At 41.5% G+C, this 283,063-nt stretch overlaps 1 protein-coding gene, 4 long non-coding RNA genes and 1 pseudogene across 12 annotated transcripts, besides 11 other annotated features; 2 read left to right on the forward strand and 4 right to left on the reverse strand.

Annotated features, from left to right (window-relative positions):
- Nucleotides 1–29,554: 29,554 nt before the first annotated feature.
- On the reverse strand, nucleotides 29,555–45,203 carry LINC02204 (long intergenic non-protein coding RNA 2204). The gene is made up of 2 exons (NR_135691.1): nucleotides 44,472–45,203; nucleotides 29,555–32,028 (listed from the first exon to the last, which is right to left on the reverse strand). It is a non-coding gene; the product is annotated as a long intergenic non-protein coding RNA 2204 (long non-coding RNA).
- Nucleotides 38,031–38,834: an enhancer, noted in NCBI's record as "NANOG-H3K27ac-H3K4me1 hESC enhancer chr15:70871773-70872576 (GRCh37/hg19 assembly coordinates)". NCBI's record gives its function as "activates a minimal SCP1, AML or CMV promoter by ChIP-STARR-seq in naive H9 embryonic stem cells {active_cell/tissue: H9 hESC(naive)}" and the evidence as "EXISTENCE:reporter gene assay evidence [ECO:0000049][PMID:30033119]".
- Nucleotides 44,177–45,121: an enhancer, noted in NCBI's record as "H3K4me1 hESC enhancer chr15:70877919-70878863 (GRCh37/hg19 assembly coordinates)". NCBI's record gives its function as "activates a minimal SCP1, AML or CMV promoter by ChIP-STARR-seq in naive H9 embryonic stem cells {active_cell/tissue: H9 hESC(naive)}" and the evidence as "EXISTENCE:reporter gene assay evidence [ECO:0000049][PMID:30033119]".
- Nucleotides 61,286–61,786: an enhancer, noted in NCBI's record as "H3K4me1 hESC enhancer chr15:70895028-70895528 (GRCh37/hg19 assembly coordinates)". NCBI's record gives its function as "activates a minimal SCP1, AML or CMV promoter by ChIP-STARR-seq in primed H9 embryonic stem cells {active_cell/tissue: H9 hESC(primed)}" and the evidence as "EXISTENCE:reporter gene assay evidence [ECO:0000049][PMID:30033119]".
- Nucleotides 74,144–75,164, forward strand: SALRNA3 (senescence associated long non-coding RNA 3). Its single transcript, NR_126481.1, has one exon. It is a non-coding gene; the product is annotated as a senescence associated long non-coding RNA 3 (long non-coding RNA).
- Nucleotides 75,817–75,961: an enhancer, noted in NCBI's record as "145 bp enhancer 168 fragment used in the MPRA reporter construct; PK_construct_1254". NCBI's record gives its function as "activates an SV40 promoter by MPRA in HepG2 cells {active_cell/tissue: HepG2}" and the evidence as "EXISTENCE:reporter gene assay evidence [ECO:0000049][PMID:23512712]".
- Nucleotides 75,883–75,894: a transcriptional cis regulatory region, noted in NCBI's record as "FOXA motif; enhancer activity is reduced when this motif is scrambled". NCBI's record gives its function as "necessary for full MPRA enhancer 168 activity {active_cell/tissue: HepG2}" and the evidence as "EXISTENCE:site-directed mutagenesis evidence [ECO:0005528][PMID:23512712]".
- Nucleotides 91,751–92,289: an enhancer, noted in NCBI's record as "OCT4-NANOG hESC enhancer chr15:70925493-70926031 (GRCh37/hg19 assembly coordinates)". NCBI's record gives its function as "activates a minimal SCP1, AML or CMV promoter by ChIP-STARR-seq in primed H9 embryonic stem cells {active_cell/tissue: H9 hESC(primed)}" and the evidence as "EXISTENCE:reporter gene assay evidence [ECO:0000049][PMID:30033119]".
- LOC107984791 (uncharacterized) lies at nucleotides 93,346–111,572 on the reverse strand. Its single transcript, XR_001751595.2, has 3 exons — nucleotides 109,130–111,572; nucleotides 104,093–104,169; nucleotides 93,346–103,430 (listed from the first exon to the last, which is right to left on the reverse strand). It is a non-coding gene; the product is annotated as an uncharacterized LOC107984791 (long non-coding RNA).
- SALRNA2 (senescence associated long non-coding RNA 2) lies at nucleotides 93,846–95,911 on the forward strand. The gene has a single exon (NR_126482.1). It is a non-coding gene; the product is annotated as a senescence associated long non-coding RNA 2 (long non-coding RNA).
- Nucleotides 94,235–94,379: a silencer, noted in NCBI's record as "fragment chr15:70927977-70928121 (GRCh37/hg19 assembly coordinates)". NCBI's record gives its function as "represses an EF-1alpha promoter that drives an FKBP-Casp9 reporter gene in an ReSE screen in K562 erythroleukemia cells {active_cell/tissue: K562}" and the evidence as "EXISTENCE:reporter gene assay evidence [ECO:0000049][PMID:32094911]".
- On the reverse strand, nucleotides 113,151–237,500 carry UACA (uveal autoantigen with coiled-coil domains and ankyrin repeats). 8 transcript variants are annotated; one of them, XM_017022395.2, is made up of 19 exons: nucleotides 237,379–237,500; nucleotides 158,124–158,257; nucleotides 153,614–153,702; nucleotides 149,896–149,960; nucleotides 149,051–149,108; nucleotides 146,347–146,417; nucleotides 146,137–146,243; nucleotides 142,862–143,043; nucleotides 141,355–141,392; nucleotides 138,205–138,273; nucleotides 136,696–136,803; nucleotides 135,705–135,737; nucleotides 135,090–135,188; nucleotides 130,562–130,598; nucleotides 129,636–129,688; nucleotides 125,321–128,059; nucleotides 123,259–123,411; nucleotides 118,748–118,813; nucleotides 113,151–115,724 (listed from the first exon to the last, which is right to left on the reverse strand). In XM_017022395.2, the coding sequence occupies exons 1-19, from the start codon at nucleotides 237,403–237,405 to the stop codon at nucleotides 115,653–115,655; spliced, it is 4,200 nt and encodes a 1,399-aa protein (XP_016877884.1). In that variant the 5' UTR covers nucleotides 237,406–237,500; the 3' UTR covers nucleotides 113,151–115,652. The 8 variants fall into 8 exon arrangements, with proteins under 8 accessions (XP_016877884.1, NP_060473.2, NP_001008225.1 ...); NM_018003.4 differs by lacking the exon at nucleotides 237,379–237,500 and adding an exon at nucleotides 221,927–222,155; NM_001008224.3 differs by lacking the exon at nucleotides 237,379–237,500 and adding an exon at nucleotides 160,474–160,879.
- Nucleotides 168,828–169,328: an enhancer, noted in NCBI's record as "H3K27ac hESC enhancer chr15:71002570-71003070 (GRCh37/hg19 assembly coordinates)". NCBI's record gives its function as "activates a minimal SCP1, AML or CMV promoter by ChIP-STARR-seq in naive H9 embryonic stem cells {active_cell/tissue: H9 hESC(naive)}" and the evidence as "EXISTENCE:reporter gene assay evidence [ECO:0000049][PMID:30033119]".
- Nucleotides 171,853–172,392: an enhancer, noted in NCBI's record as "H3K4me1 hESC enhancer chr15:71005595-71006134 (GRCh37/hg19 assembly coordinates)". NCBI's record gives its function as "activates a minimal SCP1, AML or CMV promoter by ChIP-STARR-seq in naive H9 embryonic stem cells {active_cell/tissue: H9 hESC(naive)}" and the evidence as "EXISTENCE:reporter gene assay evidence [ECO:0000049][PMID:30033119]".
- Nucleotides 177,241–177,742: an enhancer, noted in NCBI's record as "H3K27ac hESC enhancer chr15:71010983-71011484 (GRCh37/hg19 assembly coordinates)". NCBI's record gives its function as "activates a minimal SCP1, AML or CMV promoter by ChIP-STARR-seq in naive H9 embryonic stem cells {active_cell/tissue: H9 hESC(naive)}" and the evidence as "EXISTENCE:reporter gene assay evidence [ECO:0000049][PMID:30033119]".
- Nucleotides 221,920–222,329: a silencer, noted in NCBI's record as "silent region_6609". NCBI's record gives its function as "represses an Ori minimal core promoter by ATAC-STARR-seq in GM12878 lymphoblastoid cells {active_cell/tissue: GM12878}" and the evidence as "EXISTENCE:reporter gene assay evidence [ECO:0000049][PMID:35858748]".
- Nucleotides 255,114–255,743, reverse strand: RPL29P30 (ribosomal protein L29 pseudogene 30; annotated as a pseudogene).

The following is a 283,063-nucleotide window of genomic DNA, read 5'->3' on the forward strand; positions in this document are numbered from 1 at the left end:
GTTTCTTTCATGTTCCATCTGTGATGAGGACAAGCAGAAATACCATGCTGCTTACTGACATTCTTATGTGGCTTTAGGGGCTCCTTGGGGCTAAGCTGCATGTTCACTGGGTTAGAGACAAATGACACTGCCCTGCACCTACAGTTTCAGAGTGAGAGTAGAGGCCAGGGGCTCGGAAACTCACAACCCCAGACTGCCAGAGTGGGGCCAGGTCTAGAGTACCTCTGGTCTGGCTCTATGAATTTTAGAGATGAGGAAACTGCAGCCCACTGTTGTAGCAACACAGGCAGGAGCCAGGGATTCCAGGAATTTGTAACCTTCTGTGTGTCCTGGCCTGCTCTGGTTCTTTCTTGTTCTCAGCAGGTAAGTAGGAGAAGCATTGCCAAGTATGGGGTAATGAGGAAGGTTGTCTTGCTCTTCAAGCCTGATGGAGATGCCTGATTGTCTGAGACCAGCCTCATCCACCACTCCCACCATTTCCATTACTCCCTACCCTGGCTTTCTTTGTGGGCAGAAGCTTGCAAACATCCTTGATTACCCGGTGATTACCCTAATCACCCAATTACCTTTACCCAAGAAGTGAAGGGCAGGAGAGTATGTTCACATCAGCTTGACTTTAGTTCAAGCTCCTGTAGAAAATGGAGAGAAGTAACAAGCATAGCTGAGATCTCTCTATTTCCTGAGGCTAGAATAAGATTAGGAAGACTTCAACTCCAATCTTTGAGCATTAACCCTCACATGCATGTGAGGAAACTGCCCACGGCTGGGCAAGGAGTAGGTCAAACAATCCCCAGAGCTCACACAGAGCCTGCAATAATTTTTAATCCCAGCTTCCAGAGTGAAATAGACCTCCGTATACACAGGGCATCAGGTAAAATCCTCAGAAAACTATTGCCTTAATAGTGGAGTGAAATTAGCCCTAGACCAAAGACTGTCAACCCATGTCAACAAAGTGTAAAAACAAGTTTTAAAGGGATCAAACTGATTTCAAGCAACCTAACTGCAATCCCAGAACAAAGCCCAACAATAATTAAAGGAATGCAGCAAAATCCAACACCCAACACAGTAAAATCCAAAATGTACACAGTCAAAAATTTCCAGGCACATCTGCTCTCTCCTCTCCTATTTGACATTGCACTGGAGATTCTGGCAAGTATATTAGGCAAGCAAAAGAAATAAAAGGCATCCAGATCATAAAGGAAAAAGTAAAAGTATCTCTATTTACAGATAGTGTGATATTATATATAGAAAACCCTAAGGAATCTACAAAAAATAAACTATTAGAGCTATAAACAAGCTTGGTAAAGTTGCAGGACACAACAACAGTACACAAAATGTATGTAAAAATGTAGCAATAACAACTATAACATGAAATTAAGAAAGCAATTTCATTTGCAATAGCATCAAAAAGAATAAAATACTTAAAATAAATTTAACCAAAGAAGTGCAAGACTTGTATACTGAAAACTAGAAAACATCGTTGAAAGAAATTAAAGAAGATCTAAATAGGTGGCAAAACATCTTGTGTTCAGGAACTGGAAGTCTTAATATTTTAAGATGGCAATACCGGCTGAATATCTCTAATTCAAAAATCCAAAATCTGAAATGCTCCAAAATCTGAAACTTTTTGAGCATTGACATTATGTCACAAGTGGAAAACACCATACCTGTCCTTATGTTATGGGTCATAGTCAAAACGCAGACACAGAACACATATTCAGTGTAACCAAGGGGAAAAGACCCCTCAGCCTCCTTCAGCTGTGATAGATCTTTTCTGCACACAGCATGATGGTAATGCCAAACAACCATAGATTGTCCACATGAGTGGCTGAGATGGTGACACCTTTGCTTTCTTATGGTTCAATGTATACAAACTTTGTTTCATGCACAATCTTATTTTAAAATATTGTATAAGAATACCTTCAGGCTGTATGTAATGTTTATATGGAACATAAATAAATTTCATGTTTAGACTTAGGTCCCATCTCTGAGATATCTCATTATGTATATGCAAATATTCCAAAATCCCAAAGAATCTGAAATCTGAAACACTTCTGGTCCCAAGCATTTCAGATAAGTGATACTCAACCTGTACTACCCAAATGGATTACAAATTTAGTACAGTCCCTATCAAAATTCCAACTCCTTTTTTTTTTTTTTGCAGAACTGGACAAGCTGATTCTAAAATTCATATGGAAATGCAAGGGACCCAGAATAGCCAACACAAACTTTAAAAAGGCAAACAAAGTTGATTTCCTGATTTCAAAACTTACTACAAAGTTACAGTAATTAGGACAGTGTGGTGCTGACATAAGGATGGACATATATAGATCAGTGGAATAAAATTCAGAGTCCAGAAATAAATCCATACATCTATGGTCAACTGATTTCAACAAGGATTCCAGGACAATTCAATAAAAAAGGAATACTAATTTCTACACATGATGCTAGGACACATGGATATCCACATACAAAAGAATGAATTTGAAACTCTACTTTACACCATACACAAAAATTAACCCAAAATGGATCAAACACCTAAATGTGAGAGCTATAACTATAAAATACATAGGTGTAAATTTTTGTGATCTTGACTAGGCAATAGTTGCTTAGATGTGACAACTAAAGCATAATCAACAAGTCAAAGAATAGATAAATTGAGCTTCTCAGAGTCAAAGGACACTATTAAAAAGTGAAAAGACAACACATAGAATGGGAGAAATTATTTGCATGTTATATATCTGATAAGGGTCTAGTATCCAGAAAATATAAATAACTTTTACAAATCAACAATAAAAAGACAACTCAATTAAAAATTGGGCAAAGGATATGAACAGACATTTCTCTAAAGAAGATATATGCCAATGGCCAGTAAGCACATATAAAGATGCTCAACCTCATTAGTCGTTAGGGAAAATGCAAATCAAAACCACAATGAGATACCATTTCATATCCACTAGAATGGCCACAATCAAAATGACAAACAATGACAAGTGCTGGTGAAGATGTGGAGAAAGTGGAACCCTTACACATTGCTGCTGGGAATCTAGAATGGTTCAGCTTCTTCAGAAAATAGTCTGGCAGTATTTCCTCAAAATGTTAAATATAGACTTACCATATGACTCCAGCAATGCTACTCCTAGGTACATACCCAAATGAACTAAAAACATATGTTCACACAAAAATTTATAGACAAATGTTCATAGCAGCATTATTTATAATAGCCAAAAAGTGGAAACAGCTCAAATGTTAATCAAATGATGCATGGATTAAAAAAAAATGTGGTATCATCATACAATGGAATATGATTCAGCCATAATAAGGAAAGAAGTACTAATACGTACTACAACATGGATGAACCTGGAAAGCATTATGCTAAGTTAAAGAAACCAGACACCAAAGGCCACATATTGTATCATTCCATTTATATGAAATGTCCAAAATAGACAAATTCACAGAGACAAAAAGTAGATTAGTGATTGCTAGGGCATAAAAGGAGGGGGAAATTGGAAGTACTGCTATCAAGTACAGAGTTTCTTTTTAGTGTGACAAAAATGCTCTAAGTTAAATAGTGGTAATGATTCAACAACCCTGTGAATATGCATATTAAAATCCACTGGATTGTATATTTTTAAACAATGAATTTTATGTTATGTGAGATTTGATGGCATGTAAATTATATTGAAACTCATATAACTCACAAAAAATCACTAGGCATGCAGTGAAACAGAAAAATATGACCCACAACCAGGGGAAAAATCAATCAATAGAAATATACCCCAAAATGACACTGATGATTGAATTAGCAGACAAAGACATTAAAATACTTATTATAATTATACTCCATATGTTCAAAAAGGTACAGAGGAGCATGGACATCATGCAGGAAAAGGTGAAAGACATATAAGAGAACCAAATTAAATTTCTAGAAGTGACAAATATAGCATCTGAAATAAAAATACACAGACAGGTCCACATTGATGAGCCTAGAGTAGCCAGGGTCTCTACATTGTATTGCTTCATTAAAGTGCCTGTACATATGACCAAAAAGCATCTGGTTGTGGACCCAGAGATTCTGCTTGGGCCCAGCACCTATTCCCCACTAGCACTGGGTAGACATTGCTTTCTAGGTAGACCTGAGGGTGATAGGAACCCAGCTGGGGACTTTTCCCTTTGGGAATCTAAGGGTATGTTGCCCACCTATCCTCTTGGAAGAAGGTGTGACCCATGAGCTCCCATTAGAGGGTCATGTTGGTGGGGTTATAGGGGATACCCAAGCCATAGCTGGTCAGGGGCTGCGGGTAGCCAGCTCCAGGGTGGCTTCTCAGAAGAGTCAATAGCAACCCCTATGAGAAGGAGTGGGAGGGGGTATGAGAACAGGCATGGGGCTGAGATGGGTATCCAAGAAGGCAATGAGGAATGCTCTTCTAAAATAACAAATCCATTCACAGCTATTGCCGTACCCACACCCACACAGATGGAAGGGCAGATTTGACATTGCAGAAGAAAAGATAATTAAACTTGAAGACATAATAATAAAAACTATACAAAATGAAACACAGAGAAAACAGACTGAAAAAGATGAACAGAGAATCAGTGACTAGTGGAACAATATTAAACAGTCTAACATATATGTAATCAGAGCCTCATAAGGAGAGAAGACAGAAAACAGAAATATTTCAGGAAATAATGATGTGCTATTTTCCAAATTTGGTTTAAAAACTATAATATTACAAATCTAAGAATCTTAATGAATTCCAAGAAAAAGAAACATGAATAAAACCACAAGACACATCATAACCAAATTACTTCAAACTACTGATAAAGAGAAATATCTTAGAAGCAGTCAGGAAACAAAAAAAGGCCCATTGCCTACAGAGAAGCAAAGAAAAGGTGACAAAAGAATCCATGTCAGAAATCATGCAAGCCAGAAGATGATGGAGCAACATCTTTAAATAACTGAAAGGGAAAAAAAAAACACAGTCAACATAGAATTCTATAATCAGCAAAAATATCTTTCAAAAGTGAAGGCAAAATAACTACTTTGTTAAACAACAGAAATAAAAGAATTTGTTGCCAGCTGCTCTGGGCTCAAGAAATACTAAAGGAAGTTCTTCAGGCAAAAGGAAAATGACATTAGATGGAAAAGGTAAGCTAAGTATCTCCCAAACTATCTTTTCCAAACCATAAGAAAAGACAAAAAGAAAAAATTTCTAGAAGTGACAAATACAGCATCTGAAATGAAAATACACAGATAGGTCCACAATGATGAGCTTGGAGTAGTCAGGGTCTCTACATTGTATTACACAAACCACACCATCAGCATAGCTGGAAGACAAAGAATGTTTAAACTGCAAGATAACCGTGAGTGAAAACAGAAAAATCTCCCAATTCTAGCATGTGATCTGTCATGCTACCATTCCACCCCCTTATAGCTGTAAGGCTCTGTGGGAAGAAAGGGCACATGAAGAAAATATATAGGAAGTAGAGAAGAACACTAGAAAAGGGGCCTAAGGATTATCTGAATGACTGACAAAATATTAAATAATTCTAACTTTGAAAATACTGGAAGAGTGACCAGGCAAATAATAGCAGAGTACAGAAAAGGGAGTTCCTCCTCCACCTCACCAGTAGCATTGAGCACAGCTACCACCCAGATCTTGGATTCTGATATGGTTTGGCTCTAGGCCTCCACTCAAATCTCACCTTGAATTGTAGTTCCCATAATCTCCACCTGTCATGGGAGGGACCTCACTGGAGGTAATTTAATCATGGGGGTGGTTACCCTCATGCTTTTCTCATGATAGTGAGTGAGTTTTCAGAGACCTAATGGTTTTATAAGGGGCTTTTCCCCCTTTTGCTGGGCACTTCTCCTTGCTGCCACCATGTGAAGAAGGATGTGTTTGCTTCCCCCTTCCACCATGATTTTAAGTCTCCTGAGGCCTTCCCAGCCATGCAGAGCTGTGAGTCAATTGAACCTCTTTCCTTTATAAGTTATCCAGTCTCAGGCAGTGCTTTATAGCAATGTGAGAATGGACTAATACAGATTCTCAATACCATTCTCTAATCAAAAACAAAACAAAACAACAGGGCTCCTTGGAGAAGAGACTGGTTCTAGGACTGGGACAGGGAAAATGTAAGATAACCCTGGAACATCTTATGATGCCAGAAAAGGAAGAAGTACTTGAAAAAGGATGGGAGCATGTCAGAAAGGACATGCCAACCAAAAGGAGCTCCCAGTGGCCAGAGCTGGGACAGTATGAGCAACAAATAATGATAGTACCCATATTGGATTATAACCCTTAGAATAAAAAGAATATCCATGAGTCCATACTGGTATACAGAATAATTCTAACTAATAAATGTGGAAAGAATGAGAGAAATACTAACTCACAATTAGAGAAACACCACAGTAATAATTATTAAAGACAAGATCCACTGATGGATATTAAAATCAGTAAAAGTAAGTTTGAAGGTAAACAGGATACTAGCATACTCTCAAAGTATCTCCCCAAAGATATTTATCAATTACAAAGAAGGGAAATAGTAACTACTTCACAGTGGAGAAACTCCAAAGAAATCACCTTAGCCAAGTGATTAAGGTTAGCATCACCAGTTATGAGACATTTCAGTATTATGTATTCACTGATACATTGATATGATGCACTGAAAAATACACAACATCAGCTCTGTGGTATTCCTGCCAAAAATGCATCATCTCAATCAAATCATGAAAAGATATCAGACAAACTCAAATTGAGAGGCATTCTAAAAAGTAATTGACTAGTATTCATCAAAATATCAAGGTCATGGACTAAAGGAAAGAATGAAAAACTCTACAGATTAAGGGAGACTAAAGAAACAACTCAATGCTGTAGGATTCTGAAACAGAAAAAGAACATTAGTGGGGAAATTGGTGACATTTGAATAAGATCTGTAGTTTGGTTAACAGTATTGCACCAATGTTAATTTCCTGGTTTTGATAACTGTAATATGATTATGTCAGCTAACAATAGGAAAATCTGAATGAAGAGTATAGTGAATTCTGTAGTTTAAAATATATAGTTTTCTTCTTCTTCTTTTTTTTTTTTTTTTTTTTTTTTTGATACAGGGTCTCTGTCACTGAGTCTGGAGTGCAGTAGCACGATCACAGCTCACTGAAGCCCTCAACCTGCTGAACTCAAGTGATCCTCCCACCTCAGTCTCCCAAGTAAATGGGACCACAGGCACGCAACACCATGCCCGGTTAATTTTTGTACTTTTTGTAGAGATGGAGTTGCACCATGTTGCTCAGGCTGGTCTCGAATGCCTGGGCTCAAGTTATCTGCTGCCTCGGCCTCCCAAAGTGCTGGGATTACAGGTGTGAGCAACTACACCTGGCCTGGTTTACTATTACTATTTAAAGCAAAAATAATGACAGTATATTTTGGGGCTTATAATATATGTGGAAGTAAAATATTAAAACCATTTAACACAAAGGATGGGAGTGGGGAAATGAAAAAATATTTGTATAAAATTCTTAACAATACATGGGAAATGGTAAATTATTTGAAGGTAGAGCATAATTAGTGAAGAGTTATATATTTTGAGCCTGGGCCAACCACTAAAAAATGAAAAGCAAAAGCAGTGTAACTAGTAAACCAATGGTGGAGATAAAGTGGAATTATTAATATAAAAATACTCAACCCAGGCTGGGCGCGGTGGCTCACACCTGTAATCCCAGCACTTTGGGAGGCCGAGACGGGCAGATCATGAGGTCAGGAGATCGAGACCATCCTGGTTAACACGGTGAAACCCCGTCTCTACTAAAAATACAAAAAAAGTAGCCAGGTGTGGTGGTGGGCGCCCGTAGTCCCAGCTACTCGGGAGGCTGAGGCAGGAGAATGGCGTGAACCCGGGAGGCAGAGCTTACAGTGAGCGGAGATCACGCCACTGCACTCCAGCCTCGGCGACAGAGCAAGACTCCGTCTCAAAATAAATAAATAAATAAATAACCCAAAAGAAGGCAAAAAAGGAGGGAAAAAGAACAAAAAGGACAAAGAACAAACAGAACAAGTAGAAAACAAGTAGCAATATCCTAGATTTTAAACCAACCATATCAATAATCACATTACATGTAAATGACCTAAACACTCCAAATAAAAGGAGGTTGTCAAATTGGATAAAAAAATGGAAACTTAACTATCTGCTATCTACAAAAAACCCACTTTAAACATAAAATCAGATGTGTTAGAAGTAGAATAAAAAAAATTATGCCATGCAAAAACCAATCCAAAAAATGTTAGATTGCCTATAATAAGATCAGACAAAGTAGAATTTAGAGCAAGGAATATTACTTGAGACAAAGAGAGGCATTACGTAATGACAGAGAGATTACCAAGAAGACAAAACTATTCTATATTTTTTCATTTTTTACGATCCCTTCCACAGAAAAAACTATTCTAAATGTATGTACATCTAACAACAGAGCTTTAAAATACATAAAAGAAAAACTGATAGAACTGAATAGAGAAATATCCAAATCCATAATTACATTTGGAGAATTCAACACTTTTAATAATCGATATAACAAGCATACAGAAAACTGGTCAGAATATACTGAACAACACTAGCAATCAACTTGACCTACTTGACATTTATAGAGCACTCTGCCCAACAACAGAATACAGCCATGCATTACTTAACAATGGGAATACATTCTGAGAAATGTGTCTGTTAGGTGATTTAGTCATTGTGAGGACATCATAAAGTGTTTTTGCATAAACCTAGATGGTATAGCCTACTACATACCTGGGCTATATGGTATAACCTATTGCTCCTTGACTGTAAACCTGTACAGCATATTACCATACTGAATACCATAGGCAATCATAACACAATCGTATTTGTGTATCTAAACATAGAAAAGGTACAGTAAAAAAACAGTATAAAAATTATAAATGGTACACCTATAGAGGACACTTACCATAATTGGAGCTTACAGGACTGGTAGTTGCTCTGGATGAGTGAGTGGTGAATGAATGTGAAGGCCTAGGACATGGCTGTACACTTTTTTTTTTTTTTTAAATACAGGGTTTCACTCTGTCACCCAGGCTGGAGTACCATGGCACGATCTCACTACAGCCTCAACCTCCCAGGCTCAGGTGATCCTCCCACCTCAGTCCCCTGAGTAGCTGGGACTACAGGCACATGCCACCATGCCCAGCTAATTTTTTGTATTTTTTATAGAGACAGGGTTTTTACCATGTTACCCAGGCTGGTCTTAAACTCCTAGGCTCAAGCGATCTGCCCACCTTAGCCAAAGTGTTGGGATTACAGGCGTGAGCCACCCACGCCCAGCCTGCTGTACACGTTTATATAACTGGCAGTGTGATAGGTTTGTTTACACCAGCGTGACACAAACACATGAGTAATGCAGTGTGCTACAGTGGTACAATGGCTATGACATCACGACATGATGGGAATTTTTCAGCTTTATTATAATTCTATGAGACCACCACCATATATGTGGTCTGTCATTTATCAAAACACTATTGTGCAGTGCATGACTGTACACCTTTCAAGTGCACATGGAACTTGTGCACCAAGAAGAAGGATATTTAAAAGAACTGAGCTGATACAAAATATGTTCTGATTACAACAATATAAGCCAGAAGAAAGTTCTCAAATCAATAATCTAAGCTTCCACCTTAAGAAAGTATAATTTAAAAAGAGCAAATTAAACTCAAATGAAGCAGAAGGGAAGGTCTGCAGTACAGGAAGGGCCTGCCGGCCACTACCTAATTTTTCTTAAGAAAGCGATATCTGAAATTACAAATAACGTTACAGACCAGGCATGCTCCTGCATCATCGCTAGTTTTCCATGCAACTCGGATGAGCCATCTCGTTCAAATATTTATTGAACCCTAGAGAAAAAGTGGTGAACAAGATATTCCCTACTTTCACGGAGTTACAATCTATTAGCAGAGAGAAATGTTAGCTAATTGACAATTGTTTAATTACAATTATCTTAAAGGCTATGATATCAATGAGGGTAGGCTGAGGTCTGATAACAAAGAAACCCACTTTCTTAGAAAACTTATTTCTTCTTCAAGATAAAATCCTATGCAAGATGTTCAGGTCAGTGAGGCGGCTCTCCTCCATGAGGTTATTCAGGGGCCCATGTTGATAGAGGCTGTGTCAATTTCAACATATGGCTTTCCAGTTGCTCTGGGTATATTACCCCAGTAAGCTGGAAAGGGAAAGACCCAAAAGGCGCACTCTTGGGAGGATTCTATAGGCCAGATCTGGAAGGGACGAACATTGCTTCCGCTCATATCCTATTGTGGAGAATTTAGTCACATGACCCCACCTGACTGCAAGACAGTCTAAGAAATACAGTTCTCCAAAAAAGAGGAGAATACATTTGGATGAATACCCAATAGTCTCTATGAAAACAAGGAAAGTAACTTGGGGGAGCTAACCTAGGGACTGGAGCCAGGAAATGTTTCCCAGAGGGAATGGCAGGCATTTAAGCTAAATTCTGAAGGATGACTGGGAAAAGAAGGTGAGTATTTCAGGCCATAGGAACAATATGATCAAGCCCAGAAGTGTGAAAGAGCAGGACAAAAACAAACATTTGAAAGATGGTCAGTATTATCAGAGCTTGGTGAGCAAAGGAAAGGGTGACATGAGACAAGATTAGAGAACTAGGCAGAGGCCAGGGCACAGAGTACCTTGTGGAGTATGTCAAGGATTTGGGTCTTTATCCTACAAATAACTACTGAAGGGTTTTCAGTTGGGAGAGAAGTGTGACAACATGACCCAACTTGTATTTTTAAAGCACAGTACACAGTGACTGCTAAGTGTAAATAGACTGAAGATAAGCAAGAGTGGATGTGGGTAAACTAGGTTGGAAGCTGTCTTAGTTTGTTTCCTATTGCTATAACAGAATACCACAGACTGGGCAATTTATAAAGCAATTTATTTCTTATGGTTCTGGAGGCTGGGAAGTCCAAGGTCAAGGGAGACCTGGTTAGGATCATCTGCTAGTGGGGACTCTGCACAGTCCCAATATGGTACAGGGCATTACATGGTGAGGGGGCAAGAGCAGGGCCAAACTGGCTTTTCTTTTTTTTTTGTTTTTGACAGTCTCACTCTGTCACCAGGCTGGAGTGCAGTGGCGTGATCTTGGCTCACTGCAACTTCCACCTCCCAGGTTCAACCAATTCTCCTGCCTCCGCCTCCCAAGTAGCTGGGATTACAGACACGTGCCACCACGCCCAGCTAATTTTTGTATTTTTAGTAGAGACAGGGTTTCACCATGTTGGCCAGGATGGTCTCAATCTCTTGACCTCATGATCGCCCACCTCAGCCTCCCAAATTGCTAGGATTACAGGTGTGAGCCACTGCACCCAGCCCAAACTGGCTTTTATAACTGACCCACTTTCATAATACTAACCTATTCCTATAGTAACCCATTAATCTATTAACCAGTGGATTAATCCATTCATGAGAGCAGAGCCCTCATGACCCAATCACCATTTTTGTTTGTTTGTTTCTTGAGACGCAGTTTCACTCTTTTTGCCCAGGCTGGAGTGCAATGGCGCGATTTCGGCTCACTGCAACCTCCGCCTCCCAGGTTCAAGTGATTCTCCTGCCTCAGCCTCCTGAGTAACTGGGATTACAGGTGCACGCCACCACTCCTGGCTAATTTTTCTGTATTTTTAGTAGAAACAGGGTTTCTCCATGTTAGCCAGTGGTCTCAAACTGTTGAGCTCAGGTGATCTGCCCACCTCGGCCTCCCAAAGTGCTGGGATTACAGGCATGAGCCACCACCCTGGCCCCAATCACCCTTTAAAAGCCCCGTCTCTTAATACCATTACATTGAGTTTCAGCAGGGACAAACACCCAAATGATGCAGAAGCCACTGTAGCTATCCTGGTGAGAGACACAGGTGGCTTGAACTAAGATGGTATCAGTGGAAATAATGCAAAATGACTACATGGAGGTATATTTTAGAGGTAGAATTTGATGATTGATTGATTGATTGTGGAGGGTGAGGGTTAATACTATGTGAAGGATGATCCCAGGCTTGGGGCAGGCTGATTTGGGATGAACATGAGTTCAGTTTTGGATAAGCTCATTTAGAGATAGATGCCTATGAGATAAACAGAGATGCTGATATAAGTAGCATGTAGAATTTATAATATGGCATTCAGAAAAAAGTTCTGGGCTAGTGAAATAAGTGTAGGATCCATTGGAAAGTGAATGGAACTGGAAACCATGGGAGGGGGTGAGATCATTTAGCGAGAAAGTGTAAAATGAAAAGGAAGGTGGTTCAGGAGCAGGCCCAGAGGGTTCCAACCATTAAAAGTAGGTTGGAAGAAGAGAATCCCTAAAGGAAGCTAGGAAGAATTAATCAGATGTGAAGAAGGTAAAGCAAGAGAAAGGAGAAAGAAGGCAGTGTTTGGTGATGTGGAATGTTGCTGAGATATCAAGAAAGTTGAAGACTGAGTATCGCTCCTTGGATTCAATAAAGCAATTGATAGTACTGGTAATGAAGATTGAATCAAATTGAAGAGGACAGTCAGTCTGTCAGTCAGAAAGTCAAATAATGTTATTAAACATGAGCCTGTGCCAAGCATATTTTTGGATACCACAAATACAACGGGAAAGAGATAGACACAGCCTTGCTCTCCAGAAGCCTATATTCTCATGAGAGGGAAGGAAGAAAGAGCAAACTTGGCTGCCGAAGGGAAGGATCTGTAAGAGAGATGAGCTTAGCTATAGAGGAAAGGGAGTAGGCAATGAAGTGAGTTTCTAAGATGAAACCGAACATGTGTGGAAGATGTGGCCATTGCCAGGAAGAGGGGACACTTTCTCCACCCCAGCAAGATGGAAGAAGAAAGTGATGAATGCAGACAGACCTTTGCCAAGATGGCTCAGGAAGCTGGGAGGGTTTCCTTCTTGCCAGATTTTTCTATCTATAAAAGAGATGGGGGGTGTCCATTAGCTGAGGGTATAGGGGGTGGAATTTGAGGATGAGTGGTGAAGGAATGTAATGGCTATTTTGGAGAAGAGGGTGCAATGAGCTAACTGAAATACATCATGAGACTTCCAGGAATTGTTGAGAATCCCAAGTGCATTGGTGATTTGTGAGTTTATTATGATGCCAACAGGACCAGTGGTGAGAGTTTCTGCAGCAACTCTTAGCCACCCAAAGGCAGCCTCAGAACAGTAGTGTTGGTCAGCTTCATCTGGAACTGAAGTTTAGCCAGGCACATGCATTAGGACAAAGGGGCTAGGACACTCAGGGTATTCGTCAGAGAGTCATCGCAAGGGGGGGACAAAATAATCGAGTGTAGATCAGGAGAGATGGGCAACATAGGGTCAACAGGAGGAAATTTGGGAGAGGGTCTGTAGGTCAGAGGTCTTGATGAGGTTGAAGAACAGTTGCACTGAAGAAGCCTGAGCAGGTAAGCTGGAAGATTAGTCAAGGTTGGCTAGAGCATCTGAACTAGTGATTTTGGAGATCATGTGGTTTGGGATGATGACACTGACTCCTCTATGACCTGACCCTAGGAGTGGCTGGATGAGGTGGGAGTGACAAGTAGATCACTGGGGTCCAAGAATGAACAAGTCAGAGTGTTGGCTGGGCCACCCATGTAGAGGCTACAATTGCCTGTGATGGTAGGAGCTGATGGGGAGAGACTGATCCAGGACCTGCTGGGCAATCGCAGAAAACAGCTGGTGGGCTGGTGGGTGATCCCAAGGTGGAGAAGGACAGAGCCACATGGCAGAAGTCTTGAAGGAGGGGGGCTTTTTACAAGACACAAGGAGGCACAGTGGAGACAAAAAGAAAGCAGCTCCACTGGATCGAAGAGAATGCCCACACTTCATTCACTCCATGGCTGCAGGGAGATGGTGTCCTTGAGAACAGCCCAGCCTCAGTTAAGGATGGGATGGGGGCCATAGATGGGATTCTCTGGGAAGCAGACTGGGACAGGGTTTAGTGTTCAGGGTGTTTATTAAGAAATATTCTTGAGTTCAACACCTAAGGGTGTGATGGGGAGGAAGCAGCATCGGGCAGAGAGAGAAGTAGAGCTGGGATGCAGGCCCTTGGCTAACCCCACAGGGAGCTCTGGAGGGAAAATGGTCCATCCATCAGAGTTGTCCTGCACTGAACCAAAATAACCAGGTTTTTATACCTTCACATTGATTAGACATCGGACATGGCATGCCCTTGGGCAAGGCAGCTCTCTGCAGCTAAGGTGGTCCTCCAAGGGGGCTAACGGCTAAAGGCAGGCCACTGGCCACCCTGCCAGCTGCTGGGGCAACAAGTCCCTCCTTGGTGGAGAATCTGGGTGGTGCATCTGCATGTCCCCCTGCAAGTAATGAAGGGAGTCGTCTGTCCACTGAGCAGAAGCCCTGAGGCCCAGTCAGAGGGTGTGAGGTTTGGGAAGGAGAAGAGTGGGTACTGTCATGTGTGAGTAGTTGAACACAGTTCTAGAGCACTTCAGAAGCACAGCCCCCAGAGCTAGCAAAGCCGGGGGTGGCTGGAGCATGGCAGACAGGAAGTGAACAGACTTAGACTGCAGCCCACATTCTGCCACTAATTAGTTGTGTGACCTTGAGCAGGTCCCTTGACCTCTCTGGCCTTAGACTCCTGAACAGATAAATGAGAGGAAGAGAGAACCTAGACAATCTCTGAGGTGTATTCGGAGCCAATCTAAAGGAATCTCTCAACCTAGAAGGAAATCACTGGGGTGGGGAAGATTCTGAAGCCTGTTTTCCCCTCCCAGAAGGTCCCAAAAGGCAATCCAGGGCCACCCAGGGTGCTCACTGTGCCCAAGCCTGCCACTCCCCGCTGCTCCCACTCTCTCAGGCTCTAGCTGCAAATTGGTTCACATGATGAATGCAAGCTGCCTGAATCACTCATAGGATGGCTTGAGAAAAAGCAATTAAATGCTTTCTTAATTGTAGGATGGCAAGAGGTTAATGAGTTACTATAAAAACCAGTCCCTACCATCTGGTGGCTGTCACCAAAGCCCACATGCAGGGAGAGATCCCAATTTGTAAGACAGAACAACAGGATCACTCCAAGTCAAGAGAAGGGATGCAGGCATGAGGTGCTGAGGCTGGGGGCCCCGAGCTCCAGAGCCCAGTTAGCATGTCCCTGGCAGTCCCAAGTCCTAGCTGCAAGGCGGTTCAAAACCAAGATGGAGGAAAACACAGACAGGGAGCCAAACATTTATCAGTTCAGACCCCGTTTTTCTCTAAGATCCAGCTTTTGCAAGGGATGGCCCTGACAGCCACTTTGCTCAGCATGAGCCAGGAGAAGGAGAGAGAAAAGTGACAGACTAAGGGAGAGCCCGGCCAAGCTGAGAGAGGGACGGACAGAGGCAGGGACTGGCAGGCCCGACGAAGACAAAAGACAAAACAGCCCAGACAGACAAGAGACAAACGGAAAGGAGGAGAATTGAAATGCTCAGAGATGAAAACAGACGGTGACAAGTTGTGAACTTGAGAAGCAGATGAAAGGGCAGGTAATTTTCTACAATCAGAGACAGGAAAAAAACTTCTGAGGGTTTTGCTTTGTTCTGTGCAAACGTCCCTTCAGTATTCCTCAGCCCTCTGCGTCATCAAGAGAAATGGCCCTTCTCCCTCGGTGGATGTGAAGAGGAAATATAGAGCAGGTAAGCCCCTCCTCTGCACACAACCACCATATGCACACATACACACCTTTGAGGACAAAGCAGGTCTAGGTCTCTCTCTTTTTTTTTTTTTTTGCCCATGCCCCAGAGTAAACAAACAAACAAAAAACAGGGATCTACAGCTGGAAGATTCCAGCATCTCCCTCTTCCACATTATCTTGAGTCTTCAATTTTCTTTCTCCTCCCTCCTACTCCAGTCCATTTGGCCAACTCCCTTCTCAGGAGACTGCCCCTGTGGTACTGGGAAGAGAAGTTGGACCAATAATCCATTCATTTTACGAGAGATTAGAGATTCCCCTAAAATCTGTATGAGAACTTAGGAAGAGGGTTGCTGGTGTTGCAAAATAAAATGAGAGTTTGAAATTCCTGATCTACACTCTGTATTCAACCAGTATAAGAGTTGACCATAATTGTCTCTTTAATTTCCAACAATATTCCAGAATCCCAGGGCTGTGTTGGGCCAGCCTCACCTATCCAGCTGGGTTCTCTGGGGACTCATGTCACCTCAGCCTCCCAGCAGAGGTATGCCAGGTCTTTGAAAAGCTGCCTGATTCTGGTGTCAGCAGCAGCCAGGGTCCAGCAGCTGCACAGCAGCAGTGCCAGTAGGCGGCATCCAGGACCCAGCAGGGTGCCAGCAACGGTGTCCTCACTGGCCTGTTCTGGGATATGATTCTGCCTTTTGTTCCTGTACTTTTGAAGGCCTGAGTGCTCCTCTTTCTGGTGATTCTGTGAGCCACTCAGTAGCTTTTCTGCTTCAAAACAAAAAGAGCCAGCATGCACACACATGCACTCATGCCAAGAGCAAGAAAGAGAGACGGAGACTGGAGGAGAGGGAGAAGTTGAGAGAGAGAGAGAGAGATGGAGAGATGCAGAGATGGAGAGAGAGAGACAGAAACAAATGGAGAGAGACAGAGACAAAGAGACTGGAGAGAGAGACACATAGAGACAGAGACAGAAGGAGAGAGAGACACAGAGATAGAGACAGAAACAAATGGAGAGAGAGACAGAGACAAATGGAGACACAGAGAGATGCAGAGACAGAGACAGATGGAGAGACAGGGACAGAGACAGATGGAGAGAGAGACAGACACAGATGGAGAGAGATAGAAACAAATGGAGAGAGATAGAGATAGAAACAGATGGAGAGAGACAGAGAGATAGAGACAGGGGCAGACAGGTGGAGAGAGATGGGGAGAGACAAGAAAGACAGAGGCAGAGACGGAGAAAATAAGACCCTAGTTCTTAAAACTCAGTCATTAAGTCATGGGCACTGGTCTCAACCCCTCATCTGCTTCCTCTGGACTGAGCCTCCTCTCCCAGCCACACTCCTTGGAGGCCCCGCCAGGTCAGACTTTGAGTTTTGTCCTCTGGCTTTACATTTCACTTCTCAGGCTGCAACCAATACCAATACCAATACCCCCTGCTCCTATTAGCAGCCTCCCTCCTACTGCTGCTCCACACCTCCCCTGACACCGCATGCCTGTGTGCACACACACACAACAGTACACACAGCAACTCGCACACACACCACAGCACACACATAGCTCACACACACACAGAACACACAACTTGCACACAAACAGCTCACACACACACCACAGTGCACACACACAGCACAGCACACATAACTTACAAACACACCACAGCACACACACAGCAGCTCTCACACACACACACCACAGCACACACAATAGCTCACACACACGCCGCAGCACACACACAAACCACAGCACACAAACACTACAGCACACACACACACAGCACATACACCACAGCGCACACACACAACAGCACATACACGACAGTGCACATGCACAACAGCACACACACAATAGTTCACACACACAGCATACACACACCAGTGCACACACATACCACAGCGCACACACACACCACACACAGCACATACACACCACAGCATACACACAATAGCTCACACACACCAGTCCATACACACACACGCCACAGCACACACACCACAGTCCACACAAACAGCACATACACAGCAGCTCACATATACCACAGTATGCACAATAGCCCATGCACACCACAGCACACACACAACACATACACTCTACGACACACATACACACAACACACACCCCTCCCCCCACCTACACACAAACATACACTCTTATTTTTGCCCCTGTTCCATCTGGCATTTTCTGGAAGTCATTGCTGGAAGTTGACGCGTTCCACCCTCCAGTCCAGGCTGCCTGTGTTCCGTCCTCCACAGCAAGCCTGCGGGTGCAGGAAATGAGAGGCCACAGGGTTGTGGGCTGGAGACAGAAGGGGAGGGAGGGGAAGGCAAGCAGTAGTCTGAGTCTGAGCTGTCACGTGGAGACAAATCAAATGCCACCGCAGAGTTTACTCGAGTTTAAAACATGGGAAATGAGCACCCCAAACATTGGACCCAAAGATTTTCCTCTCAGTTACCACTTTTGAGGAGTAATTTCCACCCAAGTGTGGCGTATGCACAGCCAGGTGTCACTGCCAAGCCATTTGATGCCCCCGAATTCCTTTTGAGGCACCACCTGCCTTTCTTCTTTGGCGCAAGCTGGGTGCTGCTTTGTGAAGAAGGCAGCTCAGATGTCTCTTGGAATGAATACATCAGAGGAAAGAGTTCAGTTAGAGGACTGATCCTGAACATTTCAGTGAATTTCAGTAAGCTCAACCCCGTGAGAAAACACTCAAACAGAATAAGCCACCCACAGATGAGTCTAAAACAAAATATAAACAAATGCAAGATGCCGGGGAACATTCTGTGTACACCAGTGTCAGGGAGCTCAAGGTAAAAGACAGCTGGCTGCCGAGAGGTGAAGTTAAAATGCGTGTGTCCCCTAGACGTAGCTCCCTCAGTGACTTGCCATGGGTGGCTGCTACCACTCCTCTCAACCCTGGTCCTAACCACCCAATCACAAGTTCACACCGGTCAGATACCCAGGGCTGGCTGCTGTTGATGCGACTCCCTCTGACATCCTCTGGCGTGGCAGGTGAGGACTGGGGCCCTGGAGTAAGAAGGCTTGAGGTTTGAATCCTGGCACCATTGCCTGGGGACCAGCCTGCCTTCTCTGTGTGCCCGCTTAAATGGGGATAGGAACCGTAACTCTCACCATATTCTTAAGGGGATTAGGTAAGTTGATCTGTATGAAGGTGTATCAGCCCAGGTTCAACCAAAGAATAGAACCAGTAGGAGATATAGATTAAGAGATTTATCTCAGGCGATCGGCTTATGCAATTGTGGATCTGGCTAAGCAAGTCTGGAATCTGTAGGGCAGCCCATCAGGAAAGGCAGGCTAGAACTCTCAGGCATAGGCTGAAGCCACCGTCCACAAGTAGAATTTCTTCTCCTTCACGGAAGCCTCGGTTCTACTCTTAAGGCCTTTCCATTGATTGAATCAAGCCCACTCAGATTGTCTAGAATAATTCCTTTTATGTAAAGTCACTGACTTTGGACTTTAATGGCTTCTATAAAAGACCTTCACAGCAACACCTACATGAGTGTTTAAATAACTGGAGACCCTGGCCAGGGCAAGGTGACATGTAAGACTGACTGTCACAGAAGGATTAGCACAATGGCTGGCTCATGGTAATTATCCACTCAATAAAGCTCAGCTGTGATTTTTTTTTTTTTTTTTTTTTTTTGAGGATTCTAAAGCATTCACTGATGAAGTTGACAAAATAAGTCAAGCATTTCCCCTTTTTAGTTCTCATCATACATGGCCAATAGCGCCCTCTTCCTCACTTCCAAAATCGTTCCAACTTCTTTGGAATTCCTCAGTTCCAAAGAAGGCTGAAGGCTCATCCCAAGAAGCCAAAAGGAAGGTGACTTATTTTTCAGACATTCTCAGCCACATTTCCTGAACACACTGTGCCAGACTAGCACCACGGTTACAGATACAGATGCAGGTACATGTTGGTCCCCACCCTCCTGGATCCTGGGTGCAGGGTCCCACTCTCCTTCTGTTCTCTTCCTTGACCAGATGCCTCCCGCTGGGCCTACTGCAGTACCCAGGGCCTCCTCCTACAGCTGTCCCACAAAGGCTCTGGACCAAAGGAGACAGACAGGTAGAAATCCAGCCCATGCTCTGATTGGTGCATCTGCCCAGAGGGCCACCTTTTCTCATCACTCAGAGGAGCCATGAAAGCTAGTGATGGCCAGTGCAATGCCTGCATGGCATAGCTGAATTTCTACTGGGTCCTGACTCTGCTTGTCTTTGAGAAACAGGATGCCTGCAATAAAAAGTTCCCTTTGTAACCAGACCAACTGAGAGTGGTTAGAGCCAAGATAGCCCACCCTCAGGCTTCATTCTAATCTCATCTCCTTGCTAAATGATGCTCCCACCAGTGCCATGACAGGTTGACAATCACCATGACAATGACTGGAAGAAGCCATCAAAGGACAAAAAGGAAGGCAGCCCTTCAGCTCCAAGGCAGTTCACCACCCAATTCCAGAAAATATGGGAATATTCCTCCCCTGGCTTTTAACATCCAACTCCTTCATGAGAGAAAATCCTATATTCTCACCCCTTCACCCCTCACTTGTTGAGAGGTCGATTTGTGAGCCAGGCTCCCGCTCCTCCAATTCCATGGCCATTGAATCAGTCCCGCACTGCTTGACACTCACTTTCGGCTTTGTGTATATTGGCTTCATGACACCAAACAGGGAAAGACCCCATCTTTCGGAGGACCAGCTTTGTCCCCTGGCAGCACATATAACCACAGACCATTCTCCTACTGACAGAAGGGGGCTCCTCCAGGAGGCCACATTCTCTTTAAAAGGGAACGTCCCATTTCCAGCCACAGGGTTCACATGTGATGCAGTGAAGAGCATCTCTCAGCCTCCCAAAGCAATTCTCAATTCTCATCTACAGGGCCTCCTAAGCACCGATCTTGGTGGCCACTGCCCTCCCTTGCACATCCCCAATTCCCCCATCCTGTTTCTTCCCAAGTCTCAGAGAAGTGATGCTCTGCCCTGTGGCCATGGTCATCCCACACCTGCACCTGAGCCTGAAGCTGGTCTGCTCACAGGCATGGGGATAGCGCCCACTAACCTAGGATGAACCAGTCCCCAGATCCATGACGAGCCTCCTAGTCTACCTTCGTTCCATTCACATTTGCCCCGATGAATCCATAAGGCCCCAGGAAGTCCCCCATGCCCTTTCCGGAGCCTGACTTGGGTTATGGCAAACCTGGGGTCCAGTCCCAGTTCTCCTAACTTACTAGTTATAAGAGCTTGGCGAAGTCAATTAACCTTTCTGAGCTTGAATTCCTCCTCTACAAAATAAGGATGATCATAAAATTCACTCCAAGGAGCTGCCATGAGAAACAAGTGAAATATTGCAGAAGAACCGCCTGACAGCCAGCCACGGTGGTTCACACCTGTAAACTCAGCACTTTGAGAAGCCGAGGCAGGCAGATCACCTGAGGTCAGGAGTTCGAGACCAGGCTGGCCAACATGGTGAAAGCCCATCTCTACTAAAAATACAAAAATTACCCCGGCATGGTAGCACATGCCTGTAGTCCCAGCTACTCGGGAGGCTGAGACAGGAGAATCGCTTGAGCCCGGGAATCAGAGGTTACGGTAAGCCAAGATCACGCCACTGTACTCCAGCTTAGGCAACAGAGTGACACTCCATCTCAAAATTAGAAAAAAAAAAAGAAAGAAAAAAAAAAAAAAGAGCTGCCTGACACATGGTATCCAATCTGTCTCCTGCCTGCCCAGCCTCTCTGGCTGATCTCGCTGCCTACCCTTCCTCCAACCTTATCTTTATCAGGTATGTGAAACCCACACTGAACCCATCTGACTTTATGATATCCTAGCTCCAGCCAAGTTCACCCCCCTTTGCCTCACCATGGCATTGGGTAAAAGAATGTGTTTGGCCTGGCATCTGGTGGGGAAGGCTTCCAGTAAGCAAAGCTTGAATTCAGAGTTAGGATCAAAGTGGGGAACATGGAGAGTTTTATCACAGGAACTCATTTCATGGGAGAATGAGAAGTAGGTGTAGTCTCCCCACTCCCCCGTCTCTTCTCCTGCCTCCAACAATATGGGGGTGGTGTAGAGGACCCCAGTCTGTAGGGAACCCACGCACAGGAGGAAGCACTTTGCCACCTGCCAAGCACTGTATCAATGTTCATCATGATTAGAACTTAATTCCTGCCAGCTCCTTGTAAACACAGCCCTCTAGGGAGGATGGAGCTGGCTCTTCCCACCTGGCCTTGGAGAAATCTGCTTCTCTTCAGAATCTGAGCACAGCAGCTAAAGAACTTCCTTCCAGATGTGGAACCGTCAGGACCCTCACCCCCTTCTGCTGCAGAAAGGTCTAATCTGGGCAGGTTTTGAAATCTCAGCACTGCTGAGATCTGGGGCTGGATGATTCTTTGTGGTAGAGGGACTTTGTGTGCATTGCAGGATGTTCAGCAGCATCCCTGGCCTCTGCTCACTAGATACCAGTAGCACTCCCTCCCCAGTTGTAACAACCAAAAGCATTTCCAGACATTATAAAATGGGGAGCAATGACCTTTGACTGAGAACCACTGGCCTAGGCCTGTCCAAGCTGCTTTACATGGCTCTCATGGCCCACTGTGGCGTGGCCACTGCCTTCCAGCTTCAGCACTTACCTCTGTGGCCAGGTTGTGCTGAACTACTCTGAGCTTCCAGCAGCATGCGCCAGACAGTCCACAGAGCCCCAGGTGCCTGCCATGCCCGGAGCATCCCTGTGTGTCAAGCGGCTATAGATCTCGTGGCCACCAGCAAATGGACCAGGATCTCCACCCTGGACTTGCCTCCTATGTCATCCCCTAATCAAGTCAGGGCACTTCAATTGTATGGTGACTCCCCATCCCTGACCAGGGTTGCTCTCTGGGTTTGGAGGATTGGAGCAGGATGTCATGGAAACAGGATACTGGGAAGAAAACCAGGAGAGAAGCAAATGCAGCATGGATGGCATGGGAGGCAGAAGCTTCCTAGAATCGACAAGATGGCCAGTCCACCCCATCAGCCCCTTCCACATTGTCTACAGAGGCAATAGGCCACTTTTTCAATCACGCATTTTGTTGTTGTTCTTGTTGTTTGAGTCAGGGTCTCACTCTGTTGACCAGGCTAGGGTACAGTGGCATGATCATAGCTCACTGCAGCCTTGGTGATTTATCTACCACTATATAGTAACTCAGCTCTGCTTCCAAACTGAGATTTTTGTTTCTGGCATAAACTGGGTGTTATTTTTCAAGGATGTATTCTTATCACCAGATGGGGTCATTTTCTATTTTATTCAAGTCAATCGATAATGAAAAATAAATAAAAACAAAGGACTGAGAAGGCCGTTTTCTTTTTTAAATCTCACTACTTTTTTGGAAGAAACTAATCTATTCCCACTTCCCCTCCAGTCATCACCACCAAATTAATCTTTTTATTTTTTTGATAATGTAGACATATATATAAATAATATAGGTTATATACATTCACATATATTTTAACCAAAATGCAGTTATGCTACATCTTGCTGCAATTTGCTGTTTTATCACTTAACATTTAAACTTTATCTGTGACCCTTTCCAAGTGGGTGCCTCAGGAAACCCACTGCCTCATTCTAATGCCAGCTCTGACTTCTCACAGCTGTGTGACCTCGTGCAGGCTAATAACCTTTCTGGGCCTCTTGTGCATCATGTGGATGACAACATTGCCTACTTCATAAAGTTGTTGAGAGGGTTAAATGAGGTGACATATATAAAACACTCACATCAGTGCCCAGCACAAGACAAATGCTCGGAAAACAGCTCTTACTACACAAGTCTACCTCATTTCTTTCAGAGACTAGAATTTCATTGCCTAGATATTCCTTAATTTATCTGACCCATGTTCTTTGATGGAAATTTAAACTTTTAGAAACTTGGCTCTTAAAATAAGCAGTAATACAGTGAATATCCTTGGACATATATCTTTATACATTTATGCTACAATTTTTGGAGGGTAAATTTCTGGAGGAGAGACCGCCAGATTATTCAGTAAGCACATTTTAGGTTGATACGTCTTTTACTAAATTTCCCTTCGAAGGTGTGTGGCACTTTACCAGCAGTGTGTGTGTGTTGTGTTCATTTCTTCATTCTCACCAGTTCTTTTTAACTGGACAAGCAAAAACTAATGCTGCATTGCTGTTTTCATTTACATTTCTTTAGGCATTAGTGAGGCTATCTTGTAATTGTTTCCTCTTTAATGAAGTGGTTGTATATAACGTGTGTGTGTGTGTGTGTATGTGTGTGTGTTGCCCACTTGTCCATTTTTGCTGTTTCTGATCAATTTGAAGGAATACATTCTATAGTGTGGACATTCACAGTTTTCCTGCTAGAATATGTAGCAAATACTTTCTCCCAGACTGTAATTTATGTTTTGATTTATTTAAGGTACCTTTGACAATACAGTTTGGGTTTTTTTCTTTTTAGGTGGTCCAATCTGCCAAACTTTTCTATTGTGGTTTCTGGGTTTGGTGTTAGATTAAGAAAGGCCTGGTCGGGCGCAGTGGCTCACACCTGTAATCCCAGCACTTCGGGAGGCCGAGGCGGGTGGATCACCTGAGGTCAGGAGTTCGAGACCAGCCTGGCCAACATGGTGAAACTCCGTCTCTACTATAAATACCAAAAATTAGCAGGGCGTGGTGGCAGGCGCCTGTAATCCCAGCTACTCAGGAGGCTGAGCAGGAGAATTGCTTGAACCTGAGAAGCAGAGGTTGCAGTGAGCTGAGATCACACCATTGCACTCCAGCCTGGGCAACAAGAGCAAAACTCCGTCTCAAAAAAAAAAAAAAGAAAGTCCTTTTCCCCACCACTACCCTCCCAAAACACACACACACACACACACACATATACAGTTTGTTAATAATTTTAATGTGCAGTTCTTTAATTTATCTGGGACTTCCTATTGTGCACATTACAAGGTAGATGCCCGATTTTATCCTTTTGCATGTAGATAGTGATTTCTGCCATAGCTCAAAGTGTCTCTAGACTCCAAGTGGCTCCCCTATAGGACTAAGGCTCTCTGAACTTGAGTCGGTCTAGCCTGGGCAGGAAGGTGGGCTGCCGAGGAAGCAGTTCCCTCCCCCGTCCTTCCTCCCTTTCCATTTATTGTATCCAGCGACAGCCAGTGTTGGAGGCTCCTCCACTCAGACAGCAGGGGAGCAAGAGGGCTGCCGAGAGAGCTGTGAACACTACATCACTTGAACACAGCATTACGGGAATGGTCAGAGCCTGAGCTACAGTTGTCCTGGGAACGCAGTAACTTATGTGCCCAGAGAAATCATTTTCCTGGAAGATGCATTTTAGGCAGCACGGAGGCTCAGGTGACCCTTATATCATCTGGTCACAGGTTTCTGTGGATTTACACATGCTGGCTTCCCACAACAGAAAGAAATCTAATTACCGGTGGAATAACTTACAGGTAAGGGGACCTCCAGTGGGCGCCCAGCCTGGCTGTAAATCCTCAGAGCTAGATCCTGAGGAAAGTGAGCTGGTGCTCGGACCTGGACACCTCGCAGCTCAGAGGACAGCCACCACCTCGAACCCGGGGCTGGGTGGGAGAGCAAATGGGTGGCAGAGCACATGTGGGTTTCCAGGGCTTGGAAAGGTAAAGAACATCAGACTGGGCCTCCAAATGCCTGGGCTCTTTCTGCTACTAACTGCCAGGATGACCATAGCTTCTCATTTAACATATTTTCTCAGTTTCCCTGTGCTAGATTATTGGTTAGCAGGTATTAAGCCACATCCCAGGGGCCATGTGATATACTTTAAATACATATCCCCAGTTTGCACAACAGCCCTGGAAAATGAGAATTAGGATTCCCATTTGACATATGTAGAAACAAGATCCGAGAGGTCAAGTGGATTCGTTCAGAGTGACTTTGGAAGAAAGTGGCAGAGCTAAAATTGCAATCCTCTCACCCAAGCCTCACACTGCAGCGTGTTCCACAGGATCCATGTTTGTGAGTGTGGTGGGCAGGGCCCTGTGCTGCTGGGGGACCTTAGAATGTGCATGAGGAAGCTTCCCTGGGCCTCTCACAAAGACCTTGGGGTGACTCCCAGGACTTCTCCCTTCCTTGGCCTCGGCGTGGCCTTCGCTCCAGTGACACGTATACAAGGCAGCCGTGGCCTGGTCTGCACAGTTGCCCGGCATCCTGCTCCAAGGCCTTCTGCCATGCCAAGAACCACATCCTTCTCTGGCTATGCGTAAAGATGAGAGGGCCGGGCACGGTGGCTCATGCCTATAATCCCAACGCTTTGGGAGGCCAAGGTGGGCAGATCATGAGGTCAGGAGTTCGAGACCAGCCTGGCCAACAAAGTGAAACCCTGTCTCTACTAAAGATACAAAAAATTAGCCGGACATGGGGTCATACGCCTGTAATCCCAGCTACCTGGGAGGCTGAGGCAGGAGAATCGCTTGAACCCTGGAGGTGGAGGTTGCAGTGAGCCGAGATCGCGCCATTGCACTCTAGCCTGGGCTATAGAGAAGAGACTCCATCTAAAAAAAAAAAAAAAAATGAAGAGAGTACGCAGGCCTGCCCAAACAGCCCAAACATTGGCAGGGGCCAGGGAAATTGACAAATGGGGACCACATACCATGTGTCTACATGTGTGAGTTACCACTCAGGCTGCCATCTCATAACACATGATGTTCTGCTGCTACCTTGACCCACAAATACCTTCATAACAATTTTAAAGGATGAATAAAGTTGTGGTTTTTAGATACGACTGAAAGTCTTAGCAATATCAAAGATGGATTCAATTATTGTACATGTCTGTGCAGCCCATTGATGGATGGGCTGTTGATATTTGGATGAGTAATAAAATAGAGACATAATCCATATATTATTTCATATTAATATACACTTTTTGCCTTCATTTTAGCAAAGTCTTCAAGTACATTAATCCTTACAAAACTTTGTTCCATTGATAATAATTGTCAAAGATTTAAAAATAAAGTATAACTGTATTCAAAGAGAATAAACTGTGATTATACTTTTATTTTTTAAATATCTTAAAGTTATGTACAAATTGAATATTTTTCAAATATGATTTCAGCAAGTTATTTTTCTTCTAAAATATTCTAAATTGCTATAAAAAGCAAAATATAAATCATAATTAATGGATATGAATATTTTTAACCAAAGGTACTTAAAGCTGAAACAAACATTTAAAATTAGATATTAAATATTTTTATACAAATAAAAATTTACAATTCTAGTATTCAATATATGTTTGCCAATGTTACACTTTACACGTCACGTCTTGAGCTGCATACATAGTAATTTAAGAGTAATACGAATCATTGATTATTGCAAAATATGCCTCAGCATCCATATGCAAGTGTTGTGAATTCTGTGTTCATTCTTATCTCCAGAACCAGGAATTAGAACATGCAGAGAAGCAAGAAAATGAATGTTTGGCACTACTGGGAAACAATAATTTGTTATACAAGAATCTATTGCATTCAAGCTGAGAGGAAGGATTTGACAAACTCATTAATTTGCCTTTTCTCTTACCCAAGCACTTCTGCTCAAATTCTCCCTGTTCTCCGAAGCAGTGTCTCTGAGGCTGTTGGAGTGAACAACACACAGCCTTCATGGTGTTTGATGCAGTTTTCCAGGACCCAAGGCAAGAAATGTGCGGAAGGGTTTCCCTGGGGTCTGAATGGTCATAGTCATGAGAGCTGGTCCTTAGAGTTGCAGGTTGTGCTGGGCTAGCATTGAGCTTCAGATTCTAAGTGTCGAGGCAGCCATGCGTTCTTTAGTGTGTGTGTGTGTGTGTGTGTGTGTGTGTGTGTGTGTGTGTGTGTGTGTGTGTGTGTGATATGCAGGGGCCTCTAAAGTATAAAGTGCAAAGCACAAGCTCCTCTATTCAGTGGCTCCCAGTGGTGTGGAAAAACAGAGGGTTCAGAGGAGGGTTGGGGTCCCCAAGACCACACCTAGGTTTGACATTTCTTTGGAGGACTCAGGAGACTCAGCAAAGAGTCACACTCATGGCTATGATTTATTATACCAAAAAGATACAGCGCCAAATCCCCAAAGAGAAAGGCCCTTGGGGCAAAGTCTAGAGGAAACCAGGAATAAGTTTCCAAGAATCCTCTCCCAGGGAGTTGCACAAGACAAGCTTAATTCTTCTAGCAAGGAGTAGTGAGAACACATGTCAAATGTCTACCAAGGAAGCTCATTAAAGACTCTGTGCCCAGGGTTTCTGTTGCCACTAGAGGGGGAGCTGGTTACATAGGCACCCCTATGTCCAGCACATACCGCAATTCCAGACTCTCAGAAGGACAGCGCTGTTCCACATAAAGCATATTGTTGGGACAGCTTAGGCACAGTGAGCCATTCTTATTAGGGAATGGTGGAAACCCTCCTGAAATCCAAGTTCCCAGATGCCAGCCAAGGGCCAACCTTTCAAAGCAGGCCTTTCCAAGGAGATCAGTCTCAGGCAGCTATGGTGACTCTCTGAACAAGAAGTAACTGGGGTTAAAGGTGGAGGAAGGAGAGCCCTTTTAATTTCATCCACCTTTTAAATTCCATTTCCTGAGGCAGAGGTGAAAGCCGTTGGCCTGAGCAGAATGAGCATTGGAGACCAGCTTCTGGCCTCACACAGATCCATCCAAGCTGTCACGTGCAGTCTGATGTGTTCATTTTCACCTGGAATAACATCTGCTGTGTACAACGTAGACCGTAATTTATTTATCTAGTCTCCTAGAGGATACTAACAGTATGACAGCATTTTTATTAAGCAAACCTAAACAATATGCTGTTTAAGAACGTCATAGGTGGTTATTTTTAAATGCAAGGGAATTCAGAGTAACTCTTATCTGAGGAAGGGAGGGAGCCATGGGCTGAGATCAGAGAGGAGCACACAGTTATTAGTAATGTTCTTAAGGTGGGCAGTGAGTTCACAAGTTGACTTTATAATTATAGTTCAGGCCGGGCATGGTGACTCACACCTATAATCCCAGCACTTTGGGAGGCCAAGGTAGGTGGATCACCTGAGGTCAGGAGTTCAAGATGAGCCTGAGCAACATGGTGAAACCCCATCTCCACTAAAAGTACAAAAATTAGTCAGACATGGTGGGACGTGCCTGTAGTCCCAGCTACTCTGGAAGCTGAGGAAAGAGAATCTTTGAACCCAGGAGGTGGAGGCTGCAGTGAGCCAAGTTCGCACCATCGCACTACAGCCTGAGCAATAGAGGGAGACTCCACCTCAAAAAACATAAAATAAAATAATTATAGTTCATAATTTTACATAAGTGATGAATACATATGTTCTTTCAAATGTACCAAAAATATGCACTAAAGCATTTTAACTTTTTTTTTTTTTTTTTGAGACAGAGTTTTGCTCTGTGGCCAGGCTGGAGTTCAGTGGCACAATCTTGGCTCACTGCAACCTCCACCTCCCAGGTTCAAGTGATTCTCCTGCCTCAGCCTCCCGAGTAGCTGGGACTACAAGTGTGTGCCACCATGCCCAGCTAATTTTTGTATTTTTAGTAGAGACAGTGTTTCACCATGTTGGCCAGGATGGTCTCAATCTCTTGACCTTGTGATCTGCCCACCTTGGCCTCCCAAAGTACTGGGATTACAGGTGTGAGCCACCGCACCCGGCCGGCATTTTAACTTTTTAAAATTTACCATCTGGGTAATGGTGAGGTGCCCTTCCTAACTATGGAATTCTCAGGGCTGGCTACCATCAAAACTAACAAACATTATAATTTAATTGACATAGAAACCCATTATCATCTCCAATCAAGTGACATCAAGCTTAATATTTTTTATTACTGGCTGCTCATTTTTCTCACTGAGGATCTCATTTTGTGAATGAATTCAATTTTGTGAATCAACTCAATTTTATTACTCAATATTTTATTGTTTAATTCTTAGGGGAATAACATTATTTCATTTTCAGTATCTTTATTTTTACAGTTATGCTTTATTTATGATAAATGACTCTGGTCTTCTATTTATGGTAGAGATGCAAATGCTTCCTTTTAAAATAAGTTTACACAAGCTAAAAGTTGAGACAAATTAAATACAAACATTAATCAAATGATAGCACAAGCAGTATAGGAATGTGACGATAGTTGTCAAAGAGTTGAACGAAAGTGCTGGACAACACTGGCTGGTATGCAAATATCTAGCATCCAAGTTATCTTTGCTAGATCCAATGGGGGGCCAGAGAGTTACAAAGATGTGTATGTGTGTGCTTGTGTGCGTGTAACGTGATCTTTTTCCTCAGAGAGTTTCCACCTAGGAAAGCAACACACTTACCAATAAGGAAACAGTCACCGGTAAGGCCTCAGTGTCAGTGCCTGCAGGAGGCACATGTCAACCTGAAATCGGGAAAGGGCCAGGCTTTTAAGAAGACAGGTGTGAAGCTACAAGTCACAGTGCCTTTCAAAACTCTTCCTAAATATTAGGCTGCAACCAACCCTAGCACTTCCAAGAGTACAAACTTATGGAGTATAAACCAGTTGGCATCACTGGTTTATGGTACTGTATAGGCGTTTCTAATTTTAAAATAAGCCAGCAACATCTGGCAGGATGTAGTAGGGGGCTGTCCCATCTCTGTGCTGTGTATGTCAGGGCTTGCGGAGAAAGGCCCTACGAAGCACGTCCATCCTACCTGCCTATAGAAACGAAGAGCACCGTTCACCAGCTATGAACCACATGTCAAACACACAGACATACATAGTATGTGATGATCATGCTATGTAATGATACCAAGCTCTAAGAGGTAAAGAGCTCAGGAAAGGGATAGTTCACCCTGCAGGAGACTGAATCCGAAAAGGCTCATTAGTCATTATGATTCCTATTGCCTAAAACAGTGCCTAGCACATAGTAGATACTCAACTGATACTTGTTGTAGTAGCGAGTAGGGAAGTGGAAGGATTAAGCTGGCCATGATGAGAGGCTGAATAACGGTCCCCCCAAAGATCCATGTCCCCATCCCTTTCATGGAGCCTATAACTACTACTTTACATGGGAAAAGGGATTTTTCAGATGTGATTAAGTTAAGGCTTCTGAGATGGGGAGATTACCCTGGATTATCCAGATGGGCTCCTAATGTAATTATAAGTATCTTATAAGAGGGAAGCAGGGGAAGATTTCACTACAGGGAGAAGAAAAGGCAATATGACCACTGAGGCAGAGACTGGAGTGATGTGGCCACAAGCCAAGAAATGCCTGCAGCCCTGAGAAGCTGGAAGAGGCCAGGAAAGAGAATTCTCCCTGGGAGCCTCCCAAGGAATCACAGCCCTGCTGCCACCTTGATCTAGGCCTATAAGACTCAGTGTGGATTTTTGGCCACAGAACTGTAAGAGAATAAGTTTCCGTTGTTTTAAGCCACCAAGTTCGTGGTGATTTGTTACAACAGTACAGGAGGCAAAAGCAGCCACGATCTGGGAAGAAGGTAGAGTGAGAGGGAGCTGTGAAAGCTGTCTGGGCAATGCCAAGGACATTAGAGAGCCTAGGGGTTTTGAGCTGAGGCCTCCTAAGATGCAAACAGAGCTTGAGAAAAATGAATCTGTCTTGGCTGTGCAGAATGGATCAAAGGTGGAGAAGCCAGAGGCAGGGAGCTCTGTCAGGAGGTTCTTAAACAGTTCAGAATCACAGGGCTAGAGACAGGCCCCGGGATTAGCGGTGGAAAGGAGAGAAGGAGACCAGTACAAAAGAAATTTCAAAGGCAAAATTGATGGCGCTTAGTGAAAGGCTGAATATAGCAGATGAAGGAGAAATTTCTTCCAGCTGTTAGAGCAGACACCGGCAGAGAGAGGGAAATTGCGGCAAAGGGGGAGACATTTCTAAATGTTTCTAACAATGTTGAGCGGGTTAGTCTAAACTATAGCAGTGCCATGAACTGAGCTGCTCGAAGAGTTGGAGAAACAACTCATGGATCAACCCTTTTTATGGCTGGCCGCCGATGGCAAGAGGAAAATACTAGTGCCTGGGCTCCTTGTTATAAAGTGTGGAAGAATTCTTTCCAGAATTCTTTCCTCCCTTGACCTCTCCTCCCAAGGCCTCGATTTTCAGTGTGGAGGTGGGCAGGGGAATGGAGTGGAAGAGAAGGAGAGGAGTACAGATAGAAAGTAAAAAGGGAGGAAAAAACAATAGCATGGGTCAAACATGGCATAGACATATCCCAGCTGCCCTCTTGCCCAGGCGCTGACCAGTCTCAACAAGCCCGTCAGAATGAGGTCGACGCCTTCACAGCTCCATCGGCAGAGCCCTCTCACTGGGTGCCACTTCCATCCCTGTAGACCTTGAGCGTAAACAACCTTCTTGCCAGAAATGCAAGTGGATTCCGGCATGGTGGAGGACTGCAGAGCAAGGAGAAGTCAGTGGATTGAGCAGGAATTGAACTTGAAACATCTAATTTAGGGTGTATCCTAAAACCAAGCACTACCCACAGCAGGGAGCACTGCCCCAGAATAGTAATCCGTCAACCCTAGAAGCCATCTCCAGAGATCTGGGCTACAGATTGGGAGAATGTGAATCACAACAGTGCCCTGCCCCATGCACTCTGTGATCACCGGCCCCCAATGGGGAATTCTGCCACAATGCCTCCACCAACTATATCGAGAAATTTTCTAAGAAGGCCACAGCTCTGAAGCCTGCCTTTGTGCAGGAGCTGTCGAGTCTCATGGTTCAGCTTGGCTTGGTAAGGGGGAGAGAAAAGGGAAAGAGTTCCCTGCATTTACCACTAGTTATTTACTGTGCATCTCCTGTGTGTCAGGCACCTGCTAGATGCTTAGAATACTCAGTAAATAAGACAAGCCCAGCCCCTGTCCCCATGATGCTGATAAATATTATCAAAAGCAGCCTTTGAAAAAAGCCTGAGTGGAAGCTTGAATCAGAACCAAATCTCTATTTTCCAAAATGATTGAACTGGCAAACGTGCAAATGTTCTCAGGACCAAAACAGGATTTTGTTCCATTTGAGTCTCTCCTCTCTCCAGGGCCTCAAACAACCTGCTGAACAACAGATACTCACATGGCCTGATCTTCTGACAAAGTCCCCTGAGGAATTGCTGAGATTACTGAGAAATCAATTTGATCACACCATTTTCCAGCAATATTACCCTCTTCCTTTCCCAAGCCCCTTCACAGGTTCATCTGCTCATTTGACAATGACTTACTGAGTGCCCGGCCTGTGCCAGGTGTGGATAAAGGGTGCTGCGCTGCCCAGTAGGGCTGCCAGTCCACAGGTGCACACCATTTGTATTAGTCCATTTTCATGCTGCTGATAAAGACATACCCAAGACTGGGTAATTTATACAGGAAAAGGGGTTTAATGGACTTACAATTCCACATGGCTGGGGAGGCCTCACTATCATGGCAGAAGGCAAGGAGGAGCAAGTCATGTCTTACATGGATGGCAGCATGCAAAAAGAGAGCTTGTGCAGGGAAACTCCCGTTTTTAAAACCAGTAGATCTTGTGAGATTTATTCACTATCATGAGAGCAGCACGGGAAAGACCCGCCCCCATGATTCAATCACCTCCCACAACACATGGGAATTCAAGATGAGATTTGGGTGGAGACACAACCAAACCATATCACCATTCATCAGCTCTTGGCTGGGGGACAGGACAGGAGTGACAGCCCTGATCAGACAGGCAGAGAGCTAAGGGTAAACCTGAAGAGGAAAAAAGCCCAGGGTTGGAAAGTGGCAGAGCTGGGGGAAAAAAGCCCAAGATCCCTAATTCCTATTCTAACACCTTCCTCCAACACTCTGTCCAATTTGGCCACTGAGAAACTTTCACGGATGGGCCGTTAGAATTTACCAAGTGTATTCACATCCATGGTCTCAGTTGAGCCCCATGGCAACCCTAAGGTGTGCTTTTGCAACCCCATTTTACAGACAAGTAAATGGAGGCACAAGAAATCTCAGGATTTGTAAAGTTAACCAGCTGGTAGGTTGCCAAATTGAGGCACAAACCCAGGTCTTGTGATTTCAACGTTAGTCGTCTTTTCGCTGGACATCAAACTCTAGCTCTTTGTTCCTGGCATCTTGTCCCCCCACACCAAACCACCAAAAATCATACACACACCCCAATCCCCAAAATAATTAAGTTAAATTAAAAACAGAAATGTCTTTCTCCACTCTAAGATCTGGCAGCAGGCAGCAGGCAATTCTCCCGGGAACACTTAGTGATTTCCAAGGGGAAATCTGACCATCACTAACGTCCAAAGACTCCACCGTGGTTTCAGTTAGGGGCCGGAGCGCTCTGGTACTGGAGGCGAGGGAACAATGGACCGTGCTCCAGGAGAGAAGGTTGACCTCTCTCAGAACCCCCTCTGTTCCTGGCTAATATGTCAATAGCCTCTTAAATGGAACGTTATGTGTCTGGGATTTTACTGTCAGACCCACCCCTTTTTGGTAGGGTTTAGCTTTTTTTTTTTTTTTTAATCTAAAGTTGATTGCCTCTCTCATTATCAAAGCCACCATCCATCTGTTTCCACTTTCTCAAGGGCTGTAGCAAGGAATAGAGCTGGAAATGTGTTTTTACTTGAGGTTTCAGGATTCCCCCTCCTCCCTGCTTGTTGAGGGTTGTTCAAGTTTTAATGTTGTCACTGCAATATGATCTTCCAGTAGTGGGTGGCCCGGCTGTGCCATTTGAAACTAATTTACAGCTTCATCTGAGACTATCATCACTTGAAATTAATTAACCAGAGCAGACCAAAAGTTTATATGATGGGGGGAGGAGGAGAGAACTTTTACCTCGTAAGAAAAGACTCCCCAGACTTTGCAAGATACTGTCCTTGGGTACAAAGAACAGTCTTTACTTTCCTGTCCACCCACCGCTTTTTTGAAACTAAAACACACACATAAGCCATAAAACATTCAGGATGTTGTTTTCTGAAAGCTTTCTTTGGGAAGATAAGAACTCTGTGGCGGTTTTCACAGACCCCGAGCCGTGGCTGTTACCAGGAAGAAAGGTGAGTAGACTCATCACCAGCTGATAGGGATTTCTGCACCCCATAATGAATGCTAGAGATGAAAGAATGGGGAAGCAGGAAAGAGTTGGGTGGGCTGGGCAGGTCTCGGGGCATTTACCACAGTGCCATACAAAACAGATTCTTCACAGGCTGCAACAGGGAGACATCCGTGCCTCTCACATTTGGTAAGTATATAGTGACCCCTTGTTATGTGCCAAGCACTGTGGGTGAAGGAAACACCCTCAAGAGGCTTATATGTTTCATCAAAATGACAACCAATACTTGTAAAGCTCTTGGCAGTCTACGAAGCACTCTTACATACATTCCCACTTAATTCTCACCATGACCCCATGAGGCACATAGTACTATCATTCCATTTGATGAGGAAAGAAGCCCAGGTTCAGAGAAGGCAAGAGCTTTTCCCTGGGTCACACAGTTGGGAAGTGATGGAGCACGAATCCAAACCAAGGTCGGTAACAAAAATCAAATCCTCTTTCCACCAAACCTATAGCTAGGGCTTATAAACACAAAGCAACAGGGACAAAAGGGGCATTAAGTCTTGAGGTACCCCCACATGAATGTGATTAGGAGTCAGCAGGCATCTTATTTTTCTGCAATAAAGGGTTCCAGCCACTGCCATCATGAGATTTGAGCTAGTGATGTGGCCAGAAAAGGCAACTCTCTGACCAGCTCTAGGGAGTTCTGGGCCCTCAACCAGACATAAATCTGTGGGTGACAAAACTATGCACATCATTCTTGGGCTCAATTTGACTTTCTAAAGCTGAAACATGCAGAGTGTTTGGGCGGCAACAGATTATAATCTCTCTGCTCTTAAACACCAACGAGTATGTGAAAGTAATTTGAGAGCCATTAATGGATGCTTGCATAATGCCTGGCTCCTACTAAATACTGAAAACACACTGGCTGTGATTGTGATTCCGCAAATCCTCTCCCTCCTCGAGTCTCAGAGTTGGAAGGAAGGGACCTTAGACACAAAGACTGGTCCCTGATCCAACCAAAAATATGGATATCTATTATAGAATTATATAATCGATTGTAACAGCTAACATTGGGCACTTACTGTGTGGTAAGTGCTCTTCTAGTATTTTGAGCAAATTAATTCTCAGGACAACCCTATGAGGTCTTTGATTACCCCATTGGACAGATAAGGAATCTGCAATAGAGATCAGTGACATATCCTCTTGCCCAATCAGGATTCAAACTCAGGCAGCTTGCCTCCCAGGGAGAGCCCTTAGCCACGATGCTATTCATCCTGTCCAGGTCCTCCCTAATGTGCTGAACAACTGAGTGTGTAGCCTTTGCTTGCACATCACAGTAACGGGTGCTCACTACCCATAGAGGCAGCCTCCTTTTGCAAGACTGAGGATTTAAAGTGGAAAATTCATCTCTATGTTGAGACGAAGTTTCTTTTCTCTTTTTTTTTTTTGAGATAGAGTCTCACTCTGTCACCTGGGCTGGAGTGCAGTGGCACAATCTCAGCTCACTGCAACCTCTGCCTCCAGGGTTCAAGCGATTCTCCTGCCTCAGCTTCCCAAGTAGCTGGGACTACAGGCGCCCACCACCATGCTGGGTTTTTTTTTTTTTTAAGTAGAGATGGGGTTTCACCATGTTGGCCAGGCTAGTTTCAAACTCCTGACCTCAGATGATCCGCCCGCCTCAGCATCCCAAAGTGCTGGGACTACAGGTGTGAGCCACCACACCCGGCTGGGCCTGAGATTTTGCATTTCTCACATGCCCCCAAGTGATGCTGATGCTGTTGGTCCGAGGACCACATTGTGAGGAGCAAGGGTCTAGCTCAGAGTAGGGCTGAGCAGGCCTGCCACCTATCTCTGTAAACGGTGTTTTATTGGCACACGTCTAACCCATTGGCTCCCACATTGTCTGTGGCTGCTTCCATGCCGCAACTCAGTTGAGTGGTCGTGACAGAAACCATGAGGCCCACAAAGTCTAAAATGTCTGCCCCTTTATAGAAAAAGCTTGCCTGCCCTTGCTTTAAATGACCACCCTTCAAATTTTGAAAAGCTCTGCCCCGTCCTCCACCCATAGCCTCTGAGCCATCTCATCGCAGGCTGAACATTCCAGGCTTCATTACCCCTCCCATCAAGTGCCCTGGGCATCCTGGTGTCTAACCGTGAGCACACCCAGGTTTGCCAGGACCCCCTCTGAAGAAAGAGCCTCATCCCCCAGACACTCCACTATAGGAGTAACTGAGATATTTCTCTTCGTGGGAAGGTCAGCACGTGGCGCCTCCATGGTCCTGCCGAGCCTTCTGCCCTGGGTCTCAGCCCCCGAAAGACATCCTGCCCTGCTCCCTGGCACTCTCTCCCTCCTCCTCTCCTTCCCACACTCTCTGCTGCCCCACTGGCTCTTCAGCTTTCTGCTGAACAGTTGACAGTAACTGCCACCGGATGCTGGTTACCACTCTGGTACTCAGGCCATTAGGAAGTTGGCACCCAGGCCACTGCAGAATAGGCCTTCCATTCTAGAGGCTATCGGGGGAAGCTCTACGTGGTTCCGTCCTTGTGGAGTAGGTGTATCTGGCCCCCGGCTGCTCTCAGAACTAGAAGGCAGGATCTCAGGGCTGGGAGATTACCAGGAGCCTTATTAACCACTGCGTCTGTGACCTCAAGGCCCAAGCTCACTGCATGGGCATCTCTAGTGACTAGACATGGCTCAGAGGGGTCTCCTTGCAACTCAAGGGGGTGGCCTTAAAGACACGGCCCTGCCCTTAGGCAAGGCAAGAAACCCCTTAGCTGGAGTGATCTAGGACTGAGAAGTTCCTGATATGCTCCACACCTTTTTATTTCTTGAGACAGAGTCTTGCTCTGTTGCCCAGGCTGGAGTGCAGTGGCGCTATCTCAGCTCGCTGCAACCTCTGCCTCCCAAGTTCAAGCGATTCTCGTCCCTCAGCCTCCCAGGTAGCTAGGATGACAGGCATCCACCGGCACACCCATTTTTTCTTTTTTTTTTTTTTTTTTTTTTTAGTAGAGACAGAGTTTCACCATGTTGGCCAGGCTGGTCTTGAACTCCTGATCTTAGGCAAGCCACCGCCTCAGCCTCCCAAAGTGCTAGGATTGCAGGCATGAGCCACCAGGCCCAGCCCACACCTGCTTTTTAAAAAATTCGTTTCTGGCAGCTATTGAGCATTTAAAATGTGGCTCCCGTAAATGTAGTCCTGAAAGACTACATTTATTTTATTTAACTGTAAAAAGCCACACATGATGAGTGGCTACTAAATTGGACAGTACAGTATCTAGCTCAGGTATAAAATTCACACATCAAATTCATTAGAATTTGATCTAATTCTGTGACCTCAAGGACGGAGCTCACTGCACGGGCATCTCTAGTGGCTGGGCATGGCTCAGAGCGGTCTCCTTGCAACTCAAGGGGGAAGCTTTAAAGACCCGGCCCTGCCCTTAGGCAAGGCAAGTTCATTAGAATTTGATCATTTCTACTCTTTGGGGCTTGGTCAAAAATTTCCCCGGGGAGAAGTCACCTATGGAGCTATTCTGAGTCACTGGTTCCTCCATATGAAACAAGGCACTAAGAATAGAGTTAATTTGGGAGGCCGGAAAAGGGGGCCCTGGAAGTCACAGGAATCCAGGAAAGAAGGAAAAGAACAAGCTCAGGCCAATTGGAGATCAAAAACACCAAACAATTAACTCTGCCAACCTGGGGACCCCACTAGGACCTTGGTGGTGGCCAATCCAGTTGGAGGACATCAATTTCTACTTGATAATTGGAAGGAAGGGAAGGAGGAAGAGAAGGAAAGAAGGATGGAGGGGAAAGAGCCATTCCTCATTGTCCTGACCCTCAAGGAATTTGTAATCTAGTTCAAGAAACAGAATCACAATAGCTGAAACCGCTGGAGAACAATGAGGTGCTAAGTTGTGGCACTGCCATGTCTAAAGCAGAAATCCCAGGACTGGGGACATGGGTGGGGGCTGAATCGCACTGAAGAAGTGGGAGTGGGCTTGGGCAGGAAAACAAACAGATTTCATTTGGACTAAAGGGAAAGAGAAGACACCCCGGACAAGAGGCAGGCTGGGACAAATGCAAGAGGAGGAGGCATCAGGGCTCAGTGGCAGCAGATCCTGTGCCCCTGATTAGGGTGAAGGGCTGGGGTTGGGGGAAGAGAGGATGAGGGTGGGGTGCCAAGGCGAAGCTGGGCTTGGGGGTCCTGGACAGCACAAGGGCGGGAGTTTGGGCTTCAGTCATTTTCTAGCTTTCTGAAAAGGAAAAAGAAGTTGTCCAGGGCTCCTGCAGAGGCTCCTTCTGCAAAGTCCGTGCAAGCAATGCCAAGGGTCAAGGGGTGGGAGGAGCCAGTGGCTGAGCCGGTGGGTCCTAGCCCCCTTGTGCAGGATGCAGCTCCTGTGGCTGCTCTGAAAGCAAACAGCCCGGCTAAAACGTCTTTAGAACCACTCCGCACTGCGGTGAACCTTCCTATGCAAGCGCCCTCCCTTCTCTCTTTTTGAAGGTGTCAGACTCTGGCCAGCTCCTGCTCCTTGCCCTTGAACCCTGCACCGGCGTTTCCCATTTGGCACATCTAATTCTGTGGTCGAGTCTGCTTCTCATAGGACCCAAAATAACAAAAGAGGGATAGAGAATTCTATTCTCTCCAAAGAGATTACATCCTCCTTGAGGGTTGAGGGCTCTCCACGACCAAAGCAGCCCCTGACAATATCTGCCTCTGGAACACAGGAAGTGCTCAAGGCACAGGAAGTGGGGCTCAGGCCACCAGGAGCAGGGGTGTGGCACAGGCAAGCTTCACACTTTGCCAGAGCAAATCCCAATGATGGCCCCTGCCGGCAGCCTCCCCTACCCTGTTCTGGGCCCTCCCCTTTCTGATAGTGACCCTCCCCAGTTTTGAGCAATGAGCACGCTCATACATCAAAGTCCCCTGGAGAAAGTGAGGCCAGCATGCTCGCACCTGAGACTCACCCCCACGCTGCTCAAATATGGGCACCAAATGTTGCAAACTTTTGATCCTGAAGCGATAACAGAAGTGTGAGGAATGGACAGGAGCACAAGGAGACCACAGAGAGGAACCAAAGCCCTGGTCATGTTTTTCGGGGAGCGGGGAAAGAAGGGGAAGTGGAGGGGGTAACTGTCACCCCCCAGTCCCTCCTCTGTCACAGGCTGCATTGCTGAAGAGGAGTCAAAGGCCATCGGGGAAGACACTTCCACAAACCTCACTCACCCACCAGGCTCACTAGCTCCATCCTTCAAACCCAGGATTCTCAACCTCAGCACCAATGATACTTGGGCTGGAGATCCCTTTGCTATGGGGGCTGCTGTGTGCATTGTGCCACATTTAGTAGCATCCTTGGACTCTACTGACCAGGTGCCAGGAACACTTCTCTAACTCCAGTTGTGACACCCACAAATGTCTTCAGATGTTGCCAAATGTCTCCTAAGGGCTAAAATCATGCTGGTTGAGAAGCACTGACTTAAATCATCAGAAATCCCACTTCAGACAGAATAAAATAAATACGTCTATGGACTGTGTCTCTTCCATATCAACCTCCTTACACTCAGGGCTAACCAGATCTCTGCTAACCTAAAACTCCCAAAACAGCTCTTTCCTGGGCTAGGCCTGGAGGTTCCCAGCTCGTCCCCAGATCCGGCACCTTCTCACTGTGCCCATCCCCCTTTTATCAAATCCCATCAGCTAGGCAGCCCAGCGAGCCCAGCAGACAGCCCCAGAGGTGCTGCCTGGATATAGTCTTCAGGTTGTCTCACTTATACATGCCAGTGGTTTCTGGCATGGATCAATAATATAGCTCTGCTTCCCCTCACTGCATTTTTTATTTTTATAGGTTTAGGGGGTACAAGTGCAGTTTTGTCACACGGATATATTGCATAGCCCTTACTGCATTTACAGGAAACTAATCCAAGTGGGTATCACATCACACTCACTGCCCATTGCTGAACGCCTCTTGATTTATTTATTCATTCAACAAATAGTTATTGAGTTCCTACTAGGTGGCAGGCACTACGCTAGGAGCTAGGGATATAAGTGTGAATCCAATAGACACGGCCCTACCCTTCCCAGCGGGTAGAGGTGCAAGGCTCTGAACTCTGACTCTGGACTCCAAGAAAGGTGAGAGAATAGATAGCGTAGGATATAAAATCTGCTTAGCATGGTGCCTGGCACATGGTAAGGTAAAAAAGAGCTCACCCTGTGGTAGGGGTTGACGTTATTGTTGTTATTCAAGATGTTGCAGCCTCGTGGGAGACAGACCAATTTAACATGCAATTACATCAAGTGTGATAAATACCCTTGGAGACAGATGCATAGAACTCATTTGGGGGTAACCTATGAGGTTCAGGGATGTTTCTGCCAGGAAAAAATGCTAGTAAGTTCAGATCTGAAGCTTAAGTACGAGTTAGCCCCTCTCCCCACCAAAAGTGAGGTGGTCAGGAGGGTATTGCAGACAGAGGGAAAAGCATGTGTTAAGGCTCAGACACCAGAGCATCACAGCATGGCAGGGGTGGGCTGAGAGTGTTCAGCGTGACTAGAGCATGGATGCTGATGATGTGAGCAGGGCTCACACCAGTCACTCCTGTGAGCCATATTAAGGCATTTGGACTTGACCCCAGAGCAATGGGAAGCCATGGAGAGTTTGGCAAAGGAGGAGTGTGATCATATTTCATTTACAACATTCACTCTGGCTGGAGAGGGAAGAAACATTGGAGAGACAAAGTTGGCCACTGCTGTAGTCTCCCAATGAGAAGGGATAGTGGCCTGGCCCAAGGAGTAACAGCAGGAACAAGAAGAGGTGGATAGAGCAACAGATTTGTGAGTGACACAGTTTCAGGCACATAGTAAATGACTAATCACTAGCTGGAGAACAAGTACACAAGTGAGGAGTAACAGTCAGATCTTTGGAGGACCATGTAGAGCCTCAGAAGACCTCCCAGCAAATTATCATAACATCCAGCCCGGGGGGGGGGCATCTATGGCCTCAGAAGATGAACTGAATGCTAGGCAGCTTCAGGAGACTGATTAGAAACAAAATAGAAGATGCCTTCCTCCCTACATAGGCAGTCTCCCCTTTGGCAGTCATGATCTGTACTGTCAGAGAGAGGATGAATGATGAATGTCAGGGCAGAACAACAAAGCGTGCCACGGCTTCAGGGGCTGCCACATGTGGAGAGGCTCAAGAAATCAGAGTCTGGAAAGGCAGGAGCTGAGAGGGACCAGATCAAAGGCTCCCAAAAGTCCTGCTGCAGTCACCTATGGCTGACCAATGACAGATGAGCTCACGCAGTTAAAGGTATTACATAAGGTGTTCTGCAGGTGTTTGGGGTCTCCAGGATGGACTGGGCACAAGCACATCCCCCAGAGTGCAGAACTTCAGCTTGGAGCTTAAAACAGGAGGTCTGGGGGCCACTACAAGAAAGGCCAAATTTTTAAAAATACTAATTTTTAATGATGTAACAAATTCTCATAAAACATTTAAACATTACAGATAAGGCTAAAGTCCCTCAGCACCCATCCCCAAATCTAGCCCCTTCTTCGCCTCTCCCCAGAGGTTCCTATGTTTCCAACATTTTTTTTTTTTTTTTGGTCTCTCAGGCTGGAGTGCAATGGCATGCAACCTCCGCCTCCTGGGTTCAAGCGATTTCTCCTGCCTCAGCCTCCCGAGTAACTGGGATTACAGGTACCTGCCACCACACCCAGCTAATTTTTGTATTTTTGGTACAGACAGGGTTTTACCAGGTTGGCCAGGCTGGTCTTGAACTCCTGACCTCAGGTGATCTGCCTTTCTCAGCCTCCGAAGGTGCTGGGATTACAGGCTTGAGCCACCACGCCTGGCCCTTTTCTATTTATTTATGAATGGGTATATACATACCCAAAGAAAGTGTGTCATCTTGTAGGGAGTTTGCTTGCTTGCTAATTGTTGCTGTGAATTAATCTGTCCTTCTGAAATTTACTATTTTTCATTCTACAATATATCTGGAGATTTGCCCACATGGGTATATAGGGCTCTATGTCGTCCTTCCTAACCATAGCACGGGATCATATATTATACTATGTTGAATTTGGCCATTACCCCATCATGGGCACTTTATATAATGTTTAGAAAATCCACAATATCTTACCCTGTAAGGATACTCAGGGCCAAACATAGAAGTTTCTTCAAAAAGCTCAACATAATGGTAGAGTCGGGAGGGGCCTCAGGGCGAGAGGCAGGGAAAGTGGGGGTTAGTCCTCCAGCCTCAACAGGGAGGAGCCCATTCTGGGCAATAGTTATTAATAAAATGGAAGGTTGAGAAGAGTTGCAGTGGGTGAGAGAGGACAGACCAGTTGCTTCATGCTTGTTCATGCTTGGCTTGACCGATACCACACGCTGAGTGGTAAAAGAAGGTTCTCCTAGCCTTCCCTGGGGGTGGAATTACAACTCAACACTGGGGCTAAACCTGATTTCAGAACTCAAGCAGAGAGAGATCCTTCTACCATGTTGGCAGAAGGCAAGACGGGGGTGGATGCGAGTCAATAGTCTCCATAAATGTCTTCATTGGGCCACGGCTTACCTGCCTCCTCACCCACCCCAGCCACAAGCACACACTCCACTTGCTTCTCCAAGTTAGGGGGCCAGAGGGGAAGTGTGGGAGGCTTTTGATTGCTATGGCTTCTGTATTGAGTTCTCCTTCAGATCACACCTGAGTTTAGACGACTCAGCCCAGGCTGGATCCTATAAGACATGTCCCTCTTCACTTAACAGATGGGGAAATTGGGCTTTAGGAGAGGAGAAATAAGCCCAAATCACAAGCTAGCAAGGGGCCACAAGCCTTTTGACCCTCGCCCGCAAAGTAAAATCAATAAATTCCACCTGGATTCCTTTTCAGCAAAACGCCGTCAGACACCCGTAGGCAATTCTTTTCTAAGTGGAATCACTTGTGGCTTAGGCCTTTGATGTGACTCATCTGGGCAGAATCCCTGTAAACAGTGGGCCTGACCCGCGAGGACTTGGGGGCTGCTCGGGTCAGAGCCCCTCGGCCCCCGTCACAGACCCCGGGGGTCTGGGGAGGGGCGTCAGGCCTCCACCAAAGAAACAGCAAAGACAGAGCAGCGGGACCCGGGCGAATCCGCGCCCGTCCCTGCCCAGGCTGCCCGGGTTCCGCCGCTGGGCGACCCCAGCATTTCCTTTGAAGTCTGAAGCTCTCTTATCCCCGGGCCCCTGCCTCCCGGTACCGCCGATGCGCAGCGATTGCCAGGCAGGTCTCCGCCGGGCTGGGAGAGCCGCCGCCGACCCTGTGCGGGCCCCTCCCCTTTGCCCGGGTGCGCCGCGCCTTTGCCCCGGTGCGCAGCGCCCCCTGCGGACCGAGCGTGGACCCCTTTCCAGCCCGAGCAGGGTCGCTGCCGCGGCGGGCACCAGAGGCCGAGCCCCGCGGGTGAGGACCCCTCCCCCGGCAGCAGCAGTTCTCAGGAGCGCAGGGTTTCAGCGTCAAGGGGTTCTGGGTTCCAGGCGGGACTGGACAACTTGGGAGCTGGGTAGCTGGGACGCGCTGGTCCCCTCTGTGAACGCGCTCCATCCGCAGATGGAAATCCCCTTCCCCCCTCCCCCCCTCGACCCCAGCCCACAGCTAACTTCCCGAGCTCTCTGAGAACCACAGCAGTCGAGGTAACGTCTTTGGCAGCTCCTCTCCTCCCCGCCCCCAGTCTCTGCACAGTGCCCTGTCACCCCAGGTGACCTCACCCCTCCCTCTCCAGAGCCTCCTCTGTCTCTCTCCCCGCAGCCTCCCCTGAACTCTGACCTGTACAACCACGGGTAGTTGTTGCGGAGCACTTACTTGAGAGTCAGGAGATTGGACTCCAGTCAGCTCAGCCAGCCTTTTAGGGCATCGTTCTGTTCCCCAGGTTGGAGTGTCCTGACGCAATCCCTGTTTACTGCAGCCTCAACCTCCAGGCTCAAGCGATCCTCCCGCTTCAGCTCCCACCTCCGCAGTCCCCCACTAGCTGGAACTACCGGCACCGGCCACCACAACCGGTTAATTTTTGTATTTTTTGTAGAGACGGGGTTTCGGTATGTTGTTCAGGCTCCTCTCCAACCCCTGAGCTCAGATGATCCGCCTGCCCTGGCCTCCTAAAGTACTGGGATTATAGGTATTGTGTCCCGAATTGGTGGGTTCTTGGTCTCACTGACTTCAAGACTGAAGCCGCGGACCCTCGCGGTGAGTGTTACAGCTCTTGAGGTGGCGCTTCTGGAGTTTGTTCCTTCTGACGTTCAGACGTATTCGGGGTTTCTTCCTTCTGGTGGGCTCGTGGTCTCGCTGGCTCAGGAGTAAAGCTGCAGACCTTCGCAGTGAATGTTACCGCTTTTAAGGCGGCGCGTCTAGAGTTGTTCGTTTCTCCCGGTGGGCTCGCGGTCTCCCGGGCTTGAGGAGTGAAGCTGCAGACCTTCCCAGTGAGTGTTACAACTCACAAAAGCAGTGTGGACCCAGGGTGAGCAGTAACAAGATTTATTGCAAAGAGCGAAAGAACAAACCTCCCACACTGCGGCAGTGGACCCCCAACTGGTTGCCAGTGCTGGCTCGCGCAGCCTGCTTTTATTCTCTTATCTGGCCCCACCCACATCCTGCTGATTGGTAGAGCCCAGTGGTCTGTTTTGACAGGGCGCTGATTGGTGCGTTTACAATCCCTGAGCTAGACACAAAGGTTCTCCACCTCCCCGCTAGATTAGCTAGATACAGAGCGTGGACACAAAGGTTCTCCAAGGCCCCACCAGAATAGCTAGATACAGAGTGTTGATTGGTGCATTCACAAACCCTGAGCTAGACACAGAGTGCCGATTGGTGTATTTACAATCCCTGAGCTAGACATAAAGGTTCTCCAAGGCCCCACCAGAGCAGCTAGATAGGGAGTGTGGATTGGTGCACTCACAAACCCTGAGCTAGACACAGGGTGCTGATTGGTGTGTTTACAAACCTTGAGCTAGATACAGAGTGCCAATTGGTGTATTTACAATCCCTGAGCTAGACATAAAGACTCTCCACGTCCCCACCAGACTCAGGAATCCAGCTGGCTTCACCCAGTGGATCCCGCACCAGGGCTGCAGGTGGAGCTGCCTGCCAGTCCTGCGCCATGCGCTCGCACTCCTCAGCCCTTGGGCGGTCGATGGGACTGGGCACTGGAGCAGGGGGCAGCGCTCGTCGGGGAGGCTTGGGCCGCACAGGAGCCCATGGAGGGGGTGGGAGGCTCAGGCATGGCGGGCTGCAGGTCTCGAGCCCTGCCCCGTGGGAAGGCAGCTAAGGCCCGGCGAGAAATCAAGCGCAGCGCGCCGGTGGGCCAGCACTGCTGGGGGACCCAGTACACCCTCCGCAGCCGCTGGCCCGGGTGCTAAGCCCCTCAGTGCCCGGGGCCGGCAGGGCCGTCCGGCTGCTCCGAGTGCGGGGCCCTCCAAGCCCACGCCCACCCGGAACTCCAGCTGGCCCGCAAGTGCTGCACGCAGCCCCGGTTCCCGCTCGCGCCTCTCCCTCGCGCAAGCTGAGGGAGCCGGCTCTGGCCTTGGCCAGCCCAGAAAGGGGCTCCCATAGTGCAGGGGTGGGCTGAAGGGCTCCTCAAGTGCCGCCAAAGTGAGAGCCCAGGCAGAGGAGGCGCCGAGAGCGAGCGAGGGCTGTGAGGACTGCCAGCACGCTGTCACCTCTCAGCGTGACCTACGTTGGACAATTCAGTTGTCCCACTCAGAGCTATTTCCTCCTCTTTAAAAACGGAGAAGATCTGCTTGGGTCTGGCACTCCTCATTCCAGTTCACTCTCCAAACTCCATACAGAACTAGGAGCACGCATCCCTATTCCCCTTGCCCAGGGATGCCCCTGCCCCTCCTCCTGGACTAAATTAGTAAAGAGCACCACCAAACCTCATCACCCAGACTACAGAGCTGGGACAGGCAGTATAGACTCTCCTGCTACATCCTGAGAGTCTTCAGAGATGCCTCCCCACCCCCTACCTCTCTGCCTTCTGTCTAAGCAAAGCCACCCCCACATCGCTGCCGGAATGGCTATGCAAAACACAGTTCAGACCAGGCCACTCCCTGCTTCAAACCCTTCAGTGCCTCAGCCTTCAGAATGAAGGCCAAGGTTCGTACCCAGGCAGAGAGAACCTTGACCATCGACCCCTGCGGATGTCTCCAACTTCACACCCCATCCCTTCCCACCTTAGACTGGTCCCCATAATACAAAACGGCTTGTGATTCCACACACTATCCCTCACTTACAGGGTCCCCTTTGCAGAGGACGTCCTCTTCCCTCCCCACCCCACCTCATGCGATAGACACACTGTCCTGTGATTAACTCCTGCTCCTGTGCCTCCTCCCCACCCCACCTCTGCTTCAAAGCCTCCTGTGCTTGCTTCGATTGCTTCCTCTAACCACATTATATTAAAACGTAATTCAGTGTTCTTGTTGTTCCAATTACTTATCTGTCTTCCCTTCTAAATTGTGAAGTCCTCAAGTGCTGTCTTATTCATATAACCCAGATGATTCCTGGGATCTCCCAGCCCACTTAGTTCTAGTTTAGATGAGTTTGCAGTAGACACGGCCAATTGCCCACCCAACAGCCATTTTCCAAGTCATCTTTAATGATAGAATCTTGATTTTGTTCAGGAAGACAATAAGCCCAGCTAAAATAGTCTCCTTCCCAGATTCTCTTACCACGAAGTGTGGCCACGTGACCCATATGTGGCAGAAGTCACTGGATGGCACTCCCAGAAAAGCTTTTCAAAAGAGGATACATTCATTCATCTGTCCTTTTTTCCCCTCCCTGTTCTTCTTTCCTGGAACATGGGCGAGATGTCTGGAGGAGGAGCAGCCATCATGCAACCAAGAGGACAGAAGCTGCACACAAAGGTAGAACAGCAAGTGAAAAGGAACCTGGGACCCTGGTGACAACTTCCAGACACTGTACCAGCCCCTTGATTGTTCAAACCTCTCTTTGGAGGTTTTTCCTCTTACTTGTCAAAAATTGCAATCATAACTGGTACAAACACAATTTCCTCACCCAGAAGTTCAAAGCTCTCCCCTACAAGATGTCTGCCAGCTCCCAGTGGGCTCACATTCTCCTGATCACCACTGACATTAAGCTCCTGCTCACTTTTCTCTTTAACTCTGGAACCTGAAGTGGCAAACCACTAGACTTCCATTTTTACAATTTCACAGGAAGCATTGCAGAGGGAGGTGGGTTAACTGAAAATGTTTTATAGTAAAGAGACAGACAGAGGCATGCCACATTGCAACATCTCACACATAATGAGACAAAGGAGTAGGAAGCCTCATTCTTAGAAATTCTTCAGCCACCCCAGCCCCCTAGAGAAAAGATCTTGACCACATCAGCCCATTGTGGTCCCCAGCCTCACACCCTCTGACTGCCCTCTCTCTCCCTCTCTTCTCCTCTGATCCTCCCTTCCCAGCCCTCCAATGAGTAAAAACCAAATTTTCATGTTCTCATGCATGGCAACTTAACACATCATTCCTGTGGCTTGGACTCCTATATGCACCCTCCCCCTCTATCCCAGTGGCTTACCACACTATTATTCCAAAGACAGTTGCCTCTCTATGGGAAACTGTTACTAGAGGGTAGGATCAGTAATTTTTCACTCTTACCACATTTGTCTTTCCAATATACAGTAAAGGGGCTCCATGAAGATGGGTCATATGAATGGGCCAGAAGGGAATCTTGAGACACCCCCTCGCCTGCCATGAGCCATCGCCAATACTCACCTATTTTAAGAGGTGCCTTGGATTCAGATTCAAAGGAATAATTCTCCTGTAGAAATGGCAGACCAAGTGAAAGGAAAAGTTGCTGTGAAGGCCAGGCAAGTGCAAGACGTGACAGATAAGCACAGCGATTCTCTGTCCATGTGCAAATCACATTAGTCTCTGGGCTCAGGTTTGCCAAGAAGAACTTAGACTGAAGTTAGAAGGAATTTTAAATCTCATCTGTAAAATAACTAAGAATGATATGGACCTCTTGTAAACTGGGGATATTTTTTCATTCCAAATACTATGCCTGGTTGTTGGGTTTTTTTCCAGTCAATCTTGGTAAATTTATTTTATTAATCTTTTCAAAACACTAACTTTGAAGTGGTTTTGTTCTTTTATTGTTGTTGTTTCTTTTGTTTGGTTGTTTTTGTTGTTGTTGTTGTGTTGTTTTGTTGTTGTTTGCTAGAGTCTCACTCTGTTGCCCAGGCTGGAGTGCAGTGGCATGATCTTGGCTCACTGCAGCCTCCGCCTCCCAGGTTCCAGCAATTCTGCCTCAGCTTCCCGAGTAGCTGGGATTACAGGCCTGCACTGCCACACCCTGCTAGTTTTTGTATTTTTAGTAGAGACGGGGTTTTGCCATGTTGGCCAGGATGGCCTCGAACTTCTGACCTCAGGTGATCCTCCCACCTCGGCCTCCCAAAGTGCTGGGATTACAGTCGTGAGCCACCACGCCTGGCCTGAAGTGTTTTTATTATATCGACTGTATGCCTATTTTCTCTTTCTTCACTTACCTTTATTATCACCTTCCTTCACTTTCTGTTTTTATTCTAACTCATTAAGTTTCATGTATGCCTCATTAATATTCAGGTTTTCTTCATTTCTAATATAAGTGTTTAATGCTATGAACTTCCCTGTAAATACTGCTCTGGTGGTATTATCATGTTTTGATGTGTAATATTTTCATTAATGTTCAATTATAAATATTTTCTAATTTCTATTATAAGTTTTTTAACCCGTGAGTTGTTCAGTGTTCCCTTTTCTAACTTCCAAAATAATGGGAGTTTATAATTTCTTTTCATTGTGGTTGTTGATTTCTAACTTACTTGCATTATGGTTAAATAACATGGCCTGTATAATAACACTCCTTTTGAAATTGTTATGGCTTGCTTCATCACTTTTCTCATGATAAATTTTCATAAATGTTCCACATGTGCTTGAAAAGAACAATGGGCCCTTTCAGAGAGTGGAGGGCGGGGGGCGGGAAAGGATCAGGAAAAATAATTAATGGGTACTAAGGTTAATACCTGGATGATAAAATAATCTGTACAACAAACTCCCATGACACCAGTTTAACTGTGTAACAAACTGACATGGTTTGACTGTGTCCCCACCCAAATCTCATCTTGAATTGTAACTTCCACAGTTTCCACGTGTCATGGGAGGAACCCAATGGGAAGCAATTCAATAATGGGAGCGGGTCTTTCCTGAGCTGTTCTCGTGTTAGTGAATAAGTCTCACAAGATCTGCTGGTTTTAAAAATGGGAGTTTCCCTACACAGGCTCTCTTTTTGCCTACTGCCATCCATGTAAGATATGACTTGCTACTCCTTGCCTTCTGCCATGATTGTGAGGCCTCCCCAGCCATGTGGAACTGTAAGTCCCATTAAACCTTTCTTTTCTAAGTTGCCCAGTCTTGGGTATGTATTTATCAGCAGTGTGAAAACAGACTAATACAGTAAATTGGTACCAGTAGAGTAGGGCGCTGCTGAAAACATACCCAAAAATATGGAAGAGACTTTGGAACTGGGTAACAGGCAGAGGTTGGAACAGTTTGGAGGGCTCAGAAGAAGACAGGAAAATGTGGGAAAGTTTGGAACTTCCTAGAGACATATCGAATGGCTTTGAACAAAATGCTGATAGTGATATGGACAATGAAATCCAGGCTGAGGTTGTCTCAGATGAAGATGAGGAACTTGTTGGGAACTGGAGTAAAAGTGACTCTTGCTATGTTTTAGCAAAGAGACTGGTGGCGTTTTGCCCCTGCCCTAGAGATTTGTGGAACTTTGAACTTCAGAGAGATGATTTAGGGTATCTGGCAGAAAAAATGTCAGCATTGAAGAAGTGACTTGGGTGCTGTTAAAAGCATTCAGTTTAAAAGGGAAACAGAGCATAAAAGTTTGGAAAATTTGAAGCCTGACAATGTGATAGAAAAGAAAATCCCATTTTCTGAGGAGAAATTCAAGCCTGCTGCAGAAATTTGCATGAGTAATGAGGAGCCGAATGTTAATCCCCAAAACAATGGGGAAAATGTTTCCAGGGCATGTCAGAGGTCTTCACAACAGCCCCTCCCATCACAGGCATGGAGGCTTAGAAAGAAAACATGGTTTCATGAGCCGGGCCCAGGGTCCTGGTGCTGTGTGCAGCCTAGGGACTTGGTGCCCTGCATCCCAGCCACTCCAGCTGTGACTAAAAGGATCCAAGGTACAGCTTGGGCCATGGCTTCAGAGGGTGCAAGTCCCAAGCCTTGGCAGCTTCCACGTGGTGTTGAGCCTGTGGGTGCACAGAAGTCAACAATTGAGGTTTGGGAACCTCCACCTAGATTTCAGAGGATGTATAGAAACGCCTGGATGTCCAAGTGGAAGTTTACTGTAGGGGCAGGGCCCTCATGGAGAACCTCTGCTAGGTCAATACAGAAGGGAAATGTGGGGTTGGAGCCCCCACACACAGTCCCTACTGGGGCACCACCTAGTGGAGCTGTGATAAGAGGTCCACCGTCCTCCAGACCCCAGAATGGTAGATCCACTGATAGCCTGCACCATGGGCTTGAAAAAGCCACAGACACTCAATGCCAGCCTGTGAAAGCAGCCAGGAGGGAGGCGTTACCCTGCAAAGCCACAGGAGTGGAGCTGCCCAAGACCATAGGAACCCACCTTTTGCATCAGCATGACCTGGATGTTAGACATGGAGTCAAAGGAGATCATTCTGGAGCTTTAAGATTTGACTGCCCTGCTGGATTTTGGACTTGCATGGGGCCTGTAGTCCCTTTGGTTTGGCCGATTTCTCCCATTTGGAATGGTTGTATTTACCCAATGCCTGTACTCCCATTGTATCTAGGAAGTAACTAATTTGCTTTTGATTTTACAGGCTCATAGGTGGAAGGGACTTGCCTTGTCTCAGATGAGACATTGGACTGTGGACTTCTGAATTAATGCTGAAATGAGTTAAGACTCTGGGGGACTGTTGGGAAGGCATGACTGGTTTTGAAATGTGAGGACTTGAGATTTAGGAGAAGCCAGGGGCAGAATGATATGGTTTGCGTCCCCAACCAAATCTCTTGTTGAATTGTAACTCCCACAATTCCCATGTGTTGTGGGAGGAACCCAGTGTGAGGTGATTGAATTATATGGGCGGGTCTTTCCTGCTCTGTTCTCGTGATAGTGAATAAGTCTCACGAGAGCTGATGGTTTTAAAAACGGAAGTTTCCCTACACAAGCTCTCTTTTTGCCTGCTGCTATTCATGTAAGATGCAGCTTGCTCCTCCTTGCCTTCCACCATGATTGTGAGGCCTCCCCAGCCATGTGAAACTGTAAGTCCCATTAAACCTCTTTCTTTTGTAGATTGCCCAGTCTTGGGTATGTCTTTATCAGCAGCATGAAAACAGACTAAATACACAAACCTGCACATGTACCCTGAACTTAAAAAACAAAAAAGAAAAGAATGTGTTCTCTATTTGTGTGTAAAAGTCTATTAGGGCAAACTTCATCTTTGTGTTGTTCAAATACTCTAAATTTTTGTTAATTTTTTAATCGCACAGATTAATAAGAGAAGAAAATTAAAATCTATTTTGACTGTGAATTTGTAAGTTTTTTCTTATAGTTCTGGCAATTTTTGCTTTACATATTTTAATGTTATTTTTATTAGGTTTATTTTGGTTTAGAATTGTTACATCTTCCTAGTGAAGAATGTCCTATCATTATGTAATGGAACTGTAAGTCTGAAGTTATCCTTTTTTCCTTAAATACTATTTTTCTTCTATTAATATCACCACATCATTTATGTTCTTTGGCTTAGTATTTGCCTGGTATATATCTTTCTAGCCTTTTACATTCAGCTTTTATGTATGCTTATATTTTAGTTATGTCTCTTGTAAAAAGCATATAAACTGAATTTTGCTTATTTAAAAAATAACTCCAAAAATCCTTGTCTTTTACCAGAAATTTTAGTTACTTTACATTTATTGTGACTGTTGGCATATTTTGATTTATTTTTGTTATCTTATTTTGTACTGTACACATTTGTCCCATTTTTTTCTCTTTTTCTTATTTGGTTTCTCTTTCCTTGTCATTTTTTTGGTGGAGGGAGGGTGATTGATTTGTTTTTCTCACTCAATTTTTTACCTCTGTTATTATAGTAGCTACCCTAGAAAGTTCAACAAGTATGTTTAATAGTGTCTAAAGCTAATTAGTATCCTTACCCCTTTTCTGAAAAATTCATGGATTTTTAAATACTTAACTCTGATTACACCTCCCAACTTGCAAGTTACTGGGATCTACTTTTTATCCTATTTTTCCTTTAGCCAAAAAATAGACATTATGTCTTATTTTATACAATCATTGCATATTTAGATATGACCATACATGTTCACCAATTTCTTGCCTCTTAATTCCTCTTTGTATATCATATCTGAGATCTGGGATCACGTCTGAGATCACATTCCTTCTATAGGAAGTATATTATTTTAGAATTTCCTTAAGTGAAGATTTGCTGGTTTCAACTTCTTCATTTTTTTGTCTAAAAATGACTTTATTTTGGCCTCCCATTTAAAAGATATTTTTGCTGACTATTGTATACTCAGTATTGTGTATAAAACTGTATTTTAGACTGTTATTTTCTTTCAACAATTTTTCTATTATCTTCTGGTTTTTATTCCCCTTGCAAGGGTAATTGTTTTGTAGGTAATTCATCTTTTTCTGGCTGCTTTTGTAATCTTTTCTTTGTCTTTGGTGTTCTGCATTTTTCCAATGATATGTCTAGGGGTAAATTTCTTATCCTGCTTGAAATTCAGAGCATCCTAGTTCTAAAGTTTACTGTCTTTCAACAATTCTGGAGAATTCTCAGCTATGATTTTTCTATCTTCTCTTCTGAAACTCTGATTAGAGATTACTCATCTTCCATGTTGCTTAACTTTCCTTTCATACTTTCTGTTGTCTTTTCTCTCTGGGATACATTCTAGGTAATTACTTCGGATCTATCATCTAGTTCATAATTCTCTCTTCAGCTGCTTCTAGTATATCACCCATCTACTCAAATTTTAGATTTCAATTGCTGTTTCTTATTCCTGAAAGTTTTATTTGGTTCTTTTATAATTCATCTTGGTTCTTCCTTTGATATTCTATTTTCTTTTTTCCCTTTTCAAAGTACTTATGTTCTTTTATCTCTTTCTTCGCTTATTTTCAAGTATCTCTTTCATTTCTATAAATGTATTAAACATACTTCCTTAATACTCTGTATCCATTAATTCTGATATGAAAGTCTTTTCTGGACTAATTCTGCTGTCTGTTTTTTCTGCTGGCTCTTGCTCATGGTGTAATTTTTCATGCCTATTTTTTGATTTTTGACTGTGAGCAGAAATTCATTGGAATTTTATCTGTGGGGATTCTTTGAGCCTAGGGTTGAAGTTGTGTTCCTCTGGATACTTTACATTTGCTTCTGCCAGCAATTCAAACCTAAGACTGCTTTAAATTCAATTCTCTGTTTAAGGTATTTCAGACCATATAAGCAGAATGAATTTGGGCTGCAGACCTACAGGGCCAGCCTGCAATTATAATTTCACAAAGAATACTTTTTCTTTCCACCCAGTGTCCAGTCTTGTCAGGCAAGGGCAAGTGTGCCTGCTGTCCCCTCCTTCCTGGACATTAGACATTTACCTTTACATTAGAGACACAGCCCTTTTGAGTCCCAGCTCTATGTGAGGGTCTCTATTAGATTTATCAGCCTGAGTGGAATTAACATTTTACCTCCCATACCATACCCAGCTTTCAAAAACTGAAGTTCAAGGCCATTGTTTTTGGCATATACCTTCAAGGTGAACTGGCTTTTCTGCTAGCTTACTTATCTGCCTTCCCTGTTATTGTTATGACTGTCGTTGTTATTTGTCTTCTTTTTCTTTTGTTTCTGTGCATTCATTATTTTCTTATCTGCTCAGCTCTTCATTTAAAATCTTTTTTTTTGTTCAAAACCATTTATCCAGTTGTCTTTTTTTCTTAACTGTTTTCTTCTTCTAGGATATAATTCAATGTGTCCAATTCACCAAACTCCCTGAAACAAAGTCTGGAAACATTTTTGGATTGGGCATAGTTGTCCCCAGATGGATTCATGATTCACATTATCTTCACCACCTAGGTCCCACAATCACCGCAGTGACTTTATCGCATTGCTTTCATGCCTCCCTCAGCTTTACTAACACCAGACCCTGTGGATGACAAGTGACTTTTATCTTGTCTTTGAGGAGCCCAGGAACTGCACTAAAATTGCAGAAATAACAAAGTTCTTCAGAACATCTTGTAATAGTGATCATGATAGCTAACTTTTAGTGGGCACTTCTGAATGCCAGGCATTATGCTAAATGTTTTGTGTGCATTATCCCATTTCATCACCACAACTGCACTATGAGGTAACACAATTATTATACCCATTTAAAATATAAAGAAACTGAAGTACAAGTGGTTACATAAATCACCCAATGTCACCAGCCAGGCAGGGCTGAAGTTTGAACCTCAGTCTGTCTGACTCAGAACCAGAGCTCTTAAACACTGGCTAAACTGTATGAGTAATGGCTCTTTGGCCACAATGATCAACAACTCACAAAGTGGGTGAGACTAGTATGGGGGGGAGGGGTGGCTGCAATGGAGCCAAAAGCCCATTGATCCCAGAGCACCTTCAGCCTTCAGAAGTCTTTAAAACTAGAGATGTATTCTTTTAGAGTAAGGCATTGTGTCTTCAACCTTTTACTTCCAGAATTGGCAGCACAGAATGATTATTAAAGGAAGACAGAAAAAAGACTATTAGGTATGTGCCTTTGCTATGTACCAGATACTGAGCCAGGTGCCTCTACATCAACCCTGTGAAAAGAATATTCTTACCACATTTTGCAGATGGAACAATTGCAGCTCTCAGAAGTTAAATGTCTTACGATGAGTGGGCCCAAGATTCAGATCCAGAACTTATTTTAAGCCCATGGTCTGTCTTCTACACAATACCGAAGATATTGAGGCAAAGGAATGAGATGTTAGCCACAAAGGTATGAGGATGAAAAGAGAATCAGAGAGACCAGGCAACCATCAATTAGGGGTTTGAGGTCAGCCATTGCCCCCAGACTACATATTGACAAGGAAAGGAAGGACACTTTTGCTAAGGACTGATCTTCCCCAGAGGAACTGCTTGGCTGGAGCCTGTTCAGCCTTGGTGTCCCTGGGAGAGGAGAGAGGCAGTCCTGCCCACAAAAGCAAGTGGGTGCTCTCTGGGACACCCACAGGTGCCCTCAGCCTCAACGGGATATCCAGGTGGTGTCAAGCGCTCCCAGGGAAGCATGGATTCTGTCCTCACTCTCAAGTCACTCGTAGTCCATGAGCAGCTGGACAGAGGCCAGGAAAGGCATCTACAGGGGCAGGAATCTGCAGAGATTCAGCACATACCATTCAAGGGCTGGACAGGCAGCAGTCGGATGCTGTTTGGCACAGCTGAGACAAAAGCTTCACGGAAAAGGGCCATTTCATTGTAGTTTAAATTATTTTTTATTTTAATATGCAAGGAAGAATACAGAATGGGACCAGGCACGGTGGCTCATGCCTGTAATTCCAGCACTTTGGGAGCCCAGGCTGGCAGATCACTTGAGGTCAGGAGTTTAAGACTAGCCTGGCCAACACAGTGAAACCTGTCTCTACTAAAAATACAAAAATTAGCCCAGCATGGTGGTGGTCGCCTGTAATCCCAGCTACTCAGGAGGCTGAGGCATGAGAATCACTTGAACCCAGGAGGCAGAGATCACAGTGAGCCAAGATTGCGCCATTGCACTCCAGCCTGGGTGACAGAGCAAGACCCTGTCTCATAAAAAAAGAAAAAAGAAAGAATACAGAATGGGAGGAATGACTACTCTGACAAATGGTAACAAAAATAATGCTAACCTTTAAAGAGCCAGTGTGCGCCAGGCATGATGGTAAGCATTTTACATGAAGAGGATATTCCACATTTTGAAATCCCTACAGCCAGTGCTTAGAGCTGATATGAAGGAGAGACCAGATTACATGGTAATTTCTAAAGCCTGAATTTTAATTCCAGCTGCAGCATTAATAACTGTGTGACATCAGGCAAGTAACTTAACCTCTCTTGGCCTCAGTTTCCGCATCTGTAAAATGGGTTTATACTATATCTGCCTCTCTCGGTTATTTTAAAGATTAAATAATTCATGTGTAGAATTTCCACAAATCAAGCATTACAAAAAATACTTGTTATTGGTAATATTGGTTATAATAGTAATTAATATTACAATAACTTTTATATCTAGGAATCTGTGTCGACAAATTTGGGCAAAAAGGAAATATTTTATTTACCAGCCTGGGTGGAAGATTACTGTGCCTATTTTCCATAATTTAGCTTAAATGCTAAGTCTATACACCCTCTTCCCTTCTGCCAAGCTGGAAGATGTTTTAACCCCAGCCATTACTGGGGTCTCACTTCCTCCTCCCATGGGGCCTGAGGCACTGGGCATGGTGGGAGGAGGCTCTGGTCATCTGCCCACATAGACTTCCTCTGAGATGTATCTAGAAGCCTTCGCTGCTAGGACCCGCAAGGTTGGAACTCCCTAGCATCCCATGTACCCTGAAGTCAATCCTCCCCAGGGTGCGACACTGCCCAGAAGTAGGCCTGGCTAGGACACAAGAGCCTTTCTCATAACCAGCCTCCAATGCCAAGGAATTCTTCCCAGCCTCTTCTCCTGAGACACCAACTTGACTCTCAACCTCCCTTCCTTTCACCTCCCCCTCAGGCCCTCTGACCTTCTGCAGACTTGGCTTTGCATAGCAGAAGCCTTATAGAGATTTCTTTTTCCCACCTGGCCACGTAGCTCCCAGGAGGCATTGAAGTGCACAGTTACCTCCCTGCTTGACTGGGGGACAGGAAAGAGGGAAACCCAGCCAGGTACTGACACCATCTTCCCTCCTGTGGCCTCACCTGTTTGCAGAGCCTTTCTTCAGCTCCAGCTTGGCGGCTCCTCAGAATCAGCATTTCCAAGCTCAGCCTCATGATCACCCTAAAGCATTTTCCTCTTTAGACCCTATGGCTGCCATGCACCCTTGCCCAGCAGATAGAGATGCCGGCCACCTGAGAAGAAAATGATTAGAGTAGCCTTTCCCTGCAGGAAAGAGTAGGATTAGAGTAGCTCCCCAGCCACCCGCTAGGCTCAGGCCTCCCACTGCAGCCCTGGCCAGTCATGTTCAGCCCCTGATCTTTCTGCTTCCATGTGCCGCTTCTCACTTCCACCCACAGACCCTACCAAATTGTCCTACATTGGCTCTTAGCATTGAGTCTTCCTAGTCCACAGACTTCACCTGGTTCCTCAGCTACCTACTGAAGACCCAAAACTGATTCTAAAGTTTATATGGAGAAGCAAAAGACTGAACAGCTATACAGTATTGGAGGAGAGCAAAAGTGAGAGAACTTAAACTTACTGACTTCAATTCTTACTATAAAGCTACAGTAATTGCAGTAGTGTGGTATTGATGAAATAACAGACAAACAGATCAATGGGACAAAATAGAAAAATAGATCCACATAAATACAGTCAACTGATCTTTGACAAAGGAGCAAAGAAGCTATACAATCAAGAAAATATGTCTTTACAACAAATTGTGTTGGAACAACTGGGTATCCACATGCAGAAATATGAATGTAGACACAGAGCTTCCATCCCTAAGAAAAATTAACTCAAAGTAGATCATAGACCCAAATGTAAGGTGCAAAGTTGTAAAACTCTCAGGAGATAACACAGGAAAAAATCCAGATAACCTTGGGTTTCATGATGACTTTTTAGTTATAATACCAAAGGCACAATCCATGAAAGAAATAATTGATGAGCTGGGCTTCATTAAAATTTCTGCTCTGCCAAAGAAGACACAGTCAAGAGAACAAGGAAACCAGCCACAAACTGGGAGAAAATATTTGCAAAGGACAGATCTGATAAAATACTGTTATCTAAAATACACAAAGAAATCTTAAAACTCAACAATCAGAAAATGAACAATCCAGTTAAAAACTAGGCAAAAGAGCTGAACAGACACTTTGCCAAAAAAGACATACAGATGAAAAACAAGCAAATGAAAAGATGTTCATATCATATGTCATTAGGGAATTGCAAATTAAAACAACAGTGAGATGCCACTACACATGTATTAGAATGGCAAAAATCTGCAACACTGACACCACTGAATGCTGATGAGGATATGGAGCAACAGGAACTCCCATTCATTGCTGGTTGGAATGCAAATTAGTAAAGCCACTTTGGAATACTGTTGCAGTTTCTTATAAAACTAAACATACCCTTACTATATGATCCATCAGTCGTAGTCCTTGGCATTTATTCAAATGAATTGAAATTTTATGTGCACATGAAAACACAGATGTTTATAGCAGCTTTATTCATAATTGTCAAAACTCTTAGAAGCAACCAAGATGTCCTTCAGTAGGTGAATGGATAAATAAACTGGCACATCCAGACAATGGACTATAATTTAGTGCTTTAAAAAGTGAACTTTTTACTTGAAAAGTACATGGAGTGGCCTTAAGTTCATACACACACACACACACACACACACACACACACACACATATATATATATATTTTCGAGATGGAGTTTTGCTCTTGTCACCCAGCCTGGAGTGCAGTGGCACAATCTCGGCTCACTGCAACCTCCACCTCCTAGGTTCAAGTAATTCTCCTGCCTCAGCCTTCTAAGTAGCTGGGATTACAGGTGCCCACCACCACGCCCAGCTAATTTTTGTATTTTTAGTAGAGACGAGGTTTCACCATGTTAGCCACACTGGTCTCAAACTCCTGACCTCAGGTGATCCATGCACCTCGGCCTCCCAAACTGCTGGGATTAGAGGCGTGAGCCACCACCCCCAGCCTAGTGCATGTTACTAAGTGAGAAAAGTCAATCTGAAAAGGCTACAGACTGCATGATTTTATAGATGACATTCTGGAGAAGGCAAAACCATGGAGACAGTAAAATGATCAGTGGTTGTTAGGAGGGTAAGAAGGGAAGGAAGGATGACTAGACAGAGCACGAAGGATTTTGAGGATGGTGAACTATCCTATATGATGCTATAATGGTGGATACATGTCATTATCTATTTGTCAAACCCCAGAGAATGTACAGCACCAAGAATGAGCCCTGATGTAAACTATGGACTTTGGGTGAAAATGGCATGTCACTGTAGGTTCATAGATTATAACAGAGATCTCTGTAGTGGGGGATGTTTTTAGTTGGGGGGCTGTACATGTGTGGGGGTGGAGGTTATCTGGGAACTCTCTGTACTCTCAATTTTTTTTTTTTTGTGAACCTTAAACTACTCTAAAAAAGAAACTACTCTATTACAAAGAAAGAAAAGAAAAGAAAGTGACAGGCCCAGATCAGGTAGCAGTTAACTCAAGGTTCCCCGTGAAAGCCAGAGGGTCTCTGTGGTGCATTTCAGATCTCATGGCTCTTACCCACAGGCACCCCTGGGATAACCCTCAGGCCCAGGATCTAATGGTAAAGGTGGCAATGCTGTTAAGAGGACAAGTCTCCCATGTCAATATCAGAGGCTTCACAGGAAAAGAGTGGGACCCTGAGGCCTGGAATGGGGATATTTGGGTAAACAAGACTGAGAATTTGGAACCCCAGATAGCTTGAAACACCAAGGCTGGAAGAAGCTCCCTCCCCTTTGTTAGAGAAGAGTGGCCTCCTGCTGCATGGAGACCATGCAGAAACCTCACCTGACTCAGGTTCCTTGCCAAATGATGCTTGACCTCAAGATCTTCCCCCACCATCAATTGCTGCCTTAGGCCAATAACCAGGGTCAGGATACCACACAGTCCAAGCAGAGAAACACAGCCTCACATGGGAACACATGTGAGGGCGGATCTTGGGAGTTTAGGCTCAGTGTGGTTGGCTAAAGATAAGGCTGAATGTCTTTTATATTGACTGATGAGGGAGCACGTCATAACTCAGGGCTCAGTGTCTTGACAAGGACTCTGGAGCCAATCCTAAGATACTACTGATGGCTTCTTCAGGCCTGGAATCAAGGAAGGACCCCTGCGTGGGAAGTCAGCACCCAGCTGCCTTGGCCCTCAGCCTATTTCCTTTCCCCATGAGACCCCACTTCCCTACTCCTCAGCCCCTGCCCCTCTGGACAGGGCCACCTCCAGCCACTGTCCCCAGGTGGGATGCCAGACTCTAGCCAACTCGGCCTCTAGGGCTGCAGGGCTGGGCCATCCAGAGGACCTCCCTGCTTGAAGGGGTACAAAGCCCCTCCCTCAGAATAGACCTCCAGGTTCAGTATTTGAGCACCCTTGCCCCACTATAGCTCAGAGCTCCACCCTCTGTCCCCTTCTCCCATTGAAGACCCTCAGCCAGACGGACCTCTGCTGCCCCTGTTCCTCCCAAATACCCCAAAGGACCCACTGCCACCTCCTTGAGTGCTAATCAGCCCTCCAAACCCACCCGACAATCAGAGACATGTCTCGTGGAGCCCAGTCAGCTGTGGGTTGGCCTGGAGTCTTGTTTGGACTTATAGTTTTCAAAAGGTTGTCAGATGTAAGTTGTTCACTATTCCTTAGTACACAGCACACGCTCATGGGCCCATGCAAGGCCGCTCTATCTGGTATTTCTCTTCACATTCTTTTTTTTCTTTTTGCCCCATAACCCTGATACTAGCACCTTTTCTGCTCCTCAGCCCTTGTTTTGGGCCAGCACTCTAGTAGTTTTGCTATAAGTCTTCAAATTTGCATGCATGCAACCTGGTAAAATGAGCTTTATACGTGTGTGTTTTTAAATTACATAAATAGCATACTAGAAAAAAAAAACTCTGTGGTCTAGGAGGTGGAGATGCTGGGATGTTTGGCGTAACACTGAGAAAGGAATAGCATTCTCAGGAGGGTGGGAATGGCAGAATGGACTTGTTATGTGAAAGCACAGAGCTCACTTTGTTTCCTCTAAGCAACCAGAGCCCATGCCCCCTGTAAGGCAATAACAATGGCACAGGACAGGGGGCCGCCAGCACCCTTTAGGAGTTCAGTGGTGGTGGCTGTTTTTTCTGGGACAGGACAGGGTTGAGGGTCGCAGATGCTGCCGTGGACCTGGGGGGCCCAGAATCCTAGGTGGGGGCGATAGGATTCCAGACAGGCTGATGCTGAGGAGAGCATTTACTCAGCAGCAGGAAGTGAACAGAATGACTGTAACAGGCAGCAAGGCTGGAGTGGCAATCAGGCCGCCCCGACCTGCGGCAATCTTGGTGATTGCCAACTGATCGTGCTGTTCTTCTGAGGGGCACAAGAGTGCTATCTGACTTATATAACAACAACTACAACAAAAACCATAGAGAGCTGGCAAGCAGAAGCTGCCATCAGCTGCCCCAGTAGAGTACAATGGCTCTGTACACAGCTTCCAGATCTAAGTCAGTTTACAGACACGGGACCCACCACTTGAAGGGGAGGCCAGATCCCCTCGAGGAAGGACCCTGTAATGCCATCACAAGTATATGTGATAAATCATTTCCTGATCCCTTCCCAAAGAGTCCTGCAGCCAGTTACTTGATAACTGCACTGGAAAAGGAGAACAATCAGACTTTTAGAGGAATTCTGGACAGGGGGGTCTGAGCTGACACTGATACCAGGGAAGCCAAAATGCCACTGGGGCTGTCCAGGTAGGACTGAGGGCTTGTGCAAGGCAGGAACTGTGGGGTGGTAGCAGGAGTGGACTCTCTCACATCATGCCCACGGTCTCCCTGCAAAATGGGGTCATAATAGTACTGTCCTCATAGAATTGTGAGAACTCAATGAGATGCTCATGAGAAAAGGCCGCATAATCAGCTTGGCCAGTGAGATATATATATATATATATATATATATATAGAAAGAGAGAGAGAGAGAGTTATATATAATATTTTATTTATATTTTATATAAATGTGTATATATATATATATATATATATATATATATATATATATATATTTGCTTTGTAGCTTTGCAGTAAGAAAACTGGTCCATAAACCATTCACAGAAAAGCCAGAAAGTTAAAGAAATACTGGGCCAACAGTCATCTTAGTTTGCCAAATGAGGGCACCACCCTCACACCCAAAGTTTCCTACAGGAAGGAGCCATGCCTTCTCCTCAGCCTTGCCCAGTAGTCCCTGGCTCCAGGCAGGCTCGGTCCTCTGCTCTCCAATCTAAGAGTTTGTTTTCCCTTGGCATCAGCGTGGAATGGCTCACACCTGACTAGGAATCAGGTGCTGGGGGCCCACCTCCTGGTTTTCCCCCAGCCAGCTGCATGATGCTGGGAAAGTTCCTCACCCCTTCTGGGTTCCTCAGTGTAAAATAAACAGGTAGATCAGAGGCTCACCAAGGCCTCTTTCATGCCCAGAACCTACAGACTTACCTAGGCCAAACCCCAGTGAACGCATCTTTGAGATCTCAGCATCTCTCAATAGAAGATGGGGTGAGCAAATCAAGAAGTTCAAAGAAACTAACCGTAGTTATAATTGCCTCCTTGCAAAGACCTTCAGAGTGTCTCAACTTACCTAACACGAATGAACAAATTGTTCCTGCTAGTGGATACCCCGCTAAGTTCTTGAGTACACACAAGCAGAGCAGAGGGGCCCTATGGGACGTTTGCTGTGGAGCCTCCGCTGTACAGTCCGTTTCCCCCCAGGAGACTTTAGCACACCTCGTTTCTCCCTTTCAGTCTGTGCTTTCAGCCGCCTTTTAATTCTTCAGCAACCCTGAACGTGCTGTTTGTGTCCTCATTGTGGTGCTGTTTGCCAGCCAGGCAGGCAGGGAGGTTCGGGGAGAGCCGGAAGCCACGGATGCCCCAGCGAGTCATGCTGTCAATTCTGTGCCTCAGTCCCGTCTAACCAAGGATAAGCCAGTACCTTGGCAGCCCAAGAAGGCAGTCCTTAGGCAGACGTCTGCTGCCCGCAGGAAACTCTCAGAGCAGCCACGCTCTCCTCTCAGACTTTTGGCAGAGCCCCCGCCATTTCTTCATGTTAATAATGAAGAAAGAAAACCCCTCAATGAATGTGCAGTGAAATGAATCTGCAATTAACTTTAAATAAGCTTAAAATCCCATCGCAATGCCCTCCCTTGGTATTTTTATGGGAAATGGTTTTCAGTAGATATGCACACCATAAAGATCCTGAAACGTACGACAGACAAAATCCTCTTAGGCATGCTAAAGGGTAATTTGGTTTTTCTCAAAGCTACATTAAAAAAATAATAATAAGGGATAGAAATAAGCCAGCTTTTAAGAAAATATTAACGGTTAACCTATAAACCATCCCCCAAAGCAATCTCCCTACTCAGGAAATTTAGCGTATGGCTTTAAAAGCTTAACCCTTTTGCTTTTTCACATCTTTATGCATCTCTTACTTAAGCGGAATCACTTAAAATCTCTTATCACAAGGGGCTTAAGAAGGCCTTTTCTTATGGATCTAAAATCAGCAACAACCCTTAGGCCAGGGGGGTCATCCTTTTCGGGGTCTGCCCGGCTGCAGTTCAGCCCCACCAGCCTGGGAGCTGCAGGCCTGACTCAAGAGGAGCAGCCGCTCCAAAGCTACAGGAAGCCCTTTTTCTTCCCAGGCCTCTGGGACAGTTTCCAGCTCTGGTTCCCAGCCCACTGTCTGTCCCCTCCCCCTGTCTGATCCCAGGCCAAACCTTGGCTCCAATAATAACAAAGAGGCCCAGAAGATGAAAAGCTGAAGTCCTTTCCCTTCCAGCTGAAGCCAGGTGTGATGCTGGCAGGGAGAGGTTCCAAGCTTGGCCAAGCCAGATGAAGGCATGCTAAAGCAATAACCCAAAAACGAGCCCCACATGGGGCCGGATGCCCAGACCTTTCACTTATTTCACTATAAATGAGTTTCCTGGGGCAAAGTAATTTCTTTCTTCAAAGAAAATCGCAGTCAAAGGCCAAAGAAGAAAAGGCGGAGCGCAAGAGGGAGGAGGTGAACTGGGGACCACAGAAAGACAGCAAGAGAGGAGCCCCTTGGTGGATATTCATTCCAGGGCTTTCCAGAGAGCTCAACCAAGCCCATAAAGAACTCGCTGGCCTGTAAATGGGCACTCTGATGTTTGCAATGATCAGCCCCAGAGTTTTGTCCAGCCTTTGGCTGACAGTGTGTTTCTCAGCAGAGAGACAAGCTGTTGGGATGTTTTTCTGACCTCCCAGAGAGCTGAACATCCTGATGCCCTAGGGACTGGCAGGCTCCCCAGGGAGGTGTCCAGATCCTAAAGAAAGACTGGAAGGGTGGGTGCAGACTGCAGGCTAGATTTGAAGGCTTCTCTCTGATCTTCCTTAGCCCTTGGTGGCTGCTTAGATATAGGGACTTGAGAAGGCAGCCTCCAGCCCTGCCTGCAGGAAACCTTCAATCTGATTTTATAATCTCAGGGTGACCTATATTTGAGCTTCTGAACCCAACCTCAAAATGAAATCCAGATGCCATGCCAAGTGCTTCTGCCTGGTCATTTAGAGTGGACAGCGCTTCAGGTTAAATCAGACTTGTGGGCTGTCCATCAGCGTGAAAAAGGGCTGATGTTTACTATGGTGGCCAGAAATAGGGACATTTCTCCCATTGCCCTTGGATATAGCTCATTCAGGTGGGCACAGGTGGCCTGGCTGGTGGCTGCCCCACTTCCCAAAGCCTGGATCTTGAGCCGCTATCTGGAACACAGCACACTCAGCTCCAGATCAACCACCCAAGCCCTCTGGTGAGCATCAAGCTCTGAGGCCCTTTGATATTTAGAGATCAGTTGCGCGGGGCGACTGAGAAGAACTGGACTCTGAGAAAGGGTGAAAATTGAAAGAATGTGGTGCTGGCGAATCTGTGCCTCGCTCCTTTCCATTCCCACCTCCTTGCCATGTGCCTCACTGCCCACTAGAAGCCAGGAAGCTAAAGAATATCTCTATGTGACACTTCTCTAGCTCAGATGTGCACCAGACCTAGCTTTCTCCCAGCAGGTGCAGATTTGGAGGCTGGGACATGCATGGGTCTACTGCACCTCCTGGCAAGCACAGCCATGGGGGCATTTGGTTTTTCAGCAGAGGGTCCCAGAGAGTCTCTGGCTCTGTGAGTGGAGCCTCAGAGAGGCTGGGGTGGAGCCTTGGCTGAGTTGGCAGGGTCTGCAGCAGGGCAGCATGGACCTGGAGCCAGAAGTTGTAGTGAGGCATCCCAAGCACAGCAGAGGCAGTAGCGCCTGAGGTGGGCCAGTTCCTCTGTGTTATTCTAGCAGGCATTTATGCTGGGTCATATGTGGAGAGTGACAGCCATCCGATGTACCTCCAATTCCTTCCAATCTTTTTTTTTTTTTTTTTTTTTTTTTTTTTGAGACAGGGTCTCACTCTGTTGCCCAGGCTGGAGTGCAGTGGCACGATCTCAGCTCACTGAAACTCCCAGGTTCAAGTGATACTCCTGCCTCAGCCTCCCAAGTAGCTGGGACTACAGGCACCTGTTACCATGCCTGGCTAATTTTTGTATTTTTTTAGTAGAGACAGGGTTTCACCATGTTGGCCAAGCTGGTCTCGAACTCCTGACCTCAGGTGATTCATCCACCTCGACCTCCCAAACTTCTAATCCTTTTATAAAAGCTAGACTTCCTCTTTGAAATCCCTTTCAGCCTGAGTTAGCTAGGGTGGATTCTGTTGTCTGCAATTAATCCCCAAATGAATCAGAAGTAAAGGGAAGAAAGCATTTCATAAAGGAGTAGCCACTCTGTCAAACACTGCAGAGACTTTAAGAGGAGCATAGGAAAGCATCTTGGATTTGTCAGCATGAAAGTTATTGGTAACCCTGATGTGCAGGATTTCCGTAGGAGGCTGGAGAGTGAATGGGAAGTGAGCAAGATGAGACAACCACTGGAGAAAACTCTTCTGAGAAGGGTTGCTGAGATGCAGAATAGAAAATGATGCAACAGCTAGAGGAAAATGTGGGCTCAAGGAAGAGTTTTTTCAATATGGGAGACTTTGGAGCATTTCACCTGCTGAAGGGATGCTGCAGAAAGAGAGGGAGATAAATAATGCAAGGAAAAGGGGATATCAAAGGAGAAAAGTCTTTAACCGCAAGGAAATAGGATCCAGAGTGAGTGGAAGGGCAGGTCGTTAAAAAAAAGAAAGAAACTTCTCCATGGTAACAACCTCTTGGCATTCAAAAGATAGAGCACAGACCAGCTGGGCTGAGGGCTTGCGTAGGGAGCTGAGAGGGAGAAGGAAGAAGAAATAAGAGGAAGCCAAATTGTAAAGAGCCTTGGATGTCAAACCAAGGAATTTAGACCTCCTCCTGCAGACACTGGTCTTTGGAAACAAATGCTTTCGGCCAGAGGATGACGTAAGAACAAATATCCAAGGGAGACCCAAACCAAGTCCACAGGAAAGAAAACCATCACCAGCCTAACTGACCTGGTGTATTGCCAGTGTGTGGGCTGGCATCAGGACAGGGGTCGAGTTTTGGATTAAGGAAAGGGCAGCATGATGAAAAGAGCTCCAGCTTTGGATTCAGATAAATCTGGGTTCAAATCCCAGTGCTATTAAGCTGTGAAACTTGGGGAAAATTATTCAACTTTTCTGCACCTCTTCTGTAAAATGTGAAGAATTCCTCCTGGAATGAATGTTGTAAAGATTAAATGAGATTACATACCTGGTCTAGTAAATGCTTAATGAATAGTAGCTACTGAATCTGAATTCCTGGAAAAGGCACCTGGGGTCTACATTTTTAACACCCTCTATGAGGTGACTCCACTGTTAGGCTGTGGGGCCTACACAAAAAAGAAAAGCCCAGAAAAACTTGTCTTGGGCTTTTCTCATGACTTGGTAGATAGTAGGTGGTCAGTAAGTATTTGTTGAGTAATTAGATAAATAGATAAACAAATAATAAATAGAATATATATAGATAGAACTGGCTGTAAAAATTTATAGTCTCAATTTGGAACATTAAAATTTAGAATGTTGGTCCAGTGTGGTGGCTCACGCCTGTAATCCCAGCACTTTGGGAGGCCAAGGCGGGCAGATCACAAGGTCAGGAGTTCGAGACCAGCCTGATCAACATGGTGAAACCCCGTCTCTACTAAAAGTACAAAAATTAGCCAGGCGTGGTGGTGTTTGCCAGTAATCCCAGCTACTCAGGAGCCTTAGGCAGGAGAATCGCTTGAACCTGGAAAGCGGAGGTTGCAGTGAGCCGAGATCGTGCCACTGCACTCCAGCCTGGGTGACAGAGTGAGACTGCGAGACTCTGTCTCAAAAAAAAAAAAAAATTAAAATGTTAGTCTGGCATGGTGGCTCATGCCTGTAATCCCAGCACTTTGAGAGGCCAAGGCAGGTGGATCACTTGAGGTCAGGAGTTCAAGACCAGCCTTGCCAATGTGGTGAAACCCCATCTCTACTAAAAATACAAAAATTAGCCAGGCGTGGTGGCACACACCTGTAATCTTAACTACTCGAGAGGCTGAGGCAGGAGGATTGCTTGAACCCGGGAGGTGGAGGTTGCAGTGAGCCGAGAAGGTGCCTCTGCACTTGAGCCTGGGTGACAGAGCAAGCCTCCATCTCAGGAAAAAAAAATAATAACAATAATCAGGCTCTTAAGGGCTTGGAGGCCAGATTGTGCCTCCTCCAGTTTCATCTCTTTGGGCAATTGGTAGATTTCCCCTGGCAGCCAAGCCTCCCTCTAGGAGGGCCCTGATGGCTGCAGGGGACTGTTGTTTTCACTTTTCAGTGAACATGACATTTTGAACCCAAAGCTGGAATATTAACAAAGTCTGCATACAGACTGGAGATCAAAATGACCTGAAATTCAGGCTCAATCTGGAACAGTAATTGTTCCTGCAGTTATTTTCTGCTGACTGCTTCACAGTGTCAAAGAATCTTAAGGAGGGTGGGGATACCTTTCAGATGAGCTCAAACTAGTTGGATTCCTCTGAGGCCTGGGATAAAGTTTCAAAATATTTTTCAAATTGTGTTTGCCTGCAGCAGTTCAGTGTGATAACAATTATCATATGTGTTGGAATCCTAGCAAGTCCATAAACGGGCTCTGTGACCTTGGGCAAGCTGCTTTAATCCCTCCAGACATCAGTGTTCTCATCTGTAAACTGGGTCAGGCGTGACGCCTGCTCTGGGAGAAGTGTGAGAAATACGAGAAACGGCGTCGAATCCCTTGCCGGGGCCCTGACACGCGGTAGCTGCTCTGTCCATGCTAGTGTCACCCTCCCACCCTGACCTTCTTCCCAGGAGCCTAGAGGGGTCAGGACAGGTTCTTCTCAGAAGATGCCCACCACTCAGAAAAGTTCTCTTGCCAAAGTTTTGTCCCTACATAAATTCAGCAAGGAAAGACTCCTCTGATGCTCAGAAGAGCAACCCTTTCTGTATCCTCACCTTGGGTAAGAGTAAGTTCAATATCAGCCCCTTGCTTTACAGGAAGAGAGACAAAGGCATTGTAATTTAAGTTCCTTTTAGGGCTACAAGATAACAATCAACATTTGCAAAAAGCACTGACATATTAATTTTTTAACCTTCAGGGATTATCTTTTCCTACAGTAAATGAACTACACAGTAAGTGTATTTTCTATACACAGAATTTCTACACAGTAAGTGAACTCATTTATTTTTCTTCCCTGAAAAGGCCTCTTATCCTTGGAATGAAGAATGCAATGCAATTCCCTTCTAACCCATCTCATTCCAGGATCCCCTTGGGGACATACCTCCGCACACACTGCTCAGACCCCACTAGCATCCATCCAAACAGTGCGTGTTCTTTTTTAGGATACAGTTGTACTTTTGTCTTAAGAAATAGAAGTACCAGGATTCCTGAAAATGTTTTTTTAGACCATGCATAAAATCTCATATGTGCTGAACCACTGGATTTCCCAGCCCCCACATGCCCCCACATGCAAAAATATACCCTCATTAGACTGTCCTGTGCCCCCAGTTCCTCCACTATGGATCTAATCCTTTGGGTTAAGCATGCTTTTTTATTTGGCTCCTGGGGAGCTGGGGAGTCCTAGCTGCTAATGGCAAGGTAGTAGGAGTAAATCCCTACTCATAGATGTACCAGTGCCACACATATAATTCCATGTATTTTTCTCAATTCAGGCCAATTCCAGTCCCTGGAGTCCTGAATCCTTCCAGAGAGTCCCTCCCTTCTGGAGCTTCCTGCCTGTCTCTCTGAGGTCATGCTGAAGTTCTGGTTTCTAACAACACTTGGGGTAGGAAGTGGACTCCAACTGATAGGTGTCTACCTCATTTGCCTAATTCACTCCCCTAGTGAAAGGCCCTTCACGTCCTCCCTAAGGTAAGCAACGCTATGATGGACATCTTAGCACATGTAACCTCCTGAGGCTGTCTGGCAATCAAGAGCAGATGACTAGGTCCTAGGATACATGAATACCCAGTTTGACTGCATACTGTTAGACTGTGCTCTAAGACCACTAGCATGATAAGGGCTCCCGGCTCCTCAGTCTCAAGAACATTCGGCATTGCATGGCTTTCCAATGTTTGTCAACCTGATGGGAATAATGTGCAGCTCATTTTGGTTTTAGTTTTTCCTTTCTGAGATTGTCTGTGACATTGGGCATCCCTTTATGTGCTTATAACCAGTTAGGTTTCCTCTGCTGTGAATTGCCTGTTCATGTCCTTTGCACACTTTTCTATACTGTTCTTCATCTTTTTATTGTTGATGTTCAAAAGTCACTTATATATTCTGTACATGACTTTATTGCTATTTTCTCCAACTTTTGATTTTGAAAAATTTCAAACTAACAAAAAAGTTATATAGATATTATAACAGGTTTACCTATTATTAATATTTTTCCACACATTTTATTTTTTGAGATGGAGTCTCACTCTGTCGCCCAGGCTGGAGTGCAGTGCCATGATCTCAGCTCACTGCAACCTTCGCCTCTTGGGTTCAAACGATTCTCCTGCCTCAGCCTCCCATGTAGCTGTGATTACAGGCATGGGCCACTGTGCCCCGCTAATTTTTGTACTTTTAGTAGAGATGGGGCTTCACCATGTCGGCCAGGCTGGTCTCGAACTCCTGACCTCAAGTGATCCACCCGCCTCGGCCTCCCAAAGTGCTGGGATTATAAGCATGAGCCACCGCACCTGGACTCCACACGTTTTATATCACTTTCTATACCATAGCTATAGATATATAACACACACACATCACACACACATATATACATACTATATATATATATATATATAGTATATATATACACACACTATATATATACACACTATATATAGTATATATATATATACACACTATATATATAGTATATATATATACACACTATATATATACACACTCTACATATATATATATATATATATATAGTGTGTATATATATAGTGTGTATATATATTTTTTTTGTTTAATGTAATCCAGCCCCCAGCTGACTGCAATCCTCTGGACCACATGATAAGTTGTGTTGTTTTGTTTTGTTTTGTTTTTTGTTTTTTAATTATGGTAAAAAATACATAACATAAAATTTGCCATCTTAACCATCTTAAATGTATAATAGTATTAAATATATTCACATTATTGTGAAAACATACAAATATATTCTGTTGAAATATTTAAAAATAAGTTGCTGAAATTTTGATACTTCGCCACTAAATAGTTCAGTGTAGATCTCCTAGGAACAAAGGCTTTCTCCTACATAAACCATAATAAAATTTCCTCACTGAATACATTTAACATTTATACAATACTAATGTCTAATTAAGAGCTTACATTCAATGTTATCCATTGGTCCCAATAATTTTTAACATTGTAAAAATTACCTCCCAACCTGTGACCTATTTTTTAATTTCATCTATGAACACCTTCAGGTAACAAAATGTTTAATTTTGCTGTCATCAAATATGTTCCTTTTTTCCCCTAAGGGCAGAGGTTTTGAGGGTCTTACATATGACGTTCTTGGTTATCCCTAAATAACAAAGATATTTTTCAACAATTTCTCCTTTTAGCTTTATAGTTTCACCTTTAAGTTTCACCCTTAAGTCTAAGGGTAAGAAGTAAGAATTCAATGTTTTCTTCATAGTGAACAAGTTTTTCCAATGCCATTTAATAACCAATCTGTTCTGTCCCAAGTTACGTGTGGCAGTCTCTTAACATTCCCACGTATATGGCCTGTTCTGGGACTTCCCATTCTTTCCATGTGTCTATCTGCCCATTTCTGCGCAGGAACCAGGCTATTTTCATTTCTGTGGCTTTGCCTTGTGTTTTCCTATCTTTCTGTCTGACACATCAGTGTTTCTCTTTTTGCTCTTATTTTTTAAACTTAATAGCTATTGGGAAACTTTTATTCATCTGTATAAATTCTAGGTTGTTTTAACATCTTCAGGCATTCTGCCCATGGCCAGCCATTGTAATAACCTAGATACACAGCTGCCCTGCTGGCCCTGACCTTTCTGCCTCACAGACTCCTAAATTCTATGTGGCAGAGTTACACGTGATGATTCTATTCCGGAAAATCCATTTCATGCCATACCACAAAAATCCCCAAGTTTCTCCTGAAAGTAAATAAAAGCAAGTACTTGCAAGGCACAGTGGCTCACATCTGTAATCACAGCACTTTGGGAGGCCAAGGTGGGCGGATCACCTGAGGTTGGGAGTTCAAGACCAGCCTGACCAACATGGAGAAATCCCATCTCTACTAAAAATACAAAATTAGCCGGGCGTGGTGGTGCATGCCTGTAATCTCAGCTACTCGGGAGGCAGAGGCAAGAGAATCACTGGAACCCAGGAGGTGGAGGTTGCAGTGAGCCGAGATTGCGCCATTCCACTCCAGCCTGGGCAACAAGAGCAAAACTCTGCCTCAAAAAATAAAAATAAAAATAAAAAAATAAAAATAAAAACAAGACTTTAAAGTGGCTGTGAATCTCAATTCACAAGTTCAGATATGTAAGAAAGAACAATTTTTTTCATATCCCAAAACTGAATTGAATTTCTTTTAGGAGCCCCTAGTCTGCTGGAGTAGCAGAAACACCATTTCAGTTAATTTAGGGACTCTTCCTACTTTCTCTGGGGTGAAATTTACAAAGGACTTGCAGAGAACCAAGGCTCCAATGGGAGGGGTGATCTTTTAAGTCCTCAATATCATCGAAGCGTGTCACTAACTTGTCCATTGTCCCATCTAGTCCTCAGTCAGTGGTCCTTAAAAGTCTCTCTGCTACTTCTGTTCCACTCTCAAGCTCCTGGCAATCATTCTGTTCTTGTGACATAAGAATTGAGAAATGCTGTGAGATCTCATCTGCCTAGATGCTCCATACAACTGAAGCCATCAGTTCTCTACGATCTTGCCACCCCTTGAAGCCCTACCAGGAAACACAGACATAGGTGCCCGTATTCTCAGATCCCGCAAATCTGTCAGGGCCTCACCAGGGCTCATTCTCTTCTCCCTGGGACCCAACAACAGCTACCTGTCTGTATTAGTCATGGTTCTCCAGAGAAACAGACTCAATAGGAGATAGACAGATAGATAGATAGATAGATAGATAGATAGATAGATAGATAGATAGATAGATAGACAGATAGATAGCTAGATAGATAATAGAAAGATAGATAGATGATTTCTTCTTTTTTTGAGATGGAATCTCACTCTGTCACCAGGCTGGAGTGCAGTGGCGCCATCTCGGCTCACTGCAATCTCTGCCTCCTGGGTTCAAGTGATTCTCCTGCCTCAGCCTCCTGAGTAGCTGGGATTACAGGTGTGCACCACCACACCCAGCTAATTTTTGTATTTTTAGTAGAGACAGGGTTTCACTATGTTGGCCAGGATGGTCTCAATCTCCTGACCTCATGATCCACCCACCTCAGCCTCCCAAAGTGCTGAGATTACAAGTGTGAGCCACCGTGCCTGGCCAAGAGATTTCTTATAAAGAACTGGCTCACATTCACACAATTATGGAGGCTGAGAAGTCCACAATCAGCAGGGAGGGCTGGAGATCCAGGAGAGCTGATGTTTCAGTTCAAGTCTAGAGGCAGTCTGCTGGAGAATCTTCTCTTGCTCAGGGGAAACGGGAATTTTTGTTCTATTCAGGCCTTCAACTGCTGGGAATAAGGCCCACCAACACTATGGAGGGCAATCTGCTTTATTCAAAGTCCGTCAATTTAAATGTGAATTTCATCCAACACACCCTCACAGAGACACTCAAGATAATCTTTGACCAAGTATCTGAGCACACTGTGGCCCAGCCAAGTTGACACAAAATTAACCATCACACTCTCCTTGATGAATGCTATATCAACCAGGATCCAGTCAGGCATTCCAACACAGAAGATTTATATTTTTACAGACGTAATTCACATACCCTGAAATTCACCCATGTAAGGGAGTTTTAGTATATTCAGAATGTTGTGAAGCCATCACCACTATCTAATTCCAAAACAGTTTCATCAACCCTCACCCCCTACAAAAAAACTCATACCTGTTAGCAGTCAACAAGGGGATTTAATATAGGGAATTGGCTGGATGGATAGCAAAGGACTGAAAGGAAGAAAAGGAACACCTGTTATCATGCAAACGTAGTAACTGCAGGAAACAGCCACCACTCCTAGGACTAGAGGAACAGAGGGAAAGGGCTGGGGCTATGAGAACCCAGAATCCTGGAGGACGCCCTCACAAAACTAGGACAAAGACTTCTCAGAAAAGGGTAACGGCCTGCTGGTATCGGTACCTCAAGAAACTCGAGGAGGGGGTTCACAGAGCTGGGACCTAGATCTCTCAGGAGGGGGCATGAGCTAAATGCGGCTGCAACACAAGAGCTCAGAGGGAAGGTCTAAGTTAGGACTTGGTCTTCTTAGGAGAGGGTGCTACCTGGATGCTGCTGGTAACTGATGGGGTGAGATGGGCTGATCGTGGGAACTTAGCAAAACGAAGGAAACTGGAACCAACTCCACTGCTGGGATAACGGTGACAGGAACAGCAAGCATGGGGAAGGAACATCTCTTCTCCATCTTCCTGTTGTCTGGTCTCCTTTTAGCATCCCCTATTATCAGGACCTAACAGGCAGCAGCTGGCAACAAGGAAATTGGGTTGCAAAGTCACAGCCTCACCATTGCAGAGCTGAGCACAGAAGAGTTATTAGGAGCTGGAGACAGTAGCTTTATAACACCATGCCTCCCTACTCTCTCCATCTAACCACAGCCCAGGGAGGGAACATTCTAATCTGGAGGGTTGGATGACAACCTATCTTGCTCTTTACTCATCTTGTTAGTCCATTCTCACACTGCTATGAAGAAATACCTGAGACTGGGTAATTTATAGAGGAAAGAGGTTTAATTGACTCACAGTTCTGCATAACTGGGAAGGCCTCAGGAAACTTACAATTACAGCAGAAGGGGAAGCAAACATATCCTTCACATGGCAGCAGGAGAGAGAAGTGCTGAGCAAAAGGGGAAAAGCCCCTCGTAAAACCATCAGATCTCATGAGAACTCACTCACTGTTATGAGAACAGCATGGGGGTAACTGCCCCCGTGATTCAATTACCTCCCACCAGGTCCCTCCCACAACATGTGGGGATTATGAGAGCTACAATTCAAGATGAGACTTGGGTGGGGACACAGCCAAACCATATCACCCATGATGTTTTCTTCCAAATAATTAGTCTCTGTTGCAAGTACTTTTGTAATATATCATCTTCCTGATCTAAGAGCCTATTAGCATGATTCCTAGAGACACCTGGGAAGCTAAGCTTGGTTCTAGCCCACAGCACTGGGTTTAGCCATACATGGAGACTGGGCTGTTTGGGCATGGGGAGGCAAAGGATGATAAAAGAGGATTGTCTTTGTGCTTCAGTGGATTGAATAGAATGGAATGTGGACTGTATGAAATATGTTCTCATATTCCATGTAATGAGACCCTGAGATTGATGAGGGGCATCTGGCTTATGTGAGGTGGTCCCCAACATATAATTACACTAACTGCCTGCAGGACTGCACCAGTTTTAAAGCTGGAAGTATCTTCCTAGATTAAGTAGGTAATGACAACAGCACCAGTTTTAGTAAATAGAGCTACACTCACCCTCAGCACATGCAGCTGGCACAAATGGAGCAGTCAAGCTTCTAAAGGTCTGATGTGAGCCCCACATGGACACTGTCATGCACAAGCATGAGCCAATCACGTGTGCACCTCTACCTGTCTCAAATAACATTGCTCTTCTCTCCAGCCTGTGTCCTGACTGCATGGCCCCTTCTGTTTACTTTAGATAAGTAAACACTGTTTGATTTAGCCACGGAATGTCTGTGTCTGGATTTTCCTTTAATCTAAGTCCACTATTGACATTTGTCAATACAGTATAGTGGTCGTGTGGTTTTTCCATTACCTGATGGGCTTAAGTTTTGAAATGTAAAAAGTTGGGGTGTGGGGGGATGTTGTTTTTTCTTTACATTTTCGCAATCATCTCCTCTGCAGAAGGAATCAGCACAGAATGCCCTAGTTGCTTCACAGTAGAAGATGGAATGGAGAAGAGACACATCCCAGTTGCTTTTTTACAGTTTTATTTTTTAATATTATATACATCAAGTTCACAAACAAAAATGTGCAGTTACATCATGAGCATCCATGTAGTCACCATCCAGGGCAAGAAACAGGACATCATCAGCCCTCCAGAAGTCCCTGGGTGCTTTGTTGCTAGCATCAATCTTCTCTGTACATGTAGCCACCCTGTTGACTGTGGGATCTGGACTGTGTCAACTTGGCTAAAATGGAATTAGGATTCCTGGAATTCCTGAGTTACTTGTAAAATAACTCAACTAGATTTGTTCCTTCCCTACTCCACCCCACTCCCACCACCTAATTTTTATTTTCTTTGCAAGATGGAAGGCAGAAGTGAACAGCAAGTTTTGTGTCATAAAGGCTGTCACAGTTAGATGTGGTGACAGACAGACACAGGTGTCCCTGTCCTTGTCCTCCCATGCTGCACATCCAGCTCTTCTTTCCGAGGCAGGCCACGCTGAACCAACAGTTTTCCCAGCTCACCACTGGATATTTGGCTGCCAATCCTCAGGTGTGGTAGCTATGCAGAGGCTCTAGTCTTCAACTGACTTCTTCCCTCCACCAGCCCTTCACAGTCCTACTCCAGCAGCCTCACGTGCCTGATTTCTGGATCTTCTAGAAAGCTCTGATGTGTTCACTCCACGACAAACAGACCTTCAGGTGGTTGTTTAGTAGCTTTTCTCTACCCTTGAACTCTTTTTTGAAGCTATACTTCCCCAGCTTCTCTCGTAACTGCATAGGGTCTATTTCCTCTAGTTAGAATGAATGTTGCATTCTACAATATTCACAGGGTTCCTCTTCCCTGATGGAACACTGACTGATACAAAGATTTTCACAATAATTACTTTCTTCTTTTTCTTTATAGTGTTATTATCAATGAGGCACGAGTTCATAAATACTGTAGTTTAGTTTTGCCTGTTTTTTTTAAGAATATATAAATTCTTACATATATTATTATATATTATTATATTATTATATACTATATATTATATAATTATATAATATATATAATTATATTATATAATATATAATATATAAATACATATTATATATTAATTATATATTCTAATTAATTATATAATTAATTAATTAATTATATAATTATATAATTAATTAATTAAATAAATAATTATATATTATATAATATATATTATAATATATAATATATAATATACATTACATATACTATATAATATATAATATACATTACATACACTATAATATATAATATACATTACATATATTATAATATATATATTATTTAGTATGTCTTATTTTGTGTCTAGCTTTATTTACTCAACTTTATGTTTGCAAGATTCATCCATGCTGTTGTTTGAATCTGTAGCTTATTCATTTTCTTTGCTGTGAGAACTTCTTTGTATGAATAACTCACACTTAATTTTTCATTCTATTGTTGATGAGCATTTGGGTTGTCCATTTGGACTATTATGAATAATGCTGCCCTAAACATTCTTGCACATGTCTCGGTACATCTATATATGCATTTTCGTTGTATATATATTTAAGGGCAGAACTGCTGAGTCATTGAGTATGTGTGTCTTTGTGTTTAGTAGATAAAAATCTAACTGTTTAAATGTCTTTTTACCAGTCTACATTCCAATCAACATCGCAATTAGTATTACCAACCTTTTCATTTTAGCCATCCTGTCTGGTGGATGCCTAGGTGGACACTCATTTGTGTCTTAAATTGCATTTCCCTGATAATGAGGTTGCATACATCTCCATATATTTATTAGCTATTTTGAAGTTTTTCCTGTTCATTTTTCCATTAGGTGTTTGTTTTGTTTTTTTCATTGATTTTGAATAATTCATAATATATTTTGAAAGTAAGTGAATGTATTTTAAATATGAGCCCATTTCTGTCTTAAGCATATAGTTTGATGAGTGCTGACATACATATAAATCAGTTGTTGAGGCTGGATGTGGTGGCTCATGCCTGTAATCCCAGCACTTTAGGAGGCCGAGGCAGGTGGATTACTTGAGGTCAGGAGTTCAAGACCAGCCTGGCCAACATAGTGAAACCCTGTCTCTAGTAAAAATACAAAAAAAAAAAAAAATTAGTGGGGCATGGTGGTGCACGCCTGTAATCCCAGCTACTTGGGAGGCTGAGGCAGGAGAATCACTTGAACCTGGGAGGCGGAGGTTGCAGTGAGTCGAGATCACACCACTGCACTCCAGCCTGGGCGACAGAGGGAGACTCCATCTCAATAAGTAAATAAATCAGTTGTTGAATAGTGTTGGAAGTTCTGACCAGGGCAATCAGGCAGGAGAAAGAAATAAAGGGTATTCAATTAGGAAAAGAGGAAGTCAAATTGTCCCTGTTTGCAGACGACATGATGGTATATTTAGAAAACCCCATCGTCTCAGCCCAAAATCTCCTTAAGCTGATAAGCAACTTCAGCAAAGTCTCAGGGTACAAAATCAATGTGCAAAAATCACAAGCATTCCTTTACACCAATAACAGACAAACAGAGAGCCAAATCATGAGTGAACTCCCATTCACAATTGCTTCAAAGAGAATAAAATACCTAGGAATCCAACTTACAAGGGATGTGAAGGACCTCTTCAAGGAGAACCACAAACCACTGCTCAATGAAATAAAAGAGGATACAAACAAATGGAAGAACATTCCATGCTCATGGATAGGAAGAATCAGTATTGTGAAAATGGTCATACTGCCCAAGGTAATTTATAGATTCAATGCCATCACCATCAAGCTACCAATGACTTTCTTCACAGAATTGGAAAAAACTACTTTAAAGTTCATATGGAACCAAAAAACAGCCTGCATTGCCAAGACAATCCTAAGTCAAAAGAACAAAGCTGGAGGCATCACGCTACCTGACTTCAAACTATACTACAAGGCTACAGTAACCAAAACAGCATGGTACTGGTACCAAAACAGAGATATAGACCAATGGAACAGAACAGAGCCCTCAGAAATAATACCCCATATCTACAACCATCTGATCTTTGACAAACCTAACAAAAACAAGAAATGGGGAAAGGATTCCCTATTTAATAAATGGTATTGGGAAAACTGGCTAGCCATATGCAGAAAACTGAAACTGGACCCCTTCCTTACACCTTATACAAAAATTAATTCAAGATGGATTAAAGACCTAAATGTTATACCTAAAACCATAAAAACCCTAGAAGAAAACCTAGGCAATTACATTCAGGACATAGGCATGGGCAAGGACTTCATGACTAAAACACCAAAAGCAATGGCAACAGAAGCCAAAATAGACAAATGGGATCTAATTAAACTAAAGAGCTTCTGCACAGCAAAAGAAACTATCATCAGAGTGAACAGGCAATCTACAAAATGGGAGAAAATTTTTGCAATCTACCCATCTGACAAAGGGCTAATATCCAGAATCTACAAAGAACTTAAACAAATTTACAAGACAAAATCAAACAACCCCATCAAAAAGTGGGTGAAGGATATGAACAAATACTTCTCACAAGAAGACATTTATGCAGCCAACAGACACATGAAAAAATGCTCATCATCACTGCCCATCAGAGAAATGCAAATCAAAACCACAATGAGATACCATCTCCACCAGTTAGAATGGTGATCATTAAAAAGTCAGGAAACAACAGGTGCTAGAGAGGATGTGGAGAAATAGGAATGCTTTTACACTGTTGATGGGAGTATAAATTAGTTCAACCACTGTGGAAGTCAGTGTGGCGATTCCTCAAGGATCTACAACCAGAAATACCATTTGACCCAGCCATCCCATTACTGGGTATATACCCAAAGGATTATAGATCATGCTGCTATAAAGACACATGCACACGTATGTTTATTGCAGCATTATTCACAATAGCAAAGACTTGGAACCAACACAAATGTCCATCAGTGATAGACTGGATTAAGAAAATGTGGCACATATATACCATGGAATACTATGCAGCCGTAAAAAAGGATGAGTGCATGTCCTTTGTAGGGACATGGATGAAGCTGGAAACCATCATTCTGAGCAAACTATCACAAGGACAGAAAACCAAACACCACATGTTCTCACTCATAGGTTGGAACTGAACAATGAGAACACTTGGACACGGGGGGAACATTACACACCAGGACCTGTTGTGGGGTGAGGGAAGGGTGGAGGGATAACATTAGGAGAAATACCTAATGTAAATGATGAGTTACTGGGTGCAGCACACCAAGATGGCACATGTATACATATGTAACAAATCTGCATGTTGTGCACATGTACCCTAGAACTTAAAGCATAATAATAATAATAATAATAATAATAATATAAATAAATAAATCAGTTGTTGAAAAGATTACCCATTATCTAATGAATTATCTTGGCAACTTTCTCAAAAAGCAATTACTCATATATATATATGAGTTCACTTCTCAACTCTCTTCTGTTCCACTGCTCTATATGTCTATATACCATGCTGTTTTGTTTATTATAGCTGATAGTAAGTCTTGAAATCAGAGAGTTTAAGTCCTCCAACATTTTTCTTCTTTTAAAAATGTTTACCTGTGTAATGAACCTGCACATCCTGCACATGTACCCTGGAACTTAAAATAAAAGTTAATGAAAAAAATTGTATTTGTTATTTATGGTTCTTTGTCATTTCAAATTTTAAAAATCAATTGTCAGTGTCTGGTTTGAAAGCTTGCTTGGATTTACATTGCTTCATATATTAAACATCCCATTTTGGAGAGAATTGACATCGTAGCAATGTTGAGTCTTATGATCCATGAACATGGTATATATGCCTATTTATTTAGATCTTTAATTTCTCTCAGCAAAGTTCTTGAATTTTTACTGTACATATCTCTTGTATTTAATCCTAAGTTTTATGTTTTTGACATTGTATTAAATGAATGTTTTTAGGATATTTTCCACTGGTTTGCTGCTAGTATAAAATAACTATTAATTTTTGTATATTATACTTGTATCCTACAGGTTTGCTAAATTTGTTTTTTATTTCTAATAGCTCTTTCATAAATTCCTTGGAGTTTTCTACATAAACAGTCATATTACCTGCAAACACAGGCAGTTTTACTTCTATTTTTCAATCTGTATACCTTTTATTTATTGTCCTTGTCTTATTGCAATGGCTATAACCTCTAATACAATGTTAAATAGTAGCAGTGAGAGTTACATCCTTACCTTGTGCTCAGGCTGAGAGGTAAAGCATTCACTATTTCACTATCAAATCAACCATGGTGTTAATTGCAGGTTTTTCATATAGATGACCTATAGAAATGTGAGGAGGATCTCTTTTTTCCTACTTTACTGAGAGATTTTATTATTAATGGATTTTAAATGTTTTCACTTGCATTTTCCACATCTATCAAAATTATCATATTGTTTTTCTCCTTTCTTTATGTTGTTAATATGGTGAATTACATTGATTGATTTTCAAACATTAAGCCAACCTTGCATTTCTAGGATAAATCCCATGTGCTCATGGTATATTATCCTTTTTATATACTGTTGGATTCAATTTGCTAAAACTTTTTTTAGGAATTTTATGTCTATGTTCATGAGGAATATTGGTCTGAAATTTTATTTTATTTTATCTTTGGAATATCTTTCACAGATTTTGGTATTAGAGTTATGCTAACCTCAGATAATTAAATAATTGTCCTACTTTATTTATTTTCTTAAGGATTTTATGTAAAATTGGTATTATTTTATTTTATCCTTGAATTTTTATAGAATTTACCAATAAAGCTATTTGAGGCTGGAATTTTCTTTGTGAAGAGTTTTGTGTGTGTGTGTTTTGTTGTTGTTGTTCTTAAGAGACAAAGTCTTGTTCTGTCACCCAGGTTGGAGTACAGTGGCATGATCACTGCAGCCTTGAACTCTTAGGCTCAATCTTCCCACCTCACTTCCTGAGTACCTAGGACCATAAGTGTGTACCACCATGCTTGGCTAATTTTTTTAAATTTTTGTAGAGATGTGGTCTTGCAATGTTACTCAGTCTGGTCTCAAACTCCTTGCCTCAAGTGATCTCACCTCAGCCCCCCAAAGCAGGAAGTTGTTTAAAAAAAAAAATTAAATTATTTAATAGATATAGGCTACTCAGAGTTTCTGTTTCATCTTATGTCAGTTCTCATGAATTATATTTTCAATTTTGTCTATAGTGTTGAATTTGTTGGTATACAGCTATTTATAATATGCCCTTCTATCTTTTTAATATCTGTATCTGTATTAATTAATTAATTTTCATTTATTCCTGGTGTGGGTCCTTTGTCTCCCCTCTATGACCAGTCTAACCAGGGATTTACCAATTTCATTCATCTTTTCAAGGAAACAACTTTGGCCTTGTTAATTGTTTATATTACCTGATCTCTTCTCTACTGATTTTTGCTTTTGTCTTTATTGTTTTTTCCTTCCACTTATTTTTGGTTTACATTGCTCTTTTTTGTTTGTTTGTTTTCTCTTAGCTCTTTGGGCATTGATTTTTCAACACTTTTTTCTTTTCTTTTTTTGCGATGGAGTCTCACTGTGTTGCCAGGCTGGAATGCAGTGGTGCGATCTCGGCTCACTGCAACCGCCGCCTCTCGGGTTCAAGCAATTCTCTTGCCTCAGCCTCCCGAGTAGCTGGGACTACAGGCGCACACCACCACGCCCAGCCAATTTGTATTTTTAGTAGAGACGGGGTTTCACCATGTTGGCCAGGATGGTCTCGATCTCCTGACCTCGTGATCTACCTGCCTCGGCCCCCCAAAGTGCTGGGATTACAGGTGTAAGCCAGCACACCTAATAAAAGGATGTAAATCATTTTCCTCTAAACACTGATTTAGCCAAATCTCACAGATTTAGATGTTGTTATTTTCATTATCCTAATGTCTGAGATTTTTATTATTGTTATTATTATTATTATTTTCAGATGCAGTCTCACTCTGTCACCCAGGCTGGAGTGCAGTGGCACGATCTCGGCTCACTGCAACCTCCGCCTCCTGGATTCAAGCAGTTCTCCTGCATCAGCCTCCCGAGTAGCTGGGACTACAGGCACGTGCCACCAGGCCTGGCTAATTTTTGTATTTTTAGTAGAGATGGGGTTTCACCATGTTGGCCAGGCTGGTCTTGAACTCCTGACCTCAGGTGATCCACCCGCCTCGGCCTCCCAAAGTGCTGGGATTACAGGCATGAGCCACCGTGCCTGGCCTAAAATATTTTTTAATTTGGGGTAATTTCTTCTTTGACCTATGGGTTATAGAAAACCGTATTGTTGAATCTCCAAAATGTGCGTTTTTCATAGATGTCATAGTTGTTGGTTCTCATTTAATTCAATTTTGGTCAGAGAACATGCTCCAAAAAGCCCAAATTTTGAATTTACCTCTCTGGGTTTCTGTCATCCTCCAATATGCTTCTTTATCATATCAGCTCACTACAGCCTACATGTAGATCTTTTAAAAAAATATTTTGTCTGGTTTTCCTTATTGTGCTAATGGGGAGAATTAATCCAAATGATCAAGTCATTCATTATCAGAAGTCACTATATATGCTTTTCAAACATGTGTCAGACAAAACCAATTGTTTAACATAAAAGTTAAGTCATAAATCTTTTGGTGGAATTTTTCTGCCTGGGATAGATTGGCTCTTTCCTTAAAACATGAGTCAAATGAAGTTTGAGCCAAAGATATTTTCTCCCTGTCCTAGAACAAACTTCAAAATCAAGTTAGGCATTCTTTTTACAAGAATTTCCAAGAGATGCTCAAATTGAGGTCCTTTTTCACAATTGTTCTTCATTGCCTATTTAGTTTATAAGAATGTCTTTGACATTAATTGCTGAGGAAGGAGAAATCTCACTTCTTCCTCTTCTTCTTCCATTCCTTAGTCTCTGTTTTATCAACCTAAAAAACTAATTTTGGACTGCATTCCTTTTCAACAATTAGATATACTATTTTCTAGAACTTCTACAATGCTCTATCTAGTCCTACAGTTTTCCTCAAACCCCGATGTCATTGTTAGGAGGGAAAGATTATTCTCACTCGTTTATCATTCTATGTGGAGGGGCACCATTCTTTGTAACACTTCTGGCCTCACTCCAACTGGTGAGTTAGAAAAGAGGAACTGGGAATGTGCACTTCAGCTTCTTCTGTCCTCTCTCTCTGGAACAGGTTGCCCCAAAGAAGCACACGTTCTGTTATGCTCCTCCAAGAACAAAAATTCACAAGCTAATACTTTTGGGTGGGTATAATTATCAAAGTCTGATAGATTATTAAACCCAAATATCAGGTTCATCATTAATAAGGGAACTATTCTGCTGGCTCCCTTGAATCCAATAGATATGCCAATCAGTTCTCTTCCTGAAGTGATCCCAAAGGAAAAGAAAGCATTATATCAAAAAGAAACCAGATGGATGGATCACCTGAGGACAAGGGTTCAAGACCAGCCTGACCAATACGGAGAAATCCCATCTCTGCTAAAAATACAAAAATTAGCCAGGCATGGTGACGGGCGCCTGTAGTCCCAGCTACTCAGGAGGCTGAGACAGGAGAATTGCTTGAACCCGAGAGGCAGAGGTTGCAGTGAGCCGAGATCACGCCGATGAACTCCAGCCTGGGCGACAGAGCAAGACTCTGTCTCAAAAAAAAAAAAAAAGAAAAAGAAAAAGAAAAGAAAAAGAAACCTGCCCTCATGTATTTATCATAGCACTAGTCACAATAGCAAAGATATGAAATCAACCTACGTGTCCATCAAGAGATGACTGGATACAGAAAATGTGGCATATTTACACAATGGAATACTATTCCACTATTAAAAAAAAAAAAGAATGAAAACATGTCTTTTGCAGCAACAATGGATGGAACTGGGGGCCATTATCTTAAATGAAACAATTCAGAAACAGAAAGTCAAATACCATATGTTCTCACTTATAAGTAGGAGGTAAATAATGTGTACACAGGAACATAGAGTGTGGAATAATAGGCACTGGAGACTCAGAAGGGTGGGAGGGTGGAAGGGAGTGAGGGATAAAAAATTCCTTAAAGTGTACAATGTACATTATTTGGGTGATGGTTGCACTCCAAGCCCAGACTTTACCACCATGCTATATACCCATGTAGAAACACTACACTTGTACCCCTTAAATTTATGCAAATTTATAAAAAAGAAAAATAGAGGTTTTCAGTCTCCAGTGTGGTGTAATAGGACAGAACTGAACCCAAATCCCAGCTTTGTGACTTTAGGCAGACGGTGGTTGTTCAAAGTCCCAGTTCCCTCCCTTGTGGAAACAGAGACAAACAATGACCGTCTTCAAGGGCTGGTAAGTGGGTGACATACTGGCAAGACTGAAATGTGGTGAGTACTTGATAATGGTAACTATTTTTTTGAGACAGAGTCTCACTCTGTCACTCAGGCTGGAGTGTAGTGGCATGATCTCTGCTCACTGCAACTTCCGCCTCCCAGGTTCAGGTGATTCTCCTGCCTCAGCCTTCCAAGTAGCTGGGATTATAGGTTCCAGTCACCACGCCCAGCTAACTTTTGTATTTTTAGTAGAGACGGTGTTTCACTATGTTGCCCAGGCTGGTCTCGAACTCCTGGCCTCAAGTGATCTGCCCACCTCGGCCTCCCAAAGTGCTGGGACTACAGGCGCAAGCCACCATGCCTGGCCTCTGATAATGGCAAATTTTTTTTCTTCCAAAAAACTAGCCCAAATTTCCTTGATTATTTTAGGAAGTCTCAGGGAAGACTCTCAATAATACTGAAAACCAAAGAAACAGGAAGATTGGCAGAAACAAAACAAACAAGACAAAAACAACAGCGTTTAGAGAAGGAATGACCCAGTAAACATCTTCCATTTCTACAACTTGATGCTTTGCCAAAGGGCTCCTCTCGCTGTTATTTGATTTGAGCCTTACAATTGCGCTATGAAACTGATGGGCCAAATACTACTGGGTCCATTTGGAAATGTGAGGAAACTGAAGTCAAGAAATCATGTGATGATTGCTCACGGCACCTCAGTGTCTAGTCCAATCCATTTCTCCTCGGGAACCCTCGACATGTTCTGGTCACTCTGAAATGATGGCCATCAAGATGCCACCCTCACACATATACGGCACTTTGCAATGTGCAAATAGCACATTTATTTTCTCACTGAGCTCTCACAGCAATGATTTCTGGCCATTTCACAAAGAGGAGCCCAAAGCTTAAGAGAGGCTAAGCAGCCAACCCCATATCACACAGCCGATGCAGAGGCTGAACTCAGGTCTTCTGGCAAGGCTGGGGCTCCCGTGCTCATGGATTTTAATTACACTAGGGCAAATGAGGATACTGAGGGCAAGTGAGGAGGTGGACTGGTGTCAGGGCGAGAACAGGATGCACATTTTTTCAGCCCTGGAGGAGCGCCGCACACGAGCAGCTCTGGCTTTTGTGGTCACAGCAACTGGCACAGCCAGCTCTCTGCCCAGGTCATTTAGTATAATCTGCAGCATCGTTGTGATTTATTGATGGCTTTTATTCCCCACTGGGACGGCATGAAAATAATCAGATGAATAATGAGCTTGTGAAGATGGATGCACTCTGAGCCAGCTCCCGCAGAAGGGAATTATACGCTGGGATTCTGCCTGGAGCAGCACAGGACGATGGATGTTGCTGCAGAAAGCTGGGCCTCATTTGCTCCTTTGGCAGTGAGTTGCTTCTCTCTACAGACACAGAGAGCTTAAGAGGTAATAGTGCTGGCATGTCCCTGTTCCAAGAGTGGAAATGAGATGAGCATTGATGGTCTCAGGGATGGAAAAACAGAACCTCATCCTGGGGGTTAGTGGTAGGAGGCATAGCTGCACTTAACCCTGTGGTCGCTAGCAGGAAGGCCACCCACTGTGAGGTTTTGCAATGGATGGGTAGCCACCCTGCATGATCACGAGCCTGGCACGTTCCTGCTGGTGCAGCCATGCTGTTTCAGTTATCTATCGCTGAATCACAAACCACCCCAAAACTTAGGGCTTTCAAACAACAGTCATTTTATTACTCGCAATTCTCTGGGTCAGAATTTGTGTGTCTCAGCAGAGATAGCTTATCTCTGCTCCAGTTGTGTTGGCCACGGCAGCCCAACCAAGGCTGAAAGAGCCACAAGGGCCTCTCTTCCTCTCTTGCTTGCCTGGGGCCATGGTGCTGGCTATCTACTGGGCTGCCGCAGTTCTCCTCCATATCATCTCCCTCCAGCAGGACAGCCTGGACTTGTTTACATGGCGCTGGGTTCCCAGAGTGAAGGTGAAACTGCAAGTCCACTTAAACTCGGGCTCAGAAGTCCCAACCGTCACTTCTACACGTTGTCTTGGTCAAAGCAAGTCACGAAGCCAGCTCAGATTCAAGGTGGGGAGAAATAGGCTGCCCCTCTGGAAGGGAGGAAAGCACAGTTACTGTGAAGGGGTGGACATAGGCTGTGATTCACTGGGGCCAGTCAGAAGCCGATTCTGAGATGGAGCTTGGTGAGCAGGATTTTTGCTAAAGAGTGTCTTTGGGACGAACGCCCGTGGAAGGGAGAGCTCTGGAAGGAAGGAGTGGACAGGGAGAGAGATGGAGCTGTCATCAGGTTCACAGAGAGCCTCGGTGGATGCCGCAGGAGCAGTGAAGCTTCAATGGTCCGTCAGATCTGTCCCAAGGTGGGCCAAGGTGGTCAGGACCTCGTATGCCTGCACCAAGGATGTAGGCACCCTGGAAAGGGGCATGACCTTGGCTGAGGCAGTCCCTGAAGGCTGCCTGCCCACAACCCTCCCTGCATCTGACAGCGCTGCAGGCGGCCCTCACAATGTCCACCCAACCTTCTACCACACTTGCCTTCAAGAAGCTACCTTCCTCCCCAGCCCCACAGCTCCCTCAGTTCCCATCCATACCGCTGCCAACCCAGAAAATGCCATAGATTTCCCCTGACGCCTCCTCCCATCCTTCCAGGCCCCACCGACCTCCTCAGCACCCCACGATGTCCCTGTACCCTCTCCTTTCCCCCCGAGCCCTCTCCCTCCTCCCTGCCCTAGCCCTGAAGCAGCCTCCTGACCCCATGTCCTCGCTTCCGCCCTTTCCCCTTCAAAACCAGTGCTTCTGCAGCAGCCCCAGCCTTCCTTAGAAGACAGAAACATGCCCCCGAAGCTTTCCTGTTTAAAGCCCTTCCCTGATCCCCATCACCTCAAGGCCAAACCCCGGCTTCTCCACATGGCTTCCTGGTCCTGGCACATGACTCCAGCCGCAGCTCCCTTCACATTCAACCCTGACCCTCGGAGGCTTCCAGAGATCTCTGTCTCTGAGCTGCCACACAAGCTGTTCTGAGTGCCTGTGTGCTCTGTCCTGTGGTCCCCTCCCTGCCTCTGTCAGCACCCCACATCCCACTCTTCATCCAGCCTACTCTTCTGCTAACCCTTTGCCCTGGGAGCCTGCCCCAGTCAGCCCCGGAGCCCACCACATCCCTCACAGGCCCACCGCACCTCCGTTTCCCCATCCCGGCTCTCTGCACATAGGGCACAGGTGCCAGTGATGTCTGTCTCCCATCCATCAGGTCGTGGGCCTCACAGGGCGGGCCCAGGTTCACTGCACCTCGGGGCCCAGAGCACAGCACCCTGCAGAGCCGCTGCTCAGTGCATAGCAGGGGATCCGCCACCTGTTCTCTGTGCCAGGCTGCTGAACTGAGAGCTGAAGGAGGAATGAGGAAGGGAAGAGAGGGCTGCAGCCTAGTCCTGCATTAGGTAGACAGGCCTCAGGAGAGGGGCACACTCCAGGGCCAGAAAGCTGCTCTGGAAAACAGGCCTGGCCCACAGACAGTCCCGTCCACAGGGCACAATGAGTGCTTCACCTGGCAGCCCAGGACAATGGAGGCTTGGAGGATGCCCTGCACTGGTGGACAGGCTGTGGAAGGCGTCACATCCCTTAAAATAATACCCAGATTCCACTGTCTACTGGGATTTTCCCTGAACATGGTACAGACCTCAACATTTCGTGTTATGGGGTGAAATGCACAGTCCATCTTTCCCCTGCCCCAGAAGAATGCTGCCAACCCACAGTGCCAGAGAACTGCCTGTCATTTCTCCCAGTTCTTACTAGGGTCCATGCCCTGGCAATGCACTTTATGAGGATTATTAGCCTCAGTTTTCAGGCTAAGAAACTGAGGCTCAGAGAGGTTAAGCAGCTTACCCAAGGTCTCCAGAATTAGGAAGTGGTAAACGTGGGGTTTGAAACCAAGTCCTGTCTCCTGTCCACCATGAACACCTGACACTTTGCACAAGGCCCAGGCAGGGAAGTCTGCGAGAGTCAGAGAGTGAATGCCTATGGAAGCAGCCCACCACCAACGAGAAAAGATCACAAAGCTCATATTTCTAACCTCTGTGAGCCGCTCTGCCCACGATTGAAAGGGAACTTGGAAACCATCCTGGCCAACTACCTCCATTTATATTTCATTTTATTCTGTGGGCCCTCGGGTCTATGGTTTTAATATTCATTTATGTTTCTATGTGAACATCTGGTCCACTGCTTTTAAACACTTCTAACTGCTGCGTCCACTGTGGTTTACTGCCCACTGCTGCAGGGACAGGGGCCCGGGTTACAGCTCGCTCCACAAACTCCACTGCAATGGACACCTACAGTTGTGTCTCTGTTTTTAAAGGTGAGAAAACAAGGTCTAAGGAGTGGAAAGAGGTTTGCGGCCAGTATTTATCCAGGGTAGGTATTTCTAGTTAGCTCTTAGCAACTCCGGGGAAAGGGGCATTTTTCTCTGCCAATATTTGCATGTCCATTCAGAAAAGAACTCCAACTGGCCTTGCTTGGATGTTCACACCCTTAACTAGTCCCTGTGGCCAGGGACAGGGCATCCTGGTTTGGAGTGAGTGAGGCAGTTATTTACCTGCCTGTAGAGGACAGGTGGAAAAGGGGGAGGACATTTAGCTCTTCAAAGAAAAATAGCAGGTGTCCACATAGGGACCTACGAGCTTTCCCAAACTGGGGACACCAGTGCTGGCCATGGGAAAGGGACCTTTGTTGGGGTGGAGGCACAGGGGAACGCCTGAGGAGTGAAGCTGTGATGGGGCTCGGGGCTGCCTATCCGGAGGTGTGCATTTCCCTGCCTGTGCTCCCAAGAAGGAGCCCCAAATGTTTCTCTGGTCTCTCTAAAGTGCTCAGCAGGGAGCAGCAAAATTACCAAGTTTAGCATAAACTCCCCTCCCCACCTTGTCCCAGGACAAAGTAAAGAGCTGGTGAAACTGCTCACAAACATTGCCAGGTGTGCACAGAAGCAGGCACACAACAATGAGAGTCTCCGGACCTGGGGCAGGGAGTCCCATCCTGCCAAATGCAGAGTCCTATCTTTGTTGACAACTTAATCTCTCAGAAAGTAGGGGAACAAGAACAACTGCTTCCACAGACTTAATTGTGGTCAACAAAGAACTGGCTGTTGAAATGGCAAAGAAAGGAAATTGAGAAAACATAACCATACACTCAGAATGTGTTTGTGGACTAGGTATGTGTCCAGAGCTGCCGCTCGCCCCTTCTATTTTGGACACCTGAGACCTTGCACATTAGGTATGGGCAGGGCCACCTGGAAAAGTCAGATTTAATGCCTCCAGAAGCTGCCCACAGTCATCTAGGGATCGAAGTTTGGTGAATCAGTACCCCAGCCCCCCAGCTTCCTTTTCCTTTGTCAGACAACTCTGCAGTGTGCTCTACAGGATCTCCCAGGGGTCCCCAGCAGGTTAAGCTTTCATTGCCTACAGCAGTAACTTGCATGATAACACACACACAGCAAGCAGTAACTTGCACACACACAGCGGTAACTTGCGTGATACACACACAGCAGTAACTTGCACACACGCAGCAGTAACTTGCATGATAACACACACAGCAGTAATTTGCATGATACACACACAGCAGTAACTTGCATGACATACACACACAGCAGTAACTTGCATGACATACACACACAGCAGTAACTTGCATGATACACACACAGCAGTAACTCACATGATAACACACGCAGCAGTAACTCGCATGATACACACACACAGCAATAACTTGCATGACACACACACAGCAGTAACTCACATGATACACACCCAGCAGTAACTTGCATGACACACACAGCAGTAACTCACATGATAACACACACGGCAGTAACTTGCATGACACACACAGCAGTAACTTGCATGACACACACACAGCAGTAACTCGCATGATAACACATGCTGTATGCACTTCATTTCCTTCTTGTCTCTCGTCTCCACTCCTTCAACCATTTCCTTTCTTAAAAAACTATTTGCACTTACATCCTTCTCTCAGGTTTTATGTCTGGTGGGACTCAAACTAAGACAATGCAATAGCTACAAAAGTAAATTCTAGGAACCTGGAGACATAGTAGTACAGTGAATAATTGGATAGGCTTTATAGTCAAACCATCTATGCTTGCATACACCACTAGTGTGTAAATATTTAATATTCAAACAATTGTTGTATATAAACTTTAGGAAGTAGATTTCAAGAAAGGCAGAACTGGAAACTCTAGAAAAAGGAAGATGACTCAAGAAGGAGAGGGGACTTGTTAAAAGTCTGAGAATAGACAAATAATTCATTCGTCAGAGGTAACCACAGAAATACAGTGACTTCCCAGGACAGGTGTTTAAAGGACAAAGGGCAGAGGGAGTAGTCATGAGCCAGACAGAGAACAAAGGCCCCCTGCCCCAGCCTGCAAGATGCTGGGGAGACCAAGCCCCAGAATGCGCTGCAGCTTGCAGATATCCCAAGGACAATAGAAAGAGCTTTGTTAAAGTATGCCCCAAACAAAACAGAGAGGGAGAAAGGGACACACTGGCGCTTGGAGCGGAGTGTGCTGTTCACGGGTGATGGAGAAAAAACTGAACTATTCAACTCCCGTCTTACTCCTGTCTTTCCCATCAAAGCAAACGATTTAAAACATAAAAGGTGAAGACAAACAGAGTTAAGAGGAAATCAGCAGTCAGCTAAAATCCCAGCAGGCTCTCTGGCTTCGCAAGTTTCCTAGACTGGTAGACAGACATGCGGGTGAGCCAAGGAGGCTGGGCTTGGGCTCAGACGCTGACAAGCTCTCTTGGTCAGCGGGGCAAGTGATAACCAGAAGTGGGCTGCAGGCTCTGGCCTCAGCCCCAGTGTGTTTTCCAAGAAACTGAATGAAGATACTAAACACAGGGCTTATCACAGAGATGCCTCCAAACCAGCGGGTCTCAACAAGGGTGATTTTGCCTCCCCAACAAGGGAAACTTTGGCAATGTCTAGAGACCAATTTTGGTAATTGCAACAAGGCTATGGTGGGGGTGCTACTGCTATCTAGAGAGTAGAGCCCAGGGATGTGGCTGAACTTCCTGCAAGGCACAGGGCAGGTCCCATGACAAAAAATTATCTGACCCAAGATGTCAGTAGTGCCAAGATTGAGAAGCCCTACTCTGAGAAACCCCCCTCAAGAGATGGCTGTTGAGTGAATTAATGAGACGTTGAGCATCCACTATGTGTCCTGAGAAAGCACAGATGACTAAGACACATTCTCTCCGCTCACGAGCTCATACTTTCTTCCAAGAAACAGATACAAGTGGCTGTGTTACAGTATACAACATGCTTTAATGGAAACGCTATGGGAGCAGAGACCAAAGAACCACTGATCCCACTAAGCAAGGCATGATTTGAGCTGGGTCCTGATAAACAAATGGAAGTTTGGCAGAAACACAAAGTGGGGATGAAGGGCGGATGGAGGCATTAAATGTGCCTGGTGTGTTGGGGACACCTCCTCTTAAGGAGAAGCAGCTGGAGGGGGGCTGGGGAGGCGCTGGATGCTGCGGTAAGGCCTTGGCTCTGTCTCACAGGCACAGGGTTCAAGAAGGTTAAGCAGAGGGTAACACAGTCAGATCTATTTCTTTAAAATAAGAATATATTAGGGCCCGGTGTGGTGGCTCACGCCTGTAATCCCAGCACTTTGAGAGGCCGAGGTGGGCGGATCACGAGGTCAGGAGTTCGAGACCAGCCTGACCAACATTGTGAAACCCTGTCTCTACTAAAAATAACAACAACAACACAAATTAGCTGGGCATGGTGGTGGGCACCTGTAATCCCAGCTACTCAGGAGGCTGAAGCAGGAGAATCACTTGAACCTAGGAGGCAGAGGTTGCAGTGAGCTGAGATCGTGCCACTGCACTCCAGCCTTGGTGACAGAGCGAGACTCTGTCTCAAAAAAAAAAGAATATATTTATTATCTCTGGTTTAAAAAAAAAAAAACTTCCCTCCAACAAATAATTAGCATAACAATCACCTTTGTAAATCCGCCATGATGACCTCACACCAAAACACAGTGGAATATGCTGGAACCTTGGAGAGCACGCCAAAACACTACTCTGTCCACCCTCACGCACCCCTCCCTTGCCCTGTGCATGTGCCAGATGTTTTGTGTACAATTTAATAATTTTTACTAAATTCGTGGAGTTGTACCACCATCGCCATCATCCAGTTTTAGAACATTTCTGTCACCCCAAAGAGTCCCCATGTGCATTTGCACTCAATCCCTATTCCTACCCCCAGCCCCTGGCAACCACGAAGCTGCTTTCTGTCTCCATCGATTCACCACTTCTTGACATTTCCTATAAATGGAATCATACAATATGTGGTCTTTGGCCTCTGGCCTCTCTCACTTAGCATGACGTTTTTGAGGTTCGTTGTGTGGTAGCATGAATCAGTGGTGTGTTCCTTTTTATTGCTGAATGATATGTCAGTCAGATGTCTATTTAAAAGACTATGCTGGTTATAGAATGAAAGATGGGGTAGGAGGAGGAAGAAAGTAGAGGCCAAGAGACCAGTTAGGAGACACTGGTTGTTGTTCAGGCCGAGACAAAGAAGGTGTGAGTTGGTAGAGAGGCTGTGGGCATGAAGAGAGAGGACTGGGTGGGAGGTTACAGGTCTGGGAGCAATTAGTGTACAATAGGACCATTGGGGAGGCTTGACCAGAGGCCAGGAGCTACATAGGGAAAGTGAGAAGCCCAGGAGAGGTCTGAATTCCCACAGGGCTAAGAAACAGGACCTGAGCTGATTGCACCTCTGGGCAGATTCATACCTGGCTGAAGGAACAGAGTGCTCTAAGGACCCACCAGCCCTGCGGACCCTCCTGGTGGTCTGCTGCCAGGCTGGCTCCTTGGGCTATTGGGATGAAGATAATGAGAACATGTTTGTCAACTGTGCAGGTGACACAAATCTGGAAAGAACAGCAAATTTGGGATAACAATGTTCAAAAACATCTTGGCGGGCTCCAGTGATGGGCTGTGGCAAAATCTGGGCAGCTCCACGGGGGTGAGACCTAGTGGATTATGAGTCTTCTGGTTACCTGTCTGTCTTCCTAGGATGCTGTGAGCTTTGTGAGAACAAGAACAGTGTCTGCAGGACACAAGGAGTGTCATCTGAAAAGGACCCCAACAACTTGCTCTGGGTCTCAGCTCTGGGGGTTTCCCCAATAAAACCTGATCCCTAACCCATACTGTATGATGTGCAGAAATTTATCCCAAGCCCTGGTAACTCAACAGGTGGTCATCACAATAGTGACATCTTCTTCTTCGTATCCATTTATCAAACCAACTGTCATGCCAGCCCATGGACAACAGAAGGCACAGACCCCTTGGATGATGGGCACCTTCACTAAACAGAGTCAGCTCAGATTTCCAAATACAAGTATTAAGCAGGGGCCCCATTACTGCACTCTGTTTACGGTGTCCTCATTCTTGGAAACTGGAAATTCTGATAACATTTACTGCACTGTCTAATGATATAACTAGCATATGCTCTCTGAGGCAGATCTGGAAAATATAAGCAAGATTAACTTTTTGATTAATCTCTCTCTCAATACAGAATACATGCTCAGCATATTCATTCATTCATCCATACACATAGGTACACAGACACACACACACACAAACACATACACACCACAGATTCTTTCTACATATTTGGGATCAACAGTTTGGCTTTTAGTTTCAAATTAAAAACATTTTTCTGTCCTTAAGACTCTTTGAAAACAGTCTGTGCACTCAGGGCATCACACCCCACCCTATGCAGGTTCCATGACTGATGTGCCCATTCCCCTCTCATTGCCGTGTAGGTGGTTTTGGATTTGGGGATTGGCTTTGGTAAGCCTAAGTCTGCAACCAGTACATCGGCTGTGTCTCTCACGTGAGCCCATGAGTCCTTCCCCCTTTAAGCAACCTTCTCTCAGAACCTGCAATCCTTCCTCTTCTGGTCCCCTTGCTCCTGGGTGTGTGTGTAACTTCCCTCTGTTCCTCACCTCAAGGGCAAGTTATGCCCTAGCCCCCTGCTTCCCCCTGGCCAGCTAGCTTCTGTGACTTCACATCTTCACAGTCCTGCGAGACCACAAAAAAGATCCTTCCTGGCTCTCTCCTGCCATCTCCTGCCCACTCACATCTCTAGCTCCCTGGCTGAAGCAGTACAGTGCTCGAATGAATTAGAAAAGCAGGACAAACCTAAATCCATGTGAAAACATGCAATAGGTTTCATTGTAAAGTCCCATGGTTGCTTTGTTCTCAGCTATCTGCATATGACATTATGACAAGCCTGATTTAGCATCTGGAAAGAGACCTAGAGGCATAATTGGTTAATAAGCTAAAGAAGAATCAATAGTGGAATGTGGCTGTCAAAAGAGAAAGTTAGGCTGGGCGCGGTGGCTCACACCTGTAATCACAGCACTTTGGAAGGCGGGTGGATCTCGAGGTCAAGAGATCGAGACCATCCTGGCCAATATGGTGAAACCCCATCTCTACTAAAAATACAAAAATTAGCTGGGTGTGGTGGCGGGCACCTGTAGTCCCAGCTACTTGGGAGGCTGAGCCAGGAGAATCGCTTGAACCTGGGAGACAGAGGTTACAGTGAACCGAGATCATGCCACTGCACTCCAGCCTGGCGACAGAGCGAGACTCCATCTCAAAAAAAAAAAAAAAAAAAAAAAGAAAAGAAAATTAATGCCATGCCACTCACAGCCACCTTCGTGTACCATGTTCGGGCTCAGGACCAATAGGGAAGGCACAGGAAGGCAGATTTCTGGTCAAAATTAAGAAAAGGCTTTGTAAAAGGGGTTGACTGATGAAACGGACTGGCAGTGAGTTGCCCACCACTGGCGATGTACATGAAAATATGGTATTCATTATGCACCAAGATTTTCTTGCTTCCCACATAAATGTATGACCCACACTTCTTAAGAAGTGACTACAGAAAGAGAATACCTAAACAGTCTATGGGAAATGTGAGCTCTGGCTTCTGTGTGAACCTCGGAAGACTGCAGTGAGGTGTGTGGTTGCTCCCTGAGGCGGGTCTTGAACAGGCCCCCAAGGAGTGCTTTCACCAGCGCTTGGGACTTGACAGAGGGAGGCAGCATTTGATCTCATTAACTAGGACAATCACAGGTGGGGGCACAGCGTCCTCCACTCTTCCTGAGCCCTGGGCTAGGAGAGGCCAAGGCCCTATCCCCAACCCTCACGTGGCCCATGATGTTTTGCTGCAGCCCCTGCACTGTCTGTGCCCAGATGAGCCCCAGCAACTCCAGCAGATACTCACTTATCACTCATTCAACACACGTTTCCATCCTCTGGCCTGTTGCGGAGAATGGTTTGCAAGGGTGGTACACTCCTAGGTATACCTAAGAAAATGGTTCCATTTACCTTGGGGAGAGGCATCAAGAAAGCAAAGTCTTACTGGGTCAAGGCAGCGGACGTGTGAGAGGGTGTGTCTGCCAGAGAAAACAGCAAGTGCAAAGGTGCGGGAAGTGGAGGGCCTTGGGACAGGGCTTGGGGAGGAAAGCATACAATGTGGCCAGTAGCTTGGCTGGTTGGGGCTGAATGGGGGTGAAACGTGAAGCTGGGGAGGCAGATGGGGTTCAGAAAAAGAACAGCCATGCTAAGAAATGGGTTTTAATCTCCAGGCCGTGGGGAGCCGCTGAAGGAATGTAAAGAAGGTAATGATGGAAGCAGATTTTCATTTTCAAAAGACAATCTGGTAACACTTCACAGTGAAGTGGAGAATGGATTGAAGCAAAAGAGGCTAGACACAGGATGGCCAACTGAGGGGAGACTGTAGACATTCACATGAAAAGTGCCCGGTACCTTCACTAAAGCAGTGTGGTTTGGGAGGAGAAAGAGGGAAGGCTTCTATCTAGAAATATTGCAGCATGGTTACAAGTGGGTATACAGAGCAGGATGGATTCGGGTGGACTCCCATGCTTTCTGACTTAGGCAACTTCATAGATGGTAAAGTTATTTCCCGAGGCAGGGCAGTGATGATTTCAGATGTTGTCTTGTTGCCCTTGCTTATGGGAATATATGTCTTGATTTGGATTAGAAACCAATAATGTCCATGCAACATATATGATATTTCTCAAGAGTGTTGGATGCCACGTATCTGAGCCATTTCCTTGGTTTAAAAATTTCCTGCATGGTAAGGCCAGACAGGAAGCTTGCTTTACCTGGATTCCTTGCATGTGGTTGTCCTGGGTTCAGCCAATCAGCTACTCCTGTCCTGGACTTTAAAAAAGGACATGGCGACATGAAGAAGCAAGAGCCATGAGACTCTCTAGCAGGGGCAGGGGCTGCATCATCATGGAGTTTTGGGCCTCAGGGCTGCCACATTAGCAGTGTCCTCCTGCATCAAGTCACAGTGGTGCCAACAGTAGCTGCAGTCTTCTCACTCAACCAGGCCTGTGGCATCATTCAAGTAGCCCCTGAGCCTAGTACTCCAGCCCTTCTGGTAAATCTGTAAGCTCCCATGCAATCTTTCAAAAACTATTTTTTCTCCCTAAATTAGCCAGAATTGGTTTCTGTTACTTGTAATTAAGAACCTTCAATGTTACAGACATTGAAACCAGGAGTAGTTGTAGGCAACAGATCCTGAGGGAAGTGGGGAAATTGTGGCAGGGTTTGAGGAGGTGAAGGCTGTGAAACTCTAATATTAAGCAATGGGATTCTGGCAGTCCATGCATACAGAGAAGAAACAGTAGATTAAATTATCACCACTTTATACTTAGAATGAAGTACTGATTGAAGACAAGGCTGTAGGGTACTGTGATAGGCAGGATTATGGCCCCCAAAGATCTCACACCTTAAACTCTGGGACTGGGAATACGATGCGGTATCATTCCCATAAATATGTTACCTTGCATGGTGAAAGAGACTCTGCAGGTGTAATAAAGTTTGCTAATCAGCCAACCATAAAATAGAGAGATTATCCTGGATTATCTAGGTGGGCCCAGTATAATCAGATGAGCCCTTAAAGCAGAAGAACAGGGCAAACCAGAGACGTTGGATGCCCAGGAAGGGTTTGATGTGTCATTGCTGGCTTGAAGACAGAGGGGCCACGTGTCAAGGAAGGGGACCCCAGTCCTACGACCATGAGGAACTGAATTCTGGCAACAACTGAATGAATTTGGGAGTGGATTCTTCCCCCAAAGCCTCCAAAAAGAAACACAGCCCTGCCGACTCCTTGGTTTCAATGTTGTGAGAGCCTGAGCAGTGGACTCAGTCACATTGTACCATACCCCTTACCTACAGAACTATGAGATGATAAGTGAGTGTTGTTTTAAGCCACTGAGCCTATGGTGATTTGTTATGCAGACATAGAAAACAAATACAGGTACTAGGGAGGGGTCATTGTCAGAGAAGAGATGAAAAGCCTGAAGAATTCAAGGACTGTGGGGTGGGTGGTTCCTTCTAAGGGCAATGACCAGGTGAAAGAAAGGACAAAAGTTCTGATTCCTGAGTTCTTGGTCTAATGGGCTCCACTTGCCAGTAGCAGTGAACAACCTAAGATATCACACAGCACCTCGTGGAGAAGCTGGTGTTTTTCTATCCTGAAACACACTTGGGCTTGCTTTCACACAGCACCTCGTGGAGAAGCTGGTTTTTTTTCTATCCTGAAACACACTTGGGCTTGCTTTCACACAGCACCTCGTGGAGAAGGTGGTGTTTTGCTATCCTGAAACACACTTGGGCTTGCTTTCACACAGCACCTCGTGGAGAAGGTGGTGTTTTGCTATCCTGAAACACACTTGGGCTTGCTTTCCACTCCCATTGTGCTGCTGCAGCACAGGCGTCTGCGGACTCACCTCACACAGGCTTGGTATCAAAAACAACATTGCTTTTAAGAAATCTATTTTTCTGCAAAATAAAAAAAAATGGTTGGTGGTCTTCATTCATTAGTTTTACCATGTACCACATACCCGTAGGCAGCTGGCCTTACAGAAGGATGCATTAACATATTGCAGACTCAAGTGATACCATCAATGGAGAGACAACAGCTTTTGAGGTTAGGGTGCTGATTTCCAGGGTACAATGTACGCCTTGAACCAGGAGCCAGTACATGGGGCCTAGAACCAAGGGGTGGATGTGGAAATGTTGCTTGTCACTGTCACACCTAATGATCCATTCACAATGTTTTTGCTTCCTATCCCTACAACTCAGGGCTGTTTGGGTTTAAAGGTATTAGTCTTGAAAAAAGAATGCTTCCAACAACAGACACAATGGTTTCAAAAACATGGCCATTTCAAAAACATGATCATTTTAGCTCCCCATAGTACTGTGGTTGTAACAAAACTACTACATCATGCAGGCAGAGAAGGGTGAAGATGGAACCTAGGAGTCTCCTGGGACTTCTCCCAGTACTTTGATGTTCAGTAGTAAAAATGAATGGAAACTCTAGCCAGTGGCACTGAATTTTAGTGTTTGCTAATTTCCTTGATGTAAAAACCCCCACCATAGCCAATTTCAATCTATCAACATGACATTACTGAACACGCAGTTGGGATAAGATGCACGGCAGCAAAGCATTATATAGTATTTCTACTATACATATAAAGACATACATCATCTCAAAAGGAAGGATATATGCTAGCAAAATAATTAGAGTGATGAGTGCGGGGGTATTTATTACATTTGTTTTTAATAAACTGTATTTAATTGTAGGCTTATATAATTTAATTTTTGTTTTGTTTTGTTTTTTTGGAGATGGAGTCTCGTTCTGTCGCCCAGGCTGGCGTGCAGTGGCACAATCTCGGCTCACTGCAACCTCCGCCTCCCAGGTTCAAGCAATTCTCTGCCTCAGCCTCCCAAGCAGCTGGGATGACAGGCACCTGCCACCATGTCCGGCTAATTTTTTTTGTATTTTTAGTAGAGACAGAGTTTCACCATCTTGGCCAGGCTGGTCTTGAACTCCTGACCTCATGATCCACCCACCTCAGCCTCCCAAAGTGCTGGGATTACAGGCATGAGCCATTGCACCCAGCCTATAATTTAATTTTTAATAATGGCTGTTTTTAACAAATGCTCATAACATTGTTGAAAATTTACTAATCCACTCTCACAAGCTGGTACAAGATAGATCCAGCACACCACTGACAAAGCTATTCTATAGAGAAGTCACTGAGGTCCTAGATCCCTTACAAATGAAGGTTGGGTCACCTTTCCTAGTTAAATAATCCAGTTGGTTGAGATTCTAGCTAAAGACAAAGTGGATCCTAAATATTGAGGAGGAGAAAAATCACCAACACCAATTCTGGCCTTGGGTTCAGTTGCAAAAACTAAGGCTACCCACATTTTTTTTTCCTTCCATATATCTATTGATGAGTTTTAATTAATTTCCTTTGTCTTCCCTTTCATTATCCCTCACTCTTGGGAAAGGTGACTTTACAATTTAGTCTGTAAATCAGATCACAGATTTTTGAGAGAGAATGTGACATACGTTGAGGAGAGCTAGACAGCCCCAGAGACCCTGAATGTGGACTTAAAGCTGGTCACAGTTCTTTCTTTTTTTTTTTTTTCTCGGAGACGGAGTTTCGCTATTGTTGCCCAGGCTGGAGTGCAATGGCGCAATCTAGGCTGACTGCAACCTCCGCCTCCCAGGTTCAAGCTTTTTTCCTGCCTCAGTCTCCCAAGTAGCTGGGATTACAGGCATGTGCCACCATGCCCAGCTAATTTTTGTATTTTTAGTAGAGACGGGGTTTCACCATGTTGGCCAGGCTGTTCTTGAACTCCTGACCTCAGGTGATCCTCCCACCTTGGCCTCCCAAAGTGCTGGGATTACAGGCGTGAGCCACGACACCCGGCCAGAGCTGGTCACAGTTCTTATGAGATGTTGGATTGCCTCCCTTCAGGGGAATGGATGAATTTGGTTTTTATGATATGATGGGTAGGAGGGAGGGATTTTTGTTTTGTCATATTTTGGTTTTGAAGTATAAATGTAGAAAGAAGAAATATTGTTGATAAGGTAAAATTTCTAAATAACGCACCATCTCATACTGCAAACTTGAATATAACACAACTAGTGATTGCCGCTGTCCTCTGCCCAACCCCTGTTTAAATGCAGGCAGGCTAAATTTCTTATCCTCTGCAGCAGGACTGAGAAATATGGAGGAAGGATGAAGCCAAGTAGGAAATAGCAGACACCAGGCAGCCCTTGTTTGGGAAGGATGAGAGATGGAGATTATGCTCCTACATCCTTGGTATTCTCCCCGGATCAGGGCAATGAAATGGGAACCAATCAAGTGGGAGAGTTTTAGAAGCACTGTAACTGTTCTGGAATCCATTCCGACTGCAGAATCCAGAATCATTTTCTTGATATTTAAGCTAGGGGTTGACAGCTGCCCCAAATGGTACCAGATGGCACCCGGGACCAGGACACAATTAAATCCTGCAGTAGGACTCTCAGAACTCTCGTCCAGCTAGCTGTGCTGTCTCACTCAGTTATTTCACAATAATACAACCCCTCCTTCTATAAGCTTTGATTCGTTTTGGAACTTACTATGGCATTAGAGCAGGGTTTATGGTATCAGCTACCAAAGGGAAGGGCTTTCATAGATATTTGTGTTTTGTTTTTAATTTTTGGCTTCCCAAAGCTTGAGCCCACTTGTGTAATTAGGAAATTCCCACCTTATGAATCTTAGTATTCCCACCTTATGAGTCTTATGAAGCTGTGCTGATAATGCCCAGAACCCACTTCTCCAGCCTCCTTTGCAATTAGTGTATAAGCCACATGGCCGAGGAATAGCCTGGATGGCAAACCCGCCCTGAATCTGGCATTCAGTGGTAACAATGGCATCTCCACCGAGCCCTTCTGACGGTTTGGCTGGATAGCCTGCATACAGTCTTTCCATCTTTTGAGTGATTCCTGAGTTACCTAATATTTTTCCAATAATTACTTTTCTTCTTAAATCAGACGACTATTTTTGTAATTAAAACCCTTAGTTCATGCTACACAAATATATTCTAAGGGGAAGTAGCAGAGTCCCATTTCAACTTTTGGACCAATGACCCAGGAAGTAAGCCAGGCCACTTGGAAAAACTATGGAATTCTTTTTGAATGAGTCTGCTTGTAATGTCACTCTGCTACTTCCTTGGTGAGCTATTTGAACTCTCTGCCTTTAACCTCCCCTTTGTTCATAGGGCTCGTCCTCCAGTCACTACTGTAGAGGCAGGAGGGGAGCTCTTATATCCATAGCTGCTTGATTCCCCCTGTATTTTGTCTTTCTGTTAATGCACATAAGCACATCATAGACTACATAACAGCAGTGTGAGGAGTTCAATACATGCATGTAGACATACATCTCAACCAAACTTAGTGTCAGAAAAAGCAACTTCAAAATTCCTAATTCAGTGAAAACAAGAAGAACATGGTTGGTCCAAATGCCACGACAAGCTCAACAATCACACCAGGAATAGAACCTCATAAAACTCTTGTGCTAAGAAGCAGTTTTGTGATAATCAAAGCATCTCTCTTTTCACTCAGGTCTAGGTACTGAGGTTAAGTTAGTTATACAAGGTCACACCAATAATTAGGAGTATACCTAGGAGCCAAACTCAAGTCTTGTTTACATTTGTACATTTCACAAAACTTTATAAATTCTCCATCATTAAATATGTCCTGGATTATCTAATCTACACACACACTGTCCAGTAAGAAGAAATTTCTGCAGAAAGTCTCAACTTCCAGTGAGCCCACTAATCTCTAAAAGACATGTCTTACTTGATTTAATGTTAATTTCTCCCCACAATGCATTCTCTTCCTCTTCCACGCAGTTCTATTTTGATGGATCCTGATAAGCCTTGTACCTAGGAAATTCTTCCAGGCTAGTTTTTCCACTACAGGCGCTGGCGTTTCCCACTGACCATCATCATAGCCGGTGCATAATGAGCCCACCAAGCTCTTGAATATGTCCAGAGCCAAATGCAGAAGAGAAAGGACTGACCTGGGCCACTGTTCAGTGTTTTACTGTAACACAAAACAATAGAAAGTGCTCTTTTATTCACTCAAGTCCTAAAGGTGCTGTACTCTGGATTAAAGAGGTAGCTTGGGGCAAACAGAAACCCCAAAAGACTCATGTTTTTCTTTGGCCTTAGGAAGCTCAGACCTGACTTTGTAGGCCAAGTTTGGTTATGGTATGAGGACTTTACACTTAGCTTTATCTTAATCCTCAATTGCCTAACATAATTACTTTTGTCTTATACATATTTCTGTAAGTCATTGTTTATTTTTCTGAAGAACAAGGTAAATTACTTTCACCATTTTTTTTTTATTTTGAAATAGTCACCAAAAGTTTTCAAGATATTACAGAGAAGTTTAGTGTGCCCTTTACCCAGTTTCACTAAATGGTTACATTTTACATAAATAATCAAAATCAAGAAATTGACACTGGTGCAATATGTATATGTGTAGTTCTAGGTCATGTTCTCACATATGTAGATTCCTGTAACCCTGGAGGCACCCTGTAATCAAGATACACAACTATTCCATCCCCACAAAGATCTTTCCTGCTATCTCTTCATATCGTACCCACTCCCTTCACCCCCCGTGTATTAGTCCATTCTCAGACCACTATAAAGAAATACCCAGGACTGGGTAATTTTTAAAGGAAAGAGGGCTAATTGACTTACAGTTCTGCATGGCTGGGGAAGCCTCAGGAAACTTATAATCATGGCGGAAGGAAAAGCAGGCGTGTCTTACGTGGCAGCTGGTAAGAGAGAGAGTGTGTAAGAGCAAGGAAAACTGCTTTATAAAACCATCAGATCTCATGAGAACTCACTCACTATCATGAGAACAGCATGGAGAAACTGCCCCCATAATTCAATCACTTCCCTCCCTCCACACATGAGGATTACAATTCAAGATGAGATTTGGGTGGGGACACAGACCCAGACTACATCACCTGGCACCCACCAATCTGTTCTCCATTGCCATAATTTTGTCATTTTGAGAATGCATATAAATCAGTTCATGTAGTATGTGAAGGTAAATATATTTTTGAAGTACATTTATTTTTTCACTCATCTTTTTTTCTCTAGATCATTTTCATTTACCATTTTATTAACATATCCACTTATTCAAGCAGAAGACTTGGCTGGGAAAGCCACCACTGGAGAGATTCAAAATGTTCTAAGACCACTCTTACTTCACTGTAGCATATAATTTGGTTTAGTAACTTACACGTAAAAATTTTATAGATGATAGGACAGATAACTATATCTTTATTCTCTGTGGCAGATTCGATAATGGCTTCCCAAAGATGTTATCCATGCCTTAATCCCTAGAACTTGTGAATGTCACCCTGTATGGCAAAAAAGGACTTTGCAAGTGGGATTAAATTAAGAGTTTTGAGATGGAGTGATTATCCTGGATTATCCAAGTGGACCCTCCTAAATGCAAGCACGTATTCATATAAGAGGGAGACAGAGTGGAATGTGACTACAGACAAGAGAGGAGAAGGCAATGAGATAGTGTGACCATGGAGACAGAGGTTGGAGTGACACATGCACAAGCCAAGGAATGCCAGATGCTACCAGAAGCTGAGAGGCAAGGAATGGGTCTTCCCCAGAGCCTCTAGAGGAAGTGCAACCCTGCTGACACTTTGACCTAGTGAAACTGATTCCTGACTTTTGGCCTCCAGAAGTGTGAGATACTACATTTCTTTCATTTTAGGCCACTAAATTTATGGTAATTTGTTTAAAGTGCTCATAGGAAATGAATATACTCCCCAACAACTAAGATGGTGCCTTTCTGATATATTGCAAGTGCTCAAGAAATGTTTCATGAACTTCATTGAGTTCAGAATGAAAGAAAAAGGTTTGTAAAAGGGAATTTCTGAAAGGCTTAATGGAAGGAGGATTTGGGTTGTCCCTTGAAGAATTAGGTAAATTACAATAGGAAGAAATGGAGCAAGAGATTATTTCAAGTGGTGTGAATAAGATGGGCAAAGCAAGGAGGCAGGAGAGCCCAGTACTATGAGGGCAATGATGCTGGGATATTGTCCCAGCTTGGCTGGAATAAAAAAGGTCCTCGCTGGGAATCAGTGGGGGAAGCACCACAGTACAAATGGCTAGCTACTTCATTGATCAGTGCATGTATGGGTTTTCACTGGCTTTCCTCCAGTGCAAGTAATCCTGCCAATATGGGAGACTCTCAAATGATTCTTCTAAGACCCGAGCATAAGCAGCGGTGTTCTGTAGTGTGCTGTAGAAATCCCACTTCAGTGGGTCCACTTGGCTCCCCTGCCAGGAAGCCATTTGGAGCCCAGTAGGATAGAAAGAATGTGTTTGCTCCTCTGGGAGATGGCTCTGTCAATTACTGACCAACTGTTATCATTGTCTTAGTTACCATTCTGTAATAGTTCTAATGCACAAATTTCATTCATTAGCTTGGTGTGGATGTGGTAATCTATGTAGCAAATGGATGGGCTTGTCATCTGTCTCCAAAAACTCCAACACTCACTTCACTCCCAGCATCCAAGAAGAAAAACACGGTCAACTCTATTTAACCCAGTATCCTGTTTGGGCTCCGTTCATGAGCCCATCAGCACATCCATTGCATAATGATAATCAGTGTTGTGATGTTGTTGATGATCCTGAGATACTATAAGGTCTTGACAGTCCTTGTGAATTCTCAAAGTACATTTCTTCAACACAGTTTCTTATTTAACAGAATTCTGTGTTTTAACCAGAACATTTTATTCTCTGCCCACACGGCAATCTCCAACTGGCAGGCTTCCCAAATTCATGCCTATTTATCCAAGATTGCCTTTTGTTTTCTCAAGAGCAATTGCAGAAATATTTGGAACTTGTGAGAGTATGGATTTTGGAATAGAGGTAAAAGATAGGTAGACTAATGGAACAGAATGAAGAGTCAAAAAATAGCCCCAGATATATATAGGAATTTGATATGTGCTCCAGGTGGCATCACAAGTCAGTGGAGAAGACAGAGAGCACTGAATTAAAAAAAAAAAAAGATAACTGAATTCAACAAACTGTATAGCAATTTGGAGAATAATTAAACTGAATCTATCCCTCACACAATAGCATAAAACAAACTCCAAGTGGATTATGTGTTTAAATATAAACAATATCATACAAGCACTAGATAAAATATGTTGGGAAAGAATGTTTAAGGTGTAACACTAATGTCAGAAACCATAGACTGATAAATTTAACTGTATACAAATTTCAAATTTCTGAATGAGAGAAAAACAGTTAAATGACAAGTGAAAAAAATCAGGGGAAAAATTGCAGTCTATATGACAAAGAGTTAACATTGTTTTACAGGTAATTCTTAAATTAGCTACAAAGGTTAAAAGCCATCATTCTTCCTCTCTTGCCCACATAGTCCAATTCAATTAAGCACTCTTAAGCCCAGACTCTTAAAACAAGGATTGGAAGCCTATTTATTTGATGCCCTGGACAAAGATGGAAGTGGCCCCAAAATTCTGCTCCATTATTATTTTTTGAGACAGAGTCTCGCTCTGTCGCCCAGGCTGGAGTGCAGTGGCGCAACCTCAGCTCACTGCAACCTCCACTCCCAGGTTCAAGCGATTCTCCTGCCTCAGCCTCTCAAGTAGCTGGGATTACAGGTGTGTGCCACCATACTTGGCTAATTTTTGTATTTTTAGTACAGACAAGGTTTCACCATGTTGGCCAGGCTGGTCTCGAACTCCTGACCTCAGGTGATCCACCCACCTTGGCATCCCAAAGTGCTGGGATTACAGGCATGAGCCACCACGCCCAGCCAATGCCCCATTATTCTTCCTCAGAAAACTCTTCCTTGGAATAGATGCATCCAACATATTGGAAAAGATAACATCAAAGCACAAACAGTGATTATCTGTAGGCTTGGAGTGAATTATTTTTGCCTTTTTCCTATCTGTATTTTCTGAAATTTTCTAAATTGACTATGCTTTGGAAATTAGAAGGAAAATTTATCAGCCCAGGTTCTTAATTATAAGCAATAGAAATCAATCTGGCTGTTTTAAGCAGGCAGGGATTTATTTAAAATGTACTGGCTATCTATAGAGAAGGTAGAAAATCAGGCTTAGGCCTGAGCAGACAGAAACAAGTTTCCAAATTATACTCCAAAGCCTATCGGTGAGAAAACAGCTGTTCCACCAAGCATGAGATGTTCATCTTTTGACCACCTCCATCTCTGCACTAGGAACCTGATCGTGCAGTAACCCCAACTGTCGTTGCTGCCAGAAAGACGAATATCACCCTTGCCTCTTACCGTTGCTTAGTCCCCTAGTCAAAGTTGAGGGCACATTTGGCAGAAAGTGCTGGCCTGGGTCATGTGCCTGCACCCCAATACCACCTCTGTCAGGGAAAAGCAATCGTTTGGCATTTTCAGCCTCTATAGTGAGCAGATGTCTCCACATCTTATCAAGACTCATAAGGCAGAGAATTCCCAAGAGGTAGAAAGGTGGTTCGTATGCTGCGTGGTCAAGAGAACAGTAAACGTCCACTACACACTACACTTTTAGAAAAAGATGTTTATAAAAATACAGAGAAATGGAGCACTCTAAGGAAAGCAGTAACAGTTCAGGGAGAACTGTGAAGGGGTTGAGCATAATTCAGGTAGAGATGATGCCTCTACTTGTTGAAAATCATCTTCCTCTCCCCCTAAAATATGAATCATTTCCCTTCATTTTATTGTTTTTCCTAAGATTATCTGCCAATTAATACATTATTGGGGGTTAAACATGCTTTTCAAAAATAGTGTACAGTGGGTTATCAATAACTTACAGCCAGTGTGAATTAATTTAGTCACACTGATTTTTAATTCCTGCCTCAAAGCTATACCAATTCCTATCTTTGAAGGAAGTGAGCGAGAGGAAAGAAAACAAGAGCACATGCACTTAGGGCCTAGGTAAGAGGGTACAAAAATGGGGGACTTACGGTATGGTGAGCATGTTAATGAAAAAATTATTCAGTGACATTTGTGAAAGCACATTAAGAAGGTTTTATTCAGGACCATCGTGTTAGGATAGGGACCACTGCAACAGAGTTTGCAAAAGTGGAGAGAGACTGGGATTGACTCTGAATATAGCATGGGCAAGTGGACATTTATAGCCAAGGAGCATGGTTGGAGGGGTGGTCACTGGATGGGAAATTTCTACAAGACAACATCAGGAGTAAGGCTAAACTAACCCACAGGATTCTTACTGAAGACAGATGGGGTGATCAGACATCACCTGTGGAAGGTGGAGTATGAGGAATCGGATCAGATGTCAAGAGTGATCAGCTATCAAGGGTGAGGGCTCTTGCTAAACTGACTTGGTAGGGTTCTTTGCTAAAACTGGGTTGTACAAGGAAGTGCACAGATGGGCCTAGGAGAAGGTTGAATAGCTTGACTAAAGTTTGGCCAGGCAAAGAATTTTTGTCATGTGCATAGAAGGCCAGAAGGGAGTGACACAGAAAATGAAAAATAAATAAAAGGCAGGCAAAAAACCAACCAACCAACCAAAAACAACAGATACAGATATCTACTTAAGAAATTTGTTTGAAACATCTGTGACCCAAGAATAAGGCAAGAAAAAAAAAAAAACACGGATTTTTCCTTATGGACTCAAAATGTGGACTATTACCCTGGGTCAGTCATCTCATGGACTACAAATTATTCCAAAATAAAAATGTTACTAAAAATAGCTTTCTTACCATTAAGTCCGATGGAAGCACTTTAGGAAATGTGCCATTTTTATCCCACGGCATGTGCCCTGAGGCACTGCGTACTCCAGCTTGAGATGTATACCAATTGATGTGCTGGCCCCATGGAGAACACCACGCCAATTTCAGAACCAGGAATAACTGTGTTCTGCCTGACACCGTGCCTCACATATGTGATGTTTTCATCATTACATTGGCCACTAGGAAGTTGAGAGTCAAACTGAGGTCAGCCCCAGAAAAGCAGGATATTACAATGTTAAATGGCATATTTCCTGCATAACAAGCTGCTGCTTGTTTTTCCTATCCTTTTAGTATTTATCATCCCCATTCTCCTCTCCCATATTAAGAAAAAAAAAGTCAGCCATCTTAAAATCCTTTTTATAATGAGGAAGGGCAAAAATAATAAATATGCATATTGACATTTGCTTGGAAACCTAGAATATAAATTCAAGGCACTAGCTCCTTATTCTGGTTAGACATCAAATCACAATTAAATCTTCCTCAAATTCTCTGTTGTCCTGGTAACTGCTCTCTACTTAGAGAACATGGAGGGCGAGATTGCCCAAAAGGGTCTGGAAGGAGAGCAAGAGCTTATTAAGGAATTCTTTCTGATGTTCATAACCACACAACAAGCTGTGCCAGAACGACAGCGCGGAGCTGGAGAAAAGCCCTCCTTCAGGTTATCCCAATTGCTGTGATATATTTTAGGCTCTGCCGCCGTTAAATGCTATGGACATTATAATAATAAGATTGGCCATGGCACACCAAAAACATTGACAATAAATAGTATTTTGGATAATCAGATTGAAAATCCTCTTAAGACACATTTGACTCTAACAGCTATATTTAGACTTAGATGAACAGTGGCTGGGGGATTTTAAGTGTCAATTGGTGTGAATGAATAAAGATGGTTTTAAAGGAGCTATATTGCTTAGGGATTAAGGCCAACTGGAACAATTCACTTAAAAAAAAAGCCTCCACACTCAGTAGTGCAGCTCACATTTATCTGATTGAGGCAGATACACTTTAATCCTTAGGACTTGTATTGGTAGTCCTGGGATGGTTCGTCTCTCCATTTGTACAAAGCATAAATGAGATCTTGCAACTCCTGTAACTGAGACAATGTTTGCAGCAACAACAAAGAGGAAAAAAAATTTAAGTAGCAGTCATTTTTATTTTGGCTTAACAGATTTTCAGCAGGAAGACTCTGAATATGAATCGGCTTCATTTTTAAATCCTGAAGAAAATTTCTGAAGCAGCCCATAAGGTGCCACTTTAGTCAGAGGCAATTTAAAAAAGCCTAGAATAGCAAGAAAGAAAATCACCAAATTTGTTTGGACATTGTAGGGGGAAAAAGTTACAAATTATATTAACTCCATTCTCACATCCTCCCTGAGTCTATTTGCTTTTATACTCCTAGAACTCTTCCCCTTTTTGGAGGTAGGAATGGGGCAGGAGGCATGGTGTAAATAGTAAGAAAAACTTACATTAAGATATTGGTTACTTCCAACAATGGCATTGTGATAAGCACTTAATAAAGAGAATGGTGCAGACTTTCTTCCAATAGGCAAGTGATTCTTCTCAAGGGTCAAATTCCACTCTCTCATTGATAATTTGAGCATTGCTAGAAAAAGTAAACACTAGAATTCCTCTCTGGGTCTTTGTTTTCATGGTCCTTAAGGACCACTGAAGAAGGCATTTCCAAACTTAAATTCCTAACAATATATAGCAACCTTAAGAATCCTGGAAACTACTAGAAACACAGTTTCTCTAAGTGAAATATCAACAAAGGACATGTACCTACTTGGATTTCCTGCAGGTACCACTTTTAAAGTGGGATTCACCATATTCTTCTAGCCAGTAAGCAAGCTACTTAATGATGCATAAAACTAATTATTGTAAGACTGAATCTGTTTGGTAGCTGTTCACAATGTGGAAAATCACACTTTTTCATGGCCTATTTTCTTTTAAAATGTGTGCCCCTTTCCCATCCTTAATGGGTTCTGTATATGTAAAATAAATACTCTTCGCAGCAGGACCCTGGCTTCGAGGCCTTAAAACCCAATAGAGTCCTGTAGTTTAATGGTCCTTAAATGCTCAACATCTTTTTCACTTAATGCAAAATCCATCTGATCTAATAGCTGTGACTGAATTATAGATATATAATTTTTTTCTATTAAATGTTAATCTTCTGACTTGGCAGAGCAATAGACGCTCTAAATTATTAAGAAGGCAATAACCTCTCTAAACTCTTTCCAGAATTCAGAATATTCCCAGGACTGCTATCTCGAAAAAAACTGCGAACTTGCTTAAAATATAAGTCAGGCCGGGCGTGGTGACTGATGCCTGTAATCTCAGCACTCTGGGAGGCTGAGGTGGGTGGATCACCTGAGGTCAGGAGTACAAAACCAGCCTGACCAAGATAGTGAAACCCCCATCTCTACTAAAAATACAAAATTAGCCAGGCATGGTGGTGCATGCCTGTAATCCCAGCTACTCGGGAGGCTGAGGCAGGAGAATCACTTGAACCCCGGAGGCGGAGGTTGCGGTGAGACGAGTCCGAACTGCGCCAGCCTACGCAACAAGAGTGAAACTCCTCAAAAAAAAAAAAAAAAAAAAAAAAAAAAAAAAAAAGGCCTATTAAGTACAATTTGATGCCAAATATCAATTATAAGGGGCATTGTTTTTATTGATGTCTCTTCCATTATTTTACTGAATGGAATATATATACATATAAATTAGACTGAAATATATATATATATATGAACTGGAGAAGCAACCCTCACCAGTCTTGCTCTTTTTCATTTACATATGACATTTTTGTAACCTTCTCTTTTTGGTTGAATTAATTCATCATCAATGTTTGTTCATGCAGGCATAAATAATGAAAATGCCTCTAATATATAAGTGATGTCACATGCCCAATTACACTGAACACAAGCACCCTCACTGCCCAGGGAGTCTTGTTGGAATGCCATCGCTGATACAGCTTGATCTTTAAAAAAAAAAAAAAAAAAAAAAAAATCTGTACATTCATTACTCACTTGAGCCCAAAGGTCAATATATTCAGTAATAATCAGAAACCATGCTAAGAAGCAGGTTAATATTTACCTGGAGAGGCTGGTCTAAAGAGTCCTGTTTCAAATAGCTAAGATCAAAACACGGGAAAGAACTGAATTTCCAGCAACAGTCTCAGGTTCAGTTTCCAGTTTAGCGGGGAACAACACTGAATGAAATGACAGTTGAAATGTCTATACTAATTTTCATTTCGTATTTTGTGCACAATCTATTTTATGGTGCAAATTCTGCCTTTACTTCTCCAGTGCTTTTTATCCTCCCTCTGAACTTATTCATAAAACTTAGGGGCCAAGGGTAAGATCTAGGTCAGCCACATCTTTCATGTTCATCACAGGCATTCTCTTTCAACCCGTATTTTGGTGCCAGAGGAGCTACCATTACTTTGGTGCACAGAACCAACAAGAAAAAAGATCGCAAGGTTGCAGAATCCAGTGATGAAAACAGAGGCAATAAGAAGTAACTGTCTTCTACCATGGTGAAGCAGATGTCAAAAGAAGCTTGTAACCACTGCTAGGGTCTGGCACTCCTGCAAGCAGGCACTGATGTATCTAGTCACCATGAACACCAAAAATTAACTAGAAACTCTTCCCTTTTTTACTTTGAAACGAGTCGGTCAAAGACATGAACATTCAGGTAGGGTAACAAGCACATGTGTGAGAATAGTTTTTAGGTCCTTCCTTGTCAGAGGAAAGCTGATAACACTGGAGAAAAAAAATGCTCATGTTCTAAAGCTACAAGATTTTTAAAGCAGCAATGAGCCAATGCATTTATAAGAAGAGTAGAAAATTGTAAACTATAAAATTTGGTTAGGGTCAAGAGAAAAGGTTCAACTAAAAAGCCATAAAAAAGACAAAGCTAAATTCATCTGGAATTCTAGAACAATGCTGATACAGTTAAGTGATTATAGTCACCATAATATTAAAGATTTAAGATGTTCAATGCATGAATATTTGATTTTATTTCAAAAGACAATTATTTATAACACTGACCCTCTATCAAAAAGAATATGCTTTTCTGATGGGGAAGTGACAAAAAAAAAAAACTACACAGAACAAGAGTAATAAAGTTCTCAAGTAAGGATTGCACTCCAATAGGAATTGAGTGATTCTCTCAGAGAGCACTCATTACATCTTAGACAACGTCACTCTTCTTTCCTCTTGGCCATATGTTCAGGTCTCATAGTCTTTCTGAACACAGAATGGCAGTGGCCAGCATTGTCCATTATCTATGTTCCGCTTGTTTACTAATTAAAAAGCTTTGGTCTTCAGTGTTGTAAACGCAATTTCTGCCTTCGATATCAAAAGGTGAGTGAATGAGACAAGATTAGTTGAAGGAAGTACTTGATATTTTACTCCAGATAGCTGAATGAAAATGGGTATTCTCCCTTGTACTTTGGAGTCCATCGTTTCCTACTCCCAATGCTCTCACAGACAGTAAATAAAATAGTTTAACTCGCAAATCTTTTACAAGGATGTTCAAAACAATATTCTAGAGAAAACTTTATTGATGGTTGAAAACAAAATAAAATACACATAAGGTTCCCTTCCCATCTCTAATATGGAAAATAAAACACTTAATATGAATACTCAGTTTTAAACTTTGCTCTAAGTTTTATTTTATTTTATTTTGAGATGGAGTCTTGCTATTGCCCAAGCTGGAGTGCAGTGGCGAGATCTTGGCTCACTGCAACCTCCGCCTCCCAGGTTCAAGCGATTCTCCTGTCTCAGCCTCCCGAGTACCTGGGACTACAGGCACCTGCCACCATGCAGGGCTAATTTTTGTATTTTTAGTAGAGATGGGGCTTCACCATATTGGTAAGGCTGGTCTCGAACTTCTGACCTCAGGTGATCTACCTCCCTCAGCCTCCCAAAGTGCTGGGATTACAGGCATGAGCCACCACCCCCGGCAACTTTTTTAATTTATATTTTATTTTTTATTGAAATAGGTGGCCCAAAACTTGTGAAACAGAACTCATGCTGAAGGACGACATTAATCATAATAATTAAAGAGACAGATATTGCTTATGTAAACCGTATAAAGAATTAAAAACAAATCCAATTCTGACTTTCAATGTTGTTTCAACACCGAAAAAATATGATGGCTTATTCTTTGGTATGAGAAGTCATTTTGATGGTATTTTTACCCTATTAAACAAAAATGGGATTTAAAAATCTGGTTCGGGATGTTCAAAGATAATTGCTAAGGCAAATTTTGCAATTTGAGAAAACCTAACTGTAATGATCCATTTATTCAGTTATTTGTTAATACTCAAATTAGTAATTTTCACTCTGAATGGTAAATAAAATGTTAATAAAAAATAACAAGACATATAAACTTTCCCTAATGAGATGCAGTTAATAAAAACGGTTGTTTACTTCAGAGTATTTACTATAAACATGTCCACTTATGTTATTTTATTGCTATCTATATACTCTTTCAGTTTACTGTATTACTGTACTTTTCTCTAAAACTTTAAAAATCTGTTATCTAAAATCAATTCTCTAATGCTAATTTTGCAGGAAAACTGTATTTCACATTATTAATCTCATTAATATAACTTTCCTATAAATAAGCATGAAACATTTGGAGGATGCATATATAATGAGTGCTTGGTTACTATAGTAGCGAATGTCAAACTAATTGCTAAAAAAAGTCTAAAGGTTTTCACACTTTGAAAAATCTAGTATATCATCTATCATTATTCTCCAATATTGTGGCAAGAATAGTCACCGCAAGTAAAAATTAAGATACTGTTGTAGAGATTAAGGCAATTTTATTATAAATTCCTGATATATTCCACCCCTGCCTGTTCTTAATCTAAATGTAATTTAGCACTGCAAACCATTTATGAAAATAAATTTATTTTAAAAGGCATAAAAGTTATTAGTGTAAAAAGAAAAAATATCTATACCTACAAAAAAGGCCAAAGACACTAATGAAGTTACCTCAGTAAAGATACTGTAACATGTAACTTGGCCAGCCAAGTTACAACACATTCCTCACAACTGTATTATGTCTCAAGGTTCTGAGGATCTGAAAGGTCTTTTGATCCACCTAAAAGTGGCCACCAACCAAATTAATTTCTCTGAAAGACATCTTTAAGCAATTATTTCAGCCTAACCTCGCTTCATATGGACTCACTCAGATGGCTCATGTTTTATTAGGGACTTGAAGGTTTAAAAATATGTAGTCAATCCAGGGCAAAGTTATGTTGTTTGCCTATTTGTAAAATTAACACATACAGAAAATAAGATTCAAACTGATATTGAAAAAGACTAACATATTCATCTAATTTTAAAAAAAAACCTACCAATAGAACAAAATATATTTTATTTTAATTATACCAGCACAGTAAGGCCCAGAAAGACCATGGAGTTGCACAAAGAATGTTCAGCACCAGCAAGATAAAACAGATACTGGCAGTCAGTGCTAACGGCTAGCACACAAGCCCCTGCCGCATTTGTATGATCTGGAGCAGAGCCTCCTGAACATCTTCATCCATGTGACCCTTCGGAGAAAGAAGAAAGAGGAGCATTATTTTATGTCATCTTTGTTTACATAAGAATTCTAAAGATAAAGCTTTTACAGAGCATAACTAGTCATTGATTCATCAAATGCTAAATCCTCATCATTGTGATTTCTAAAGGAATTACTGGAAAAGGGAGTACAGCCCTATCATGAAAATAAGATCAATTAATAAGGAGTGCACGGCCGGGCGTGGTGGCTCACGCCTGCAATCCCAGCACTTTGGGAGGCTGAGGTGGGTGGATCATTTGAGGTCAGGAGTTCGAGACCAGCCTGGCCAACATGGCGAAACCCCATCTCTGGTAAAAATATAAAAATTAGACGGGTGTAATCCCAGCTACTCGGGAGGCTGAGACAGGAGAATCGCTGGAACCTGGGAGGCAGAGGTTGCAGCGAACCAAGATTGTGGCACTGCACTCCAGCCTGGGTGACATGGCGAGACCCCATCTGAAAAAACAAAAAGACTAGTGCACAACAGCTGCTCTAACTTCCATTACCAGAAAACAAATGGATAAACCTCCCTCTTTCTCTTTTTTAATAACAGCCTTGGATGATAGGGGCAGCATAAGTTATAAATGAACAAAGTAAACTACAAGGAAATCTGTTGTTGTTGCTGCTGAGGTTTTTTGTTTGTTTGTTTAGAAAACTAACTGATGGCTGAACATGGTGGCTCACACCTGCAATCCCAGCATTTTGGGAGGCCAAGGTGGGAGGATCACTTGAGGCCAGGAGTTTAAGACCAGCCTAGACAATACAGTGGAGACTGTCGCAAAAACTTAAAAAAAAAAAAAAAAAATTAGCTGGGTGTGGTGGCATGTGCCTGTAGTCCCAGCTACTTGGGAGGTTGAGGGAGGATGATCACTTGAGCCCAGGAGTTGAGGCTGTATGAGCTATGATTGTGCCACAGCACTCCAGCCTGGATGGCAGAGCAAGAATCTGTCTCCTAAAAAAATTTAAAATTTAAGTAATTGATTTAAAAAACCCATATTTATGTTTTTACGTAAATAAGATTATATAACACATACTATTTTGTAACTTGTTTTTTTATGTAGTGTCACAGAAATCTTTCCCTTGAGCTACCCAATTATTTTAAATTATTGTATAATATCCACTGCATGGACATATTACATTTCTTTACCCATTCCCCTAACGATGGACATTTAAGGTATTTCCAATCTTAATGGAAAGATTACTAGAGAAGAAATTGCTGGGTCAAAAAGCAGTCTCAATTTTTAATTCTGTTAAGTACTACAAAATTTCCCTCTACAGAGATTGTAACAATCTGTACACTACCATCAATGGAGTGAAAATGCCCATTTCCCATACACTCTGGCTAACACGATAGACTATAATCTTGTGTAATATTGCCAGTCCCACAGGTGAAAAATGGTATGTTCTTATTCATTTGCATCTCCCCCATTACTGATGAAACCAAGTATCTTTTTTACATGCATGTTAGCCATTTATATTTTTAAAAAATACTTTAAACTTAAAATGGTGGCACGAGTTGATTAAATGCAACTCAATATGGTGGGCTTATTAAAATACCGCACCCCCTCCCAACACACACATTTTTTTTTTCCTGGAGTACTTAAATAGGTTTCAGCACAACACTTCCTATTAATATGAAAAGTTTTGCTTCCAAAATCTGTTTCTATAACAGCAGGATGTTTACATTTCAAACATTAGCCATAGTTGACTGAACTGAATTTCTTAGTTAACTTTATGATGCCAGAAGGCAAGACTATTTCTGATGTCAATTGCTTTTGTTATGTTTCATTAGGACACAGTAGAAAATAATTTCAAATTCCGGAAGTGCATATTATACAAAGTGGAAAGGCTTGTTAGTTTGCTGTATTTTTCATTAGGAGCAACCTCTTCCTCTCATGGCCAATACTAGTGAGTTTCTCAGCCTCTCTAATACAGATTTTCTGCTATTTCCCCACTTGAACTTCCTATTCACTGTCCCTCAATAATCTTCTCTAATAATTGCAATAAACTTTAAGATTCTAGTTTATCTCTGATTTGCTCAAAAGAGAGTAGCTAAGATCCCTTGTTCTATCATATCATTCATTCTTTTTCATTAGTTTCCCCTCCATTTCCTATAGAAGAGGCAGGTCTATTGATTTTAAGAATTTGATATCATAAAGTATCTTTCTTTTTATTATTTTATCTAGTTCTCTTTTTAAAATTGTTCTTTTTTTGAAGCTTTCTCTCAACATCCATCTTTCCCTTCTTCATTTTTTGTTTGTTTTTTTTTTTTTTTTTTTTTTTTTTTGCTTGTTTTTACAGTGTGGCCTAACATACTTCAAATCCAAATAATTCCCAGGATCTCTGTCATTCTAAAATTTGTTTCTTTTAGTACATTTTCTTCCTGAAAAAAAATCTATTCTGAGAATTTTGAAGATGCTGCTCACGGGGTTTCTACAGGAAATTAAGCATAGTATCCTTTATATGTTAGTAATTTCTTAGTATGATTTTAACAATAACTTTCTCAGTACACCCCTAAAAAAGGGAATTCATACTGTTATTCCTTAATTAATCCTTGGCTTTACCAAGCCAAGTTAAGGCTTGGTAAAACAGATCATTTTTAATTACTACAATCCTATACACATAACACCCTGCTTGTCACTTTTGTACTTTTCTAGTATTCAAAGCCATTCCCACTCTCCTCTTAGATGACAGCCACACGTGGATGTCAAGGCATTATCTCCAGCTAGCAACACCATTAACGTGTGCTACCATCACATGTTACCAAACTGTCTATAAACTGAGTGACAAGCAGATGGAGACGACACTAAATTTAAGATGTTGTGTTGCCATATAGCTTTGTAAATTTTTCTGGGAGATCCACAAACAATGATTAAAAGAAACATAATTATTTTTAAATAAGCATAGGGGGTGCAGCTACTTTAAACATCAATTACTTTCACATAAATTTATTTGAAAATAAAAAATTATTATCTCTAAAGCAATATTCTTTCCAAAGGAGAAGTAGTTCTTTACCTGTGCAGCACTAAGAAGGTGTGTCCGATAAATTGCAATTACTTCTTGGTGCTGTCTGTCAGCATCCTAGAAATGTGGAAAGATGGACAGATGTGACTATCAGCGTTCACATTTCCAAACTTTGGACAATGCTCAGGCTTCATGCTACAAAACTATTATTATTATTAAGGCGATCCTGCTACTTCTAACAACAAACTACCTTGGACCTACCAGATGCAGAATTTCAAAACGTAACAATATAAACTTCTGTAAAGAATGTGTGGCTAATGACAGTAATGCTACTTTCCCTAAGCAACATCAAATTATTGCTTTAGTTCATATCTAGTGCCATGAACTTCTGAAGACACTTATCACATGTCTGGATTATTGCAAACGCTTCCCATCCTGTCTTACTATCTCCACACTATATTCCTTACCATGCCTCTGAGACTAAGGTACCTATTTCCTCACATCACTTTTGGCTCAAAAACCTTGAGTGACACTTCTTTACATACATGAGAGAATCCAAATTCATCAGTTTGGTTCTCAATGACTTCCACAGTTTGGCTTCAAACATTAACTTTCAAATACAGCAGTCCCCTCTTATTGGCAGTTTTGCGATGAGCAGTTTCACTTTCTCTATTTCTGTTGCCCATGGTATAATACAATATTTTGAGATATAGAGAGAGACCACATTCACATAACTTTTATTACAACATATTGTTATAATTGTTCTATTTTATTATGTTGTTATTAATCTCTTACTGTGCCCAATTTATAAATTACTCTTTATCACAGGTATGTATATCTGGGGGGAAAACATAGCTTATATAGGGTTCATTCAGCAGGTCCTATCCATGGTTTCAGGCATCCACTGGGGATCTTGGAACATACCCTCAGTGGATAAGAGAGGGACTACTCTACAGGCAGGGCTTTTACTGCCCTCTGGCCATGCCACTTGTATTCCATCTCCACGCTTCTTTTACACTATTTTCTTTAGATGGAAGAGCCTCTACTTTCCTTTCACCTACCAAAATAGCATCTACGTTACAAGTTCAAGCCAGGTACTCCCTTCTTTAAAAACTAGCTTCTACCACACCACTAATCTTTCCTTCCTGGAAACCCCTATCACTTAGAATCTGCATTCTCAGTTCTACATTTGACATCTCTCATCTTGTGATTTTTACTTTTTATGAATCTGTATTTTGCCTCTCTAACTACCCAGAACTCCTTGGGGACAGGAATGGCATACTTTCTTTATCCCACTTAGCACAGGGTCATGAACATAATAAACAATAAACAAATATTTCCAATTATTAAAGGGACACTATACTCTTTGGATAAGATCCAAATCCACAATTTGCCATCCTTAATCTGTAGGCCTACAGTGTTAAAAAATAAACACTAAAAAAGAAACAAAACAAAAAACCTTTCTTCTATTAAAAAATAACTCAAACAATTCTATGAAATAGGGAAACATCAGCAACAATTTACATGTGACTGGGCCGTTTTACTTAGCATTTCAATGTGTATTAGTGCATAATTAAAAGCATAGTCCCAGATACTCAGGAAGCTGAGGCAGTAGGATCACTTGAGCCCAGGAGATCAGCCTATAGCAAGACCCCATTGGAGACAAGCCTAAGCCACATAGAAGACCCCATCTTTTGACAAAATTCAACAACTTTTCATGCTAAAAACTCTCAATAAATTAGGTATTGATGGGACGTATCTCAAAATAATAAGAGCTATCTATGACAAACCCACAGCCAATATCATACTGAATGGGCAAAAACTGGAAGCATTCCCTTTGAAAACTGGCACAAGACAGGGATGCCCTCTCTCGCCACTCCTATTCAACATAGTATTGGAAGTTCTGGCCAGGGCAATCAGGCAGGAGAAGGAAATAAAAGGTATTCAATTAGGAAAAGAGGAAGTCAAATTGTCCCTGTTTGCAGATGACATCATTGTATATCTAGAAAACCCCATCATCTCAGCCCAAAATCTTCTTAAGCTGATAAGCAACTTGAGCAAAGTCTCAGGGTACAAAATCAATGTGCAAAAATCACAAGCATTCTTATACACCAATAACAGACAAACAGAGAGCCAAATCATGAGTGAACTCCCATTCACGATTGCTTCAAAGAGAATAAAATACCTAGGAATCCAACTTACAAGAGATGTGAAGGACCTCTTCATGGCAAACTACAAACCACTGCTCAATGAAATAAAAGAGGATACAAACAAATGGGAGAACATTCCATGCTCATGGGTAGGAAGAATCAATGTCATGAAAATGGCTATACTGCCCAAGGTAATTTATAGATTCAATGCCATCCCCATCAAGCTACCAATGACTTTCTTCACAGAATTGGAAAAAACTACTTTAAAGTTCATATGGAACCAAAAAAGAGCCTGCATCGCCAAGTCAATCCTAAGTCAAAAGAACAAAGCTGGAGGCATCATGCTACCTAACTTCAAACTATACTACAAGGCTACAGTAACCAAAACAGCATGCTACTGGTACCAAAACAGAGATACAGACCAATGGAACAGAACAGAGCCCTCAGAAATAATGCCACATATCTACAACTATCTGATCTTTGACAAACCTGACAAAAACAAGAAATGGGGAAACCATTCCCTATTTAATAAATGGTGCTGGGAAAACTGGCTAGCCATACGCAGAAAGCTGAAACTGGATCCCTTCCTTACACCTTATACAAAAATTAATTCAAGATGGATTAAAGACTTAAATGTTATACCTAAAACCATAAAAACCCTAGAAGAAAACCTAGGCAATACCATTCAGGACATAGGCATGGGCAAGGACTTCATGTCTAAAACACCAAAAGCAATGGCAACAAAAGCCAAAATTGACAAATGGGATCTAATTAAACTAAAGAGCTTCTGCACAGCAAAAGAAACTACCATCAGAGTGAACAGGCAACCTACAGAATGGGAGAACATTTTTGCAATCCACTCATCTGACAAAGGGCTAATATCCAGAATCTACAATGAACTCAAACACATTTACAAGAAAAAAACAACCCCATCAACAAGTGGGCGAAGGATATGAACAGACACTTCTCAAAAGAAGACATTTATGCAGCCAAAAGACACATGAAAAAATGCTCATCATCACTGGCCGTCAGAGAAATGCAAATCAAAACCACAGTGAGATACCATCTCACACCAGTTAGAATGGCAATCATTAAAAAGTCAGGAAACAACAGGTGCTGGAGAGGATGTGGAGAAATAGGAACACTTTTACACTGTTGGTGGGACTGTAAACTAGTTCAACTATTGTGGAAGTCAGTGTGGCGATTCCTCAGGGATCTCAAAGTAGAAATACCATTTGACCCAGCCATCCCATTACTGGGTATATACCCAAAGGATTATAGATCATGCTGCTATAAAGACACATGCTGCTATAAAGACACATATGTTTATTGCGGCACTGTTCACAATAGCAAGGACTTGGAACCAACCCAAATGTCCAACAATGATAGACTGGATTAAGAAAATGTGGCACATATACACCATGGAATACTATGCAGTGATAAAAAAGGATGAGTTCATGTCCTTTGTAGGGACATGGATGAAGCTGGAAACCATCATTCTCAGCAAACTATCGCAACGACAAAAAACCAAACACTGCATGTTCTCACTCATAGGTGGGAACTGAACAGTGAGAACACATGGACACAGGAAGGGGAACATCACACACTGGGGCCTGTTGTGGGGTGGGGGGAGGGGGGAGGGATAGCATTAGGTGATATATCTAATGTTAAATGACGAGTTAATGGGTGCAGCACACCAACATGGTCCATGTATACATATGTAACAAACCTGCACGTTGTGCACATGTACCCTAGAACTTAAAGTATAATAAAAATAATAATAAATGTAAACAAGTAATCAGTTATTATTCTATTTTCTTGATGAGAAAACCAAGAGTTAAAGGGAATGTTCCTTGCCACTTCCTTGTAAGTGGCAGGACTTAGACCAGACCTTCCAACATTAGCTTCTAAATCCAGGCACTTATCCTTCTATATAAGGTATAAAACCATAGGAATGCCTCTTTATTCACAAAGATAAAAGATTATTTTAAAACCTCCTTTAGTTTAGTGGACCAATATTTTAGAGAGCACCCTGCAATGAGAAAGATGCTGGATTTGGAGTCAGCCAGTTCCAGGTTTATACCCCAGCTGAATGACCCCAGGCATCAAATATGTTATTCTTTGTTTCCTTAAGAATTAAATGGAGGGAATAAATCTGCTTTGTGAGATCATGATGAAGATAAAGTTTATAGATAAAGTACGTAAAATGTTTAATATGGTGCCTGGTGTATAGTAGGCATCAAATAAGTATTATTACACCACCAGTATAGGTAACTTTTCGCATATAAAAATAATTATATTCTTGGATCCGAACATAGCTACAGAGCACTTTAATTTCTAAATGAGCCTTACAAACTAACTACAGGGAGCCAGCACATATTCCTGCAAAGCCCCGTGTGCCTGGTTACTCACGGCCAGCTGTTGCTCCAGAGATTTCACTTGGTGCTGCAGAGTGTCAATCAGCTGGCTCTGCCTCTTGGTGGGGTTCCCACTTGTGTAGGTGAGTTGGGAAAGGCCATTGAGTGCCTGTTTTAATCTTTCCACATCATTAAGCAGTTCAGTTATCTTTAAAAAAATGTTGTAGGAGAAATATATTATTCACTTATCATGTACAATGAACATCTTTGTACAGAAATCATTCCTTTTTGGAGACAGAAGCTTTATCTTTATACACCAGAAAATTGAGGTATGAATATTGCCAAGACTGTTACCAAGGATGTATACAATATGTAATTTATAATTAAATCCCTCTCCAGAAATTATTTACAAAAGCAATACCAAATTAAGAATAAATATTACATATATCCTAAGATGTGAGTATAAACATAGTCTTACTTTTAGCTAATATATAAGCATCTACGAAGGCACATGAACTATCTTCCAGGTAACATATGGAACACAGGAAGGGAAGGGGGATTCCCAGCAACAAAGTGTGAAAAGTAAAAGGGTGTGGCCCGTGTAAGTCTAGGATTAACATATGTTCCTTTTTCCTTTCAAGAGTTGTATTATTTAAGACCACTTTGTTGTAGAGAGAAAAAAAACAAGGAGGCTTGTTTATAGGAATAGGAAGTGCCTAGAAACATAGCATTTTTCCACCCTGCTTTAAAGTCAGACAGAGTCAACTTGTATGAGCTTGGCTAATTTACTTTTCTGAGCCTTAGATTCCACATTGGTGAAAGGTGGACAATCTTTCAGAGTTAAGAAAATCAGGTTGGGCACAGTGGCTCACACCTATAGTCCCAACACTTTGGGAGGCTAAGGCAGGAAGATTGTTTAAACTCAGGAATTCAAGACCAGCCTGGGCAATAGAGCAAGATACCATCTCCTCCCCCACAAAATTTTTTATTGAAAAATAATAATAGAAAAAAAACAAAGAAAATGAAATGCAATTACATGCACCCGCTCAATAAATGGCAACAAGTAGATATTAATAATTAACTCTTATATATTACTATATATATTCATAGGTACCTTCTGAACAAGCTTAGAGCATTTAAATTCTCAATCACAGAGATGGTGTGCCAGAGGACAGTATGTACAAGTACTTTCCACTGGGGAGGGCAGTCTGTGTCTGTGTTTACTCCACTGTATCCCCAGCACATGACATGCAGAAGGCATTTAATCATTACATGTTGAATGGATAAAACTGCAGCCAATCTTTATATGTCATATCCATAGTAAAAACTTTATGCAACATCAGTGTCAAAAATATTGTTGAGTACCTATTCTGTAAATTGTACCATGAGAATTAAAGCTAAGATGGAAAGTTAAGTTATAAACCCTGCTCATAAAAACTGATTGGGAAGATCAACTACATAATTCTAACAAGGTAATATAAATGTTTTAAATGGATGGCAAAGCCACAGTAAAACATCCACCTTAGAGGAGGAACTGTTTACTATAGACTAGATTGGACAGTGAGGGCTTTAAGAAGGAGGATAACATGTTAATGAATGTATAGGATTCAACTCAGTAGAAAGGAGGGAAAGGACATTCTGGGTGAGGGGATGTAGACTTTCTAGTCTGTAGAAAGACATGAGCAACAGAACATAAAATGAATTGGAGGGCTCAGTTTACTACTATGGGTGAGTACCGAGATCAACTCTAGATGCTCCCCAGTGTTCTTGGTTTCTTGCAGCCCAGAAAGAGAGCTTCCCCACCACCCTCTTCCCCATCTTTCATATGCCACAAACCCACTGGCTTTTGACTCTTCATGTATGAGACAAGTGAGCCTTAAGTCTCCCCATCGTTCCTGAATTCTTGGCTAGAACAGCTAAAGAAACAGAAGGAAAAATGCTTTTGACTTTTGTGTTACTTCACTTTTTTTTTCAATTCGGAATTTTTGCACGCAAGTTGCTAAACTGGAAAGGGTCACTTTGTTAATACCTGTGTCTACTTTCCTGTGAGATTCTGTGGTAAAGAGCACTGCTCTGGGGTTTCCAACACATAGCCGTGCAGACTACTTTGTACCTACCTTATTATCTTTTGCTTCTATTTGTTTAGCAGATTCTTGTATTCTTCTTTGTAACTCTGTGATTGTTGTTAAGGACTTATCACATCGTTCCTTCTGATCCTTAATTTCTTGCTCAATGCTGAAATGCAGTAATTCCTTCTCATCTTTTGCAGATATTTCCTTCTTTTTGGCATGCAAAACTTCCTCACATACTTCCTCATACTTTCTATTCAGATTGGCCAATTTTTCATTTAAGCTAGAAATCTGTGTCTCCAAATCACTTTTTGTTGCTTTATATTTAGACAAGTCAACTACCTCTCTAGTCTCTAATTTTTTTAATGCTTGTTTAGTATTCTGAACCTCCGACTGAAGTTTGGAGACTTCTTCCATTTTGTTTTGGCTTTCTTCTTCCTTTTCTCTCAAGCTGGCTTTTATGATTCCAACTTCTTTCTCAAATGCTTCTTTAATCTGCAAATGCTCTGCCAGGGGTACAGAAGAGTTCTTTTGATTCTCCAACAATTGATGCAGTTTGGTCACTGTCTGCTGCTCTTTCTCGTAACACCTTTGCATACTCTTCAGTTCTTCCTTTAGATTTTCAATTGTGCCATTAAGAGATTTTTTCAGAGCCTCAACCTGTTCCAATGGAACATGTTGTTTTTGCAAAAGATTTTGCACTGCAAGTATCTCAGAAGTCTGTTTGGCATTTTCTTCTACTAGCTTCTCTTTCACATTCTTTACTTCCGTGTATTTCTGTGACAAGTCTTTTAACTGTTTGTTTAGCTCGTCTGTTTTTCTGCTTAATGCTCTTTCCATTTCATGAGACTTCTCAATGAGAACTGTCTTATCTCTCAAATCTTTCTGAAGGGTAAAAATCTCCTTCTTTAACTTGTCATTCTCTTGCTTGTTTTTCTTGACTTCTTCTTCACTGACACTATACTTTTGTGTCTGCTCTGATAACTGGTCTTTTAGTTCTTTCTCTGTTGCTTTAAATTTTCTCTCGCACTCCTCAAAGCTGACAATTGGGGCGTATTTTACCTTAATGCATTCTTGTATTGTGTCGAGCTCCTTCTTCTGGGCTTTAATTTCGGCATGCAGTGTCACAATCTCTTCTTGGCCTTTTCTGTAGTTGGCCAAGATTTCAGCATTACTATCCTGCACCTTTCTCATGCTCTGACTTAGCGAGCTCATCTTTGCCTCGTGCTCTGCCAGGCTGATGTACTCAGCTTTTATTTGGTTCTGAGTGTTTTCCAGGTTTCTTTTTAATATTTCATTCTTATCTTTTATTTTTACAAATTCCTGATTTATATCTTCAAATTTTTTCTTCACATCTAATAATTCTCTGTTAGTTTTGGCTAACGTGTCATTCAGTGTCATTTTAACCTCTTCATGGGTTTTAACTGGCACATACTGATTACTCATCATCTTCTTCAAGTTAGTGTTTTCAGATGTGAGAGCGTGTATTTTCTCCTGGTCTTCACCACATTTTTTCTTAAGTTCAGACAGCTGTTTCTTAAGTTCAACAATATTGGATTTCAGAGCTATTATCTCTTTTTCATGTTTCTCAGGAGGTACAAACACAGTTTCTAGGCGGCTTACATCCTTACTTAAGCTGTCATTTTCCAGTAGCAATTTCTCCATTTCCAACTTCTTTTCTGTATATTTTTGTGTTACATCTAAAAGCTTTCTATTAAGATCATCAATAATTGCATCATGTGACTTTTTCATGTCTTCACTTACTTTTAAAGGAACATAATGATTTTTCATTTCAATTGTTAAGTTATGTGCTTGCTCCTTGAGGAGCTTATTATCCAAATAAACTTTTTCAATTTCCTTTTGTAGTGTCTGATTTTTCAATGTTAACTCAGTGATCTTCTTCCCAAGTTCTCCTGATTTCTGTTCTAATCTGCTCTTAACCTGTTCATGTTCCTCTGGTTTGACGTGCTGAGCAAGCTTGGCCTTAACATTCTCAAGTTCTCTCTTTAACTGTCTAATTTCACTAAGTGATTTTTCATGTTCTCTTTCCATTTCTACTAATTTTTTTGCTTTCTCATTCACTTCATTTGATAATGAGCTCTTCATGTTTTCAAATTTTTCAGCTGGAATGGAAAGGGCCAACTTCGCTGACAATTCTTTTGCCTGGCCTTCCATCTCTGTGACCTTTCTTCCTTTCTTCTCTCGCTCCATTTCACACATACTAAGTTCCTTCTGTAATCGCTTATTTTCTTCTATCAGCTTGCCTTCATCCCTCTTAAACTCTTCTACTATCATCTCATTTTGTTTGATTTGGTTTCTTAATTTCCCCACTTCTGCTGAAGCACCTTCATATTTTACTTTCAAGTCTTTCAACTGATCCTTCAGTTCCTCGGTTAGTCTGTGATTCCCTGAGGCTGCTTCACTTGTTAAGTGTTCTTTAAGGGCAAGAAAATGGGTCTGCATTTGTTTAACTTTACCTTCTGACTCATACATCCTCTTCTGCACATCTTTTAATGCATCTTCTAATTGCTTTATCTGTTCATCTGAATCCTCCTTGACCCTTTCACATTCTAATGCTAAAGCTTTGCATTCTGCCACTTTGTGTGCCAGTTCATTTTGGAGCTTCAGTCGGTCTTGTTTTGCTGACTCACAGAAAGTTCGCATTGCTTCTAACTCTTTCTTTAAAATTTCATTTTCAGAGTATGACGTTTGACTGGGTAAAGATAGTTCCAGAGGTCTTAACATAGATCTGCTTTGCATATGGGCTGGTATACCTGGGGAAGTACACTGAAAAGAAAAAAAAAAAGACATCAATCACAAAAGCCTAAATGAGACATTTACTATACTTATTTGCCAAACTTAGAGAAAGTTAGCACATCATCAGGAATCAAAGGGTTTTCAGATTAGGCAGTAAGATGGAAAAAAAATCACAATGCTGATTTTTGTGGTAAGGAAACAGTTCTGGATATGATTTCCTTAATACATTCACAACATTTTGAGAGTTCTGTTCACGTAAGTCTATTTCTGGCAGAACAACGGACAATGGCCATGGCTACTGGGTGCTATTTTGTCTTTCTTCCCCCATTCATTAACACCTACCCACACATGAATATCATCAACTTTATCAAAACATATTTATTATTTCTATGTTTTATGGTACATAATGTGCTTAGAACTTTAAATTCTGAAGAAAACCATCATATCCTTGAATAAAAACAAGTACTGCGATTTTAAATTTGCAGATAATTTCATAGAATTATAGATTTAACTAATAAGATTTTTGACTTCTGCGTACCTTCACTGTTAATCCAACAGAATATTCTCTGAATTATAAAAATACCACGAAAAGAAACCCAGCTAGTTATCAGAGTTGTCAAGAGAATGATTGGTCACAGCCAGCACCAGGGAAAGAGAGTCTCCCAATAGACAGAAAACACCTGGAGCTGGTGACAGCGGCTTCCTGATAAGATCTCCGGAGCTGGGTGAGCAGGCTCAAGCATGCGCACTAAGAGGCAAAATGGTGGATGTATGACCTTCTTCAGGGAGCATTTGACTGGTAAAGGAAAATAGCCCCTAGAGAGCAGGTGCACAACCTTAGTAAAGGCACTACACATGTGGCCCCTCCTAAGTGCTGACAGGCCACTATGCATGCAGATAGCCTGCCCCCAAGAGAAGAATCAAGGGAGGAGAAATGCAAACCCCAAAACCAAGCCAGTGCATAAAAATCCCAAGCCAAGGGCTGAACAGGGTACTGGGATCTCTCAAGCCGCCCACTTGGCCTTCTTCCAAGTGTACTTTGCTTCCTTTCGTTCCTGCTCTAACACTTTTTAATAAACTCACTCCTGCCCTAAAACTTCCCTTGGTCTCTCCCTCTGCCTTAAACCTACTTCTGCCCCTCAGCCGAATCCTTTCCTCTGAAGAGGCAAGGATAGAGCTTGCTGCAGACCCCTACAGATTTACTGTTAGTTAAATCTGAACTGCCTTTCCCCTGGATCAAGAGGAAAAAAAAAAACCAAAAAATTATATTTTGGATTATTCATATCTGTCTTCCCCTTTATATGGGCAAATATGAAGAGTTAACTAATCACTGTTAATGAACAGAAACTTAGCATCAAATGCAATGAAACTATAATTCAAATCTCTTATTATAACCACTATCATCAAAAACACTCTAGAGGGCACCAGAAACAGCAATATCTGTTTTTATTAAACTCAAGAAAGCAGGACCAACTTGTCTTTGATAATGAAAACCTCACTCTATGTATATATACTTAATGTACAATGCCGCTTTCTCCTCTCTTTATAAAGGCACAAAAATTTTCTTTAAATGTTTTTTAAAATTAAAAAAAAAAACAGTTATTACCTGTGAGTCTGCCATATACATCTGACCTTGTTTAAGAAGCATATCTTCTTTTCCTAAATAAATGCAAATGAATGACATTTTAACTTCAATATCCATACTAAAGTAGGCTAAACATTAATTTGATGTTATTTCCTTTATTATTCAAATAAAAGAGAAGCAAGAGGTACAACACAAAAGTATCCTCATTCTAAAATACCCATTTTCCCCTTATTATTTCTATAAACAGAAGTACCTACAATCTACTGAACAACAGATACTAGGTTGGTTTTTTTTTTTCTTATTTTTTTCTATGCTCTCTCTCAGCAGAATCACTAAAACTTCAGAAATATTGAGGACTCTTAAACTAGGCTACATGATAATAAAACATATATCTTATAATCAATCAAAACAAAAATGATGATTTAAATTTATAGCATAAATATTACTGTTGTAGGAGAGAATAGTTTAATAGTCACTAGGAAACAAAAACAGATTTTCTAGAGAAACTGTTTAACATTGCAGAATAAAAAAGATTATGTAGGGTCTAAAAATAATTCATAAATGTAATTTTAAAATGCCTACTTGCATTAAGACCGATTTCTCCAAATTAGAAAACTATGTTTATGTTCTTTCCATAAAAAAATGAACCCTAAATATCACAAGACAAATGTCTATGTCTACTAATCAACAAGGCAAATTTGGTAATTCATACAATATACAATTTTAAAATACAGGTAGCTAAGGAGAATCAGAGCTTCAGTAATTATCAGAATATGTTAGAAGTTACAATAGTCATCTTAACGTCTTCCTAGTTCCATGTGCTGATGAAGTTTAGCAGCAGGAATATCTTGTACAGTTATTCCTGTATAGTTAAACAAGTAAGAATAAACATTCTTCTTTACTTGAACTAGGTGAACTGTAATGATAATCCATACTTTTATACTTACGGTTACTGAAATGACTTCCTGATCCTAAATGATCACTCTGAAATCAGAAGCATAAAATATTTTAGGGTGAATGCTGCCTCATTTTGTTAAATTCTGTATCTATTTTAGCTCTAAATCATGCAGTCATTAAAACTACATTTTTGACATTCTTGTTTCTCCAGAGCATTATTCTACTCAAACCCACAAAAAGAAACAACACTAGCAACACTTAGAGAGATCAGCTGGGAATAAAGTACTTCACTAAGCATTTTAATAAAAGCAGCCAAGTGTTTTAAGAAAAAACTTTATTGCTCAAAAGAAAAAAAAAAGTGAGCCCTAAATGAACTGAAACAACTTTCAAAGACTACTGTTTGCTACTGCTTTACCTCAAAAGGAAGGAAGTGGCCACATTCATGTCAATAACTCATTTTACTTTACCACTGTAGGAAGCAGAAACCCTACCTCATTGACTATGAAATATCAACATAACCACTTCTTCCAGAGTTTATAAAATACCAAGTACTTTGAAAGTAAAAAGAGAGAGAGAGCAGGAAATGAAACTGAGGCAGAGACCTACACATAGTAATAAATCCATCAATCCATTAGTTAGGAAATAATAGAGAACTCTAGCTACAGTGAATCAAAATATACTGGGTTGTTCCTTTTCCCAAGTAAGCCAAATACAAAGAATCTAATATATAAATTAAAATACTACACTTCAAGGGTAAGAATAGGCCAGGCACAGTGGCTCACACCTGTAATCCCAGCACTTTGGAAGGCTGAGACAGGCAGATCACTTGAGCCCAGGAGTTCAAGACCAGCCTAGGCAACGTGGTGAGACCTCGTCCTTACAAAAAAATACAAGAACGAGCTGGGTGCGGTGGCTCATGCCTGTAATCCCAGCACTTCGGGAGGCTGAGGCAGGTGGATTGCCTGAGGTCAGGAGTTCAAGACCAGCTTGGCCAACATAGTGAAACCCCGTCTCTACTAAAAATACAAAAAATTAGCTGGGTGTGGTGGCGGGCACCTGTAATCCCAGCTAGTAGGGAGGCTGAGCCAGGAGAACTGCTTGAACCTGGGAGGCGGAGGTTGCAGTGAGCCGAGATCGTGCCATTGCACTCCAGCCTGGGCAACAAGAGTGAAACTTCGTCTCAAAAATAAATAAATAAATAACAACAAACACACACAAAAACATTAGCTGGGCAGGGTAACCCAAGGTACTCAGGAGGCTGAGGTGGGAGGATCACCTGAGCCCGGGGAGGTCAAGGCTACAGTGAGTGGTGATTGCACCACTGCACTCCAGCCTGGGTGACAGAGTGAGATCCTGTCTCAAAAACAAAACAAAACAAAACAAAAAACCCCAGAGTGAAATGAAGAGTAAGGACAGGCAGATGTAGTTCATATTTGTATATTTAGGTGTATCAGTCCTAAAAGCTACATACCAAACTCTGAAGTAGTTGACCATGATAAAACAGTCCACAATTCCATGACTAAATTAATGCCACCTCCATTAATCATTAGTGCCCCCACAGTATGAAAAAATACCTATAAGCTTAGTTAAGCTCTTTGTTCTATGGAATATTTAATACTAAAGTTTACAATAACTACTAAATGGCCTCATACATGTATTAGGGGGTGCTATGCACATAAGGAGTTCAAAAAACTTAATTTGGTCTTATTATCTCTATTACTCAAATGAAAACAAATATAAAAGTTGTAACATAAAATCAGTCTCATTCTAAAATATCCATTTTCCCCATATTTTTATACATACAAGGGAAATAGCTACATGTTAAGTTATTATACATAACTCGTAACAGTAATTCCTTTGACAGTTAAGCTTTTTTAAGCATGTGAGATAATACAGCAGTAGATATTCAATGTTTGTAAATGATGAATTCTTAGTAGTTTGTTGGTTGGTTGGTTGGTTGGTTTTGAGACAGGGTCTCACTCTGTTACTCAAGCTGGAGTGCAGAGGCATGATCTCGGCTCATTGCAGCCTCCACCTCCTGGGTTCAAGTGATTCACCTTCCTCAGCCACCCAAGTAGCTGGGATTATAGGCATGCACCACCTCGCCCAGCTAATTTTTATGTTTTTGGTAGAGACGGGATTTCACCATGTTGCCCAGGCTGGTCTCGAACAACTGAGCTCAAGCGATCCAATTGCCTCGGCCTTCCAAAGTGTTGGGATTACAGGCTGAGACACCACACCCAGGCAAATTCTTAGTAGTTTTTAATGGTTGCTGTTATAAATACTGGGTCACATATAAAGTGGGACCTGTAATTTTCTGTTTGAAAGTAAAAAATCATATCTAGCATAAAATTTCATCACAATGAATACGTAGTGACTGAGGAAAATGTCCCCATCATACTGAATGGGAACAGTTACAAAACAGGATGTACTATATGATCCCACCTGTTGAATGAGTATATAACACACAAATTATGTACAAATGTCTGAAAGGATTTCAGTCAGGTGCTAGCAGAGTTAAGATTATAGGTGTCTTTTGCATCTGCTTTCAGTTTAAATATACTTTCTTATTTTTCTAAAGTAAATAAGTATTTTTATAAGAAAAATAAGTTACTTTTATGACTATTGTAAGTTATAGACTTGACATTTTAGACAAATTGTTTGTCTAAAGCTACAGAAAAACATCTTTTTTTTTCTTCCCCTTGAAACAGAGTCTCACTGTCACCCAGGCTGGAGTGCAGTGGCGTGATCTCACTCATTGCAACCTCCACCTCCCAGATTCAAGCAATTCTCCTGCTTCAGCCTCCTGAGTAGCTGGTATTACAGGCATGTGCCACCACGCCCTGCTAATTTTTGTATTTTTCGTAAAGACGGAGTTTTGCCATGTTGGCCAGGCTGGTTTCAAACTCCTGACCTTAAGTGATCCACCCACCTTGGCCTCCCAAAAGTGCGGGGATTACAGGCGTGAGACACTGCGCCTGGCCTATACCTTACACTTAAGACATGCGAAAGTCTAGCTCCTAGAAGAAATACATACATAAATAGTACCGAAATTATATTATACTTTGATTAATACTTAAAAGGCCCTGTATATACTCCTAAATTTTCTCATTCAAGTAATTCTAAGTGTAAAACTAGCATTGTAGTTAAAAGCACAACAGATGCTTGGGTTCAAGTCCTGACTCTGTCACTTATTATTTGTGAAACCCCTCATGGGTAAACCTCTCTGTGCCTCAACCTCCTTACCTGTGAAGTCAGGTAACAATAAAACTTATCACATAGAGTTGATTTCTTTTTTGAGGTACGACAAGAATGCAAAGTACATGGTCAGTGCTATTAAAATATTAGCAATCACCAGTTTCACAATTAGCCTAAAAAAGAGTCTTCAAATGTGAAGAAGATAGAAGCCACTACAGCTAGATCATTCTTTGGGTTATAAAATGGTGTTTCTGAATAATCTTGAAAATTCAGTCACATAAATATGTACACATATTAAGTGTGTATAATACAATGAATTTTTGCATATGCATACCTTTTGTAATTATACACAACCCAGATTAAGATATAAAACACTTCCAGGACACCAAAAGTTTCTTCACACACCTTACTCAGTAACCCCTCACCAAACGGCGGTCTCTATTCTAATCTCTAACATCATAGATTAGTTTTATCTGCTTTTGAACTTCATAAAAATAGAATCGTGCAGTATGTACTCTTTGTGTCTGACTTATCTCTTGCAACACTGTCTGTGAGATTCATACATGTTTTATATTATTTTTCATAATGCACACATAGTTTTTTATTTACAAAGAAGAATATTATTTTTGCTATGGTCTGAATGTCTGCCAAAATGTGTTGAAACTTAAATTCCCACTGTGGTGGTATTAAGAGGTGGGGCCTTTTGGAAACTGATTAAGTCACGAGGGCTTCACTTAGGCTCCTTTTTGCCCTTTCGCCTTCTGCCAGGTGAGGATGCAGCAAAAGGCCCTCACCAGACATGAACGCCAGAGCCTTGATCTTGGACTTTCCAGCCTCCAGAAATGGGAGAAATAAATTTGTTCTTTATAAATTTTCTTTATTTTGTTACAGCAGCATGAACGGACTAAGGCACTTTTTTAGTGTACTTTGGGGCTGCATTCACCAACAAAGACAAAAGATTCATGCTGAATCAGCTGCCTTCAGTGATGCCCAGTGATGAATCCTTTCTGAGATAATCCTGGACATATCATCATTCATTTATATGAATGCTTTTTATTATCATTATACTCACTGCAAATTTACAGGTAGAAATATGATGTTTTAAAAAGGTAAGGATGGACAATGAAGAGAAACTAGAATGACACTAAATGTCAATTACATGCTAGTCAATTTAAATGATCTCACTTAACCTTTATAACTATGTGGAGAAAGAGACAATCACCCCAGTTTTGCCAAAGAGGCAACAAGTTTGAAGACTTTAAATAAGCAGCCCAAGGTCACACTATAAATAAGAGATTTATAATTCAAATTCAAGTCTGATGCCAAGAGCCTTACCATTACCCATTATGAATTACAGGAAATAATTTATCCTTTCTATACCTCAAAATATTTAAATCTATTTTTCAGAGCCTCAATAGTCCTTAAGCTTTCTTCATGTTGCTTTTCTTTAGCTGCCAAAAGGGACTTCAGCTTTTCTCTCTGAAATGAAACAGAATAAATACAGTAAAATCACCCTGTGCTTGGAATTGGATTAAAAATGTGTTTTAGAAAACGTGAATTGGAATTGCATTGAGGACTGGAGTTAATGAATTCTCCAACCTGGTGAACTTTAACTACTAATAGAGTTGATAATTTCTACAAATATACTAATGAAACATACAATATCTATAAACAAAATCATAAAAAATTCAAATCTCTGTTTTCAATCTTAATGTTTTCAGACATTTTCTTTATGTTTAGAATTTTATATTATTTTCAGGACAAGTTTCACAGAAAGTAAGACTTTCAGAGGCAATAACAACAAAATGCCTACAATAATCTATGCCACTACATTCAAAACATCCTTTTTTAGTCATCTATAGATTTTGAATTTCCCTTTAATAACCAGAAATAGAATCCTGGTCTCTATCTCAATTCAGGACTTAAACCTTTACTACTATATCATCTTCAATTCCTAAAACAATTTTAATGGTTTAAAATAAAATGTCACCCTACCTCGCTTTCCAGATCATCAGCAACCATAACTTCCTAAATTTAAAAAGAACACAAAATATTTTAATTCTTAAAAGCCTATTTTAAAAGGCATGAACTTGGCAAAGATATTTTAAAAAGATTGGCAAATGTCTTTAAGACTAGGGCCAAGGATATGAGAAGAAAATTATGTACAATTCTGTTGTATGAGTTGTCATTCATTCTTCTCACTATCCAAATTCAGAAGCACTTTTGATTCTCTTGAGAACCTATCAACCACCAAGTCCTACTTGTTCTTGGTCCTCATATCTTCTGTCTACTTTTTCCTCTCCAATCCCATGGCCCTAACTATAGTTCAGCCTTTTGCTTTTGCATATGTTCAATTTTAGGAAAATCTAACATAGATAGCAAGATATTAAAGTGATACGGAAAATTAGAATCACAAGGACACAGCTGTACCAATCACGCAGTTACTTCTTACTTTTGAAATGCAAATATCACATAAGATTTCACCTGTGGTAAGTCCTGTACATAATAAAATGTATATTTAAAGAGCAAACTGATGATACTAGATTTCATATATATTCTACTTTCCCTCTAAAAAATGATTTATGGATATTTCTTGTATTTCCAATTTTTTTATACAACAAGGAATATATTACAGGTCACTGTTTCTGTGATTTTGCTCATCACAGTGTTCTCTGGAATGCCCTCTGATTCCCTCTTACTTCCTTCAAAATTCAACAGAAGTACCATCTCCCACAGGAAGTGCCCCCCTCAGAAGCGGCAGCCCACAGTGATCTCTCCTCACTTCCCTGAACATTCTTTACACTGTCCTTACTTGTTAGCTTATGGTACTTTAAATGTAAAATTTCATGTAAAAATCCTGGTCCCCAGTAAGATTTAACTCCTCTGAAGTGCAATGAGCTAATTTTACCTTCTTTAGCACAATCATTAACAATTTGCTATTGATATAGTAAGACAGTTTATTTTTCTATTATGCAGATTTATTTACCTCATTCAGCTGTAACTGTAAACCATTGACTTTATCCAAAAGTATTCTTTGTTCTTGCTGAATTTTTCTCAACCTCTCTTTCAAATCTTCATTTTCAATCTCCAAATCCTTAAATAATAAAGACAACAAGGTGCCAGGCCAATCTTAAAAGAGCAAATTCTTAAAGGAGAAATTTTTAAAAGCAGTTCACTACCATACAGGTACATACATATGTAAAACACTAAGTACAAAAGATACAATAATTTCAATGATATGCCAATGATTTAAAATCTACAGATCATAAATAAAATAGAAAATTACTATCCTATAATAGCTAATAAATACAAGTATATACTACAAGAGGGCAAATCATCCTAATTCCAATAAAGAAAAAATAAAAAGCATCTAGACACAGAAAAGAGCAAAAGAATATGCCATTTTAACTTTTGCTTAAGACCTCCCAAATTTATGAGACTCTTCTAATCCTTTTGTTGAAATAATCATCATTTTCAGTGCTCTGGTAAAAGATAAAGGCTCGAATTTAAGGACATAGTTCATTTTCTTACACTACATAGTAAACTAAGAAAACCCAAATAAAATGCTTTTATTATACTGAAACAGCTATTCAATTTATCATTTAACGGTGTTTCAGTCATAAAATTAATTATGGGTCCTTCCTCTAAAATAATCCTCATAATATTCTTTGGAAACTTTGACCAATATAAAAGCCAAAAAGTACTGTGTGGTTAGTTTAACAAAATTATTTTTCTCAATCAAAATAGAAAATACTTTAAGAAAAAAATCAGATTTAATTTACATTAATGATCATTTTTAATACTATAATTTTCTAAAATAAACACAAATGTATGGTTTACATCACAAAACAAACACATTTAAATCAAACAGTTATATAAAGTTGCTTTTTCTAATATATATTAAAACAATACTTTCTACACCATACTTCTAGCGTTACATAATTAAATTTTATAATACTGGACTCAAACATTGATAACAAAAGTCAATTCTTAAAGAAGAGATTAGGCAGCCGGGTGTGGTGGCTCACGCTTGTAATCCCAACACTTTGGGAGGCTGAGGCGGGTGGATCACCTGAGGTCAGGAGTTCAAGACCAGCCTGGCCAACATGGTGAAACCCCGTCTCAACTAAAAATACAAAAATTAGCCAGGCATGGTGGCACATGCCTGTAATCCCAGCTACTAGAAGGGCTGAGGCAGGAGGATCACTTGAACCTGGGAGGCAGAGGTTGCAGTGAGCCGAGATCATGCCACTGCACTCCAGCCTGGGCAACAGAGCCAGACCCCATCTCTAAATAAATAAATAAATAAATAAATAAATAAATAAATAGAAGAGATTAGGCAAAAAAAAAGAGAATCACAAACAATTTTAACGAGCTTCCCTTTCTTTGCCCCACTCATTTCACCCATTCTCTTGCTTCCTCTCTTCTCTCTCAATCCCACTACAAATACTGGAATTGTTTTTAAAGGAAGACACCATTATTTTTTTCTTTTTACCTGAATATTTTGATGCTCCCTCTGATGTGACTTCACATTTACTTCATCTTGCATGTGTGTCAAATTTCGCTTTGGTAAAACATAAGAAAACACGGGTCAGCAAGTGTAAGAATACAGAAAAGTATATTTTCCTCAATTGGCAATACACCCAGTTAGTGATTTTCAGTTTATCCAACATTAGCTGCACATAACACAAGGTGGCAGTGTTTCTATTTAAAACTCCAAAATGGAAAGGACCTTTAAGACTATGTTTTAAATAAATCAAGTATAACTTATTTAAAAATACTAAATAATAACAAATTTTAAAATATTATTAAGGATTTATTTTAACTAAAGTCACAAAATTTTAAAAAGAATTTGTAATAAATGCATAACAAAAGTTGGGCTATAAAGCACTGCATTGCCAACTACTAAAAGAACTCAACTTAAAAAAAAAAAAAAAGGAAGAGGAAGGGGAAGTCACATTAATTTGTAAAGACAATACAGAAATTATTTACTTCTCTGAGCACCACCAAAATAAAATATCAAGAGGTATGGTAAGGAAGAGACAGACAGTCCCTCTGACCTGAGCAATATAAAAAGGTCTTTAAATAACTTGGTTGGGTGTATGTTCTGTTTTTGTAACTTACTGCTTTGAAACTTTATTCCAGCTTAGAGATTTGCTTTAACAAAAACAACATAATTATTAAACAAGAGAATAACCCCCCTTTCAAAAAAACCAAAATGATCTTTAAATCTCCACAATAACTAATGTAGAAAGCTATTTATTTCTTCCTAATTAGGTTAAAAAAAAAACTACTGCTTTAATTCTTCGAGATGATTTTCTCATGTTTTGTATTATTTGTTTACCTTTGCTTGATCAAGTTTTTAAACTATCATTCAAATGAGTTTGGATCTAGAACTAGAGGAACAACTCCCATTTAAAAGATATTCTATATCCACAATTTGGCCCTAACTATGTTTACAGCCTCATTCCTTCTACCAAAGGACTGTTCTTCAAGTGGAATCTGACATCTTCTCACAGCTCACCTGATCATACCACTTTCATTTCCAGCCTTCACTTCAGCATCCTCACCCACTGCCTCCACTATATCCTAACTCAGACATACTAAATCAACCGCATCCTTTAATTAAGATCCATCTTCCTGACAAGCCTTGTTATTAGCACACTAAAAGAACCTCTCTTGCACCTCTGGCTCCACTTAGCAGCGATCTGATCACGTGCACCACTGATTGGGGTGCACACGTCCTGCCTTCCGCCATCTGGTAGTCACTGGTGGGTACATATCAATAGTCCTTATCATACAAGGTCCTTCTTAATCTAGCCCTTTGTTACTTTAGCAGCTTCTTCTGCTCCCTCCACGATGGGCACATCGCTCCTGTCACACTTGTCTGCTGCTGCCCCATGAACATGTCTAACCTGCTCCCTCATCAGGGGCTGGGCACCTGCCCTTCCCTCAGCCTGTGAGGCTTCTCCCACAGACTTCCACCCACTCCCTCTTCATCCCTTAATTCTGTTTTGTTTTTCTTCACAGCATCTGCTATGATACTAAATATTCCTTTGCTTATTGTTCATCTCTCACTAAGCTAGGAGTTCCATAAGGGCAGAGACTTCGTACACTACAATATTCCCAGCACTTAGAACAGTAGTTGGCATGTTGTAGATGTTCAGCAGATATCTGTGAACAAACAACTGAGTGAGTCTTACATTTGCAACTATACTGTAGGCTTCTTGAAAACAGAGATTACATGTGCCTTAGTATTAAAAAAAAAAAGTCCTATTTACAGCGTATATTTAGTAAGTGTATTCAATAAATGACGGAAACACAGTAATTAGGAGCAGTGTGTCTTTCTGTTCCTAGTAGAATATTAACTCCTTGTATTCACTTCAATATTTCCTAGAGCACTGAGCAGAGAACAATTCCCATATTAATATTCAATAATTCTTTTTATTTTAAATATCTATATATTTCAGAAATCATTTTTCTCTGATTCTGTGTGAGATGGCTAGTACAGTCATAGCAGTGTACATTTTTTTTCACTCTACTCACACTTAGGTTATATGAGGCACAGGGAAGAAGGCTGGAACAGTTGCTCCAGATGGAAAAGTGTCAACAGACATGACCCATATATGAACATATTAATTCAGATGGATTGAAAAGGAAAACAAGCTTTAATATAACTTTCATGATAAGTGCAGCAAACCACCACGGCACATGTATACCTATGTACAAACTGGCACATTCAGCACATGTATCTCAGAACTTAAAGCAAAATTTTTAAAAAATGTAGCTTTCAGATTCAGGTGAGAGGTACAAAAATGACACAGGATGATGATCAGAATTGCTCAAGGTACCTGATTACTTTCTCTTCAGGGTTTGCAAATGCTTAGGTTCCTCTCACTAGAGAAAAGCTGAAAGCCTGGAAGGGAACAGTCAGCAGGAGAGGAAAGCTGCCTACACTAGCTTTTGAGCCACGGTACTGTAAACCAACCCTGCTTACTTTAACACAAATAGATTAGCAGAAAACATAAGACATTTCACAACCAGGATATCAAAACAGGGTTAAATAGTAATTTAATAATAAATGTAGTGCAAAGCATGAATTATTTCAAGTGTTGTTATTCCGTAAAGTCCTCAATTAAATACACACAGAAAAAAAGACTGAAGAAGAAATAAAAACACTAACAGTGGCATTGAAATCACAATATATAATCAGTTTAGAACTCTGTTTTCTTCATTTCTTAATTACACTGGAAGAATTTTCCCATAACAGTCAATATTTTGTCCTGTTATTAAGGGAGACTGGGGGAAACTGTCTATGATCTGCCAAGCTAAAGTTCATCATTTAGCAAGTTACAATGTCTCCTACTTGAAAAAACTGAATGCTCACGGCCCTAATCAGGAGGCTATCTCTTTCCCACTGGATACCTTCATTGAAACTGAGATCTAATGTGTCTCAAGCTAAGTGATAGTATCTTGATAGGACCTCATGATCTAAGTATCCAGAATCTACACGGGCTTGATTAACTGAGAAGAGAGATAGAACGCATTTAAACTCAGAATAGTTATGCTAACTATTAACTAGTTTTACTAAGCACTTTAAACTATACAATACATATAATTATTTAAAATTAAAATTAATATCTACCTGTTGCAAAGATGGCCCTTTCTTCCAAAGTTCTCTCCCTAAGATTTAGAGAAAAAGAGAAACAACAAAATGGCAGGTTAACTTGGGGTAGGTACGCATTCCCTAACTATACAATTGAGTCAATATTAAATAAATAAACTTTAGAGTTTCCTCTAAAGCTTACAACTTTTTAGTTTTATTTCTAAAACGTATGCTTGAAACAATAATGACATCTCACTTTTGCCTATCAAATTAGCAAAATTTTTATAACAATATTCAAGTAGGTAAGATTAAAGACTAAGGATTGGAGGCAGGTAAAAAATGGGAAATTTATTTAGGCTGGGTATGGTGGCTCACACCTGTAATCCCAGCACTTTGGGAGGCTGGGGCAGGAGGATCACTTGAGGCTAGGAGTTCAAGACCAGCCTGGGCAACATAGCAAGACCCCATCTCTACAAAAAAAATATAAAAAATTAGCTGGCCATGGTGGTACATGCCTGTAGTCCCAGCTACTCATGAGGCTGAGGCAGGAAGATAACTTGAGCCCAGGAGTTTGAGATTGCAGTGAGCTATGATGGCACCACTATACTCTAGCCTGGGCAACAAAGGGAGACCCCATATCTAAAAAAAAAGAGGGGAAGAAAATTTAAAAAGCTCCTAAATTCGAAGGCAATTTGCCAACATAGACCAAAGGCTTAAAGAAATGTGCATGCCCTGAAACTCAGTGATTCAATTTCTAGGAACCGACCCTAAAGGGTAATAAAAATATACTAAAATATTTATGCATAAGGACAGTCATAACCTTTGTGTATTAATGAATAATTATAAATAGCTTAAACACTACATGTAGAAAACTGCTTTATTAAATGAAACTTAAATAAATGGAATCTCATACACCAACAAAAATCATACTATAGAAAAACTATTTTTGAGGGAAAGGCCTTCAAAATAGGTTACATAAAAAAGTAAGCTACAATTCAGATTTACAGTGAATTCAATTTAATGGGAAAAGACTAGAAGGATATTTCTCAAAATGTTAACAGAGGCTTCTCAGTGGTAATGAGTGACTATTCATTGTGCTTTTCTGTATGTTCCTGTTTTTTTTAAAAAAAACATAAAAAATCATGGCATAGGCATTTGGTAAATATCAGCTGACTATTTTACATACATGTTTAAACAATGATTCTTTAAAACTTCGTAAGTATAAAAAGTTGGGAGGTTCACCCCTCTTCATCAAAAAAAAAAAAAAACTTAGTAAAACACTTGACTCTTCCTTCTCAGTTCTGAAGTTATTCCAGTGTCTTAGTGTTCACTGGATAAACTAGATTATATATGCAACACACACTGCCTCAAAGCAAGTGACCATAATGTAAGTAAGCAAATCCATGTTGTAGAGGGAGATGAACCAATACTGTTTATCAGTAAGGAATGTTTTGCTTCTTATAAACTGTAGTTCTACTACCTAAGTCTTTTAAAAAGTGGCTCTTTGTTAATGTGGACTTTTCTAGTTACAGAAAACTGCTGATACCTTTGTTGGTATTTTCCGATGCAGTCTTCAACAAGGTTAGAATGTCCAGATTGTCACCAATTCTTGCATAGTAAGAACTATCATGGCCAAGCGCATCCAGCAAGCTTATATCAGCACCATTTTTAATTAAGACTTCTACTGCATCTCTGCAACCATATTCGCAACCTAGCATGAGGGCAGTTCTAAATGGAAAAATGGAAGAGCAAAAGACTGAGAAAACTCCAAGGAAATATTGCAGAAATATTCTGCCCTATTGTTGAACACTGTCTTAGTGTTCACTGGATAAACTAGATTATATATGCAACACACACTGCCTCAAAGCAAGTGACTATAATGTAAGTAAGCAAATCCATGTTGTAGAGGGAGATGAACCAATACTGTTTATCAGTAAGGAATGTTTTGCTTCTTATAAACTGTAGTTCTACTTGAACACTAAGTTCAAGTAAGTGTTCAACACTACTTGAACACTTACTTGAACACTAAGACATGCTCCCTTCTTGAAGAATAGACACTACTTTAAGAAGTCATGCCTGTTACAGATATAGATTTTACTTTATATTCATTGCATTTATAAAAACATTTGCTTTGTCTTCTATATCCTTATATCCTTTAATTACTTCTACTACCAAACCAACCTCATTTATTCCACTTCTTCAATGTCCTACACGTAAATAATCACCACAAAAATTTTCCACAACTGATACTGTCACCCCATGTGATCAAAACCCAACTTTTTCAGTCCCTTCATGAACTGAACCACATCATGCAAACCTCCCCTAAGAATCCCTTCTCCTCCAAGAGAAGTATCAGATTCCATTCCTGATGTTCCTGCTTAGAAGAACCTTGATTCTTCTACCTGAAGACCTTCACATCTTCAGACTACAACTAACGCCATGCAACATGGATCATTGCTTTATTCTATTGCAATAGAACCACTGGCACTCAAACATCTCACAGTACATCAGCAAATACTAATCATGCAACAAAATAATTGTCATGAAAATCTAGAAGGACCCTAGAAATTATTTTGTCTAATCCTCTATTTTTTAGGATGGGGCTAACCAACACGTAATGAAATGAAATGACATATCCTATATCTAACTCTGTCTTCAATTGTGAATATTGGATCTCTTAAGGAAACTGACTCTTGCCTTTTCTCTGCTATGTATGCTGTGTTTCTCATATTCAAGCCTTGTCCCCCAACTCCCCTGTAGTTGCTGATAAGAAATTCTGTACAAAACAGGCATTAACAAAGTTTTTGTTATTTAAAAAATGCTACATATAAAACAGGAAAAAAAGAAATGAATATAGAGTATTAGAAACTAAGGTTATAAATTATGTTGAAAACCATATGCTATTTAGTCTATACAATATACACTGCCCTGCTTCATTGGCTTTTTGTGAATGCCCAATGAAAAAACATAGATAAAGTGCTTTGAAAAATGTGAGAGCTATAAAAAATATAAAGCACTGTATGTAGATCAACCAGATTATCCCTCTGTGATCCTAAAATTAAATTTAACTTTTTTTTTTTTGAGACAAGAGTCTCGCTCTGTTGCCAGCGCAGTGGCATGATCTCAGCTCACTGCAACCTCCGCCTCCTGGGTTCAAGGAATTCTCCTGCCTCAGCCTCCTGAGTAGCTGGGATTACAGGCACGCACCACCACACCTAGCTAATTTTTGTATTTTTGGTAGAGATGTGGTTTCGCCATGTTGGCCAGGCTGGTCTTGAACTCCTGACCTCAAGTGATCCGCGCCCAGCCGTAAAATTTAATTTTAAAATCCAATTTTCTTCATCATGCTTGGAATCAGATGATAGTATCCACAAAAACAAAGTAATATTAAAAAGCCACTTCTTAATCACATCTTTTTTTTTTTTTTTTAATATTTAAAGAGGTTTATTCTGAGCCAAATGTTAGCAACCATGGCCCATGACACAGCCTCAGGAGGTCCTGAGAATGGGTGCCGGAGGTGGTTGAGTTACAACTTGGTTTTATACATTTTAGGGAGACAAAAGTTACAGGCAAAGGTATAAATCAATACATATAAGGTATACATTGGTTTAGCTCAGAATGTCAGGACATTTCAAAGTAGGGGCTTCCAAGTCAAAGATTTCCTGATTGGGAATTGATTGAAAGCATTAAGCTTTGTCTGGAGAATTGAAGTCAATATAAAGAAATGCTTGAGTTAAGATAAGGGGAGTTGTAGAAGCCAGGGTTCTTTTTTTTTTTTTTTTTTTTTTTATACTTTAAGTTTTAGGGTACATGTGCACAATGTGCAGGTTAGTTACATATGTATACATGCATCATGCTGGTGTGCTGCACCCATTAACTCGTCATTTAGCATTAGGTACAGAATTTCCTCCTTTGAGATGCATAAAGAAAACAATTACAGCTATAAAATCTGACAACTAAAGACTATTTTTTATACTTTTATACTTCTAATAAACTACAAACAATAGAATACATGTTTGGAAGAATAAAATTAAGTCAAAAGAAACCAAAATTTTTACTAGTAACTACAAAAATCCCAGAAATTTTAGTTTAATTTATTGTAATACTTGAATTAAATGGAAGGGGTGTGTTTCAGATACTTTGTGACCATAAACTTCAGAATTGTAATACAACAAGCACCATGATACATTAGACCTACAGACAGAGATAGGGAGAATTCTGGATAGAAATTATTAGAGCACACCAACTAAAATAGTATCAAATACAGAAGCAAAAATAAAGCAAGGGACCTCTGCAGTACAGAAATGGACAGGTTCAGAGTAGGAGATGGCACTGTACCCTGGCAGAGTAAGGAGAGAAAACACCTTGAGAAAATCTATACTGACACATGTCAAGTTCCAGAACACTCAAGAACCACTTTACTCAAAAGATTCACTAATGAAGAAGTAACTACAGATGTACTTTTTAAATTCTTCTCCTATGTATCTTACTTGCACCCATTTCATTAAAGAGTTTTTTAAGCTTAAAACACCTGGGATGTAATTCCTCTCTCCTTCAGTTCTTTGATCCAAACATAAGGCCTAATCACTGCTTTTATTCACATTAACCCTGTCATCTTCCTCTATTTCCCTCTCCTTCTTTCTTCAGCAGACTCTGAAGAAAACTGACAAGTAGATGTTAATTCCAAGGAAAAGCAAGCCAGGGAAGGGGAGAACCCACAGGAAAGAAAGGCCAAGTCAGAGAACAGAGCTGCTGCTTTGACTTGGCCTTTCCATCCCTGTGTATCCAGCTGGTATCTGGGAGCCATGATAAAAGAATTACCTGTTTTGTTTGTCTCTGGAATTAACATCCGCTCCTCTATCTATCAGCAGTTGACATATTGTTGGCCTACTCATCTGAGTAGCCAGAACAAGTGGTGTCCGCCCGTCCTAAGCAACAGGAAAAATAAAACAGCATTAAGACAACAGATCTCCCAAAATGTAGAAGTTAGAATGCATGAGTTGAAATGAGAATAAACATAAACTAACTTACTACATCTTTGGCATTCACAGAGGCCCCATGGTCACAAAGCAGCTGTATGCTAGAAGGACAATCTGCCATTGCTTTAAGGAACAAAAGAAAATGATAAATGGTGAACATCTGTTGGTAAGACACATAGTGTTTTTCTAGGTCCATATAAGGAATAAGTTTTTCAATTTCTAAATTACCAAGCTTCACGTCCTTCACTCTTAGTTTAGCATTATAAGCACAATTTTTCATCTGAAAATGGATTAGACAAGATTATAAATTGTCTACAATTTATTAGGACCAAGGAATAACGTCAACCTTGTAGAAGACAAGAACACACTACTATTCTAAGGATAAGCACAGACAATAAAAATCAAAGCTAAATTTTGTACTTACAGTATATTTTTAAACATGGCTATAACTGACTTGATCCTTGAAGTGTTGGCTCAGTTTTTTTAAAGAATCATATCCATTTTTTATAGAATAGTCACAGTAAGTAAAGTATGAATCATACAATTCATATTTCTCATAAAAGCAGAGATTGCAATGTCTACCTTTATGCAAAGTAAGGTCATTTTGCTAATAATTATAAAATCACATTATGCTTCTTTGACTAACACTATAGTTCATATTTATATTAGGAAAAATTATTGTTAAATTCATAAAGTAGGATTATGTTTACAATCCCCATGAATTTTTTAAGCCTTATGAGTTGACATACATTATAAGCACAAAAAGTACTGACAAAGTGAGCATTCTTTTTTTTATTGGTGAAATAATAGAATTAAACCAAACATAAGAAAATCAAGTAAATTTTCACTTTTCGTCTCTAATCCAGCAAATCTTTTATATAAAATGTATCATCAGCTTTAAGAAAAAGATAAACTGAACCTGAAAACATTAATTCAGGAACTGTAAAATTAGCGACCCTTTACGTCCAATTATAAATGAGAATTTAAAAATGTAAAGCATAATAAATTCCAGAGTTTACAGATTACTAGATCATGAAGAACCGCTTAAAGCCAAAAAGAGAAAACTGCAAACCACCCAGAAATCCTAGACTTTGAGCTAGATGAAGTAAATGAGTTTGTTTATATATCCTCTCCTTTGGGAGTATGTGGGAAGTAGGGGCTTTGGAGATATTTGGAAGGCCAGAGAGTTGAACTGTAGCAGAAAATGCAGTATTTTACCAAAATTTGTTCTCCTCTTCTTCTACTATAGAGTAGGTTTCGGAATATGACTAGTCACCTAGAGAGTTTATTTCTGAGCCTCCCTTGCAGATAAATATAGCCAATTGATTTTGCTCCTATCAGTAGAATATGAATGGAGAATAATCTACTACTTCCAAGTCTGAGTTCCAGACTTTGGGCATGTATTCCACTAGGCTCTCTCCTCCTTCCTGCTAGCTAGAATACGGCTACGACCACAACTCTGCTTCAACCTTGCAGTTAAGGAAGATACTCACAGGTAAGTGGAGAAACAAGATAGAAAGAATTCAGTTTTAAAATGACCATGAGTGACCTGTCAATATATATCACTCAACAATTTTTTTAATAAGCAGCTGATATTGGAGTTCTTTTGTTATAGCAACTTAGTTTCCATCCTAGCTAATGCATCTAACTAATAAGTATAAAGATTTCAATTGGTCAAGTTGTACCAGTTTTTAAAGCAGGGATAATAAAATATATGGTTAACTTACAGGGGTCATTGTGAGGCTCAAATGATAATGGAAAAATGCTTTGCAAATACAGTAATACCCTTCTATATTAAAAAAAAGAAATGCATTGTGTGAGAAATTATCATACAAATAAAATACAAAAAGCAAAATTTTTAAAAATTAAGGTATAAAATTTTGAAGGAAATTTGAAGTATAATATGTCTTCAGTGCAGACCACCTTAATCTACTGCATATATTCCATATACATGAAAAGAGAAAGTAGACTGTTTTTTTTCCTTTGGCCTTATAGTTAAATGTAGGAATATCAGACTTAGCAAGAGGTCAGGCTATCTTACATTCCAAAAATACCTAAATATATAACTTTTTTCAAAGTACTTTCTTTAAGACACCTAAAGAATAATGCAAATAAATTTAGACACACAAGTATAATAAAATCTCTAAAAATCAGTATAAATCTCTTTTAAAATATAGCACATTACAGTGATATGAAATTCAGCACTGACATCTCTAAAGGAAAACAACTACCACCATTAATTAAGAAATTATTATGTGCCAGGCACTACTTATGATTTGATTATACTTATTAATACTACTTATTGCAGTAGTATTATTAACTTCATTTTGCAAATGAGAAAAAAGAGGTTCAGACATGTTAATTAGGTAAACATAGTTTAAGGAAAGTCTTCTTCCCATTTCTCCAATTCCCAAAGACATGAAACACACACACGCACACACATTCTCTCTCTGTTTCCCTCTCTCTCTCTCTCTCACACACACACACACACAGCTTGGAGCTCCTTGTGAGCAGGATTATAGTTTATCTACCTTTGTACCTTTAGTATCTAGCAAGCTGACTGGCCTGTAAATACTGACTGAATGAATCTTTTTAAGCGGTATAATCTAATAAATCTCTAATTTGTGCAAACAGGTTTTTAATATTCTTTGTTTCTCCATGAATTATATAAATATCTATGTGTTAAAACCCTGAAATTAATTCAAATGACTAGACATTTTAACAAATATTTGTATCCAAGGGAAACCACTGCTCACCGGCATCGTGAAGTGCAGTTCTTCCCTGCAGGTCTGCATGCTCAGTGGGACAATTGTACTGTTAAAGTAAAGAAAACTTAGTAAAGTAGGAGAGTTTTATTTTAAAATTAGATATCCAGACTCAGATGAACAGCTGTTATTTAATCTTAAAATATTCCACTTATCAAAGAAGCTAAAGACTATCCGACAATCCATGAAATATGCTGACATGGAACAAATACAGTAACATTATATAACTAAATTAACAATGTTTCACCAAACAGGAAACATATGGTACATTATAATGAATGGCATGAAATACAGGAAAATATGTATTGTTTGGGGTTTTTTTTTCCACCAAGAATTAAAACTTGAGATACTGAATCAGAAAAGCAGGTGAGTTCTGCTATGAAACTTAGTGAATATGTTTATAAAAATGTATGACTGAAATATTTGATGGGAACTTTAGCCAACTAGTTAGAATTTTGTGGTTATCTGATTAAAAATGTAATAATATTATGTAGTATAAGTTATCTGTGTTTGAATAGAAATATACAGGTCCTATGTTGTATTACTTTATCTTCCACGATAGTCTAGACAACAGAAAATTCCAACCTTCAGCTATGTCAACAGGAAGGTCAAGCCTTTGTTATTTATTTTTAATACACTGAGTTATGCAATTCACTTCCCTCAGTTTTTGCTCTTTATTGTTCACATTCCTTCACAAATGATGGAAAAAATATGTAAGCTCATAGTCAAAGTTAGTTTACTATTCTCTTTGATCTAAAATTCCAAAAACACATTAAAAGTACATCTATGATTTGTTGTCAAAATAATAAAGCTAAAGTATTAACCACTTCCACTACCTGTAGAAGTTTTTGTAGGCACAATGCATGTCCATACTTAGCAGCCAGGTGAAGAGCATTTCTCCCTATAAATAATTTAAGATACATGTGAAGGATTATTTTCTTCATATGTAAATTGAGGATTTTTATAGAAATATGATTCTTTTTTCCCAAAACTAGTTGACAACATACTTAATCTGTAAGTATACTTTCAGTTTCCAAAGATGTTTCATCTAGCTTGATATTTTAGTAAGAGATGATATACGTACCAAAACAATGAAGGTAGAAAGAAAAACTAATTATAGAAATCTATAACAAGCAGGAACTTTGTTGTATTCACTACTATATCCCCAGCATGTAGAACAGTACCTAAAACACAGCAGATAATTAAATACTGGCACAGAGAAAAGGGAAAGGAGAGAAAGACAATGAGGAAAGAAGAGAGAGAAAGAAATACCAAGATTTCACATTACATATCCAAATAGGCAGTGTGGACACTGAAAATTGAGAAAGTTAAGAAGCGTAAGGCATAGAAAGGGTATTCCTTAACTGATTTTTCATGCTTTGGCTAAAATTCAAAGTTTATTATGTAATTCTATCTCTGAAAATCAGACAACTCATGCAAATATAATTTGTATAAAATGTGCATTTTAAAGGAAATGCCAAAGGGGGTAGGGAGGAGAGGTTACCAGGTAATCTGAAAGGTTAATTCTGAATACCAGAAAAGAAACTTGTAGGAACTATCTACCTCCAAACCCTATTTTTCCTAATTATATTTCTTTATACAAACACCTCTTGGATGGTGAAAGATATAAGGATTTAACCAGGCTATTCCAACTTCTAACATTTAATGCTCTTAATTTCCCTCTAATCTCACAAACTTCTTTTCTTTTCAATTTATTCTTTTAGAGATAAGGTTTCACTCTGTCACGCAGGCTAGTGTGCAGCCTCATAGCTCAGTACAGCCTCGAATGCCTGGGCTCAAGCGATCCTCACAGCTCAGCTTCCAGAGTAACAGGGACTATAGGCTCGTGCCACCATGTGCAGCTAATTTGTTTAATTTTGTGTAGAGACAGGGGCTCACTGTATTGCCCAAAGTGGTCTTGAACGCCTGGCCTCAAGCAATCCTGCTGCTTTGGTCTCCCAAAGTAATAGGATTACAAGCATGAGACATCACACCTGGCCACAAACTTCTTAAAATATAATTTGGGGGCCGGACACTGTGGCTCACATCTGTAATCCCAGCACTTTGAGAGGCCTAGGCAGGTGTATTGCTTGAGCCTGGGAGTTGAGACCAGCGTGGGCAACATAGTGAAATCCCATCTCTACAAAACATATAAAAATTAGTCAGGTGTGGTGGTGTATGCCTGTAGTCCCAGCGACTCAGAAGGCTGAGGGTAGAGGATCACTTAAGCACAGGAGGTCAAGGCTGCAGTAGCCATGATTATGCCACCACACTCTAGCCTAAGTGACTGAGCGAAATCCTGTCAGAAAAAAACAAAAACAAAAACACCATAATTTGATTTCACAAGTAGACCTTTTTGCTAGAAGAGTAATTTATGTTTTATTCATCTTGGAGGGATAAATAAATTGGCTTTCAACTCTCTGGTCACTTCCACGTAGCTGACTAACCAGGTTGCAGAACAAAACATAGTGAGTCCAGGTCTTTCAGGTTTTTCAATAAGTACAGATACAATACATTCAACCACACCCAAACATCCTCTAATTACAAGTCAATCAGATGTGATCATTTCAAATTTCAATTTGCTCCTGTTCATGGACAAGTGTCCTAGAAACATTTCACATTGTGAAAAGTGACTAAAATAACTGTCATTTACATGTAAAGTAAGAGATAGCATGGAGTGGAGATGGTAGGGTTAGGCACAGTGGCAACAGTACCTGGTGTTCAACAAAATGCTACAGAAACTTGGTCACATAAAAATGTCAGATCAGGGATAAGGAAATATCAAATCTAGCCACTTGAGATACGGCAGCAAAAAACCAAGGAAACACCAGATCTAAAGCATACCAACATAAATTACAACACAGGTGCATACCTGGTAAGACCTAAGTAACAAATATCTCAAAACTGCACTAATTTGAAATCTGGTCATTTTAAATACACTTTAATATTAAACAGCACTTAAGATAATACACATAAAGATGTGTATTCACATTGTTCAAATATCTACATCTGGATTATAACAGACATTATAGCAATTGAGAAAAGACCCTTGTATTCAATAAAGGACAACTCTAGGGACAAACATTATAAAACATATCAAATGAAAATATAAATAGCAGCAAAAACAAAAGACAGAAGAGTTAAACACGGTATGTTGGGGTGCAATATATGAAATAATGTCTGCTGAGCTTGGGGAAGCATTTGAGCTTGATCTGCAAAGAAAGAAGGCAAGCAGAAGTCACTAGATTAGCCACTAGGCAAAATGTCCAGAGCAGAAAGAATACAGACAAAAACAAGAAAGATACCTGTTTGAATTGGGATCCACACAATAAATAGTCTTAAGAGCTCTGAAGAGGTAAGGTTAGTCCAAAATTTCTAAAAATAAATATTCTTCTACATCAATGGAAAGCATATATAAGCAATAAACACATTTCTTTGTTCACTCAAAGGTAGCAGATAAATTGAATTTGGTCTTCTTAGAATCTGATGTATTCTTAAGTAAAGATTTACCTCACTAATTCAATTGTGATCTGTCTCCCTCTCCCTCCCTTCCATTTCTAAACACAATGCTGGGTAAAAGTAATGTATTTATTTGCCCCTACATGGAATCACAGGATAAAAAACTGTAAAAACTAACAAACAAAAGCCTTTTAGTTCTGGGTCAACTCCTGTATTTAATAGAAAAACAAAGTATAACTGCAAAGAACTAAGCTGTCAACAGTCCCAGAGAAGTGAGAATGTTTATCCTGATAGATAGAAAACTAGCACTCTCATGGAACAAAAGAGATAGTTATATTCAAATACTTAAAGGTCTACATTTGATGTACAAACTTCTTTGATGTACAAACCTTTGTTGTAAGATTTTAAAGGACAGACAAAGGTACAAATAAGTGTAAGCAGAAAACTGAGTTAGAAATATATTTCGATTCTCTATAAAAAATGATTTTTTTATAAATATAGCTAGGCACAGAATGGGTTCCTTATGAGGCATAATGGTTAAGAATACAGATTCTGACTGCGACTTAGCTACTGAAGGGCCTTGGGCCAAATTACTTAACAGCTCAGGGCCTCAGAACTTCTCTGGGTTCTGAGAGAATAAAATGAATGAGAATAAAATGAATGGGTAAAGTGCTTAGAAGAATAGCTATTAAATGTTATATACATGTCAGCTATTCTTGTTATTATTGTTGTCCTTGATGATAATGCTGTTAGGTAGCAGTTAGTTCTCCATCACAAGAAACATCCAACCAAATGCCAAATGGTCCCTAATGGTTCTTCAAAATCTGAGATTCTAGGATTCTGTAACACTACTAGGACCTGCACTAGAATTCAGGTCTCCAACTGCTCGTCAGTAAAGCAATCCTTTCTCCTAAATTCCCTATACTTGACCTCTCCCACAATACCTCAGAAGTAAACTCTTTCTCAACTATTTTAAAAACAGAAAATTGAGGACATCTCTCTTTATATCACATTTAGGTCTGAATAAAAATGTTAGCAGTGGACAATGTTTGTTTTCACTTTATGTTTTATAATTAACTATGGAGGCAAACATACCTGCAGTGTCACTGGTTGTAATATCAACTCCATGTATAAGGATGGCATTCAAACACTCAAGATTCCCCTTTGAGGTCACAACATGGAAGCTAAACAAAAAAAAAATATTTGTTGTGCTAAGGAAACAACCAAAGGTCACCTTAAATGCTACATTAATGTCACCCTTTTTCAACACACACACACGCACACAAACACACACACATTTTAAAGGCTACATTAGAACACCTACATATTTAATTAAAATTAAAAAAAGAAACCTATCTCATTTACATAAGGGGCCAATACTTTCTAAAAATACCTGCTTAGAACCAATGAAATATACTAATGTGCAAAAGCCTTAATAAGAGAAAATTTATACTATAATATCATTAACTCTAAAGTTTATAGCAAAAGCATTGCTGCTTGGATCTTAATAAATGCACTGAAAATTTTCTATCAGATTATTTTATTTAGTTTCAAATAGTTTCATTATTTTATTTAGTTTAGCAGAATGCTGAGGCCAAAGACAGATCCAAACACTTACCTTTTCTCTTTAGAATTATCAAACTAAACCTGCTTAGAAAAGCCTTCAAAACAACAAGCTAAACTACCCTTAAAATCACAAAAGAATCAGCGCCTTCTTCCCAAACATTACCAACTAATTACCAACTACCAACTAATTCTTCCTTTTGTTCAAAGGCCTGGGCTTGTATGATTGGCTGAAGTTTCACATGAACAGGAATAACTGAATAAGTTTCCTAATAAGGCAAGTTAAAGTTAAAAAACTAACTTTAAGCCATCAAGTATTCAAAATGCTAGTTAACAATATTTCATTATTTATTTAGTCATCTAATATTTTATTAATCAACAAACATTATAGAAATATTTTGTGTGCAATGAGAACTGACATTCTGTAAATCTATGAATTATGCTGAGTTTAACAAAAAGAACTGCCACTGACATTGAATATTACTCTACAAATCCAAACAGGTAAATACAATAGTTGTTGGCAAAGGATGTTGAACTCAAGTAGAAATAGAACTGAGGCCTTAAGTAAGTGCAATAACCATTCTAGAGATGCCAGGAAACAAAAAATGTGAAAGTGCTCAGCAGGTGCCAGGATACAGATACACTCTTGTAGCCCACTCTCAGCAGAGGTCTTCCCTGACCACACCATTAAAATTTTTTACATTTTCCCATTCACCAAAACCTTAGTACTCCTAGTTCCCCCAATCCCTGCCTTTATTATTCTATAGAGGATTTAATATTTTGGAATAGAATAAATTCATTACTTTCTTTATAGTCTATCAATCTCTTCCCACTCAACTATAAACTCAATGAAAGCAGGGATTTTTGTCTAGTTTTGCTTCCTATTACATCCCCCGAACCAATAACAGTGCCAGTCAAATGACAAACCCTCAAATATTTGAATAACTGCATGCTTGGAGACAAAATCTGAAGATAGCTTACAAATTCGTTTCCAGATATTACAAGACTCAGTCTTGCGACGCTATTAGTATTACGATGGATATAAATGCAAACTATAGACAAAGCACCACCAAGTAAAGCAGGTTTGTGTACAATCCGAATTAGAAAGCTGTTTCTGGTAAAAGGAATATAGTATTCTTAAGAGTCAGGTAAGTTCTCCTTCTACTAAATTAAATCGCTATAAGGCTGAGTATCTCTGCCTTATAATCTCTCTGCCACAATGAAACTGGGAATTATACTATGCAATGCACCATTAGAACCTTTTGAAGAATGCTAATTTCCTTTAGCAAAGGTAGTCTCCCAACAATCTTAGAGATATCATTGTTTTGTTGTTTGCTTGTTTTCATTTCTTAGCTCACAAAATGTGGAAGACCTCTTTCTTCAAAAGAGGTCAACATTATAATGATGATGTACAAAAGGGCAGAAATCACAACAAATCTACAATGCATTAGTAATGCTGATGTGCTATAAATAGATGTGCTTTGGAAAGAAGATACATCAATCATTAAAACATGCAAAGAATTGTATAGGAAATATGAAAAATTGCTTTATAAAAAATACTATTTTGCAATTTAAAAATCAACTCTATGTTTTCTTCTTTTAAAAACAAGACATGGACTTCTATAACAGGAGATATATGTAACCTGGACAAATGTTACTACTGAGGACAACTAGAAAAGCTGCAAAAAATATGAGACATATGCTTAAAGGTGTCAGTGAGCTAACAAAATAGTAAAAAGTTACTAGGCCAAGATGCAAGGTAGGAAGAAGGCCCAGAGAAGTGCGCTTAGTATTTCAGGCCACTTTTTCCCTGGGAACATTTGCTGATTCCAGAGAAACAGGAGACTGAACAGCACTTTGACAGCCTTGAGGAAATGGGGAGACACAAACTGGAGTCCACTGTTCTCCAAGTAGCAATGGAATCCTTGGTGAACCTTCCCCATCTTGGATTGGGCCCTGGAAGGGCTGTACCTTAGGAGAGAGGCGAACAGAAAGAAAACAGATCCTTGTGGTAACTATGGCTAGGCTTCAAATATTTCATTTTTGAAACCAAATTGAGCTCAAGAAGCACATGTTCTTTTGTCTTAAATTTAGAAATAAATTTCAAAATTAAAAACAATCATTTGAAACAAATTGTTTTTGTAATTGTAAATACAGAAAATATATTTGTAACATGTCCCACACTTGACTAAATACAACATGCTTTAATTAAGAATACAGTTTGTGTGTGAGTAAAAAAAGGGAAATACTTTATTCTATGAATCCTAGAAAGAATTCTACTCTTGGCCGGGCACAGTGGCTCACGCCTGTAATCCCAGTACTTTGGGAGGCTGAGGTGGGCACATCACCAGAGGTCGGGAGTCCAAGACCAGCCTGACCAACATGAAGAAACCCCGTTTCTGCTAAAAATACAAAATTAGCCAGGGGTGGTGGTGCATTCCTGCAATCCCAGCTACTCAGGAGGCTGAGGCAGGAGAATCGCTTGAACCCGGGAGACAGAGGTTGCAGTGAGCCAAGATTGTGCCATTGCACAACCAGCCTGGGCAACAAGAGCGAAACTCTGTCTCAAAAAAATAAAAAAATAAAAAAAATTCTACTCTCTATGATGAAAACTTCAAGACTAACACTCCTCAAATAGTTCAAAAACTAAAGTTCACAGTTCATCAAATTACACCACTATAACTGACTATTTAATGTCACTCAAAATTGAACCTTATATCAAGAACTCCAAACAAAAACTCAAGCCACCAGTCACTCAAAACATTCGAAGTATGAATGGGCAGAACTGATTTCAGTGATATAGGTTTCACTGAAAAGTTCCATCCCAAAAAAGATTCACTTCATCTTTTAACATCTTAGCATTTGAGAAAAAAGAAACATGAAGAACAATATCACTTTTGGATATTAAATTTTCACAATTTATGCTGTGAGCCCTATAAATAGCTTAAAATTCAGTAATGGGGCAAGATTCAAAATAACCAGTGTTTCCATAGCTATCAAACTGCTACTTGATAAAAGTGAAACATTATGAACTTGAAACTTTTCCAACTTTATTGCTCTTAAAAACTACTTAATTTATAGTCCTGCTGTTATCTTTACTATATTTAATACCTAAGCATTCCAAGGCAGTGACCCACATCACACATTAACTATTCACTTCCTAATATTCATTTCTATATTTAGTATCTGGTTTCCAGTTATAATATTCTGAATAAATTCATGCAAGTAAAGACTGAGAAGAATTTTAGGAAATGAGACTTTTCACCTCTAACTTTGAAAGGGTTCCCAGATAAGGTTTTAAATGCTATAAGTATAGAGGGTCATAACAGGGACTAGATCTACCCTTTAACCCAACTGCTCCCCACCTACAACAAGAAGGAAAATAATGAAGATTTGAGACGGGGAAGGGGAGAAGACAGACACATCGTTCATAAGCATATATACAAGCCAACAGTTCTCCTCAGTAACAAAAAAACAAAAGGGTGGGATTATTACCTGTATCTCCCTAAGCCACAGTAGTTATCCTGCCTCCTTTCTGCTCTAAGCATTCTCATTTAAGTGAATTACCCAAGTATAAAAATGGATTGGGGGTTGGGAGAAAAGACAGGGTAATTTACAGAACTCTTCGAAGACACAAAGCTTGGGTTCACATTCCAGCTCTGTGACTTTACCTGAAATGAGACCAAAGTATTTAACCTCTGCAAACTTTTTCCCACTTCTTTTATCAGGCTGCTTCAAAGAGCAAATATGATAAGGAATATAAAAAGGCTTATAATGAAAATGCACCAAATAACCACAGGCTGTGGTTTGCCACTGGGCCTAAACAATTCTAGACCACTGGATAGTATTCTAGTGTTCCCTCTCTAGACTGGAAATATTTTAAATTGAGAACAATTATTAGTTTGTTTGAAAGATTTTATAGTGCAGGTTTTGGCAGAATTTCTTAATAAGTAAGTTGATAACTACAATTCACAAGTTTCATTTGTATCCCAAGACTATCCAAATTCCCTTCAGACATGCTTTTATCATCAATAATACTTACACAGATCTGCCTTCCACATCTAGTTTGCCTGGATTGACCCCCTTTTTAGCAAGGATTGAGGTCACTTTTTCTACATCCCCCCTTTCTGCTGCTTTCATCAATCGGTCATCATATTTATTCCAATCTGCTGCATGCTACAAAAAGGAAAAAAAAAAGTAAATATGGCATACTACATTAGTTAAGATTTTTCTAAAGAAAGAAAAAAGAGAGAAAGGAAAGCAGTACTGCATAATACATCACTTATTTTCCAGTTGCATTCCAAATTTCCTTCTCCCTTCTGTGCTAACTTCATTAGGAGAGCAGAGTTATAAAATCTTCCCAAAACACATGATATACAAGAAACATTTAAAATTATACTTTTGAGGGAAAGCATGTTTCTTTTGTTCTCTGTCCAGTTCTCTTTGCCTTTGAGGCAAAAAAGGAAATCAATAACTACTGAACACCTACCCTGTACCAGGCACTAAAGTCCCAATCAACCCTAGTAAACTAAAATTATCATCTCCATTTAGCAGATAAGAAAAGCCAAGGCCCCAGAGACAGTAAATGTCTTAAGTGTTCAAAAGCCCAACCATGACTTCTATAGTTCCAAAATCAGTGTGCTTTTCCCATACCCTTTCAGATTTCAAATCACACTTTTAGATTTGGCTCTGGTTACATAGCTCCTAGGACTCTTAGATGCAGTGGAATTCTACATACATTTTAAGAAACTACCCCCCCCCAACACAGACATTTATTTAAAAAGTACTGTTGGAAATATATTTATGGAGGCAAATTGTATATATATATATATATACACACACACACACACACACACATTCTATACAGAAAGCAATTCATTATGTTTATATATTAGAATAAAATAAAACTTTTACATAGAAAAAACTAAAAATGACAGACTCTAAAGTATTAACTGCTTAACATCTAAAAATATTAAGATTACAAGTTACTTTCATTTTCTCCCTTTTTACATTCCACATGTATTGTTTTTATAAAAAATGTTTTTTATTTTAATAAAAATTCTGTGTATGTGTATTTAGATTAAAGGTGGGGGTTTTAAGAAGGATGTCTCATATAACATACATTTTAATCGTATCAAGGTTACCTCTAACTTTAGAGAAAATACATTCAAGGTATTCTGAAGCCAATAACCTAGATCTTTTCTCAATAAGCATAAATGTCAGAAGATAGAACTAAAATACATGTTACTTAAACAGGTGAGATTTTAGCCTTTTAAAATATTATACCAATTTACTAGTAAATTCTGTGCTAAATCCAGTATTATTTCTAGAACAAAAAAAGATCTGGATATTTTTCACTTAACTTACAAAATGAATCCTATGGCCACAAATACCCTAACAAATCTGAGAAAAAAACTGAATCACCTGTATATCCTCTACATGTTTGATCAATATAATTTTATATCTACTATTCCCTATAAACCAAAAAAGAAAAGTTAAAAAAAATCACCATCACTAACTTTCTTGTTAAACAAGTAATGTAAAATTAAATACTTGATGTAGAAAATGAATATGAAAACTGAATATGAAAAAAAGACAAATACATTAAAATTTTAACTCACTTCTGAAATTTAATATTTTAATGGAACCTGGTTCAAGTACCTACACAGATTTCAGAATTGTCTCTAAATTACTTAAATTTGGTGATGAACCTACTTCCTCCTAACTTCAAAAGTTTAAACTGCCAACTATGAGTACAGAATAACCCTACCTATGGGCTCCAAGTCTAAGCTACATTTTACGCATCACCTTTCTTAAGCTTTAAAACAAAAACAAAACAGTTTACTGACTCTAATTTGGGGAGTGGTCGTGGACATAAGCTTACAAGACATTGTGTTTTCAAATGCCTAAAGGATTAAATCATGTTTAACACACAAATGCTTGTTCTAGATTTGATTAGTCTATCCTTACAATTAAAACAATCTCCAGTTTATTTCCAAGTAAACTTGCTGGTGGAAAAAAGAGCCATTTAAATCACCACAAAGTTGTAAAAATCCAAAAATAAGGCTTTCTTTAAAGATAATTAAATGTGATTAAAGTCTCACATTATCATATGATTTTCAGTTCTACACCAAGCACCATTTTCAGCTCTGATTCACTGTCAGTTAACAGTAACACTGTACAATTATTAAGATTTTATCATGTGCTTTTTAAACCCAGAGAAAGAAAGAACTTTTGTTTACTATTACTAACCCCAATCTGCTAATCAACTTAATCAAGAAGAAAACAATAAAGCAAACCAAATTAATAAAACAGTAGTGCATTTTAAAAGAACACAGTTCAGAAAGTCTAACCAAGAATCTTTTGTTACACTAGACTACTGGGATACCTACTCTGTTCTTAGGAGTACAAGAAAACCAACAGTTCATCATAGACAGGATTTAGTTTCTTGTTGCTAATGGCAAACTACTTTGCATTAAGTTACAAATCTCTGTAAGCTCACAAAGCAAACTCTCAGACAAACTCCTGACAAGTGACTCAGTCCCTCACATGCTGTGCTACACTTAGCTTGGATCTCTAACGATATTTTCTTCGTCTTCAGGATCCTTCTCCGCCTTCATAACGCTCGAATATTATCTTCCTTGCAATGCAGAACTTGATTAAGAGCAGCCCCAAGTCAGGTACAGTAACTCTATCTATTTCTTATTCTTTGGAAGCTAGCTATCTTTCAAAGTTGTCCCTTTGAGGGACCCCACTGGAAAACTTGAACAGCACTCTGCATCCTGCTGCCTCAACACTGCAACACAGACGCTGCAGTGCATGATAAAACTGTCCACATCCGAATTGTCCGGTAAACAGCGTGGAGCCTGTCTCCCATTGGTTGAGTTCTACTTTAGATTCCATAGGACTTGACAGCTGAATGATAGAAAGGAGCAGCTAAGAATATATTGTAAATGCATGCTTTTCCTCTGAGTAATAAATTTCAGGTCTACTGGGGAAAATGACTCAAACATATTGTAAAACATGCTTATTATATAAAAACCAATTGTGTGACATAATGACAACATTTTAAGAGACAAATTTGGTTATTCCACAGAACAATATTTAAAACCAGTTTCAGTCTTAGGATCATCTAACATGAAGTTATAATAGCCCTGACAAACAGAATATAAAATTCTATTTTAAGCAAACGTGTCACATTTTAATTTAAGGAAACGCACACACAGTAACACTTTCAAATTTTCTCCATTTTATTTTGTACCCCTATCAGTCTCTCTGCATACAACCAGGTTTCAGCTTACAACTGCTGCCAGTCTGTCTCCTAGCATGTTAAATGAGAAGAGCCAGAGGCACTGCCAAAACATTAAATAGAATACATAGTGATGCATACTTTTCAACAAATTTTAAATTTAACTCTGTACTTTTAGTTTCCAAGTTTAGCACCCTGCCTAATATAACAAGTAAATATTTTATCAGTGAAAAGTCAAATTACCTGGATTCACTGGATGAAAAAAAAAACTGGTTAAACACTAAAGGAGGCAAATACACATTAGACAACGAGCTAGACTATTAAAAAAATCTCCATTTGGGGACAAAGCAGATAACTTCTCTGCATTCTCTACGATAGCATACTTGTATCAACATTTCTTACATTACCAAGGCCGGTGCAAATTCAGGGTGGTTTTTTTGTGGTGGCTGTTGTTGTTGTTTTTTAACCATGTTCTCATTACCACAATAGCATGAGAATAATTTACACTTCCTCTAAAAAGACACATTTGTGAAAATTGTTTCATGGGAATGCAAAACATTCCAACACAAGTGTTTACAGGAAGGAAGTAGCTGCTATATTATAGATCATGCTGCCAGTTAAAAATTCTGCTATGTACTTCCACAAGAAATCTGTTTCCTACTAAATTTACAACATTAGGCCCATATTCTAATTATAAAATATATAAGGGTCATATACCATATCTCATTTTTGAAACAATGATTGTTTTTTCCCCCAAACCACGAGATATCACAATGGATTCATTTGGCTAAACCCAGAGACTCCGCCCAGTCTGTGTCACCATTCTTTGAGGAAATCTTTGTTAGAACTCAGACCTTGTCCTTTGGGTAACAAAGCAAGCACATTCTTTCTAGAAATAGGACAGCAAAGGCGAAGGAAGAGGGAAAACAGTAACAAATAACTAAAGCCATATAAGGAGCGGCCCATGTTCAGGAGATAGGATTGTGTGTCCTAGTATTATGGATGTCCTGAGCTGCCTGCCACCTCCCCAGCCTCTGTGGCTTAATCTTCTGTGCCTGCTTTCACACCTTCCTTCATAGCTATTTCCCAAGAGCCCTACGCAAATTCCCACCTTTGCTGTCCCCTGTACCTATAAGGTTCTTCCCTCCCCTACTTTCAGGTTCTTCTCCAATGTCACTTCCTCAGAGAGGGCTTCTCAGACCTCTACATCTAAACGGCCCCGTGTCCCACTCTACCCCACCACTCTTTATCCTTGCACCGTTTTACTTTTCTGCAGGGAGCTCATCAGTATCTGCCATTACATCAGATGTTTATCTGTTTATTAGCTTACTGCCTGTCTCCTCAGCTCCCCTCTAATTTGACTATATCTAAGGTTTCTTCTGTGTCTGGTTTGAAACTATAAAACTAATTTTTCAATAAGTAACTTGGTAGTCAGTCACTAGATTCTCACCCATCTTAAGAACCAGAATCCACATCTGCTTCATGAATCCTCTTTCCTCTTGGACTAAATTGTTAAATAGGCTAGATCTGTAACACACATTTACCAGCAACATTGTTCCCCAGTAAACTATCCACATTCAGATAACAAGTATCTATTGACCTGAGATGAGGGCAGTTAGCCCATGAGTGGTTCAGCTGATTGCAACTGAGCAAACAGATCCTACTGCTCATGGTCGATAAAAGATCCTTCTTCACACATACTCCTGCACATCCCACACCGCAAGTCTTTCTTTACCAGCCTACAAATCCACTGGACTCCTCAAAAAGCACTTTAGTTAAAACACATGTTCTTCAGAATTTTGCCTGACTCAAAAGTCTACCTGCTGTATGTATACTAGTAGGATAATTTATTTATACTTTCTAGGCACCAGTGCTCTCAACTACAAAGCAAGGATAACAATAGAGAACCTATATGTGTAAAATCAAATAGCTAATAGATATGAATGATCTCAGCACCATGCATGGTAGATGTTTATGCCCAAAAATGGTAGGCACTGGCGAGAGTCACAGGTGCTCCTGCTCCTGGGTCAGAGTTACTCTTAAAAGAAAAACTTCAGCTGAATTAAATTTAAAGTTGTTTAATTGAGCAATGAACCATTCAGAAATCAGGCAGCCCACAAAATCACAGCAGATTCAGAGAGACCCCAGGGATGCCTTGTGGTCAAAACAAATTTATAGATTAAAAAGGGAAGTGATGTGTAGAAATCAGAAGGGAGGTACAGAAATAGCTGGATTGGTTACAGGATGGCGTTTGTCGTATTTGAATACAGTTTGAACACTCAGCAGTGTATGAGTGGTTGAAGTATGTGACTGCTGGGATTGGCCAAGACTCAGCTATTGTTACGGGCGCATACTCCTAAATTAGGTTTTCAATCTTGCCTATCTATTAAGTTAGGTTATGGTTCATCCACAAGGACTCAAATATAGAAGTACAGAGTCCTTCTCAAGGCATATTTAGTTTGCTTTAATATCACTAATCAGAAAAACACTCTTTAAAAAATTAACAAAGAAGTGGCTGGGTGCGGTGGCTCACGTCTGTAATCCCAGAACTTTGAGAGGCCAAAGCAGGCGGATCACCTGAGGTCAGGAGCTCGAGACCAGCCTGACCAATGGGGTTTAGTAGAGAAACCCCGTCTCTATTAAAAATACAAAATTAGCCAGGCATGGTGATGCATGCCTGTAATCCCAGCTACTCCAGAGGCTGAGGAAGGAAAATCGCTTGAACCCGGCAGGCGGAGGTTGCAGTGAGCCAAGATCGCAGCATTGCACCCCAACTTGGGCAACAAGAGCGAAACTCCATCTCAAAAAAATAAAATAAAATAAAAAAATAAAAATCCAACCAAACCTCTAGAAGTAACAATTTACAAGAAATACAGGGGACAGAGAAATATAATAAACTATATCACAAAGATTGCATCACAGGATGCAAACAGAAAGATCTACCATCGAGTAAACCATGGTTTCTTAAACAAAATACGGCAAGATTAAAAAGACAGAATTTAACCTATAAATTAAAAGTGACTTCAGAAACCTATCAAGCAATCATAAGTCACAGAACTTAAGTACCCTGATTAAACAAACTATATTTATAAAAATAAAACAATTGAGAAAATATGACTACTGACTGGATATTGGATGGCATTAAAGAATTATAGTAAACTGAGATTTCTGATGTGATAATCTTATAATTATTTCTGAAAATCCCCATGTTTTAAAAATACATACTGAAATATTTTTAGATCAAATGAATCAAGTGATAAGATGCCTGGTATTTGCTTCAAAAATAATCAAAACAATCAGAGGGCAAACCTAATCTAATAGCACATTTAAAAGATTATACACCATGATCAACTGTATAATCTTTATTCCTGGAATGCAAGGACGTTTCAATATATGAAATTCATTGTAATATACCACCTTAATAGAATAAAGGACAAAAATCACAATGATCATATAAGTTGATATAGAAAAAGCATTTGACAAGACTCAACATCCTTTCATGGTAAAAATACCCAAAAAACTGTGACTAGAAGGAAACTGCCTCAACACAATAAAGACCATATATGAAAAGCCCACTGCTAACATTATACTCAACTATGGAAAACTGAAAGCTTTTCCTCTAAGATCAGGCAGAAGACAAAGATGCTGCTCTGGCCATTTCTATTAGCATAGAACTGGAAGGCCTACTCAGAGAAATTAGGCAGGAAAAAGAAATAAAAGACATCCAAATCAGAAAGGAAGAAGTTGAAATCATCTCTGTTCTCAAATGCAATGATCTTATTTGTTAAAAAAAAAAAAAAAAAACTCTAAAGATTACAGATACAAACATACTCATACACACAAACAAAACAAAAACCTGTTAGAATAAATTCAGCAAAGGTGTGGGAGAGAGTACACAAAAATCAGTTGCATTTCTATATAATAACAATGAACAATCCAAGACAAAATTAAACAATTCCATTTACAATACCTTCAAAAATAATAAAATACTTAGGAATAAGCCTAGTCAATTAGGTGAAAAATTTGTACACTAAAAATGACAAAACATTTTTGAAATTAAAGAAGTGACAAATCTAAAGACATCCCAGGTTCACAAATTTGGAAAACTGAATACCGTTAAGATGTCAATACCACCCAAGGCAATCCAGAGATCAGTGCAATCCCTATCAAAATCCCAATGGCATTTTTGCAGAAATAGAAAAGTAAATCCTAACATTCACATGGAATCTCAAGGGACTTCAAATAGGCAGTCTTGAAAAGGAAAAAGAAAGTTGAAGACCTCACACTTCCTGATTTCAAAGCATATTATGAAGCTATAGTAATCAAAACAGTGTCATAATGGCATAAAGACAGACATATAGACCAGTGGAATAAAGTAAACAGCCCACAGATAAACCCTCATGTAATAGTCAAATGATCTTCAACAAGGTGCCAAGAGCACTCAATAGAGAAAGAACAATCTCCTCAACAGTGTTGGGAAAACTGGATAGCCACATGCAAAAGAACAAAGTTGGACCTTTATCTTACATCAGATGCAAAAAATGACTCAAAATTGATTGAAGACCTAAACATAAGACCCCAAACTATAAAACTCCTAGAAGAAAACACAGGAGAAAACTTCGTAAATTGGATTTGGCAATGATTTCCTGGATGTGACACCAAAAGCTCAGCTACAAAAGCAAAAATAGATCAATGAAACTATATCAAACTTCTGTGCAGCAAAAGAAACAATCAACAGAATAAAAAGGCAACCTACAGAATGCGCAGAAATATTTGCAAATCATATATCTAATAAGGGGCTAATACATAAATTACATTTTTAAATTACTATGACTCAACAACAACAACAACAAAGATTTTAAAATGGGCAAAGGACTTGAATAGAAATTTCTACAAAGATAATATACAAATAGCCAACAGGCATAAAAAGATATGTTCAATGTCACTAATCATTAAAAAAAAAGCAAATCAAAACCACAGTGAGATATAACCTCACACTCATTACGAATGCTAACATCCCAAAATAAGGAATAAGAAAAGAACAAGTGTTAGCAAGAATGTGTAGAAATTAGAACCCTTGTGCACTGTGGGGATTGTAAAATAGTCCAACTACGATGGAACACATATGGTGATTCCTCGAAAAATTATAAATAGAACTACCATATGATCCAGCCATCCTACTTCTGGGTATATATCCAAATGAGTTGAAAGCAGGGTCTCCTAGAGATATCTGCATATCCATATTCATAGTAGCATTATTTATAATAGCCAAGAAGTGGAAATAATCCAAATGTCCATTGATGGCTGAATGGATAAACAAAATGTGGCATATGCATACAATGGAATACTATTTAGCCTTAAAAAGGAAGGAAATCCTGTCACATGCTACGACATAGATGAATCTTGAGAGACATTATGCTAAATGAAATTAGCCAGTCAAAAAAAGACAAATACTGTATGATTTACTTACATGAGGTACCTAAAGTAGGCAAATTTACAGAAACAGAAAACAATGGTAAATATCAGGGCTGTGGCAGGAGCAGAGGTGGGGAGCTATTGTTTAATGGGTATAGAGTTTCAATTTTGCAAGATAAAGTTTTAAAGATCAGTTGCATAACAATGTGAACATACTTAACACATGAATTTAAAATGGTTGACAGTAAATTTTTATGTTTCCAGTATAATTAAAAATAATAATAAAAACATAAGTGCAATCTCTCACAATACTATCTTTTTTTTTTTTTTTGAGACGGAGTTTGTTCTGTCACCCAGGCTGGACTGCAATGGCACAATATCAGCTCACTGCAGCCTGCAACCTCCACCACCCAGGTTCAAGCTATTCTCCTGGTTCAGCCTCCCGAGTAGCTGGGATTACAGGTGCACACCACCCACACCCGGCTAATTTTTTTGTATTTTTAGTAGAGACAGGATTTTGCCATGTTGGCCAGGCTAGTCTTGAACTGCTGACCTCAAGTGATCTGCCCACGTCGGCCTCCCAAAGTGCTAGGATTACAGGTGTGAGCCACTGTGCCCGGCCAGCCTATTGCATGATTAATACTAACAAATATTAATTTTTTTAAATCAATCAGGGGTTTGTGAGTATAGATAAAACAAGATTGGCCACAGGTTAATAACTGTTAAAGCTGAGTTACAGGTTCATGAGAGTTCATTATAGTAAACTATTCTCTCAAGTTCTGTAATTTCATTCACCGTTAATAAAATGGCTGATGTATACATATTTAAACTGCAAAACATCGTTATCACCAATGCCTTTCACTGAGTCATCAATGTGGCAGGAAAAGCAGCACGTCCTTTCCACTCTAATCCTTTAACAAAAGATACCTCTCTGCTTCAAAAGAAAGTATTAACATATCAACATATCTTGGTGAGTCCACAGTCATATACTTACAAGGCAAGCCCCATAATATCAAATGAAAGCCTTCTAAAAAGAAGCAGTAAATTTTTTGAGTGGTATTAATGTTTACCATATATTATAACAAGTAAATTTCTACAGTCAGTTATTATGTTGGTTTGAAAAAGAGACATTCATCCCATTCAGAAAGCAGCAAGCCAAAGTATCTATGGTAAAAGACAAAATATAGTTGTTTCTAGAGAACAAACATTTTAACACAAATCAGTTATTTCACCTGGTAGATCTAACTGGATAACGTTAAACTCTAAATCAACATAAAAGAAATCACAAGTTTTGACATTGACTCTCATATTAATATCAATTAGAAATTTGTAACTATTCCAGATATATAAAATTTGAATTTGAAAAGTAATGTATGTTTAGTGTAGAAAGCCTAGAATACATTTAAGTGTATAAATGAAAAGAGATACCCCATAATTCCACCATGCAGAAATAACCATTATTAAAAACTTTACATCTAGACTCTTTTCTGTTAAAAAGTCTGAACAAGATTTATTTAAGCCTATGAGTCCAATACTGAATATTAATTTATTCAATATTTAAGACAGAAAGTCTCCTAAGAAATTTGTAGATGCAAATAAGTAAGTAGACTTTAACATATATGCAAATCCATATGAAATACCTTATACTGTTTAATGGCTAGTCAACAAATCATAGCTAAAATGATTAGGTAACTAGTTTTAGCCTAAAGGTAATTTATATAGGATGATAGCAAAACTTTGATAAAAAACTGCTTAAAGCCAAGAGGAGTCATCCCGAACAAAAGTATCTAATTCACTGATCTTAATAATTTTGGTGTCATGGATCCCTTTAAAAATCTAATGAGGCAGGGTGTGGTGGCTCTCGCCTATAACCCCAGCACTTTGGGATCACTTGAGCCCAGGAGTTGAGACCAGCCTGGGCAACATGACGAAACCCTCTCTCTACAAAAAATACAAAAAAATTAGGTATGGTGGCACACACCTCTAGTCCCAACTATTTGGGAGGCTGAGGTGGGAGAATCACCTAGTCCTGGGAAGTCGGGGCTGCAGTGAGCCAAGTTCGTGCCACTATATTCCAGCCTGTCTGTTACAGCAAGACCCTGTCTCCAAAAAATGAATAAAAATAAATAAAAAATAAATCTGAGAAAAGCAATGGACCCTCTTTTTATTTATAATTGCATATAAGCACTCTGTGAGATAGGAAAAACCAAACTTTTCCCAACTCTCACACTCACCACAAAATACTTCCGTGACCAAATGCAGAGAGGTTTTCCCCACTTACAGAGCAATTCTCCAGCACACAACATCTGGGTCTCCTACAATTTAACTCATTTTTGACACTAGCTACCTGGAGATAGTGTCAGATCGCACAGACCTACAGACTCAGTCCCATAAGACTGTCACTCCCACCCTTCAGATGCCAACTGCAAGCCCCAGCTTGTGACCTGTGCTTCTGACCAACTGCCTGTAAATCAGGGTTCCCATGACCCATGATTAATTTGCTAGAGCAGCTCACAGGACTCAGGGAAACACTTTACCTATGCTTACTCGTTTATTGTAAAGGATGTTACCAAGCTTGCAGATCGAAGCGATGCAAAAGGCAAAGAATGTGGGAAGGCGTGAAGGGCTTTTTTGCCCTCTCCTGGTTCACCATCCTCCAGGTGCCTCCACATGTTCAGCAACCAGGAAGCTCTCTGAACCCTGTCCTTTTGGGGCTTTCACGGAGGCTACATTGCATAGGCATGACTTTTTACATCACTGGCCATTGGTGATCAACTCAACCATCAGCCCCTTTCCCCGCCCCTGAGGCTGGAGTGGGCTGAAAGTTCCAACCCTCTAATCATGGCTTGGTCTTTCTGGAAGACCAGTCCCCATCCTGAAACTATCTAGGGGCTCCCAGTCATCTCATTAGCATACAAAAGGCACTCTTATCTCTCTGGAGATTCCAAGGGTTTTAGCAGTTGTTTGCCAGAAACCAGAAACAGGGATCAAATACATCTTTCTTGTTACATCATAATATCAAAAGCACATATTCAGAAAAATTTATATTTATTTTCAAAGGGTTCACTGACCTCCTTTGCACAATATAGAATCCATAAACCCCCAAAATAAAGTTTTAAACCCTAATATAAGGAGAGGCAGCAAAAAAATGTGTATTTTACATAATGTTTATAAAATAAGTACCAAAGAACTGCCAGAAGCCTGGATAATTCATTTGTTCAATAAAAATTAGGCCGGGCACGGTGGCTCACACCTGTAATCCTACCACTTTGGGAGGCCAAGGCGGGCAGATCACTTGAGGTCAGGAGGACAAGACCAGCCTGACCAACATGGCAAAACCATCTCTACTAAAAAAAAAAAAAAAATTACAACAACAAAATAATTACTAAACACCTATGCGCAAAGGGATATAAATATTTCACTCAACATTCAAATATGTATGATCAGTTGATAGTGCCAAGCCCCATTTACAGTGCTAGATATACCAGGGGAAAGAAAATAGACATGATACCTGGCCTCAAGCAGGTGACAGGAATTAAACCCAGTTACTTTCTTCAACTGATCTCAAAGTATAATAAGGCAGACAGATACATATATAAACATGCACAAAACAATTACAGTATACTATAACACCACCACAATAATTATGTGTGAAATACTGAAATAGTTCAAAAGAGGGAAAGTCAGAAAAGTTCTATAGAGATGACTAACCTATCTATTAAAAGGTAAGCAGAAAATCACCAGGTTTGAAATATCATCACAAATTTAGGAAACGACAAACACAACGTATGGCCTTTTATGGTCTACAAAGCACTTTATATTCATGATATATGTATCAATTAAAAGCTACATGCAAATGACTCAGAAACACATCTGCAACCCAGGCTCCTCTAAGCTCCAGGCATATATATATATATATCTCCATATACCTTCTTCATGATTCTTCTTGAGTGTTTTAAAAGTACCTACATGTCCCAAACCAAAAACATGCTCTTCCTCCTGAATTCTGATCCTACTCCAAGTTTCATTAACACAGCAAAGACACCAGAATCCATCTGGTTATCTGGTTGTGTGTAGACAGAAACCTAGATATTAATCTTGACACCTTCCTTTCCTTGGTCCCCATCACCAAATCCTGCTGATTTTACCTCCCCATCTTACTGAAATCCATCTGCTCATCTCCATGTCCATCAAAATTACCCTATTCCAAGTTAGTACCATCCCTCACCAGGATGGCTGCATTTATCTCCTAAATGGTTTGTTCTCGTTCATTCTAGCCCCTTTCCTTGTGTTCTCCACACTGCGGTCAGTAATTTTTCTAAAAAGGAAACCTAATCATACCACCACCACCACTTCCCTATATCCTGTCCCACCTCAGTTAAAATCCTTTCAGTAGCTTTCTATTGCTTGTAGGATAAATACAAAGCTCTTTAATGGAGTCCAAAACTCCCTGCACAGTGCTGCCCTCACTTGCCTCCTTATATCATACGGAAAGTTAACCCTGTTTCTCATTTTATACATGCAGAAATGGAGTCACTAGGAGATTAGGGGATTTGGTCTGCTATAAGGCAAATGTAATTAGTTGCAGAATGATTAAAGAATCCTGTTGTTTTGACTTCTTGTCCAGTGCTCTTTGTACTAGTTAAGCTATTTCCATTTCTCTAATCATCTGGAAAAAAATCTTCAATGTAAAAGTATCTTTTTAAAATTTCCACATAATAAACTTAGATATCCTTTATAGCAAAAAGGATGAAAACTTCCATATTTGCATATGCAAACTTTTATGAAGCATCTACTACTGTCAGGCATGGAAGACAGCCCAAGTCTCTCTTCCCATGGAACTTGATGTTCTAATGAAGAAAGATAAGTAAGCAACCAAGGAAAACAAACTATCACGTAAGAATAGGGAAGGAGAGCCGGGCGCAGTGGCTCACGCCTGTAATCCCAGCACTTTGGGAGGCCGAGGCGGGCGGATCATGAGGTCAGGAGATTGAGACCATCCTGGCTAACACAGTGATGTATTTTTAGTAGTCTCTACTAAAAATACAAAAAATTAGCCGCGCGCGGTGGCCGGCGCCTGTAGTCCCAGCTACTCGGGAGGCTGAGGCAGAATGGCGCGAACCCAGGAGGCAGAGCCTGCAGTGAGCCGAGATCGCGCCACTGCACTCCAGCCTGGGCGACAGAGCGAGAAAGAATAGGGAAGGAGATGTGATGAAAATGCTGAGAGTTGACTGTTAGGTTGGGTAACTGAAAAAGGCTGTTGTAAGAATGTGATCTTGACGGTGATAGCCGAGTGACAAGGAATTTACATCCCAGACAGTGGGAACAACTAGTGAAAGGAGCTTGGATGTCTGAAAGAAGGCCAATGTAGCTGATGCATAATGAGTAAGACAATCCCAGGATGAGATAAGAAGGCAGACACCACCAGATCTATAATATGGGATTCCTCAGTTTTATCGTAAACATTTTTCAAAAGGGACTTCTTGAAGGATTAAGGCAACTGTAGTTTCATGAAGTTCTTTTGGTCACTTTGGAATCAAGTCTACAAAAATAACTCATCCTGACATACTATTTTTTTTCACTTCCAAGAATTTATATTGAGCAATATTACCAGCTGAATCTTAACTTGCTTTGAAATGTTTATAAGATGGATCAATTACCTTAATATAATAGATATCTTATATACCTCACCCACTTCAAACCTAGAAATCTAAATAAACTTTACAATGAACCATGCTAAAAAAACAACCATAAAAATAGCACTCCCCAAAACAGAGTTTCATAAAGTCACCATCCTCCAGATAAGGCTCCAAGAAAAGAAAGTCTTCTCCAATGGGAAAAATATATATCCTAAATAAAACTAAACATCATTGATGTTTAGGCAAATTCCCCCAAAACACCTAATTAAAAAAGTACACAGGCTTCTATAGTACCCTATAATTACCAACATTCTCTGTTACACAAGCTCTATCACAATTCAAAACAGCAGACAGCAAAGCTTACGAAGCATAAACATTCCTTGAAGATTAGGCTGCACAATTAAGAACTGTTCTACAGTTCACTGGATTGATGATGGCTAGAAATATTTCCCCCATTCCATTTAGTCCAAAGGTTATTTATTACTCCCACTTACATAACAGCAAATTAGAGCTTATGTAATAGAAAAGGAAAAGAATGTTAAAATATACCGGGGAAACAAAAGCTGTACAGCCAGCTTCTTTCTCCCTGACCCCTGACTCTCTTCTCTTTATTATTTCCCTTATCCTTAGTTAATTATGCCTCATTCACTTCTGTTATCCTTCCACTGTATGATTTGAAAGTATGTAGTTTGGACTCAATGGAACAAACAGAAGAAAGGGAAAATTATATCCTATCAATCATTTTCCTGACCAAGGCAAGAACAGGCTTAATCTCACTTTACCGGATTCTTCTACATAAAAATATAAAGGACAAAAAAGATGATGATGTTTTAAATAATAAATCTAACCTCTTCAGCATCTAAGGTGGCCATGAAATCTGAAAAAAAAAATTGAAGAACTGGAGTCAGAAAGACTCAGAAACCACTGCTTTGCCAAGATTTCCTAACCACCCGGTTTGATTCTATTCTAGTCTGTTGTACAAATACCAGACTGTCTGCCCCTCCCTAATGCAGGTATTTGTTACTTTATTAGAACTGTCTGGGCACTTAAAACAGTTTATGTAAAATATAGACAAGATGTGGCTTCTCCACGTTTAACAGTTATCATTTGTACTGTAATATTACTTATTTTACCCTTCCTCAAGAGGAGATGCATTAAATTACTAAGTAAATATATACATAGATCTTAAACAGAACAAATTATAATGTGTATCATACAAGAATGAAGCTTTCAGGCTGGATAAGATTTTGTTTAATATTCCCTTAAAAATACTACACAATTGGTTATTTGGAAAAAAATAAATTTTGTTCCTTGGTATTTTTTGAAAAGTGTATTCGACAAGAGTTCTTAAAAAGCCTAAATGTCATAAGTAAAATTTTTTAAATATAAAGCTAAAAACCAAGGAGGGTCACTGTGCCTTCTATCCCTATATATACCAATGAACACAGTAATAGTTACGGTGAATTTTAACAAATATTTTTGCCAATGTTTGATATGTATCTCAAAACAGGAGAGTTTTAGAAAGCTATGTTTATTCTCAACAAAGTAAAAGGCAAAACAGATACACTTATTAAAGAGCCTCTGATGGGGTTTGATTACAATAAAAACAAACAAAAGATATTTTTGTACCTTTGGCTTTGTAAAGAAATATTAATTAAACAAAAATAGGTTCGCTACAACTCAAAAGACTCTTCAAGTACTAAACTGAAAACAAACATTACACTATTAGCCAATATTTTTATAATGTAAAATGGGAATTATAAGGTTATATATATAAAAGCAGAGGGTTACAGGAAAGCATATGTTTTTGTAAACATATTAAAAGTTAGCTGCTCTTCCTTTTATTTATTAAATGAATAATACTTCTGCACCAATGCATAACTTTCCCCCAAACACAGCTATTTCACACAGGATTTCCTTCCAGTGAGTCTTAATACATGTCTCCCATATTAAAAATACATGGCCAAATTAATAATGAGAAAGAATGTTTGTTCTCATATTTAGATCTATAATAAAAACACAGCATTATAAATAAGGATTATATTTCAAAATTGTTTAGAAAAAACCTCTTAAGTGTTGTATATACACAATTCTTAAACTTGAAGAAGAACCCTTCAAGTTAAGTCAAACTGTTATTTCTACTTTCCAAATGGGATATAAAGGAACTAATTTAAGGCGGTGGATGATGCAGTGGATGATGCAGCCACTATCCATTTCTTTCACTGCTATAAGCCCAGCCCTTTGCAATGTGATTGTGCCACTCCTGTCATCAAGAAATGACATTTATTTCCTCATCCGTTGAATCCTTGAATCCGGCCTGGACTTGTAACTTAATTTGACAAATACAATGTGGCAGAAGTGACCTTTGTAGGAGATCCTGCTGCTTCTGCTCTACTCTGGGAATGCTGCTAGCACACTGTGAACAAGCTAGCCCCCTTGAGGGTAGGAGAGCATGACAGAAAAAGAGCCCAGCCACCCAGCCACACCAGCAAGCATCATGTGCCAGACATTATCAGTGCTGCCATTTTAGACCATCCAGTCCTCGTGCAGCCACCAGACGACTGCAGCCACATGAGTGACCCCAGACAGACCAGACCAGCAGAACAACCATGTAGCAGAGTCCAGCCCAAATTGCTGACCTACGAAGTCATCAGCAAATAAAATAGTTGTTATAAGCCACTAAATTTAAACCTAGGACTGCCTGAATCTAGAGCCTAGATTCTCTCCACTAACTACAGCTGCAAGTATTCTTTGGTTTAGAAATACAAACATCTTACCTCTTGTAGTCTAATTCAATTTTATAGATATAAGAGCAGCCAAATTGAGAAATAATAGTTTATAATTTTTTTATCCATTATCTAAAAATAGGGGATGAGCTGGGAACAGAAATGTCTTTTTACCCTCCTAAAAGAAGGAAAATAGATACAATATTAATAATATTATGCTGATAAAATTTTATTAGAAAAAGTATTTTTCCTCTTTCCCAAAGATATGCAAGTATTCATTTAAAACCTAACAGTATTCATCTATGTTTTATCAATAAAAGCTGAACTCAGCATCTGATCTAAAAGACAATCTGAATGGCCATGCAATAAAAACTAAGCAGTTAATAATTTTTATTAATAAATTTGTGGCTTCAAACAATGAAACATGGCTGGGCACAGTGGCTTATGCTTGTAATCCTAGCATTCTGGGAGGCCAAGGCGGGCAGATCACCTGAGGTCAGGAGTTTGAGACCAGTCTAACCAATATGGAGAAATCCCGTCTCTATCAAAAATACAAAATTAGCCAGATGTGGTGGCGCATGCCTGTAATCCCAGCTACTCGGGAGGCTGAGGCAGGCGAATTGCTTGAACCCAGGAGGCGGAGGTTGCGGTGAGCCGAGATCACACTATTGCACTCCAACCTGAGCAACAAGAGCAAAACTCTGTCTAAAAAACAAACAAACAATGAAACACTGCTACTACTGTAATGTCTAATCAGTATACATTCACACTTGAATGGAAACACTAAACTAGGCATGGACCATAACAGAGCAAGAACCATAAGAGCCTTCTCTATGTGTAACCTTTAGAGTTTGGCAAACTTTTTCAGTAAAAGATTACATAGTAAGTATTTTAGACTTTGCAGGCCATGTGGTTTCTGTTTTAACTATTCAACTCTGCCACTGTAAACTAAAACAGCCATAGGCAATATGTAATGAATAAGCATGGCTGTTTTCCACTAAAGCTTTATTTATAAAAATGGGCAGTAGGCCACAGTTTGCCAACCCTTGTTTCAGGTACTCACTGAACTTTGGCAAGAAGACACCTAGTTTATTGGCTCTGATCAAGCTAATCTGCATGCTGCCTTCTCATAAGACCTACCAGAAAGTACTCTCCATACTCATATTTTACTATCTGCAAAATTGCACAATGTATATGTGATGGTTAAATTTTGTGTCAGTTTGGTTCTGCTATGGTGCCCAGCTGTTTGGACAGATACAAGCACAGATGTAACTGTGAAGGTATTTTGTAGATGTGATTAACATCTATAATCAGTTGAGATTACCCTCTATAATGTAGATAGGCCTCAATCCCTTAAAGGGCTTAAGGGCAAAAACAGGATTCCCAGAGAAGAAGCAATTCTACCTCAAGACTGTAACATGAAAATCCTGCCTGACTTCCCTGCCTGCTCTACAAATTTCAGATTTGCCAGTACCATAATCACATCAGCCAATTCCTTAAAATAAATTTCTTTATACACACACACACACACACACACACACACACATATATATCCTATTAGTTTTATTTCTCTGGATAACCCTGATTTACATACTAGGTTAGTATATCCTTACATTTAAAAAGGGATATACTCTGATTTTTTGGTACATCAACAGAAAGTTATGATATATTGTATTACTATTTGAAATTATTTATTCTCCTGCTTCCTTACAAGGTGAGAGAGAGAGACAGAGGAACGGGGGGGAGGGAGGGGGAGGAGGGGGAGAGAGGGAGAGAGGAAGGGAGAGAGGGAGAGGGAGAGAGAGAGAGAATGTGTGTGTGTGTGTGTGTGTGTGTGTGTGTGTGTGTGTGTGTGTGTGTTAGGAGTTGACATCCCTAGGTTATTGCTTTGGGGATCAGCCATGTGATATGTTTGGCCAATAGAATGTGAATAGAAGTGAGGTACAATGCATGTTACCAAAAGCTTTAAGCAGCAATCTGAGTTACAGCCAGCCTTCTTGCTGTAGTACTTTGTGAAGAGACTGGCACATATCTTACGAGGCCTGTTCCTTCAGCCTTGGTTCCCAAATGAGAAAAAGTCTGGAGCAGAGCCACAGGTCAGGGCAGAACTGAAGTTGAATCACGGTCTATAATATAAAGTTAGTGGGAAATATAAGTTTGTTATCTTGAGAAGCCACTTAAATTTGGAGGTAATTACTATAACATGGCTGAACACTGCAAAATTTGGTACCAAAAGTGGGGTGCTACCTTAACAACAGCTACCACCAAAAATAATTTTAAAATATGTGATATAGGCTTTGAAACCAGGTGGCAGAAAGCAAGAAAACTGTTACTGGAGAATGGAAAAATAGCAACCCACATAAAGTGGTGGTAAATAAAACTGTCACATAAAAAATTGAATAACTTGGCAAAAAGATTATAAAAGCTGAACTTTAGTTGTCATTAAGTAGATTTAATAAAGTACCATTAGATTAGCTCATTAAAGGAAAAAGGAATCCCCCAGTCATAGGAAGGAGGAAGGAAGGGAGGAAGGAAGGGTAGAAAGAAGGGAGGAAGGAAAGAGGGAGGAAGGAAGAAAGAGAAAGAGAAGATGAAGAGAAGGAGAAGGAGAAGAGAAGAGAACAGAAGAGAAGAGAAGAGAAGAGGCTCAGAAAAGGGGCCTATGTGCAAGTAAGGATAAAAAAAGAGAGAACCTGAAATTCCTGGACTTGCAAGGTAGAAACTCCCAACTATTTCCCATTTCCAACAAGTAAAAAGGGTTTACAAAGGCCAATTATGACATAAACCCAGGGCAAAGACCAAATCATAAGTGTAGCCATCATAGTGTCTAAGACCTTTGAATTAATGCTGCCCCCAGTAAATCCACTCAGTGGAACAAAATGGCTTGGTGGGGGATTCCCCCGACAGGCAGACTAAGAATGTGGACCCACGGAAGCTCAATAAGCTCAAGATACCTGTACTGAAAACCAAAATAAAATGCACATCTCAACGAGTTGAGGATGTAGCTACTGGCACATGGCTCTGACTGAAATCAAATAGATAAAAAGAAAAAATACAACCACCAAAACATCATTCTGTTTGAATTAAGGAAACATTATTCTTCTAGATTACCTTTGGGCCCTCGATTTTCTATAGGCAAGAAGTGGGTTGAGAAAGGTGTTCAACCCTTATAACACTCCCTGACCAAGAAGAGCATATCCTCCAATACTCCATTCAAAAGTAGACAAGAATGATATATTAAAGGAAACACCTTACAGAGTACCCACCCAAGAATCATGGAAAACAACAAACTGGGTGAATAATCGAGGAAAATCCCCTAGGGCCAAGAAAAGTTACCCTTCCTACATTTATCCAGTAAGATTTTCATTGCTAAGGACCCACAATTGTTATGTGCTTCCTTTCTTCCCCCTTATTTATTTATAAATTGTTTGAGATACAGGGTGATATGGTTTGGATCAGCGTCCCCACCCAAATCTCATGTTGAATTGTAATCCCCAATGTTGGAGGTCAGCCTGGTGAGAGGTGACTGGATCATGGAGGCAGATTTCTCCCTTTGGTGCTGTTCTCATGAGATCTGGTTGTTTAAAGCATGCAGCACCTCCCCTCTTTCTCTTCCTCCTGCTCCAGCCATGTAAGATATGCCTGCTTCCCCTTCACCTTCTGCCCTGATTGTAGTTTACTGAGGCCTCTCCAGAAGCAAATGCCACTATGTTTCCTGTCCAGCCTGCAGAACAGTGAGCCAATTAAACCTCTTTTCTTTATAAATTACCCATTCTCTGGTATTTCTTTATAGCAATGTGTGAATGGACTAATACACAGTGTCTTGCTTTGTTGCCCAAGCTGGAGTGCAGTTGTATGATCATGACTAACTGCAGCCTCAAACTCCTGGGCTCAAGTGATCTTCCCACCTCAGCCTCCCAAAGTGCTACTACAGGCATGAGCCACCATGCCCCACCCATTCTTCCCCTTTCTTAACAGGAATGTTTATTGTGGATATCCTGTCTCTGTTCCACTACTGGGAGAGATGGATGGCAGAACTGGTATTTTAGTTCATTGATCTCTGGATCAAGAAAATCTACATAGATAAAAGACGTAGAAATCCTAAAGAGGTTTAGACTTCAAGACTAATGTTATTGAAGGAAATTCTTAGAGTATTTTCCTTGAGGAAGAGATAAATATATTTTGTATGCCGAAGCAAAGTAAGTCAATATTTGTGATCAAGAGGACAAACTGTGGTAGATTATATTACTGTTTGGTATTTACCAGCCCTGTCTTTGAAGAATATGCGCCCCTGCACCTCACTGACTCTGCACCTGACCATGTGACATGCTTTGGCAGTCATGAAGTACTCCACTCCTGAGCAGAAGATTTAACAGTATCACAAGTTACAGCCAGCCCTGAATTCTGCTCACTACCATGAAAATGGCAGGTAGAGACAGAGGATGCTCCATCATTCTGGATCTTAGGATGAAAATGTGGAGTGCAGCCACTTGCACAGTCAGCCCAAAGCCTACATGTGCCATAATGCTGACAAACCACCAAGATTTGGAGATTGTTTCTGCAGTGAAGTTGATTAATACAGAAATCAAATGAAACAAAAGGTTAAAGGGGGAGGAATGGCGTTACATACAAGTATAATTCTGGTAGTTGAATATAGTGTGAGATGCCTTAGGTGGCAAAATGAGTACAGTTAGTGAGGTAAAGAACACCCATTCCCATTCTGTTTCTAGAATGGCTATGGGTGTGGGTAAATATAGATTCTTTAAAGGATAAATCAGTTCAGTTTGGTTGTTGGATGTGATGGGTGGCAAAATATAAAACTACAGTTGCGGATGGGCGCGGTGGCTCACGCCTGTAATCCCAGCACTCTGGGAGGCCGAGGTGGGCGGATCACAAGGTCAGGAGATCGAGACCATCCTGGCTAACACGGTGAAACCCCGTCTCTACTGAAAAATACAAAAAAATTAGCCGGGTGTGGTGGCGGGAGCCTGTAGTTCCAGCTACTCGGGAGGCTGAGGCAGGAGAATGGCGTGAACCCAGGAGGCAGAGCTTGCAGTGAGCCGAGATCACGCCACTGCACTCCAGCCTGGGCAACAGAGCGAGACTCCATCTTAAAAAAAAAAAAAAAATTACAGTTGCAACCCTAATAAACTTTTATTAACCCAGCGCTTTGCACAGTCCTCAACTATAATCAACACAGGCTTTTATTACCATCTTCATAAAAAGAAAAGAAACTTAGAGTAAGTTCAGTCACCTGCCAACATTACACAGTTACCAAGGAATAGTTAAAACTCAAACCTGAGATTATCTAATTCTAAACTTTAAATTTTTTCTATACCATGCTGTCAAAAAACAAGGGTACAGATTATCTGGTAAACATTCAATTAAAGTGGTTACCTGATTTTATACCATTTGCCCATTAGATGCAAAAGAAAGGTGATTCCATGAACTCAGTTCTAAGTCTGAATCCTATTTAAAAACATTCTGTATCTCTATTCAGTAAGTTCTCTTAAATTTAGACTATACTAATTCAGAATTCTGAAAACTCAGATAAGGGATGGCCTTTTCGATATGAAAAATATTTCCCAGGCAAATTAATAATGCATTCAAATGATGGGTGATGCAGTTTGGGCATTTTAAACACTTTATAAACCCCTTAACGGCCTTCAAACTCCTTATATTTACTATAAATGTCATTTTTATTATACAATAACATATAGTAGAAAAATAATACTAATACAAACTCAAAAAAAGAGGAAAGGAAGGCAAGAGGGAAGAAAGAGGGAAAAGACAATCTAGCAAAATCACTTTTTTTTTTTTTTGAGACAGGATCTCACTGTGTTGCCCAGTCTGGAGTGCTATGGCACCACAGTAGCTCATCATGGCCTCGATCACCTAGGCTCAAATGAGCCTCTCACCTCAGCCTCCTGAGTAGCTGGGACTACAGACATGTGCCACCACACTGAGCTAATTTTTTTATTTTTAGTAAAGAAGAGGTCTTGCTATGTGGCCCAGACTGGTCCTGAACTACTGAGCTCAAGCAATCCTCCTGGCCTCCCAAAGTGCTGGGATCTGGCCTGCAAAACCACCATTAAAACAGTAACTTTATTTTTTGTTATACGTCTTTTCAAACTTCTTTTCAATATCTAGACATACATTAAACTTTTAAGTCAAAATGAGAACATACTATACACATATTCCACTTTAAGGAATATTCTTAATATGAGTTCACTGGAATTGCTTACTGATGAATATTCCTGACTGAGCATTTCAAAGCTCATTAAAATCTCAATCTTTCTGGCTCCCTCTGGTGGCAACTAAGAGAAGCTATTTTTTTCTTCAATTCAGTTTGAAAAAAATTAAGGTGGCACCACTCAGAAGCACTAACTTATCATTACTAAAAACATCTTTAAGAACCTATCTGAATATAGAATTTGTCCAGAAAGAAAAAAATGGACAATTTTTGAGTGAATTTCTATTAACCAACAGGGATTTGACATCAGAAAAACCTGGACAGAGTTCCTGACTTTACATTTGTTTGCTAGTTTACCTTGATCAAGTTACTTAGTCCCCCTGAGCGTCAGTTTCCTCATTTTAAAAATAATGCTAATAAAAACCACTTCATTTGTTATTAGAGTTAGGGTTAATATATGTGTACTCTGAAAATGCTCCACAGTACTGACACAGAAAAACAGTAAACAGCAGGTGCAGCGGCTCACGCCTGTAATCCTAAACTTTGGAAGGCCTAGAATGGAGGGTCGCTGGAGCTCAGGCATTTGAGACCAGCCTGGGCAACACAGTAGACTTTGTCTTCACAAAAAATTAGCCAGGCGTGGTGGTACACATCGGTAGTCCCAGCTACTCAGGGATACTCTTATAATAGACTTACTGTTCTTAAGACCAAAGTCCTTAATGACGTCTAAGATCCTCCATGGTCTCACCCCTCCTTACCTCTAAAGTATAATCTTGAAATGGGTACTCTCCCTCTAGCCTCCAATCTCTTTTCATAGCGAAGTTCTTCAAAATTACCAAGTTCCCTCACAGAGTACCAAGGTACAGTGCTACTCCCTTTGTGCTTCTTAATCCTAACTCATTTTTCAGATCTCATCTCAACTTTTTCCTTTTTTTTTTTTTTTTGAGACGGAGTCTCGCTCTGTCGCCCAGGCTGGAGTCCAGTGGCGTGATCTCGGCTCACTGCAAGTTCCGCCTCCCAGGTTCACGCCATTCTCCTGCCTCAGCCTCCCGGGTAGCTGGGACTACAGGTGCCTGCCACCACACCCGGCTAATTTTTTGTATTTTTAGTAGAGACGGGGTTTCATCATGTTGGCCAGGATGGTCTCGATCTCCTGACCTCATGATCCACCCGCCTCGGCCTCCCAAAGTGCTGGGATTACAGGCGTGAGCCACCACGCCTGGCCTTGAACTTTTTCAAAGAAACTTCCTCTGACTCCCCAGATTTTGTCAGGCCCTCCCTGTTATATATTCTGGTATATCTCTACTTCGTACACTTATTACATAGAGCTGTAGCTTTATATTTTAAGTGTGTTAGCTTTCTAATCCTGTCTCCCCCCACTTTTCTGTCTACAAATTTCTCAAGAGCAAGGAGTACATGTTCGAGCTTAGCACTCTATTTGTCTACATAGAGTAGGCACTTAAGTATCTGTTGAGCAACTGAATAAACTGAAATTAACAAATACTGCAATTAAAGAATTCTTTCTAAACCTACTTCACATAAAAGATGGTCATGGAAATGTAAAATAATATTCCAAATACTATGCTCCATATTTCTTCTCAGGCTATCTAGTGTTCATAAAGGCTGATAGAAAATAATACTCAGAAATATATTTAACCCATACTCACAGAAAAAGTTACACCCTTCAGAGAAGAAACTTTAAGAGCACAGAACCTAAATATATAATGATAGTCCTTTAAACATCTCAGTTTTAATTTTTTTTCAAATTTTAGTACATATGTGGTTTGCTTTCTGTAGCAAATATCTAACTGAAAATGTGTCTGAAAATGGAGTGTTTTTAACTGTACTACACAGTTTTACTTTTCAAGGAAAACTGGTGAATGAACTAGTACAGCTAACAATCACTCGCTAAAAGGTGTGCTTCATGGCTTCCTTGGAAGGTATGCACTGAACTATTTTAAACCAAGGCACACTTATAATTGCCTCAAAGAGTGTGACCTTTTTATAGATTAAACTCTTTCTCTATATAGTAGGCATCCCCAAGCACATAGTAAATTTTCATCCCAAATGGCTTTGTTCTCTATTCATCTGCACCAAGCCAGAAAAAAAAAGATATCTAGAAATCCCCAACCAAAGAAAGTTACAAAGTTTGCAATACTCTTGCCCAGAAGTTTGAGACCAGCCTCAGCAACATAGCAAGACTCTGTCTCTACAAAAAAAAAAAAAAAAATTTAACTAGCCAGGTATGGTGGCAAGCACCTTGTAGTCCTAGCTACACCAGAGGCTAAGTTGGGAGGATCACTTAAGCAAAGGAGGTTAAGGCTGCAGTGAGCCATCACCATGCTGCTGCACTCTAGCCTGGGCAACACAGCAAGATCTCAAAAAAAAAAAAATCTTCGTTTGATGGAATATTTGATAGATTTATCTGATAGATTTTTGGTAAATCCTATGACTCCAAAACAGCAATTATTTTTCCCCAAAAGCTGCATAATGATATAAAAAATCTAAAAATTAATTTCTTCCCCTGTTAGGTTAAAGGAAAATAGAGTTTAAAATATAGCTCATATTTATAATAGAATAAAATCCTTGAGGATCATCTTGTCCAGGAAAAGTAAATATTGGTACTATATGTGCCCTCCCTCCCATGGTGAATATGGATAAATCAAGCTTAGCACTCTTTCCTCTGACCAAGAATGTCCACAGACCTCCCAGGTTCCTTAGGATATGGCACTACTCAGTAATATAAGAAAAGCATAGTCATTTTAATTGTCAAAGGGAACATTTGCCATCAATGGTTGTGAAAGGAAGTAGCCAATACTTTAGGAAAACTTCCCTTCTCCCTGTCTGAAAAGAAAATCTTTCAACTTTCACAGTGTCCTTCTAACCTTAAGGAGGACCTCTCATGGTGGATCTCTTAATTCTCCAGTCTCTAGGAAGGCAGATAGAACTGTGATCTTATTAATAATATGTTTCCTATGTTATCATTGAACCAAAAAATAAAAACCAAGAGTGGGGATACAAATGTACCTGAGTGAAAGCAGAGGTATATTAAGAAGGAAGGTTTTCAAGAATTCTGGCACTGGCCATGCAGAAACAATCCAAGGAAGATGAAGGCGACACCAAGTCATCAAGATAACTTTGCTAGAAGAAAGAACCTGAAATGTACCCAACACATAGAAATGATAAACACTGAGGTGATGGATGCCCTAAATATCCTGACTTGATCATTACCCACTCCATGAATGTAGCAAAATTTCACAGGTACCCCATAAATATATACAAATATAATGTATCCAAATAAATAAATAAATAAAAATGGGATGACTTTAAACATCTGAATCTTATTCATTCCCACTGTTCTGCTTGCATCTTCTCTAAGCAAGCTTCCAACAAACTTGCTTTCCTACAGGAAGTGACTGGATGGAAGTATCCAGCCCCTAAACCAGCTATTTAGTTCTCATTATACATTAATAAAATGATTTAATACATCAGTGAACTTTCAGGGTAACTCAGCACCCCCAAATCCAATCAAGATTGAGTTTCTGCTTAAATAAGCATAAGGTAAATTTACCAAGATGACAAAAGGCCTTCACCTGGCAACAAAGGATTGGCTCTTCCCCAACAAAACTTCTCAAACTTTTACAAGATGTATATCTGAGCAGCATGGAGGAAATTGTTTAAAAAAAAATGTAAACAGCACTGATTTTCTCATTAGCTTAGAATTAGAAGCATATTCTTTGCTATTCGTGTATAAAACTAAATCTCTCTAAAATACAGATCTTAAAAATATGTATTCACGACTTTCTCCACTTATTTTCATTTCATTTGGCTTTACTTTTTCTTCTGAAATAGAAATAAGATCACAAAGCTCAGCATCCTGAAAAGGTTTTAAGATCACATGTTAAGAAATAAACACTCAGAATACTAATGAAAGGGAATAGCCGAAAAATTAACAGCTATGGGATGTGGTATTAGAGAAGACATTTTTTCTTTATATGTTCGGTACCTTCTAAATTTTCTACAATAAATATTGTTCTGTTCAGCCTCCTTTATTTGGAAGGAACAAGTACCTGTCCAATTTATTTGTGATTTATCACAAAGTTATACAAAGAATCACAAAGGAAATCTCACAGGAAATAATGGGAACCACAACTGAGCTGAGCCCTATAAAGTCAGGAGCTAGAGGGTGGCCTGGGAGTCAATTCTGTTCTGGGAATCTCAAGCAGAGGATGAGTGGTGATGTGGCCAGTGCTCAGCCATGCACGCTGCTCAGAGCTCTAATCCACATGCTCTTCCACTCTCACTATCAGCTGGAAACATTCTTTTTTGCCTTCATCTTAAACTCTAAATTCCTTTCATTTTAAGTATAAGGCTGTAGTATAAGAAGGTTAGAAAAATATGCAGCTTTTTCTTAAGGGTTAAATTTAATGCTTTTTAGATTATATAAGGAATACATAATCGCAGCTTTTAAAAAGATCCAACAGTATAAAGAAGGGTATATAAAAAGGAAAACCTCCTTCCGCCCATTCCTCTTCCCTGGCATATTTTGGGGAGAAGAGAAAGTAATCTATGACAGAAAAATTTATAATTAATGCATGTTTCCAAAAATCACAAAAATATTATTTAATAAACCACAATATCCTATAACTTTTTTCTCATTTTATTAAATTAAAAATTGCTGTATAACCAGAAAATAGATAATCAAAAAGCAAAAATAGTTCACTTTAAAATTACTTGATACTGCATACTGCATAAAAAATAAGAAGCACTTTAAAATTGATTGGTTCTATTTTAAATAGACATTTTTATTAACTTTACTGTCCATGGAGTAGATACGTTTACATTAACAACCTATTTATAAATTATATAAAATGCCTCATCATTGTAGAAATATTTCAATTCCTATTAAACTTTTTATTTGTCTCGTTCAGGTTTAATTGGTTAAAATTAAAATAATTGTGAAACTGTTCTCAAAAACTAAAAACACCAAATAAACATAAGGCAGTGATGTTTAATGTATTAATTACTAAATATCTTAAACTGTTCTAGAACTTCTACTTAATATAGCCAGTAATCAGTGGTTTTCAAACCTTTCTAATTTTAAAAATTTTCTTAAAAGCCTTGAAATGAAGAAAGAAAGAAGGGTGGCTCTGTTTGAAAGTAGGGCCTCTTCACTGCCTATATTCTTTCCCTGAACCACCTAAGGCTCTTCACAGAGCAGCTCAAAGTGTAGTAGACAAACCGTTTTCATCAAAATAACCTGGTGCATAACACTAACCAAACTAACCAAAACAGCATTGATACTGGTACAAAAACAGACACACAGACTAATGGGGAACAGAAGATAGAACCCAGAAATAAAGCCACACTCCTATAAACATCTGATCTTTGACAAGGCTGACAAAAATAAGCAACAGGGAAAGGACTTCCTATTCATTAAATACTACTGGGATAACTGGCTAGCCATATGTAGAAGAATGAAACTAGACCCCTACCTTTCACCATATACAAAAATGAACTCAAGATGGATTAAAGACTTAAATGTAAGATCTAAAACTATAAAAATCATAGAAGAGGCCAGGCGCAGCGGCTCACGCCTGTAATCCCAGCACTTTGGGAGGCCAAGGCAGGCAGATCACCTGAGATCGAGAGTTCGAGACCAGCCTGACCAACATGGAGAAACCCCATCTCTACTAAAAATACAAAATTAGCCAGGCGTGGTGGTGCATGCCTGTAACCCCAGCTACTCAGGAGGCTGAGGCAGGAGAATCCCTTGAACCCAGGAGGCGGAGGTTGCGGTGAGCCGAGATTGCACCACTGCACTCCAGCCTGGGAAACAAGAGCGAAACCCCATCTCAAAAAAAAAAAGAAAAAAAAAAAACATAGAAAAAAAACCTAGGAAATAGCATTCTGGAAATCAGCCTCGGCAAAACATTTACAACTAAGTCCTCAAAGGCAACTGCAAAGAAAGCGAAAATTGAAAAGTGGGACCTAATTAAGCTAAAGAGCTTCCACACAGTAAAAGAAACTCAAGAGAGTAAACACACAACCTACAGAACAGGAGAAAATAGTCACAAACTATGTATCCAACAAAGGTTTAATATACTAAATCTATATGTAACTTAATGCAACAAGCAAAAAACAAATAACCCTATTAAAAAGTGGGCAGAGAACATGAACCGACACCTCTCAAAAGAACACATACAAGTGGCCACCAAGCATATGAAAAAATGCTCAGCAACACTAATCAGAGAAATGCAAATCAAAAACTGCAATGAGTTACCATCTCACACCAATCAGAATGGCTATTATTATAAAGTTAAAAAATAACAGATATTGGTAAGGCTATGGAGAAAAGGTAATTCATATATACTGCTGGTGGGAATGTAAATTAGTTCAGCCACTGTGGAAAGCAGTTTGGAGATTTCTCAAAGAACTGAAAATAGAACTACCATTCAACCCAGCAATCCCATTACTGGGTATATACTCAAAGGAAAATAAATCATTCCACCCAAAAGACACCGTACTTGTATGTTCACTGCAGCACTATTCACAATAGCAAAAACATGGAAGCAACTTAGGTCCCATCAAGAGTGGACTGGAAAAAGAAAATGTGGTACATATATACCATGGAATACTACTTAGCCATAAAAAAAGAATGAAACCATGTCTTTGCTGCAGCTTGGATGCAATCAGAGGCCACTATCCCACGCAAATTAATGCAGAAACAGAAAACCAAATCCCACATGTTCCTGCTTACCAGTGGGAACTAAACACTGAGTACACATGGACATAAAGATGGGAACAACCCTTCCGCCGCCTGTGAAGGGACCCACCGAGCTCCCAGGGCCTTTCTGCTGCTTCCTCTACCCCTGTATTTTGCTCGGCTCTGTAACTTGACTCAGCTTCAGAGAGTGGTTAAAAATTCTCAACAAGAAAAAGCTGTGGAGGGAGGAGCCAAGATGGCCGAATAGGAACAGCTCCGGTCTACAGCTCCCAGCGTGAGCGACGCAGAAGACGGTGATTTCTGCATTTCCATCTGAGCTTTGAAGAGAGCAGTGGTTCTCCCAGCACGCAGCTGGAGATCTGAGAACGGGCAGACTGCCTCCTCAAGTGGGTCCCTGACTCCTGACCCCCGAGCAGCCTAACTGGGAGGCACCCCCCAGCAGGGGCACACTGACACCTCACACGGCAGGGTATTCCAACAGACCTGCAGCTGAGGGTCCTGTCTGTTAGAAGGAAAACTAACAACCAGAAAGGACATCTACACCGAAAACCCATCTGTACATCACCATCATCAAAGACCAAAAGTAGATAAAACCACAAAGATGGGGAAAAAACAGAACAGAAAAACTGGAAACTCTAAAACGCAGAGCGCCTCTCCTCCTCCAAAGGAACGCAGTTCCTCACCAGCAACAGAACAAAGCTGGATGGAGAATGATTTTGACGAGCTGAGAGAAGAAGGCTTCAGACGATCAAATTACTCTGAGCTACGGGAGGACATTCAAACCAAAGGCAAAGAAGTTGAAAACTTTGAAAAAAATTTAGAAGAATGTATAACTAGAATAACCAATACAGAGAAGTGCTTAAAGGAGCTGATGGAGCTGAAAACCAAGGCTCGAGAACTACGTGAAGAATGCAGAAGCCTCAGGAGCCGATGCGATCAACTGGAAGAAAGGGTATCAGCAATGGAAGATGAAATGAATGAAATGAAGCGAGAAGGGAAGTTTAGAGAAAAAAGAATAAAAAGAAATGAGCAAAGCCTCCAAGAAATATGGGACTATGTGAAAAGACCAAATCTACGTCTGATTGGTGTACCTGAAAGTGATGTGGAGAATGGAACCAAGTTGGAAAACACTCTGCAGGATATTATCCAGGAGAACTTCCCCAATCTAGCAAGGCAGGCCAACGTTCAGATTCAGGAAATACAGAGAACACCACAAAGATACTCCTCGAGAAGAGCAACTCCAAGACACATAATTGTCAGATTCACCAAAGTTGAAATGAAGGAAAAAATGTTAAGGGCAGCCAGAGAGAAAGGTCGGGTTACCCTCAAAGGAAAGCCCATCAGACTAACAGCGGATCTCTCGGCAGAAACCCTACAAGCCAGAAGAGAGTGGGGGCCAATATTCAACATTCTTAAAGAAAAGAATTTTCAACCCAGAATTTCATATACAGCCAAACTAAGCTTCATAAGTGAAGGAGAAATAAAATACTTTATAGACAAGCAAATGTTGAGAGATTTTGTCACCACCAGGCCTGCCCTAAAAGAGCTCCTGAAGGAAGCGCTAAACATGGAAAGGAACAACCGGTACCAGCCACTGCAAAATCATGCCAAAATGTAAAGACCATTGAGACTAGGAAGAAACTGCATCAACTAATGAGCAAAATCACCAGCTAACATCATAATGACAGGATCAAATTCACACATAACAATATTAACTTTAAATATAAATGGACTAAATTCTGCAATTAAAAGACACAGACTGGCAAGTTGGATAAAGAGTCAAGACCCATCAGTGTGCTGTATTCAGGAAACCCATCTCACGTGCAGAGACACACATAGGCTCAAAATAAAAGGATGGAGGAAGATCTACCAAGCCAATGGAAAACAAAAAAAGGCAGGGGTTGCAATCCTAGTCTCTGATAAAACAGACTTTAAACCAACAAAGATCAAAAGAGACAAAGAAGGCCATTACATAATGGTAAAGGGATCAATTCAACAAGAGGAGCTAACTATCCTAAATATTTATGCACCCAATACAGGAGCACCCAGATTCATAAAGCAAGTCCTGAGTGACCTACAAAGAGACTTAGACTCCCACACATTAATAATGGGAGACTTTAACACCCCACTGTCAACATTAGACAGATCAACGAGACAGAAAGTCAACAAGGATACCCAGGAATTGAACTCAGCTCTGCACCAAGCAGACCTAATAGACATCTACAGAACTCTCCACCCCAAATCAACAGAATATACATTTTTTTCAGCACCACACCACACCTATTCCAAAATTGACCACATAGTTGGAAGTAAAGCTCTCCTCAGCAAATGTAAAAGAACAGAAATTATAACAAACTATCTCTCAGACCACAGTGCAATCAAACTAGAACTCAGGATTAAGAATCTCACTCAAAGCCGCTCAACTACATGGAAACTGAACAACCTGCTCCTGAATGACTACTGGGTACATAACGAAATGAAGGCAGAAATAAAGATGTTCTTTGAAACCAACGAGAACAAAGACACCACATACCAGAATCTCTGGGACGCATTCAAAGCAGTGTGTAGAGGGAAATTTATAGCACTAAATGCCTACAAGAGAAAGCAGGAAAGATCCAAAATTGACACCCTAACATCACAATTAAAAGAACTAGAAAAGCAAGAGCAAACACATTCAAAAGCTAGCAGAAGGCAAGAAATAACTAAAATCAGAGCAGAACTGAAGGAAATAGAGACACAAAAAACCCTTCAAAAAATCAATGAATCCAGGAGCTGGTTTTTTGAAAGGATCAACAAAATTGATAGACCGCTAGCAAGACTAATAAAGAAAAAAAGAGAGAAGAATCAAATAGACACAATAAAAAATGATAAAGGGGATATCACCACCGATCCCACAGAAATACAAACTACCATCAGAGAATACTACAAACACCTCTACGCAAATAAACTAGAAAATCTAGAAGAAATGGATACATTCCTCGACACATACACTCTCCCAAGACTAAACCAGGAAGAAGTTGAATCTCTGAATAGACCAATAACAGGCTCTGAAATTGTGGCAATAATCAATAGTTTACCAACCAAAAAGAGTCCAGGACCAGATGGATTCACAGCCGAATTCTACCAGAGGTACAAGGAGGAACTGGTACCATTCCTTCTGAAACTATTCCAATCAATAGAAAAAGAGGGAATCCTCCCTAACTCATTTTATGAGGCCAGCATCATTCTGATACCAAAGCCGGGCAGAGACACAACCAAAAAAGAGAATTTTAGACCAATATCCTTGATGAACATTGATGCAAAAATCCTCAATAAAATACTGGCAAACCGAATCCAGCAGCACATCAAAAAGCTTATCCACCATGATCAAGTGGGCTTCATCCCTGGGATGCAAGGCTGGTTCAATATACGCAAATCAATAAATGTAATCCAGCATATAAACAGAGCCAAAGACAAAAACCACATGATTATCTCAATAGATGCAGAAAAAGCCTTTGACAAAATTCAACAACCCTTCATGCTAAAAACTCTCAATAAATTAGGTATTGATGGGACGTATTTCAAAATAATAAGAGCTATCTATGACAAACCCACAGCCAATATCATACTGAATGGGCAAAAACTGGAAGCATTCCCTTTGAAAACTGGCACAAGACAGGGATGCCCTCTCTCACCGCTCCTATTCAACATAGTGTTGGAAGTTCTGGCCAGGGCAATCAGGCAGGAGAAGGAAATAAAGGGTATTCAATTAGGAAAAGAGGAAGTCAAATTGTCCCTGTTTGCAGACGACATGATTGTTTATCTAGAAAACCCCATCGTCTCAGCCCAAAATCTCCTTAAGCTGATAAGCAACTTCAGCAAAGTCTCAGGATACAAAATCAATGTACAAAAATCACAAGCATTCTTATACACCAACAACAGACAAACAGAGAGCCAAATCATGGGTGAACTCCCATTCACAATTGCTTCAAAGAGAATAAAATACCTAGGAATCCAACTTACAAGGGATGTGAAGGACCTCTTCAAGGAGAACTACAAACCACTGCTCAAGGAAATAAAAGAGGAGACAAACAAATGGAAGAACATTCCATGCTCATGGGTAGGAAGAATCAATATCGTGAAAATGGCCATACTGCCCAAGGTAATTTACAGATTCAATGCCATCCCCATCAAGCTACCAATGACTTTCTTCACAGAATTGGAAAAAACTACTTTAAAGTTCATATGGAACCAAAAAAGAGCCCGCATTGCCAAGTCAATCCTAAGCCAAAAGAACAAAGCTGGAGGCATCACACTACCTGACTTCAAACTATACTACAAGGCTACAGTAACCAAAACAGCATGGTACTGGTACCAAAACAGAGATATAGATCAATGGAACAGAACAGAGCCCTCAGAAATAATGCCGCGTATCTACAACTATCTGATCTTTGACAAACCTGAGAAAAACAAGCAATGGGGAAAGGATTCCCTATTTAATAAATGGTGCTGGGAAAACTGGCTAGCCATATGTAGAAAGCTGAAACTGGATCCCTTCCTTACACCTTATACAAAAATCAATTCAAGATGGATTAAAGATTTAAACGTTAAACCTAAAACCATAAAAACCCTAGAAGAAAACCTAGGCATTACCATTCAGGACATAGGCGTGGGCAAGGACTTCATGTCCAAAACACCAAAAGCAATGGCAACAAAAGACAAAATTGACAAATGGGATCTAATTAAACTAAAGAGCTTCTGCACAGCAAAAGAAACTACCATCAGAGTGAACAGGCAACCTACAACATGGGAGAAAATTTTTGCAACCTACTCATCTGACAAAGGGCTAATATCCAGAATCTACAATGAACTCAAACAAATTTACAAGAAAAAAACAAACAACCCCATCAAAAAGTGGGCGAAGGACATGAACAGACACTTCTCAAAAGAAGACATTTATGCAGCCAAAAAACACATGAAGAAATGCTCATCATCACTGGCCATCAGAGAAATGCAAATCAAAACCACTATGAGATATCATCTCACACCAGTTAGAATGGCAATCATTAAAAAGTCAGGAAACAACAGGTGCTGGAGAGGATGCGGAGAAATAGGAACACTTTTACACTGTTGGTGGGACTGTAAACTAGTTCAACCATTGTGGAAGTCAGTGTGGCGATTCCTCAGGGATCTAGAACTAGAAATACCATTTGACCCAGCCATCCCATTACTGGGTATATACCCAAAGGACTATAAATCATGCTGCTATAAAGACACATGCACACGTATGTTTATTGCGGCACTATTCACAATAGCAAAGACTTGGAACCAACCCAAATGTCCAACAATGATAGACTGGATTAAGAAAATGTGGCACATATACACCATGGAATACTATGCAGCCATAAAAAATGATGAGTTCATATCCTTTGTAGGGACATGGATGAAATTGGAAACCATCATTCTCAGTAAACTATCGCAAGAACAAAAAACCAAACACCGCATATTCTCACTCATAGGTGGGAATTGAACAATGAGATCACATGGACACAGGAAGGGGAATATCACACTCTGGGGACTGTGGTGGGGTCGGGGGAGGGGGGAGGGATAGCATTGGGAGATATACCTAATGCTAGATGACACATTAGTGGGTGCAGCGCACCAGCATGGCACATGTATACATATGTAACTAACCTGCACAATGTGCACATGTACCCTAAAACTTAGAGTATAATAAAAAAAAAAAAAAAAAAAAAAAAAGATGGGAACAAAAGACACTAGAGGGCAGACAGAGGGATGGGGGGAAGGGCTGAAAAACTGCATACTGCGTACTATGCTCAATACCTGGGTGACAAGATCAATCATACCACAAACCTCGGCAACACACAATACACCCAAGTAACAAACATGCATATGTACCCCTGAATCTAAAAGTTGAATTTTTTAATGCAGATTCATAAACAAACACCATTCTAAATCTAAATCCATCTCTAAAAGTGTTGTCTAGGAATATATCTGAGAAGCTAACATTCCTAAACCCCTTAAATATAGGAAACTATTTTAAGGAGTCTGAAGAATTGATGTTTATTCTCTCAATTAAAAAAAATATCACCACTAACCAAACTGGGATTATACTAATAGTCCTCCAGCTTGCTTCTTTTTACATATTTTGACATCTTGGCATGTCACATATATGTAAATATGGACAATTTGCACATTCCAAATAATAATTTACAATTTCCTACAACTAGAGAAAACAATGTATTTTTGTTTGTTTGTTTTTGAGACAGGGTCTTGCTCTGTCACCCAAGCTGGAGCAGTGGTGCAATCATGACTCTCTGCAGCCTCGACCTCCCAGGCTCAAGTGATCCTCCCACTGCAGCCTCCCAAGTAGCTGGGACTACAGGTGTAAGACACCAAGCCCAGCTAATTTTTTAATTTTCTGTAGAGACAGGGTCTTGTTATGTTGCCAAGGCTGGTCTCAAACTCCTGTGCTCAAGTGATCCTCCCACCTCAGCCTCCCAAAGTGTTGCGATTACAGATGCAAGCCACTGTGCCCAGCTGAAAACAAAGATTTTTAAAAAAGAAATGAATAACAAAGGTTTTTTTTATACTTTTGTAATTTCAAGTACTTTTAATTGATTTTTGAATTTAATGTTGGGATTATAATAGTAATATTATACTGATAGATGTCTTTAAGGGAAACACCTCTGGTGTGGAAACTGAAAGTTAATGGCCAGATTTCTAAATGGGTTTAATTTTCATGTTTTAGAAATAGTAACACTTAAAAACAAGTTTGAATGTTTCACATCATATTTTACATCAGTCAAGTAGCTGTATATAAAGAATAATTTGAATTTGGCACGAGTAAGTAGTTTCCATACTTCTTAGCATGCTTCAAGTATTTACGTTTATAGTCAGATTCTTTATAGCAAACTACTCTAAAAATTATATTTTATTATACTACACAATTGGGATAAAATATGTTATACTGATTTTAATAGAATGCTTAAGTATTCAACATGCTTTTTTTGGGGGGTGGGATGGAGTCTCACTCTGCCGCCCAGGCTAGAGTACAGCCGCACGATCTTGGCTCACTCTAACCTGCACCTCCCAGGTTCAAGCAATTTTCCTGCCTCAGCCTCCCGAATAGCAGGGATTACAAGCACTCACCACCACGCCCGGCTATTTTTTATATATATATTTTTAGTAGAGAGGGGCTTTCACCATGTTGGCCAGGCTGGTCTCGAACTCCTGACCTCAAATGATTTGCCCACCTCAGCCTCCCAAAGTGCTGGGTACAGGCGTGAGCCACCGCACCCAGCCTCAACCTGGTTTTAAATAATATTTTCTGTATTTGAGAAATTATGGAACTTAAAGTTCAACAAATTTATCATTTTAATGTAAGACTGCAGTCATCTATATTGACGTGTTTATTCTAATTGTAGTAAATAAATGCTTATACTTGTAAGCTCTTGGCTGATGGTGACAGAGCTCATGACCTTTGCTTATGGCAGGGCTTGGCATTTTATGTAACCGGAGTTTCAGTTTACTAGTTATCAAATGCTAACTCAGGACACTCTTTGGTTATAAAAGGTATGAGGGTGTCTCGTATCCATCCTATTATTTTTTTGAATTTCAAGGATATTGAAAATGTTTAATAATGAGCAGATCTGAGATCCAAAACAGTTATAATGCTTTAAAACCATTACTGTTCTGAGCTGATAACTTAATTTGAATAGGTGGCCATCGGGGCTGAGTGTTTGAAACCAAATGTCTTAGGAAATTTCCATCCCTTTTAAGTGTAACAGTACCCTACTTGGGAACTATTCCTGTATTATCAACAGATTAAAGAGTGGGCAACTTCATCCGTAGTATTATAAATGTGTACATTAAAGAATAAGAGACTGTGTTGTTTTTCTTGAGGTCTAAGTCTTAAATTTTATATTAAATTCTAACAAGTTTTATTCAGTTCTAAATTTGCACAGTATTTTTTCCATATTTAAAAACTTGGCTGGGCACAGTGGCTCATGCCTGTAATTCCAGCACTTTGGGAGACCATGGTAGGTGGATCACCTGAGGTCAGGAGTTCAAGACCAGCCTGGTCAACACGGTGAAACCCCATCTCTATTAAAAATACAAAAAATTAGCCAGGCATGGTGACGGGCACCTGTAGCCCCAGCTACTCGGAAGGCTGAGGCAGGAGAATCGCTTGAACCAAGAAGGCAGAGGCTGCAGTGAGCTGAGATCGCGCCACTGTACTTTAACCTGGGTGGAAGAGTGAAACTCCATCTCAAAAAATAAAATAAAATAAAATAAAATAAAAACACTTGTTAGTCTATTTGCTTATATTCATACAATATAACTATTGCTATATATTAGACATTTGGATTTTTTGAATGTCATCTGTACCTCAAGCATAGCCTTTTACTTAAAGTAGAAGTGGAGCATCAGCCACAGTACTTACACAGACACCAAACCACATTTCCAGGCCCACTCTACAATTCAATAATTTGCTTGCTTAGACTTTTCCAATAATAGAGACAACACAGCCTTACACATTTTTGCAACTTGTGATTCCCTTCCTACATCTTTCCGGGACTTCCCATTAATGTTTTGAGGGGAAGATGAATTTTTAAATAGACCCATAAGTATATTATTTTTTAAAAACCAACTTTTCTATTTTATTATTTCTTAAGTAAAAGACTATAGAAAAAGGCAAAAGAACATTTTTTAAATATCCTGGAATAAACTTCATTTATATTCATCAGTAAAAATCAGAATTACAATCACTTATTTTTCTTCCGGTTTCTGCATCCTGGACTATTATAATAATCTATTAATTGGTCTCCCTGCTTCTGCTTGTACCCTTGCCTCCCCCTACAGTTTATTCTCCACACAGTTGTCAGAATATTCTTTTAGACCATGTCAGATCATGTTACTCCTTTGTTTTAAAACCCTCCAGTAGTCAGTATTCTTGCCATAAATGTTTAACCTAAACCTAATAACTAGTAAGTCATCAAACCCAAATTGTAGGAAGTTCTTTTAAAACAAAACAAAACACACCTGGCCTGGATTATTTAGATTGGCATTCAAACACAATCCAAAATCTTCACCCATACATGATCCAGACCCCTAAGAGATCACTGACAATAATCTCCTTCTACTTTCTCCCTCTTGCTCACTTTAATTTTCATGGCTTTAAAACATGGTTTTAAAACATGAAGACAAATAAAATCTCATCTCGGGATCTTTTAACATGCTATTCCCTCTATCTGGAATTATTATTTATTAGAGGAAAAAGCAGAAACATTCATCCAAAAAAAAGTATTCTATGTCTATTGCTGCAAAACTGAAACAGTGATTTAAAATAGCTACAATTTATTATTACTTATGACTCTGCAGGTCAACTGAGCAGTTCTGCTGGGCTGGGCCAGGTATAGTAATCTCGGCTGGTTCATCTCATGCATTCATGCTTGTGTCTACAGTCAACTAGTAAACAGGTTGGAGGTTAGATGGCCCAGCATGGGCTTGTTCCCAAGAAAGAATGGAAACATGAAAGACTTTTTGAGATGCAGGTTCAACATCACTTCTAACACATTCTATTGTTCAAAGCAAGTCATGAATCCAACCCATATTCAAGAGGTAGGGAAACAAAGTCACATTGCAAAGACTATGGATCCAGGCAGGGGTAGAGAAATAGGGCCATTTTGTAATCAATCTACCATCTCTTAAGAGGACTATTTTAAAACAGTGGTTCATCTAAGATGGGAGAAAATGAAATGCACAAAGGATAAAAACTATACTTTATAAATCCTATAAGGCAGGGTTTCTCAATCTTGGCACTACTGACATTTTGGGCCAGGTAATTCTTTATTGTGAAGAGGTTGTCCTGCACATTGTAGGATGTGCAGCAATACCCATGGCACCTCCCCACTAGATACTAGCAATACTCCTCAAGCTTAACAACCAAAAACATCTCCAGACATTGCCAAATGTCTCTTAAGGAACAAAATCACCCCTAGTTGAGAACCACTGTTATAAAGGGATGAATAAAGGGATGAATTAAGGGAAAGACAACTCGGTCTTACAAACTGGCTTTATATTGGCAAGAATATAATTGCTTTAAAAGGCTGTTAAAATGATTCTAAAGTGCAAACTTTATTTACAGGCATGTATGATATATACCAAATTTTCAATAGCTGACATATTAAAAATTCAAAGTTTTATTGACAATTCCTAGGCCACTCTCAATTCATATAATTTAATAAAAAACATTACCATACTCTTGAAGTCAATATAAAAGAAGATAATGGTGTCAGATGTTAAACTAAATTAATACTACTGGCTCTAGATTTTGATATGTGGTGTATATATAAGCCCCAGATTGCAATAAACAGAGTTGTTTCTCTCCAACTGCCAAATATAAAATTCTGTCTTACAACTCTATCTCATCTCCAACCCTTCTCTTCCCACTTCATGCATGACCCTGGCAATTTGCCTCCCAAATCCACTTCTCATTCTTATCATCAATAACAAATGTAAAACACAGCACAGAAAACTGCTGTAAAAAACAACAGCAGTAGAAAGTATTAATTTTTTAGTAAGTACAACAAATCAAAATATACCTTAGAGAACTTTTTTAAGTCAAAAAGTTAGAAAACCTAGAGTAAAAAGCAACCAAGAAATATTTGTTAATCTAAATTGTTTCCACAATACTTATGTTGTTATGAAACTATATAAATCAAACTACTTTAAATACATAAGAAATACTGTGAATCTTATAATATTGTAAATTGTAATCTTGTAATTTGTGAATATTATAAACCAAATATTCTCTAACATTCATGTGCAAATCTGTGATAGCACTGGCCAAGTAAAGTCATATATACAAGAACCAATTTAAAAACTTTCTTTTGGGCCAGGCACAGTGGCTCACACCTGTAATCCCAGAACTTTGGGAGGCCAAGGTGGGAGGATCACTTGAGCCCAGGAATTCGAGATCAGCCTAGGCAACGAAATGAGGCCTTGTCTCTATTAAAAAAAAAAAAAAATTCAATCTATCAATCAAAAAATCAGCTGGGCATGCTGGTGTGCACCTGTGGTCCCAGCTACACGGGAGGCTGAGGCAGGAGGATCGTTTGAGCCCAGGAGGTCAAGGCTACAGTGAGCCATGTTTCCTGCCACTGCACTCCAGCCTGGGTGACAAAGCAAGACCCTGTCTCAAAAAAAAAAAAAAAAAAAAGCCCTTCATTATGGAGTTTTAGGGCAAAAATAATAGTTTCTCCCTTAGAGAAAATAAAATGGGGTAACTTGCTAACGCAGTAATACACAAAAGAGCTGGGCTGGCCGGGCGCGGTGGCTCACACCTGTAATCCCAGCACTTTAGGAGGCCCAGGCGGGCAGATCACAAAGTCAGGAGTTTGAGACCACCTGGCCAACATGGTGAAACCCCGTCTCTACCAGAAGTACAAAAATTAGCCAGGCGTCGTGGTGGGCGCCTGTAGCCCCAGCTACTCAGGAGGCTGAGGCAGGAGAATCGCTTGAACCTGGGAGGCAGAGGTTGCAGTGAGCCAAGATCACACCACTGCACTGCAGCCTGGGCAAAAGTGCTCAAAAAAATAAAAATAAAAATAAAATAAAATAAAAATAAAAAGGGGGGGCTGGGCTGAGAGTAGGGAGAGGAAAGTGCCTACGGTACAAAATATATAAGGAGGGACTCACTGTCAAGGCCAGGCAATAAGCCAAAATGTGAGGCAAGAGCCTGCTGTTCTCACTTCACCTCCAGTCCAGCAGGAACTGCACTTAACAGCAGGCAAATAACACAGCAGGCTGATTTCTGCACTCCCAAGGTCTGTCCTGTACTAAGCCTCAGCACTTACATCTTACTCTTCACTATCTCTGTGTCCCTTCAAAGAACCACAAGGCCTATCTACATGTGCTGGATCAAACAGGGATCTGGGGCATGTGCTGATTCCCTGTTTGATACATGTGCTAGTACCAAACAAGGAACTGGGGAGCCCAGCAGAAAGAAAGGGTCATCAACAAGCATACAACTGGGATACTTGCCAAAGTTTTGAAACTATGAAGGTGGAAAAGAGGGGCATTCCAGGAAGTTTCCAAAACTCTGTTCTTTATAAAGTTGGCTTTGTGTTTAAAAGTAGTTTCTAATTTAAGCATGTGTATTCACAATTTCAATGAAAATGTTATTTTAATCATTTTTTTCTAATTATTGCTATTTAACTGAATCAATGTTATTACTCATGAACAATGAAAAGCAATAGTATACTATGTGATTAAAACGTTAGTTTTAATAAGTCAGTTCATGCAAAAATGACTACAGAATAGGGTTTCATCCTCACAATGCAAAAGTATTCCTTCACTACTTTTGGTCCTCTTTCAGGAGTATCTTCAATACTAGCAGTTAGAAGCAACCACAAGAAATTTCACCTTACAGGTTAGAATGAACAACAAAAACCTACCTGATAGCCTCCATGCATTAAATGAGATAATTTGTTCTAGGATACACACAAACACATCACCACACCCAAAAGTGTTTACAATGGATCATAAGTGTAGTTCCTTCCTCTTTTGTGACTCACCCTTTTCCAGGATGTCAAAACAGTTCAACAGCAGGAATGTAATTAGATATGAGCAATTAGAAAACTTGCTGATCTATTTTCTCAATGTGCATACAAAAAAAGTTCTGATTAATACAGCCTAACTTACAGAACTCCCTGCAATACGGTTCTTTCATTAAGGCTAAATTACTTAACATGGTTATAAGTAATAATAGGCACAAATCCTTTCACATCTTCATTTTAAAGGCCATACATAACATAAGCAACTTGAAACCCATCTTTCCAACTGCCACTTCTACTACCTCCACACATCATCTATTTTCAAAAGCTATTTCCTCAGCAAACTAGTCAACTGGTGAGTGTCAAGGAATGTAGGATTTTTAGTTTATTACCTACAGGTTTTAAATAACATTTATCTTACTGACATATTTAGTAATTACATAAAATTAAGGAAAACACACAAGTTTTTCACATCTAACACTTGACAGCAAGAGTCTTTTAGGTATATGAATTTGCATGTTCCCAGTAATAAATTCCCAAATAAAATTAAGTTCTTAGTTTTATATAAATATGTTTATTATAAGTTGCATTAATATATTTTAATTATAAAAAGGAGTATCATAACCAAAAAATGAAAAATAAAAAACATTTCATAATTCTACCATAACTCCATAACTATGATCTTTGTATATCCCCTGCAGGTCTTTTCCCATGTGAATGTTTCATATGACTATTATCAGGTTGTACCTATAATTTTTATTTTGTTTTTTTCACTCATGAGATTTCCATTTCTTCCATAGCATTTATTCACATGGTTGCCAAGTGGCCTTGCATATCAATTTTCTATTGCCATATAACAAACCACTACCAACTTAGAGGCTAAAAAACAACATTTATTTAAAATTTTTCAGTTCTGTAGGTCAGAAGTTTAGGTGGAGCTGACTGGGTTCTCTGCTTGGGGTCTGATCTCTCAAGGCCAAAATCAAGGTGCCAGCCAGGCTGGGTTCTTGTCTGGAAAAGAATCTGCTTACAGGCTCGTTTGGTTGTTGGCAGAATTCAGTTCCCTTAAGGTATAGGACTGAGGTCCCCGTTTCTGATGGGTTGTTAACCACAAGCCTCTCTTAGCTCAAGACCTCTCACATTTCTTCTCACATGGCCCCGTCCATCTTCAAGCCAGCAACAGGAAAAGTCCTTCTCATCTTTCAAATTGCTCTGACTTGCAGTTCTGCTTTGAGCCAGAGAAAACTTTATGTTTTTAAAACAGCTCATGTAATTAGAATAGGCACACCTAGGTCTCCTTTTTAAACTAAAGTCAAATGATTAGTAACTTAATTACATCTGCAAAATGTCATTTGCTACGTAACATAATATAATCATGGGCATATTTCCTCATCATATTCAAAGTCCTGGGGATTCAGGTGGAAAATTAAGGCCATTTTTAAAATTCTGCTTACCACATCTCTGGATGTGTATTTTTCACTGCGCGTTGCAGTCAAAAAGCTTAAAGAGCATCTAGCCACTGGACTAGAAAACTTTAAGGTCACTTCCAGTCCTAAAATTCTAAAAATCTAACATGTAAAGCTATTTTTTTAATTGGAAAGGAAAAACAATTATGCAAATTTCAAAGTTAGTTAAATCAAAAAGGGTGCTGAAGATTTTCTTTTCCTAGTTTAAAATAAAAAGGACATGTTTTAACAAAATTGTCATTTTGGGAGGGCCAATTTCTAGTCCCAGTAAGAGGCTGAACATCTAGGGAAGAATACAGTATGAAAGTGAAAATAAAAGTTGGTGCCAAATCGTAATGCCTGGAAAAGCCAAAAGCAAAAGACTCTGAACCAGTGGCAATTTCCACACTACAAAACTCCAGTTTCATTTTAAGTATAAAGATTAGAAAAGGTAAATAGGCCAAATGAAAAACTAGGTCATAAACAGACTGTTCCACCCAAGGTTCATTAACAAAAACTAGGACGGCAGGGCACGGTGGCTCACGCCTGTAATTCTAGCACTTTGGGAGGCCGAGACGGGCGGATCACGAGGTCAGGAGATCGAGACCATCCTGGCTAACACGGTGAAACCCCGTCTCTACTAAAAATACAAAAAAAGTAGCCAGGCATAGTGGCGGGCGCCTGTAGTCCCAGCTACTGGAGAGGCTGAGGCAGGAGAATGAATGGCGTGAACCCGGGAGGCGGAGTTTGCAGTGAGTTGAGATTACGCCACTGCATTCCAGCCTGGGCGACAGAGCAAGACTCTGTCTCAAAAAAAAAAAAAAAAAAAAGAAAGAAAAACTAGGATGAAGGATACAAACCTTAGGCTGTTGGGTCTCTTAACATACAGGGATCCAGCTGACTGCCTTTGGTATAAGACAGTCCCCATCCCTACCACATAAATCTAGCAGAAGGAAGGAGGGAGGGAGAGAAAAAAGTACCTCACATATACCCGATGCCTCATAAATATTTGTTGAGTAAAGTTATAAGATAATAGACTATAAACTTATTAGCCTTCAGAAACTTCACCTCCCTAGCCAGAGAAGAGAACTATTTCTAAATTTCAGCTATTAATGGAATAAAAGCTACCTATACCAAGCAAGGCTGACACTTGATCAAAGGTAAGACAGTCTGCAAGAGGGCTGGATAATGGTCCTCAGGGGTGACAGAAGAAAATGGGAGCAGGTAGTGTTAAGACCAAAAAACAGTCTTAACAAATATTAGTAGAATTGAATTTTGCTGAAATTTTTAGCTTCAAAGTAATTACAACTTATATAATGGCAAATATACAAGTAGATACAGTGTCCTCAACAGAATTCCCAAGACTTGTTCTCAGCAAAATTAGTCAGGATTCTGCCTACTGGTATTAACCAGTAGAAAGAACACTTTGATAGCTATGAGTGATACCATAGAATGAGAACCTCATAACAGCCATACAGAGAATACTAACCATAGCTCCAACTCTCCATCAAATACACAAGTGTAATGTTTTCCATAGCTTACAAAACACTCTTAAGTCTAGAGTTCTCATTCATTGCTCTACTCTATAATAAAAATTTACTGGGGAAAAATATGTATTTTGACCTAGGAATACAACTTACAAGGGATGTGAAGGACCTCTTCAAGGAGAACTACAAACCACTGCTGAAGGAAATAAGAGAGGACACAAACAGGCCAGGCGCAGTGGCTCACACCTGTAATCCCAGCACTTTGGGATGCCGAGGCAGGCGGACCATGAGGTCAGGAGATCAAGACCATCCTAGCTAACATGGTGAAACCCCTTCTCTACTAAAAAAAAATACAAAAAATTAGCCGGGCGTGGTGGTGGGCACCTGTAGTCCCAGCTACTTGGGAGGCTGAGGCAGGAGAGTGGCGTGAACCCGGGAGGCGGAGCTTGCAGTGAGCCGAGATCGTGCGTGCCACTGCACTCCAGCCTGGGCAGCAAGACTCTGTCTCAAAAAAGAAAAAGAAAAAAAAAAAAAAAGAGAGGACATAAACAAATGGAAAAACATTAATCATACACAGGAAGAATCAATATCATGAAAATAGCCATACAGTCCAAAATAATTTACAGATTCAATGCTAGTCCCATGAAGCTACCACTGACTTTCTTCATAGAATTAGAAAAAACTACTTTAAATTTCATATGGAACCAAAAAAGAGCCTGCATTGCCAAGACAATCCTAAGCAAAAAGAACAAAGCTGCAGCCATCATGCTACCTGACTTCAAACTATAATATAAGGCTACAGTAACCAAAATAGCACGGTACTGGTACCAAAACAGGTATATAGACCAATGGAACAGAACAGAGGCCTCTGAAATAACACCACACATCTACAACCATCTGACCTTTGACAAACCTGACAAAAACAGGCAGTGGGGAAAGGATTCCCTACTTAATAAATGGTGTTGGGAAAACTGGCTAGCCATATGCGGAAAACTGGCTAGCCATATGCAAAAAACTGAAACTGGACCCCTTCCTTACACCTTATACAAAAATTAAATCAAGATGAATAAAAGATTTAAACGTAAGACCTAAAACCATAAAAACCCTAGAAGAGAATCTAGGCAATACCATTCAAGATATAGGCATGGGAAAAGACTTCATGACTAAAACACCAAAAGCAATGGCAACAAAAGCCAAAACTGACAAATGGGATCTAATTAAACTAAAGAGCTTCTACACAGCAAAAGAAACTATCATCAGAGTGAACAGGCAACATACAGAATGGGAGAAAATTTTTGCAATCTATCCATCTGACAAAGGGCTAATATCCAGAATCTACATGGAACTTAAACAAATTTACAAGAAAAAAACAAACAACCCCATCAAAAAGTGGGCAAAGGGTAAGAACAGACACTTTTCAAAAGAAGACATTTATGCAGCCAACAAACATCTGAAAAAAAAGCTCATCATCACTGGTCATTAGAGAAATGCAAATCAAAACCACAATGAGATACCATCTCATGACAGTTAGAATGGCAATCATTAAAAAGTCAGGAAACAGATGCTGGAGAGGACATGGAGAAATAGGAATGCTTTTACACTGTTGGTGGGAGTGTAAATTAGTTCAACCATTGTGGAAGACAGTGTGGCAATTCCTCAAGGATCTAGAACTAGAAATACCATTTGACCCATCAATCCCATTACTGAGTATATACCAAAATGATTATAAATCATTCCACTATAAAGACACATGCACACATATGTTTACTGCAGCACTATTCACAATAGCAAAGACTTGGTACCAACCCAAATGCCCATCAATTTTAGGCTGGATAAAGAAAATGTGGCACATATTCACCATGGAATACTAGGCAGCCATAAAAAAGAATGAGTTCATGTCCTTCACAGGGACATGGATGAAGCTAGAAACCATCATTCTCAGCAAAGTAACACAAGAACAGAAAACCAAACACCACATGTTCTCACTCATAAGTAGGAGTTGAACAATGAGAACATATGGGCACAGGGAGGGGAACATCATACACTGGGGCCTGTCAGGGGGTGGCAGGCAAGGGGAAGGCTAGCATTAGGAGAAACAATGTAGATGATGGGTTGATGTGTGCAGCAAACCACTATGCACATGTATACCTGTGTAACAAACCTGTACGTTCTGCACATGTATCCCAGAACTTAAAGTATAATTTTCAAAAAAAATGTATTTTGTCACCTTTACACTGTTCCATCTCACTTGTGCTGTATTCAGCTATTCAACTCAAAATTACTTTGTGCAGAAACGAATGGTGTTTGTTTTTTGGGTTTTTTTTTTTTTTTTTTTTTTAGATGGAGTCTTGCTCTGCTGCCAGGCTGGAGTGCAGTGGCGTTATCTTGGCTCACTACAACCTCCACCTCCCAGGTTCAAGCAATTCCCCCGCCTCAGCCTCCCTTTTAGGGGTTATTTTTGGGAGACAAGGTCTTGCTCTATCGCCCAGGCTGGAGTACACTGTCATCATCATGGCTCACTTCAGCCTCAACCTCCTAAACTCAAGGGATTCTCCTGCCTCAGCCTCCCAAGTAGCGGGGACTACAAACACACCTGGCTAATTTTTTTTAAGATGGGGTACATTTCCATTTATATTGTTTTAAAGCTTTCAATTATTTCCATTCTTCCTAGTAGCTACAATCTCTGGTAGGGTAGAAAAGCAAGTGGTATTGGCCCCATCTTATAAGAGAAATAATTGAAACTTATTGAGATAAAGTGATTAGACCAAAGTTTTTCAGTAGCAGTGCCTGGACTGAAACCAAAATTTTCTGACATCCTGTCATCCTTGATCTTTCTGCCTATTGAATATCTCTACTTAAATAGTATTGACACTAAAATGAAAGATGACATTTTTTAAATTGCATCAAATTTCTTTTTATTTATATAGAAAAAAATAAAATAGAATAATTTATGTCCCAGAGAAACACTAATCCTATCTTAAAAATCTGAATGAAATAATATATTCTTAAATACAAGTCCAGGTGATTCAGTTTAGAGAAAATGAATTCTCTAATTCATATAATTCTCAAATATTCACGAATATATGCTGAATTTTTTGTTTACGCTTTTTATGCAACCTAGTGCCTGGCATAGTACTGTATGTATACACCTACACCAAGCTAGGCTGACACTGGACCCAAGGTGGGGCAGTCTGCAAGGGGGCTGGATAATGGTCCTCAAGAGTGACAGAAGAAAATGGGGGCAATTTAAATGGCTTAATATTTAATTAAGAACTTCAATAAATTTCAATTCTTAGCTGTAAAGAAAAGTCAAAAAAAAATTCAACCCACAAACAGGAAAGTATTTACTTAGCAGCAGAATACAGAAATTGAGCATCTCTCTAAGTGTAGTCTATACACCACTATGCACGTGACCCTCCTGCTGGCACAAGGACAAACATGGGTGACACAGTCTTCTGGCAGTTCCTTCTACAGTTCCAGAGTGTTCTGCATCAGTCTGCAGCAGGGACAGATGCAGCAGTGAAGCCTGGGGCATGAAGTTAGAAATTAAAAAGGAATAAAAGCCCAACAGAAGCCAGCTCCAAAGCTCCGGTACTTGGCTCACCCTAATGACAGGACAAATTTATAGAGTGCAGGTCCTTGCATACAGCCTGCAGTCACATGCCTGCACACCAACATTCTCTTCCTACCTGCCCCTACCCCTCCCTTTCCCTGTTCATTCTACCCCTCCCTTTCCCTGTTCATTCCCTAGAGATGCTCATCATAGAAATGCTCTCTGTAGCTCAGAGGAACACTAGGCTCCGATTTCATACACTGTCCTGCATACAGTTTCCTTTCTAAATAAATGTACTGATATTTAAGTGTTTATAAGTGAGATATTTAAAAGAATATTCCAATTATTAATAGCACCAGTATTTCATGGATGTGACAAAAAATCAAGATAATGCATTAATATTAATGAAGTTTGTAAAAAAAATTATTTCTTCCAGCTCTGCTTCATCTTCACAAGTCCTATTACCCTTAAGTTTCCTCTTAAAACTAACTTTAAAAGTTAGTTTCAAATATCACTCATATTGTAGATACATGCTATAGTATTTAATGGTAAAATATCATTCTACAACTTCCTTCCAAATGGTTCAGTGAAAGATATGAGTGAGTGTGCATTTATTATGCTTTTATTATACATATATAGAGTGAATGCACCAAAATGTTAACTTTCGGATCTAAGTAGCATGCAGGTGGATCCTAGTTCATTGTGCTATTCTTTCAAATGTTATGTATGTTTCAATTTTTTCATAACAAAAAGTTGGAGAAAACAGGGCCGGGCGCGGTGGCTCATGCCTGTAATCCCAGCACTTTGGGAGGCCGAAGTGGGCGGATCACCAGGTCAGGAGATCAAGACCATCCTGGCTAATATGGTGAAACCCCGTCTCTACTAAAAATACAAAAAATTAGCCGGGCGCGGTGGCGGGCGCCTGTAGTCCCAGCTACTTGGGAGGCTGAGGCAGGAGAATGACGTGAACCCGGGAGGTGGAGTTTTCAATGAGCCGAGATCACGCCACCGCACTCTGGCCTGGGCGATAAGCAAGACTCCGTCTCAAAAAAAAAAAACAAAAACAAAAAATTAGCCAGGCGTAGTGGTGGGCACCTGTAGTCCCAGCTACTCAGGAGGCTGAGGCAGGAGAATGGCGTGAACCCAGGAGGCGGAGCTTGCAGTGAGCAGAGATCGCACCACTGCACTCCAGCCTGGGCGACAGAGGAAGACTCCGTCTCAAAAAAAAAAAAAAAAAAAAAAAGTTGGAGAAAACAAATTAGCTACCTGCTAAAAATCTGTGCTTATAAAGATTATTAGCATAGTAAGTTAAACTTTCAAGGGTATTTATCAAACATCATCATCAGAACATTGAGCTATTCACCCGAACTGAATATAAATATGTGCACTTCAAAAAAAATAAAATAAAAACACTAAATTGCTAACATACAGGAAGATATGGACAGTGCTCTCTCTCTCCCTCTTACAGCGTAATTACCATTCAATCAGGGACTGAACAGTGCATCAAACCCAGGACATTTGGAAATCACAAGGGGCTAGCAGGCTGGGTTTCTGACCACGTGTCTGTTGACTGTGACTTTGGTAAGTCACAACTTCTTCAGGGTTTCAGGTGGCCTGTGTTTCTCCAACTTGGGCCCTCCTCTCCATCCCTTCCAGCATTGTAATGATGCAGGCCCTCACTAATTCTTGCCTATAATATTTCAGCAGCTTCATAACCAATCCACCTGTCTCCAGGCTAGACCCTCTCAAATCCATCCTCAACAGAGCTACCACAGTAATCCATCTAAAACACGTTTGATTTTGGAATTTCCCACTTCTGGAACCACAGGAAGAAGTCCCAACAACTCTTGAAAATGGCCATTTTTAAAGCTATTCCAAGATCTACCCCCAAACCTCTACTTCCTACTTCCCACCCAATCCCCTTGCTATTGTTCTAGGATCCTCCCTTGCTATTTTTCTAGTATCCAATTTCCCCTTCCCCCAGCTCTGAGCTCCGTGATATTTCCTCTTCTCTATGCCTTTGCTCTTGTTGTTAACTCTGAAAGAAATTTAACCTTTCCTAGATCACTCCTATCCACTTCTTTCAAATCTCAAGAAGCTCACCCTGGCCAGGTGTGGTGGCTCACTCCTATAATCCCAAAACTTCAAGAGGCTGAGATGGGAGGATCGCTTGAGCCCTCAGGCGTTCGAGACCAGCCTGGGCAACACAGTGAGACCCCTGTCTCTACAAAAAATAAACAAAATTAGTCAGGCATGGTGGCGTATGCCTGTAGTCCCAGCTACGCACTTGCTGCAGTGAGTCAAGACTGTGCCACTGCACTCTAGTCTGAGTGACAGAGCAAGGTCCGGTCTCAAAAAAAAAGGTCACCCTGCAGATTGGTGTCTCAGGAGCTAGAGAAGAGTAGGTGGAAAGCAGTTGCTTAATGGATACAGAATTTTCTTCTAGAGTGATGAAAATGTTTTGGAAGTACGTAGAGATGGTGGTTATACAACAATGTGAATGTATTAAATGTCATTGAATCGTTCACTTTAATATGACTTATTTTATGTTTTGACAATCTCATCTCAATTTTTAAAAGACAGCAGCAGCAGCAGCTTATCCTACAAAAAAAACCCTCAATGACTCCCCACTCTTCTGCCCCAGACTAGATCAGTACCTTGTACAGTCCTCTATCACAGCACTTATTACCTTATATTATCTGCTCATGGAGCTCCCCCACAAAACTATGAGCCTCTTCTTATCTTCCTCATCCTCTCACCCTGCAGTGCTTAGCCCAAGTGCTCAATAAATTTTTTTCATAATTGAAAAATAGAGATACCACTTATCTCCCTCAGGAAAAGGGCTAAAGCAGGTGGACTTTTGAAGATCTAGGCTATATAAAAGCCTATTAATTGGAAAGGAAAAGATTAGGAAGATTGCTGTCAATCTGGTTATAAAGGACAACAATGGCATGACCTCTGGTAAGACTTTTCAGTTAGCAATATAAACATGTATTGAGTTACCTATATAAAGCACCGTATTAATATGCAAGCCCTTAATATGCCTTGTATCATTTAATGCTCACAACTACTCTATGAAATAAGTATAACGATTAATCCTATTTTCCAAATGAAGAAACAAACATATTTAAGTAACTTGCCTAAGGTCACAAAGCTGGTTACCAGGAGTGGCAAGGCTCACACCCAAGACGTGCAGGCTGCAGAGTTTGACCCTGTATCATCAATGTGCTAACCTGCACCTTCATGCTGCTCCAGGTATGATTTCAAGAGCTATGAATGGACATTCTCTGGCCCACAATTGTCTTTTCTAAGACTGAGAAACACTTCATTTTCCTTGTTTACCTACTTATACATGGCCATGAATGCTATTTATATTTCATAAAGTGCTTTTTTAAAATATAAAATGTTAATTTTTAAAAAAAAACAAAGAGAAGAATCATTTAAAAAGGATTTGTCATTTAAAAACCTCTAACATGGCCGGGCACAGTGGCTCACGCCTGTGGGAGCCAGCACTTTGGGAGGCCGAGGCGGGCAGATCACCTGAGGTCAGGAGTTCACGACAGGCCTGACCAACATGGAGAAACCCTATCTCTACTAAAAATGCAAAAAATTAGCTGGGTGTGGTGGCGCGTGCCCATAATCCCAGCTACTCGGGAGGCTGAGGCAGGAGAATCGCTTGAACCCGGGAGGCAGAGGTTGCGGCGAGCCAAGATCACGCCATTGCACTCCAGCCTGGGGCAACGAGAGCAAAACTCCATCAAAAAAAAAAAAAAAAAAAAACTTCTCACGTGTAAATCAGGAAGTGTTTGTGGGCTATTCTTATACACAGCTGAAAAGATCAGAGTGTACTGGCTTTACTACAACCACACCCACAGGGCCTCCCCACTGGGACTCATTTTCAAAGTACCTCAACATCTGCACAAAGTAGGCACCCTGCTAATGCGAAAACCATATGAAATAACAGCATGCTGGAAGAAAAGTTAAACACTCCTACTTTTTTAAAAGTGTAGAAAGCATGATGTATTATATGTGTTCTTGTTCTCTCTCCCCTCCCCCCCACCACTTATCTCTCTCTCTCTCTAGAGCTCTCTTGGAATGTCTCTCTCTAGTAAAGAGAAAATGTCACAATCTGGTAAGAAGAAAATTAAACAAGAGTCAATGAGATTTTTTTTTTAAAATGATTTGTGCATCTGCAAGGGAAAACCTTACTACAGAGGTAATATAAAAAACCTTGACAATATATAAATATGGTCAATATTAAAAACGCATCATCTCCTCAAAAGTGTACACAGTTGTAGATACACACACACACACCCCTCCAAATAAAACCAAGGATGACAGTATAATATACTGGGTAAGTATACATGCATACAAAGCAAAATGACAGAAGGGGCAGTGTGACAGTATTAATATCTAACAATGTAGAATTCAAAACAAAAGTTATAATGCAACAAATTAGAGGCTTTTATACGACAAGTTACACTCTACAATGAATATAAAATAGCCAAGAACCTTAATGTATCAATTATCACAAAATTAAATACATGAAACAAAAACTGTTTTAAATATCAGGGAAGGTAACAGAAGCACAGCTATAGTGAGACAGACATTACTCTAAAGCGACGGCTGGCCAAGTAGCAAAAATAAGGACGTATAAAGCTCTTACAGATCAACATGAACAGGGCATCAGCAGAAAAAATGGTCAAAGAAAATGAACAATTCCTAAAACAAGAAATGAACGCAGCCAATAAGCACAGAAATATGTTCACCCTCCCTGGAAATCAAAAACATGGATTAAGCCAAACTATTTTTTTCTATCACATTTAAAAATGTTTTAAATAACAGAATCTATTATTGGAAGGATATCAGGAATGCAACAATTCCACATATCTCTGGAGGGAACACAGATTGGTTTTGGAATTTCCCATAAAATGCCTCCTCTCTCCCCTTCTCCAATTTTTTTGTATATATGGCTTAAGGTGTAAATCCCATAGCATTAAATTTGAAACATCAGTTCACAATGGTAAGGACATGGGTTCCAAAGCCAGGCTACCTAACTCTTCACTTATTAGCTATAGTGTCTTGGGCAGGTAAATTATTTAACTTGCATCTGAAATGATGGCAATAGTACCTACTTCTTAGGGTTGCGGTGAGGATTGAGTTACTAGCACTTAGAACAATGCCTGGGAAATACATGCTCAATAAATCTTGGCTATCAGCACATGGATTTCTCACAAGCAGTTTCTTTCTAAGTAACTCACTAGCATTTACTGAGTACTTCTAATTGGGACATTTGTATGTGCTCAAATAATTTCAAATTACTTATAATTTTTTTTGTTGCTGTTGAGACAGAGCCTCGCTCCATCGCCCAGGCTGGAGTGCAGTGGCGCGATCTCGGCTCAATGCAAATTCCGCCTCCCAGGTTCACGCCATTGTCCTGCCTCAGCCTCCCGAGTAGCTGAGACTACAGGTGCCCACCACCATGCCTGGCTAATTTTTGTATTTTTAGTGGAGACAGGGTTTCATCATGTTGCCCAGGCTGGTTTCGAACTCCTGACCTCAAGTGATCCGCCCACCTCGGCCTTCCAAAGTGTTGGGATTACAGGCGTGAGCCACTACGCCCAGCCTATATTTGGTTTTCTACAATGAACATGTATGACTTTTGTGGGACAGTCATTTATCCTAACTGGTTGAGACATTCACCTGCGCTCTCTCAAGGATACCTGGCCAGGTCCCATTCAATTACAGACAGTCCCCAACTTATGATGGTTAGACTTAGGATTTTTTGACTTTACAACAGTACAAAAGCTACATGCATTCAGCAGAAACTGTATGTACTTTGAGTACCCGTACAACTATTCTGTTTTTTCACTTTCAATAGAGTATTCGGTATTGAATTCATGAGATATTCAATACTTTCTTATAAAATAGGCTTTGTGTTAGATGATTTTGCCCAACTGGAGGCTAAGTGTTCTGAGCATGTTTAAAGAAGGTTAGGCTAAGCTATGATGTTGTGTAGGTTAGGTGTCTTAAATGCATTTCGACTTACAATATTTTCAACTTAAACTGGGTTTACCAAGACATAACCCCATAATAAGTCAAGGAGCATCTGTATAAAAATACAACTCATCGATCCTTTGCCAGTGCCTTTGGTCACTCAGCTACATCAGTTCATCTTCTGCATATCATCTTGGAGACTGTATCATTTGAAAATAAGTCAATGTCAACAATATTTAGGATTTCTGACAATAAAACAAAGCCAACAGACAAAACTGTTTGTGTGACTACAAACAATCCAATTTATTCTTGTGTTTTGGGGCTACATTTTTAAGCCTGGAAGAGACATTATCTTTTCTAATGATATAAAAGCTATATAAAGCTTTTAATTGTATTATGATTAAGGAAAATAAGGCAATGAGTATTATATCCTATTGTTCCATTTATAATTTCAGGCAGCACATTTCAACCATCCATTTTTAGGCAAATTCCCCACAGAAATCAATTTGACTTCCTTTGCATAAATAAGCACGTGCAGGTGGAAATTTCAATAATATGCTGTATCCTTTAGGTGGCAGGACAAACATTTGCAAAACTGTAACAGGACAGTAAAAGTTTCCATATGATAGTGATGAAACAATACATGTTATAACGTTCAAATCTATTATTCTTGGATCTAGTTTACCAAAGATACAAACATAAGTTAAACAGGGCTGATAAAATCAAAATTTTGCTGGCTATTAGCTAATTCTAGAGAGGAAGGGAGAAGCAGAAAGATGAACTTATAAACTCACTAATAGGATAATTTCTGAAGATGAAACTTTCATGACTAGTCAGTTCTCTCTGAACAGTGATCTAAACTTGTCAAGTAATTTAAATTTTAATTCAAGGTTTAAAAAAAAAAAAGAATGAGGCCGGGGGCAGTGGCTCACGCCTATAATCTCAACAATTAGGGAGGCCGAGGTGGGTGGATCGCCCGAGGTCAGGAGTACAAGACCAGCCTGGCAAACATGGTGAAACCCCATCTCTACTAAAAACACAAAACTTAGCCAGGCATGGTGACAGGAGCCTGTAGTACCAGCTACTCGGGAGGCTGAGGCAAGAGAATCTCTTGAACCCGAGAGGCAGAGGTTGCAGTGGGCCAAGATTGCGCCACTGCACTCCAGCCTGAGCGACAAGAGGGAGACTTATTCTCAAAAATAAAAAAAAAAAAGAATGAATGAAAACCTTCCTTTACCACAATCCCCAAGCTGCACGCCCTCTAACTCCCTATTTTCAATAGAATTCTTATTTGAAGATTTGTCTATGCCTCATCTGTGCCATCCTCTACCATAAAACCAGAATTAGTTTCCAAATCTGATGCTCCCTCAGCTGTATAATTTCACAGCTCCATACCACTGCATTTGCTCTTCTTTTGCTTGGAAAGCCACTGAAATTGTCTTTCTGGCCCAAGCTCACACTCTACCTTTCAACCTTTTTATGGGCTCACTCTACACTCTATGTGCCCCCACAGCAATTTATACCGACTTCTATAATAACTGTTAACATGCCATATTCATTTATTTTTTATATCTAGCTCTTAAAATTCTTGAAGGCTGTGACTAGCTCTTTCTAATTACAGTACAGAAATTTTAGGACATACGCTAAATACAACAGTATCACAAAAGTGAATAAGCATCATGAACCACCCAGCCGCAATTTTTTTTTTTTTGATGGAGTCTTGCTCTGTTGCCCAGGCTGGAGTGCAATGGCATGATCTCAGCTCACTGCAACCTCCGCCTCCCAGGTTCAAGCAATTCTCCTGCCTCAGCCTCCCTAGTAGCTGAGACTACAAATGACCATGCCCAGCTAATTTTTGTACTTTTAGTAGAGACAAGGTTTTACCATGTTGGCCAGGCTGGTCTCGAACTCCTGACCTCAAGCGATCTGCCCACCTCGGCCTCCCAAAGTGCTGAGATTACAGGCATGAGCCACTGTACCCAGCCCCAAATGCAGTTACTAACTCAAGACCAATCCTATTGCAACTATACCCCCAACTTACTATCCCCACCCACCCAAAGATTATTTTGAAGGAAATCCCAGACTCCAAAATATTTCTTTGAAAGATAAAGACTCAGCTGGGCGAGGTGGCTCATGCCTGTAATCCCAGCACGTTGGGAGGCCAAGGCAGGTGGATCACCTGAGGTCAGGAGTTCAACACCAGCCTGGCCAACATGGCAAAACCCTGTCTCTACCAAAAATACAAAAATTAGCCAGGCATGGTGGCGGGCAGCTGTAATCCCAACTACTCGGTAGGCTGAGCCAGGAGAATCACTTGAACCCGGGAGGCGGAGGTTGCAGTGAGCAGAGATCACACCACTGCACTCCAGCTGGGGCAACAGAGTGAGACTTCATCTCCAAAAAATAAAATGAAGGATAAAGACTCTTTATAAACACAGCCACATTACTACCACTGTCACATTTAAATGTTTCAAATAATTCGATATCATCAAGTATCCAGCTGATGATTATATTTCCTCGATTGTTTCATAAACTTTTACTTTTTACAAGTAGTTAATCAGGATCTAAATAAAGTCCATCACGGCAATTGGCTAGTATGCATTTTAATCTCTTAAATCTCTTGTAATCCATAGGTTTCTCCTCTTTTTCCTTTTCTTACAATTTATAATTTTTAAGAAACCATTTCATTTTTCCATAGATTTCCACAATCAGAATTTTGCTGATTGCATCCCTATCTTCCTTTGTTCCCTGTATGACAATAATCAAAATTATTGTATGACAATAAACAAAATCATGGTTATAGCTAAAGGGTGATTATTTTGGCAAGACTATTAATAGGTGGTAATAAGTATTTCCACCACAAGATATATTATGCCAGCTTGTCTTTCTTTTTGAGACATTAGTAGCCTCTGACAATCATGTCTATAGACTCTAGATTCATTAATTCATTAGGAGCTGTAAAGTTATGATATACTAACTCTATCACCCCTTCTTCATATATTAGCTGGGACAGAATACATGATATACTAATTACATCATCCCTTCTTCATCTATTAGTGGCAGTAAAGTATAACTAAAACAGACACTTCCTCTTATCAGCTATTTGGCTACCTTGAGATACAGTTCTCACAGGAAATGCACAATAAATGTTTTATTATTTCCCTTTATTTTCCTGATCTTGAAAGAATGCATCACTTTCCTAGCATCCTCCAAAAGTCAAGAGTTGTTTTTATTCTTTTGGTCATCATTACAAACTCATGGATTTAAGGATTTCAGTGCACTACAGTTGCTATTCTTACTGATGATCAAACTGTCCCATCTTTGGGCAACTGAGAGCCTCTTGGAGTTGGCTCCAGAGTCCTAATCTTTGACAGCCTCTTTACACTCCAGCATGACAAGGGCACTCCAAGTTCATCCTCCACACTTTCTGCTTTCAACTTGGAATTATCCATTTCTTCGAAGAGGACCTAATTAATCCATTATTGAGCCTATGTGTTCCATAAATGTTTTCCAAACTAAATAAGGCAACTGCTGAGCAAAGTCTACTTCCTGAACTAATCATTTTTAATTTGAACAATGCATATGATGTACCATAAGTATATATAATCATTACACCATCCTTATTAAAAAACTAATTAAAATCCTTTACTCATCACCTAAAGTTCCTGGACTCATTATGCACCAAAAGACCCACCAAACCACTCTGCTTTGGTATTACAATAAAATTCAGCAATTCAAATCAACATAATGTTCTGAATAAACTTGCTGCAGGGTGAGGGTTGAAATCAAAAACTATAAAAGAAGGGTTTCTTTATTGTAATCCTCCTTCAAGAAGCACAAGAAATTCAACGCAGGGATAACCATAGGAAGTTGTCTGAATACAGCTTTAATTAAGGTAAGCATTTTTAATTTAAGGTTGGAATAGTTAATGACAATGAGTAAACAGTGCTTAAGTATCATGAGTTTAAACTAAACATAACAATTTGTTATCTTATTTACATTACCCAAAAGTCGCTGTTATGAGAATAACATTAAGATCTTTTCAAATGCACCCAAATCCCTCAGTGGAAAACACAAAGCCCTCATTCTCAAAATCAACAACTAAAACAAAATCATGTTTAATCCTTTATGCTTTCTAAACATCTCAAACTAATGTTATTAGTGGAAACAGAAAATGTTTTTGAAGATTTTTTTCAGTTGCTATATTTGTAACTCTAAATTCTTTTAGAAATACCAGTATTTTTTCGCAGTGCTGAGGCATTATAGCAAGATGCTTTAAAACATATTTAGTTCTGATTTATAAAATTCACTGCCCCATTTTAAGAGCAGCCTAGAGAAAGGGCAGCAAAAATAATCACTACAGAACCTCTCAGGTCAGAGATTACTTCTACAATCAAAGTACTCTGCTACGACTTTGTTTGTTTGTTTTTGGAGACAGGGTTTCCCTCTATCACCCAGGCTGGAGTCACAGTTCACTGCAGCCTTGACCTCCTGGGCCCAAGTGATCCCCTCACCTCAGCCTCCCAGGCAGCTAGGACCACAGGCATGCACCATCACGTCGGGCTAATCTTGTATTTTTTGTGGAGATAGGATTTCACCACGTTGCCCAGGCGGGTCTCGAACTCCTGGGCTCAAGCAATCCAATTTAAAGTGGAATCCCCTTCTAAAATGTCTGCTTACAATATCTGTTTGCAGCACTTCTACTACTTCTGGAATTACAGTCCCTTAATTTATATTAAATTTCCTAAACTAGGTGAAAATGGAACAAGCATATTCTCACTATACATATAACTGAACACACAATTAACCAGATCTGGTACAGTATTTATAGTCATCTAATTATCCCTTTTAGAAATCCGAAGCTCCAACTTAGTAAGTGATTAAAAATAAATGTAACAGGCTGGGCACGGTGGCTGATGCTTGTAATCCCAGCACTTTGGGAGGCCAAGGTGGGCGGATCACCTGAGGTCAGAAGTTTGAGAACAGCCTGGCCAATGTGGTGAAACCACCTCTCTACTAAAAATACAAAATGAGCCGGGCATGGTGGCAAATGCCTGTAATCCCAGCTACTTGGGAGGCTGAGGCAGGAGAATTGCTTGAACCTGGGAGGCGGAGGTTGCAGTGAGCCGAGATCACGTCATTGCACTGCAGCCTGGGCAACAAGAGTGAAACTCCATCTCGAAAAATAAATAAATAAATAATAAATGTAACAATAAAAACACTCTTCATTTATGGTTAACAGATGCAGCCATCTCCAGATTTGCTAGTAAAGGACTAATCCACAAATGTAGTTTATCCAGAATTTGTAATTGTGAACTACATTTATATGTGTACAAACATTCCCATTTAGTAAACTCTAAATTCATTGGCATATTTATAACAATAGTACTATTCAGAATATTCAAAATTACTACTTTTGCCCATAATCTGCACATAATTCTAATTTAGCATGCTAAGCTAATATGCTGTATTCCACATATTATGTAATAAAATACTGCATATGTCACATACCTCAGTCTACTGCTGTGTCTTCTTCAGATAATAAGCTTAAATACACAAAGGAAATTATTTATGAAATAAACATTTTAAAATTTTATCTCAAATCAAAGTTGTGCAAAGTAAATAGTGACTATTTCCAAAATAATTAAATGAACAGTTTAAGACCCAAATTAAGTACCCATAGAGGAAAGAGAAGAAAGTAAGATGTACTTTAACACCATAATAAGTATCTTATGTATCAAAGACTTAAATGTAAAAAAAGAAAAAAAACTAGAAGAAAGTTGGGGAGGGGGGTTGTTTAATATTAAATATCGCAGAGTGGAAAGGCCAAGATATTACATAAACCTAAAAATCATAAAAGGTTATAAATTCAATTGTATAAAAATAACCACCTTCTCTGCACAGCAAATGCCACCATAAAAATGTCTTAAGACAAACAGCCAATTAAGAAATAATATTATTCAAATGAAAAGGGCTAATTTCCCTGATATAAAGTATATACAAATGAATAGGGAAAAATATCGACAACCCAATAGAAAAATGGAAAGGACAGGCCAGGCGCAGTGGCTCACGCCTGTAATCCCAGCACTTTGGGAGGCCGAGGCGGGTGGATCACAAGGTCAAGAGATTGAGACCATCCTGGACAACATGGTGAAACCCTGTCTCTACTAAAAATACAAAAATTAGCCTGGCGTGGTGGTGCACGCCTGTAGTCCCAGCTACTCAGGAGGCTGAGGCAGGAGAATCACTTGAACCTGGGAGGCGGAGGTTGCAATGAGCCAAGATGGTCCCATTGCACTCCAGCCTGGCGACCGAGCGAGACTCCGTCTCAAAAAAAAAAAAAAAACAGAAAAAGAAAAATGGAAAGGATAAACTGTTCTTACCTATCAGGCTAGCAAAGGTCAAAAACTTTGAACAGACTTCTATTAAAAGCTTGGAAAACATTTCTCATATGCTGGTTCCATGATGCATGAAAGGAAACTTGACAACATCCTTCAAAATTACAAATGCACATATCCTTTAACCCAGCAATTCACTTTTAGGAATTAATCCTACAGGTACAGACACACACTTGAAATATGAATATTAATCACAGAATTGTACATTACAGCAAAAGATATGAATGGGGAGCCTCTATTTACAGTTTTAAAAAAAAAAGTCCAAGATATGAAACAGCAGCTACAGTGTGCTAGCATTTCTATAAAGGGTGACTATATTCATATTTGCTTGTATATGCTAAGCTCTCTCTGGAGGAACATGCAAGCAACTGTATCATCAGTGGCCTCAGGAAGTGGGGGCAGGGTGGCTGAAGCAGGGGTTAGGGAAACACGGTGTCGATATTTTGTTGTAAATATTTTTATTCCTTTCCAATATTAAACCATGTGCTATATTACCTATTCAAAAAATAACTGTTTTTAAAGGCAAAAAGAAAAAAAAAAAGGGTGGCCCAATCATACAATAAATACATATACATGTGACCAAATCTGGGATTATGGTTTATAGATTGAAAAGCAGAAAGGGTCTATTTCTCCTGTACATGTGTTTTATTCTATCAATGCTTGGTTTGGTTTTATTCATCACTACAGTTTTATTTTAAAATTTTACAGAATTCATTCTAAGTTTTATTCCTCATTACGCTTTTATTTTTAAATTGTACAGAACTTATTCTAATATTTAAACAGAAATGTTTGCTTTTTCTACATAAATAGGTTAATATCATGTTTATCTTTATTATGTCATTTTGAGAAAAATAGAACGCTCAATTGAGTGCTAAAGATTTAAGCTCAGAGATATGCACTTTATGTTCCAAATGTATAAAATGCAAACTATCATGCTGATAATACCTACTAAATACTCTGCATTTCTAGAAAACTGGATAAAATTAAGGCATATAAACCTCCAAGTGGGATTTACATCCTTAGTGCAAATCAAACACAACCAGGGAAAACAAAGCTAATAAATCTAGAAACTTGTATCTTCTATAAGGCTAAAAACACAACTTGCATTACAGAAGTAGAATCTTAACTGTAATGAACTCCAATATCACTAAATGACATTTCTGCCAGTTACTTTTTTTAAAAAAAAAAGTGAAACAAAGTAATCTCTGTTTTCCATGAGCTTATAAAACGACTTCATGCTTTATCAAAGAACATCAATTACGTCATCTGAATCTACTCTCTTTTTTTGAAATAGGAATTTAAGTCTAGGTAGTTCCTCCACAATTTCCTTTATGTCCAAGTAAAATAATCCTCGATATAGGTGGAGAGAAAGGCATAACTGAATTAACTCAAAAAAGCAGAAGCAGATTAATTAGTATTCTGATAAAAAGAATATAATCATTTGGTAAAATCTGCGTTGAATTGTAAAGGTTCATTTTAATTACCCCAACTAGGTAACTGTGCAGTTGGAGCATAACAACTCCTTTACGTTCGACTCTTCCAAGACTTTGTAAGTGGCACTTATTTTAATGATATAGAATTTTGATGATATCGCCATTCTTGTAACGTGACAAATTATCTAAATCACAACATCTGCGGTCAGGCTGTTTCTCAAGATTTCTGTTCTCCTGCCAACTAAAGAGGCCCCGACTACTCCTTGGCGCGCACACTGAGGCCGCGCTGCAGGTCAGCACCGAAAGAGCCCCGCACGGATCCCGCCCCACAGGTGCGATTTACACAACCCACATCACCACCACCCCTCCCAACTTCACCACCTCTAGGGTCACCACCCTGTGGGGTTTTGTCTTTACGACTAAGCCGATTCCCTCTGCCTCGCTGGGGAATCAAACTTCCCAGTGACAACGACAGCGGCCAGCACGGGACGTCCACCAGCCCGGCAGGGCTTGACGCTGTCTCAGACCCGGGGAAGGTCCGGAGTCCGGGCACGGTGGCGCGGGGTGCGCAGCCCTGCCCACCTGCCCTACCTGGTGCGAGCCCCGGCCCCGGGGACTGGGGAGCCAACACGGCCGAGCGGGCGTGGGCAGCAGGGCGAGCGCCGGGAGAGGAGAGCGACGAGGGGGGGTCAACGGAAAGAGCGGAGTAGGGGTGCCAATCGAGGAACTTTGGATTTAGGAGGAGGGGGCCAGAACCGCCCCACTGAGGTTTCTTCCAGAAGTTCGGAGGCTTGGGAGAAAGGGGTGGGGAAGAGACCCGTAGAGGCTCGGGTGCGGCGGCGGGGAGGATCCCCGGGGTCTCTGGGCTGACGGAGTCTCCGGCCTCAGGGAGGAGTCGCCAGGGCCGCCGAAGCCGAACTGGCAGAGGAAAAGCAGAGGAAGGCGGCGCGCGAACTCGCCAGCAAAGGAGGGCTGCGCTGCTCCCGGAGCGGAGCGCCTCGCAGCCCGGACCGCGGGACTCACCGCGCTGGCGGCGGCGGCGCCAGACGACGCGGGGCCGGGCACGTCCTGCCTCCTCAGGCGGGACTTGAGGCTCTTCATGGCTAACTCTTGCCTGGCCCCCGCGCGAACCTTAAAGGCTGCGGAGTGCCAGCGCGCAAGGAGTAGACGGCAGCGGCTGCAGCAGAGGCGGCGCGGGCTGTACCAGCCCCACCTGCCTGCCACCTGCGGGCCCCGGGCAGCAGACGTCGACAGGCCTGAGGCGGGGCTCCCCTCCCGTAGCCAATTGACCCGCTGCCCTGGCGGGGGCGTGGCAAACCGCGACCAATCGGAATGCGGGAATGGGGCGGGACTTCCCTTTTAAACTGAGTAACACCCTTCCTCTCCCAGCTGGAGGAAAAGTTTGGGAACTTTAGCCCGGGAAGGGGCGGAGGAGGTGGGCGGCCAGAGGCGTGGAGATGCGCGCAGGCCGGGCTCCAGGCCACCGGCGCCCGCCCACCCGGAGCTTAAGATCTAGAGAGAGCACGGGGTCCCGCCTTTGCCACCTCTCATCTTCCCGGACTCCCCTCCTCTTTCCACCCACGCGCTCTTTACCAAGTAAAGTTCCTTCCCTTCCGTCTGGTCTTAGAAATGACTCTTGGTTACCTGCACACAGAACAGCTTTCAGGAGCAACTTCTTTTCAGTCTCCTGTTTTACTACCAAATCCTGGTGCCTGGAAACCACCACACGCATCAAAAATTCCAGAAATAAACAGTCTCTAAGAAATAAGGTGCTGATTGTGCAGAAAAACGTACAGTTAAGAAAGACCTTGAAAGACGTTATAGTAAGTTACAGTACAAGTTACGTGCTCGTTTATTTGTTGAGTGAAGAATCCGCCGTATTGGAAGCAAAGGGACGGAATGGGGGCGGGGAGGGAGGAGAAGAGGTGCCATCAATTAAAAATGACTCCCACAGCCAGTGATTTAAGTTGTCAAAAAAAGTTACGCCCTTTTTTCTTCAAAAAGGTTTTTTGTTTTCTGTAGAAACACATTACATGTAAACGTATACGATGAAGTTAAATCATCTTACCTAGAAATCTGGGTTAGTAAAAATTATTTAAGAGGATGAAGAAACAGGAAGGTGCTCAGCACCCAATAATTTGCTGTTCGGGTGACATCTTCAAAAGTCTTCTTTGGAGTCATTTTTCCCCCCAGCAAAACGTTTATCGTAGCATGCATCCATTTGAAAAGACAAACGGTCCACATTTTCTGACTAACAAAGGACTCTTTTTTGTCTGAAAGGTCAGTTGCTCTCTTTAGAGTTTCTTTATAGTAACGCAAGGTTTTCTTCAAATACTGTAAGAAAGTTTTCAGAATTTCTTGGAGAGGCAGCATTCAAAGACTGTGTTAACCCTATACAACAAGTAAATAACAACTAACTACCCAAAAATATTATTAAATTTCATCTTGATTAGATCTTTGGAAGAAAATTTTCTTTGATTCCTCCCCCTTCCTCTAGATCTCCAGTCATTTAGTTCTTGTTGGCTCTTTAAAGTGTCTGTGTATGGTCAGTTACTCTGTTCTCACTGCCACTGCAGAGCCAAAATTACCTCATACCCGGACTATTATTACAGAAGCTTCCCAGCCAGTCTCCCAACCTTCAGTCTCTTAATTGTCCCATCACCAATAAATTATCAGCCATCATCAATAAGTCTTACAAAAATACTCCTCTTGCTCAAAAGCCTTCAGCAGCTAACGAATAAAATCTAATTCTTTGCATTTAAAGCTGTATAACGTGGACGCGACCCTGTTCTCTAGCCAACACCCCAAGCGAATTACTCTTCAGCCCATTCTCCAAACATGGGTCATGGCTTTCAACTTCCACATCTTTATGCATACTGATCCCTCCCCCAATAATCTTCTGTCTGTCTACATTCATCTCAGAAAATCCTACTCCCCCAAGAGTGATTGGTAGGGGATGTCGGGGGCTTCTGGAATACTGTACTATTCTCTGTGGGTGCTGGTTACATATCTAGTGTTTTCAGATTGTGAAAATTCAATGAGCCTGTACTGTATGCAATATATTCTCTTTTATGTGTGTGTTATGCTTTAACAAAAAGTTTGTTTTTAAGTGTATGTCCCTTCCAAGTGCCCTCCTCTCTATAGAACCTTCCCTGATCAAGTAACTGGAAGTGATCTCTCCATCCTCCAAATAGTTACAGCAATTATACCTCTCATATGATACTAACACATATGAGCTGAGCAAACCTTATTTCATTACTGGACTTCAATTTACTTAAAATTGGGGAATAACTGACATATATTTGAATTCCCTAGAATGCTTAGCATGTTATAGGTGTTTAATAAATATTTCTGAATGAATTGATGCATTCTTATTGACTACTATAGCAAATTATGGTTGTTTGTTCTATGTATTTATGTGACACAGGATTGGGATTCCCCCTATTGTGAACACAGATGGAATGATCTGAGGCTATGGTCCTGCTCAAATATTTGTGTCTCAATCAACTCCTTTCTCTGGGCTTAAGATAAGCACCCATTTACCATCTAGTCCTCTGACTGAATCTTAAATGTTAATTGCTTACAAGAGCACTGTCTCAGTAATTGGCTCTTGAGTTATTAATTGCAGTGTTATGTTGTACTGGTTGTCTCCTGTAACATCCAAGTTATCATAGTCCTGGTGACTGGCCTCCTTTTCTGTTGTTACTGGATAAAGCAAAGGAAACAGACAGAACCACAAGTATAGCTTGCATCAGGTTCCAAAAATGTTGGGCAAGTTATTTTTATGAACTGTCTGGATGATGTCCCCATGGTGTCTGTGTCCAGTGGCCTTTATGGATTTTTCCAGCCTAGAAACTTGATAGCTGATGTCTGCTTATTCCCATTTGAGAGCAGCTAAGTAAATAGCACTGGTCTGAATATTCAGTAAAGCTTTTTTACATTGATCTGGAAGCTGCCTATATGAAGTAAAGTCACTATTATTAGCATTCAACCAGACAGGTTGGGTTTTATTTTGTTAACTCTTATCACTATTATTTATTTTTATCTTCCCTTCAGAGCAAAGGGCACTTATCAAACCTAGATGACCTTTTGTTTGTTATCACACTGAGCCTATATAAAATATTTTTTTGTTTTACTTCTTTTTTTTTTCCAATATTTATTTATTTACAATATATACCAGGAAGGGTAATGCATTTTTTAAAATTACTTTACTAGATTATATATACACATGGTAATCTCAAATAATACAAATGGAGCAAGTTGATCTGCTTACCACCCCTATTTTGATCCCTGCTGTCAAGGAACTTGTGTTCTGGATTAGATAACAAATGTGTAAGCTGTATGCTAACACATACAGTTTAACTGGACAATCGCTTACTGAATCGTGTAGTAAGATTGCAGATGGTATTTAGGGAAGGAAAAGATCAACAGATAAGTTTGCCTGAAGGGAGGCTATCCAAGGTTGAGTATCCATTCAATGAATACCAACAGGTGAGAAGTAATACCAGATGGGCAGAGGATACCCAGGGGACCTGCCAGAACAGGGAAGAGAACACAGTCGACAGATGCTCACTGATAACTCAGATGATGATAACGGCAAAAACGATGACAAATATGATTTCTCAGAAGAAGAATAAAGAATCCACACAGAGGGCCGGGCACAGTGGCTCACACCTGTAATCCCAGCACTTTGGAAGGCCGAGGCGGGTGGATCACGGGGTCAGGAGATCGAGACAATCCTGGCTAATATGGTGAAACCCCGTCTCCACTAAAAATACAAAAAATTAGCCAGGCGTGGTGGCAGGCACCTGTAGTCCCAGCTACTCTGGAGGCTGAGGCAGGAGAATGGCGTGAACCTGGGAGGTGGAGCTTGCAGTGAGCCGAGATGGCGCCACTGCACTCCGGCCTGAGCGACAGAGCAAGACTCCATCTCAAAAAAAAAAAAAAAAACAAAAAACAAAAACAAAAACAACAACAATAAAAAAAAGAATCCACACACAGGCCGGGCATGGTGGCTCACAACTGTAATTCCAGGACTTTGGGAGGCCAAAGTGGACAGATCACTTGAGGTCAGGAGTTTGAGACCAGCCTGGTGAACATGGTGAAACCCCATCTCTACTAAAATACAAAAATTAGCTGGGCGTGGTGGTGGAAGCCTGTAATCCCAGCTACTGGGGAGGCTGAGGCAGGAGAATCGCTTGAACCCAGGAGGCAGAGGTTGCAGCGAGCCAGAATAACGCCACTGCACTCCAGCCTGGGTGATAGAGCAAGACTTCATCTCAAAAAAAAAAAAAGAATTGACATACAAAGTCTAAAATTTGCACATAAAATGAGTCCTTTTCAAACATAAAGATCTCCTTCCAGACAAGCTTTAGTTATGAATTCTATATCCAATGACTTCCCTCTTCATTTTCAGAACTTCTTGCTGCTCCGAGTAGCCCTGGGGACCCAGTGAACAAAGCCAGTGAATAATTTCATGAAGGGGCCCATGACATCAGTCATTCTCTCAGATGCCAAAGCAAATGGCTGGCAGAACCACGTGTGGCCACAGAGTCATGAGGAAAGGCACTTCTACCCAGAAATCATAGGCAGCCCAGGAAATGAGAGACCTGAGGCAGTTCTCACACCCTCTTCTCTTGCCACATTGAAAACTAAAACATTGCATAAAAGAGCTTTAAAAAAATAAATAGGTCATCTTCGGCACTAACTTTAAAAGAATCTGTATTTTTAGTAAGCTCACCAAAGGCTGCATCTTAGAAAACTAGAATGAGAAGAAGAAAAAGGGAAAGAAGATGGTGTCTGCTCCGCATAACCATAGACCCTCATGTAAGTTTTCTTAGTTACTCAGCACTAAAATTTCAAGTGGTATCAATTCCTTCTTACAGAAACCACTTCTTTCATCTCCCCTGTTGAGGATTGTTATGCGTTTAGCTATAGCAATCTTGAGTTTACCACTTATCTTCCAAAGAAGGCTGCTTTCTACCTCTCTCTGTCTTCCTTGGCATTTACAGACTGTCATTCACTTATGACATATCGAGTGTGCCATTAGTTTCGATACTGAAAGAAAAAGTGAAAAAACAGGAAGGATCATGGTCAGGAACAAAACTAGACTTCCCCAGCATAATTGACCTTATACCTAAAAGCAGTTGAGATAACCACTGTGTTTTCTTTGGATTCAGGTTTAACATCAAGTCTTGATTACACACAATCCAGAAGTACCCTTAGCTTCACTTTAATGATAAGACTGATGGCCCTGAGTGCTTATGGTTGAAAGGCAAAAAAAACCTCTTGATTGCCTCTTTTAAAACAGGCTACTCAGCCTGGAGCCCAGATAAACACCAGGAATTTGGTTCTGGGATCAGTAACCATCTGACTCCATAGTAAACTTTCCTGGACCTTGGAGTTTTCTTATCTTGGCCAGGATACCAGGATATGTGCAATGAGCCGAAAAACTTTCAAAACTTCAGCACTGTCAAATAAGTTGGATAGAAAAGTTCCTTGATTTTAAACTTAAAATATGGCAGATAAAGGCTATCTCTATAGATTTTAAATGATGGTTTTACTTGTCCTGCTTGTATTTTTTCCCCTCCAGATTTCCAAGGAGACTTTTAAAATTCTGGCAAGGTGTTCGATACTCTTAACTGAATGATCAATTACGAGTAAATTACATGGCTGGTTCAATACCACCAGTTACTCCATCACAACCTTTGCTACTCATGCTAACAGAAGAACACGGCAGACAGAATAAGTTAAGATAAATCTCACTTTCGGGCCCGGCGCGGTGGCTCACACCTGTAATCCCAGCACTTTGGGAGGCCGAGGCGGGCAGGTCACGAAGTCAGGAGATCAAGACCATCCTGGCTAACACGGTGAAACCCCATCTCTACTAAAAATACAAAAAATTAGCCGGGCGTGATAGCTACTCAGGAGGCTGAGGCAGGAGAATGGCGTGAACCCAGGAGGCGGAGCTTGCAGTGAGCCGAGATGACACCACTGCACTCCAGCCTGGGCGACAGAGTGAGACTCCGACTCAAAAAAAAAAAAAAAAAAAAAAGATAAATCTCACTTTCAAATGTACTTGGGAAATGACCCGAGCTTTATGGTAGATGATGAACAATGACTTTACAGTCATTTAAATTGAAATTGCTATTGACTACATTGGTTTCAGTTATGGGAAAGGGAAAGGGAAGGTCATAGGTAAAATCTGGATATAGAAATGTTATAATAAAGTTATATATAAACATATTTTTATTATATTTTATATCATATAAAATTATCAATAATATATGTTTTAAATGTGCTATTTGGAATTCTTTCATCAAATATCCTTATAAATTAATACATCTTTAAGTAAATCCTGATTTTTACATTAAAAAGGAACCCATATAAGTGTAGATAAAATGTGTATTTTAGGCCAGGCACGGTCACATCTGTAATCCCAGCATTTTGGGAGGCTGTGTCAGGTGGATCATATGAGATCAGGAGTTCAAGACCAGCCTGGCCAATATGGTGAAACCCCATCTCTACTAAAAATACAAAAATTGGCTGGCTGTGGTGGTGGGCACCTGTAATCCCAGCCACTCAGGTGGCTGAGGCAGGAGGATCGCTTGAGCCTGGGAGGCAGAGGTTGCCATGAGCAGAGATTGCGCCATTGCACTCTAGCCTGGGCAACACAGCGAGACTCCCTCTCAAAAATAAGTAAATAAAAAAGAAAAGTGTATTTTAAAAGGTTAATTTAAAAAAATACTTACTGCATGATATAATACATGGTTGATTGATTGATTGTTTTTTGAACATTTGATTACCAAAAGAACCATTCCCTTCCCTTTCTGGAAGGAAATAGTTCATGAAAATTATTTTCTGCATGCTCCTTCTTCAAAACTACTTGAATCAATGTTTGTTTTCATTAAAAATTAAAATATAATTTTGTACCCAATTGTTAAGTAATATTTAACTCCAACATTTATTTGGCAGAAACGTTTAAATTAAGGTACAATTCTTATATACAGTAGCATTATTCTGCATTGCATTTAGGCCATCAGGACTATTTTAATAGCATATTTTATTCAAAGAGATTTGTCCACTCTTATGTCTTCATGGATTAACCAGGTATATATATTCTTTACATCATCTATATCTATTTAGTACAAATATCAAAAAATATTTGATAATAATGAATCAGTGTATACTTTCCCTCTTGCTGTTTTAAGAATGTTGTTGCCACAAACAAAATATTTAAAGTAGCCAATAAATTAAAATACCAACACATGCTGAACTTCAAAAGAGCTACATTTTAATTTTGCCAGGCTAGGGAGAAGCATGTTTTATGCTCCATAAACTTCAAAACCCTCCCTGGACCTAAACAATAATTAAGAACAGTTCCTTTGAACCTTAGAAGGGTGTAGTCCATGAATTTACTTGAGATCAAGACATCGCATTTTAAGGCTAAACTAAAAGGCATATTTCTTCTACTACTGAGACATTGAGCTCTAAGAGAACGATAAACTCTCAAGATCCATGAACTTTTTGGCTCATAACTCTGAAGTGGCACTCATCAAGTCAACAAATACAAAAAAGCCTAAAACCCCTAACACCCAGAGGGTTGAGCTCTTTTTAGGCAAGTCAAACCCCAGCTAAAACTACCTTGGGGAATTCCCAAATATGAATCACAGCAAATCACCTAACAACAATAGAGGTTGCTCATAAACTCTTACAGCCAGAGAGCTCCCATTCAATACTACATGACTCCAAGTCAACATTCCTTGACAGGTAGCTGTGCGGTCTATGCCAGAATGTTAACACTTTGAATGCTTTTGTTTAAATCACAATTCCATCCAGAAAGAAATTGAGGCAACTTGTGACAAATTTCATTACCGTGCTTCCTGACAACAAAGGGAGGAAATCAACCTCAGGAAGGAAGAACTTATGTTCACTATTGGAGATACCGTGATATTCATCCTTGAGTTTGAAATTTGGCTTTCAGCTTCCTAATAGCCAAGGCAAAACAAAAAATAGAAACTGACAGTGACAGCTTTGAAACCAGAAAAGGAAAAGGCACTGAATATTCTCAACAGAGATAATGCTTTCCTGCTGCTACATTCTGCAATAAATTTCTCATAAGAGTGTGCCTTTACTTACAGAACAGTGAGCAGTGGAATAGATAATCCCCTCAACTATTAGAAATATCTTTGTTGGGTGTCCAGAGTGTTCATTCCTCCAGCAAGTATTGGTTTTCAGATGATGTGTGAGATGATACTGAGGAATCAGCAGGGAACAAGTAAACAAGCAAATAAGTAAGCGACCAAGATCAATTCAGAGAATGGTATATGGGGAAAATAAAAAGGGTAATGTGCTAGAGAACAAAGTGGCAGGCAGGGATGGGGAGAATGATTGTAGATTGGGTAGTTGAGGAAAGTCTTTCTGGAAAAGTGACTTTGAACTAAGGTCTGAATTACAGAAAGGAGCCTGTCAAGCATAGATGTGGAGCCAGAACACTCCAGGCAAAGAAAACAGCAATGCAACGGCCCTAAGCAGTGTGGTATGGCTTGGCTTGTTGCAGGAGCATACTGAAGGCCAGTGTGGCTGGAGCATAGTGGGAGAAGAATATGGGCAAGAGGAGGTTGGAGAGACAGGCTGGGGCCAGCACAAAGAGGGCCTAGTGGACCAAAGAAGGATTTCGAATTGTGTTCTAATAGGAAGCTAACTAAGTAGGGGATGATGTGATCTTATTTATATACTAAAAAGATCTTTCTGCAGCTAGGGAGATAACTGATCATAAACGACCAAAGGGGAAAGCAGGAAGCCATGAGCAGGACTGGGATATAGTCTAGAAATAGAGCTGCCTCACTGGTAGACTGGATGCAGGGAGTAAGACATTAAGAATCTAGGTAGTAAGATATTAAGAATCTAGGGCGCGGTGGCTCACGCCTGTAATCCCAGCACTTTGGGAGGCCGAGGCGGGTGGATCATGAGGTCAGGAGATCGAGACCATCCTGGCTAACACAGTGAAATCCCGTCTCTACTAAAAATACAAAAAATTAGCCAGGCGTGGTGGTGGGCGCCAGTAGTCCCAGCTACTTGGGAGGCTGAGGCAGGAGAATGGCATGAACCCAGGAGGCGGGGCTTGCAGTGAGCCAAGGTTGCGCCACTGCACTCCAGCCTGGGCGACAGAGGGAGCCTCCATCTCAAAAAAAAAAAAAAAAAAAAAAAAAGAATCTAGGTAGATGGTGCTGCTTACTGAATGGGGATGACTATGGGAGCTATGTTTCCAAGGGAAAGTCAAGAGTTCTGTTTGGTCATATTGGTTTGAGTCACCCACTGAGCATCCAAGTGAGGATATATTAAGTAGGAGGCCTAGATAGCAAGAGTGAAATTCATTAATTTGGAAGTTATGGCCAAATAAATGTAATTTAAAGCCATGAGGCCAGATAAAATCTGTCATGGAAGAAGAGGGCCAAGGGCCTAGATGTGGGTACTGCAACATTTAGAAATCAAAGAGAAGGCTGGGTGTGGTGGCTCACGCCTGTAATTCCAGCACTTTGGGAGGCCAAGGTGGGTGGATCACCTAAGGTCAGGAGTTTGAGACCAGCCTGGCCAACATGGTGAAACCCCGTCTCTACTAAAAATACAAAAATTAGCTGAGTGTGGTTGTTGGCACCTGTAATCCCAGCTACTCGGAACGCTGAGGCAGGATTGTGTCACTGCATTCCAGCCTAGGCGACAGAGCAAGACTTCATCTCAAAAAAAAAAAAAGAAAAGAAAGAAAGAAATCAAACAGAAAAAAAAAGGTACCAGCAAAGAAGACTGAGAGGAAATGGCTAGAGAATAGGCAGGAACTAGACAATGTGACACAGCAGCCAGGAGAGGATGGTTTTTCAAAGATCAACCCTACCAAATACCACTGAAAGATGGAGAAGCACAGAGACAGAGGAGCGACCACTGGGTTTGGCAGCACGGGTGTTATTAATAGCTTTCACCAAACAATTTCCATCACTTTTGGGGAGAGAAGCTAATGAAAGTAGACTGGAGAGACAATGGGAGGTGATAGGGTGTTCTGAAGGAGAGCAGAGAAATAGGGATAGCAGCTGGATAATGACAAGACATCAGTGGAAAGTTTTTTAGTTTAAGGTGGGAGAAACTAAAACATTTTTTGTAGGCTGGGAGGAGAATGATCCAGTAGAGGGGAAAGGACTAATGAAACAGAGAAGGGGACATCTGTAGGAGTTAAGTCTTTGAGGACAAAGGGGATTTGATCCCTCAGTTAGGAGCTTGGACATGTCATCCGCAGTAACAGGATAAAGGCAAAAAGATGCAGGTACAGATAAGTGTACGGTGGTATATTCAGTGGAAGGAAAAGAAGGTCCCAACTGGCCTGCTTCTATTTTCTCATGAATCATGATCATGACTTTACAGGGAGATGGGCAATGAAGAAACACCACTTTTGGAAATTTGAGGACAGATAAGAAGATATGAAATAGCCAATATTTTTCAGTCTTACAATTCCAAAATATCAACTTGGTCTGCCTGATCTATGAAATACCCAATGTGATTTTGAGAGTGTGAAGAATTTCTCAATTGGTAATTTCTCAGTCTTTCTACTAGCAAAGGGATTAGCTTGTACAGGGACTGCCAATATCTAAGCCATCAAATAGTAACTGCTTAATTAATGTTCCTAAGCTATAGAAGGATTGGCCAAAGCATTTCTTCACCAAAGCACCACATCTCACCCTTTTCTGTATGTATACCCCATAGCACAAAGTACTGCTATTACTATTACTACACAATCACTAAAGTTTATTGAGATATTACCATGTGCCAAGCACTGTGCTAAGTTCTTTACATGTATCTCTTTTAATACTCCCAGCAAAGAAATGAGCAATATATACTACTATTATCCTAGTTTTATGAATGATGAAGCTGAAGCTTCCAAACGCTAAGTTATATCAATATTAAAGACTGGGCTGGGCGTGGTGGCTCACTCCTGTAATCCCAGCACTTTGGGAGGCCGAGGCGGGCAGATCACGAGGTCAGGCGATCGAGACCATCCTGGCTAACATGGTGAAACCCCGTCTCTACCAATAATGCAAAAAATTAGCCAGGCGTGGTGGTGGGCGCCTGTAGTCCCAGCTACTCGGGAGGCTGAGGCAGGAGAATGGCGTGAACCCAGGAGGCGGAGCTTGCAGTGAGCCAAGATCGTGCCACTGCATTCCAGCCTGGGCAACAGAGCGAGACTCTGTCTCAAAAAAAAAAAAAAGACCACATGCAGTTGTCCATGAAATGGGAAGGACAGATAATTAACTATTATCAATCGTGTCATGTAGTTATGAGTGGAGTTGTATAAATAAGTGTAAAACCAAAACCTAGTAAGGTATTTATGCTTGTAAATAGTTTGCCCATATAGAAAAAAACCAAGACTTGATTAAAATGATTTATACCTATAATGATTCACTATTGAAAGTTAAAATAGGCTGGGTGCAGTGGCTGACACTTGTAATCCCAGCAATTTTGGAAGCCAAGGTGGGGGGATTACTTCAGGCCAGGAGTTCTAGACCAACCTGGGCAACATAGTGAGACCCCATCTCTACAAAAATAAAATAAAATTAGCCAGGCATAGTAGCACACACCTGTAGTCCCAGCTACTGGTCGGGGGAGGCCAAGGTGGAGGATCACTTGAGCCTGGGAGGCTGAGGCTGCAGTGAGCCGAGATCACGCTACAGCATTCCAGCCTGGGTAAAAGAGTGAGACCCAGTCTCAAAAAAGAAAAAAAAGAAAATTAAAATACTTCAGACAGAAAGTCCCAACTGAAAAATGGAAATTTGGGAAACCCTGTTGACAGAACAAGGTCTATTGAAGAAGAGACTCAACCAGTAGTATACTGGTAACCTATTAGACAGCTGTTTTTTTATAGGTGGGAATTGGGGGGCTAATTTATAGCAATCGTCAATTTCAATGGTATAAATACTTACACCATGGAATTCAAACTGTCAGTGTGACATTAGTCATCCCTCAAAAATTCTTGAAAATCTACCAGTCAGCTCTTGTGAGTCAGTTCCAGCACTCCACTGGAAGAAGCTAATATGAACCCTCTGGCACCACCAGACCTCATGTTCCCTTGGGTATGTCTAGCAAGGATCACTTTGGGATCTCAGAACTGCAGTCAGCCTGAGGTTTTAGCCCTTCTCCTATGGACCAAACAAATGAAGTAAAAAAGGAACACCGGGCATGAATTATGCTGATTCTAATGTATTTTTGATATTGGAGTTAGGAATAGGTATGAGAGACCATCTTGTTTCAGTCTTTGCTTTTTGCTTGTGTTTTCTCTCTTTTTTTCCAAAGTATTCAAAAGATTAATTGAATAAAATATAATCAGATATTAAAATGAACATTAAAAACTGGATATAGAGATTGTCAGAGTGGTCACTTCCTGTGTTTCAACATGCTTGTGTGATTCCATGCCTGTATTCCTAAACAGTACTTACACAGCTTCCCCATGTGAGCGCCTGAGAAGTTGGTATTGATTTATTTGATAAGTGACTGAGTTTTGTGTATGAAAACAATTCACGCATAGAAATTTAACTTAATGCCATCTTAAACAAAGGATTCATTGACCTAATTTCAAGCTCATGGGTGATTGTTACGTGAACTTTCAGAATTATGTCTTTCCAGTTTCATTCTTGATTCACAACCAAACAGGTATGGTTTAGACTCTAGGATTGAAACAAGGGTCTAGGGTAGAATCAAGTTTTCTTTCAGACTTGTCCCACAGATTTTTAAAAATATCAGAGCTCCTGGTGTTATATGAACACTGCATTCTTTTGTCACCTCCAACAAAAAAACTAATCAATGCTGCCTAAAATTGAGATTCTAGATAAATATCTCAAAAAATAAATGAATAACAAATAATGTTATTAAAAACAGGGAAAATTTAAGCAACATGAGAACTTACGACAGAGAAAATTAATTAATTTATTTATTCATTAAATATTTGCTGAGTATTTACTTACTAAGTGCCAGGCACTGTTTAGAATCTTTGGGATTCATCATTGCCTCCAAAGGACAGAGGTTCCTGTTTTCCTCGGATATATCCACATGACTAATTGCCTTACCTCCCTCAAATGTCTTTTTTTTTTTTTTTTTTTTGAGATGAAGCCTCACTCTGTCACCCAGGCTGGAGTGCAGTGGCGTGATCTCAGCTCACTGCAACCTCCGCCTCCCAGGTTCAAGCGATTCTCCTGCCTCAGCCTCCCGAGTAGTTGGGATTACAGGCAAATGCCACCATGCCTGGCTAAATTTTTGTATTTTTAGTAGAGATGGGGTTTCACCAGGTTGGCCAGGCTGGTCTCAAACTGCTGACCTCAGATGATCCACCTGCCTCAGCCTCTCAAAGTGCTGGGATAACAGGCGCGAGCCACCATACCTGGCCTAAATGTCATTTTTTAATGGAGTCTTTGACCTATTCTGCCTTCCCCATCCCTGCCGCTTCTGAGTCCCCTAATTTTTTTTCCATAGCACTGGCATACATATCACCTTCTGAAACACTAAACTGATTATATATAGTGTATCAAAAAGTTATAAGTGCTAGACTGATTGGAACAGGGTGAGAAAGGGTAAGAGAGGGAGGAAATGACCCAAGAGATATAGTAGGAGCAGGAGTCTAGATCATGTAGTGCCTAGCAGGGTATCATAAGGGCTCAGGCCTTTTATTTGAGGGGCATGGGAAACCACATCATCGTTTTGCAGTAATCCAGGTGAGAAGCAATGGTGACCAGACCAGGTTAGTAGCAGTAAAGAAATGATTGGATTCTAGACAGATCTTGAAGGTTGAGCCAACAAAAATTAATGCGAAATGTGAGAGTCAATTATGCATCTGAGCGCCTGGAAGGACAGAGTTGTCATTAACTGAGATGGGGAAGGCTGTGGGTGGAGAGGGTTGTGGGGAGGAAATAGAGAAGGTCAGGAGATTGGTATCAGCCATGTTTATTATGAGATGTCTATTACATATCCAAGTGAAGATGACAACTAGCAGGTTTGAGAAATGATTCTGGAGGCCAGGAGGGACATATGAGATGGAGAGATAAATGTGGGAGTCATCAACATACAGCTGGTAGGAGACTGCATGAGGTCACCAAACGAGGAAATATAGAGGCCAAGGACTAAGCTCTGGGAAACTCCAGTATCAACCAATTGGAAGACAAGGATCCTATAAAAGAGAAGGAAAAGTGCCATACAACGAAGAAAAAGGAAAACCAAAGGGTATGGAGCCCTGGAAACCAAGTAAAGTATATCAAGGAAGAGCTCATGGTCAGCTGTGTCACTGCTGCTAATCAGTGTGCTGGGTGAGGACTGAAATTACCATTGCATTTAGCATGATGGAAGCCATTGGTAACCTGGACCACGGGCAAGTAGTGTTGAGGGGGAAGTGAGAACAAAAGTGACTCATTGGCTTTAAGAGGAAATCGGAGGAAAAGAACTGGAGACTACATTAATAAGCAACTTCTTCAAGTTTTGCTGCGACGGGGAGGGAGGAAATGAGGCAGAAGTGGTGGAGAAATTTTTCTAAGATGGGAGATATTAACAGAATGTCTTCAAGCAAATTTTATATACATGGTTACAGGTACACACCCCAACTTTAGCACTTGTATTATTCCATTTACATGTTTGTCTCCCCCAATAAATTGTGATAATATATACATTCTTCCAGCCTGGGCAACATGGCAAAATTCCATCTCCACAAAAAACACAAAAATTAGTCAGGCATAGTGACATGGGCCTATAGTCCCAGCTACCCAGGAGGCTGAGGAGGGAGGATCACCTGAGCCCAGGAGCTCAAGGCTGCAGTGAGCTGTGATCGTGCCATTGCACTCCAACCTGGGTGACAAAATGAGACCTGGTCTCAAAAAAAAAAAAAAATATTGAGAACAGGAACCTTTTTTTACTCAAACTTTACATGCCCATAGGCTAACCCAAAGTACTCATTTTGTATCATAGCTGCAGCAAATCACCAGAAATTTAGCAGCTTAAAACAACACAGCTCTGTAAGTTAGAAGTCTAACACAGTCCTCACTGAGCTAAAATCAAGCTCTGGCAGAGTGTTCATTTGTTGCCTTTGTCTGCTTCTAGAGGCTGCCCTCGTTCCTTGGCTCATGGCTCCTTTCTTGTCTCCAAAATCAGCATCCTTCCAACTCTCTGACCATGTTTCCACAGTCACATCTCTCTCTGACTCTGAACTCAGCTAGGAAAGATTTTTTTATTTTAAGGAGGCAGGTGATTAGATTGGACCCACCCAGATTATCCAGGGTAATCCCTGCATGTCAAAGTCCTTAATTTAATCACATCTACAAAGACCCCTCTGCCCTGTATATGGTAATTTATTCACAGGTTCTGGGGATTACAACATGGACATCATTGCATGTCATTATACTGCCTATTATATCTGGCGACTCACACATAAATAAACAAATGTCTGGAATACAAACCTTATATGTTTTTTCTCTCATGGCCATTTGTCTACTGCATTCCAAAGGCCTGACTTCCTTAAGAAATGTAATCTCTGTATGAGAGCAGAAACTGTTTCACTTTTGTTCTTCACTGTATTCCCAGCACCTAGTACAAGACATGAAGTAGGTGCTTAATAAATATTTGTTGAGTGACTGAATGAATAAATAAGTGAGTAAACCTATTCTATCATGTGAGCTGCCCTAGCCGATCTCTTCTTTGGGCTCAGCAGATAATCTCACTCCCTTAATGGAATGTGGCTCCTTCTCCAGGAGCGGGGTCAGTTTATCTTCCCTGCCTTGTTACTTCTTTCAGCGTCTGAGTCTACCTTTAGCACATCTTTTCCCTGAGGCACGCACTGAGTTCATGCCATCTGCTGTGCTAATTCACATTAAGCTGTTAGTGACATTATGACGGAAGGACATGTTTAATTTTTATAAACATGGAAGGACATGCTTACTTTTTAAATTAATTTTCATAAATGTAATATATACATGGCATTGTCAACCCCGAAAACCTGAGACAGGTCTCAATTAATTTAGAAAGTTTACTTTGCCTAGGTTGAGGACATGTGCCTCACAAGGTCCTGACGACATGTACCCAAAGTGGTAGGGGCAGAGCTTGGTTTTATTTCTTTTTTTTTTTTTTTTTTTTGAGATGGAGTCTCCCTCTGTCACCCAGGCTGGAGTGCAGTGGCGCGATCTCGGCTCACTGCAAGCTCTGCCTCCTGGGTTCAAGCGATTCTCCTGCCTCAGCCTCCCGAGTAGCTGGGACTACAAGCGCCCACCACCACGCCCGGCTAATTTTTTATATTTTTAGTAGAGACGGGGTTTCACCGTGTTAGCCAGGATGGTCTCGATCTCCTGACCTCGTGATCCGCCCACCTCGGCCTCCCAAAGCGCTGGGATTACAGGTGTGAGCCACCACGCCCAGCCCCAGAGCTTGGTTTTATACATTTTAGGGAGACACGAGACATTCAATATGTGTAAGATGTACATTGCTTCAGTCCAGAGAGGTAGGACAGCTCAAAGCGGGGAGGGCGCTTCCAGGGCATAGGTAGATAGGAGACAAAGGATTGCATTCTTTTGTGTTTCTGATTAGCCTCTCCCAATGAGAGAGTCAGATATGCATTTACCTCAGTGAGCAGAAAGGTAACTTTGAATAGAATGGGAGTCAGGTTGGGCCTGGCGTGGTGGCTCACTCCTGTAATCCTAGCACTTTGGGAGGCGGGCAGATTACGAAGTCGGGATCGTAGACCATCCTGGCTAACACGGTGAAACCCCATCTCTACTAAAAATACAAAAAAAAAAAAAAAAATAGTCAGGCGTGGTGGCAGGCACCTGTAGTCCCAGCTACTCGGGAGGCTGAGGCAGGAGAATGGCAAGAACCTGGGAGGCGGAGCTGGCAGTGAGCCAAGATTGCACCATTGCACTCCAGCCTGGGCAACAGAGCGAGACTCCGTTTCAAAAAAAAAGAAAAAAAAAAAGAAAAAAAGAATGGGAGGCAGGTTGGCTCTATGCAGTTCCCAGCTTGACTTTTCCCTTTAGCTTAGTGATTTGGGGGCCCCAAGATTTATTTTCCTTTCACAGCACAAAAAGTTTTAAGTACAAAAGCACATATATTGAAAAGCAAATTGGTGTTCGCTCCTGTTCCTGATACCTAGTTTCCTTCCAGAGGCAACATCTTCTACTCGTTTGTTTGCTTGTTTTTGTTTATTTTGAGGGAAGAAGTCTAATCTAATAGGCATACTCTATGCACATGCAACTTTTTTATATAAACACAGAAGCCTCCTAAAAAAAGAAAATCCCTTTTCTACACCTTGCTTTTTAATTAACAGTATCAATCTTTCCAACAGCGGCTTAGCATATCATTAAATAGAGGTACAACAACTTAGCAAACCTTTATAAATCAGGCCCTCAAGCGATGACTTGAGTGTGGCAGAATTTCAGCATTCGAGGCAGAGAGAATATGAGCAGTCCTGTGTGTGGGAAAGGCAATGGAGACATCTGTAGTGTTGGTGGGGCACTTGGAAGCCTAGATACGTGTCACAAGAAAATCTCAAGGAAAACAACGTAGACAGGGTTGCAATGACTAGAAGGGAGTAGGAATGCAGATGCCAGAAGAGGGAACGCCAACAAAAGGCAAAAGGAGTGGGCGCTCAGGGCTCTTCACAGCCATCTGCACCCAACCTGTCCCGATGCCCCGATGCATCTTCTTTTTCTTTTTCTTTTTTTTTTTTTTCTGAAATGGAGTCTTACTCTGTCACTCACGCTGGAGTGCACTGGTGTGATCTCGGCTCACTGCAACCTTCGCCTCCCAGGTTCAAGCGATTCTCCTGCCTCAGCCCCCTGAGTAGCTGACATTACAGGTGCCCACAACAATGGCTGGCTAATTTCTATATTTTTAGTAGAGACGGGGGCATCACCATGTTGCCCAGGCTGATCTCAAACTCCTGACCTCAAGTGATCCGCCCACCTCAGCCTCCCAAATTGCTGGGATTACAGGCCTGGGCCACCGCGCTTGGTACCGATGCATCTTCCTCTACTTCTCTGAGTGCCTCGCCCCTCTGAGCAGGAATGTTTCCTCTCCCAGCCCCTAGCCCTAAGCAGGCACATTCCAGGACCTTTGCTCATGTCCTCTTGCTTCCTGGGATGCATTTGAAACCATTGACACACCCTCCCTCCTAAGCTCTCACCTGTCTAGTTCTCTGGGTCACCTTGCTCTACTAGTACTTCTGCTACCTCTCTGAACTTTCTTCATTCTCTAAATTCATTGGTTAGGGCTGCCATAACAAAGTACCACAAGCTGTGGCTTAAGCAACAGAAATGTATCATCGCACAGTTCTGGAGGCCAGAAGTCTAAAAGCGAGGTGTTGGCGGAGCCATGTTCTCTCTGAAAGGCATAGAAGAGAATCCTTCGTTGCCTCTTCTAGCTTCTGGTGTTTGCCAGCAATTCCTGGTATGCTGCCCTTGTGGATGGGTTGCTCCAAGCTCTGCCTCCATCATCACATGGCTGTTTCTCTACATAATCTTTTAATAAACATGTCTTTTTCTCATCTTATGAGGACACCAGTCATATTGCATCTTACTCCAGTATGACCTTATCTTAACTAATTATATCTGCAATGACCCTATTTCCAAACAAGGTCACATTCACAGGTACCAGTGGTTAGGACTTGAACATGTCTTTCTGGGGGACACAGTTCAACCCACAACACTTCCTATAAAACAGTGGTCTACAAAATAGGGCGGGACCCCTCTCAGAGTGTATGAGATAATCCTTTGAGAAAAGGGAAGAAATTTCTATTTCTACTTTTTTTTCTAAAAGATAAAAAAATTAAGCATTACTAATATTTAATATGTGGACTGATAACGGTGGCCTCTCCTGTATTCTGTTTGTCAGAGCCCCTTGTCATGCCCAGTGAGTGGTGAAAGCTAAAGGAACAGTAGACTTTCCTTAGCACTGAGGGGATGACAATGGGGCCCCTGATTCTTGTTCAATTTCAGCACGTCGCCACATATTGCAATTGGAGTGCTTTAGAATATCACTAATGTGGCTACTTTTATGAAAACAAGACCTTTAAATAGTAGACTCTTTACACTACTTTGTACTGAGATGAAGCATGATCATAAAAGTACTTTAAAATTCAATTTAAACTTGGGGTTGCCCTCTATTTTACAAAATTACAAATTTTCCAATTTTGCTAGTCTTTTTCATGATGGCAAATAACAGTAAGTAGTATGCTACCTAGAGCAAATGGTATGGAAAAAACAAAACTTCTGAGTGTATCCCTTCAAGATAAATGCAATATTTTAACAATGAATAAGAAATAGATTTTTTTTCAAAAGGCACTCATAAGGAGAGCATATTGAAAATGGAGATTTGAAAATGTTTCCATTGTTACATAAAATAACCACGTTTCTTTCCAAAACTCTTATAGCCTTCCATTTCCAGCAATAAGGAAGACAAAATGACCTTAAACCTCTCATGCTGGGCGGGCACAGTGGCTCATGCCTATAATACCAGCACTTTGGGAGGCCAAGGCGGGTGGATCACCTGAGGTCAGGAGTTTGAGATCAGCCTGGCCAACATGGTGAAATCCCACCTCTACTAAAAATACAAAAATTAGCTGAGTGTGGTCGTGGGCACCTGTAGTCCCAGCTACTTGGGAGGCTGAGGCAGGAGAATCACTTGAACCCGGGAGGTGGAGGTTGCAGTGAGCCAAGATCATACCCCTGCACCCCAGCCTGGGCAACAGAGCAAGATTCCATCCCAAAAAGAAAAGAAAAAAAAAAAAAGAAAGAAAGAAAAGAAAAAGAAAAATGAAAACTATCACGCTATAAAACACTTAGTGATGTTGAAAAGAATAATTATTGCTAATGAATAACAGAGTTTCTAAGAAAGTCAGGGCAATTCCCAGGGCCAAAACCAAAGAAGGAAATAAAGCCCAGAGCTGCCAGTGCAGTCACTGCAGCTTCCTGGTAAAGGCTGGAGGCAGGAGACACCACCTTAGGGTGGTGCCTTGAGGAAAGGTACAAATAAAAATAAAAATTTCTATTTCCAATTATTTTCTTTCTAAAAAATGCAAAAAAAAATCGCTTCTCTAATATTTCATGTGTGGACTGATACCGGTGATCTCCTTTGCATTCTATTTGTCAGAGCCCCATGGCATGCCCTGTAAGTAGTAAATGCAATATTTTACAGATATATTTTATCAGGTATTTTATCAGAAAGCTGAGTCTTCTGTGAAAGAACGCCCTGGAAAATATCCACCCGCCAGCAAAGGGACACCTGGGGAAGAGTATCAGTGGTGGAGTCACAGCTCACTGCAGCCTTGACTTCTCAGGCTCAAGAGATCCTCCCACCTCAGCTTCCCGAGTGAGTGATTAGCCGGGACCAAAGTGCTGGGATTACAGGCGTGAGTCACTGTGCCCGGCCGGTATTTCAATATTTCACTTAAACAATGTGAAGAGCAGAAGTTGAATATTATAGCAGCAAATCCTCTATACTACCAAATGCTTAGTCCACTGATATGGAAACCACAGGTTCATCTAAATGATGGAGAAGTCTGTAGAATGATGTTTCCTTCAACAAAGCCTTACAGGATCCAGCAAGTCTTTGAAGTCATGCATGCTCATCTTCCTGGCATCTGTCCTATGCGCATAACACATCTGCAACTGACTGGCTCAGTTCAAACCTAAGGTTAGCAAATTCAGAGCCAAGGGACCAGTTAGTCTATGTTTCTCATTCTGTAGCCACATCTTAGCCTATTCCCATTGCACTTTACATACAACTTCTACCCATTGCTAAACATTCTTCGCTAATTTTACTGCCGGGCACAAATCTTTCTTTGGCCATTTCAGCCTATGGGCCTTTTTCCCTCCTGTAAACTTTCATCACATTTTCTGTCACTCAGCTGATTTTTGATAATATTTGGTTTGATATTGACTTCACTGGATCTTATTTCCCCTCCAAGTTACTTGCTGTCATCAGGAAGCATATTGAAATCTTTGGCATCTTTTATTTATTCTTTTAGAAGCTTAGACCCACCTCTGTCCTTGGTATAGATGTTTAGTTATTATGTAACTATTATACTAATCATATAATTATATATACAATATAGATATATGATCATATATGTACATGATTATGACATGTTTAAAGTTTTGAGGTGAAATGCCATCCTAGCCAAGATTGGTTTCATTCTGAAGAAATTTGTTAATTATTGAGGAATAGAGGTGAGGAAGGTGTAGAAGAACAGACTAAGATCATATCTAACCTGTACAACACAACTTACGCACTTCTTTCATACATTAAGGTTAAATTTCAAAGAATCATATAGTATAGAATGACAGCATGCTGGTTATCGATTTATCACTTCCCATCTTCACACCTCCTCCTCACTTCCCGTGCTTGTGATACTGGTGCTGAATCCCAGAAACATTTCTCTTCACCTGATGACATAATGTTAAGCTTTGTCAGTGGAGGGTTCTGGAGGGATACTGCAGGAGAAAGGGGCTTCTCTTCCTGGTTCTCAGGTGCTTTCTTTTCTTCCTCCTCCAGTGGCTCTCCTGTGGTCAAGGGTGGGACTCACCCTCAGCAAGTTTCACTTTAACCCCACAGGCAGCTTCTGGCAAGTTCCACAAGTGTCCTGGTTCTTGCCTGCCAACCCCAGTCTGTCACACCCAGCAACTCCCTCCACCATTCATTGGTGACAGCTATACCTTCTCTGTAAGGTCTCTGTCTCTGCATCGGGATGGAGACTCTCCAAATTTGTCCCTTTCTTGGGTTCTCTGTTTCAGCCCTAGGGTGGACCCTAAGCTGCTCCCTCTATCTGCTAGTCCTGTATTCTTCAGAGTTCACTTTACCCTTTAATAGCTAACTGCCTGCTATTAGTTAATAATTTTTTTTTTTTTTTGAGATGGAGTCTCGCTCTGTCACCCAGGCTGGCGCGATCTCAGCTCTCTGCAAGCTCCGCCTCCCGGGTTCATGCCATTCTCCTGCCTCAGCCTCCCGAGTAGCTGGGACTACAGGGGCCTGCCACCACGACTGGCTAACGTTTTGTATTTTTAGTAGAGACGGGGGTTTCACCATGTTAGCCAGGATGGTCTCGATCTCCTGACCTTATGATCCACCCGCCTCGGCCTCCCAAAGTGGTGGGATTACAGGCTTGAGCCACCACGCCCAGCCAATTTTTTTTTCCCCAGATGGAGTCTCACTCTGTCGCCCAGGCTGGAGTGCAATGGCTCAATCTCGGCTCACTGCAACCTCTGCCTCCAGGTTTCAAGCCATTCTCCTGCCTCAGCCTCTGAGTAGCTGGGGTTACAGGCACGCACCACCACGCCCGGCTAATTTTTGTATTTTTAGTAGAGACGGGGTTTCACCATGTTGGTCAGGCTGGTCTCGAACTCCTGACCTTGTGATCCGCCCGCTTCAGCCTCCCAAAGTGCTGGGATTACAGGCGAAAGCCACCACGCCTGGCCCTAGTTAATAATTTTTTATGTTAAACTTTTGTTCCAAATACTGTGTGATTGCTGTCTCCTAACCGGACCCTGAAGGATACAGATAGAATCAAAAGGAACCATTTTCTACAATTCCATCACCTTATAGGTGAGGAGATTGAACCAGAGGGGCAGGGAGAGGGACCAGAAAAGCAAATGTCTTGCCTTTCACACAGTGAGAGGTAGAGTTAGAGGTGGAAGCCATATCACCTAGTAGGCAATATCAGCAGTGGCTACACTATACGCACCTAGCTCAATGGCTGGAATATAAGACGTGTTGCATAGAAATGTGTTGAGTGAGTGAATTAATGAATTATGGCTCTGAGGGCAAGGTTTGGTTGGGGAAGTTCAGGGAAGAGGAAGCATGAAGGTGTAGAGTCTTTCATAATGATAAAGTAAGTTATCAGTGAGATAAGAAAACTATGCAGGAGAGACCACGATCTCTTGGCAGATAATTTGCCAGTTACTTCTTAATGGAACAGACTAACCCAGCAGCTTGACTTCAGCCCATAGATGATCTGGTGATTTGGGGTTGATTTTTTTTTTTCTTTTCTTTTTCTTTCTTTCTTTTTTTTTTTTTTTGAGACAGAGTTTCACTTTTGTTGCCCAGGCTGGAGTGCAATGGCATGATCTTGGCTCACTACAACCTCCGCCTCCTGGGTTCAAGCGATTCTCCTGCCTCAGCCTCCTGAGTAGCTGGGATTACAGGCACCTGCCACCACACCCGGCTAATTTTTTGTATTTTTAGTAGAGACGGGGTTTCACCATGTTAGCCAGGATGGTCTCAAACTCCTGACCTCAGGTAATCCACCCACCTCGGCCTCCCAAAGTGCTGGGATTACAGGCCTGAGCCACCGCACAATCCCCCCCAGTGACTTTTCAGATCACCCAGGCTGCCCAAATATTTCCCAGATGGAGGCAGCTTCCCTGGAAGGGTTCCCAACCTAATTGGTTTGTGGCATCCAAGAGGAGGCAGCTCAGCCTGTCGTGGGCAACATGGTGAAACCCCATCTCTACTAAAAATACGAAAAATTAGCCGGGCGTGGTGGCAGGCACCTGTAATCCCAGCTACTCGGGAGGCTGAGGCAGGAGAATCGCTTGAACCTGGGGGGCAGAGGTTGCAGTGAGCCAAGATTGCACCATTGCACTCCAGCCTGGGCGACAAGAGCAAAACTCTGTCTCAAAAAAAAAAGAAAAAAAAAGGAGGCAGCTCTCTGTTGTGGCCAAAAATCAATGGCAATAAAGGAGGCCCCTCCAGAATTGGCCCCATCTCCCACCCACTCTCTTGAGATCCCCACAACCCACAAAGCAGTGGTTTGGATTTTGTAATTAGCAGTTTGTCTTTAACAACCATGGTTTTAGCATTGCGGGTGCCAATACAGTTTCTTTGAGGCATTGGCCAGGACCCAGGCGTTGCTCCTAATTTCTAATTAAGGCCTGTTCAGATAGTAAGCGAATAAAGATCAGTCTAGCATTTCAATTAGAACAGGGTGGTGTAATGGATTCGGCTTGGGCAAACTCCTTTTAGACAAATTGTTTTGACAAGTTCAAGAAAAAGGAGGGGATTCTAGGAGTAACAAGATCAAGTGGAAAGAACACTAGCCCTGAAGTCCAGCTCTTAGAGGTCAAGTCCCAGCTCTGCTGCGAACTAACTGATTGTATGATCCTGGCCAACTCACTTCACTATTGAAGCATCAGTGCTCTCTTCTGTGAAAGTTTCACCTAAACAATTTCTGGACCCCAGCGACATCTTAAGAGATCATGGGATTCAGGGCACATCTCCTCTTCATCCACTGCCACCTTCAAAAAATTGACTTCTGTATGTTTCAGAGTAAATGTTGTTCTTTAAGAGTAAGGGTTTCACAGCCAGATGCATTGCCTCACGCCTGTAATCCCAGCACTTTGGGAGGCTGAGGCGGGTGGATTACCTGAGGTCAGGAGTTTAAGACCAGCTGGCCAACATGGCAAAACCCTGTCTCTACTAAAAATACAAAAATTAGCCAGGCCTGGTGGCAGGTGCCTGTAATCCCAGCTACTTGGGAGGCTGAGGCAGGAGAATCACTGAACCTGGGAGGCGGAGGTTGCAGTGAGCTGAGGTCGCTCCACTGCACTCCAGCCTGGGCTACAGAGCAAGACTCCATCTCAAAAAAAAAAAAAAAAAAAAAAAAAGTAAGGGTTTCACTTTGTGCCTATCTTGGAGCAAATGACCAAAAGTGTTTCTCTTATGCATGTATTTGTTCAGTTACTCTCTGAGCACCTTCCAGGAGTTGAAAGAAGTGCCTGAGTACTAATCCTTTTTCAGGCTCACACACTCAAACCCCTCTACATAGTTTTCCAGCTCAGCAGCATACTCTTAACTCCTCCTTTTCTGTACTCATAGCAGTCAGCATCTGTTCAACTCATTTCCTAATCTATCCCATAACCTCTCTTTCACTCTGAAGTTTAGCCATTAAATTGTTACCTCATTTCTCAAAGGCATTTGCCATATCTCTAACCAGATGTGAGATCTGAAGGGCAGAAACTGGACTCTGCACTTCCTACCTCCCACAGAATCTAATTCAGTGTCCTCCTCATGGGTAGTGCTCAATTAATGGTCCTTAATTGATGGGTCCATTAGCATTGTGGGTGTACAAAGGCATATAAGTGGACGTTCCTGTCCTCAGGAAAGATTCAGTGTAATTGAGGGAGATGGTGAGACCTGAAGAGTTAGGTGACAGTTGCAAGCAACATCACCAGGACTGTGATTCATTGTCAATAAATGCAATAGGTCAGTGGTTCCCAACCTTTGGACCCTAGACCTCTTGTAAACTATGGGTTATGCTAAGCATCACAAATCCTTATATCTGTAAGATGACTCAGACATGTCTCAAATGGTAGTCTCCTCCCCACTTATCTATGGTTTGGCTTTCTGATGTTTGTTACCCACAGTCAACCAAGGTTTGAAAATATGAAATGGAAAATTCCAGAAATAACCAATTCATGAGTTTTAAAATGTGCACTGTCCCACTTTATCCAGCCTGGGATGTGGACCCTCCCTGTGTTCAGTGGATCCACACTGCAGACACTACCTGCTCGTTAGTCACTAGATAGCCATCTCTGTTATAAGACGACTGTCACGTATCACGGTGCTTGGGTTCAAGTGACTCTTATTTTACAGGATAACAAGGCCTTGAATAACGTTGTCCTTTTTTTTTTTCTTTTTTTTCTCTGAGTTGGAGTCTCACTCTGTTGCCCAGGCTGGAGTTCTGGAGTTCAGTGGCATGATCTCAGCTCACTGCAACCTCCGCCTCCCGGGTTCAAGCAATTCTCCTACCTCAGCCCGGAGCAGCTGGAATTACAGGCACGTGCCACCACACCTGGCTAATTTTTGTAATTTTAGTAGAGAACCCTGTCTCAAACTCCTGACCTCAAGTGTCTACCTGCCTCAGCCTCTCAAAGTGCTGGGATTACAGGCATGAGCTACTGTACCCGGCCTCTGTTATAATGTTGATAAGAAAAAAAAAAAATAAATTCTTGTCTGGGGCCGACATCTGTGTGGAGTTTGCTTGTTCTCCTCATGTCTGCGTGGGTTTCCTCCCACATCCCAAAGATATGCACATGAGGTGAATTTGCATGTCTACCTCATCTCAGGATGAGTGAGTGTGGGTGTGAGTGTGGGTGTGGCTGCACGCTGTGAGATAATGGCACCCTCTCCAGGGTGGGTTCCCACCTTGCACCCTGAGCTGCTGGGACAGGCTCCAGCTACCCATGGCTCTGAACTGCAATAAGAATGTAAATAATTATCTTACTTGCTTTTAATAATGTTTCTTAAATACATGCATAGCTCACATTTATTGTAAGGTTTAATATGAGTAGTTTGGCATATATTTAGAAGTTTGATGACAGTTTTGTCACCAGAAATATGCTGAGGGAACTTAACTATTGTTTGTGTCATTAACCTATGGTAAAATTGATTTCCTTATATGTTGTTTCACTTAAAGTCCTAGTTTCTTTTTTTTTTTTTTTTTTTTGAGATGGAATTTCGTTCTTCTTGCCCAGGCTGGAGTGCAGTGGCGCAATCTCGGCTCACCACAACCTCCGCCTCCTGGGTTCAAGCGATTCTCCTGCCTCAGCCTCCCGAGTAGCTGGGATTACAGGCATGCGCCACCATGCCTGTAATTTTGTATTTTTAGTAGAGACGGGGTTTCTCCGTGTTGGCCAGGCTGATCTCGAACTCCCGACATCAGGTGATCCGCCCACCTTGGCCTCCCAAAGTGCTGGAATTACAGGCGTGAGCCATGGCACCGGGCCTAAAGTCCTAGTTTCTGAGAACCTATTGATGATGTTAAGTGAGGACTTACTGTACTTAATGGCCCCAAAGCATAAAGAGTAGTGGTGCTGGCAATTTGGGTATGCCAAAGAGAAGGCATCAAGTGCTTCCTTTGAGGGAAAAGATAAAAGTTCTCCACTTAATAAGGAAAGAAAAGATACTGCATGATGAGGTTGTTTAGATCCATGATAAAGGCCAGGCATGGTGGCGCACATCTGTAATCCCAGCACTTTGGGAGGCCAAAGCAGGTGGATCACTTGAGGCCAGGAGTTCGAGACTAGCCTGGCCAACGTGGCAAAACCCTATCTCTACTAAAAATGCAAAAAAATTTAGCTGGGTGTGGTGGTGCATGCCTGTAATCCCAGCTGCTCAGGAGGCTGAGGCACGAGAATCGCTTGAACCTGGGAGATGGAGGTTGCAGTGAGCCCAGATTGTGCCACTTATCCCAGCCTGGGTGACAGATCAAGACTCTGTCTCAAAAAAAAAAAAAATAAAATAAAATAAAAAATAAAAATACCATGATAAGGAGTTTGTACTAGTTTGGCTGTCACACACCAAACTGCAAAAGTTACTGCCACAGTGTGTGGTAAGTGCCTAGTTTAGATGGAAAAGACATTAATTTTTGTGGGTGGAAGACATGTACAGAACATGTTTCAACTGATGGCAATTGGGTTTGGTATTATCCAAGGTTTCAGGCATCCATAGAGGGTCCTGGAATGTGTCTCCCACAGATAATGGGGGGACTATTGTACTTATTTTTCAAATGTATGTTGTGATTGGCAAAATATATAGCCTCTTAAAAGCCTAGGATTTCATGCTATCCTTTGTTAATCGTGGACATTTAAGACAGATGCTACTCTTCCTGTCCCAGGAGCTTTAAAGCTGTGGGTTATAACACAGACATGGCCAATTCCATGAACCATACCACACACAACCAGTCCCCCAAATGGCAAAAAAAAAAAAAAAGGTATAAATAAACCCTGATCACAAACATGTGAATCTCTTAAGGGGGTGGACGGACCTCAAGTTCCTGAGGAACATGTGCTTCAAAGCACAACAAGAAGGGTCTGAAGAAGATGCAGGCCAGCAATGCTCATGAGTACCAGAGCCAAGGCTATTGAGGTCCTTGTAAAACCCAAGGAGGTTAAGCCTAAGATCGTAAAGGGTGTCAGCTGCAAGCCCCATCAACTTGCCTGCAGTGCCCACCCCAGGCTTGGAAAGTGTGCTCATGCCCACATTGCCAGGTGTCTCAGGCTCTGCTGACCAAAGGCCAAGGCTCCAAACAAGGCTCAGACCACGGCTTCAGCTCCAGCCTCAGTTCTGGCTCCAGCTCAGGCTCCCAAAGGTGCTCAGGCAGCCGTGAAGGCTCCCGAGTAGAGGCCTGTGTCTGCCAGAATGAGTACAGAAGGACTGGTGTGACCTCTGGGCTGCTGTCTGCTTGGGGCTGGTGCCCTCCTGTGCTATTTGCATGAATAAACGTGAGGAAAAATACATACATACATACATACATACATACATGCTAAAAGAATAATTATGCAGGTTCTGTGAACATTTTTTGAAGTTAAAAACCATCATGCTCAAATAGAGTTTGTTCAAACTACTGGCATAGATGGCTAGAATTTAGAAAACAAAGTGAACACTTTAGCCTAGGTGGTTCAATAGATTTTTTTTTCCCTGCAAAAGGTGGGATTTGAACTCAGCTTTGAATAATGATTAAGTTTTTAACAGCAAGGATATGTCTGAGGTTCAACCCATTTCAGGTGTCCCAATATATATGAAAGGAGAAAGCTTCATACCTACATGTTATAATTCTCTTCCTGACAGGCATACCTCAAGATCAGTTGAATTGGAGCACAGCTGGATGGAGGCCTCAGGTTAATTAACTTCCTTTGAGAGCATCCAGAAAATTAGCAAAGACATGAGAAACCATTCACTCAGGACGACCAATCAGCCAGGACACTCCGAAACCTATTAAATCAGATTTTTAATCTTCTAAGCCTGTAGACAACTGTGTGACATCAGCCACATCCTCAAATCTTAAGGGAAACACGAATACAAGAATACATGTGTGCAAGGAATCATGCATAAAAGGATTGTGCCTTCAGATCAAGTCCAACTGTTTTTATTTGTCATCAAATGTGAACGGAGATATGGGTACTAGTCCCAGGAATGCCATAAACTAGCAGTGAATCACTTCTTGAATAAGCCACCTCATTCTTCTAGACTTTGATCTGATAAAGGGAGGGATTGGACCAAAGAATCTTTAAGGTCTCTTCCTACTAGTATGTTTCTGCCTTTTGGATGATGACTATGATGAGCAGAGCCATCTGTTCCCAAGAAGCTGGCTGGTGCCACTGCTCTACCCCTGTGTTCTAGGAGAAGTGGATAGAGGATTTGCCGAGGGAGGAGAGCAGAGGAAGAGATGACTTCCTCATTTGATGTGGAATAAGTCTCAATAGGCTGTCATTTCCATAACCGTTTCATAAAAGTTGTTTCTTTGCAAGAAGTAAAGCTTCACTTTCTCCCTTTTTTGACCTGTCCCTTTAGGCTAAAATTTGCCGGTGAACCTGATCCATCCCTCCCTCCCTTCCTTCCTTCCTTCCTTTTTCCTTTTTCTTTCTCTCTTTCTCTCTTTCTCTCTCTCTCTTTCTTTCTTTCTTTCTTTCTTTCTTTCTTTCTTTCTTTCTTTCTTTCTTTCTTTCTTTCTTTCTATTTTTGAACTTGATTTCACTCACACAAGAAACGCTGCCTATTCACTCCCTGCACTGCTGGGAGGAAATCATGTAAGATGACCCAGCTCTTTCAAAAAATATTATGGCATGAAAGATCACAATGCTTAAAAATGTTCATAGCCTTTTATCTTATAATCTTACTTCCAGAAATCAATCTGAAGAAAGTAATTCTAAATGTCATTACAGATTTAGGCATGAGGATGCTTATCATTGAGTTGTATAACTACAAAAACTGGAAGCAACTTACACTTCCAGAACAGAGGAATGGTGAAGAAGTCATGGCATGTTGAAATGATGAAATATTGTGTTAACAAATGGTGTTCGACAGTTTGAAATAGAGACTTAGAGAACACTTATTTCGAAAAATGGTAAGTCAAGAATATGAGACACAAAATTAGGCCGAGCGTGGTGGCTCAAGCCTGTAATCCCAGCACTTTGGGAGGCTGAGGCGGGCGGATCACCTGAGGTCAGGAATTTGAGAACAGCCTGGCTAACATGGCAAAACCCCGCCTCCACTAAAAATGCAAAAATTAGCTGGGTGTGGTGGTGCATGCCTGTAATCCCAGCTACTTGGGAGGCTGAGACAGGAGAATCCCTTGAACCCATGAGGCAGAGGTTGTAGTGATCTGAGATCTTGCCACTGCACTCCAGCCTGGGCAACAGAGTGAGACTCCGTCTCAAAACACACAAAAAACAAGAAAAAAAAGAAAAAGAAAAAAGAAAACTCACAGGGCAGGAGACCCTACCAGGAAGATAATTGTGGGGCTCCCCTAGAAGCTCTTCACCCGTATGGGTAACCCTGAAGAGATGGAACATGTGCACACTCATTAGTGGATCCATGACCTGCCAAAGTGGCCCAGGCAGAAGGTGCTCTGCTGTGCTTGTCACTAAATTTAGACTACAGGTGGCAGGAAGGGCACAGGAGGAAGGATTAAAGATCCAAGAGGGCGGCTGCTTAGGACGTTTTAGGAACCTAAATCTGGGTTGTGCTGTTGAGTGGAAACACCAGTTCCAGACATCCCAGCCAGCTGGTGTGGCACTGTTTGTCCTGAGAACTGGAGGTGAACACTCCCTTGTCCACACAAATACCCAGCCTGCGCACCACCAGCAGGAGTCTGCTGAGACCAGGAGCCAACTGGCCAGGCAACCCCACTAGAGACTCTCGGAGTGCTCTGCTTGCTCTTGTAGGCTGGCTGATCCCAGCTGCTGGGAAGTCAGATCCCACGGGCAGACGTTGCAGGCAGCCTGGACAAAGCCTGGGAAACACCTAAGAGAACTTCCCTTCATTCAAACATCTGGCATAGAGGTGAAGTGTGAGGGCTCTGGAGTGAGAGCCCTCACACTATTGTCTTCCAGCTCTTCTACTAACAAGGCTGGAGGATAAACCTTAGATAAGCTGCTTGATTGCCTCACTTTCCCCAGTTAGCATGGAACCTTGGACCTGACATATGGTGGATGCTTGACAAATGCTGTCGAATGAAGGACAAAGAGTAGGATAGGGTGGGCCTCATCAAGCAGACCCCTGAGGTAGGTTCACAGGGGCTTCTCCCCTTTGGGAAGAGACACATGGTGTGTCATGCATGGTTCCCTGCTCTCCCACACCCCTTCACCGCTCAACTAAGAGGGAATCTCCTTCTATCCATGCAGGCATGTTTCTGGCTTTCCTCTTGGTGGGCAGGCACACATCCACAATCTAGGCCACAATTAGGCATGGCTCAGTTTTGTCAGGGTTTGGGGCTGCAGAGTCCTCACCATCGGTTGGTGGGAGCTTCTTTCCTACATCGGTCTCACAATCTTGCTTCCTCTAACATATTTCCATCTTAGCCACAATGTTATTATATTATCTTTAAGAATGTAGGAAAACCCTCCCCGCTAATTCCCACCACCCCTACTCTGCCTCTGGTCACAGGCGATGGAGTCCAGGCTTGAGCCAAATGTAACCAGCCCGCAAGGGTCAAGAGGGCCCCAGGGGGGCTTAAACATACAAGGAAAAAATAAGAGCACACCAAGGCCCTCCCAAGGGGCAGCCGAGAGAATGTTGAAGCCCACGCAGAAGTTCTTTAACAATTGAGAGGGGGTGGGAGAGCCTCCCTCAAGGGTGACTGAGAAGGATAAATAGGAAAACCAGCATTCAAAGGAGAGGATGAGGGAATGGAGGCTATCCCCAAACACCCAGGGTGAGTGGTTACACGAGATCTCACAGTTCACCCACAGCTCTCTCTCATTCTAAATCTCTCTGTGACCTCTGAAGCTACAAGTTTCTCTACTTTTAACCTCTTGAGCAGAGACAGAGGCATGTCAGGCGTGAACCACAGTAACCAGCTCACGATGGAAATTCAAGGAGAGGGAAACATCTCACAAATTGCTGCCCGGGCTTTGTGGGTGGAGGGGCTGAGGGAGGGTGGGGATGGGAGATGGGGTTTATCCACCAGCTGATCAAGCCTACCAGCAGCAAGTCCTCCGGGTGTTGGGGATTTGGGGGCTTCTTCCCAGGCCAGTGTAGCTAATTTAAGTCATCTGTGTGCCGAAATTCAGTTAAAATGGAGTTTTAGCAGAATTCTTCATGTGGATGCTGTGGTTAAACAGAAATTCCTTTTCAATGATGTTTGAACAGTGAGTCAAAATAAGGCCAGTAATAAGCTAGTGATGAGTAACTCCAGGACAGAGCAAGACCTGGGTGGAGAGGATGTTTATATGGAGCACACGGGCCAAAGTAGAAGGGAAATGATTCCTTCTCCAGGTCTCTTAGCAGGAGGTGGCCTCCTGCTCTCCTCCCACCCACCCCTGTTCTATAGGGATTATTGTTTCCTTACAGAATTCCTGAGCCTGACTGAACTTCAATGATCATAGTCAAGGATCTGTCTTTTTCAACATAAAATTTCTTTTATCGCTTTTTCTTATTAAAAAGTACCACTGCTCCACAGGCGCGGTGGCTCATGCCTGTAATCCCAGCACTTTGGGAGGCCGAGGTAGGTGGATCACTTGAGGTCAGGAATTCAAGACCAGCCTGGACAACATGGTGAAAGCCCATCTCTATTAATAATACAAAAAATTAGCTGGGGGTGGTGGTGCGCACCTGTAATCTCAGCTACTCGGGAGGAGAGAATCTCTTGAACCTGGGAGGCAGAGGTTGCAGTGAGCTGAGATTGAACCACTGCACTCCAGCCTGGGCTACAGAGGAAGACTTCATCTCAAAAAAAAAAAAAAAAAAAAAAAAAAAAAAAAAAAGGATTACTGCTCATTACAGAAAAATCAGAAAATACTAATACAAGTAAAAAGAAGAAATGTTAAAGTATTCATAATCTCTCTTAAACATCACTATTAATGCCACTTTAGATTATTAGTATGCCTTCCTAGGTAAACATATATATATGTAACATATTTGGGTATATATAAAATATATGATACACACAAATGCACTTTTTTCCAAGAAAAACAGGTCTGTCCTGTAGTATGGCTTTGTGCTGTATTTCTCCTCTTTTACCTAACATTTCCTGTGGCTGTAGATACATTTGACAGCATCATTTAGTGGCTGCATATTTTCCTACCACCTGAAGTACTAAGTTGATTTAGCCAGTTCCCTGTTGTTGGACACTTAGGTTGTTGCAACTTTTTCTCGATTATAATTGTAATGAACATCCATGCAGCTAAATCTTTGCATAAATTATTTTTTTTCATGCCTCAGGTTTATTTGTACAAATAGCACAGGAGGACACCAGCCCCATGCCGATGGCAGCCCGGGGGGGTCGCACCAGTCCTTCTGTCCTCACGTTGGCAGACAGAGATCTCTACTCTGAAGCCTTTGTAGGGGGACTGGGCACCTTTGGGAGCCTGAGCTGGAACTGAAGCCGGAGCTGCAGCCTGGGCCTTGGTTTGATCCTTGGCCTTGGCCTTTGGCCGGCACAGCCTGAGCGCCTTGGCAATGCGGGCACAAGCATGCTTCCCAAGCTTGGGGTAGCCAGTGTAGGCAAGCTGATTGAGCTTGCGGCTGACACCCTTTGGGATCTTGGGCTTAACCTCCTTGGGCTTTACGAGGGCCTTGATAGCCTTGGCACGTGCACTCATGGCCTTGGCACTGTTGGCCTGCATCTTCTTTAGGCCCTTCTTGCTGTGCTTCTTGGCAAAGGGCATGTTCCTCAGGAATTTGGGATCCACCCCCTTTAGAGACACCGATCTTTGTGACTGAGGTTTCTTGATACCATTTCTGTGCCGTTTTTGGAACTGGTCATGTGTGTTGTGGTTCTTGGACTTGGCCATGTCTGCACCGTAAGCCATGGCTCCCAAAGCTCCTAGAACCAGAAGAGCTTGCATAAATTCTTAACCCTTTCATTGGATAAATTCCCAGAAGTTAAATTGCTAAAGCTCCTTCATATTTATATGTTGGGAAAAATAAACCCAGACATTGGCCTAAAACACTGAATTAACACTAAAAGGTTACCACCCTTCAGTGGGGAGTTGGACAACCCATGCCAATGAGCTCCAGGGGCCGTGCTATTTGCTCTGTACAAGGAAGAGACTCTCCATCCTCATGTGACTGTTGCAGTTACCAGCTGTGAAAATGGAAGCCACAATTATAACTTCTTGTAAAAGCAAGGGCTCTTCATTAAAAGCCATCTATGGGAGTTACCCATCTTCTGGATCCTCAAGTGTGGGATACTTTGGAACGCATGTATGTATATCAGACCTGTCATACTTACCTTCCTTTAGCATGTGTGGACATTGCATCCTTCTTTCTCTTCTCTTTGCATACCTTCTTCTGCTGCTGGCCACAGGTGAACGGTTTTTGGAATTCTGTAGGAATGTCCTGGCCCATTATCAAATAGTGCCTGCTTCTCACTTAACACCTCTGCCCTGAGGATATTTGGAGTGCAATTCAAAGGCCTCAGAACAGAAGCACAAATTGTCATATCTAGTAGAAAGCAGATCAAAGCTGCATGAGGTGGCTCACACCTGTAATCACAGCACTTTGGGAGGCCAAGGTGGGCGGATCACTTGAGGTCGGGAGTGCGAGACTAGCCTGGGCAACATGGTAAAACCCTTTCTCTATTAAAAATATAAAAATTAGCTGGGCATGGCAGCAGGCACCTATAATCTCAGCTACTCAGGAGGCTGAGGTACGAGAATCTCTTGAACCCAGGAGGCGGAGGTTGCAGTGAACCGAGATTGTGCCACTGCACTCCAGTCCAGGTGACAGAGTGAGACTCTGTCTCCAAAAAAAAAAAAGAAAAAAAAGGAACAGGTCGAGATCCCCACCCCCACCTTAGAAACACAGTTTAAACTGAGTCAGCTTGTGGCTAAATCTGTAAGCTAATAATCCTCCTCCAGGGAGAATGGCGGCTGGGTGAAGGGTTGCTGGGGCAGGTAAGGATTTGTAGAGGAATACAAGTGGGGCTGTAGCGGAAAGAGGAAGGTGCACATTGAAGTTGAAAGAGAGTTGGCTTGGGAGTGAGGAAAATGGGTTCCAGTTCTGCCAAGGACATGCAGTGTGTCTTTGAGGAAGTTGCCTCCCTACTCTGCTCCTGTTTCTTCATCATTTAACCAGGTGCTACCATCCCGTCCTGTTCTCACTACTTTGCTCTTTTCCTCATTCATTTAATAATTTTCTAGTAACGTGGTTCAGAGCATTGCTTCATGACTTTTGACAGTCTTTTACACTTTCTGAATCTTGTAGATGGGCTGCCCAGTAACTGATCGCATCTGAATGCCTTGGAGAGTTAGCAAGTCAACCTCTGGCTTTCACTATTGTCAAAGCCCTTCAGTTTCCAAAGCCTCTCCTATAGCAGCAAGCTCTTGTTTATAGGTGAACATGCTCCCTTGCTTTTAAAGCCTAGAACATAGGGGCCTCCGGGAGCTAGGAATGTCCACCTCATGTATACCTGGAGAATTCCCCCACTTCTACTCACTTTCTGCAAGGCCTTTGGCCACCAGGAACTAGAGAGTTGGCAGATAGATTTCATCCAGCATGCCAGCCTAATCAAGTGGTGGTAGCTGCCTCCACGGTCATACTGAAAAGCACTCTAAGGCCACTTCCATTCTCAACCAGAAAGATTGCCACGTCTGCCACGAGCAAGGAACATGGGGAGGAGGTGCCATTACTGCCATTTCTCGCTCTTCCTGACCTAGTTTATGAGAATCAATAAATTTGCAGATCTCAGCTTTCCAATAGGTTCCTGTGCTCCAGGGCGGGGATACAGAAAATCATCCCTCTTAGGGAACATGAGCTTGAGCAGAAGATGACCAGCACTGTAAAAGGTGTGCGTCTCACTCAAAACCGTCTAGCAGCATGGAGGTGAGGTGTCTCCTCTCACCTGGACACTGCATTTTCTCAAACTGTGTTTTACCCTTGGTTGGTGGCTTATCCTCCCCAAGCCTTCTCTGGATGTTAATTTTAACTTTTATCCTGTTTTATTTTGAGTAGGTAAGGTGAGAACTCACAGTGAAAGTGGCTTTGAGCCTCTGTTTTCCAGCAGGAGAAACTAGCTGGACCACTATGGGCTGGAAGTTGGGACTTCAAACACAATCCATTATTTTCTGGAAGGAAAATGTTTAGAAGCTAGCACCGAGGGCAGGGTTTGATGTGTTCTCCTCATTCTTTTGATGTGAGTGGAAAGTAAAAGAAGTGTGGGGTAGTTATTAGAGGAACTCTAAGGTGGGGAGCAGAAAACTCCAGAAGGATTTGTTTGTTTGCTTGTTTTGAAACAGAGTCTTGCTCTGTCACAAGGCTGGAGTGCAGTGGCACGATCTTGGCTCACTGCAACCTCCGCCTCCCAGGTTCAAGCAGTTCTCCCTGCCTCAGCCTCCCGAGTAGGTGGGATTACGGGCGCCTGCCACCATGCCCGGCTAATTTTTGTGTTTTTATTAGATATGGGGTTTCGCCATGTTGGCCAGGCTGGTCTCGAGCTCCTGACCTCACATGATTCACCTGCCTCGGCCTCCCAATGTACTGGGAATACAGGCATGAGCCACTGCTCCTGGCCTCCAGAAGGGTTTTGAAAGCAGGCTTCCTAGAACTGGAGCTAGCATGCATCTGTGTTCGTGGCAGTGTGGTCTACAGGGCAAACCAAGGCGTGGAATCAGGAAGCCAGAGCTCTATCTTCAGCCTTGTCCCCATTGAAGAAGTCAACTCGCCTGTCTGGGCCTCAGTTTCCCCGTCAGTTAAAACATGCCCTGCCCACCTCAGTTTTGGGAATAATCTGATGAGAGAAAGGATGTGAATATTTCTTGAAAAAAAAATAGCTAAAGAGCTATATAAATGGAAGGCATGATTGTTTGTTTTCCTAAGTGAAGCTGTCTCTTTGCCATCACTGCTGGAGAGGCTGTTTGGATTGTAAGTATTTGGCCTCTGAACTTTCATTCTGGACTGGAGCAGCTGTGGGTGGCAGGAATGCAGAGAGGGAGGAAATATCAGAGTTAGCAAGCCTGGGCCTCAGTCTCAGAGTTGGCCAAGTTTCTAGGGGAAAAAAATAATCTCAAGTAGCTCTTTGTGGTCATGAAGGATACACTTATGCAATTGTTTTCAATATTTTAAGAGTCTGAAGAAAAGCTTTAAGGAACACTTATCCCAATGGAAAGCAATAGAGTTCCTCATTCAACCTAGACCGAACAAATCTGCATAAAATGGCGAATAGAAGAAATTATCTAAATAATTCAGCACTCCCCTTTTTTCTGGCACACACACATACATAAACACGAGGATTATTTCACCCACAGTGATTCCACTAGGGCATTTGCTGTGTTCTTCTTCCCCCTTTCCAACAAGTTAGAGCTTTTCCATTCTTCAAAGTTCTTCCCAATTGCTTTGTCTTTTTATACTCAGTGCCAAGCACAGTATAGTAAGCACTCAGGAAGTTTCTGATAAACAAAGTACCATCCTGTCTGGGGTGTATCTGACCATAATGGCTCCCAGCAAATCATGCCTCTCTCAATCCATGTGCTTATGGAGTCCCTTTCACACTGACTCTGGGCTCCAGCACATAACTTGCTTTGGCCAATTGGACCTTAGCAAACACATTTTTTTTTTTTTTTTGAGACAGAGTTTCACTCTTGCTGCCCAGGCTGGATTGCGATGGCACGATCTCGGCTCACTGCAACCTCTGCCTCCCAGGTTCAAGCGATTCTCCTGCCTCAGCCTCCCTAGTAGCTGGGGTTACAGGCATGTGCCACCACGCCCGGCTAATTTTGTATTTTTAGTAGAGATGGGGTTTCTCCGTGCTGGTCAGGTTGGTCTCGAACTCCCGACCTCAGGTGATCCGCCCGCCTCGGCCTCCCAAAGTGCTGGGATTACAGGCATGAGCCACCGCTCCCGGCCAACAAGCACATTATAAGCAGGGACTTGAAATGCACTTATACACTGAAACATAAATATCATGTGAAGAAGTCTAAGTGAGCCTGCTGCAGATACCTGGCCCAGTCAACAGCCAGCTCTAACGGCGAGTCATGTGAATGAGGCCATGTTAGAGCGTCCAGTCCTCATCAAACCACCAAATGATTGTAGCCAGACAAAGTCAGCAGAATTGCCCAGCTGAGCTCAGCCCAAATTGCTAACCTTTAGAATCATGAACAAGTAAAATTGTAGTCTTAAGCCACTGAATTTTTGTGTGTTATGGAGTAATAGATCACTGGGATGCCACTTCTTTTTAGAAAATTAATAGAAACCTTTAAGTCAGAAATGGTAAATATTGTTATAGCTCATCTATCGACTTTGGTAGTGTCTTTTTGGATGACTGCCATAAGAAGAATTTGACAGCTAAATTAATGGAAAAGAAAGGCAGCTGGGTGCAATGGCTCACTCCTGTAATCCTAGCATTTCGGGAGGCCAAGGTGGGTTGATCACCTGAGGTCAGGAGTTTGAGACCAGCCTGGCGAACATGGTGAAACCCCGTCTCTACTAAAAATACAAAAATTAGCTGGGCATGGTGGTGCACACCTGTAGTCCCAGCTACTCAGGAGGCTGAGGCAGGAGAATCACTTGAACCTGGGAGGCGGAGGTTGCAGTGAGCCGCGATCATGCCACTGCACTCCAGCCTGGGTGACAGAGTGAGGCTCCATCTCAAAAACAACAACAACAATAAACAAACAAAACAAATGGAATAGAAAGCCAAATTCATTAGTGGTGTGTGCAAAGAACATGGGCAGGAGTGGAGACAATATATATGCTAAATATTTGCCATTCTTGTTCCATATTATCAATCACAGGTCAATGAATTTAAAAAGCAGAACTATTTTTTTTTTTGAGATGGAGTTTCGCTCTTGTTGCCCAGGCTGGAGTGCAATAGCGCATTCTCAGCTCACTGCAACCTCTGCCTCCCAGGTTCAAGAGATTGTCCTGCCTCAGCCTCCTAAGTAGCTGGGATTACAGGCACCTGCCACCATGACTGGCTCATTTTTGTATTTTCAGTAGAGATGGGGTTTCACCACGTTGGCCAGGCTGGTCTCAAACTCCTGATCTCAGGTGATCCGCCCGCCTGAGCCTCCTAAAGTGCTGGGATTACAGGCATGAGTCACCACGCCCGGCCAAAAAAGCAGAATTATTAAAGTTGAATGTTAGTTGGGCCAAGACAACTGGTAAGGAATTTTTCCAATGAGTTAGGTCACATTTTCCAGAAACAGTGATAGTGAAGGCAGAACACCTTGAGTAGATGCAACCAGGCATTATTTATGTCACTGGAGAACACAATTATATACTGAAGAGGCTCACAATTTGGGACTATTTGGTCGACTAGCAGGTTACCTGGGGCAGTGTAAGAGTGCGTTTACCATGGCTCCATGGTGTCATCAGCCTCGTAGGTCCAGAAACTCAGTGCCGTTAGTGCATCCAGAGCTGATTGGACTCTTGGGAACAGACCTACAAGAACCATGTTCATGAGAGACTGACAGCAAAATGAAATGCAAAGATGTCCTGGGATACGACAATTCTTATCTGCTCCCCAGACTAAATTAGTCATCAGAAAGGCTTGGTCCTGTGAAAAGGATGGAATGAAAAGAAAGGAAGTGGGAAGACTCAGAGGGAATGTTTCACATGAGTCAAGAAGGCCGGATGGAGCATCTCTGCCCCACAACAGTGCTCTTTCCAGCAGTGGGAAAAGCCCTGACCTCAGGCCCAGCGCCTCTGTCCCTTGAGCATAACTAGAGGCACACTGACCACTTGCAGACATTGATTCCCCTTCTAACATCTCTGCAGACCTCATTTCTTCTGGGAGATCTGCTTCCTCCAACACATTAACATAATTGATTAGGCCATTGCTACTTTTCTTTTTTTTCTTTTTTTTTTTTTTTTTTTTGAGACGGAGTCTCGCTCTGTCGCCCAGGCTGGAGTGCAGTGGCACGATCTCGGCTCACTGCAACCTCCACCTCCCAGGTTCACGCCATTCTCTGGGCTCAGCCTCCCGAGTAGCTGAGACTACAGGTGCCCACCACCATGCCCAGCTAATTTTTTTGTATTTTTAGTAGAGACGAGGTTTCACCGTGTTAGCCAGGATGGTCTCGATCTCCTGACCTCGTGATCCGCCTGCCTTGGCCTCCCAAAGTGCTGGGATTACAGGTGTAAGCCACCGCGCCTGGCAGCCATTGCTACTTTTCTGTTCAGAAACACCTTCTGGGGATTACACCATAATTAGAATTTTGTTTTTCCAAATCCCTGATTATCCATTACCACTTTGATTTATTTTATTTATTTATTTATTGTTTTGAGATGAAGTCTCGCTCTTGTCCCCCAGGCTGGAGCGCAGTGGCACGATCTCGGCTCGCCGCAACCTCTGCCTCCTGGGTTCAAGCGATTCTCCTGCCTCAGCCTCCCGAGTAGCTGGCATTACAGTGCCTGCCACCACGGCCAGCTAATTTTTGTATTTTCAGTAGAGACGGGGTTTCACCATGTTGGCCAGGCTGGTCTCAAACTCCTGACCTCAGGTGATCCGCCCACTTCAGTTCCTCAAAGTGCTGAGACTATAGGCGTGAGCCACCGTGCCTGGCCTACCACTCTGATTTATAAGACATCTTACGCTTTTGAAGATTTCCATATAATGCAATGATTTTGTCCATCCATCCTTATATCTATTTTTTCTATTTCATCTGTTTATTCAATAAATTCCTAATGTACACTCAGTTGGTGCTGGAGGAGGTTAAGAGGAGTAAAGCATGGCTCTTGCCTCCAAGGAGCCTCAGAGGTGAGAAAAGAGATAGGAGTCTAGGTGAGAGACCAGCCCTAGACAAGAACAGGGAAGAAATGAGAACATTCTGCCTAAGGTGGAGCCGGTGTGGTAGGGAAGCAGTGGCAGGTATCAGAGAAGGAGAGACGCTAAAGACAGAAAATAGATTTAGTGGCTGCCTTGCGGGTGGGCAATGAGGGAGAAGGGACCAGGATGATAAAAATGAACATCAACTACTAAATATTTAGTGTCATCATCATCATTATTAACAGCCTGCATTTATTTATTTGTTTTGTATTTTTTTTTGAGACGGAGTCTTGCTCTGTTGCCCAGGCTAGAGTGCAGTGGCGCGATCTTGGCTCACTGCAACCTCCACCTCCTGGGTTCAAGCGATTCTCATGCCTCAGCCTCCCGAGTAGCTGAGATTACAGGCATCTGCCCCCATGCCCAGCTAATTTTTGTATTTTTAGTAGAGGTAGGGTTTTGCCTTGTTGGCCAGGCTGGTCTCAAACTCCTGACCTCAAGTGATCCACCTGCCTCGGCCCAAAGTGGTGGGATTACAGGCGTGAGCCACCGCACCCGGCCTAACAGCCTGGACTTATTAAACACTTCCATCATACCAGGTGTTGGGAACAGGCCCCCAAAACCTGGCCATAAACTGGCCCCAAAACTGGCCATAAGCAAAATCTCTGCAGCACCGTGACATGTTCATGATGGCCATAACACCCACACTGGAAGGTTGTGGGTTTACCGGAATGAGGGCAAGGAACACCTGGCCCACCCAGGGCGGAAAACCGCTTAAAGGTGTTCTTAAACCACAAACAATAGCCTGAGAGATCTGTGCCTTAAGGGCATGTTCCTGCTGCAGATAACTAGCCAGACCCACCCCTTTATTTCGGCCCATCCCTTCGTTTCCCATAAGGGATAATTTTAGTTAATCCCATTTCCCATAAGGGATACTTTTAGTTAATTGAATATCTATAGAAACAATGCTAATGTCTGGCTTGCTGTTAATAAATACATGGGTAAATATCTGCTGAGGCTCTCAGCTCTGAAGGCTGTGAGACCCCTGATTTCCCACTTTACACCTCTATATTTCTATGTGTGTGTCTTTAATTCCTCTAGCGCTGCTGGGTTAGGGTCTCCCCAGCCGAGCTGGTCTCGGCAACCAGGCACTGTTCTAAGCACTTTATAAGCATGAATTCATTTAATCCTCACAACCCAATGAACCAGGCACTGCCATATGTCTGTATTTCAGGTGAGGAAATGGAGGCAGAGAGAAATAAATAACATGTCCAAGGTGATGCAGCTAGTCAGAGGCAGGGGCGGGGTAACTCTCTGGTATCTAAGTGTCCAAGAGGTTGTCTCCCACAAAGATAGGAAACTGGAGGGAGATACACATTAATAGTTTTAGAAATGTGTGATTTGAGATGCCTGGGGTCATCCAGTGGAGAGTTCCAGGAGGGAGCTGTATGTATAGGAGGGAGGCCAAGCAGAGCATCTGCCTGGAAATAGTTTAAACACCACCAGCATCTCCATGTGGCAGTGGAAGCTGTAGGTCTGGTGTGGAATATCACGGATGGGGCCAAGGTGAAGACCCAAGAGTGAAGAGGCATTAGGAGGAAGAGGACCCAGATAGGGATTGTGAAAATGAGTGATTAAAAAGCTAAGGTATGAACCAAGAACAAGCAGTATCATAGAAGGTGAGGGAGTGAAGAGTTTCCAAAATCAGGCAATGCTCAAGTGCATCAGATACCACCACCAAGACAGCATTCAGATGAAGCTTGAAAAGCAGTCACTAAGGTAGACATTCAGGAAGTTTGACAACTAATGGTCTTGACAAGCACAGTTTTGTGGCATATGAACTCTAGCTCCCAAAGCACCCAGATCAGTGGTTTTCAAACTCTGGTACAAGAGAATCTTTTGATGGTTTAAAGAAATGCAGATTCCTGGAACCTATGAACCTGGGTTCATAAGGTTGAAGGCCAGGCCCAGGAACCAGAACTGTTTAAAAGTTGCCCCACCAGGTGATTCTGACATCGGTGGTTTTGACAAGCATGGCCCTGAAGACACAGCATTTCTTTTTCTACCTGCCCCAGGTTCTGGTTTCTTATTAAATGATCTACAACCTCTCTCTGGGAAATCAACATATGAATGGCCAACCTTTCAGTTCACACCTTCCCCCAAGGGCTTTGCACACTTATGTGCATACACAGAATAGGTAAGAAAGATATTTATACCTGACAGAAACACTTATAAGTAAGTATAAATACCTATGAGTAATCCAATGAAAGAGGAGACTAGAATAATAAAAATGGCTCTCAAATACATTTATATTTACTCTTCAGGACAAAGTGTAGAAGGAACATAGAGGAAAGAGTAGTAAACTCAGCTTGGAGGTGTTGGCTAAGGCATTCCTGAGAAGGTGACATTTGAATTAGGCCTTGAAGGATGAATAAGAGTCCATGAAGCAAAGAAAGGGAAAAGGATTCCAGGCAGAGGAAGAGCAGGTGCAGAAGTACAGAGACATGAAGGAGCACAGTGGTTTCGGGAAAGGTGAGAACTGCACTGTGGCTGGAATAGAGGAAACGGGGTGGAAGAGAGGGTGTAGAAACAAATGGAATAATGGTGAACCAAGTTGGAAGGCTTCATTGGGCAGCCCTTTGGCGGGTCCTCACCCTTAGGTATTTGGGCTTCATCTTGAAAGAAATGGAGAGTCCACACGGTTTTCAAGCAGGGACTTGTAAATTTGATAGCTAAGGATATCAACGGTGGGAAGGCTAGGAGACCTCTTCCTGTTCGACTTTTCCAGCATCCAGCAGAAGAGGGATCTCTACTAGAGAGAGAATCCTGGAATTCACATGGTACTTGCAGACACAGCTTTTGAGTTTGTTTCTTCTAAGCTATGAAACCTAAAGATTCTAGTTTTGGAAATGAAGCATGGGAAAGAGGAGGGAGATAAAGAGGGGGGAGAAATAACATTCAACTCCAATTCCTCAAAGGAAAAAAAAAGTATAATGTCTCTTTATCGAAACATGTATTTAAAATAATCACAAAAAATTAAGTTCAGTTTTTGCAGAGTGGGCTACTGGAGGAGAACCATAAATGACCAAAGAACAACAAAGCAGAAAAAATAAGCAGAGGAGAAAGAATATAAAAACAGGAAGTCAGCAGGCAGCAGTTCCCCATGAGGTCACTGGCAAAGGCCCAGGGGCCTCTTCTCTACAGGTCACGGGTGGGGAAGGGAAAGCTGGGACGCAGGCCTTTTCTCATAGTCATGGGCACCGAACAGGGCAGAACACAGGGTCAATGCCAGACACACCTGGCAATTTTCAAAAACTGTTTCTATGTGGGATGGGGGTGGGGTGATCTCAAGGCTGCCCCGCTGGAGGCAAAGAAGCCTGGTTCAAATCAGGAGCTGAGTCGCCCCTCTGGGTCTGTCATTAAGCGATTGTGTGACCTGGGCAAGAGCCTCCACCTCTCTGGCCTGTTTCCTCACCTGGGATTTAGTATGATTGGCAAGGCCTCCACGCATGGGTGGCCAAGGGGCATGTTGAAATCCACTGTGCACTCTGGCATGAGCTGAAACCAGGAAGAACAATTTTTCCAATTTATACCAAAACATTGTTCTGCCAGCCAAACCCACAGCCTCCGGAGATGGGACCACTCAGAGAGGTCCCTTTTTCTCCTTCATATGTAGGAATTTCCTGGGCAAACAGTGGCACTGAAATGAGGTGGTGTGGAGGCAAAGAGGACCAGGTCGGAAAGAAAGGGTGAAGCCACCCTGGGGAGAGTCTTGGATGCTGTGATAAAGAATTTAGACTTGTTGTTGAAAGAAATGGAGAGCCAGATCTGCCTAAGGTCACTTGCCTGCCCCCAAGGCCTTCTCCTGACCACTTGCACAAGGGAGAGCCCCTGCTTCCACCGACACCCCACTTCCCAACACAGCAGGCTGTCTCAGCCACCCTGGGGGTGAGTGCTGGGTTTTGGCATGAACTTCATTATGCCTGCTGCGATGGGAAGGAGCTGAAACAGCTCCAGCACCCACTTCCATGTCCAACCTTACCTAGGTCCGCTGAGGCTGGCCCAGGTACACAACCCAAAGTAGGGGGCAGCTAATGCCCCATGGTGTGAACTTTGAGCAGTGAGAGACCCAAGTAACAGATAGGTTCTTGATGATTCTCCCTAACACACTGCTCTGAGGTGCAATGGCTTTATGTGGCCTCCCCAGAGACTCTAGTGTGGCTTGGTGATTCTTTCTATTTCATGGGGTGCCACAGCCAGCTTTATTATCCCACTTTGTTGGTTTTCACTATTTCTTTTTTTCTTTTCTTTCTTTCTTTTTTTTTTTTTTTTGAGACAGACTCTTGCTCTGTCGCCCAGGCTAGAGTGCAATGGCACGATCTTGGCTCGCTGCAACCTCCGCCTCCCAGGTTCAAGCGATTTTCCTGCCTCAGCCTCCCGAGTAGCTGGGATTAAAGGCATGTGCCACCACGCATATGCCACCACGCCCGGCTAATTTTTTTTATTTTTAGTAGAGACGGGGTTTCACCATGTTGGTCAGGCTGATCTTGAACTCCTGACTTCAAATGATCCACCCGCCTCAGTCTCCCAAAGTGCTGGGATTACAGGCGTGAGCCACTGCACCTGTCTGGTTTTCACTATTTCTCTGCCTCATTTCCTCTTCCTCTCACACTTCATAAGCTTTATCATGCGAGTGCTGCCTTTTTTTTTTTTTTTTTTTAGGAGAAATGGGTTATGATAGAGGGCCGGGCAAGGTGGCTTATGTCTGTAATCTCAGCACGTTGAGAGTCTGAGGCAGGTGGATCACTTGAGGTCAGGAGTTTGAGGCCAGCCTGGCCAACATGACAAAATCCCTTCTCTACTAAAAATAAAAAAATAAAAAAAACATATACTGGCCATCTTGCTGGCCCTGTCTAGTGAGGGTTTGCCACATTCGTAATGTTACATTTCTTGCTTTTGAGTATGTTAGAACAAACTCATACGCCTTACAAATATTTGGGCAGTAGAATCAAGAGAGCATGGAGTCAAACAGGCCACTCTTCGAATCGTAGTCCCATCGCTCACTATCTCTGTAAAGTTCTCTAAGAAGACCTGACTTCTCCATCTCTTAGTTTCCTCCTCCATGAGATGAAGATAATCAAACGTACTCCATTGAGTCAGTGGTGATCAAATTAAATGAGATGATGTACGTGGGTTACTTAGCATATTGCTGGACATACAGGATGAGCTGGCAAGGGTGTTTTTGTTGTAATGATTAGGAAAATTGAAGCGTAGGAGACTTTTGGGTCAGTGTCCTGGGAACAGCAACTGCAGAGAGGGACTGCAGGACTCAGGCCTGAGGGAGGGGCAAAACGCCAGTGGCTGAGGCCAGTCTGAAAGATTTCCCAGACTAGATTCCAAGTGTGGGGATGGGGAATGACATGAACAATAATCCAGGTCTCCTCTGGAACCCATTTCATCTCCAAGGCTGCATAGGCCCACTGAGCCACCCACGCTGACCTCAGCCCAGAGCAGATCTGCCTCCTATCCCTGAATGATATTTCCACCGCTGCTCCTGTCCCCATTTTATCCTTAGAAAGAACAGGCTTCTTGCCTGCTTGTTTTCACTGTGGCCTTGGTATTGAAAGCTAAAGGCATGATTTGGCAGAAGGTAAAGCCCGGGGAAACCTAGGACAGAGGCTCTTGCTGCCCACAGCCTCAGCAGCCTGCAGACACATCTGATGCCAGCTTGGATGTCAGAGACTACAAGGTCATTGTCACACGTGCATGGTGGTGCTACCGCTTGAGCCCTTTGTTTATTTTTATTGTTCTACTGCTACCGGTGGTAAGAGACTACCAGTGGGGAAAGGTGGGAAGGAGAGGGGAAGAGATTTCTACCCCTTCCCCATTTCCCTGTGTCTTTACTGCTGCCCCACATCTGGAGCTAAGCAGTTGGGTTTGAGGGAACTGAAGCAGGCTGGAGAATGTGGTACTATGGGTCATAGACAGGCTTAAGGGAGGCCTTCGTTTTGTTCTGTTTTTGTTTTTTTTTTTATGATGGAGGAGTGTGCACATGGAAAGAGCCAGAGAGAGAGAGAGAGAGAGAGGGAGATGAAAGCTGGTAGAGCAAAGACCCCGAGGAAATATGTGAGGGGTGAAGGCACTGGAATCCAGGGCACTGGGGAAGAGATTCTGGTGTCTATATAGATGGCGCACCCAGTTCTCTGACACTGGTGGGGAGGATGTGAGGGCTGGCAGACCTAAATATTTTTGTGGGAGGGAGGCTGGAAGTAGAGGGATTTCATGCCAGATGGTCTCAATTTTCTTTCTCTTTCTTTCTTTCTTTCTTTCTTTCTTTCTTTCTTTCTTTCTCTTTCTTTCTCCTTCCTTCCTTTCTTTTTGACAGAGTCTCACTCTGTCACCCAGGCTGGAGTGCAGTGGCACGATCTTGGCTCACTGGGCTCAAGCAATTCTCCTGCCTCAGCCTCCTGAGTAGCTGGGACTACAGGCGCACGCCACCATGCCTGGCTAATTTTTGTATTTTTAGTAGAGACAGTGTTTTGCCATGTTGGTCAGGCTGGTCTCGAACCCCTGACTTCAGGTGATCCACCCACCTCAGCCTCCTAAAGTGCTGGGATTACAGGCGTGAGGCACCGCGCCCAGCCAGGCAGGATGGTCTCAATTTTTGCTGGGAGCTAGGAGGCAAAGCCATCTGCTGAGAGGAGACTTGAGGTAAGGATGGAAATTAAGGAGTAGTGGGGAAGGTCTGGAATAGCCATCGTGGGGACAGGAAAGGATGCTTCCTAGAGGCAGGTCAAAGGATTGTACAGATGCACTGAGGACTGTGAATTTACAATTTATCCCTGAGCAGCACTGAGCAGTACAGACCTGGGGTCCAAAAAGGTAGAGGATGGGATTAGCCCCAGGATTGCTACCTATGCATGAGACCTACAGACATTATTGTGGAAAGTATCTTGAGCAATGCTTCATGTCTAAATAGTTATTAAGCCCAGACCTTTCTAATTCATCTCCTGGGAGCAGTCAGAAAGTAAGTGGCTCGGTCAGAAGGTAAGTGGCTCACACCATCGGGCCATCCCACCCCCGTGTGCCACTTCATCTTCCTCTGCCCCCAGGGTCAAGTGACTGGTATTGCGGGCAGCTCAGACGCTGCAGGAGCAGATGGCCAAGTAGGTAACCCCTGCCTCTTTGGCATGATCTGTCTGTCTGTGACCCCTGCACATGGACCCCAGGGGCCACACACAGCCAACACAGAGCGGGGGCCCTGATTGCCTGAGTTTATGGGCTCTTTAAACACCAGGCTTATAGTCCTTCATGTAGCCGGGCCCAGATCTCAGCCAATCAATCAAAAGCCGGTCATGGGATGTCACTGTGCTTCCTCTCCAACACATGGAGAAGGCCAGCCTCCCCGGTGCCAAGGCCAACATCCCTGGTCCCAAGGCCAGCTTTATTAAGTGGAGCTTGTTCTTAGAGGTCTTATTAATTGATATACACCCAAATGTATCTGTGTTTCCACAAATCAGTTGTTTCCCAAAAGTCCCCCTGTGGATGAAAAAAGCTAGGGGACAGGGTGACTTGGAAATATGTCTCCTGGCATAAGGCAGATGATTTATTGGTAGAAAAACCAAATTGGGGTCATTTACTGTCCTTACATAAAATAGTTTCATGCTTGGTACTGACCTACCTTTCCAAGATCCTGTGAGCATGCAGATGTCAACCAAGCAGCTCAGCCTTCTAGGAGAGACATGAGCCATGTGAACTCACTATGTTCTCACTTTTTTTTTTTTTTTTTTTTTTTTTTTGAGACAGGGTGTTACTCTGTTGCCCAGGCTGGAGTGCAGTGGTACAATCACGTCTCACTGCAGCCTTGACCTCCCAGGCTCAAGCAGTCCTCCCACCTCAGCCTTCAGAGTAGCTGGGACTACAGGTATATGCCACCACACCCAGCTAATTTTTTTAAAATTATTTTTTGTAGAGATGTTGGTCTCACTATGTTGCCCAGGCTGGTCTGGAACTCCCGGGCTCAAGCAATCCTCCTGCCTCGGCTTCCCAAAGTGCTAGGATTTACAGGCATGAGCCATTGCTCCTGGCTCCACTTATTTAAAAAGATAAAGGGTGAAAAATAAAAATCGAGGAAAACTCACCTAGCTTCGTCGTTTATCAACCGTGCATCCTTTTCATTTTGGCAGTTGAGACTTGAGCATTGTTCTAGAGTGAGTCTTGAAATGTTGCCATCTTGTGGTAGAAGAGAGTAACTGCTTGTTTACTCTCTGTGGTCGTATTTATTTCAAGTACTGTATTTGTTGAGGTCCGCTCTGTATCAGGCACTGTACAATAATTGCAGTCATAACTTTACATTAAGAATAAGGGTCTGCTAGCCGGACGCGGTGGCTCAAGCCTGTAATCCCAGCACTTTTGGAGGCCGAGACGGGCGGAACACGAGGTCAGGATATCGAGACCATCCTGGCTAACACGGTGACACCCCCGTCTCTACTAAAAACACACAAAAAATTAGCTAGGCGTGGTGGCGGGCGCCTGTAGTCCCAGCTACTCGGGAGGCTGAGGCAGGAGAATGGCGTGAACCCCGGGAGGCGGAGCTTGCAGTGAGCCGAGATCGCACCACTGCACTTCAGCCTGGGCGACATAGTGAGACTCCATCTCCAAAAAAAAAAAAAAAAAAAAAAAAAATAAGGGTCTGCCTATGCTGTGGGAGCCTCTTCCTGGGATTGGTGGTGACTGCCATTCCAGACCCTCCATACCAACTGCATCGTGGGAAGCCAGTACCCTCACACCCCATTCTATTTGAGGTTTTACCCAGAATCTTGGATGCTGAAAGGAGCCTGATGGAACAATGCTACCTTAGTCTGCATCATTCATTTCAGGTGAATCAAAAGGTGACTTTTTCCAGCTGTGGCAATTTCCCAGTGGTTCTCAGTCCTGGCTGCACATTGGAATCACCTGCAGGCTTTTAAAAACCACAATGCCCAGGCTTTACCTCCCAGAGACTCTGATTTAATAGTGCAGGGTGAGGCACTGGTATTTTTATAGCTCTCTGGGTCAGGAATGAGAGATGCTATAACATTTAGGACGGGTCAGTCATCACCATTTTTATTGCTATTATAACTGGAAGAATTACCCTCCCAACCTTCCTGCATGCGCATACACACACAGACACACACACACACACACACACAGACACACACACCTCTGCCCCCTCACCACATTGGGACAGAAATTGGAGAACAGCATGCATGGCTCCATCATCTAAAAACTTCATTTGTCTCTCACATTATAAATAATACTTTCCAAGCTTTTGGGGCAATGGGGCGGGGGGGGGGTCTTTGAGACGCTTTACAAGTTACTAGCAAAGGTATATGGCCAACAGGCCCCTTTTCTTATTCTTGGTCAGTCGAAGGGAGCACCATTTGAAGGTAGGATGGATGGAAAATTGAGCAAAAGAATACATTCTGGTCACCAAAACGATGTAAAGTGAAACTCCAAGGCACAGCCTGGTAGAGTATGGACAGTTTGGGAAAAATAAGGTTTGTTTTCTTTTTAAAGGTAAAATCTATGCTATTTCTGGGAATTAATGTTTGTCAGGGGAGAGTGTGTGCATGCACCGACTATTATTCCAGGAGCATTAGGAGGAATAAAGACATCTCTTTTCCATTCACTTTGGTAGGGACAACTTAAGGGGAAACAAGCATGAATCCCTGCATCCCCGACAGCTCGTCTGGCTCTGAGGGACTTGGAGAGCCCAAGTTTGTCTTGGACCAGTTTGATGAGCTACCAGGTGCAATTCTGAATGGAATAACTAAGACTTGGCTAAATCAACTCTCGGGGGGAGTTGGGTAGGGTGTGGGAGAGCCTTGTGTGACAGACCAGTCCCTGTAGGTGGGAGGTGAAGTTTCTCAAACACAGGAGAGGATACATACCTGTCTTAGTGGATTTTTTGCTGCTACAACAGAATACCATAGACTGGGTAATTTATAATGAACAGAAATTTATTTGGCTCATGGTTCTGGAGGCTGGGAAGTCCAAGATCAAGTTGCCACATCTGGGAAGGCCTTCTTGCTGTCATAACATGGCGGAGGGCATCACACAGGCAAGAGTGCACACACGTGAGAGGGAAGGGGGCTGAAGTAATCTTCTCAGGAGGAACTCATTCCTGCAATAATGAACCCAATCTCATGAAAACAGTATCAATCCACTCATTGGGTACAGCCCGCATGGCCTCATCTCTTAGAGGTCCCACCTCTTAATACTGTTACACTGGGGATTAAGCTTAATGCCTTTTGGGGGACACATTTGAACCACAGCAACATTCCAGAGGGGGAAGGTTTGAAGGAGGCTGTGTCTCTGAAAGGAAGGTAGATATAAAGTCAAAAGAACAAGATTAAAAACTGAAAGGCACCACCTAAAGAGTCTCCAGTTTTCCATGGAAAACCATTCAATGAAATGTTTAATTCATTGAATGGTTTTCCTTGGGAGCACAAGAAAAATGGTATTGATGGCCATTTAAAACTTTTCTCTGATATGTTGTGACTTTCTTTAATTTTCCCACCTTGAGTAAAGTTGGATATATTTATTCACTTTTGTGTGGTTATGTCATGAAGACAGGAGAGACACATTTGCTGCCTCCCAATGCTCGGAGATCATTGTGCAGGAAGCAGCAGGATGCTGGGGCAGGCTTGCCCAGTGATGACCTGAACTGGGGACCACAAGGAACCAAGAGCTGCCAGAAGACAAAAGAGCTCAGAGGGATGGAGGCCAGGGGAAAACTGAGATGTGGGAGTAGGAAGACAACTCCACCCCACCACCACTAAATACAGGAGCACGTGACCCTTAAGAAGAATGGGAAAGCTGCCATTTAGGTTACAGCATAAATTCCTTCTTTACTGAGATAAAGGTGTGAACCCTGAATATTTGATACAAGTCTCAGTTCATCTAGAAAGTCTATTTTGCCAAGATTGAGGACGCAGGCCTGTGATACAGCCTCCAGAGGTCCTGATGACATGTGCCGAAGGTGGATAGAGCACAGTTTGGTTTTGTACATTTTAGGGAGACATGAGACATCAATCAACATATGTAAGATGAACATTGGTTCCGTCTGGTCCAGAAAGGTGGGACAACTGGAAGCCAGGGAGGGGGCTTCGAGGTCGTGGGTAGATAAGAGACAAATGGTTGCATTCTTTTGCCTCTCCAAAGTGACAATCAGATATGCATTTATCTCAGTGACTTTGAATAGAATGGGAGGCAGGTTTGCCCTAAGCAGTTCCCAGCTTGACTTTTCCCTTTAGCTTAGTGATTTTAGGGGCTCAAGATATTTTCCTTTCACAAATGGGAAAGAGAAAGGTGGTTGACAGAGAAGGCTGATCTAGAGTTATGATTTTTAACTCAATTCATTTTGGGTGGCAGCAGGATATTCAAGCAGAGACTTCCCATAGATATGAAGACATATGTGATAAGGAGAAGGTGCGAATTTAAGACCAGTGGTAAAAATTGGAAAATGTAAGTAAGCAGAATGAAAATTGTCTAGGTATGACAGGTTTGAAGTCATAGACCAAGTCCTAGCCCTTTATTTTATACGTGAGGAAACTGAGACCAGAGAGTGGCAAGGACTACTGACATCCTTGAGACAACAGAGCTACTCCTCCTGGCATCCATGGTTTGACTCCGCCTCTCCTCACTCCCAACTCAGGTCTTGTTTTTGTCTTCTGTTTGCCCAGGTGTCATTTTGGTCCTGGTAATCTGAACACGGACAATGGTGAACACATGAAAAGCACTTCGCGGGACATGCTGGGGAACCCACTAACCAATAGTCTTTTATTGACTTTCCTTGTGTTACTGGTTTAAACAAATTTTTTTTGCTCTTTTTGTTTGTTTTCTAGTAGAGTAGTCACCAATGTTTGTGTAGACAGAGGGTTAAATCTCTGAGTCAGAACTCCCCGCTTTCTTTCAGCATATTCAAAGATTTCAGGATGCATGAGCAAAAGGTATCAAATGGTTTCCATTTAAAAGGGGACTTGAAATTGAGCCATAGGGCTTGGCTGCAGTCCTCATGCTAAGAGATTTCAATGGGGACAGGCTAACCTTTTTATTGAGGAGATGTTTGCCCATTACCAAGAGGAGAAATAAAGCAGGAAAGAGGTGCAGAGGCATCCCAGGAACCAAATGAAATGGCCTCTTTAAATGGCCATTGTTACTATTTCCAACATATTTTTTTTTTTTTTTTTTTTTTTTTTTGAGACAGAGTCTCGCTCTGTTGCCCAGACTGGACTGCAGTGGTGTGATCTCGGCTCACTGCAACCTCCGCCTCCTGGGCTCAAGCGATTCTCCTGCCTCAGCCTCTCGAGTAGCTGGGATTACAGGTGCCCGCCACCAGGCCCGGCTAATTTTTGTATTTTTAGTAGAGGTTTTGCCATGTTGGCCAGGCTGGTCTTGAACTCCTGACCTCAGGTGATCTGCCTGCCTTGGCCTCCCAAAGTGCTGGGATTACAGGGGTGAGCAACCGCGCCTGGCCTCTAACAGATTTTTAAACTCATTTTCTTGTTTTTTTCTTCCTTAGGTAGAAGATTATGAAATGTGCAAAAATTGATCATCTGGTTTCTTTTCCTAATATTTATATTTCTTATTTATATTTCTTATTTCATTCTCTTGCTTAGTGACTTTGAAAGCACTTCCAGAAGAGAATACAAAAGCAGTGCTAATGCCAGGCGCCTTTGTCTTTTCTCTGATGCCAGGAGAATGCTCATGAGTGTCTTCCCTTGAGCGTGATGCCGGCAGTCATTTGATGTGCACGTGGAAGTTTTTGGTTATATTATGCAACTACCCTTCCATTCTCTTTTTGGTGCTCTGGTTGCATGGAAAAGTTATCTGGTGGTGATTTCTGAGACTTTGGTGCCCCCATCACCCAAGGTATCCTTCTATTCTTATATAAAACATTGCTATTAGGAGTAAATGTTACTTTTAAAAATTGTTTTTATGCATTTATTGAGACTTTTTTCTTTTTGTGTTCACAGCCTGTCAAATTTTGAATAATCTCACAATTTTTTGCAGCTATCCCGCAACCGCAAAGGAGGAGGAATCGGCCTCCCTCAGCTCAGGCTGAAGTCTTTCTCTTTTTAAAAATCAGGATTGATGTCTTTGCAGCCATTTTATGAATAGACTTGGGGGTTTGGGTTGGCATTTTTGCTGCCAGCAGGAGGGTCCAGCAAACAGACTCCTCTGTTGGCTCTCGACTTGTCATCTCCTGTCTGCAGTGCCAGCCATCACATGTCAAGCCCCTTCAAGCAGTGATTCATGGGGCTCCCAACAGCCTTGACCACACTCATCTTCCAGTGTTTCTGAGGTCAGAGGTGCTAGCCCTACCCATGAAGCTCAGTTCCCCATGGTTAAGCCTCATTTGTCCATGAGGACTTGGGATGGCCTAGAAAACAGCTCCAGGAGGTGTTCAGACTTGCTTGGGCCTCCTGTGTCTTGTGTTTATAGCAACAGAGCCCAAGCTGTGACCTGTGAGAAAGCTTCTGTGTTCTGGATCAGGCCACCCTGAATACCTGGGACCCCCTGAATAGCTTGGAGATGTCATATTTGTTTATTCTGAAACAGAAGGCCAAGAAAACACATTGGAAGAAGCCCTGTCCCTGCACCAGTGGAGCTGGCCAAACAAGGAAACTGTAACCACAAAGCTAAACCTCATTTTAAAGGCCAAACTGTTTTCTTCTCCTTCCCAGTCCTCAGTCACAGTTAAATGTTTCAATTATTTGGATCTGTCTTCTCAAAACATGATTACTTTTCTCTTTAATCACTTTTTAAAAATGAAAAAGCACCTTTCCCATAATTTACTATTATATACCCATTCTCCACTTAGTAGCCAGAATGATCTTTAAGAGGCATAGATTCCTTTCCAAGTGTTTCTATGGCACTACATGGGCTGGCTCTGCCCATCTCTCTGACCTTGCTGTGTGACACTCTCCCCCAAGCTCTTTGAGCTCCAGCCACACTGGCCTTTAGTTTATGCACTGAGCACTTCAGGTTCAGGGAACTTACAAGGATAGGTGGCTGCATACACACCTGAAACCACAAATCAATCATTTTTATTACATTTATCTATTTATTTATTTTGAGATAATCTCACTCTATTGCCCAGGTTGGAGCGCAGTGGCGCGATCTTGGCTCATTTCAACCTCCGCCTCCTGGGTTCAAGCAATTCTCCTGCCTCAGCCTCCTGAGTAGCTGGGACTACAGGCATATGCCACCATGCCGGGCTAATTTTTGTATTTTTATTAGAGGCAGGGTTTCACAATATTGGCCAGGCTGGTCTCAAACTCCTGATCTTGTGATCCACCTGCCTCGGCCTCCCAAACTGCTGGGATTACAGGCGTGAGCCACCACATCTGGCCCTTTATTACTTTTAAAAACTTACAGTAAACTTCACTCCCATTGTTGTCCAGTTCTATGACATTTCACAATGCATAGAGTCTTGTAATCACCACCACAAACAGGATACAAAACAATTTCAATATCTAATAGAATTCCTTCATGCTGGCCTTTTGTAGTCAGTCCGTTTTCCTCCCATACCCTGGCAACTACTGGTCTGTTTTCTGTTCCTATAAGTTTGCTTTTTCCAGACAGCCATACAAATGGAATCAGACAGTATAAATCTTTCGAGACTGGTGTCTTTCACTTAGCATAAGGCATTCAATATTCATCTACATTGTTGAGTGTATCAGTAGCTCATTCCTTTTTATTGTTGAGTAGTATTCCATTGTGTGGATGTACCACAGTTTGTTTATCCATTTATTTGTTGACAAACATTTGGGTAGTTTTCAGTTTGGTGCAATTCTGAATAACGCTACCATTATTGTGTACAGATTTTTCTGTGAATGTGAGTTTTCATTTCTGTATGAGACATACCCACAAATGATATTTCTGAGTCAAATGGTAAATATATGTTTAATTTTGTAAGAAAATATCAACCTTGCCAGGCGTGGTGGCTCACGCCTGTAATCCCAGCACTTTGGGAGGCCGAGGCGGGCGGATCATGAGGTCAGGAGATCGAGACCATCCTGGCTAACACCGTGAAACCCCATCTCTACTAAAATTACAAAAAAAATTAGCTGGGCATGGTGGCGGACGCCTGTAGTCCCAGCTACTCGGGAGGCTGAGGCAGGAGAATGGTGTGAACCCGGGAGGTGGAGCTTGCAGTGAGCCGAGATCGTGCCACTGCACTCCAGCCTGGGAGACAGAGCAAGACTCTGTCTCAAAAAAAAAAAAAGGAAAATATCAGCCTTTTCTAGAGTGCCCAAGAATCCTGTACCATTTTGCATTCCAACCAGCCACTTATGAGACTTCCAGTTGCTCCACATCTTTCAGCACTTGGTATTATCAGAATTTCTTATATTAATCATTCTAATTGGTATGTAATGGTATCTCATTGTGGTTTTCAATTTGCATTTCTCTAATGACTAATGATGTTGAAGAACTGTTCATATGTTTATTTCCCATCTATATATTTTCTTTGATGAAGTGCACTTTCAAATTTTTTATTCATTTTTTAAAAATGTATTGTTTTCTTATTGTTGGGTTTTGAGAGTTCTTTATATACTCTGGGCACAAATCCTTTTTCAGATATGTGATTTGCAAATATTTGACTTATCTTTTCATCTTTTAAGTGTCTTTCACAGAGCAAAATATTTTAATTCAATGAATTCTAGTTTGTTTGTTTGTTTGTTTGTTTTGAGACAGAGTCTTACTCTGTTGCCCAGGCTGGACTGCAGTGGCGTGATCTTGGCTCACTGCAACCTCTGCTGCTCAAGTTCAAGTGATTCTTCTGCCTCAGCCTCCCAAGTAGCTGGGATTACAGGCGCCTGCCACTACCCCTGGCTAATTTTTGTAGTTTTAATAGAGATGGAGTTTCACCATCTTGGCCAGGCTGGTCTTGAACTCCTGACCTCATGATCCACCCGCCTCAGCCTCCCAAAATGCTGGGATTACAGGCGTGAGCCACCACGCCTGGCCTAGTTTATCTTTTTTAAAATCTTGTTTTGTGAGCCAAAATCACAGTAGATTTTCTCTTTTTTTTTACACTTATAAAAATAACAGTTTTATAGCTTTAAAAATTTACATTTAGTTCTATGGTTCATTTACAGTTAAATTTTGTATATTATGTGACGTATAGGTTGAGACTCAAACTTTGCATATGAATATACAATTGTTCCAGCACTATTTGTTGAAGTGTTTTCATATCTTTGTCAAAACTTTGAACATTCAATTCACTAAAGAAGATAGATGACAAATAAGCACATTAAAAAATCTTTAACATTCAGAAAAGACCATCAATATTTGAAAAATGAAAATTAAAACCATGAATTACCACCACACATCTTTTAGACTGGCTAAAAAGACTAACCATACTAAGTGTTGGTAAGGGTGTAATGAAGCTGGAACAATCATACACTTCTGATGGGCATGTAAGATGATACAACCACTTTGGAAAGCAGTTTGCCAGTTTCTTTAAAAGTTAAACACATAGTTACTGTATGATCCAGCCATTCCAACTCCTAGATATTTATCTAAGAGAAATGAAAGCACATGTCCATACAAAGACTTGTACATGAATGTTCATATCAGGTTTATTTGTAATAGCCAAAATGGTATACACCTGAATGCCCATCAACTAGTGACTAGATAAGCAAAATATGGTACGTGGATATGATGGAATACCTCAGAGCAATAAAAAAGAATGGACTATTGATACATGCTACAACATGGATGATTCTCAAAGGAATGATGTTGAGTTCAGAAAGCAAGACAAAAAAGTACATTCTATATGATTCCATTAATATAAAGGAATATATTATATTCAAGGAATAGTATATAAATTAATATAAAGGAATATTTTATATTCAAGGAATATAAACGAATATAAATGATATAAAGCAGATCAGTGATTGCCAGGAGATGAGGTGGAGAAGTAGAGAGGGGAGGAAAGAAGGAATTACTAAAGGACACGAAGAAACTTTTGGGGATAATGTTTATGTTCACTATTTTGATTGGGCTGATGGTTTTACATATGTATACATATATCAAAATGTATCAATCTTTATACTATAAATATGTGCAGTTTGTTGTAAGTCAATTATACCTCAATGAAACTCATTAAAATTAGCATATTTTGGGGATCTATTTCTAGAATCTCTATTGGGTTTTATTGATCTCTGTGTCTATCCTCTAGTCAATACTATACCGTTATGATCACTGTGGTTTTATTTTATAGTATGTCTTTTTTTTTTCCTTTTTTTTTTTTGTGACGGAGTCTTGCTCTGTCGCCCAGGCTGGAGTGCAGTGGCACCATCTCGGCTCACTGCAAGCTCCGCCTCCCAGGTTCACGCCATTTTCCTGCCTCAGCCTCCCGAGTAGCTGGGACTACAGGTGCCCGCCACCATGCCCAGCTAATTTTTTGGATTTTTAGTAGAGATGGGGTCTCTACTGTGGTCTCGATCTCCTGACGTCGTGATCCTCCCCCCTCAGCCTCCCAAAATGCCGGGATTACAGGCATGAGCCACCCCGCCTGGCCACTATTTTATAGTATGTCTTAAATTGGGTAGTATGAGTCTTTAACCTTGTTCTTTCTTCAAAATTGTTTTGGGTATTCCAGTTCCTTTACTTTTACATATATTTTATAATGAACTTGCCTATATCTACAAAGACTCATGCTGGGATTTGTTTGGAATTGCCTTAAATCTACAGATCAGTTGGGGGGAAGTCTGGCATTTTAACTCTTCTTTTTTTTTTTTTTTTTTTTTGAGACAGAGTCTCGCTGTTTCGCCCAGGCTGGACTGCAATGGCGCCATCTCGGCTCAATGCAAGCTCCACCTCCCGGGTTCACGCCATTCTCCCACCTCAGCCTCCCGAGTAGCTGGGACTAAGGCGCCCACCCATGCCCGGGTAATTTTGTTTTTGTATTTTTAGTAGAGATGGGGCTTCACCATGTTTAGCCAGGATGGTCTCGATCTCCTGACCTTGTGATCCACCCACCTCCGCCTCCCAGAGTTGTGGGATTACAGGCGTGATGCACTGTGCCTGGCCAATAACTCTTCTAATGCATGAGCAGGATATCTCCTCATTTATTTAGGTCTTTGATAATTTGTAGTTTTTAGCACATAGATCCTGTATATATACTTTGTTAGAGTTATGGCTGAGTATATCATGCTTTTTGGAGCTATTATAAATGGTACTGTCATGAGCCACCGTGCCCGGCCTATTTACTTTTCAATAGCATGTTATATTGTAATAAAGATAATTTTTTGAAAGATGGAAAAACAAGCACCTAAATTCAGTTACCAAATTCTGGTGATTAGATTATGGGCTATTTATGTAATTTTTAAAATGTTATTATATAATGGTTAGTAATCATTTTATAACTTCTAACTTTATAATTATATGAAACAATTTATATAACAATAATTACCATTAAAATGTCAAGTTATATTATATTATTATATCATTTATAAGTTTATAATTTATAGAATATAATTTTTATGAATTGCAAATTTATTTAAGCCAGTTCTTTAAAACCTTGTCTGGCCCTTAGAGATGCATACTTAACATATATAGGGATGTAACGAATGATGGTTGGGATTTGTTTTAAAATACTTTAGCAAAAAAAAAAAGAGAGAAAGATAGGAAAAGGGACAACAAAAGTAAATGTAGAAAAAATGTATAATTGTTGAATCTACGAAACATACTAGAGTTCATAATATTCTCCATTTTTATGTCCTTGAAAATTTTTCATAATAAAAATTAAAAATAGCTCTGCACTCTTACTTACTGTCATTCTCTACTCCTTTACATGGTTTTATTTTTTCCAAACGATTGTCTGAAATTATCTTGTTTATTTGTGTATTGCCTGCCTCCCCCCAAGAAGAATATAAGTGCAATAAACACAGGATGTACCTGAGTCTTATTCATTCCTCTTTCCCTAGCAACTCAGTTCCTGGCAGGGAGCAGATGTTCAATTAATTTTACCAGCACATTACAAGTAACATGATTTTTCAAGCAGGTAGTGTGTTGTAGTTGATGGGTAATTTATTTTTGATGTTTTTTAAACAATAAGACCTTAGTACAGCTCTACTTTTTGTGCCAAAGGGATCCCCGCTCTTTACATAAGTGACCCAGCTCTTTTCTCCTTGCATGGACAGCATGATTTGGATTGATGCAGAGACGAAATCCCCTCCAGAGTTCTTTACAATCGTTTCATGGCCCCAAATCTGGTTATTTGCCAATCAGTAAAGGCTACAAGGCCCAGCACTTTAATTTGACCAACTGTTAAGTTCCCCTGTGAGGTTGTTATTTTCTGAGAACTTGGAGGTTTTATAGCCTCAATCTTCCTTTAATTGTTTTAAAGTTATACTAAACGAACAACAGATGTTGCACTCCATAAATCTGTTATTACTGGCTTCTGATCAGTTCTTAATGTCAAAGTCCGCTTCTTCCTCTTGTGAAGAAGACTCCGTCTCAAAAAAAAAAAAGTGAAACTGATCTACTCATCTGTCTTGTTTATTTTCTTTCTTCTTTCCTTTTTTTTTTTTTTGAGACAGAGTCTCGCTCTGTCCCCCAGGCTGGAGTGCAGTGGCACAATCTTGGCTCACTGCAACCTTCACCTCCCGGGTTCAAGCGATTATCCTGCCTCAGCCTCCCGAGTAGCTGGGATTACAGGTGCCTGCCACCATGCCTGGCTAATTTTTGTATTTTTAGTAGAGATGAAGTTTCACCATGTTGGCCAGGCTGGTCGCGAACTCCTGACCTCAGATGATCCAGCCGCCTCGGCCTCCCAAAGTGCTGGGATTACAGGCGTAAGCCACCGTGCCCGGCCTTGTTTATTTTCTTTTATTTACTGTGGGTTTGTAGACTTATAGTATTAGAAGAATAACTTTTGTATAAAGAAAATATCTATTCATGTTCATAAGAGTTGCTATATGTTCTTCACTGAAGTCTGAAGTCATGGCCGACTTAACATATGACAGACTCAATTACATTTTTTTCTTTTTTTTTTTTTTTTGAGACTGCGTCTCAGTCTTGTTGCCCATGCTGGAGTACAATGGTGCAATCTCAGCTCACTGCAACCTCCGCCTCTTGGGTTCAAGCGATTCTCCTTCCTTAGCCTCCTGAGTAGCTGGGATTACAGGTGCCCGCCACCATGCCCAGCTAATTTTTGTATTTTTAGTAGAGACAGAGTTTCGCCATGTTGGCCAGGCTGGTCGCGAAATCCTGACCTCAGGTGATCCGCACCTGCCTCAATTACATTTCTATAATTGAAATCATCTGGGCATTGTTGATTGAGTTGGCCCATCAGAGTGTATTCCAGGGGCTTCAGGATGGGACCATCACTCTCATTTTACACTTAAGAGAGGCAATATAGGAGGTCTCTTGGGTCCTGACTTCTGAAGGTCCCTACT

The sequence above is a fragment of the Homo sapiens genome, chromosome 15 (assembly GCF_000001405.40).
Source record: "Homo sapiens chromosome 15, GRCh38.p14 Primary Assembly".
Lineage (NCBI taxonomy): Eukaryota > Metazoa > Chordata > Mammalia > Primates > Hominidae > Homo > Homo sapiens.

What these genes read in the sequence shown, in the direction of transcription:
- UACA (XM_011521752.4), bottom strand. Translation starts at nt 158,496, where the DNA reads ATGCTTTCCCTCAAAAGTATAATTTTAAATGTTTCTTGTATATCATGT. An exon ending in CTGATGATCTGGAAAGCGAG is followed by an intron (nt 135,189 to 135,704) that starts GTAGGGTGACAT and finishes GTTTCATTTCAG; the next exon opens with AGAGAAAAGCTGAAGTCCCT. An exon ending in AGGAAGTCATTTCAGTAACC is followed by an intron (nt 129,689 to 130,561) that starts GTAAGTATAAAA and finishes GCATTTATTTAG; the next exon opens with GAAAAGAAGATATGCTTCTT.